At 43.3% G+C, this 234,562-nt stretch overlaps 11 protein-coding genes and 2 pseudogenes across 22 annotated transcripts; 5 read left to right on the top strand and 8 right to left on the bottom strand.

The window, feature by feature from the left end:
• Positions 1-7,143: 7,143 nt before the first annotated feature.
• Positions 7,144-27,386, top strand: Plxna3 (plexin A3). Of its 2 annotated transcripts, XM_087903205.1 has the most exons (34): positions 7,144-7,454; positions 9,242-9,864; positions 10,262-10,801; positions 11,237-11,419; positions 11,812-11,940; positions 12,011-12,111; positions 12,493-12,616; positions 12,700-12,856; positions 12,975-13,074; positions 13,333-13,447; positions 13,582-13,782; positions 14,017-14,113; positions 14,246-14,436; positions 14,522-14,667; positions 14,738-14,858; positions 14,981-15,117; positions 15,230-15,400; positions 15,659-15,752; positions 15,838-16,077; positions 16,168-16,311; positions 16,391-16,625; positions 16,715-16,857; positions 16,949-17,205; positions 17,330-17,396; positions 17,502-17,648; positions 17,729-17,888; positions 18,036-18,139; positions 18,328-18,424; positions 18,695-18,885; positions 19,142-19,311; positions 19,791-20,003; positions 20,152-20,302; positions 22,286-22,392; positions 27,177-27,386. In XM_087903205.1, exons 2-33 carry the CDS (start codon positions 9,268-9,270, stop codon positions 22,379-22,381), a joined length of 5,619 nt encoding a protein of 1,872 aa, XP_087759331.1. In that variant the 5' UTR covers positions 7,144-7,454; positions 9,242-9,267; the 3' UTR covers positions 22,382-22,392; positions 27,177-27,386. The 2 variants fall into 2 exon arrangements, with proteins under 2 accessions (XP_087759331.1, XP_087759330.1); XM_087903204.1 differs by lacking the exon at positions 27,177-27,386 and having other exon boundaries at positions 22,286-23,329.
• A 704-nt stretch (positions 27,387-28,090) lies between these two features.
• Positions 28,091-29,417, bottom strand: Lage3 (L antigen family member 3). Its single transcript, XM_087902498.1, has 3 exons — positions 29,142-29,417; positions 28,727-28,855; positions 28,091-28,424 (listed from the first exon to the last, which is right to left on the bottom strand). The coding sequence occupies exons 1-3, from the start codon at positions 29,339-29,341 to the stop codon at positions 28,310-28,312; spliced, it is 444 nt and encodes a 147-aa protein (XP_087758624.1). The 5' UTR covers positions 29,342-29,417; the 3' UTR covers positions 28,091-28,309.
• A 10,225-nt stretch (positions 29,418-39,642) lies between these two features.
• On the bottom strand, positions 39,643-40,794 carry Ubl4a (ubiquitin like 4A). Its single transcript, XM_048457568.2, has 4 exons — positions 40,640-40,794; positions 40,392-40,497; positions 39,931-40,139; positions 39,643-39,828 (listed from the first exon to the last, which is right to left on the bottom strand). Exons 1-4 carry the CDS (start codon positions 40,685-40,687, stop codon positions 39,718-39,720), a joined length of 474 nt encoding a protein of 157 aa, XP_048313525.1. The 5' UTR covers positions 40,688-40,794; the 3' UTR covers positions 39,643-39,717.
• Positions 40,795-41,466: 672 nt separating this feature from the next.
• On the bottom strand, positions 41,467-45,744 carry Slc10a3 (solute carrier family 10 member 3). Its single transcript, XM_048457658.3, has 2 exons — positions 45,643-45,744; positions 41,467-43,234 (listed from the first exon to the last, which is right to left on the bottom strand). Exon 2 carries the CDS (start codon positions 43,101-43,103, stop codon positions 41,670-41,672), a length of 1,434 nt encoding a protein of 477 aa, XP_048313615.1. The 5' UTR covers positions 43,104-43,234; positions 45,643-45,744; the 3' UTR covers positions 41,467-41,669.
• A 938-nt stretch (positions 45,745-46,682) lies between these two features.
• Positions 46,683-53,814, bottom strand: LOC148117192 (small ribosomal subunit protein uS5 pseudogene; annotated as a pseudogene).
• Positions 53,815-53,952: 138 nt separating this feature from the next.
• Positions 53,953-62,359, bottom strand: Fam3a (FAM3 metabolism regulating signaling molecule A). Of its 2 annotated transcripts, XM_048457670.3 has the most exons (10): positions 61,803-62,359; positions 59,852-59,965; positions 59,350-59,373; positions 56,851-56,974; positions 56,667-56,725; positions 56,226-56,276; positions 55,831-55,915; positions 55,621-55,747; positions 55,424-55,465; positions 53,953-54,669 (listed from the first exon to the last, which is right to left on the bottom strand). In XM_048457670.3, exons 1-10 carry the CDS (start codon positions 61,813-61,815, stop codon positions 54,574-54,576), a joined length of 735 nt encoding a protein of 244 aa, XP_048313627.1. In that variant the 5' UTR covers positions 61,816-62,359; the 3' UTR covers positions 53,953-54,573. The 2 variants fall into 2 exon arrangements, with proteins under 2 accessions (XP_048313627.1, XP_048313628.1); XM_048457671.2 differs by lacking the exon at positions 55,424-55,465 and having other exon boundaries at positions 61,803-62,357.
• Positions 62,360-62,442: 83 nt separating this feature from the next.
• Ikbkg (inhibitor of nuclear factor kappa B kinase regulatory subunit gamma) lies at positions 62,443-169,673 on the top strand. Of its 10 annotated transcripts, none has more exons than XM_087902495.1 (11): positions 124,356-124,797; positions 129,227-129,428; positions 130,417-130,628; positions 133,335-133,453; positions 136,199-136,351; positions 137,105-137,180; positions 143,546-143,689; positions 143,991-144,133; positions 147,363-147,424; positions 147,742-147,895; positions 169,548-169,673. In XM_087902495.1, the coding sequence occupies exons 2-10, from the start codon at positions 129,242-129,244 to the stop codon at positions 147,882-147,884; spliced, it is 1,239 nt and encodes a 412-aa protein (XP_087758621.1). In that variant the 5' UTR covers positions 124,356-124,797; positions 129,227-129,241; the 3' UTR covers positions 147,885-147,895; positions 169,548-169,673. The 10 variants fall into 10 exon arrangements, with proteins under 10 accessions (XP_085541254.1, XP_048313620.1, XP_048313622.1 ...); XM_048457659.3 differs by lacking the exon at positions 169,548-169,673 and adding an exon at positions 149,728-153,909 and having other exon boundaries at positions 124,357-124,797; XM_085685128.2 differs by lacking the exons at positions 124,356-124,797; positions 169,548-169,673 and adding an exon at positions 62,443-62,702 and having other exon boundaries at positions 147,742-153,909.
• Positions 104,429-123,931, bottom strand: G6pd (glucose-6-phosphate dehydrogenase). Its single transcript, XM_048457657.3, has 13 exons — positions 123,794-123,931; positions 123,077-123,203; positions 110,333-110,370; positions 110,119-110,227; positions 109,205-109,422; positions 107,420-107,578; positions 107,076-107,201; positions 106,721-106,814; positions 106,391-106,577; positions 105,741-105,976; positions 105,565-105,641; positions 105,368-105,460; positions 104,429-105,268 (listed from the first exon to the last, which is right to left on the bottom strand). The coding sequence occupies exons 2-13, from the start codon at positions 123,194-123,196 to the stop codon at positions 105,178-105,180; spliced, it is 1,548 nt and encodes a 515-aa protein (XP_048313614.1). The 5' UTR covers positions 123,197-123,203; positions 123,794-123,931; the 3' UTR covers positions 104,429-105,177.
• On the bottom strand, positions 161,448-163,042 carry LOC125415384 (EKC/KEOPS complex subunit LAGE3-like). The gene is made up of 3 exons (XM_048457594.3): positions 162,587-163,042; positions 162,121-162,249; positions 161,448-161,943 (listed from the first exon to the last, which is right to left on the bottom strand). The coding sequence occupies exons 1-3, from the start codon at positions 162,922-162,924 to the stop codon at positions 161,799-161,801; spliced, it is 612 nt and encodes a 203-aa protein (XP_048313551.1). The 5' UTR covers positions 162,925-163,042; the 3' UTR covers positions 161,448-161,798.
• Positions 165,621-169,884, top strand: LOC148117191 (EKC/KEOPS complex subunit LAGE3-like). Its single transcript, XM_087902496.1, has 3 exons — positions 165,621-168,839; positions 169,243-169,371; positions 169,548-169,884. The coding sequence occupies exons 1-3, from the start codon at positions 168,520-168,522 to the stop codon at positions 169,690-169,692; spliced, it is 594 nt and encodes a 197-aa protein (XP_087758622.1). The 5' UTR covers positions 165,621-168,519; the 3' UTR covers positions 169,693-169,884.
• Positions 169,885-185,135: 15,251 nt separating this feature from the next.
• LOC148117190 (EKC/KEOPS complex subunit LAGE3-like) lies at positions 185,136-189,400 on the bottom strand. Its single transcript, XM_087902819.1, has 3 exons — positions 186,181-189,400; positions 185,649-185,777; positions 185,136-185,472 (listed from the first exon to the last, which is right to left on the bottom strand). The coding sequence occupies exons 1-3, from the start codon at positions 186,498-186,500 to the stop codon at positions 185,328-185,330; spliced, it is 594 nt and encodes a 197-aa protein (XP_087758945.1). The 5' UTR covers positions 186,501-189,400; the 3' UTR covers positions 185,136-185,327.
• A 2,577-nt stretch (positions 189,401-191,977) lies between these two features.
• Positions 191,978-194,199, top strand: LOC148117189 (EKC/KEOPS complex subunit LAGE3-like). Its single transcript, XM_087902915.1, has 3 exons — positions 191,978-192,433; positions 192,771-192,899; positions 193,077-194,199. The coding sequence occupies exons 1-3, from the start codon at positions 192,096-192,098 to the stop codon at positions 193,219-193,221; spliced, it is 612 nt and encodes a 203-aa protein (XP_087759041.1). The 5' UTR covers positions 191,978-192,095; the 3' UTR covers positions 193,222-194,199.
• Positions 194,200-230,658: 36,459 nt separating this feature from the next.
• Positions 230,659-230,948, top strand: LOC125415407 (large ribosomal subunit protein eL39 pseudogene; annotated as a pseudogene).
• Positions 230,949-234,562: the final 3,614 nt, after the last annotated feature.

The following is a 234,562-nucleotide window of genomic DNA, read 5'->3' as shown; positions in this document are numbered from 1 at the left end:
CTACAGAGAAACCCTGTCTCAAAAAAAAAGGCCTAAATAAATAAATGAGTAAAATAAAATAAAAGGGAGCTGAGTGTGATGGTGCATACTGGCAATCAGAAATTGGTAATACAGTATAAAAGACATTCTTTTAAAAAGATTTCTTAAAAGCTGAGCAGTGGTGGCACATGCCTTTAATCCCAGCATTTAGAATGCAGACGCAAGCAGATCTCTGTGAGTTCAAGGCTAGCCTGGTACAGAAAGAGTTCTGGAACAGCTAGGGCTGTTACACAGAGAAATCCTGTCTCAAAAAAAAGGTTAAAACAAGTGTAAACAGGTTCCCCTGTCCCACCCTGCCTCATAGTAATTTGTAAATAATCATTCAGAGGCTTATATTAATTATTAATGTTCGACCAACAGCTCAGGCTTATTACTAGCATTTACATTTACATTAACCCATATTTCTATCTATGTTTTACCACATGACTCAAGGCTTGTTACCTCATTTTCTCCATGTCCTGCTTGTTTGGCAACTGGATGCCATCTCTCTTCTTGGGCAGCTAGGTTGCATCTCTCCTGACTCTGCCATTCTTTCTCCCTGTATCCAGTTTGGCTTTCCTGCTTAGCTATATTCTGCTTTGCTATAGACTAAAGCAGCTTTTATTATCAACCAATGAGAGGAACATATATTCCTAGTGTACAGAAGGGTTATCCCATAGCAAAAGAGCTGAGTACACTGATGCACACCTTTAATCCCAGCACTCAGGAGGCAGAGACAGTTGGGTCTCTGTGAGTTTGAGATCAGCCTGGTCTACAGAGTGAGTGCCAGGACAGCCAGGGTTACATAGTGAGACCCTGTCTGTAGTTTTTTCCCACTCTTTGGGGGCCTACCACCCAGCTCTCAAATAAATACATGGAGACTGAAGGCGTAAGTCACAAACAATCCCACACCAGTTTGGAATTATGATTAATAGAATGGTTATTTATTCAAAGGGGAAAAAACTTACAGATTACCATCCCAGACAACAGCCCCTCTGTGCGAACAGGAAAGGAGTCTAGGAGCTGGAAGCGGAGCTGGAAGCCAGAGAGAGAGTGGAGGACCACTGCTGTTTTTTTAAAGAGAGAGAGAGACCACGCCCCAATGGGCTAGTACCTCAGCGGCTATTGGCTGAAGGAGTGGAAGGAGCTCCCGCAGAAGGAGACTTATTCTTTTTTTGAAACAGTTGTAGATGGTTTATTTTTCTTTTGAACTATTTCCTTGGGATAGGATTTCTAGGTCAAGGTGTATGTGTGCATTATGGCTGTTGATGTAGATTAGCCTTCAGAAGTTTTGTGTCAAGTTTCATTGAAGATGCCTGTCCCTTCCTGCTGGCCTTGCTGTATCCATGAATACATGTGTATATGTATGTATGTATGTATGAAATGAAATTAGCACTGATTAAATTCAGCTCTCTCAATTAAGCTACAGACTGGGTGACTAGCCCTGGTCATCTGGCGGAGACTTATTCTTACTTATGAATGCCCAGCCTTAACTTGGCTTGTTTCTAGCCAGCTTTTCTAACTTAAATTGTCCCATTTCTCTTTAACTACATTTTGCATCTAGGCATCTTACCTTTATTCTGTGCATCTTTCTTTACTACGTGGCTGGCTCTGTGCCTGTATGACTGGCCCCTGGCGTCCTCCTCTTCTTCTTTTCTTGTTCCTCCTTCTATCTATCCTAGATTTCTCCTGTTTATTCTCTCTGCCTGCCAGCCTTGCCTATCCCTCTCCTGCCTAGCTATTGGCCATTCAGCTTTATATCAGACCAATCAAGTGTTTCAGACAGGCAAAGTAGCACAGCCTCACAGAGTTAAATGCAGCATAAACAAAAGCAATACATCTTTACATCATTAAACAAATGTTCCACAGCATAAACAAATATAACACATCTTAAACTAGTATTCCACAATAAGACCCTGTCTCAAATTTTTTTAAAAAAAAAATTACATGTGCTTTGCTTGCCTTTGAGTAAGTGCATGTGAATGTAGATATCCATTGAGGACAGAGGCATCACATGCCATGGATCTGGCATTACAGGCGTTTGTGAGCTACCAGATGTGGGTACTGGGAACTGAACTTGGGTCCTCTGCAAGAGCAGTATGCTCTATTAACTGCTGAATCATCTCCTTAACACCCAGTATAAAATTCATTCTTAGGGCTGAAGAGTTGGTTCAGTGGTTAAGAGCACTGGCTGCTCATCCAAGGGACCTGGGTTTGATTCTGGTAACTAATTACTGTCTATAACTCCTAGTTCTAGGGGATCTTGTGCCCTCCTCTGACCTCTAAGGGCACTGCATGCCTACAATGCATCAGTTGATATATAGGCAAAGTACCCATACATATAAAATAAATCTTTAAAAGTTTAAAAAATAAAATTTATTTTTTCTGGGTGGCAAAGCATGCCTATGATTCCTGCAGTTGGTAAGCTGAGACAGGGAAATATGATGCCAGGTCTGGAGAGTTTTTTTCAGCAGTAAAGAGTGCCTTTTCAGAGGACCAAGGTTCAATCCCCCCAGCACCCACATGACAACTATCTCACAACTATCTGCAACTCCAGTCCCATGGGATGTGATTCCCTTTTCTGACCTCCAAGAGGTGGTGCACATATATAAATGCAGAAAAACCATTTATGTACATAAAATAATAAAATAAGCTGGGTAGTGGTGGTACACACCTTTAATCCTAGCACTTGGGAGGCAGAGGCAGGTGGATCTCTGTGAGTTCGAGGACAGTCTGATCTACAGAGTGAGATCCAGGACAGCCAGAGCAACACAGAGAAACCCTGTCTCGAAAACCAAAAATAAATAAATAAATAATAAATAAATAAATCTTTTTTTGTGGCACAGCAGGGGGCGGTTTGAGACAGAGTTTCTCTGTGTATCATCCCTGGCTGTCCTAGAACTAGCTCTTGTAGACCAGGCTGATCTACAAACTCACAGAGATCTGCCTGTCTCTGCCTCCTGAGTACTGGGATTAAAGGCCTGTGTGTGCCACCATTGCCTGGCAATAAATATTTTAAAAAACACTTTGAGGCTATCCATCCCTGGTGGAGCAGATTTGTAATCCCAGCTAATCAAGAGACTGAGTCAGAAAAACCAAGAGTTCAAAGCCTGTGTAGGCTACAAAGTGAATGGAAGGCTATTCTGGACAAGTTATCAAGACATTGTCTTAAAAAAATGAAAATTGAGCTGGGTAAAAAAAATGAAAAATGAGCTGGGTGGTATTGGCACATGCCTTTAATTCCAGCACTCAGGAGGCAGAGGCGTGTGTGATCTCTGTGAGTTTGCGGCCAGCCTGGTCTTCAGAGCAATATTCAGGACAGCCAGAACTGTTGCACAGAGAAACCCTGTCTTATAAAAACTAAAACCAAACAAAAATTAAAAAGAGCCTGGTATAATGATGCACACATTTAATCCCAGCACTCAGGAGGCAGAGGCAGGCGGATCTATGTGAATCCCAGCACTCGGGAGGCAGAGGTAGGCAGATCTTAGTGAGTTCCAGGACAACCAGGGCTACATAGTGAGATCCCTGTATCAAAGCAAAACATATAAATAAATAAATAAATAAATAAATAAATAAATAAATAAATAAATAAATAAGAAGGGCTAGATGGCATTGATAGATTGCTCAGTGTATAAAGCACTTTCTGTCCAAGTGTGAGGACTGGAGTTTGGATCCCCAGAATCCACAGGAATGCCTGTCAGCCATGGCAGCCCACCTGGAATTCTAGTGCAAAGATGGGATCCCTGGGGCAAGTTGGTTTGCTAGACTAGCTGAATTGGCAAGTTCTTTGTTCAAACAAGAAACTCTGTCTCAATATATATGATGGAACATACTTGAGGAAGACACCTGGCATCAGTCTCTGATTCCACATATGCATTCCACACACATGTGCTACCAAACATGAAAAAAATGTATGTGCATGAATGAACACCACATACATACGTTCCCACCCCAAAGGGATGAAAATCCAACTCAGTGTGCTGCGGGAGTACCTTCTGCTCCGTCAGCCAATAGCTGCTGAAATACCAGCCCACTAGGGCGTGGTATATTTCTCCTTAAAAGAAGAGCGGTATCAGTGGTGGAACACTTGCCTAGTATGCCCAAGGCACTAGGTTCGATACACAGTATTGTAATTTTAGAAAATTCAAGACAAGCCTGGGCTAGACACTATCTCAAAACAAGACATCTGGAACTTGTTAAACCTGTAATCCTAACTACTCTTGAGGCAGAAAAATCATTTGTTCATGGTCACTCTGAGCTATAGAGTGAGTTTAAGGCCAACTAGGGCAATTTATTGAGACCCTATCTTAAAATAAAAAGTAAAAAGAATCATGGCCTGGCAGTGATTGCACACACCTTTAATCCCAGCACTCAGGAGGCAAGTTTGAGGCCAGCTTGGTCTGAAGCATTAGACTAAATAATCTTAATAAAAACCAGGAATCAGATACTGGGTTAAAAACTTGGAAGTTCAAAGAACCGGGAACAGCTGCCAGTTGCTTCCTTTCTCTCTTCTTCTTCAGTACAAAAAGCTGAGATCCTGTTTATACCCCACTTTGTCAGTTCCTGTCCTGTATCCACCTCTTGAGTGCTGGAATTAAAGGCATGAACCAGGAGTACTGGGGTTAATGGCATGTTGTCACCACTGCGTGGCTTCTATGGTCAACTAGTGGCTAGTTCCACTTTCTGATCTCCAGGCAAGCTTTATTTGTCAGGATACAAACAAAATGTCACACAACACTGGTTTACAGAAAGAGTTCCAGGATAGACAGGGCCACACAGAGAAATCTTGTCTCTTAAAAAAACAAAACAAAACAAAAGAGCCAAAAAAAAAAAAAGGAGCTACCAGGCAGCAGTGGTGGTGCACGCCTTTAATCCCAGCACTTGGGAGGCAGAGGCAGAAGGATCTCTGTGAGTTTGAGGCCAGCCTGGTCTACAAGAACTAGTTCCAGGACAGGCTCCAAAGTTACAGAGAAACCCTGTCTCGAAAAACAAAAACAAAACAAAACAAAACAAAAAAGAGGAGCCAGAGTGATATCAAATGCCTCTAATCCTAGAATTTGGAAGATCACTGAGAGTTTAAAGACAACCTAGTTTACTGCTGTACTTGTGAGTTGCAGAGCTTTATAGAAAGAGTGTCTCAAAGATCCAAAAAGAAGGCTGGGGGGATGGTTTGGCAGGCAAGAACTTTTGCTCTGCCAGCATGAGGAAATGAGCTTTAATTTTCAGCACCCATGTAAATAGTCAATCATGGCTATCCATGTGTCCACAACCACAGCTTTGGAGGAGTGGAGACAGGTGACAATAAGCCAGAGAGCAATAGACAAAGACATCAAATGCTCTGCTCTGGCCTTGATGCATGTGCACAAAGGTACAGATGGTTGCCATGTTCATGTACTCATATACATGTGAATCCAAAAGGAAGGGGTGCACATCTGTAATTCCAACATTTCAAAGGTGGTGAAGGCAGGAGGATTAGGAATTCAAGGCCAGCAGCCCGGTGGTGGTGGTGGTGGTGGTGGTGGTGGTGGTGTGGTTGGTTAGGACTGTTACACAGAGAACCCCTGAGATCCTATGTAGAAACAATATATAGAAGTGTTCCTACTTACGTTATGCACAATAGCCCCAAAAGGGAGGCAATTTTGGCTTATCCATGCAGCAGGATATTAGTTGGTCCAAAAAGAAAGTCTTGATCCATGGTTAACTATGTCAAAACTTGAAAATATTAAGTAAAAGAATATAAAACACATATATTTATATTGCATGATTATGACTGTATTTGAGATGTCCTGAAGAGCAACTTCATAGTCAGTAAGCACATGAGTGATTCCCAGAACTTGGGTATGTATATGAGGGGAATGGAGAATGATAGCTAACTGCTTGCTACAGAGTTTCTATTAGAAATAATGAAAATGTTCGGGAATTAGATAGCAGTGATGGTTGCACATCTTTGTGATTATATTAAGATGCTGCTGAACTGTATACATTAAATACATTACTTATATTAAAGATGAATTATATTTCAGTAAAGCTGTTTATAAAGAAAAAGAAGAGGCTAGAAAGATGGCTCAGTGGGCCGGGGGGTGGTGGTGCACCTAACACTCATGAGATAGAGACAGGTGGATGTCTGTGAGTTCGAGGCCAGTCTGGTTTACAAAGCAAGTTCCAGGGCAGCCAGACCAGAGCTAAACAGTGAAACCCTGTTTTGAAAAAAAAAAAGGAAGAAAAGAAAAAGAAAGACAGCTCGATGGTTAAGAGCACTTGCTATTGTTGCATAGACTGGAGTTCCTAGCTCTCATATTCAGTGGCTCACAACCGCCTTTAATTCCAGCTCCATAGACTTTAATGCCCTCTGCTAGCCTTCTTGGGCACCTGCACACATGAGGCACACACACACACACACACACACACACACACACACACACACACACACATCCCGCACAAATAAAAGAACAACTGGTCTTGTTGGCAAACACCTGTAATTCCAAAATGGGAAGGTGAAGCTGGAGGATCACTGGAAGTTCATGGCCAGCCTGAGCTACAGTGTGAGGCACTGTTTCAAAGCAACGTGGGAAAAAAAAGCCAGCTGTGGTGGTACGAGCCCGAGCCCATAATAATCCCAGTATTGGGAGGATGAGGCAGAAGGGTGGTCAGTCGAGGCCACACTGTACTAAAGGAAAAAGAAATGAAAGGGGAAAAAAAGAGGAAAAAGAAAACAAGGAATTTAGAATCCCAGATTCACGGTCAGAGTGGCTTGTTGAGGAAGGCGCTAGATGAAAATGGCTGTAAGTTGCAGTACTCCAAGCTTTATGCTGGGTATTTGTACATTATTAGCCCTCCAGTTTATGGACCATTGGGGAAAGAGCCCTGACTTAGCGAGCAATCTTTGCTAGTATGCTTTTGATAGGCCCAAGCAAAATCTTGCGACCGCAGCAGGTGGCCCAGGGCTCCCTGAGGAGGAGCTGGCTCGTGCCTCAGGCCCAAGGGGGTGTGGTGAGAGCGCGCACGGATTCCAGGGTTGCTGGAGGGAGCAAGCTAGGAGCTGGGGGTGTGGAGAAGCGCGCGCCTTGGACTCAGCCATTGAGCGTAGGGGGTCGTTTCTCAGGAAGGGTTCCCCAGCGGCCCATGGGCGTTTTTCACTGTGCACTAGAGTCTTGGGCCCGAGGAGCAGCAGCCTCATTCCCATGCGCTCTGCCTGTCAGGCCCTGGTCTATCCTCGCTGAGAGCCCCCTCCTGGTGCGGTGGTACGGTCCAGGTTTAAAAGGCCCAGGCGGCCTCGGGCCAGCCCAGTGTGTGGGAGAGGGCCCGGCGGTTGCAGTTTTCACTGCGCGACGGGTGAGGCTGAGTGGCCACACGAGTGGGGCTGCTGTAGGACACGGGGACACGTCCACGTGGCCAGGAGTGGCCACCCCAAGTCAGCCACGTTGGAAGGACAGGTAGGTGGCCGCCATCCTTACAACTTGTGTGCCAGTTGTCTGATGGATGTCCGGGATTCAGACAGCCTAGGGGTCCAGATGGTTTCAGGGGTCAGGCCCTGTCCCTGCCTCTCGAGGCTCACTAGGCACTATATGCCCCGAGTAGGAAGAGACGGTCAACTATATTGTAGCCCCATTGCCTGATATGATCCTTTTGTAGAGGAGGAACAGTATCTCTGAGCATTGCTGTAGCCTCTGCTTCGACTAAGGTCTCCCCGGTTCTGCCTCAGGACTGGCTGAGTTGGTAGTACAATGGGGGAGTATTGTGGGAGAGCAGGGGCTGTGGACCCACATATCTCTATGGAGCTTTCCTCATTATCGTGCTCTTTGCTGCCAGGGCTGTAACAGAGGGGCTGGGTGCGTCTGTGATGTCTGAGGTTGCCACTTAGAGGTGGGGGCTGGGGTGGGGTGTTGGGCTGCAAATCACGACTTTCCAGGTCTCATTCCCAGTCTGTCCCTGGCCAGTTTCTAAAATTGGCTTTCTGCAGAGTGTAGAAGAGGTGAAGGCAGGATGCAGCTGCTTTTCTCTTTCTCCTTCCATTCTTCTGGGTGTTGCATGAGGGGTCCTGGATGCAGACCTGACAAAAGAACCCCAGAGAGCTGATCAATCTGAGCTGAAACTTGGCAGTTTCAAACTGGAATTGCTCCCTGTTCCTGCTTTTCTTTTTTCTTTTCTGTGCCTCCTTGCCCCCTCCCCCCATGCTGAGTCCCTCCTGTGTCCCTTGGGAATTAGGCAGTGAGAAGGTAGCACTGTGCTCTGCTCTATTGACTGCAGAGACTGCTCGACTTTGCAGCCTGGGGCTGGCTGGGTGTGGCCTGGGGGTGAAGTGCACTTTCCCTATCCTTGTGGGCCTTGCCCTACATCCCTAAGGCTGCAATTGTATTTGGGGATGCTGCTTCCTACATATAAGACTTCTGGGACTCTCAAAAGTGGGTAAGACCCCTCTGCCCCTACCTCTCTCTGACTGATCTTCTGGATCTTCAGGGAGAGCCACACAGGCCTGGCAGAGCATCTGTCTGCCTGTATCTGAGCAAAGCTTGACTTATGTCTGTCTCGGTGAGAGTCTTGGCTTTGTGTTGCAGCAGAAAGGCCAGACTGCAGACTCCTGAATAGGCAGCCAAGGCCCTCATGGGGAGAAAGCACCTGAGAGACCATGAGCTAGAGAAGTGGTGGCACTGAAACCAGCCTCAGGCCTTAATTCTCCAGAGCTTCGCTCTAGGACTCCTGTTGGCAGCACCACTCACAGAGAAGCATCCTCTACCCCCAGCATGTGATTATTCTCTCCTTGCCTTTCTCCTTCCCCAGCTCAGGCAAGGGGTATTTGGGTCTAGGTTCCCCTGTGATGTTCTCCTGTGCCATCATCTGCTCTCAGCCTTGGGGTGTAACGTTTGGGTCACAGTTCTGGTATAGCCTCCCACCCCATCCTTTTAAGCATCTGGCTCTGCTGCTCCCTTGGGTGTGGCCCAGTTAAGACAAGGCTTCTTGGCTTCTTTCCAGTACAGGGGTGGAGGATGATTGATGGCATCCAAGCTTGCCTGTGCTTGTTACTCATTCATTTGCCCTATTAGAGGCCCTTCCCCTCTCCCAGCCTCAGTTACCATCTGTGGCTCTGTCATGTTGGATGAGTTTCCCTGCCCTTCTGTGGCATGGAGCCTGGCCTGCCAGGTGCCCTGGGCCAGGCAGGTCAGGGGGAGGGAGAAGATCTTGGGCCTGGGGTCTCTGACTCCCACTTGTTGTCTCTCCTCAGGCCTGTCCCTGGTACAGCTGCCGGTCATGCCCACTGTCTGCCTTCTCCCATTGCTATTCTTCACTATAGGAGGGTGCCTGGGTAGCAGCAGGCCCTTTCGTACCTTTGTGGTGACAGATACCACACTGACTCACCTGACTGTCCACCGAGTGACTGGGGAGGTATTTGTAGGTGCAGTGAACCAAGTTTTCAAGCTGGCTCCAAACCTGACTGAGCTACGGGCCCATGTTACAGGGCCCGTTGAGGACAATTCTCGTTGCTACCCACCCCCTAGCATGCGTGTGTGCTCCCATCGCCTGGTGCCTGTGGACAATGTGAACAAGCTGCTCCTCATAGACTATGCAGCCCGTCGTCTGGTAGCTTGTGGCAGTATCTGGCAGGGCATCTGCCAATTCCTGCGTCTGGATGATCTCTTCAAGTTGGGTGAGCCCCACCATCGCAAGGAGCATTACCTGTCAGGGGCCCAAGAGCCTGACTCCATGGCTGGTGTCATTGTTGAACAGGGCCAGGGGCCTAGCAAGCTGTTTGTGGGCACTGCAGTTGATGGCAAGTCTGAATACTTCCCCACCTTGAGTTCCCGTAAGCTCATCGACGATGAAGACAGTGCAGATATGTTCAGTCTGGTGGGTGAGATATTATGCCTGTTCGTTCTGTCCTCTTTCTTCTGCTTCTTATGAGCCCAGGCCTAATTCACTCCTTTCTCTCAGTCTTGACCCTACTTCTTGGGAAGAAAAGCTTTGGTTTGAGAGGGAATTTGTGACCCTTCACTGACACAGAGATGTAGATCAGCTGCTGAGGACAGGAAATTGGACAGAATTCACCTGTGGAAAGCATGTCTCTGGAGAGGCTGAGGTCACCTTGCACTCTGTGGCATGAATTCTAGTAATTGCCAAGGCAGGGAAGGTGGGAGATCACAGGGGAAGCCTTTGGAAGGCCACGTTGTTAGAGCAGGGTTGGGGAGTCAAGGTGGGGAAGGGAGCAGGTCTTTATCCTGTACTCATACTTTGCTGTCCTCTCCAGGTGTACCAGGATGAGTTTGTCTCCTCTCAGATCAAGATTCCTTCAGACACACTTTCCCTGTACCCTGCCTTTGACATCTACTACATATATGGCTTTGTCAGTGCCTCCTTTGTGTACTTCTTAACACTGCAGCTGGACACCCAGCAGACGCTGCTGGATACAGCAGGCGAGAAATTCTTCACATCCAAGATTGTGCGCATGTGTTCAGGAGACTCAGAGTTCTACTCTTATGTAGAGTTTCCCATTGGCTGCTCCTGGCGTGGTGTGGAGTACCGATTGGTGCAGAGTGCCCACCTGGCCAAGCCTGGCCTGCTCCTGGCCCAGGCTTTGGGTGTGCCAGCCGATGAGGATGTCCTCTTCACCATCTTCTCTCAGGGCCAGAAGAACCGAGCCAGCCCACCTCGGCAGACCATCCTTTGCCTTTTCACCCTCAGCAACATCAATGCCCACATCCGACAGCGAATCCAATCATGCTACCGTGGGGAGGGCACACTGGCCCTACCCTGGCTGCTGAATAAGGAGCTGCCATGCATTAACACTGTGAGCCCTTTGCTTGCTCTGCTGTCCCTGTGCTACACATGACAACTCTGTCTTTCTGCTTCTCCGTTGGGTGGCTGTCTGTCCAATCCCAGGCTTGGCATGGTCCTGGGAGTGACTGACACCTTTGTTCTGACACCTGCTTTACCTTTCTTGAGAGCCTAACTCTGTACTTATGTCTTGGCCCATGTCCTGTTTATATATTTTCACCTTCATTTTTCTGACTATTAATTCCCAGCTTGCTCTCTGCTCTATATCAAGTCTTGTAAACCAAGGTTTCTCCTCCCTCTCCCTGCTTTCTATCACTAGTCCCATTTTCCCATGGGGTCCTAGGGCAAACTGTCAGGCATGTCTGGAGGGCAGTAGCTTCCAGGTTCTGCTTCTTTACAGAACATGGAATCTAATAGCATCTCTCACTCACCCCTCCTGTGTCACCAGCCCATGCAGATCAATGGAAACTTCTGTGGGTTAGTGTTGAATCAACCATTGGGTGGCCTACACGTGATTGAGGGGCTACCCCTGTTGGCCGACAGCACTGACGGCATGACCAGTGTAGCTGCTTATACCTACCACCAGCACTCTGTGGTTTTCATCGGTACACGCAGTGGTAATCTGAAGAAGGTTGGTCCTAAAATCCTTGTATTATGGGATTGGGAATGTTTTTTCACACTATGGGAAGAAGGGCTGGGGAATAGAATGTGCACATGAACTCAGGTTACTCTGAACAGGGTATGAAGGCTTCCCAGGTTAGGCCCCAAGAGCTGAGTCCTGCTCCTTGGGTGGCTTCTCTGCCATCTACCTTTACCAGCATTTTTTTTTAGCTGAATCCAAGATAGCCTTTGCCTTGGCCTAAGGCTGTGGCTGTTGAAGCTACAGGCCTTCTGACTGAGTGCAGGCTCAAGGAGGAGGTCCTGTCTGACCAGCTCAGCTGCAATCTAGAAAGTCCCTGGGTAGTGGGAACTATGGTAGGGTGAAGCTGGCCTGTCATTTCTCTGTCCTGGTTTGTGGCTCAGGTGCGGGTTGATGGCTCTCAGGATGCCCAGCTGTATGAGACAGTCTCTGTGGTAGAGGGAAGCCCCATACTCCGAGACCTGCTCTTTAGCCCTGACCACCAGCACATCTACCTCCTGAGTGAGAAGCAGGTGGGCCCGTGGTGGGTGGTGGTGGATGGTGGGGCAGGGGTGGGCTGTGTGCTGATGTGGCTGTTCCCAGGTGAGCCAACTCCCGGTGGAGACCTGTGAGCAGTATCTGAGCTGCGCTGCATGCCTGGGCTCAGGGGACCCACACTGTGGTTGGTGTGTGCTACAGCACAGGTGAGGGCAGTGGGTGAGGAACATGGGACAGCAATGGGCTCCCTGGGGCCATTTTCTTGGGAGACAGAAGGACTTAGCAGGGCCTTGCCAACTGGACAGAAGCCAGCCACACTTGCTATACTTTCCTTCACCCACCTGCTCCGTTTTCCCCAGCATTGAGCCTTGAGCCTTCCCCTCCCTCCCTTCTCCACTTTCTCCAGCTAATGAGCAGAACTACCCTGAGTGACGTCCCTTGGATCTCAGGGGATGAGGCCAAGGCACACTGTTGCCTGGCAGTAGGAGCTGGGTATGCTGTCCTCTGCCCCACTCAGCCTCTTACTGCAACCCCATCTGGTCCCTGCTGGGACAGTGCTCAGACTGCTCTGGCCTGTCCCCATGCAGGTGCTGCCGGGAAGGGGCCTGTCCAGGTGCCTCTGCTCCACATGGCTTTGCTGAGGAGCTGAATAAATGTGTACAGGTGCGGGTCCGGCCCAATAATGTGTCGGTGACATCCCCTGGAGTGCAGGTAAGTGATATGGTGGGTACTTGGACCCATTATGCTTCATGAGGGAGGGGCTCATTCTGCTCTGAGCTCTCTGCCTTCCCCAGCTGACCATAGCCATGCGCAACGTGCCAGACCTTAGTGCGGGTGTGAGCTGTTCATTTGAGGAGGTGACTAAAAGTGAGGCTATTCTGCTGTCCTCTGGAGAGCTGCGTTGCCCTTCACCATCCCTCCAGGAACTCCAGACACTTACCAGAGGGCATGGTCAGTGGACTGGGGCCACTGGCCCCAGTGTGACCTCCACTGGGGCCAGTGACCCTTGGGTGTTGTGGGGTAGGGCAGGATCCCAGGCTAGTTGGTGATGGCCACCTGTTTGCTGCAGGGGCCACTCATACTGTGCAGCTGCAGCTGCTCTCCATGGAGACCGGTGTGAGGTTTGCTGGGGTTGACTTTGTCTTCTACAACTGCAGTGCCCTCCAGTCGTGAGTACCAGGTCCAGAATCTGTCCCTAGGCCTGGGTATAGATAGGTGCTCTGGGATATATAAAGCTTGCAGTGTGGTTGTCTCTAGGACTTTCAGGGTGAGCTCTGTCCCCACGTCTGTCCAATCCTGATGTGCACTGTGTGACTTATGCAGGTTCTGCCTGTCCTCTTCATTTGTTCCTCAGTGCATTCTGTGGGAGGGTGAGAACAGGGTGGTGTAACCTTCTCTGTTATTTCTGAAGTCACTTCCCTCTCCAGGTGCATGTCCTGTGTTGGCAGTCCTTACCCCTGCCACTGGTGTAAGTACCGCCACGTGTGTACCAGCCACCCACACGAGTGCTCCTTCCAGGAAGGCAGGGTCCATAGCCCTGAGGTGAGGTGGTGCAGTGCGCTGCAAAAGATTGGGCTCCTTGGCTGGCCTCTCACTTTTTTGTTTCTTCTACTATTTCCTTGGGCCTGGAGAAAGGTGGGTAGCTCAGCATGCTCTGACTGCTGTTTTCCTCCCAGGGATGCCCTGAGATCCTGCCTCGAGGAGACCTCTTGATCCCTGTGGGCGTCATGCAGCCTCTAACCCTGCGGGCTAAGAATCTGCCACAACCTCAGTCAGGCCAGAAGAATTATGAATGTGTAGTTCGTGTACAGGGGCGGCAGCATCGGGTACCTGCAGTGCGCTTTAATAGCAGCAGTGTGCAGTGCCAGAATGCTTCGGTGAGGTCCAGGGTGGGTCAACCAGGGACAATTGTTTTGTTGTTATCATTGTTGTTGTCAGTGGTGGTGGGTTTTTTGTTTGTTTGTTTTTTGGCATATGTCCAGCTTACTGATCTGGAAGCCTCTGGTTGATCTGGTTGATCCTGGCAGGCACTTTTCTTTAATCGGGGATTACTAAATTGGGCAAGGATTTTGCCTATCTTATTTATACTCATGTTGTTCCATTTTTCTTAGTATTTCTATGAAGGTGATGAGTTTGGTGACACCGAACTGGACTTCTCTGTGGTCTGGGATGGAGATTTCCCCATTGATAAGCCTCCTAGCTTCCGAGGTAAGGCATGACATCAGTCCAAGGAATGTGCTCCTGGGGCAGGGTTGACACTACTGGGGCAAGTCTGGAGGTCCTAGAGCCCCCTGCTTCTCTGCCACTGCCTGCCCCAACAGTAGTCCGCTGTGTCTGCAGCCCTTCTTTACAAGTGCTGGGCTCAGCGGCCTAGTTGTGGCCTCTGCCTCAAAGCTGATCCCCGCTTCAACTGTGGCTGGTGCATCTCGGAGCACAAGTGCCAACTGCGGGCTCACTGCCCAGCTCCCAAGAGCAACTGGATGCACCCAAGCCAGAAGGGTGCCCGATGCAGCCATCCCCGAGTCACCCAGGTTAGCATCACATACTAGTCCTACCTGGCCTGCTGGGCAAGTATGAGTCTGGCCTGATCTTCTTGCCTCTTATCCTGTTCTACAGATCCACCCACTCACAGGACCCAAGGAAGGTGGCACCCGGGTCACCATTGTGGGTGAGAACCTGGGCCTCACTTTCCGTGAGGTTGGCCTGCGAGTAGCTGGTGTACGTTGTAACTCCATCCCCACCGAATATGTTAGTGCTGAAAGGTGAGTGTGGCCATGTTGAATACCCTGTCCTTGTGTACCACAGCTGGTCCTGACCTTCTGTGACTCCTAGGATTGTATGTGAGATGGAGGAATCACTGGTGCCCAGCCCACCACCTGGGCCTGCTGAGCTCTGTGTAGGTGACTGTTCAGCTGACTTTCGTACACAGTCCGAGCAGCTCTACAGCTTTGTGGTATGTGACCTGCCAGTCTCTTCCCCTTCCCAAGTCCTCTATCTCCTCTATCTGGGGGAATGTGGAGTAGCCATTGGATGGGGCTGGCTCCTACCTCCTCTTAAGGACTGCTTCTTTCCCAGACCCCAACATTTGACCGTGTGAGTCCTACTCGGGGCCCAGCTTCTGGGGGCACTCGGCTCACCATCTCTGGAACTTCTCTGGATGCTGGCAGCAGGGTCACAGTGATTGTAAGAGATGGCGAGTGCAGATTTGTGAGGTGGGCCTGAGCACAAGCAGTCTGGAGTTGAGCATTATGTGGAGGACTGTGGGGACAGAGTAGTCGAAGGTGCCAGGCCACCCGCTTCAAGCCTACCTGCTTTCTTATGTAGGAGAGATGCCAAGGCAATTGTGTGTATCTCACCTGTCTCCACCCTGGGCCCGAGTCAGGCCCCTATCACCCTTGCCATCGATCATGCCAACATCTCCAGCCCTGGAGTCATCTATACCTACACTCAGGACCCCACTGTCACACACCTTGAGCCAACCTGGAGCATCATCAAGTGAGACCCTGAGGAGAATGGGCTTAAGGACTGAGTTGGGGCTCTGAGTGTCTCTCTTTGGGCCTTACCTGTTACTGGGGCCTTGGGGCATCAAATCCTTCCTAAACCCATGTCAGGGGGCACAGAGTTGTCCTGCCCATATAGAGCCTTGCACCTACTAAATGTTCCAAAGTTCGAGGCTTTGAGCTCTCAGAAAAACCTTGGTAAGTTCAGGGCAGGGTGGGGGAGGGAGCCTGAGACCTTCCCCCATCTCTCCAGTGGAAGTACTGCCATCACTGTGAGTGGGACCCATCTGCTGACGGTGCAAGAACCCCGTGTACGGGCAAAGTACCGTGGTATTGAGACCATTAATGTAAGTAGCAGCTTCCTACTCCTCTCCCACCCTTTCTACTTACTGAAGGCTTCATGCACTGAGGTGATTGCCATTGTCTCCACAGACATGCCAGGTGATCAATGACACTGCAATGTTATGTAAGGCCCCTGGCATCTTCCTTGGGCACCCTCAGCCTCGGGCCCAAGGCGAGCACCCTGATGAGTTTGGCTTCTTGCTGGATCATGTGCAGACAGCCCGTTCCCTCAACCGTTCTTCCTTCACCTACTATCCCGATCCCAGCTTTGAACCACTTGGGCCATCTGGTGTGCTAGATGTCAAACCTGGCTCACATGTTGTATTGAAGGTGCTGGGAATAGGGGTAGGGAGTAGAAAGGAGGGGAGGAGCAGAGACCTGGAGAGCTTGACTATGTCTGTGTGGGTTATCTACTGTTAGGGCAAGAACCTGATCCCTGCTGCAGCTGGCAGCTCCCGCCTCAACTATACAGTGCTGATTGGAGGACAGCCGTGTGCACTAACTGTTTCAGATACTCAACTTCTGTGTGATTCCCCTAGCCAGACAGGCCGGCAGCCAGTCATGGTGTGTATAGGCTTCAGAGGCCACCAGGGCAGCCTTGGGTGTACATGGCTATTGGTTCACCTTAAGCCTCCTATTACAGGTGCTGGTGGGTGGCTTGGAGTTCTGGTTGGGCACCCTGCACATCACTGCTGATCGGGCACTAACTTTACCAGCTATGGTGGGGCTGGCAGCAGGGGGTGGGTTCTTGCTGCTGGCCATCACTGCTGTGCTGGTCGCCTACAAGCGAAAGACTCAAGATGCAGACCGAACACTGAAGCGGCTCCAGCTACAAATGGACAACCTGGAATCTCGTGTGGCGTTGGAGTGCAAAGAAGGTGCCTAAACTGGGAGTGTACCACAGTATGTGAGAGCTGAGGAATTTCCCTGCCTCTTGCTCAACTCATTCCACCCTACTTTCCCCCAGCTTTTGCTGAGCTACAGACAGATATCAATGAACTGACAAACCACATGGATGGTGTGCAGATTCCCTTCTTGGACTATCGGACCTATGCTGTGCGGGTGCTTTTCCCTGGCATTGAGGCTCACCCAGTGCTCAAGGAGCTAGATGTGAGCCACCCCCGGCCCCCACAGTCCGTTCATGTTCTATTTCCCCCAGAGCCACCACTGCCTACCTTCTGAGAATCTCTGGTCCCCACAGACTCCCCCCAATGTGGAGAAGGCCCTACGCCTGTTTGGGCAGCTGCTGCACAGCCGTGCCTTCCTACTCACCTTCATCCACACTTTGGAGGCCCAGAGCAGCTTCTCTATGCGTGACCGTGGCACTGTAGCATCACTCACCATGGTGGCCCTGCAGAGCCGACTTGACTATGCCACTGGACTACTCAAGCAACTGCTGGCTGACCTCATAGAGAAAAACCTGGAGAGCAAGAACCACCCAAAGCTGCTATTGCGCAGGTATGTAACTATCTTGCCTGGACTCTCTCCCAGCCCACTCCTCCATTTCCTATTTTGGGCCCTTCTGTCTGTTCAAGCTCCACCCTTGCCAGGCCAGGGCCTCAGGACCTATCTCTTACCACAGGACAGAATCAGTGGCTGAGAAGATGCTCACCAACTGGTTTACATTCCTGCTGCATAAGTTCCTGAAGGTGTGCTTAGTAGGGCTGGGCAGCAGGGGAGGAATGTTCAGGGGTGGATGCAGGTGATCGGTAGGCCAGACAGGCAGCCAGCTATGCTCTTGACTCTGGGTGTAGGAGTGTGCCGGGGAGCCACTTTTCCTGCTGTACTGCGCCATTAAGCAACAGATGGAGAAAGGTCCCATTGATGCCATAACAGGCGAGGCCCGCTACTCCTTAAGTGAAGATAAACTCATCCGGCAGCAGATTGACTACAAGACCCTGGTGAGCATGGGGTCGTGTGAATAGGAGAAGGGGTGGAGGAGCCTTGTTCAGGATTGATGCTGGGGTTCCTTCACTCTTAGACTCTTCATTGTGTGTGCCCGGAGAGCGAGAACAGTGCTCAGGTCCCTGTGAAGGTTCTCAACTGTGACAGCATCACCCAGGCCAAAGACAAGCTGTTGGATACTGTGTACAAGGGTATCCCATACTCTCAGCGCCCCAAAGCTGAGGACATGGACTTGGGTAAGGTCTCTCCCCTTTCTCCTAGCCCCCCACCTTCCAAACCCTCCCAGGGGGCTCTCAGACTCTGTACCTGAGCTCTATTCCTTTAGAGAAGTGAGCCTAAGGTTTGTGGGGTAAATGTCACTAAGAGCTGACTGTGGTCTGCAGAATGGCGCCAGGGCCGCATGGCCCGAATCATCCTTCAAGATGAGGATGTCACTACAAAGATAGAGTGTGACTGGAAGAGGGTCAACTCACTGGCCCACTACCAGGTGAGGAACTGGCAGCCTATTCACCCCCCAGGCTACCTAGGAGCAGTGGCTAGGTCTGCTCCCAGCCCTTATCCTTATACTCGTGAGCCCTCCTCATAGGGCCTTGGTTACCACTACATTGAAGAGCCTGGATGAGTGGTGACCCCTTGTCTTCCTGCACTGCCCCTTCTTTGTGTTTGGACCTCCAGGTGACAGATGGTTCCTTAGTAGCCCTGGTGCCCAAACAAGTGTCTGCCTATAACATGGCCAACTCCTTCACCTTCACCCGTTCACTCAGTCGCTACGGTAGGTATCCTCATCATGGTGACTTCTGCTGGCCCTGTGCCCTTTAATTAAGGTTGTATAAGCCATCTTTGGAAGTCCCAAGTAGTTGTCTTGACCCAGCTGGAAAGACCATTATTTTGGGCCCCGTTCTGTAGAGCCTGGTAGGAAGGGGTGGCAAGAACAGATGGGTTCCACAAAGGCTCCTCGGCTCCTGGAGGAGAGTGAAGTAAGAGGGTGGGTAATGGCCAGGGCCTGTCAGGGCCTAAGGGTCACATCTCTCCTCTGTCCTAGAGAGCTTGCTCCGTGCTGCCAGCAGTCCAGATAGCCTCCGTTCCCGAGCACCAATGCTTACACCTGACCAGGAGGCAGGCACCAAGCTGTGGCATCTGGTGAAGAACCATGATCATGCTGATCACCGAGAGGGAGACCGTGGCAGCAAGATGGTCTCAGAAATATATCTGACAAGGCTGCTGGCCACCAAGGTGTGGGCCTGCCCCAGGCTCCCTTGGTGTCTGCATAGACACCCTCTAGCCCAGTCTTAGCCATGAGATGAGCTGGTCTTACCAGGCAGGGACCACACTCTCAGGGCCTTTGCAGTAGGACCTCTAGGCTTGAGGTCAAGAGCAGGTCCATTTTAGGAATGCTGGCCCTTCAGGAAAGTTCTTTACTGAGCTTTTCTTCCCCTGTCTGTCAGATTTGGGGAACTCCTTGACATAGTGGCCTTACTGTCACTCATAGGGCACATTGCAGAAGTTTGTGGATGACCTATTCGAAACTGTGTTCAGTACGGCCCATCGGGGCTCAGCTTTACCCTTGGCCATCAAGTACATGTTTGACTTCCTGGATGAACAGGCTGACCAGCGTCAGATCAGTGACCCTGATGTGCGCCACACCTGGAAAAGCAACTGGTACTTATTAGTTCCTGGCTACTGCTGGCCCTTTTGAGGATGGGTGGGAGGAAGAGACTAGGGACTTAACCAAGGCCCATGGAGGCAGGTTGACTGACAGCTGAATAGCCTATCAGGCAAAAGGGATGAGACAGTGGCTTGGCCTGGAACTGAATATGAGTATATAGAAGATGGGTACTGCTGGATTGTGCAGATGGAAAATGCTAGTCTGTCACTGGAATTGGCCATTTTCTCCAGAGTCCTGCACAGGGTAGAGACATTGATGACTTGGCACAGGTGGAGACAGTGAAAACTTCAGGGGTGGAGATTGAGTCAAGCAGAAAGTTAAAGAAAAATCATTTACCCTAAATGTGTCCTTCCTGTTACCTCAGGAGTAGTTATGAGCTGGCCAGACAGGAATAAGGTGTAAAGGAAGGCAGTGGGGGAAGAGGGGCCCATACAGCTACTGGGGAGTCTCGAGTGTGTATCCCTCTGTTCAGCTTACCTCTGCGTTTCTGGGTGAATGTGATCAAGAACCCGCAGTTTGTGTTTGACATCCACAAGAATAGCATCACGGATGCCTGTTTGTCAGTGGTGGCCCAGACCTTCATGGACTCCTGTTCTACATCAGAGCACCGTCTGGGCAAGGACTCCCCTTCCAACAAGCTGCTCTACGCCAAGGATATCCCTAATTACAAGAGCTGGGTGGAGAGGTGGGCCCTGGGAAACTGCTATGTGTGCATGGTGGCAGACTGGAGCTGCCTGCCTAAACAGCCTGTCTGAGGCTGGCCAAACACTGATGACACATGAGTTTTGGCTTTTGTGACATGTGCATGATTGACTCACCCAGGATTTCTACAGGTACTACCGAGATATCTCAAAGATGGCATCAATCAGTGACCAGGACATGGATGCCTACCTAGTGGAACAATCCCGCCTCCATGCCAATGACTTCAATGTCCTAAGTGCACTCAGTGAGCTCTACTTCTATGTCACCAAGTATCGTCAGGAGGTATGTTGATGCAGCTTGCAGATCCCCAGTTGCATGGTTCTGATGATGCAATTATGGGCAAAGGCAGGGAGGTTGATGACTTGAGGAGTGCCAAGGATTTGAGCAAGATGGAACACAGAATCCATCTTGTATCTTGTCCACATTTCATTCCTTGCCTAGGGCCAGCATGGGTAATAATTTCCCTAGATGCTGGGATTTAAGGAATACAGGAGAGAAACCACTAACTGGAGTATAGAATTACCACTGGATAAAAGTTAAAAGGCTGGAGAATCAGAATGGGTAGGCAAAGGGTTATAGGGTGGGGCCAGAAGTAGGTGCATCCAGTTATTAGCAGGGCCTGTGGCTTTTGTGGTTGGAGATGCCAGCAGACAGAGGAAAACAAAAGGGTGTGGAGGCCTGGATTCATGTTCTGAGTAGCTGGATGTTGGCCACAAGCTGGAATCAACGATGACTGCAGGACTTCTTCAGCCTAAGTAGCTGACAGGATGAAGTTCACCACTGTAAACTCAGTAATACTACAAATCGCAGGAAAGACTGTGGATGGAACAGCCTTGTGCGGCCCAGAAAACAAAGTCAAGAATCTTCAGAACCGCTCAAGTCATCCATAGAAAATGCTAAAGCCCTGAGGGAACATAGAGCATCTTGGGATGGGTAGCAGGGATGGAATCAAAGTTGATTGGGTCACACTGGGAAGGTTGAGCCCAGTTACCATTCTCTTGCTAACTAGACTTAAAATGACAAGTATGCAAGGCATAGGAGTCAATAGATTCAGCAGAAGTCTTGGAAGGACTTTTGGAAACCATAGATGGAATTCGAAGCCCTGAGGCAGGGGGATGGGGAAAATGGTTCAGTTGATGGAGTACCTGGTATGAAAGCATGAGGACCTGAATTTGGATTTAGAGCACCCATGTAAAAATATTGGGTGTGGTGGCATGTGTCTATAATTCCAGCACTGGGGAGGTGGAGATAGACTGATCCTCATAGCTCTTTGGTCAGTCAGTCTAGCCAATCAATGAATTCTATGTTCCATGAGAGACCATATCTCAAAAAATAAGGTGGATGGGCTGGAGAGATGGCAAAGCAGTTAAGAGCACTTTCTGTTCTTCCAGAGGATCCAAGTTTGATTTCCAGTACCCATATGGCAACTCACAGTCTCCTAACTCCAGTTTCAGGGACTCTGGTCTCCCCTGACTTCTGTGGTCACCACATGTGATATACATACATACATGCAAGCAAAACACTCACACATTTTTAAAAGGTGGAGAATGATAAAGATACCAGGTATTGACCTCTTGGACTCCACATCCATGCATGTGAACACAGACAAGTAGAGATATGCATGCAAGATTAAGCCCTGGACAGGCATGGTGGCACATACCTTTAGTCCTTGCACTTAGGAGGCAGAGTCAGGCAGATTGCTGTGTTTCAAGGGTAACCTGGTCTACAAAGTGAGCTGCAGGACAGTCAGAGATACATAGTGAGATACTGTCTCAAAAAAAGGAGCTCACCAAAGGAGATCAAGGGGCTATAGAGGGAGCCAAGCACAGCACTCTGAGCCCCTCACAGGTCAAAGAGGAAAGAGGGAACTAGCAGAAGACTGGGAGGAACCCAGTGGCTGGTAGAATCAGCTCTGTATCCTGAGCCAGGTCCCTGCATGGATCAAGGAGGATGGAATGGCCAGATTTGCCAAGGAGGTGTTGGAGTTTGGGTTATGCAGAAAAAGGAATTGATAACAGCAGATATGGCTCACTCTCCAAAGAGGTTACACATGAGCCATGATAGGAGAGAAATCTCTAGAATTGGGGATGGTATTAGGAGTCAAAGAAAAGTCGGTGGTTTTGCTGAGAAATTAGAGGTTTAGAGCTTGAGCTTGACACAGGGACTGAAGCCTATGGGAGGGAAGCACCCATCTGGGAAGCAAGGACTTTGTGCAGAAGTGGTGCCCTGCCTTGGAGTCTGCTCCAGTGGATCCTCATCTCCTAGATCCTTGCCTCACTGGACCGAGATGCCTCTTGTCGGAAGCACAAGCTTCGACAGAAGCTGGAGCAGATCATCAGCCTGGTGTCCAGCAGCAGCTGAGTGGAGAGATGGTGAGGAGGGGGCTTCTCACTTCTGAGCCATTCTCTGAGCCAGGGGAGTGGCTGGCTCTAGCATGAGTCTCTGGGGCTGAGATCCAGATCTGGTGTTGTTGGGGAGGTTACCAGGCCAAGTTGCCCCCATCACACCTGGGCCCCCTTCATTAGTGCCTTGCTTTGGGCCCTGAAGGGTGAGGGGGTGATAGGACCAAGCTCCCCACTACCAGCAGCAGCAATACCCCCACCCTCTTGCCTTGTGTTCCTATGTCAAGAGAGCCCTTGCCCTCCTAGCTTTGTACACCCTACCCACCTATTTATTAACCTAACCCCACCTTAATTTTCATATGTAAATATACATGGCCCATGGGATATTGCCAGCCTCACAGACCTGCCTCCTTGGTTGATCTGGGCCTTGCTTCCTGTCCTGGTTCCTTTGTGACATTGCCAGCCTTGGCTCAGCCTATGGCATCTCACCTTAGCCGTGTCAGGTCCCACTTGTCCTAAGACAGCCTCAGTACCAGCAGCATTTGGGGTTGGATGATACATCTTGAAGCTGCCCTCAGATTGGCTGGGCCTGGCCAGCCATTGTCACTCTATGTTTCAGGCGACAGACCACATTTTTATGGGGCCTGTTGTCTCTGAGAGAACTATAACCAGGTTGTGCTTGGACCTCATGTGGGCCTGGGCCGCTGGGACATTCCTTGTGTCCCTACTGCCAAATTTCCTCAGTGTTGTAGGCACTTGCCCCGAACCCCTTCAGCCTCAGCTGCCCCATCATGTGCCCACCCTTAAGGGGCCAAGGTGGCAGTGCCTTACTGTTTTGTGTCTCCTGCCTCCTCTGAGGAATCTGACCCTGTCTGATGGTTCCAGACCCCCAGTCCACTCTTCTTTTGTTGCATGAGTTTTTCTTTGTTGTTGTAATTTTTTTCCTAATTAAATGTTGGGAAATGTGCGTATTTTTGTCTTTGGGACAAATGGGTAGGCCTGCTGAGCTCTGGATGAGCCAGACTGTGGGAGGAAATATAACTCTTTATAGTATTTCTGATTATTTGAGGAAGATCATAGCAATAGGTAGTCCATTAGGCAGTCCTGGTGGCTCTTACTTCAAGACTGAATAAATCTGCTTCCTTTTCCTTGCATTCACTGTTTTGACTCAGATTTGCCCATCTCCCTGCTTCTACCCTGCCCTTTTAGCACATCATTAGTTGGAGTTGAAGACAGAGAGATGCTGCAAATAAGAGACATGCCCCCCCCCCCCCGTGTTACAAAAATTCTTCAGTAGGGGCTAGAGAGATGGTGGGGTGGTTAAGAGCATGGGTTGCTCTTCCACAGGATCCAGGTTCAATTCCCAACACCCAAATAGTGGCTCACACCATTTGTAACTCCAGTTCCAGGAAATCTGATACCCTCTTCTGGCCTCCTCAGGCACCAGGCATGCACCTGATATACATGGAGGCAAAACACGCACACATAAAACATAAAATCAAACTAATTTAAAAGAAAAACTTTCAGTGGCTTCACTTGTATCCAAAATTCTGAAGATATGGCAACTCATTGGATTATAATTGTGGTGGATCTACCTGTATGTGAATTACCCCCATCACTTGTTAGATGATGCATATGTGGTGAAGATATTGTACAATAAAAAAGGATAGCTTGGGACTGAGGAAATAGTTCAGTGTCACACAAACTTGAGGACTGGAGTTTGGACAGTAGTTACAGCACTCAGAAAGCAGAAATGAGAGTAGGTATCTTGAGACAAGCTGGATAGCCTTGCTAGTCATATAGACAAGCTCTGGGTTCAACTGAAAAACCTTGCCTTATAGAATAAGGTGGAGAGTGATAGAAAAAACTCAACATCAACCTCAGGCCTCCACATATACAACAGGTATTCCATAGATACTGGATCATGCACATACATACACATGAGAAAATCAAATAAAAGCTGGGCGGTGGTGGTTCACGCCTTTAATCCCAGCACTTGGGAGGCAGAGGCAGGCCTGGTCTACAGAGTGAGTTCCAGGACAGCTAGGACTGTTACTCAGAAAAACCCTGTCTTAGAAAACCAAAAATAAACAAACAAATAAGTTAGGGTAGCTTGCTCTTGGTAGTTTGGAGGTGGCAGCAGGAATTCAAGTACAGCCTCAGCTATACGCTAAACTCCAGGCCAGCATGGGCCATATAAACTATCAAAAAACAATATGAAAATCACATCTGGCTTGTGGGATTCTTTTTTTTTCTCTAAAAGGTTAAAGTCTTGTTTTGCAGTTGTAGCTGCCTCTTAAGACCTGTACAAGATCAAGGTAGCCAACAGTCTAGTATTAAGGGGGAGCAGTTCATGAGCTCCCACCTTTAACTGGGGAGCTATTAATAGTAGATGGCTTCTAGGGGAGGGAAAAATCAGTTTTCTTTAAGGGTGTGGCTTTTTATAGGTCAACCATGCTCCAGTGAATGACCCCACACGGAGAAATACACGGGCAGCACAAATTGGACTTGATGGTTATATTTAAAAAGAGGACACAGTTGGGGATGGGGTTAAAGAAGCGGTGGTGAATCTATGAGGAGTTAAGGGAGGGGTGGGGGTGAATGATTACAATGCATATGAAATTCTCAAAGAATTAATTAAAAATGTAAGTGCCTTGTTTGGGAGACTGAAGAGATGGCCCAGCCACTAAGGGTACATACTGCTGTTTCTCTAGAGGACTTGAGTTTAGTTCCTGGCATCCACAGCAGTGAACTCAGCTGCAGCTCCAAAGGATCTGATGCTTCTGGTCTCCAGGGGCACTTGCACTCACATGCACAAACTCAAACTTAGCGCGCGCGCACACACACACACACACACACACAATTATTTTTTTTTAAATTAAATATTGTGTCTTAAACATGGTATCTTCAGCAATAGGGACTTACATTTATCTCTCCAGCCCCTGTCTCTAAAATAAAGATTAATAAAAAGAAATAAGAGAGAACACTAATACCAGAGCCCATCAGATCAATAAATGACACCAAGTTTAACAGATGAGACTGAATAGGAACTTGGAATGGCTTTTGAATTCAAGCAGATAGTGAAGAAAAGGCAAGCAGAAGGACAGAACCCTAGATGCACCCAGTGGGTTCTAGTTGAATATTACACAGGACACAGGAGCACAAATGTTTGTGGAAAGAGACTGAGACCTGGGAAAAGGATCTACCCCTGTGTTAACTGCCTAGCACTGAAAACAAGACAGAGACTAGTAGCTGCCTCCTCTTTTGTGAGACAGTGTCAGGGTCAGAAGAGTCATGCCTTAGTAGTGATGAAAACCTACTTCTATACACAGAACAACTCTGCTCCATGTAGCACACCCTCAAAGTAACATACAAAGACTCAGATACTTTCCAAGGGATACAAAGAAGCAAAAAAACTCAACTCAGATAGAAGGAAATAAATTATTAGTCATTCAGAGTAGAAAGGAAGAGGCACAACTGCCTTTATTCTAAGAAACGTGAAAATCTAATGGCATCTACAGATGAACTACTAGGCTGAATGTAGCCAAGATGCAAGACATATGTTTTATAGGGAGTTAATGTCTATCCCCAAATACCAATTGTCAGGCACTTTTCCTTGATAGGTGAGGAAGCTACAAAACCTAAGCTCTGTTTCTGGGTTATTTGTTCTTACATAAAGTTATTTTTTTTGGGGGGGGAATATATTGGTATTTGGTTTAGGAGGGGGAATATCAGCAGTGCTAAGGATTTGGGAAACCAGTATCTCCTGAGTAGAGACTCATTTTCAGTAGTGCAATTCACTAGGGTATGTCAAGAACATTCAAAGAAATCTTACTGATAGCTCAAAAATTAACCAAGAATAATGATTTGTTCAAATTTTTTCCTTTTTTTTTTGGTTTTTCAAGACAGGGTTTCTCTGTGTAGTTCTGACTGTCCTGAAACTTGCTCTGTAAACCAGGCTGGCCTCAAACTCAAGAGATCCTCCTGCCTCTGCCTCCCAAGTGCTAGGATTAAAGGTGTGTACTACCATTGCCCATGAATGAATGAAATGAATTTTTAAGTATTCAACAATTATATTAAATTGCATCATATATGTGCCTGTTCTCCAATGCTTAAACTTGTTTTTATGTGCTGGGTAGTGGTGTTTCACATCTTTAATCCCAGCACTCATGAGGCAGAGGCAGGCGGATCTCTGTGAGTTCGAGGCCAGCCTGATCTACAAGTGGTAGTTCCAGACAGGCTCCAAAGCTACTGAGAAACCCTGTCTTGAAAAACAAAAACAAACAAAAAAATCCCAGCACCTGGGAGGCAAAACTAGGTAGATCTCTGTGAGTTCGAGACCAGCCTGGTCTACAAGAGCTAGTTCCAGGACAGGCTCCAAAGCTACTGAGAAACCCTGTCTCGAACCCCCCCCCCCTAAAAAAAAAGAAGCAGCAGCAGCTATGGAGTTTGAGGCCAGCCTAAGCTATGAGACCCTGTCTCAAAAAATGAAAAAATAAAAACAAATTGAAACAAATTGACTAGAAAGGGAAAATTCACTTTAGGTGAAAAAATACTTAGGAAGAACTACAATGCTAAACTTGTAGAAAGTTTGCGTTCTATTATTGCTGTTCACTTAAAAATTATATTTATTGTATGTGTGTGTGTGTGTGTGTGTGTGTGTGTGTATGCACATGTGCAAGCTCTCCCCAAGGTCAGAGGACAACTTTTAGGAGTTGGCTCTTTCCTGTTATTTTGTGGGATTCGGGGCTTAAATTCAGGTCATAATGCTTTCATGTGAGTGCTTTAAAATACTTTTCATTTTATGTGTATAGGTGTTTTGCCTGCTTGTATGTCTGTGTACCACGTGAATGAAGTGACCAGAGAGGCCAGAAGGGAGCATTGGATGCTTTGGGACTGGACATAAAAACAGTTTGAGTCCATGTGCATGCTGCAGATCAAACTGAGGTCCTCTGGAAGAAAAGCCAGTGTTCTTAACTACCGAGCCATCTCTACAGTCCCAATAAAAATAAATCTTAAAGCCAGGTGGTGGTGGTTCACACCTTTAATCCCAGCAAAAGCAGAAGGAGCTCTGTGAGTCTGAGGCCACCCTGGTCTACAGAGCAAGTCCCAGGACTGCCACTGCTACATAATGATAGCCTGTTTTTAAAAAGTATTTTTTGACAATTTCATACATGTTTATAAAGTATTTTGAGTATATTTATCCCCTATTATCCTCTTTTATTCTCTTCTCATCCTCATTGAACCCTTTCTTCCTAACAACTACATCTCTGTTTTTATGTCTGTCTTTAGTGCCCTACTGTGTATACTTAGAGTTGCTTGTATAGTCATGGGTGTGGGGTTATTTACATAAGTATGAGCAACTTAACAGTGGTTATACTACTGAAGAAAAACAACTCCCTTTCCCCAGTGCCATTAACTGCCAATATCTCCTCAGAAGAGGGGCCTCATGATATTGCTATACATTTATTATACTGATAAAATTCTAATACCAAAACTTTCCCAAAGTGGAGGTACTAGTGAGCCTTGCATGAGGGTGCATGTAGTTTTAATTTTCCTTTATTTCTGAAATTGTCTTCATCTACTTTCAGTGTTGGGATTGAATCAAGGACCACATACTTTAGGTGAATATTTCTATCTTATACTAACAAATACCTGAATTCCAGAGCCTCTCCTCTGATACAAGGAAAAAGTCAAAGAAAATCTAGAGGATGAAAATAAACTCAAATGCAGATTAGAAGCACAGCTTTATTTTCTTCAGCAACAAACATTTAAGCACCAGACTAAACAAGTGGCCCCTAAGTACCTGAAGACCAAGTCAGGCAAAAAAGAAAAAATATTAGGTCCCGCATTTAAGTAGCAGCTACTATTTCTGGAATCTCTTGCTTGTACTGCTTAGGAGGGACCGGACATAAGGTCAAACTTGAGCGCCTTCTCCCAGCCAGGCTTAACGAGAAAGTGGGGGCCCAAAGCGCTGTATGGTGTTCACCACTAGGGAAAGCTGGTCAAGAAAGTTCATGATGGAAATTCGGAGGAGGCGAGAGTCTTCCGAGATCCAGTGTCTATGAGAGAGGAAAAATAATATTGTTATTAAGTTCAAATTCATAATTCCTATCTTTCTTTCCTTTTTTTGGAAAGAGAGAATCTCACAATGTAGCCCTGACTGGTCTGGAATTCATAGAAATATCTGCCTCTGCTTCCTACCGTTTCTTGATCTCCCCTCATATCCTGCAGATAAAGACTGGTCCAGTGCATCAAGCCTCTCCTTAGAGTCGCCCTAGTGTGCCATCTCTAAGGAAGTGCAGTCTTGGGTGGAGAATAGCCCAGTCACCTACCCAGAATGCCAGACTATTTCAGCACTTACACTTCCAGCACGCAGCCGCTCACTTTAAGCTCCTTCCCCAACAGTCCTTGGTGCGGTTCAGCATCAGGAGCTAGGGACCCACAGGCGATTTCTGCCTCCAAAGAGGTCGGGAAAGGCACTGTAAGGGCGCTGATGGAGAGTCAGGAAAGGCGCAATCTTGAATCAATTTTGCCTCCTTGGACCTCTAAAACCATCTCATCCGGTTTAAGCTCCCCAGACTAAATCTTTCACACTACTTGGGCAATTCCTGCTCATTTCCCTTCACCCTCTGGTCCCGCTCCCCTGTTCTCTTCTCATACCCAGACCGCCCAAGGTTAAACATACCTCAATCACCGTCCCCCCAGCCCCCCGACTACCCCTTTCCCAGCTTTAAGCATCCAGAAGCTGGCCCAGTTGTCTCTGTCCGGTAGGATACAATCTGTGATGTCGGATCCCCGGCCTTTGGGTTAAAGGCATGGTGCTTTTGCTCGAACCGGAGACTTCCGGTGCTCGTGCAACAGGGTGAGCTCCACTGGGGATAACTGCCACTGTGCCTGCATCGCCGGGACAGCAGCGGCTAGTCAGTGAATCCGTGCCATGTGCAGTGTGGCTTAACCCTCGATGTGCTCCCTGCATGTCTACAGCTATTCCACTTCGCAACCCATCCTCCGCCACCCCGGCAACCCAAAGCCCGCCTTATCCTCCGGAAGCTCCGCCCTCGCTCAGGTTGCCAAGCCCCACTTGCACCTGCGCGAATGGCCAGGCGACAAAGTTGCTAAATTGGGTCAGTCCCACCCGGAGACCTCTGCCCGGATCTAAGAGGTTGATCTGGTCTGCATCTGCCTCCAAAGTGCCTTACCACACCTAGCTTTCCCTCCAGTTTCTTAAAAGCGATCTAAGGAGTCGCACAGTAGTAGCACACGCCTTTAGTCCCAGCACTGAGAGGCAGTAGGGGCTGGATCTCTGTGAATTTGAGGCCAGCCTAGTCTACAGAGCAAATTCCGGGACAGCCAGGATTACACAGAGAAACCCTATCTCGAAAAACCAAAAAAAAAAAAAGAAAAAAAAAAAAGAAAAAAGAAAAGAAAAAGGAAAAACAAAAAGAAAAGAAGGAAAAGAAGAAAAAAAGGATCTAAGGTGATATTTACCCCAAACCAAAACAAAGCAATCAAAAATAGCAATAAAATACTATAAACAAAAAAAAATTGGCCTAGTGGGATGTTGCCTGCCTGAAATTCCAGCATTTAGGATAGCGGCTCTCATCCTGAGTGAGGTAACCCAGACACAGATAGACAGATAAGCAAACATGGTATACACACACTCATAAGTGGATAAAATAAAATAAAGGATAACCAGCCTGCTGGCCACAACCCCAGAGAAGACAGGAAACAACAAGAACCCTAAGAGAGACGTACATGGATTCCCTCCTGGAAAGAGAGATAGACAAGATCTCTTTGGTAGTGGCAGCGGGGGTGTGGGGGCGCGCGGGGGGGTATGGGGTGTGTGTGTGTGTGGCAGGTGTGGGGTGTGGGGTGTGGGGAGGTGTGGGGTGTAATAGGGGAGTAGTGAGATGAGGAGGGGAGCAGGGAGGAGAACATGAGGGATCAGAAAGATTGAGTTGGGTGCAGGACACAGAGGGAGAGCAAGGAAAGAGATACATTGAAAGAGGGAGCCATTTATGGGGTTAGTGAGAAATCAGGCACTAGGAAAATTCCCAAGAATTCATAAGGATCTTAAAACTGTTAAAACTTGGTTTTGTCTTCTACAGATTAGGATTATACTCTAGGTCTCAGGACCACAGCTAAAAACTAGAGACTAAAATATTCCTTCTAATCTTCTTGCCTCTACTAATATTGATAAGATGTAACTGATTGGGTAAGCTGTATGTCCAAATTTAACTTATACAACAACAACAAACCCCCAAAATGAAAACCAAAAGAAAACAAAAAGCAAGACAGATAAAACAATTCTGAACAATAAACAAACAAACAAAAACAACAAAAAACTTCTGAAGGTCTCACCATTCCTAATTTCAAGTTGTACTATAAAGTTACAGTATTAAAAACAGCATGGTATTGGCATAAAAACAGACACATTGGCCAGTGGAATTGAATTGAAGACCCATATAAATCCACATACCTATGGACATCTCTTTTTTGATAAAGAAGCCAGAAATACACACTGGAAAACAAGACAGCATTTTTAACAAATGGTGCTGGTCAAACTGAATGTCTGCATGTAGAAGAATGATAATAGATGCACCCTGCACAAAACTCAACTCCAAGTGGATCAAAGACCTCAACATAAAACCAAATGCACTGAACCTGATAGAAGAGAAAGTAGGGAATAGCCTTGACCTTACTGACATAGGAGAAGACTTTCTGAATAGAACACCAATCTTGCAAGCATTAAGATCAATAGTTAATAAATGGGACCTAATGAAACTGAAAAGCTTCTGTAAGGCAAAAGATATCATTCAGACAAAGCAGTAGCCTACAGAATGGAAAAAGATTTTTGCCAACTCCACATTCAATAGAGAACTAATATCCAAAATACATAAAGAATTAAAGAAACTTAATAACAAAAAATCAAATAATATAATTTAAAAATGGGGTATAGGTCTAAACAGAGAATTCTCAATAGAGGAAACTCAAATGGCTGAGAAACACTTAAATGATAAATGCTAAAATATATGAAGGTGATCCTAATAAAGTCTCCAAATAATGACGGAGATGCAGTCCAAACTGGCGATCTCTTGTCACCAAATGACACTTCTAGTATCACAACTGGGCTACATCCAATTGTGTTGTTGGTCAAGGGGTTCCATGGAAACCCCCAAACAACCCAGTTTTGGTGCGGGAGAATTATCTGTATTCTGTCAATCATATTTTAATAAAATGCTGATTGGCCAGGCAGGCAGTATAGGCAGGAGAGCCAGACAGGAAGTAGAAGTGGGGCAAAGAGACTGGGAGTATTCTAGGAAGCTCCCTCTGTCAGTTCTGCCCAGACCACCAGAGAGGAAAGATGTAAGCTGCCCTGCTGGAAAAGGTACTGAGCCATGTGCTAATGTAGATAAGGATAATGGGGTAACATAAGTTATGAGAGCTAATAAGTAGCCTGACCTAATGGGCCAATCAGCTTTATAACTTATAGAGATCTCTGTGTGATTGATTTTCTTTGGGGTTTGCCGGCTGTGGGGTACCAGATGGGACAGAAACCCCAACAAGCCGGCCCCTCATGTTACACAGTTTGTTGCCAAGGTATAGATTGCTCTCTTCAAAGTAACAGCAAAGGCCCATTGCTCAAGACAAGACCCACAGAACTTATTGAACATGGATAGGACAAGCTGGTATCTACACAGAACCTTCATCCCTATGTTCTAGTGTATTTGGTACAGGAAAGTACTCTACAGGCTCTCAAAAGAGAAACGAGCTGGGCGGTGGTGGCGCACGCCTTTAATCCCAGCACTCGGAAGGAAGCAGGCGGATCTCTGTGAGTTCGAGGCCAGCCTGGTCTACAAGAGCTAGTTCCAGGACAGGCTCCAAAGCCACAGAGAAACCCTGTCTCGAAAAACAAAAACAAAAACAAACAAACAAACAAAAACAAAGAGAGAGAGAGAAACAAAACAACAACCCAGTCACAAACTCTTTGATCTACAATGCTTTCCTGAAAAATATGCTAGGCAATGGTGGCTCAAATCTTGTGGGAGTAATCAACCAATGTCTGATTTGACTTAAGCCTTACTCCATGAACTGGAATATAGTAGTTAATCTAGTAAAGTCACTACTATCTATTGTATCTAGAATAAACATTAGAATGAAATAGTTGCTTTCTAGAAGTACCTTGAAAAATTGTTATAGAAAACAGTGATTTTTTTTGTTATTTATACAGTTGTTTTTCTGAAGGAACTTTACAGCTTTTGCGTGACTTTAGTCACCATATGGACCTATCAAACCTGGGATGTCATGCATTATTGAGTATTTCAAACAGTGCACAATAAAGACTAAAGTTGCAGTTGTGTGATGTTTTCCTTTACAAAACATATAGATTAGATCAGGGGCTTTTGTATGAGGAACTTGTTTTACCCAAAAAACTTCTGTGTAACAATAAATATGCTTCCGCATGGCTCTTTGGGGTTCAGTCTGTCAGAGACTGTTCCTTCCTGCTACCTCAGAGCCTGATTATATCTTGGAGGGACCTCTTTCTTTGATCATCCCTCATAACTCAGAATATCAACAATAGAACCCATACCCAACACTGCTCGGGTGAGCAAGAAACAGAGACTAGATATCCCAGAAACCTAGGGTAAAATCAGATACAACTTACTGGTATTAAAAGTAGAGATAAAATGACTCCTAATGACATTCTGCTATGCTCATAGATCAGTGTCTTATTCAGTTACTCTCAAAGAAGCTTCTTCTGCAGCAGATAGGAACAGAGACCTACATACAGCCAGATATTACCACAGAGAGGAGAAGAAGGAGAGGGAGAGGGAGGGAGGGAGGGAAAGAGAAAGAGCACGGAGCACACAGCTCTAAATTGAATGTCTCAATCAAATCCCTCCTCTAAGAACTCAGGGAGCATCATGGAAATGGGGAGGTGGAAAGAGTGTAAGAATCAGAGGAGATGGAGGACACCAAGAAAACAAGAACCTCTAAACCAACTGATCAAAGCTCACATGAACTCAGAGACTGAAGCAGTAAGCACAGGGTCTGAACCAGGTCCTTTGTGTATGCGTATTATAGCTTTCATAATATAGTATTTTAATATTATGTATTAAATACATAATACAGTATTTTGTATTTTAGTATTTTCATGGAACTCATGAGTGTGTGAATGAGTGGGTTTCTGATTTTTATGCCTTCTTTTGGGGCTCTTTTCCTTCTGTTAGTTTGCCTTGTCCAACTTTGATGTGATGGCTTTTATCTTATTATATTTTATTTTGTTATGTTTTGTTGTTATCTTTTAGATGCCTGTTCTTTTCTAATGAGAGATAGAAAGGGGGTAGAAGGAGAGGGGAAAGTGTAATCAGGATATATTGTTTGAGAAAATAATCTATTTTCTTCTTTTTTTTATTTTTGAGACAGAGTTTCTTTGTGTAGCTTTGGAGCCTGTCCTGGAACTCGCTCTGTAGACCAGCCTGGCCTTGAACTCACAGACATCTGCCTGCCTCTGTCTCCCAAGTGCTGGGATTAAAAGTGTACACCACCACTGCCTGGCAAGAATCTATTTTCAACGAAAGGGGGAAAATTAAAAAGAAAATTTAAAAATGAAGATGCTATGATGAAATCAATTACTTTGTAGGGTAACCTAAAAGATTATTTAATTTTTATTTTTTGTTTTTGTTTGTTTTTGAGATGGAGTCTCTTAATATATTCCTAGCCATCCTGGAACTATGTAGACCAAACTGGCCTCAAACTCACAGAGAACCACCTATCTCTGCCTCCTGAGTGCTATGATTAAAGGCATGCACCATCATGCCTGGCTTTTAACATTAATTTTTAAATGGGAGAAAAGCTGAGGATATGTTTTATTGGTTGAATTCTTTCCTAGAGTGTACAAGGCTCTGGGATCAATCTGTATTACCACCAAAAATACACAAATAAGCAGACATACCCAAACTGGACATGGTAACACTCCTGTGATTCAAGTACTTGAGAGGCTGAAGCAGGAGGATTGCCATGAGTTTAAGGCTAGATTGGGCTAATATAGAGAGTACTTGGTAGTCTTCCTGTCTCATGAAACAAGGAAGTAAAAGACCAAAAAAAAGAAAGAAAAGAAAAAGAAAAAAGCAGAGCAGGAATTTAACACACATGCAGATACACATAATTACTGTGGTAAAAATTTCAGGAAGGCTAAACCAGAAACTACTTAAAATGCTTTTCTATAGGGAATTGAGATAGCTGCTCTCCAGGCTTGTGCAGCAAATGCTTTTACCTGCTGAGTCACCTTACTGTCCCTTTTCCATTTTTTTCAAGACAGGATTTCTCTGTGTACCTTTGGAGTCTGTCCTGGAACTCGCTTTGTAGCCCAGGCTGGCCTTGAACTCAGAGATCCACCTGCCTCTACCTCCTGAGTGCTGGAATTAAAGGTGTGCATCACCACCACCTGGCCCCCTTTTCTATGTTTTAAAATTAATTTTTTTGTAAAGAATCTTATTGTTGGTCAATTGGTCTCTGTGTCCTGAACGGAAATGATCCTTCCACCTTAGAGTTACTTGAGTAGCTGGGACTACAGGTATGCACCACCACATCCAGCTAATTCAATGCCCTTTATATATAATTCTACTACTATACTCTCTTGTGCTTCCTTCTTAGCATATTTAATGTGGATAATGGTCTGGATGAGGTGAGTGTGAAGCTATTTTGGGTATATGTTAAGATAGACTTTATCTGGTAGAACAAATGAGTAAATATATCGATGCTGTCAGAAGCTAGAATTTTCACTGTGGAATGAGAAGGTGTGAAAGAACTGTGACACAAAATTATGGCTGAAGGTTTTAGCGTGAACTTGTGATTTCTTCTTCCTTCTTCTTCTTCCTCTTCCTCTTCGTCTTCTTCTTTTTCTTTCTCTGTAGCTTTGGAGCCTGTCCCGGAACTAGCTTTTGTAGACCAGGCTGGCCTCAAACTCACAAAGATCTGCCTGCTTCTGCCTCCCAAGTGCTGGGATTAATGGCATGGGCCACCACTGCCCGGCTTGAACTTGTGATTTCTTAATATATATGGGTATATATATTTCTAAGGCTTGTCCATTATAGGAGTCTAGAAATAGTGACCACATCTTTCACATAAATCTTAGTTTCTAAATACCATTCAATAAACAGAGAAACAAACAAATACCATTCTCTAGTAAAAGTCAAGGGCAATAAAGTTTATAATGTGGGCCTGGAGTATATTGTGGTGCTTAGAATAAAGTTATTGTAACAGGAAGGAGGCATGAGAGAATGTCCCAAACTTTCATGGCTCTTTTCTGAAAGGTTCAGTTGGATGGAGGATGCTCAAACTGTTCTAAAATGTGGTTTGGCGGCTCTTCTTGTGTTACTTTGCCATGTACACATAGACATGAAAGAAATCACAAGTTCACACCAAAAACTGCCTCATTAATTAATCTATCCCTTGTGAATATCCAACTCAATGATGCTCACCATAAAAGCTGAGCTACTGAGTCTGCCACTCCTGTTGGCCCACCAAATATCTCATCCCAGCTCTCAGAACATTTCTGTCTTTGGGAGACCACCTGAGCCGGGACCTTCATTTCTGCTGTTATCTCTGGTGTGATAGTGATCACATCTCGTACCTAGGACCAGGGCCCCAATCTGAGAGTCAGGAAGGGTTCTCAGGAACTTCTATTGAGCATGGAACAGGGAATGGATTATTGCTACTTGGGTGTACGTGTGGCTCAGCAGGGCACAGTGCCTATGGCAAATGTTCCAATCCCTGATGAGGGCCCCAAGAGTTTAGAGTCTGTTGGTATATGGAGGGCCATACCAAATTCAGGGCAAAGGGAGGGTCTGCATCCTGTGGTCACTCTATTTCCAGCAAGTTCCCAGCCTCCTCCTATGGCCCCCTTCCTATTGCTCATCCAAGCAGCATTTGTCATCTCTTGTCTTTCCTCCTCTTATCTGACATCCCTGTCTGACAGAGCTCCCAAAAGCTTAACACTGAATGAAAAAAGAAATAAAAGGAAAAGGTAACGAGCATGACTGCTCCTAGGTGTAGTGGAGGCGAAAGTTTATTGTAGACATGTGGGAGAGCATAGCCAGAGGCAGGGACATCTGGGGGAGTCCAGTGTGGACATGATCCTGACCCATGTGAAGATAGTGTCAAGGGGAAAGGGACCAAGAAGCCAGGAAGGTAAAGGCCAGACAAAAAGGTCAGGCAACCAAAATGATTAGATTATATATAGAAGAGCAGCCCAGCCTCCTGGGCTGGAGAAATTGAGCATAGGGGATGTGGAATGCCAGCCAGGAGGATCCTGGAATAGGTAGGGACTGAGAGATATGGGAGGACCTGGTGGCTGTGTCTGCTTTGATATGTTCAGTAGGCATCTCAGCCATTTGTTCTGGATCTGAGACCTAACAAACATTACCTATTTGTCTCCATTCCTTTGTACACACATCTTGAGGACTCCTTGGTCTGTCATAAAGGCAGTAACCGACATATTAAGAACTCCAGAGACAGGCTTCATCTTGTCCCTGTAGTGGCAGTACTGATGGTCTCTCCCTTCTGGAGGCCTGCTCTTGACTTGCACTTGGGACCACCTCCTGTCAATCAATGCCTTACCTCCGCTCCCTTCTAAACTCCTCTGGTTAGTGAAGCTGGCTCCTTGAAGTTGAGACCTCTCCTTTCTTCCTTAGCTCCTTTCTCAGGGCAGCCACCTCAGTCATCCATCCAGTATCTAAGACTCTCTGTGTAAAGAAAATTCCTGGCTATAGCAGTATGTTTATATGAGCCCAAAGAATAAAGCTAGACCTGGGTTCAAGTTATTGCTCATCTACTTACTACATTTGGCAGTCAGAAGAGAATGAAACGGGAAGTGCTCTGCATAGAAATACAATAGTTGACTATCGAAATGAGTCTTCCTGCTTTTCTGGATCAGCTTTTCCATTATAGGGCCCCCTTTGAGGGCTCTTCAGTCATCTCTATGTCCAATCTTATCTCCTGTCCCTGACCTCCCACATATAGCCACCCCAGCCTCCCAAGGCAATCAGTTGTCAATTGGACCCCTTCCTACACTTGTAAATTTTCTGTTTCAGGCATAGCCTGATTCCTGAGGAACCCTCTTGTTTTCTTGCTGTATAGGTAGCTGCTACACAGCAAAACCTGCCAACTGTACCATTAAATAAACTCATCTAAACACCACTGTCTCATCTCTGGCTAAGATGACCACTTTAAAGACTTCTAGTGCTCTGAATTGAGGAGCACTGGCTCAAGAGACTCGTGAACATGTCCATGTTTTGTTTCTACCTTTAGAAACTTGAAGAGTCTTTGGATGCAAGTCTCAGAAAACATTCCTTGTCTTGAGTCCTCATCCCTTCTTCCTCTACTATCTCCAAGGGAGTTGAGCCCTTTCTGGTTTAGTTATTTCCTGTAGTGGACAGTTGCCATCTGCATCCACCAGAATGAGGGACAGCTGGTACAGCTCACATGTGCCCAGGAAAGCAGACCAAGACCGGCTGAGTAGCTGTTAACAGATAATCAACAGCTCCTTTTCCCATATGCCCAGCCCAAGTAATTACACAGGATTCAGTTCTGACCAATAAGAGACAGCATTTATTTGCTGGGGCATCTGAGACAGAAGCTATGCTACAGAGAGAAAGTGCTCCTCACTGGCAGAGAATGAAGGGTTTTGATGAAGCTGCAGGCAGCCACCCTTTGATTCTTGGAAGTAGTAGTAAGGATGAAGTAGATCATGGAGAATTCAGAGGGAGGCAGGAAAAAAGCCGGTGAAATTGTTCATCCACTGCCAGTACTCCTGGGCTTTTTCAGTTTTATAAGTCATCATGTTTCCTGTGTTGTTAAACCAATTATCGGAAACCAAAAGCAGCCTAGTTTATTAATAGAGTTCATTTTGGTGAAAAGTCTTACATGCACCTTTAGTGTTATTTAATTTTTCAAATACGTTCCCTGACTCAAAGTGAACAAGGACATTGGTAAGCTTATTATCTGAGCTGCCAGTCCATATATGTGCTCACAAGCAGGTCCCTGATGTGATATCCCAAGTCTTAGGGAGGACCAGGGTCTATCAGCTGCTCATCCCCTCAGGCCTCACTTTAGTTTATCATTCCATTATGGGGACTCAAGATTTGTCCCAGGAGGCCCTTGGGCAAGAAAGGCAAGTGTAGCCCTGACAACATTCAGAGTGGCTTCCTTGGCAAGAGTGGAGGGGCAGGAGTAGTGTCCTGAAGGTGGCTATCTTTCAGCCTCAACTGCTCCCAGGGGGTCCTCCTCAAAGGAGCTAGTACTTACATGACCTTTAGCACCCAAGCATAAGTACAGTGAAAAGAAGAATCACTGTCTTCAGCTTACATCTCTATTTCCTCCTCAGCACCCTGAGTTTCTTCTTAAGCAATGAAGGTGTGCAAAGTAAAAGCCCCTGTACACAGGTGGCAGAGGAAGCATCCATCTCATGTTGTGAGTGAGAGCTGGGTGAGAAGATCAAGGCAGAGTCCTAGTTGTGACAATGCCTTGCCGAGTCACATGCTGTCCCTCATGGATGAGACCCACTTCCAGGAGGAGCCAAGCAGATAGGGTGACCCCAAGAAGAGCTATGTCATGAAGGCCCAGGATACTCCATCTGTGGCCCATGCTTGGCTTCAGTTTGCTTACTGAACACAAGGTGGAACTATGCAGGTGATGAGAGCAGAGACTCCCACTTTGAGCTGGCAAAGGGGGAAGGAAACTTATTCAGGTCAGATGAGTGGCCATCATTGAACAGATTCAATGCTTGGGGACCAAAGTGGCACAGAAACTTGACTCAAGTCATACAACAGAGCTGGGGTATCTTTCTGATCCTCCAGCTCCTAACTGTGTCATATATCAAAAGCACACTGGCTGCTGCAGCAGAGGGGCCCTGGATGGCTACCACTTGGCTTCCTATGGAGATTTGCCAAGGGCTATGCCAGATACACTAGAGGGCAAGTGACAGGGACTAGTGGCTTCCTGAGGGAGTTATTTGAGGATGTATGCTGAGTGGGCTAAATGGGAATGGTAAGGCCCATCCCTCAAAACAGCATACTCTTTCTCCTACAGAGGCACTTCTAAGACTGGCTAGACTTGGACTCTGGCTGTCCCAAGCCATTGCTAGGTGTCTCTACAGTGCAGCCTCAACTGTCCTGTGGGAGGCAGAAGAGAATTCAGGCCAAGTACTTTGAGTAGTGCCTAGCACCTAGCAAGAGCTGGGTACATACCAGCTATTATTATCACTATGAGCCAAACTGCGACATGAGAACACATTTAATGCAACATGCAGCTGTGGCTTGACCTGGAATTTCTCCCCCCAATCCCAGAATGCTATTTGGAGAACCCCTTTTCCATAGCCTCAGTTACTTCAGGGTGTAGAAAGCGGCTGGCCAAACGTTCGATGTCATCCAGTGTTAGGCGGCTCAGGGACCTGTCATAATCCTGAGGAGAGAAGAGCAGGTGGGTTCAGGGAGCGCCAGTTGAAAAGAGTATGCTAGAACAGGAGAAGCATTAAGACTGGAGGTCCAGCATTACTCTCCTCACCCTCTGTAGTTGTTCCAGGACCCTGCTGGCATCTGCTACACTGAAGTGACGGGCCAGGACTTTGGAGATCAGCTGCCAGAGGGGTGGGGGTGGGGAGTCGACCAGTCTGTGGGCAGACCCTTCTTCTAGTAGCACCTTCTCCAAAGGTTTAACGACTAGGTTGAGCTTAGAATTGGGCCCGATGTTGTAATCTGACAGTCGTTTCTCATCTGCCAAAGAGAGATTGGTGGGGTTCCTTCCTCACTGCTGTGGGGGTGGCCAGAGAGCAATCTTGCCACAGCCAGCCAGAGTGAAGCACTACTGCATATCTGGCTATGGGGTGGTGGGGTGGTGGTGGCTCAATTACTTTTCTGAGGTCCAATGGCAGCCAGTGCCCTAATTCATTACACTGGCTTGTACATCCCGTCCCCCAGCTTCCAACTTCCTGTGGGGGTCCCTGGATGGTTTCTTTCCCTAGTTACCTGCTAGGGCCTTGCCCTTGAACAGCAGACGTTGCTGGCGCACAGGGACGTTCAGCTTATCCGAGACCAGGTGCTTCAGTGTAGACACTAGCTCGTCCTCCGGCACCTGACCGGGCCGAGGTGGAGAGACAAGGGTTTAGCCCGAATTCCCTGGTGACGAAGCCCTTGTGCCCCCTCCTGAGGTCAGCTCTCCCGACCTCCCCCGCCTGAGAGTGTGTGAGTGCAGCAGCCTGCAGGGGTGACCTTACCTGTAGGCTGCACTCCCGACCCTGGAGCGCCTTCACAGTCAGCTGCATGGTGTCCACAGCCGCGTCCACTAGGGCCAATGCCAACCCCAACGGTTCCCTGCCGCGCGCCGCCGCCCCGGGCGCGCGCCGGAACCGCCCGCCGGAAGCCGTGAAAGGGGCGTGCCCGCCGCGTGGCTCCCGCCCATGTTCTTCAGTCCCGCCTCCAGGCCTTCGAGCCTGCTGGAGCCTGGGGTAGAGTCTGCCTCCCTGCCCCCCACCTCGGCCTACAAGCCTTCACTGGCTTTGGCGCAGGGAAGTGGGGGTATTCCGCTCCCTGGGATCGAAGCGAGGAACCTGCAGGGTCAGGCTTGCTTCACTTGGAAGCTGTAACTAGAAGGACCAGGATGTCAGCTTCACGCAAGGCCTGGCCAGAGCAAATTCCTACGCTGCTGGTGGACCAAGTCAGTGCAGACTTGTGATGTCTCTCAGATACAGAAATGATCCAGTCCTACCTGCCATAGCCTGAGGCTTTCTACTTCTTCCTTTCTAGTCTGGCTGCAAAAATATCCTGACTGTAGTAGTAGTGAACCTAGGCCTTTTATCTCCTCACTCATAGAACAGAGAGGTCTGCCCTGTTGGGGAGGGCTGATAGAGAAAAGCTTTTGTAGATCTGGGGATACAGCTCAAAGGTACAACACTTGTCTACCATGTGCAAGACAGGGAGCGAGGAGAGAGTAGACTCTGCAGGATCACCAAGCCTGTTCACCATCCTGGCCCATACCAGTCCAGACACACTTCCTATCCCCATTCATAGGCTCCAAGGGGCAAAGACGGGAATAGACCCAAGCTTGCTTTTGTCTTTTATTGAAATATATTTCTAACTCAGCATGGCCTCTTTGGCACTGAAAGCTGAAAAGAAAGTAACAAAAAAATAAGCCTGGATTTGTTTGAATGCATAGTGCATGAGAACTAAAGGCCTTTGGTACACAAGAACTGTGGGGAGAGTGGATGAAGTATGGGGACTGGGGTTAGAAAACTTCAGTCAGGGTCCTCAGGGAACAGGAAACAAGCTGCTGTAGATGAACTGGCCAATAACCAAAGCCAGCATCTCGGAGGTACCACTCAGTGCCACAATGAAGGGGGCCTGAGAAGCATAGTCTGCTTGAAGGCGGCGCAGAGACAGCTGCAGCATGGCTAAGGCTAGCAGGCTGTTTTGAACCCCTACCTCAATGCTGACTGTCCGCCTCTGGGCCACTGGCAGCTTCAGGCACATGGCCAGACTGTAGCCCACCAAGAGGCCAACCAGGGGCACTGTGAAGCCCACCAGTACGATGGGTAACCTGACTCCCACTAAGATGAAGACCCCCATGTGATAGGCCAGGAATAGGCCACCTAAGAGAAGTACAAAGCTGAAGGGCTTGATGACCTGTAGCAGCAGCTCTGAGAACTTGGGGAGCTTAGACTTGATCACCACACCTGCTGCTATGGGAATGGCGATGAACAGCAGGGTTCCCAGTATCTTGGAGATGGGCACGTGGAGTGTTTCATGAATGCTGAGAAGACGGCTGTAGACAGCTGATGAGAGTGGCAGGAAACCCGTGGCAGCTACTGTTGAGATGAAAGTCATGGAGATGGCCAGGGTGACATCTCCTCCAAGGAGGAGACTGAAAAGGTAGCTTCCCCCACCACCAGGTGATGAGCAGGTAATGATGAGACCCAGAGCCAAGGCCTTGGGTAGCATGAAGACTTTGGCCATCAGGAAAGCATAGAAGGGCATGACCAGAAACTGGCCCAAGAGGCCCAACAACATGGGTTGGGGGCTCTGTAGAAGCTCCTTCAAAACTTCAAGTTCCACTTTGCACCCAAATGAACACTTGTTGACAAAGATAAGAGGCAGGAGCAGGTACAGAATTGGGTTCTCTGAGAAGTGGCCCAAGTTGGGGTTGAGGGTAGAAGGGATATCTTCAGTAGGTGACACCCTGATGCAGAAATCTTTTCGTTCTTCAATCAGCAAGGGTGGGGCCTCATGGAAGTCCATGAGCTGGAGGTGGAGTGGGGCCAGCCCAGCCAGACCTGAGTGGATGCTCACCACAAAGCCACCCCCACTGCCCCAGGTTATGGCACTCACATTCTTGATGGTTAGTACCTCTGTGTCCAGGGATATAACTCTCAGTGTGGGGCTGAGGCCTGTCCCATTGGCCTGTCCCGAGTATTGGCTAGAGATCACAATGATACCCTCACTCTTTTCAGGGAACTCAAACTCTGTCACTGAACCATCCCCAATGCTCAAATAGTGACCACCGGTCAGTGGCACAGAGTGGCCCAGAGCAGTGCTGAGGTTGACACTGGCCATCACTTGGGCCCCCCATGGCAGGCTGATGAGCAGCAGGGCAGTTCCGAGCATACCTAGGAGACTTGTACAACCACCCTGTCCTCCCAGGCTAGGCAACTGTTGGGAGCTACCTCTGCTTCTCCTGACCACCATGGCACTTCTCAAAGGATCGTGGCTCTTTTTGTCTTAGAGGAACACCCTTGCTTGTGCTATTGGAATATCCTGAGAAGGGCCCATAGGAAGGTCCTGGTCCTGTGCGGTCTTCTTTGATATCACGACTTTCTCTGAAAAGAGAAGGGGCAAAAAAAAAAAAATAGCTTATGAGAGGAGAAACTGCAAGCTCAGGAGCATGGGGCTCTCAGAGAACCTTTTACTTCTAGTTTTGGGATAGTACTGGTCCTTGCACCCATCTCCTGCTCCAGCAGAGCTGCCTCAAGCTTCTCAGCCCTCAAGAGGGGTCACCTACATATAGGAAACCCCACTCAGTCTGCCAATTCTCTGGACTTGCCTACTATGGTGACCTTTTAGAGATGTTCTAGTACTGAGGGTTTTAGGAGAGCAATCTCTAACCCTGTCACCACTAGTCTATTTCACACTATCAAGATGCTATAATAGCACTGTAGGAATGAACTAAACTGCTTCCTGGAGGGGCTAGGTATTGTGGCTCACTGTTGTCATCCTAGCACTTGGGAAGTAGAGGCAAGACAATCAGTTCAAGATCACCCTTCAGTTATATAGCCAGTTCCAGGGCAGCTTGAAGGACTTGATACTCCGTTTCCAAACAAAGCAAATCAAATAAAAAAAATGGCTTCCTGGAGAAGACAAGGAGACTAGTAAAAGGAGAACAAAACGTGCCAATGGGAGAGGGGCATGGTGGTTTATACCTTTAATCCCAGCACTCAGGAGGCAGAGGCAGACGGATCTCTGTAAGTTTGAGGCCAGCCTGGACTACAATCGAGTCTCAGGGTTACACAGAGAAACCCTGTCTCCAAAAATGAAGAAAAAAAGGGTGCTGATGTGAACATTGCCTTGTACCAGATCCAGGTTCTAAAATAGAATAGAGGAATCTGAATGCCATTTGCCAGCTACAAAGTGGTGACAAAGTGACATGGGCAGTATGTGATTTACTGAACCAATGTCTGCAGGGGGTCATGTTTGCTACTGACATGGAGTTGGGTAAACCACTGCTGTGGCTACATGTCCTGTCCTACCTGCCCTCCTATACTAATGAGATGGGAGCCCTTGTGAGAAGCACATCCCTACTTCTCAAGAAAGTTACAGTAGTACTGGGTTAGATATTCACAAGGTAACTTCTTGTTAAAGCTCCCCAGATTCAGAATTTGAACTCTCAAGGCTACTTCTATATTCGAAAACCTCTGCTCAGAGACTTCTGGCATACATTCCCCTTCCAGGGTCTCTATATGTAGTCCTGGTTGGCCTGCAACTCACTATGTACACTAGGCTGGCCTTAAACACACAGAGATATGCCTGTCTCTGTCTCTAAGTGCTGGAATTAAAAGGTGTAAGTTACCATATTCAGCCCTACCAGAGACTTTTTGTTGTTGAGACAGAGCCTCAGCTGGCTTGGAATTCACCTTGTAGAGTGGGCTGGAAGTCAAAGATCTACCTGCCTCTGCCTCCCAAAATGATGTGGGATTCCCCTCTGTATGCTATGAATATGTCTTATTACCATTGATTAATAAAGAAGCTACTTCGGCCTAGGGCAGGGCAGAATGTAGCCAGGCTGGGAAAATATAGAGTATAGTTTCTGTGTGATTATTTGGGTCTTAGTGGCTGGGAAACGAAAAGAGCAGTCTCTGATTACACCCAAATGTTGGGATAAAAGTGTGAGCAACCTACTAGAAATTTAAACTTACAGTGGAACCTGAGTATTTCTAAGGGTGGAGTAACTTAGGGTAAAAGGAGGGGTCTGCCTCCTTCCATTTCTTAACTAGATAGTTATTACCCTAGTATTACCTGCTAGAACTGGGGCAACTAGATGGCAGTGGACACAGCAGGTTTTACATTATGGCTTGCCAGGTGCTTTTAAGTTCTCTGGATCCTGATCAGTCTTTGGCCCCAGACCTCCATCTATATGGCCTTTGCTGACTTAAGAGTATGGATCACTTAACCTGGGGGCCCTGGTTCAGCCCTGTGTCTCACCGATGAAGAGGGAGGCAGAAAACAGAGTAGGGTAACAAGTCAAGTGGGGAGGAAAAGATGTAGGCATCAGAGTGGTGTGAACCAGTTAAGGGAGAGGTTAAGGGCCATTCACCCATACCCCATCCTTCCAGTAGGAATGGTGAACCTGAGTCACTGCAAGAGGGATTTGGCCTCTATCCTACACCTCTGCTGATGGAGGGGATGGATGAGTTACGGTAAATATACTCCAAAGCTGAGAAAGCAATCCTGTCCGGAAGCTTTTTCCACAGCAGCCAAGTGTTGGGGGTTAGGATATCTGGCAGTGATGACCAGGCCTCCTCCGCATCTGGGAGTCCGAGGGTTGTCAGGTGTTTGGAGAAGTTAGGAAGGGCTCACAACCCCGCAGTCAGTCTTGGGTTCAGGAGAGCCTTCACGTCACTCCGGCTCCCGCAAGGTCTCACGCTGGGCCTGGCCCGAGCAGGTGATCACGGACTGCGGTCAGAGCCATAAGCCACCTCCCGTCATCCCCTTCCCGGTCGAAGTCTCTCACCTGCTTCCGCGGCCACAGAGCTCCGCACAAGCGGCGTCTGGGCCAGCAGATGCGGGCAAGAGCGTCCCGCCTGGACCTCGTCCCGCCCCCACAGGCTCCGCCCCACAGAGGCTCCACCCGCGTGCTAGGACTCCGCCCTCTTACAGAGGCCCTCACCTCCTGAAGGCGCAGGTCGGGTTCCCACAGGATGTGACGTTTCTGGGAGCGACGAACAGGAGACCACGTGAGACCTGACTTCCTGAGTCCGCGCTGTTCGGCGTGCCGTGCGGTAGTTACATCGTGTAGTTACGTGCTTGGGGAAAAAAGTGGGTGGTGTGGTAAGGTGTAGAAAGGATGTCAGACAATAGTGAACAAATATTGAATTAAAGGTGATGTGTGGGTTGAAGCAATGGCTCGGTGGTTAGGAGCTCTTACAACTTTTGTAGAGAACTTCTATTCTCCATCACCGACTTAGCTCACAACCACCTGTAACTACAGTTCCGGGGGATTTGATACCCTCTTCTGGCCTCTGCCCATCAAATATGCAGGTAAACAAAATTCATACACATAAAATAAAAATAAAATCTTTAAAAAGAAAGGTGATTTGTATGCAGGTGGTTCTGTTAACTGCCGTCCCAGCAAGAACAGTACATGCTCTTAACCATTGAACCACCTCTCTCCAGCTGCCAGATAAATGTATATTTAGTACTATTATTAACATTATGATTTCTGAGACAGGGTTTTTCTGTGTAATCCTGGCTGTCATGAAACACTGTAGGTCAGGTTGGCCTCAAACTCACAGAGATTCACCTGCCTCTGCCTCCCAAGTGCTTCTTTATTTTGTATGCTTCTGTTTTCCAAGCGTACAAAATAAACTTTGTTATTATTATTATTTTTAAGTGAGACTTGCCAGGTGCGGTGGCACATGCCTTTAATCCCATCACTTGGGAGGCAGAGACAGGCGATCTCTGTGAGTTTGAGGCCAGCCTGATGTATAGTGTTCCATGACAGCCATGATTACACAGAAAAACCCGTCTCAAAAACCACAATAATAATAATAATAGTATTAAATATACATTTATCTTGCAGCTAGATAGAGATGGTTCAATGGTTAAAAGCATGTACTGTTCTTGCAGAGGACCTCAATTTGATTCCCAGTACCCACACCTGGCATGTAACTCCAGCTGCAGGAGATCTGATGCCCTCGTCTGGACTTTGAAATCACCTGCAATCATGTGTACATACCCCTACAAAGACACACACACACATAATTTAAAAATAACAAATCTGAGAACATAAATACATTTTAAATTCTATTCTCAGTTACATTTATTTAATGTTTTAGACTCAGAAATCTCTCTTCATAGATGTTTGATCTTGGTGCAAAGCTTTGGTCTCTAAGCTTGTACATAAAGCTTCATTCCATCAATAATATGATTTTTCCGTTGTAGTGTATTCTGAAGTTCTTGTGAAGAAAACAACCCAGTTTGTGGGGATAGTATACATCTTTAATACCAGCACTCAAGGGAGACAGAGGCAGGCAGATCTCTTTGAGTTCGAGGCTAGCCTGGTCTACAGAGTGAGTTCTAGCACGGCCAAGGCCACACAAAGAAACCCTGTCTCAGGGGGAATAAAAGAAAAACTGAACCCAACTCATAACTCTATGCGAGCCAGCCTCTCTGTCAAATGTACTTTAGTGTATGGACAAGTCGAGCAAACCTTTCTTAGCTCACTTGATGTTACCATCTGAGGAATTTTTTCTGATAAAAGCAATAAGCTAACTGCCACTTGTATGCAGTTCCATAGAATCACTGTGGGAGCAGCCATGTTTAGACTTTTTTTTAAAAAAAGACTTGATTTACTTCATTTTTTTCTTGTATAAAAACCATTATACACAGAGAAACCCTGTCTCTAAACAACAAAACAACAAAAGTCAACAACAAAAAACCCTTTTGTGGTGGTCATAGCTGGAGCATGGGTCCTCTGTACAGAGACTCTTGTGCAGGTCACAAGATGGTCAGTGAATTCCTGATAAGGAGACTTGGTGAACACAGTCTCTTTCTAGAGAATAGGGTCAGGTAGGTCATGGAGATGGCATCAAAGGTGCCCTTGGCAAAGTTGCCCAGGGTGTCAGTGCAGTTCCTGGCTGATGTGTAGCAGTCATCAATACTGTCCATCAGCAACAGCTTCTTGGGCACAGAAGCAGAGACTATACCAGTGCCTCTGGGTGAAGGGATGAGATGCACCAACACAGAGCCAAGCAGCCTGTCAACCAAACCTTGCATGTAACAGTGTGGGGCTTGTCAATCTTATTCCCCCAGTAGCCTCTCTACACAAGGACAATGGAAAGCTTGACCAAGATAATGGCCCCTCGGATGGCAGTGGCTACCTCCTTGGAGATCTTAACACCAAGACCAACATAACCATTGTAGTCCATAATAGTGACACAAGCCTTGAAACTGATCCACTGGCTAGCCGGAGTCTTTCTGCACTGGGATGACCTTTAGATCCTCATCCTTTAGGGATGCACCCAAGAAAAAGTCAATAATCTCAGATTACTTAATGGGGCAGGGAGAAGAGGTAGATTTATCTTTTCCAGGGTCTTGATCTTCATATCCTTGACCAGAAGGCCCAGCTTACTGATGGGGAAACATTCTTCATCTTTGATAGGAAAATACTCTTTATCTTTGGCTTTACCTTCACAAGCACTGACCATGGTCGTGGCCTCGACCATGACCACGACGCCTAAAACCACTGCCAAATACTCTATGGAAGCCAGTGTAGCTTCCTAATCCTAGACCCCTACGTCCCTGGGCGTTCTTGTTGCACCAGCGTCATCTGCCATTTGGCATTTTCCCTAAAAAGCTAGACTAATTTATTTATTTGTTTATTTGTTTGTTTTTTTATGAGACAGAATCTCAGAGCTGACCTCAAACTCCTAAGGTAGCTGAGATGACCTTGAACTTTGAGTCTTTCTGCTTGCATCATCACAACACCAAAACCAATTTATATGGTGCTGAGAATTTAATTCAGTGCCTTGTTCATGCTAGGAATGCATTCCAACTGACCTACATCCACAGCTATGAAAATGATGGTAAAACAATTTTGAAGTGTATTTTTAAAAATATTTTTTATGTGTGTTTGTGTGTGTGTGCTTGCATAAGTTTATGTGTACCATGTGTGCACAGGAATGCTTGGAGGTCAGAGGGAGTTGGATCTCCTAGAATTTGAGTTATATATTTTGAGCTGCCACGGGGATTCTGGGAACTGAACCCAGGTCCTCTGGAAGAGCAGTAAGCACTCTTCCTACTTCTACAGTCCTATATTGTGTGTTTTATAAAATTCAAATTAGTACATATATATTACATACACGTATGTATATATGTTAGGGGGTATACATGCTCTAAGGCAGCGGTTCTCTACCTGTAGGTTGCAAACCCTTTGGGGGTCAAATGACCCTTTCACAGGGGTCACCTAAGACCATCTTCATATCAGATATTTACATAACAGCAACAAAAATACAGTTATGAAGTAGCAATGAAATAACTATGATCGAGAGTCGCCATGACATGAGGGATTGTATTAAGAGGTTGCATGCCTTGAATCCCAGCACTCGGGAGACAGAAACAGGTGGATCCCTGTGAGTTCTAGGCCAGCCTGCTCTACAGAGTGAGATCCAGGACAGTCAGGGCTATACAGAGAAACACTGTCTCAGAAAATAAAAGAGGTTGCAGCATTAGGAAGGTTGAGAACCACCGCTCTAAGGGTTTGATGTGTGAATGATTACAAACAGTTGCAGCTGGGAATGGGCGTTCACACACATTCTAGCACAGAGGGAGGGGCTTGAGGTCAGCTTAAAAAATAGTGAGCTAGGCCATTATTGTAGAGTGAGACCTTGTCCCAAAAAACTGGTGAGATGGTTCAGTGGGTAAGAGCACTTTCTATATAGTAAGGACATAAATTTGAATCCCAATACTCTTGTAAAAATCCAGATTGCTGCATGTGCTTTTAACCCCAGAGTTACTGTGGGTGGAGACAGATGGGTTCCAGGAGCTTGCTGGCCAGCCAGCCCAACAAAAACAGTAAACTTTAGATTCAGTGAGAGACCTGAATCTGAATATGAAAATGTCTTAAAGGAATAATGCAGAGAATGATAGAGGAAGAGACCTCATGTTCCCCCTACCTCTCTCGCCTTAACATAGCATGCACACATGGGCATGTAACACACACACACACACACACACACACACACACACACACAAACACACACAGGACACATGGCTGAGGTGCCTATTTAACACATCAAAGCATAACTGTTCACAGATTCTCTCTGCATCTCCCAGTCCCTGCCTGTTACAGGGCCCTCCTGGTTGGCATAACCCAACCCCTACCCTGAAATTCTCCAGCCTATGGGGCTAAGCTGCTCTTCCCTATATAATCCAACCATTTTGGTTGCCAGTTCTCTTTGTACATAAGGGCCTCCTAGCTGCCGTACCTGATCCCTTCCCCTTTCTCTTCCCCTCCCCCTCTCTCCACATGGCACAATTCAGTCTGGACATCTGGACTCTCCCAGATGTCCCTGTTCCTGCTTCTGAGATAACAAATACACACACAGTGGTGTGTTTACTGATTCTCTGAGGATAAACAACCTAGCATTAGGGCTTCAAAAATATGACTGCTCCTAAGTATGGTAGAGGATAAGCTTTATTATTTTTTTAATCTCTCTCTCCCTCTCTCTCTCTCTCTCTCTCTCTCTCACACACACACACACACACACACACACACACACACAAATAAAAAATAAAATAAGAAACAAAATAAAACTAATATTTTGAAGCCCTAATGCTAGGTTGTTTATCCTCGGAGGATCAGTAAGCACACCACTGTATGTATATTTGGTATTTCAGAATGTTGATACTGTCTGTCTCAAATGGGTTTGAGAGGTACTGCTGGAAGAAGTCAGTATTAAAGTCAGGACATGTGAGAGGGCTGGGTTTGTCATACTCTTGGGCTGAAGATCCAGTTTGGAAAGGGCAATGTGTCCATCTGAAGATGAAGTAAGTTGGCCACAGAGAGAGATGGATCAGCTGAAAGAAGCCGGGAAGAAAATTTTAAGAGTTGTGTCCTTGGTGGAATCATGTTGTTGAGTGGAACTCACCTGGGCCTGGTCACCTGAGAGCCACCAATTACTGCTATGTGGTGGAATCAGGGGAGAAAATTTTGTAAGAAGACTGGTCAGAAGATTTCTCCTTGTTATCATTAGCCATTTCAGCCTTCTCCGAAAAGCCAGAGGGAGTGTTGGGATGTCTAACATGAAGAATTTGGCAGCCTTGTTTGCAGGAAAGGGGACAGAGAGGCAAGAAAATATTTGAAGTTTGCTTTGGGAATTAATAATTTACCTCAGAAGATAATAAGGAAGAGCTATTTATATTAGGTAAGAACATCAAGTTCCAAAAGAGAAGTCATCTGGATCAGAGAACAGATAGAAAAAACAATAGTAAGAGTTGGGACAACATCAGATGAGAGACCTTCTGAAATGTGCAACAGGACCACAGGAGTGACTCTGAGAGGCAGCTTATATTCCATTCTCCAGTCAGATAAGGAAGGCATCTACACATATATGTGCAAGGTGCATTCAATACTTGTAGGAAATATAATAACAACAGTTGTTTTGTTCAGCTAGCATCAGCTTGCAACATCTTGTTTTATCTGCATAACTGTCCCACCAACACTCTTGGAACATGTGGGAGACCCTAATACAGACTTCTAGGGTATGCTCTGATGTATATAGCCAGTTAGGTTGGTGGTAGGACAAACCCATAACCCAGTCTCAACTAAGGAGAGTTAGCCTTCAAAGTTGTCCTGAAACTTTTGGGAAGTAATTTACACAGTGCTCCCCACTATCAGCTTTCTAGCCTGTGTTGGATCAAATGGGAGATAAATTGTGTTGCCCTATCTGTGGCTCTCTTCCTATTGAGCAGCAGTGACTGCTCAACACAGGCAGTTAGTTAATATTTATAAAACAACTGAACAGAGATTGGGCCTGGAGGATAGTTAGGTTTGTAAAATGCTTGTAAGCATGAGGACCTAAATTCAATCTACAAAACATGGTGGTAATGCTTGTAATTCCAATGCTGGGGAGGTAAAGACAGAAGGATCCCTGCGGCTCACTGGCAAGCCAGTCTAGCTTACTTGATGAGTTCCAAGCCAATGAGAGACTGTCTTAAAAAACAAGGTGGAGGCCAGTGGGGTGGCTCAGTGGATAAAGCCACCAAGCCTGATGACCTGAGTTTGATCCCTGGGAGGACCCATATGGTGGAAGGACAGAACCCATTTTCACAAGTTGTCCTCTTGACAATAAATACCTTCACAAATGGTGACAGACGCACAGACTCACAGATAAACACATACAAACAAAAAGACAATTGTCTGGGAGGCACAGGAAAGTCTCTGTCCTTCCAGCATCATAGTAAGCACATTCAGTGAAATTCTGCTTCACCTGGGAGTAAGCTGCTAACCTAAGGAGCCTACTCATCTGGTTCCTAACCTCTAGGTGACCTTTATCTTTTTTGTACATTGACAATAATGACCAGACTTCCTAGTGTTGTGTGAGCCATGTAAGTAAGTTGTTTAAATCTAATTTTTTTATTTCTTTTTTTTTTTTTTGAGATGGGGTTTCTCTGTATCTTTGGCTATCCTGGAACTTCCTCTGTAGTCCAGGCTGGTCTTGAACCCACGGAGAGCCACCTGCCTCTGCCTCCTCAGTGTTGGGATTAAATGCATGCACCTACACTGCTCAGCTTTAAAACTAAAATCTTGAATGAATAAGCCAAAACTTTTTTGATCTCCACTGGGAGCCTTTTAAGTGTAGCTGAGGCAATACTGGCTACATTGTGGAGCAAGTGAAAGGTGTACTGGATTTATATTATTCTCTATTCTTTGAGATGTTTGAAACTTTCCGTAATAGAAGATTCAAGAGATAAATATTTTGGTGTGGGGGTGGTACTGGGGAGGCAGATATAGGTGGATAAATGGAGCTTACTGGTTAGTCTGCTGCACCTAATTCTGAGTTCCAGGCCATTTGAACAAACCAACAAATAAAAGCAGTGGAATGTGGTGGCACATGCCTTTCATCCTAGGACTTGGGGGACAGAAACAAGTAGATCATTGTGAGATCATTGCCAGGGCCACATAGTGAGACCCTTCTCAAAACAACAAAACAAGTAACTAATGCTGGACCTGGTGGCTTCTGCTTTCAATCTCAACAGAGAAACAGAGACAGAGACAGAGTTTGGTACAGACTTAGAAGGCTGGGTGTTAACTGTTATCATCACTATATCTGAGATAAGGAGCTGAGCCCTGCTGACTTTCTTGCTTGCCCCTTTTAGTCTTGGATACACAATTCTTTCTTTCCTGGCATGCCTCTCCTCCTTGGCACTCCACACTTCTAAACTAGCATATGCCTGCTACTGAATATTTCCATTCCTTTTCCTTTATCTCTCTTCACATTTACTTATTTAGTGTATGTGCATGTATGTGCCTACACTTGCAGGACAACTTGCAGGAGTTGGTTCTCTCCTTCTACCATGGGTTCTGGGGATCACCAGGTTTGGCAGCAAGTGCCTTTATCTATATAATTGAGCTCCTCCAGCCCCCACCCCCTTTTTGGATGCAGCACCTCATACATGTAACCCAGGCTGTCCTGGAATTTGCTAAGTAGCCATGGTTTAATTTTAATTTTACCGCATTTCACTTCCTAAGTGTTAGAATAGATGCATACTACTACACCCAGTCCTACTCTCCTTTCTTAAGGCCTGTCTGTTCTTACCATTTTTTCTTGAGACACAGTACTTAACAGTGATGGGCTGAAGGCTTGGAAAGCAGGTTGCCACAGTAGGACTTCTAAGTTTATCACCTCTGGCATGGCCACCTCAGGGATTCCTTATGGGCTCCTCAAATTACTATGCCTTGATGTCTCCCATCTAGGAAGTCCAAATAGTGTTTTCTCCATTTTGGAACCAGGTTGCTTCTGCACTCCTGGAGTTGATATTTTAGTGCCTGTACCGGTTTTAATTCCCATCTTTCTCCCTGCAGACTCACACTGGGCTAGTAAGAGTTGGTGAGTTTCCTTGGTTTCCAGAGTACAGAACCATCTCTCTAATCAAGGCAATGGATGATGCCATTCTGCCTCCTATTTGAGTCACTTCTGAGCTGCAGGGTCTGTTGACAAAGGTTGTTTGTTCAAGCTCCAAGAGCAATATATTGGTTGATCCTCTGGGACTCATCTGTCCCCTCCATACACAAAGGACAATACCATCTTTGACTCTCCACTGAGGACAACATCTGAATGCATTTTATTCCACTGAAATTGATTCGTTTATTAACAAATAGGTTGTTTAGAAGGTGAGCTCTCTGACAATCTGCATATTATCATATACTTTATGAGGAACTTTGATTGGACTCCAGCTACTTGGATACCAAAGGCCAGTCCTCCATTCAGGTTTGCAGAAGTGATCTGATTAAACTCTGATATGGCTTACTTAAAAAGAATCACACTGAAAACAGGGTTGAATGGCAGGGCAGTGCCTCTGGGAGGGAGAGGTTCTGGAAGATGTCTTAACCTACCCACTGGCTGCTCCAGTGAAAGGAGCAAGCACCGAAGACCCTTGCCTCTGGGGGGCACTCAAGAAATAGAAGATGACACAGGAGGGGCAGAGGAAGGGGCTGGGTGGAACTGACTGTGGGATCAGCTTTAGGAAAACAAGAACACAGCTACCTAAGCTCTGTGACAAAGTAAAATGGCCCAGCCCTGCAGCTCTCATCACCTTGAAGTCACTTTTGAGCCCTGATGTGTTGGGGTGGGGGAGCCTCATGCCTGGGCATGGGGCAAGGCCTCCACCCTATACTGGTGCCATGCTGCCTCCTTCAGTCTGGTCCCAGGGCTCTGCTGTGCTAGCCCGCCATGCTCCTTCGAGGGATACAGCCTTCCATCTCCAGGGCCTCTGGCCAGCCCTCATATTTGTTGGTGTGCTTACTGTTCTTCACATGCTGTAGGGGTTAATAGGAAGTTATGACCTAGCCCTCAGGGGCCAATCATCAGGGTACTCTTCAATCTTGTGCCCTTCCCTTCATGCAGGGAAAATGGGATGGCTGTAGTGGTTTGTTCTCTCACAAGTGAACTGGGGATGGACCATGGGCCTGATATACACCAGGACTGTGAGCCTTGTGGGCTGGAGGGAGTCCATGTGGCCCTGGCTTCAGGGAAATGCTGGAAGCTGCTGCTGAGTTTGGGGTGAAGGGTCTTGGAGAGCATGAGCTTGAAGTTTTTTGTTTGTTTTTTTGTCTTTTGTTTTTGTCAACCACAGCTATGGAGAAATTTGTATTTGTTGAGAGCAGGACTTGGGGGCCTACCTAAGACTTTTTGCTGGGAGCCTTCTTAGGTAAGGATGATACCAGGGGCCCTCCCCTCTTTAGCAACCCCTAGCACAACGTTTGACTGGTGTAGCCTAAGAGAGAACCCATGGAAGATTGAGAAAGAAGGGTGTAGCATAAATTGGGAAACCAGGTTGTGACAAAGCTAGGATGGTAATGAGCATCTTTTTTTTTTCTTTAAATCTGAGACAGTATCTCATGTAGCCCAGGCTGGCCTCAAATTCACTGTATGACCAAAGGTAATCTTGAACTTCTGATTCTTTTGCATTTACCTCCACAGTGCTGGTATTATAGGTGTGTCCCCATGCCCAGTTTTATATAATGCTAAGTACTGAATGTAGGGCCTCATGTATGCTGTTCAAACACCTACCATAAATGAGCTATATCCCTGAACTGAGCATCCTGAAGACATCTGTGAAAAAGATTTCTTAGTTATAATCAGTGGGCATTCTGACTTTTAAAGACTCTTTAGGTTGAAATATGTATTCAGGGAAGCTTTGGTGTAAAGAGAAGGGGTGGCAAGGTTACCAGGGCTAGAAGACAGAAGCCCCGGGTTATCTGCTGTACCTGCTCAAAGGGGCTCTTGTTTTGTACACCTTTGGCTCCCACAAACACCCAGCTGTCACGGAAGGCTAGCTCCTTGGCGTTCCTGCTGCCCAGCTCAGAAAAAAGCTTCCTGGTCTCTTCATTCATCCTGTCACACAGTAAGAAGAAATATGAACTTGGGACTGTAACTGTACTGGGACAACACTGAAGCTGGACTTGGCAGTTACTTACTTGGTAGCTGGATCATCATAGGATGCCACAAACACTAGGGTACCTTCATGCAGTGGCCGGATGAACTTCAAGAGATCATTAACATCTGTTGGAGATGGGCCCACGGACAATGGAGCTTTAGGTTCCACTGAGCAGCCCTTCCCCACCAAAAATATTCTTCTAATGAAGAAAACAATGTAGGGACTGGGCAAGGGCTATTCCACATTAAGGGCTACCAGTATGAGCACAGACAAACTGGTAAAGAAGCTATGGCCATCTGGTCACAAAACATAGACTCCAGACAGAGATCCCCTATCCCCTATATTTTGTGAAACCAAAGCTCTAAGAACGCAAAGATACAGAGGGCAGGGCTTCAGGGAGAAAATATATAATAGGATGTTGTGGTGGCCACTCACCTCCAGCCCACATGTCAAAGGCTCTGGCTTCCAGGAGCTCACCACTGACTCCTGTTATAAGAAGAGGAAGATCTGCTAAGCAAACTGTCTGAGACATGCTACCTTACTGCTTCAGCCCCTTGCCCAGGCTCAAACATGGAAGGTGGTAGCTCTTTCAGAAGCTTCAAACATGCCCTGTCATCCTTTCATTCACAGAGCTACAGCCCCTGGAGCCTCTGGCATGAGGTGCTATGCATCCACCACTACTATCATGCTTTTATTCACTGGGTAACTTCCTTTGTAGAGCTTTTGGGTGGCATAGATTTTTTTCCCCCAAGCCTCCCTGGGAGTACCCAGAAGTCACCTGCACCTGCATAGGGAGTGATGGAGTGAAGGGGGCGGGCCATAGCATGAATCTGCTTCCATGGTCTGAACGCTGACCCCACAACATGGGGGACTTACCATTCACCAGGGCAATGTTCAGCCCACGGCCCACATTGTCCTTGATGCTGCTCATGAGCCTAGCAGGGGGGTAGAAGATCTTTTGTGGTCATATCAGATATCTCTTCCTCATATAGCCCTTAGCCCTTGGCCCTTGCAGACATGGCCTCAAGTTCCCCTCCCACTTCCCAGCCCATATGCTCACATCTTGTCCTCGAGGCAGATCTTGGGCCCGATGACATTGGCAGCCCCGCTGACTATGCGAAAGGCCAGGTGCTCCTCAGGACATGGCTGGGGCAGGCCGCACTTGTACTTCCTGGCCCTTGGTTCTGAGTAATGATAGCAGATGTGACCCATGTGCCTGGCCCTGGTGTCACCTAAGATCTGAGGGTGGAGGTCAGGACAAGCCATAGGGCTGAAGAAGCAGCCATAGTGCATGGAACTGGGGAAGGAGGTGGGTGGGGCTCATACCCAAAGCTGGGGATGCTTCCAAGTAGTAAGTTGGCAAGGGTGTAGGGACACCAAGAATAAGGCTTTTTTTTTTGCTACTGGTAGGAAAAGTGAATGGGGGTTGAGAGTTGGCTGGGAACCCTTATGCAACCAGAAAAAAGCAGAGGTCCAGAAAGTCAGGGTGGAAGTTCCATGGATGAGACACACAGTCAGACCAAAGTAGATGAGCTGAGGTAGGTGGGTGGAGCATGGGGGCTCTACGAGCCTCTGGATTTCTTCAGGATGAGGGTGGGGATGATCTCTATAATGGCTCAAATTATGACCCTATAAAATATTCTGGAGTCTGAATTCCTAGGTACTCAGAATGTTGTCTTGCTTGGAAACAGTCTTTAAGACAGGTGAGCTATGTTCAGGTTATACTGGATTATGTTGAGCCCTTAATGCAGTGTGACTGGTGTCCTTATAAGAGAAGAAATAAAACCACACAGAAGGAAATGCTGTGAGACAGTACAGGCAAATGTCAGAGTGGTGCAACTACAAGATGAGGCACGTAGAAGGCTTCTAGGATCTGCAGAGGCACAGAAAGACCCTTACCAGGAGCTTTTAGTGGGAGCACAGCCCTACTGATACTTTCATCCCTACTCTTGGCTTCCAGAATTGTAACAAAGTAAATTTTAGTTTGTTTAAGGCGCTACTTTTCTTAGGGCAGCTTCAGGAAGCTAATACACCTTTTGGTGCCAGGAATTGGGGGGTTATAAACAAATAACACAAATACCCAAGAATGTGGAAGTGGATTTGCCACTGGGTTGAGTGGACAAAGGATGAAGAGTTTTGAGGTATATAGTAGAAAGAGTCTATACTGCTTTAAAAAACAACAACCTGCTAATAGGAATACAGAGTGAAGCCAGATATGCTATTGCATATCTTTAATCCCACCACTGGGAAGACTGAGGTAGGAGAATCATGATTTCAAGGCTATTCTGGGCTACATAGTAAGTCTTTATATTAAAACAGATTTAGCAAAATGGATAGTAAACACAGTTTTGGTGCAAGCTCAGGAAAAAAAGCAATAGAGAAAGATTCTTTTGTTGAATCTTTCACTTGCATAATCTTAAACAAAGTATTGATAGGAACATGAATATTACACCTCTTTTGGTGAGATCTTAGAAGGAAGTTGAAGAAGCCATTAACTGGGCATGGGAGGAAAGGTCATCCTTGTTATAAAGTGTCAATTGTTCTGTATATTTAGCAGAGGAGACTCTCAAACAGTGGTAAAGGTATTATCTCTATAATGGGGATTTTTTTTTTTGGCTTGCTGCTGTTCATTGTAAAATGAGAGCAGACAGAGCAGTTGGGGAAAGAACTATCGATCATGAAGGAGCTAGAACATGAAGACTGAAAATAAATCCTAGCACTTGGGAGATGGAGGCAGAAAGATCAAGAATTTAAGGTTACTCTTGGCTATATAGTGAATTTAATGATAGTCTCGGATTCATTAAGTCCTGTCACAAAAAAAGAAGGGAAGAAAGAAAATGTTAGCCTAATTATAGTATAAAAACCGAGAAAGCAGTCCAAACCCGTAATTCCAGCATTTGATAGGGTAACACAGGAGGATCACCGAGAGTTTGAGAGCTACATAGTTAAGTTCAAGGCCAGTCTGTTAGAAGTTTATACAAACAGAAACACTATCAGTCTATGAAAATGACAAAGACAAGAAGAATATAAGGATGGAAGCAAGAAGGGAAGGAAACATGGAAGGAAAGAAACAAGGAAGGCGGGGAGGAAGGAAAGAAAGAAGGAAGATTCTGAATATAGGGCCAGGAATGAAGAGGCCAAAGAGAGTCCAGAGGGCGACACTATCTCCCATTTCAGAGGATGGGGTCACTTCAGTGGGCCTAGAAGCAGAGTATCTGAACATAGACATTTCTTTTTAGAACTTTAAAATCTAGAAAAATTGCCTTGTCCTGCTATGTTTAGGATTTGCTTAGAAGCATGAGTGCCCTACTTCCTTTCTCCAGTGTCTCCCATTTAGAATGGGAGTCGTTTTTTCTATGCTTGCTTCTCTAGCCTTGATTGATGGTAGATAGCTTATTTACTAGGTTCACAGAACAGAAAGCTATGACAGCTAGTGGCTGGAGGGTCAGATGGACAACAAGAAGTCCTGGTGGTCAGGCTGGCAGCAGACAGGGGTGTCACAAAAGGCAGTATGATATGCAGGCACAGGAGGGGACAGGGAAGGGACAGGAAAGCTTACCTGCTGTCACTGAATTCTCTGGGCCTGTGGATACAGAGGGTTGTTTCTGTTAGCATGGAGGTCTCCAGGAGCCTACATAGCAGAGCAGCCAGGATCACAGACTTGGGGCCAAATCAGGCTACACTTGGCAAGTTCCCCGCTCAAGTCTCAATGATGCCCTGATATAAAACTGCCTACTCCAGGAAAAGGATGAATTTGAATTATAAGTAGTGCTTAGGTGACTTGGTACTAAGATGCAGAATCCCTTGTATATGTCAGAGCCCAGCAGAAAGTCCAAGATGATCAATGTTTACTCTCACTCTATCAATTTCTACTCAATATTGGATTGCAATTAGGGGGTGTTGCTCTCTAGGTCAGTTGGTAGGGACAACAAGGCTGCATTTGTGTTAGAAGATAGGCTGAGGGCAGCAAAAAGAAGTTATTCAAGAAGGGAATGGACAACCCAACCATCACACTTCATATTGTAACCTGTGTAGTGAGGTAAGAGGGTCCCCACACTCACTGGTGAAGAATTGCTGAATTCGAGGAAGGCCACCACCAGGACCACCCAGGAGGATGGTGACTAGGATCCAGGTGAGACCCATAGTGATGATCAGGGCCACGATGCGCAGGGGGCCTGTAGGCAGGGTAGACACAGGGCAGGTCCATCTCAGATACCAGTGAACAAACACAGCAATGACCCACTGCCTTACACGACCAGATCTCCCCTTCTACTTGGGAACAAGTTATGGCAGAATTAGAAGGTGGAGAACCCATTGATACCCACCAGACCTAAGAAGGAGACTTGAACTCCCTCCTTGTGGAGGGAAGAAAGTGAGTTCAAATGTTGAGGTTGCTCTGTTTGGTTCTCCCCAGCAGGTTTGGAGTAACCTTTTAGAACTCAAGCTCTAAATAGGTTCCATATCACCAAGTTCAGCATCTTGCCTCTGAAACTGTCTGTATTTACAACGCAACCATCTGCCTCTCCTTTCCTCTTGTTCTGATGGAGGATCGATATTCCTTTTAAAGACCAGTTCTCAGGGCTGGAGAGATGGCTCAGCAGCTAAAGCACTTGACTGCTCTTCCTAGAGGTTCTGAGTTCAAATCCCAGCAACCATATGGTAGCTCACAACCATCTGTAATGAGATCTACTGCCCTCTTCAGGCCTGCAGGCATACATGCAGGCAGAACACTATACATAATAAATAAATAAATATTTAAAAAAAATAAAGACCAGTTCTCCTACTTGCTTCAAGATCCATAAAGTTCTCTCCTGTCTTAGGTATGTTATGCTAAGGCTCCTTCCTTCTTTCTGTCTCACTTTCAGATTATTAAAAGGTCCTAACTTAATAAGATAAAGATGAAACAGAGCTCCTTCAAGAAAAATCTCATTTTCTGACTTCCCACCTTCCACTTCCCCACCAAATTCTTTAAAACTTTATACTCTGGCTGGGGATATAGCTCTGTGGTAGAGCTTTTGTCCAGTGTGCATGTGACCCTGGGTTCCACCCCCCCAGCATACACATAAAAAGTCATCTACATTGTAATTTCTATCATCTCACCCCTCACTCTCTCCCAAAATTCTACCAAACTAGTCTTGCCACCACAACAGCAAACAAATGACCTTCCAAACCAGACCATCCATGACTTTCATGTCACATTTCTGATTGTCTGTCTGCTCTTTCTCAACATCTTGGTGGACTGCCCTAGCCATCCTGATGCAAATATTTCACTGCTAGCTTCTAGGATACCACATTCTTTGGGACTTCCTCTTTTTTGGTTAGGTCATCTTTGATTACTCTCCCCTTAAAAGCTATTCTTTTTCAGACTGCCTTCTCTTGACTGCATATTCTGTTTATGGGAGATTTCATCTACCACAGTTATCAAGTTAAACATCATGTGACAATGACACGTTATTTTCTGGCTCTAGTCTTGATCTGTCTTGAATCCACATCCTCCCAGTCAGTTCTTTACTACCCTTACCAGAATTTATCCATGAAGTTGTGCTACCTTACCAGTTCTCAAATTCTACTCTTATCCCAATCAGCCCTTCCACGAACCATTTTCATCCCCACAAGGCATCTTCATCTTAGTTGTCCAGCTGACAGCAGGGCGGCCACTTGGATCATATCCAACCTCACAGGCACCTACGTCAATTCTCTTCTAAGTCCACATCTCTTTGCTTCTACTCTCCACCCCTCCCGACCCAGCCACTAGATTCTCTGGAACCTTTTCCTCACAAGTCATTTTCCAAAAAGCATCTGGCCTGTTATTTGAGTTGGGTCAATTGACTAAATATCAATCCTTGACTTATAGTTTGGGAAGCTGAAATCCTAAGAGGTGAAAGAATTTGCACATAAAATAAGTGTTTGTGCACAATCATCCATTAGTAACAAACCAGTGACTACCCGGGCCCGTCCTGACACAGCCACTAGGACACCTAGACTCTTCCGTTCGCTGTGGAAGCCACCCACCTGCCAACCTCATGTCCACTTCTCCCGCTGGGTTGGGACCTCCGGCAGGTGCACTGTTTGGGGACCGTGGGATCTGGGAGGAATGAAGCAGGAGAGTAGGTTTGGGTGGTGGGGAAGAGGCAAGTCTGTGCTGGGCGCGATCGGTGCTACAACTTGTTCCTCTAGACACCAGATTAGGCTCAGTTTCTCATGAACGCTGGGAGAAGCACCACTGCCTAGCCAGCAGGGCCTTGGGAACCCGTCAGGGCTCACAGTCTGGCTATCAGAAGCCTCCAGGACTGGAATGTAGCAATTGTTCTCTCCTCCCGTGCTAGGCCCGGGGCTCGGGTCCGTCCTCTCGAGGCTGGTGACAGAGACCCGGCGCCAAGGACGTTGCCTGGGTGTAGGGAGACGCAGACCGGATCAGGGAATTTCCCAGTGGTCTTGTTCGGCCGGCGAGGTGAAGCAAACGAGTCACGTAGACAAGCTTGACAGGCGCGACAATGGCGGCCCAGGGAGGGCCACAGCCCTTAGGCGCCGCTCCGCCATAGGCCCGTAGGCTGCGCTGTGGGGCCTCAGTTCCTCACGTATGCTCCACCTCCAGACCCGCCTCCTCCCTCTTCACCAAGAGGCTAGGTGGGAGGTGCCTGGGGAAGCTGTTTCTCTGCTGTTTGAGCTCAAGCAGAACCTCCTAGCTTCCTAGAAAGAGCCTGAGTCATTGCTGCCAGATGAATCTCCTCTACACTTTTTTTTTTTAAATTGGTACCATACCCTATAGTTCATGCCGGGGTTATAGGCGCAAACCACCATAGCCAACTCCCCCGCTACCTCCACACATTGTCTTCAGTGGGAGATCTTCCATTTCTACGTTTGGTGAGCTGAAACTCTGCTTGTGTCTTGAGATTGGAGCTCTCATGGCTGGTAAGAGGATGGATCTGGGGACACAGATAATGACGTAAGGTTGACATGTGTTCTTTAAAAACATGGGAAGTCCAGAAGCACATATGGAGGTAAAACAAAGCCTGAGTCCTAGAGGGTGAGCCGTTGGTTGCTGTCTTTCTGCTTTGTGTATATGTGTGTATTTTTTCCAAGAGTGTTCTTTCTGTTTTATGTATCACTCAGTGAGCGGATGTCTGGAATGTTACCATCCATCTTTATGCTTGAGCTTTTTGTCTCTGCTACCTAGAGTGCCAGGGCAGCTGAGACGCTCCTTTCATCTGGATTAATCTGTCTTCTCGGTCAGCAGCTGGACAAAAGTAAAACAACATTCCTGTCCTTTGACCCAATGATTTACAGGAACTCTACCCCACTTAGGTAATGCTCCAAAATATAGAAAAAGTTTACAGAAGCGCTGTTTTGGTTAAACATAGCGTTTTCGTCTTGGGTACTGTAATCTCAGCACTTGGGAGGTGGAGGCAGGAGGATCAAGAGTTTAAGGCATTCTCAGCCTTTTATCAAGTTCGAGGTCAGCCTGAACTTCATTAGACCTTGTCTCAAAAAAATGATGGGAATGAAGCCAGGTGTGCTAGCTGACACCTTTAATCCCAGCATTTGGAAAGTAGAGTCAGGAAGATCAGGAATTCAAAGACAGTATCAGCTAGGAGTTTGTAGTCAGCCTGAACTGCATGAAAACCTATCTTCAAAAAACAAAAAAATAAAACTGTTGGGTGGTGGTGGTGGCACAGGCCTTTAATCCCAACACTAGGGAGGCAGAGGCAGTTGGACCTCTGTGGTTTATAGAGCTAGTTCCAGGACAGTCAGGTCTATACAGAGAAGCCCTGTCTTGAATCCCCACTCCAAAAAAAAGAAAAAAGAGTCAGTGGTTAAGACTATTTTGTTGTTTTTTTCAGAGGACTCAGGTTCATTTTTACAGTACCCACACAACCATCTGTAACTTCAGTTCCAGGGGATCTGATGACTTAATCTGACCTCCTCAGGCATTAGGCTTGCATGTGGTGTACAGATGGCTCAGTGGTTAAGAGCACATAACTGTTCTTACAGAATACCAGAGTTTGATTCTCAACACTCATATCAGGCTGCTCACAACTGCCTGTAACTCCAGCTTCAGGGGATCTGACACTTCTCTGACTTCCTCCTACACACACACACACACACACACACACACACACACTAATTACATTTTTTAAAAGAAAATATTGAGTAAAGAAAAAAGATAAAATAGTAATAATAACAAAATGAATATAAAACAAACCAAAAAAGAATCTATAAAGAATATAGTAGTTTCCATATTGGCTGACAATCCTTACCATGGTCAAGGCCATCTGTTTTAGCAGCCTTCTGTAGTTAGGGGGTTGTGTTTGTGTTTTGTCACTGAGTTTGGTGGCCTCATGTACTTCTGGCATCAAACCTTGGGCACAATGTCCTCCTCAGTAGGGCTCAGGAGAAGCTGCCAGCTGCTAATATCCTCAAACTGATAGGTCACCCAAGTATCTGCCAGATTAGTGGTGCTTAGAAAACAAGGTTTGTACCTTGCTTAGAGCAGGCAGAGGAAATTTAAATCTCCTTGTAGGTCTAGGGTCAATTTCCCATTCCACAGAGTCACCACAAGAATGGTAGGCATCAGAAGCCTGAGAGTCAGTCCCAGGTCTTTTGTCTCACTATGTTTTATTTTGTTTACACAAGGTCTCACTATGTAACCATGGCTACCCTGGAACTCTCTATATAGACCAAGTTGGCCTCAAATTTACAGATATCTGCCTTTTGAGTGCTGGAATAAAAGGCATATGCTCTTTTTTTTCCTCTAAGGCTCTCTCTCTCTCTCTCTCTCTGTGTGTGTGTGTGTGTGTGTGTGTGTGTGTGTGTGCGCACGTGCATGTGTGTGTGAATACTAGGGATTGAATTTATGGCTTTGACATGCATATGCCTTACCAGCCCTTTACCATTTAAAATGTACAATTAAATGGTATAAGTTATATTCACAGTGTTGTGTGGCCATTACTACTATCTTTGCCTGTATGTATAGGTATTTACATTTACATGTATGTTCTTTTTTGGGGGGGGATTTTCGAGACAGGGTTTCTTTGTGTAGCTTTGGAGCCTGTCCTGGAACTCACTCTGTAGACCAGGCTGGCCTTGAATTCACAGAGATCTGCCTGCCTCTGCCTCCCAAGTGCTGGGATTAAAGGTGTGCGCCACCACCACCCAGCCATATATATACTTATATATGTGTGTGTGTGTGTGTCAATAGAAACATGAAGAGTTTTTTTTTAAGATTTATTTATTTGTTATGTATATAATGTTCTGCCTGCGTGTATGCCTGCATGCCAGAGGGTACCAGATCTCATTATAGATGGATGTGAGCCATCATGTGGTTACTGGGAATTGAACTCAGGACCTCTGAAAGAGCAGTCAGTGCTCTTAACCTCTGAGCCATCTTCCAGCCCTTGTTTTGTTTTTTGTTTTTTCAAGACAGGGTTTTTCAACCAGTTGGTGGTGGCACATGCCTTTAATCCCAGTACTGGGGAGGCAGAGGCAGGCGGATCTCTGTGAGTTCGAGGCCAGCCTAATCTACAAGAGCTAGTTCCAGGATAGGCTTCAAAGCTACAGAGAAACCCTGTCTCGAAAAAAAAAAGAGAGAGAGAGAGAGTCAGGGTTTCTCTGTGTAACTGTCCTGACTGTCCTGGAACCGGCTCAGTAGACCAGACTGGCCTTGAACTCACAGAGATCCGCCTGCCTCTGCCTCTCAAGTGCTGGGTTTAAGGCGTGCACCACCACAGCTCCATTTTGTTTTTTGAGATCTTACTGTGTAGTCCTGGCTGGCCTGGAACCTGCTTTGTAGACTAAGCTGGCTTTGAATCATGTGGCTGTCTCTGCCTCTAAAGTGCTAGGAGTAAAGATGAGTTCCATCAGATTGGCTTCAAGGCTGTTCTTTTTGTTTAGTTGTTTGATTTTTGAGGCAAGTCTTATGTGTGTAGCCCTGGCTGTCCTGAAACTCGCTATATAGACCAGGGTGGCTTTGAACAGAGAGATTTGCCTGCCTCTGCTTCCTGAGACCTGGGATTAAAGGCATGCACCACAACCGCCACTCAACCTCCAGGGTATTCTTGAACTGCTGATTCTCCTGCTCTACGTTCCATGTCTTGGAATTAAATCCATGACAACATGCCCTATAAGATTTTTAAATTTATTATAATGTTCTAATTCTCTTTTTTATTGTGTGTATGTATGTGTGTGTCCATGTTCTTATATGTTGAGTGTAGACATATATGTACCAGTGCATATGTGTAGAGATCAAAGGACAACCTTGGGTGTTGGTCCTCACCTTCCCCCTAGTCTGAGACAGTGTCACTTTTTATTGCTGTGTATGCCTCCCTAGAAGGCACAAGAGCTTCCAGTCTCTGTCTCCCATCTCCCTACTGGAGTGCTGGAATTACAGGCAGGTGCTACTCTGTCCTGTTTCACATGGATTTTGGGGATAAGAACAGCATAGGAGCCCTGCAGAGGCATCGGCAGGTTGATCTCTGTGAGTTCAAGGCCACTCTGTTCTACATAGTGAGTTCTAGGACAGCCAGAGCTACATAGAGAAACCCTATCTCAAACAAAACAAAACAAAAACCTAACAAACTAACAACCCCTTCTCCCCCTCAAAGAATGCAACTTCTCCCGTTTGTATGACAAGTTTGCATGACAAGTATTTTAGCCACTAAACCATCTCCCTGACCCTCTTTCTCTTCTTTCTTTTTAAAAGACAAGATCTTACTACATAGCCCAAGCTGGTCTTGAACTTGCTGCATGCCAAGGATGATTTTTGAACTTTTGATCTTTCTACCTTTGCCTCCCAAGTGCTGGTATTTCAAGTCTGTACTATCATGCCTAACTTATGTAGTACTTACTGGGGATGGAATCTAGGGCATCATGCATGCCAGGTAAGCACTCTACCATCTGATCTATGTAAACTGAGGTTTCTCTGCCCCCTCCACATCCTGAAGCTGCTTCTAAATAATCACTCACAGGCTCAATATTAATTACAAACTGTTTGGTCTACAGTTCAGGCTTATTACTAACTAGCTCTTACATTTAAATCAACCCATTTCTATTAATCTATGTATTGCTACATGGCTGTGGGTTACTGGTTCTCTGACATCTTGTTTCTTGGGTGGCTGGCTTGCAACTCCCTCAGCTCTGCTCTTCTTTCTCCCTGTATTCAGTCTGGCTTTCCTGCCTAGCTATATTCTACCTTACTATAAGCCAAAGCAGCTTTTATCATCAACCAATGAGAGCAGCATATATTCACAGGGTACAGAACGATTATCCCACATCAGAACTACATCTCTAGTCTAAATTTTATGAATTTTAAAAGATTTTATTTTTTTAAAACAACTGTCCTGACTCATTTTGTTGTCCACTTGACACACCTGGGAAGAAGAAACATCAATTGGTGAATTGTCTGGGTGGGGTTCACATGTGAGAATGTCTGTGGGTTTTTTTTTTTAAATTTTTTTATGGTTTATTTAACTTTATCTTGTGTGCATTGGTGTGAAGCTGTCAGATTCCCCGGAACTGGATTTTCAGACAGTTGTGAGCTGCCATGTGGGTGCTGGGAATTGAACCCGGGTCCACTGGAAGAGCAGTCAGTGCTCTTAACCGTTGAGCCATCTCTCGAGTCCCGTTTTTTTTTTTTTTTGATTGCTGATTGATGCAGGAATACTGAGCCCATTGTGGGCAGTGCCATCCCAGGGCAGCTAGACCTGGTTGAACTGTAGAAAAAAGGTACCTGAATGTGAGCCTGAAAACAAACTAGAATAAGAACAATTGTAGGTTAACAGCAAATTTGAACAATAATATATGTGATTTCCCCTGCATACATATGGCCATGCATTTTTATGTCATGAATGTGCCATATATTTTCTATTGCAATCAAGATACAAAGAGGAATCTAGTGATGTAGATTTTATGAGTGCCACCCATTTAGTGGTAGGACTTTTCCATGATGCAGCTGTCTGAGGGTCAACCATGTTTCTGTAATAGGCACAATAAACTCATTGGGGCAAAAAAAGATGGTAGGAAGAATATAGAATGATCTCAGATAGGCACTGAGGGGCTCAGTGGTAGATTACATATAGCATGGCTAAGACTCTGGGTCCATTCCTCAGCACATGAACAATAAAAGGAAGGAAAGAAAAGAGTGGTTAGAAGATCCCTTAGAGCTACCTGTCCATATTTCCTGCATCCTACTTCTCTTTGTTGTTCCCTGATGACCACTGATCTGTGTTCCTCCTTAAACAGCTCTCATCACTTTACTGATCCAGATGCTGACCCAGATGCTGACCCAGTGAGGAAACCTGGAATTTCTGTGCTAATGGGCTCCTTTTTTTTGTTTCTCATTTATTCTAGCTGGGACAGTACTGCACATATTTCCAGGTGGTATATTTATCAATGTGTATGGGTGCACCGTGTAGTGTGGGTTGGTTGAAGAAAGAAGGCACTCCCAAATTTTAAGGCCTATGTGGCGGCAGGAATGTCCAGCCTCTTCTGATGGACTGAATCCTGAACAGCCATACAAAGGTGTTTTTATTGATTGTTACACAAAGTATTTCCTCATACCAAGATCCCTAATGTCTACTTTTTTTTTTGAGACTGGGTTTCTTTAGCTTTGGTGCCTGTCCTGGCACTCTCTGTAGACCAGGCTGGCCTCAAACTCACAGAGATCTGCCTGCCTCTGCCTCCTGAGTGCTGGGATTAAAGGTGTGTGCAGCACCACACTCAGCATAATCTCCTAGGTGTTTTTTACTCCAAATACATTGACAATCAGTTTTAACCACCAGAGTCCAGTGTGGTGAGTCAAGCTTATAGATCCAGAACTCAGGAGGCTTAGATGGAGGGGGGTCACTGTGAATCCAGGCCAGTCTGAGTGTGCTGGATAGTTTTATGTCGCTTGACACAAGCTAAGGCCATCTGAAAGGAGGGAGCTTCAATTAAGAAAATTTACTCCATAAGATTGGGTTATAGGCAGGCCTATAAAGCATTTTCTTAAATACCTTGATGTCTGAGGGCCTGCCTAGCCCATTGTAGGTGGTTCCATCCCTGGGCTTGTGTCCCTGGTTTCTATAAGAAAGCAGGCTGAGCAAGCCAGTCAGCAGCACTCTTCTGTGACCTCTGCATCATTTCCTGCCTTGCTTGTGTTCCTGTTCTAACTTCCTTTGATGATTGACTATGTTGTGGAAGTGTAAACCAAATAAACCCTTCTCTCTCTAACTTGCTTTTTGGTCATGGTGTTTCACTGCAGTAACAGAAACCCTAAGACACTGGGCTATAGTTGCAACTTATCACAAAGAAAAACTAACAAACAAAAAGATTAACTGTCAGAGGTTCCCTTAAACCTTATTTACAAAACAGGTATAGTTTGCTTTATACTTTTATATACTGAATATTCATTTAGTTTAGTTTTTTTTTGAGTTATTGAACTCAGTGCCTTGTGCGTGCTAGACAAGTATGCTACCATTGAGTACTGCTGCAGTTTCATTGGTGGATTTTATTTGTAGACAATACCACTGAACTTCATTCTCACTCCTCTTTTTACTTTTTATTTTGAGACAGTTTTACTAAGTTGCCCACACTCTATAGCCTAGGCTGGTATTGAATTTGTAGTCATCCTCCTTAGGATGGAAGGCGTCTGTCACTGTGCCAAGATTCATTTAGATTTAGTCAATATTTACCATACTATTTTTTCCACAGGTATAAATTTTCTTCTGTGCAAGATATGTATTTAAAAACTTATATTAAACTGGGTGTGGTGGTACACGCCTTTAATCCCAGCACTCTAGAGGCAGATGCAGTTGGATCTCTGTGAGTTCAAGGCCAGCCTGGTCTACAGAGTGAGTTCCAGAACAGACAGGGTTGTTACACAGTGAAACCCTGTCTCAAACCCCTGCAAAAGCCCCAACAATCCCTCCAAATAATATTAATTTGGTGTGGGTAAACATGCCCATAAGACATGTGAGGAGGTCAAAGGACAACTTTCAAGAGTTAGTTCTTTTCTTCCATTATGTGGGTACAGTGGATCAAACCCAGGTTATTAAGTAGCTTTATTGTGATTTATTGTGAAATAATCTTTTTGTGCACTGTGAAGATGTGTCACTATGATTGGTTTAATAAAAAGCTGAACGGCCAATAGCAAGGCAAGATTTTCAGGGCAGAGAGAATGCTAGGAAGAAGTCAGAGGTGCCATTAGACACAGAGTGAACAGGATGGGCACTATGGAGATGAGGTAATAAAGCCATAAGTCAGAAAGTAAATTAATAGAAATGGGTTAAGTTGTAAGAGCTAGTTAGAAACAAGCCTAAGTTATCGGTTGAGCTTTGATAATTAATAAGTCTCCATGTCATTACTGGGGAGTCAACAGTCCTGACAAAGAGTCTGATTACACATCTTTACACTCTAAGCCATATATATATATATATATATATATATATATATATATATATATATATATATTTCAAGACAGGGTTTCTCTGTGTAACAGCCCTGTCTGTTCTGGAACTCACTCTGTAGACCAGGCTGGCCTTGAACTCACAGAGATCTACTTGCCTCTGCCTCCTGAATTCTGGGGTTAAAGGTATGTGCCACCATCACCTGGAGACACTAAGCCATCTTGCTGGCCACAAAATGCATTTTTTTGTGATGACATGCTTGTAGGAAAATTGCTACATTTATTTGCACTATACTCCAGGTTTGAAAGATATTTTAGGAGCCCTGGAAAGTTGTTTCAGTGGTTAAGAGCACTTGATATTCTTCCAGAGGACCCCAGTTTAGTTTCCAGTTTCCACATGATGGTTTACAACCATTTATAACTCCAGTTCTAGAGGATCCAATGCCTTCTTCTTCCCCTGTGGGCACTAGGTATGGACATGTACATATAAAATAAAAATAGATAATATCTTTAGGAAAAAGAAAGATAGTTTAAATATGGGTGTGGGTCTACGAACACCTGATTTTTGACAAAGAAGCAAAAAATATAAAATGGTAAAATAAAAGCATATTTAACAAATGGTGCTGGCATAACTGGATATCAACATGTAGAAGAATGAAAATAGATCCATATCTTTCACCATGCACAAAACTCAAGTCCAAATGGATCAAATACCTCAACATAGAACCAACCACACTGAACCTCAAAAAAGATAAAGTGGGAAATATACCTGAATGCATTGGCACAGACAGTGAGAGAAACAATTAATAAATAGGACCTCCAGAAATCGAGAAGCTTCTGTAAAGCAAACAACATGGTCAACAAGACAAAATGGCAGCTTATAGAATGGGAAAAGATATTCACCAACCCCATATTGGACAGAGGGCTGATCACCAAAATATACAAAGAACTCAAGAAATCAGTCATCAAAAGAACAAATAATCTGTTCGTAGCAGCATTATTTGTCATAGCCAGGACAGGGAAACAACCTAAATGCCCCTCAACTGAAGAATGGATAAGGAAAATGTGATACATTTACACAATGGAGTACTACACAGCAGAAAAAATCACGACATCTTGAAATTTGCAGGCAAATGGATCTAGAAAACATCATATTGAGTGAGGTAACCCAGACCCAGAAAAGCAAATATCATACGTACCCACTCATAAGCGGTTTTTAGACATAGAGCAAAGAAAACCAGCCTACAATTCACAATCCCAGAGAACCTAGAAGACAATGAGGACCCTAAGGGAGACATACATGGATCTAGTCTACATGGGAAGTAGAAAAAGACAAGATCTCCTGAGTAAATTGGGAGCATGGGGACCATGGGAGAGGATAGAGGGGAGGGGGAAGGAAGGGAAGGGAACAAAGAAAAATATATAGCTCAATAAAAACAATTAGAAAGTAAAAAAAGTGAAAAAAACTCTAACCATAAAGATGTGATCCTTCTCCCATGGATTGACATAATTGTTATAAGGACTCATTACTCCCCAATGTAATCCACACATTTAGTGTAACTCTGTTCAAATTCCAATGGGAATTTTGGGAGACTCAAGTATTTCACTTCAAATTTATAATAAAAATGACAAAAAAGAATATCCTGCTTCACAGCAAAGTCTGTTGAATATGCTAGATCTGTAGGCCAAAGATGGATGCCCCAGGTTTGCAGATGAACCTTGGGTGACTGTCCAGACAGCCAGCTGTTTCTGTCATTTCCCACATTTTTGGAAGTCATTTGTTTGCAATTCCTGCTTACTCAGTAAATACTAATTCCTTCTTGGTTCTCTGAAGTAGTTGAAAACTAGATAGTTATAATTTTCCTTGTTTACAAGACTCAAAGAATTCATTTAAGAAATGTAAAGTATATAAGGTTGATAGACACAAAAAGATAATTTTGAATTGGTAACACAAATTAGAATAGAAAGTGAATTAGGTACAAGACCTTGGACTCACCATATAGGATAGATAACATTGAGTATTTTCTCTGAATTTCTCAAATGCAAATGAACTAGACATTGTGGTATATTTATTACCTGTATATATTGTATATAGTTACTGTGCTTACTGTATATAATTTTTCTAGTATTATAGCCTTTTTATTTTAGACAAAAAGGGGAAACGTATATTTTATTTGTGTTTTAAGAAATAAAGCTTCCCTGAAGATCAGAGTGCAAAGCTAAGTCACTAGAGGCCATGCAATGGTGGCACACACCTTTAATCCTAATACTTGAGAGTCACATGCCTTTAATCCCAAGGGAGGTGGAGACAGGAAGGGATATGATTGAGTGGAGAGAGGAATCTAAAGTAGGAGGATACAGAGCTCTGATGCAGTCTGAGGGTTGTGTGTGGAAACAGTTGCAGTCCAAGGATACAGTCTGAGGTGCGGCCTGAGCAGTCTGAGTAGGCAGTCTGAGGACAGGATCACCCCTTTGGTCTGAGCATTGGTAGAGGTAAAAGGTCTCTCTAGTGGCTGGCTGCACTGGTTCTCTGATCTTTGAGCTTTCACCCCCTAATATCTGACTCTGGCTTTTTATTATTAAGACCAATTAGAATTCATGCTACATGGAACCCTGTGTAACTCTACTGCCTAGGTTTCCCCAATGCTGTGATTATAAGATTTAATATGAAGGCATTGCTTGTTTTTCTTTTTAGATTTTTAAAAAAATTGTGTGTATATATGAGTGCCTACATGTATGTGTGCCACATGCATACCTAGTTCCTTAGGACGACATAAGAGGAAATCAGATCCCTGGAACTGGAATTATGGGTGATTATGGGCTACATGTATATGCAAGAAACCAAACCCTAGTCCTCTGAAAGAGCAGTATGTGCTCTTATCCTCTGATCCTTCTCTCCAGCCCTGTGATTAGTTTTAGAGTCATGATCTTGCTATGTATCTCAGGCTGCTGGCATGGGACTTATGTTACTCTATACTTCAGGAGGGCCTCAGATTTGCAGCCTTCCTCCTACTTTAGCCTCCCAAGTGCACATAAACTACACCCAGGTTGTACTATCAGCTTAAAAAAGTCCAAAGCTAGGAAACATTACAGTCTTTTAGAACAATACACAGAGCATATTTACAAGATTCCAAATACAATATTTAGGGCTAAGGATGTAGTTCAGTTGGGAGACTGTTTGCCTAACATTCATGAATCCCTAGATTCCATTCTAGCAATACATAAAACTGAATGTAGTGGCACATGATTGTTGTGGAATATTAATACTTCAACTCTGTAAAGATGTGTCATATTTGTTTATGTTGGGGAATATTACTTTAACTAGGCAAAGATGTGTTACATTTGTTTATGCTGCATTTGTTTAATTATGTAAACATATGTAGCTGCTTTTCCTTGTCTGCCTAAGGTACCCGATTAGTCTAATAAAAAGCTGAATGGCCAATAGCTAGGTAGTAGAGACATAGAGACATAGGTGTGTCTGGGTTGGCAGGCAGAGAGAATAAGTAGGAAGTGGAATCTAGGCTGGAGAGAGAAGAGAGAACAAGGGAGAGAGAGAGAGAGAGAGAGAGAGAGAGAGAGAGAGAGAGAGAGAACAAGGGAGAGAGAGAGAGAGACCAGGAACCAGCCAGTTAGGCAGGTACCAGCCACCAGCAAGCCAGACATGGAATAGGACATACAGAATAAAAGAAAGATAAAAAGCTCTGAGGCAAAACATAGATAAAAAGAAGCAGGTTAAGTTATAAGAGCCAGTGGAACAAGCACGATAAGGCCAAGCATTCATAACTAATAAGAAGTCTCTGTGTTATGATTTGAGGGCTGGTAGTCTGAGAAAGCCTGATATACATGACATGACTGTGACCACAGCATGTATAAGGTAGAGGCAGAATATTCAAAAGTTCAAAGCAGAGTGGAAGAGGAGTTGTAGGAAGGAAGAAGAAAGCTAGCTACAAGTTTTCAATGTTCCTTACAAAACACATGCACACACAAAAATTCTATTCAAATTGGTTTTAATGCTACAAACATGAAATCTTATTTTGACACAAAGATGAATTTTTTAAAAATGTCAATGCTATATAATACTACAGCACTAGCTAACTTCCTATATCCCACCCTGTTCACTCTGGACAACATACAGCAGTTTTCTAAATCCATATACAGAACCTCACACACATTTTTGTTTTCCGAACCAACATCTCAACAAAAGTGAAATATTTAGAGGTTGGGTCTAGAGAGATGGCTTGATGGATAAGAGCACTAACTGCTCTTCCAGAGGACCCAGGCTAAGTTTCTAGCACCCACATGGCAGCTCACAACTGTCTGTAAGTCCAGTTCCAGGGAATATGTGGTGGTTCGAATAGGTATAGCCCTCAAACTCAAGTGTTTGAATGATTGTCTATAAGGAGTGACACCATTTGGAAGGATGGCCTTGTTTGAGGAAGTGTGTCACTGTGGAGGTGGTCTTTGAGGGCCATATACTCAAGCTAAGACCAGTGTAGGGGATAGTTCACTTCCTGTTTCCTGCGTAACAAAATGTAGAACTCTCACCAGGCATGGTGGTGCACACCTTTAATCCCAGCCTTCAGGAGACAGATGCCGGCAGATCTCTGTGAGTTTGAGGCCAGTCTGGTCTACAAAGTGAGTTCCAGAAGAGCCAGAGCTGTTACACAGAGAACACTGTCTCACAAAACCCCAAAACAAACAAACAAACAAACAAACAAAAAGCTGGGGTGGGATGTAAGAGCCAGAGTTCCCTCAGTTAATAAAGTGCTTGTCACACAAACATGAAAACATGAGTTCAATGCCCAGCAACCATGTACATACAAGGCAGGACAGTGACCATGTGTAACCCAAGTGCTGGGAATGTAAAGACAGGAGGATCCCTATAGCTCACTGACCAGCCAACCTAAGCAGATTGGCAAATCTCAGATTGAGTGAGAGATCTCATCTCAAAATATAAAATGGAGAGCTAGCAAGGTGTCTCAGCAGGTAAGAACCCAAGAATCCACATAAAGATTGAGAGAATTGGTTCTTCAAAGTTGTTCTCTGTCTTCTACATGTACACACATACACAAAGTTTCTTAAAATAGAGAGTGATTGAGAAAGCTACTCAAGAACTCAAAGGTCATTAGTGCAATTTTTGTTTGTTTTATTTTGGTTTGTTTTAAGACAGGGTCTCCTGTAACACAAGGTCTAAAACTTGTTGTGTAGCCAAGGCAGACCTTGAACTTGCAATCCTACTATCTCAGTCTCTCAAGTTCTGGGATTAGAAAGGTATACCCTACATTCATCTTTTTTGATACTTTTATTATTTTTTAAATTGTTTTTATTGAGCTATATATTTTTTCCACTCTCCTCCCTTTCTCTCCTGTCTCCTTCTGCCCTCTCCCATGGTCCCCATGTCCCAATTTACTCAGGAGATCTTGTCTTTTTTCTACTTCCCATGTAAATTAGATCCATGTATGTCTCTCTTAGGGTATTCTTTGTTGTCTATGGATTGTGAATTATAGACTGGTTTTCTTTGATTTATGTCTAAAAGCCATTTATGAGTGAGTACATATATTTGTCTTTCTGGGTCTGGGTTACCTCACTCAATATGATGTTCTCTAGATCCATCCACTTGCCTGCAAATTTCAAGATGTCGTTATTTTTTTCTGCTGTATAGTACTCCATTGTGTCTATGTACCACATTTTCCTTATCCATTCTTCAGTTGAGGGGCATGTAGGTTGTTTCCCGGTTCTGACTATGACAATCAAAGCTGCTATGAACATAGTTGAGCACATGTCTTTGTGACAAGGTTGAGCATCCTTTGTATATATACCCAAAGGTGGTATTGCTGGGTCTTGAGGAAGGTTGTTTCCTAATTTTCTGTGAAATCGCCACACTGATATCCAAAGGGGCTGTACCAGCTTGCATTCCCACCAGCAATTGGAGGAGTGTTCCTTTACCCCAATCCTCTCCATAATAAGCTGTCAACATTGTTTTCGATCTTGGCCATTCTTATGGGTGTAAGATGGGATCTCAGAGTTGTTTTGATTTGCGTTTCTCTGATGGCTAAGGATGTTGAACATTTCCTTAAGTGTCTTTCAGTCATTTTAGAATCCTCTGTTGTGAGTTCTCTGTTGAAGTCTGTACCCCATTTTTTATTGGATTATTTGTTCTTTTGATGACAGGTTTCTTGAGTTCTTTGTATATTTTGGAGTTCAGCCCTCTGTCCAATATGGGGTTAGTGAAGATCTTTTCCCATTCTATAGGCTGCCATTTTGTCTTGTTGACTGTGCCCTTTGTTTTACAGAGGCTTCTCAATTTCAGAAGGTCCCATTTATTAATTGTTTCTCTCAGTGTCTGTGCTACTGGAGTTATATTTAGGAAGTGGTCTCCTGTGCCAATGTGTTCAAGTGTACTTCCTATTTTCTCTTTATGAGGTTCAGTGTGGTTGGTTCTATGTTGAGGTCTTTGATTCATTTGGACTTGAGTTTTATGATGATGATGAAAGATATGGATCTATTTTCATTTTTCTACATGTTGATATCCAGTTATGCCAGCACCATATTTGTTGTATATGCTTTCTTTTTTTCCACTTTATATTTTTTCCTTCTTTGTCAGGTGTTTGTAGGTGTGTGGATTAATATCCGGGTCTTCAGTTAGGTTTCCTTGGTCCTCCTGTCTGTTTTTAGGCCAATACCAGGCTGTTCTCATTACTGTAGCTCTGTAGTTGAGTTTGAAGTCAGGGATGGTAATGCCTCCAGATGTTTCTTTATTGTACAGGATTGTTTTGGCTATCCTGGGTTTTTTGCTTTTCCATATGAAGTTGAGTATTGTTCTCTCGAGGTCTATGAAGAATTTTGCTGGACATTGCATTAAATCTGTAGATTGCTTTTGGTAAGATTGCCATTTTTACTATGTTAATTCTACCTTCCCAACAGCATGGGAGATCTTTCCATTTTCTAGTGTCTTCTCCAATTTCTTTCTTTAAATTTCTTATTATGCATGTCTTCCATTTGTTTGGTTAGAGTTATTACAATATATTTTAGAATCAGGATATTCTGAAGAGCTATCCTAGCTTGTCTTGGGAAAGTTTGGTATTCACTTTCTTTTCTGTCCTGTTTGTCCAATTTGGACAGTGTACTGTCAACAGTCAAGACAAGAGGATTTTCTTGCCCAGTGGATACCTTTTGCCACAAAGAAAGTAAACGCCATATGGAGTTTTTTTGATGCCCATCTTCTTCTCTGAAGTAGATTGATGTTGCCAGGAGCAGACATGTCTCATTGTAATAAAAAAAGAAAAGAGTCTATGTTATTAAAACATCTTAAATGCCATACTCTGTAGATCTGGGAAGTATTTGAAGACAACCTGTCTATTTAAAATATACCTCTGTTTGACCTTGAAAACATACCTAATCTGACTACAAGTTTGACTGTAATGATTACTATCATTTCTTTATATCCTAATTAGTTGGTAATAATAATTTTCAAGGACTAGAAATTTGTGTTACGTTGTTAAATGAGCTGTATTGGTACAATACCTTGAACAAGATTAGAAATGTATATATAGTATGTTTTAACATCAAAAATCTTAAATTTGTACCAACATACAAAAATCCATATCAATGTAAAATTTTTAAAACTTGTAGTTGCTTTTTAAAAGTAGACTCAATAATATACTTTTTTATATTATCATATCTATATTCTCCCCTTTTTCTTTTCAGAGTAGATTCAATAATTTACCCTTTTATCCTATCATATCTATATCCCTCTTTTTTTTAAAACAAGAACCTTGAATCTAGTCTCCTTTGTTTAGCTTTTTTCCTGACCATTACCAATAACAACCTGTAACCAATACCCATAAACAATGACAAATATCCATAACCCAACGAATGACTAAAACCCACACACCCCACCTCTTGGAAATTGGGCATCGTGTTCTTAAATTTACTTCCTTCTGTCTGGGGGGGGGCAACGACATCTTTAGGGGTCCTGAAAAGAAAAATTTGGGTTAATTGTCAAGTCCTGGGAGAGGTAGCTGTGTCATTTGTTGTCCAGTCTCTGTGTAATGGGAAAGTGCAGGGCTTGTATCAAGTGCTGGCTAGAGTAGTCTGCGAGGCTGGATCATCTCAGCCAAGTTGAAATTTTCCTGAACAGTTTGTAGTTCAAAGCTGATCTTTAGGTGGTGCTTTTCAGCTTAGCAGTGTTATCTTTGTCCTGATGAAAACGTTGTTGTGCTGCCCCATTCTCCTTTTGGAGACTTCACAGGTCACTGTTAGGCATGGTCATGGTTCACTGTAGAAAACAATAAGCCTGTTGGAGGAAGGCTGCTTATTGGCTCCCAGCTGCTCAGTCCCAAAATAATCACACAGAAACTATATTATTTAAATCACTGCTTAGCCATTAGCTCTAGCTTCTTATTGGCTAGCTCTTATATCTTAATCTAACCCATCTCCATTAATCTGTGCATCACTATGAGGTTGTGGCCTACCAGCAAAGTTTCAACATGTCTCTCTCTGGCAGAGGCTCCTTTGGCTTCTCTCTACTCCTCCTTCTAGCATTCAGTTTAGTTTTCCTCACCTACCTAAGTTCTGTCATATCAACAGGCCAAGGCAGTTTCTTGGTGTAGGAGGTCCTTCTTTCTATGTGTTGCTTGTATTGGTTAATGAATAAAGAAACTACCTTGGCCTAATAGGGCAGAACTTATATAGGCAGAGAAGACAGAACTAAATTCTGGGAGGAAGAAAGCAGAGCCAGGAGAGATGCCATGGATCCTCTGCCTGAGACAGACGCCAGTTAGAACTTTACCTGGTAAGCCACTGCTACATGGCGATACACAGATTACTAAAAATGGGTTAAATTAAGATATGAGAGTTAGCCGATAAGAGGCTAGAGCTTATGGGCCAAGCAGTGATTAATTAATACAATTTCTTTGTGGTTATTTTGGGTGTAAGCTAGCTGGGTGTTAGGGACAAACTAGCAGGAACTACCAGTCCCCTACAACAGTTTCTTTATTCATCAATGGTATTCACAGCATACAAAGGGGAATACCACATCATAGGCCAGTTTACTCTTGGCAGTTTTTATTCTGGATGATCTGTCCTTTTTCTTCATTTGTCTCATTTGTCCAGTGGTCTTCAGATTCCTTAGCTGGGTGCTATTTATTCTCCTGAAAGGACAGAAGCAGAACCCTTCCCCAACCCTAATTTTGGGGAGATTCCCTTTGGCAAGTTATATCTGATCAAATGAAAAGCATTTGTTAGTTTTATATGTTAGTTTAGATTAAATGTTCATGCTGTTTGATGAACTATTATCTCTTCTAATTAAGAGGTGTTTCTTGTTCAAATGGATTTTTTTTTTATCAATTTTAATGATATCCATAGCTTTTCTTCTCCTGTGGAAACAAAAGTGAGGCCCCTTTCCCAATATAACACATGTCCTAGTTTCCATTCTGAGGTAAGTACATCTTTAAAGTATACAGGCTGATTTAATTCAGAAGTTTTTTCTATTATTCAATGCCTCTCTGCAGCTGTCATTCCTTTCTCATTAGCATTTAGAAAATTCAAAGTTGGGGCTGGAGAGATGGCTCAGAGGTTAAGAGAGCTGACTGCTGTTCCAGAGGTCCTGAGTTCAGTTCCCAGCAACCACATGATGGCTCACACCCATCTATAATGAGATATGGTGCCCAGAACACTATATACATAATAAACAAACTTAAAAAAAAGAAATTCAAAGTTAATAAAATATTATGCAATCTATTTCTGGGGGGTCTTTATTATCCTTTTCTGTTTATTTAATATATCTTTTAGAGTCCAATTTGATCTTTCTATAACTGCGTGGCCTGTCAGATTGTGTGGTATACTTGTAATATGCTTTGTATTATAATAAGCAAAAAACTGTTTTCTTAGAGACATATGCTAGAACATTGTCAATCTTAATTTGTGCAGGTATTTCCATAATGGCCATGACTTCCAACAAATGTGTGATTACTGAATCAGTCTTTTCCCAAACTCAAGGCAGTTGTACACTGAAAAGGTAAATAAGTATCATTGGTGTGGTGTACATATTTTAATTTTCCAAATTCTACAAAATGGAACACATCCATCTGCCAGATTTCACTCCTTTGAGTATCCTTTGCGTTACTTCCTGTAGGTAGTGTGTTTGATTGTATAAAGAACAAGTAGGACATTTTCCTTATAATTTCCTTGGCTTGTTACCATGTAACTGAAAAGCCTTTTTTAAACTTTTGTTATTGTCATGATGTTTTTATGAATTGAGGCCTCCAGCACATTTCTAATCAATAATTGATTGCTTTCTGCACTACCTCGAGCTAGAAGACCTGACAGAACCATATGGGGTCAGATGTGTGTTATGTTTATGGGACGAAGCCTATTCCTGATTATTTCTTGTGACTGAATAAATAGTAAAGTCAATTCTGTATCATTTGCTATAATTTAGCATTTTCAATATGCAAAACAACTCTTTTGGAATATTGCAAATCAGTAACTATGTTGAGAGGTTCCTTAAAATATATTAGTACCATGAAAATATCATATAAGTATGACTTTTGGACAAAATCATAAGGGCTTAGATTCACTTAAATTTTCTGATTTTTAACTTGTGTTTCCTTATTTATTTGCATCAGTATAGAATGTAGGGGCTACAGATATTGGTGTGTCCCGTATAATGTGAGGAAGGACCCAGTTAGTTCTCTTTATAAGTTGAATTCTCTTGCTTTTGGGATATTTGTTGTTAATCTCTCCAAAAATTGCTGCAAGCTCTTTGCCAGGGTTTACTTTCTCCTATAATTTGTCAGTTTCATCATTATTAAAAGGCACTATAATTTCTGCTGGGTCTATTTCTTCTAATTGATGAAGTCTCAATTTTCCTTTTAGAATTAACTTAGAGACCTTTTCCACATACATATTAAAGACATCTTTATTTTTTTTACTCTGTTTATATGGTAAAAAGATCCATTCTAAGATAATATCTTCCCTCTGTGTTAAAATTCCTGTGGGAGAATGCTTCGAGGGTAATATGACCACAATGCAGTTAAGATTCAGATCCACATGATCCACATGTGCCTTCTGTAATTTCTCTTCCACCAAAGCCAATTCTCTCTCAGCTTCAGCTGATAATTCCCTGGGGCTATGTAAGTTCTTGTCACTATCTAAGGTTATGTTCAAATTTCTTAGTTCATCAGGTTTTATCCCAATAGGGGGCCATAGATAGGAAATGTCTCCTAGCAATCTTTGAAAGTCATTGAGAGTGCAAACTTTAGCTCTCCTAATTAGCATCTTTTGGGGTCTAAGTGTTTTGTAAACCTATTTTATGCCCTAAATAATTAATAGATAGAGTCTCCTCTTTGTATTTTTCCAGGAGCAATTTGTAATCTCCAACAAGGCAAAATTTTCTTCTTCAAACCTCCTTTCTCAAGTATCTGCATTTGAAACAGATGGTAAAATGTCATCATGTAATGATAAACTCTAGATTCAGACTGAGAATTAGTGTAAATAGACATTGTGAAGGCAAATTTTTCTCTGTCTTTTTCTTGTAAATATATGGTGAAGAAATAATCCTTTAAATCAATAACTATAAGAGGCCATCCTTTAGGCAATAGAGAAGACAAAGGAATGCCAGACTGTAGAGAGCCCATTGGCTGAATCACCTTATTAACAGCTCTTAGATCTGTTACCTTTCTCCATTTTCTAGATTTCTTTTAACAGCAAATACAAGGCTGGCTGACTTTTCAATATGCTGAGCATCTAGTTGCTCCTGTACCAGCTGTTCTGAAGTCATTATTGTCACATCTGCACTCATGTCAATAAGACCTTCAATGACAATGCTATTTATTTGTATTTTTAATTTTGGTATTTGTTCATTTATAGAAGTTTGCCAAAATATTGACTTTATGATTTTTCCTGAATTTTTTGTTCTCTCTTCTCTAGCTATTCTGTCATGCAGAGCAGTATGGTTTCTTACAATAGGCACTAGGTTCTTTAATTTCCCTGGGAAGAAGTTTCCTCTATGATGACAGGAATCAACTGAACCAGATTTGGCATAGGGGCTGTGAGAGGCCCCTCAAGGTGTTACCCAATGGCAAAGGATTACCTTGAATGTCCCTTGTTGATCTATATTCATTATTCCAATACCTGCCTTTGCCACCCCTTCTGCATAATCCTGAAGGTAGGGGCATTCTGAATGGATCATTCTTAGAAAAACATTGTTTCTGGGAACACTCTGTCTACAATCCCTTTTAACACTTGACATTTCAACTTTTCCTCAAAGTTCTGAAAATCTCCTCTCCTATACAAGCATCATTATAGTAATGAGATTCAGTATTGATGCTATCTTGGATCCATTCCTTCAAGGATGCTAATCTTGCCTTTAATGGCCCAATTATTCAAGACTGCTGCCTGAGATGATCAAGACTCACAGGATACTCCAGTCAGGACTTGATTATAACTCTAAATTTTCTTTAGGTCCCCATAAGATCATCAGTGCCCCCAACCAGCAGTAAGTAGCCTGAAATACTATGCCCACATTGCCAACAAATGAACTATGGGTATTTCCTTTGTTTAAAAAATAAAGAGGGAAATAGTGTGGGAGAATTGTCTATATTCTGTCAATCATATTTTAATAAAATGCTGATTGGCCAGGCAGGCAGTATAGGCGGGAAAGCCAGACAGGAAGTAGGGGTGGAACAGAGACTGGGAGTATTCTGGGAAAACAGGAAACTCCCTCCGCCAGTTCTGCCCAGACCACCGGAGAGGAAAGATGTAAGTTGCCCCACTGGGAAAGGTACCAAGCCATATGGCTAACATAGATCAGAATAATGGGTTAATATAAGCTATAAGAGTTAACAAGAAGCCTGAGCTAATGGGCCAATCAGCTTTATAACTTACAGAGATCTCTGTGTGATTGATTTTCTCTGGGACTTTCCGGTTGTGGGGTACTGGGCAGGACAGATACCCCAACAAGCCGGCCCCACATGTTACACTTTTACATTGAGAATTAGCATTTTCAAAGGTCAGAGATGCGATCATTACTTTTCTAGCTTCTGAATTTGTTATCATTCTGTTTACTACTGGTGTCAATCTTTGTATGATATCAGTGAAGGTTCAGTGAAGGTTTCTTTTGGGCCCTGTATGGCTTTAGTAAATGACTCGATCTTCTTTCCTACTTCTTCAATTCTGTCCCAAGCATTCAAAGCTGCTGCACAGCATAAAGCCAGGATGTGACCATCATATAGGGATTGCATTTCTATAGTTGCATAAGTTGGTCTTGGGAGATTTTCATACCTCTATCTCTACTCTGTTTTTCAATGGTCTTAGCTTTTTCCCACCAGGTCTTCCACTGTAATTGTGGACCAGGCTCCAAGTTTGCTGTAACCAAGTCTCTACAGTCTTGAAGAGTAATCCTATTACAAGTTGACCATGAGTTTAACATCTGCTTCACAAAAGGTGAATGTATACCATATGAGACTATCACTTTGTCAAATCTCCTTAAATCTAACATTGCCACAGGACTCCATTCAGCTCACACAGAGTCTTGGGGATATCTATCATTTGTCAATTCCTATAAGGTTACTGGGTATATTAAGGTTGGTTTTTTGAAAACATTAGGCTGTTTCTCTTTATTCTTATAATGCAAAATTGAAATTGGTTTTCCTTTAACTTCCTCTGTCTGGATTTGAATATGTCTATGATCTGTTTTAATAAGTTTTTCTAAGGCTTATAACTTGGCACTCATACCAAACACCTTTTTAAGTGATAAACCAAAAATTATCAAAATGACAACAAGGATTATCAAAAAGATACTTAAAAGTATGTCAATTTTGGTTAAGTTGATTATCCCTTCATTTAATTATTCCATTTTTAAATCATATATTACATGATCATACAAAGACCTAACTTACTGAGTGATGCCACAGGGCGATTGGTAATGAAAAATCCCCAGACTATCTTAATACAAAATGTTACTTCTTAATAAACAGAAGTAAGACTTACAACAGCTTACACCAGAATTTAAACAATCCGTCCAGGCGTAGGAGCCAGGCGAAAGAGAGAGCTAGCGGAGCACGCTTGCTAGGTTTATAGGCAGGCTTTAGCCTGAGGGCAGCACGCCCCAAAGACAGAATGTGATTGGCTGAACTCTCCTATCATCTCCCCCTTTTTTCTAAAATAAGACAGAACCAAACCAAATACCACTATATACAATAGAAGCAAATAATAAATATAAAGTTACAAACAACAAACAATGTTAAGCAAGAAACATATAACAAAAGTTCTGCTAAACTTTCTATCTCAGGGAGTCTAAATAATGTAGATGGTAACTACAACTATCTAATCTTCAACTCCATCAAAGATCTGAGAAGGGAAATAATTTTACTCAAGCAGCCTGGAAGTACAAGCAGGAAACTTCTGAAATGTGCAACGAATGGAAGAGACAACTGAATACCTGGGCAATCACCCAAAGTCTCGTATGCAGTGTTGAGTTAACCAACTTTGGCTAAGGCCTGATGTAACTGACATGCCATTTTTCAAAGGCAAGAAACCTTTTAGGACTCTCTCACCCTGTCTTGGCAAGATAAAACAATCCTGCTTTTATCCATTTAGGATATTCTGTAATTCTGTCAGTGGTTGAGGTATGGGCTTTTTCTTTACCCAAAGGCCAGTTCTGCCAGGAAGAAGACAAGCTCCATGTGAAGTGTCTTTGGTGCTCAACGTTCTCTCGGAGTAGAGCGGTGATGCCAGGAGCGATTGTGTCTCACTACTATAGAACTATGAGTTAGATTAAAGGCCATTTTCCACAGCTCTTCGAAGAGGTTGAAGATTATACTTTCTATACTAAGTATAATCTCTATGCATCTAAATAACCTGATTAGCCTAAATATAAATATAATAAACATGTATGACTATGGATTTCTATCTATCTAACTTGAAGACTAAGAGAATGAACAACTGTGCAATGAGTGAGGACAATGACCTCCAAATGTAAACAATGTACATAAATATCTTAATCAGAGGTAGGAATGTAAATATATGTATATATATATTAATACAAATAGAGGTAGAAGCATACTCACATACAATATTCAATATATCAATGTACAAAAATCAACACCAATACAATTTTCTAAAAACAATAACTCACAAATACCAATATATTATTATCCCATCACCAATCAATTCCCCCCCTTTTTTTTGATAAACACCCCTGAGCGTACAAATACCTCCCCTATTCCCTCATCCCTATATCAACTATAAACAACCCCTAAATGGTGTCCCTAAACCTGAGGGCAAATTCTACTGGGAGAGGGGACGTCGTCCTCTAAAATTGCTTCCAGCTGTTACGGGGGCAACATTTCTCTTAGGGGGTCCTGTGAAAATAATTGATGGTAAAATTTCCATATAAACATTTGGTGGGAGAGAGTTGTAAATAGTCTCTGAATAAGTTGAGGAGGTCTTGCCAGAGTGTTGTCAAATATTGTGCATCATATGGAACTGTTTTGTGTAGCTGGTACCAAAAAACAGGTCTAAAAAATAGCGCTATCAACATTATGACGTCATAGTAACCAGGTGGAGTTGATGTTGTGGGGCCCCATCTTCATCCTAGAAGCTTTAAAGATTACTGCAGGAAAATTTATTGTTTGTTATGGGAAAGTTAAACATTATCTACGAAGACATATACAGACATATATATATATTAATAAAGATAGAAACAGATGTGGGGAAAGGCAAAGAAAATTTATCAATTATAGTTATTCTGTCCCGTATCTTGGCTCTTGACATGAGACAGAAACTCTGGGATATCTCTTATCAACAGGCTTGGAAATGAAGAGGGACTGAGCCATTGTCCAACTCCAAAACCAGCTCTACATATTTATAAATAAATGCACATTAAAGTGAGTTATCATTTATCTCTTCCAAGAGGTTTCTCCTCTTCAAACCGAACCTTTATTAATTTTGATGGTATCCACAATTTTTCCTCTCCTGTGGAAACAAGAGCAAAACCCCTTCCCCAACGCAGCACATCTCCTGGCTTCCACTGTGAGGTCAGCACATCCTTGAAATAAATTGGTTGATTTAGTACAGCAGTCTTTTCCAATTTCCAATGTCTTTCTGCAGCCATTGTCTGCTTCTCATTAGCATTGAGAAAATTCAAGGTTAATAAAGCATTATGTAACCTATTCCTGGGGGTATTTTCCACCCCTTTCTGTTTGTTCAACATATCTTTTATAGTTCGATTTGATCTTTCTATAACTGCTTGACCTGTAGGATTGTATAGTATACCTGTAACATGCTTAATATTATAATAAGCAAAAAATCGTGTCATTTTCCTAGAAACATAAGCTGGACCATTATCCGTCTTTATCTGTATAGGTATACCCATGATGGTCATAACTTCTAATAAATGAGTGATTACTGAATCAGCTTTTTCTGAGCTTAAAGCAGTTGCCCATTGGAAACCTGAGTATGTGTCAATGGTGTGATGTACATATTTTAATTTGCCAAATTCTGGAAAGTGAAACACATCCATCTGCCAAATTTCATTCCTTTTAATACCCTTTGGATTAGTCCCTGCAGGCAATGGTGTTTGGTTATAAAAAGAGCAAGTAGGGCATTTCTTTACAATCTTCTTAGCTTGTTGCCATGTAATAGAAAACTCTTTTTTCAAGCCTTTGCTATTGACATGATGTTTTTTAAGAAATTCAGATTCCTGCAGCACACTACCAATTAATAATTGATTATTATCTGCATTACCGTGTGCTAGAGGACCTGGCAGACCCGTATGGGATCGGATGTGTGTTATATACATAGGGCAAAGCCTATTCCTAATCATGTCTTGTACCTGGATAAACAATGAGGTCAATTATGTATCATCAGGTATAAATTCAGCAGTTTCAATATGCAAGATAACTCTTTCTGCATGTTGTGAGTCAGTAATTATATTAAGAGGTTCTTTAAAATCCCTAAGCACCATAAAAATGGCATATAATTCTGCCTTCTGGACAGAATCATAAGGACTTTGTTCCACTTTACTCAATTCTTCTGATTTGTAACCTGCTTTCCCTGATTTATTAGCATCAGTATAAAATGTACGGGCTCCGGTTATTGGAGCATCACGGACAATTTGAGGAAGGATCCAAGAAGTTGTCTTTATAAAATTAAGTCTCTTGCTTTTTGGGTAATTGTTATTGATTTCTCCCAAAAAATTAGTACAAGCTCTTTGCCATGGTTCATTGTCTTCCCACAACTTTTTTACCTCATTAGCAGTGAAAGGCACTATAATTTCTGCTGGGTCTATACTTGCTAATTGACAAAGTCTCAATTTTCCTTTTATAATCAATTTAGAGACTTTTTCCACATAAGTTTTTAATTTTTTACTTGGTTTGTGTGGCAAAAAGATCCATTCCAAGATAATATCATCTCTTTGCATCAAGATTCCTGTAGGAGAAATTCTGGAAGGCAATATGACGAGAATACAACTAAGCTTTGGATTTACCCTGTCCACATGAGCCTCCTGTAATTTTTCTTCAACCATTGTCAGTTCTTTTTATGCTTCAGCTGTTAATTCTCTGGAACTGTTTAAGTCTTTATCACCATCCAAGGTTTTGTTTAAATGAATTATTAGATCAGGTGTTATCCCAACAGCCGGTCGTAGGCTGGAGATGTCTCATAATAATCTTTGAAAGTCATTAAGAGTTCGTAACCGGTCTCTCCTGATTTGTGCCTTTTGTGTCTTAATTCTTTGTAAACCTATTTTATAACCTAAATAATTAACAGAATCTCCCCTCTGAATTTTTTAGGAGCAATTTGAAATCCCCATTTAGGTAACACTATTTTTACTTCTTCAAACAGCCTTTCTAAGGTATCTTTGTTTTGATCAGAGATCAGGATATCATCCATATAATGGAATATTATGGACTTAGGAAATTGTTTGCGTATCATTTTTAATGGTTGGCTTACAAAATATTGGCACAGAGTGGGAGAGTTTAACATTCCCTATGGGAGGACGATCCACTGGTACCTCCTTACAGGCTGAGAGTTATTATAAGTAGGCACTATGAAGGCAAACTTTTCTCTATCTTTTTCTTGTAAAGGTATAGTGAAGAAACAATCTTTCAGATCAATAACTATAAGAGGCCATCCCTTTGGTAACAGGGAGGGCAGAGGAATTTCAGATTGCAGAGGGCCCATTGGTTGAATAACCTTGTTGATAGCTCTAAGATCTCTCACCATTCTCCATTTACCAGATTTTTTCTTAACAACAAATACAGGAGAATTCCAAGGGCTGGTAGATTCTTCTATCTGTCGAGCATCTAATTGCTCTTGTACCAGCTGTTCTAAAGCCTGTAAGTTTTCCTCAGCTAAAGGCCACTGTTTGGTCCATATTGGTTTTTCAGTCAACCATTTTAGAGGCATGGCTGTTGGTACCTCTGAAGGGCCATCAATCGTGTTGTGTTCTTGTATAGTTTTAATGGCCGGTTTCCACCATCTGTAATATCTTGTAATATTTTCCTCAGGAATATAGGCTCTAGAAGCAGCAGGAATGTTAATTTGGGTATTCCATTGCTGCAATAGGTCACGGCCCCATAAATTCACTGCAATATTAGCTACATATGGCCTTAGTTTTCCTATTTGTCCGTCTGGGCCTATACAATTGACCCATCTCGTGCTTTGTCTTATTCAAGATAGAGTTCCAATTCCTAGGAACTGAATATCTACTTCCTGAAGAGGCCAGTGCGGATGCCAAGATTCTGGAGTAATGATACTTACATCCGCACCTGTGTCCAGTAAGCCAGTAATAAATTTGCCATTTACACACACTCTTAGCTTTGGTCTTTGTTCATTTATAGAAGTCTGCCAGAATATACGTTTACTTTATCCTCTTAGATTTCTTGATTCATTCACCACATTTAACTCATCCTTCAGGCTGTTATTGCTTTTAACAGCAGGCATGGGACATTCTAATTTCCCTGAAGAGGCATATTCTCTGCAGTGATCGGAAATGACTGGACCACATTTGCCATGGGGGCCTTCGAGAGGCCACCTATTGAGTTTCCCGATGGCAACGGGTTGCCCTGTTTATCTCTTGTTGACCTACACTCATTCGTCCAATGCCTGCCCTTTCCACATCTCCTACATAAACCTGAAGGCTGAGTCCTCCTATTCCTGTTATTCCTAGAAGAGGCATTATTCCTGGAATTCCATTGTCTGCAGTCCCTTTTCATGTGTCCCATTTTGCCACAATGAAAGCATTTTGTAATCTGATGTCTCCTTTTACCTTTGGAAATTGCTTCTTGCACCCATGTTTCATTGCCATAATCAAATGTATCAACATTCATTGTATGTAAAACCCATTCATTCAAAGGCGCTGATCTGATCTTTAAAGGCCCCAGGATCCTTTTGCATTCTACGTTGGCATTCTCATAAGCCAAAGACTCAATTACTATATTTCTTGCTTCTGGATCAGGTATCCCTATTTGTACAGCCTTAGTTAGTCTTTGTAAGAAGTCACTAAAGGGTTCTCTCTGACCCTGTTTTACCCTGATATATGATTCTACTCTCTGACCTGAGTCTTGAACCCTGTCCCAGGCCCTTAGAGCTGCTGTGGCACATATGGATAAAATGTTTTCATCATAAAGAGCTTGTTCCTGCGGATCAGAGTAAAGTCCTTCACCTAGAATTTGATCTAGAGAAACCTCAATTCCTTTCGCTGATTCTTGTTGTTGCAAAAGTCTGGCCTCTTGCTTGAATAGGCATTTGAAATGCCATAAAGGTCCGTTCTCCAGGATAGCTGACATGAGCTGGTTCCAATCTTGAGGGGTGGCCCTGCTGCTGAGAGCCCAGGATTTTAACATCTCTCTAACAAAGGATGAGTGTAGTCCATAATTCACAATTGCTTGTTTAAATTCTTTCAGATCATTCATACGTCTAGGCTCCCATGTATGTTCTTTAATGACCTTAGGGTTTTTGGAGCCAGTTATCTCTTCTGATGTTATTACTGGAAAGGCAGGTATAACTCTGTGTAAACTCAGAGTTTTCAGAGGCAAAGGTTGCCTTTCTACCTTTTGCTCCTGTTCATCAGAATCTATGATTTCCTCAATCTTATTAAATCTGCTCACCATTGCCTTCTGTAAATCCTGAATCTCCTGTCCAGTATTATGCTCCAAAGCCTTCATTAACGATTCTAAGGCATGGAGCTTGTCCGTCAGAGACACCATTTCCTCCCTGGACACTATCGCCTTCATTGATAATTCTAAGGCATGGAGCTTGTCCGTTAGAGATACCATATCCTCCTTGGACATAATCCTCATGGCATGTACTGTGCCTTCTTGTATGGAAATCCTGTAAATTAATCTATCATACCCTTTTGATAAAGTCCAATTTTCACATTCAATGATTTTAATCCTCTCAGCTAATGTTTCAGCACTTACAGTCACGGACTGGAGGTTACGAGTCATTTTGGTTGTCCCCTCTTCGAGAACTCCAAACTCTGATCTAGTCTCCTCTTTGAAAACTCCAAACTCTTTTTTGAGGAGGTTGGTATCAGTCTGAATTGTCCTTAAGGTTTTAATCTCTGCCCTCAGCATTGTATATTCAATCTGTAAGGACTGAATCATTCTTATAAAATATCCAAACACCAGAAAAGCGACAAGTCCCAGAATAACCAAGTAAGAGGAATATCAGAAACCTCATGGTTTCTGATCCTCCATGACGCAATTAAAAAGGCCATTGAACTTTTGGATAGTAATATTTTCTGACATGTTCAATCAAAAGAAATTGTATTTATTTATTTGTTTTCAACTGAAAAGAAAAATCTTACCTGTAATGACCCTTGCCTGCCAGTAAGCGACGGGGGCACACCTGAATCCACGTGGCAATGGCGCCAACCCGGAAAGCAAATTCTAAAATATATACTCTCAAATCCAGAGGTTAAATTCACAGATCGAGTGCTGGGGGAAGACAGTGCCCAATGGGGGTAGCAAAAGCCAAGGAAGTTAGTTGCACGGCCCCGCGAATGCGGCTAGGAGCTGGATAGATTTTAGGTGCGGTGTGGCCGCTAGGCCCACTTCACGAGGGGGAAAAAGGTGTATGTTCGGGCGCCAGATGATGCCGCAGGGCGATTGGTAATGAAAAATCCCCAGACTATCTTAATACAAAATATACAGCTTTAATAAACAGAAGTAAGACTTACAACAGCTTACACCAGAATTCAAACGATCCCTCCAGGCGTAGGAGCCAGGTGAAAGAGAGAGCTAGGTTTATAGGCAGGCTTTAGCCTGAGGGCGGCACGCCCCCAAAACAAAATGTGATTGGCTGAACTCCCCTATCAACTGAGCTACTGTGATGGCTGTCCTGGAGGTGTCAGATATATGTGCAGTTGTGAATGCAGGGAGCTGAACTGTATGTGCCTAGGGTTCAGTCTGAACCCTAGTGTGTGGCCAGGTATGGAGTAGGAAGCTAAAAACTTTGAGCACTATGCCCATGGCAGGGAACACAGAAAAGGTCTATTTAGCCTCTGCCCATCCCATGTTGGGTAAAGTCATAAGAGATAAGCTGCTAATGAGTCTCCTTAGACATAAAATGCAGGAGCTAAAGAGAAAAGGAGTCTTGAAGTTTTTCTACATCCCTGAACTGGTTGACAGTGGTAGGGGGTTGGATAGAGCAGCTGACTAGGGTATATCTGGGTCGGTGGGCAAGGGTATGAATTTGGGCCAATTGCTGTCCTGGTCCACTGCTCCTGAGAGCTCCAGAAGGTCAGTGAGGATTATTTGTTCAGGGAGCCTACAGGGTTCTGGTATCCTGCATAGTCATCCAAGACACCGTGCTTAAGACTATATACTTGATGTGATATCTTGGTGTCATCATCTTAAAATTACTAATGAATGCAGCTGTAATCTTAGGTACATAAAGTTGAATGGGACAAATGAGTAGTAATGCAGTAAGCAAGGGAAGTGCTGACTCTGGACATATATTCTAGGGGCTCCTTCTGAATGCAGGGTGACAGGTGGCAGTGTCCCATTAATTTAGAATTTCTCAGACCCTAGGATGTACAAGTTACCTCTACAGCAGAATAAGTAGGCATTGATCCCCCCCCCCCCCGAGGCCTCAATCACATAAAGATTGCCTACTTCTGTCTCTCTAATACTAGGATAAAAGATATGTGCCACCAGACCTGGCACCCTTTTAAAATTTTATGTATATGTTGTTTTGCCTGTGTTTATGTCTGTGTATCATGTGGATGCAGTGCCAACAGTGGCCAAAAGAGGGTGTCAGATCCCCTGGAACTGAAGTTAATAGACAGTTGTGAGCCACTTTGAGGGTGCTGAGAATTGGAATCCAACCATTTTGAAGATCAACCAATGTTCTTAACCAATTAAGTCATTTCTCCAGACCCAAATTTTCATTTTTGAGGAGGGCAGAAATCTAGCCTTTTCCTTAGTAAACAACAGCTTTATTAAATATTTCATTAATATGTCATAACTTTTCCCTTTTAAAGTGTAGAATTTGTGGTATTTGGGACATTTATGTGTTGTGAAACCACTATCTAGATCTAATTCCAGAGTATTTTCATCATCTGAAACAGAAGTTACATGCTTATTATCTCTCTGTCTCTATCAAAGTATAGTTCTGGCAACCCCTTGATTTGCTTTCTGTATCTGTGACATTAAATAAACAAATAATAATTAGTTGAGTGTGGTGGCGCATGCCTTTAATACCAGCACTCAGAAGGCAGAGGCAGATGGATCTGTGAGTTTGAGAATGGTCTGATCTACAGAGCTAGTTCCAGGACAACCAGGGCTACACAGAGAAACGGTCTCAAAAAAACAATAACAAAATAATAATAATACCATTCCAAGTGAAGAGAGAGATTGTGCACAAAAGATATCTCTTTGTAAGCCAGTCTAGCTTTAGAACTTGGTATGTAGTTAAGGATCACACACCCCTATCAAACTCACTTCCCAGTCCTTCCAGGTCTTCCCTCATCCTTGTGATCCCCTGTTGTAAAATATTATTTTAAGGTATGTTACATTTGTTTATGCTATGGAACCTTTGTTTGATGATGCAAAAATGTGATGCATCTTTTATGTTGCATTTGTTTAAATCTGTGAAGCTATGTTACTTTGCCTGTCTAAAACATCTGATTGGTCTAATAAAGAGCTGAATGGCTAAGAGCAAGGCAGGAGAAAGGATACGTGGGGCTAGCAAACAGAGAGAATAAACAGGAGAGAAAGAGAATAGGAATCAAGGCATGGGACAAGGAGCAAGAGAACAAGGAGAGGATGCTAGTAGCCATCACCCCTACCACACAGCCAGTCATAAGGTAAGAGTGAAAGTAAGACATCAAACCGGACTCTGAATGTGGCTGACAATGAGGACTGACTGAGAAGCCAAGGACAATGGCACTGAGTTTTGGTTCTACTGCATGAACTGGCTTTGTGGGAGCCTAGTCTGTTTGAATGCTCACCTTCCTAGACTTGGATGGAGAGGGGAGGACCTTGAACTTCCCACAGGGCAGGGAACCCTGACTGCTCTTAGGACTAGAGAGGGAGGGGGAGGTGGGGGAGAGAAGGGAAAAGGGAGGCGGGGAGGAGGTGGAAATTTTTAATAAATAAATAAAAAAGAATATATTTTAAAGGAAAGGGAAAAAAGTAAGACAAAGCAGAAGTGAGAAAATGAAAAAACCTAGAGGCAAAAGGTAGAATTTAAGTTAAGGAAAGCTGACTAGGAACAAGTGTCGGGGGACCAACCTCGACAAAAATATCTCTTGCCAGGTTAAGGGCGTGGGGATTTAGAAATATAGTAAAGCATATGAAGATGCAAATGAAAATAATAAAATGGAGAAATATATAGGGTAGTATTGGGAGGGAATTTTTCAGTCAGTACTAAAAATTCTCCCGTGTTTAATTTCCAACTGCTTAAAATACCCCTGACCCCAAAAGGTAGTAAAACAAGAGACTGCAAATAACATGGTACAAGGAAATGAACAGGCCAATTGAAAGTCACAGGCTACATTCATAGTTAGGCATTCTGTTGCTAGAACAAAACAAGTCACCAAGTCACACTCACGCCCTACACCAAAACACTCTGTAGGCAAACCACTCCCTGGTTGGAATCCCAAGTTATTTCCATAAAGGGAACTGGAACTTAGTTGGATTCTTAGACTTGTTTGAGGTAGGAACAGATCTACTTCTTTATTCTTGGAGTATAAGGGCTGGCTATTAGCCACAGGTGTTAGCAATAACCTTGAGAGAGCAGAACTCTCAGGTCAACAGCTTGGTGGGGCCTTTGTTTGAGGTAGAAGCACAATAACCTTGTAAGTTCCCACTCTCTGACCTTTGATCACCGTGGAAATAGGCTCATAATTTCGGCCCTCCACAAATAAGCCAAGCTAAGGTCTGGCATTCATAAGAAAGAATAAAACATTGTGTGTATTTATTTGGGAACTGGGTGATGGCCCCCACAAAGAACAAAAGAATAAAGAGTTAAAAACAACAACAACAGCCCTCTGTGGCAGCAATGGACCACAGACATCAACAGGTCTTGGGTATCATCCAAGGTCACTCACATCAATATGGTCTCTGGCAGCAACATGACTGACAGATACCAACATGACTTTAGGTGGCAGCATAGGCTACAGATATCTGGATAACCTTTGGTGGTAACATGGGCCATGAGTATCAACATGGCTCCCAACTGCAGCAGGACCATGTACCCAGCATGGCTCATGGCATGCACCTGCTTAAAAACATTTTATTATATTTTATCTATCTATCCATCTACCTATCATCTATCTATCTTGTGGTGTGTGTGTGTGTGTGTGTGTGTGTGTGTGTGTACATGCACTTGAGTGCCACCACCCTCATGTGGAGGTCTGAGGGCAACATGTAGGAGTTAGTTCTTTCTAACACGTGGGGCACATGAATTGGATTCAGGTAATCAAACTTGGCAGTAGGCACATATTTATCTGCTGAGCCCTTTCACTGACTCTGTTCTTGTTTTTGTAACACGTTCTCACTATAGCCCTGGCTGGCCTAGAACTCTCTGTGTAGACCAGGCTAGTTTCAAACTTGCATTAATTCTCCTGCTTTGACCCCCAGAGTGATGGGATTACAGGTGTGCCTGGTACTTCTAAAAACATTTATTTTTAATTTATGTGCATTGGTTTTAGTGATTTATTTTATGTACATTGGTGTTTTGACTGTATGTGTGTCTGTGTGAGGTTATCAGACCCCCTAGAACTGGAGCTACAGACAATTGTGAGCTGTCATATGGATGCTGGGAACTGAACCTGGTCATCTGGAAGGACAGCAGTGCTCTTAACTGCTGAACCATCTCTCCAGTCCCACCTGGTACTCTTCTTAGTTTTAGAAACAGTCTTTTCTAGCCAGGCCAATAATAAGAGCTACTTAGGTGGCTAAGGTGGGAGGATAACAAGTTTAGTGCCAGCCTGGGCAATTTAATGAGATCATGTGTAGAAGAAAAAAGTAAGGAGGGGGCTGGGCATGGTGGCACAATTCTTTAATCCCAGCATTTGAGAGGCAAAGGCCAGGTGAATTTCTGGACAGTTGGAGCTATATAGCAAAACACAAAATAAAAAGGGCTAAGCATGTTATCCTTGGTTCAATAGATAGTACAACAAACAACAGACACCAAAACCATTATTTTTCTATGTTTAATGACATTTTCCCTCTATTAAAAAAAACCTTTTTTTGAGACAAGGTTGACCTGGAATTTGCTATGTAGACCAGGCTGTCCTTGAACTGATAGAGATCTGTGTGGTTCTTGAGTGCTGGGATTAAAGGCATTAAAGAACAAACCCAGGTCTCGCTAATTTTGTTTGTTTTTTGAGACAGGGTTTCTCTGTGTAACCTTGGCTGTTCTGGAACTCACTCTGTAGTCCAGGTTGGCCTCAAATTCACGGAGATCTGCCTGTCTCTGCCTCCCAAGTGCTAGGATTAAAGGTATAAGCCATCACCACCCTCTCTGATTTTTTAACCAGAGGGCTAACCTTTTATTTTTTTCAGAGCCAGGGATCTAACCCAGAGTCATGGATGGGCATGCTAGGTAAATTTTAGTTAAGTTCTAAGCCACTCTTAGTTTTTTAAAATTCTTTTTGAATTTTATTTTCTGAATTGACGTATTGTGTGGGGTGCGTACAGGCCTGTACATGCCACAGAGTGCATTCAGAAATTAGAGGACAAGCTGAGGGAGTTCGTTTTTTCTCTTCCATCTGGGTTTCAGAGATCAAATTTGGGTTATCAGTCTTGGCAAGAGGTGCCTATAGCCACTGAGCCATCTCACTGGTTCTGTCCTCAGTTTTTTTGAGACAAGGTCTTGAATGTAGTTCAGACTGACCTTGTTCTATTGATCTTGTCTCTGCCTCCATAGTGCCAAGATTGCTGGTTTAAAACACTGCACTCAGATGGTTATTTTGTTAGTTTCTTTTTGTTTTCAGACAGGTTGTTTCTCTACTGTAGCCTAGGTTAACTTAGAATTTACTATGTAATCTAGGCTGGACTAGAACTTTGGTAATCCTCAGAAATCTGTTTACTGAGTGATGAAATTACAGGTCTGAGTCACCAGGGCTGATTCTTCAGCTGGGCACTTAAAATTTTTTATTGTGTGCATGTATGATATGTGTCTAAGTGGGTGTTTGCATGCTATAATATACATGTGAAGGTAAGAATACAACTTTTGTGGAATCAGTGGTTTCCTTCTGTCTTTCATGATGAGTTCCAGATATTGAACTTGGGTCACTGTGCTTGTGCTATGCTCTCAGGCTTGCATTTGATTCAAGTGACTTTATCTGATGAGCCAGCCAATTTTACTTGGTATGAGATTCTGAAACATTTATACCCTGGCTAGGAATTGTTGCTTAGCTCATTTTAGAGATTCTTGTGGGACATTCTGATAGGCCATGAATAACAGACTCCTCCAGTGCAGGCTCCTTGGCCCCCTACTTATGGTCTCAGTACCACATATCCACATTTACACAGAATGAAGGAAACAAGCTACTTACAAGCCCTTGTACTTTTTGTTTATTATTTTGAGACTGGGTCTCATGAAGCCCAAGTCCTCCCAACCAAATCAACCAACCAACCAACCAACCAACCAACCAAACAAACAAACAAACCAACAAAGCCTTCCAAAAAACAAACAAGAAAAACCTGGGCATGGTACCACACTCAAGAGCAATTAGTTCTCAACCTTTCTAATGCTGTGACCCTTCAATACAGTTGCTCATGTTGTGGTGACCCCCAACCATAAAGTTATTTTTGTTGTTACTTCATAATTATAATTTTGCTACTGTTGTGACCCACAGGTCGAGAACCACACACAGCTCAAGCGTGCTGTAGGAGGATCAGAAGTTCAAGGACATCTTCCATTACAAAGTAAGTTTGAGGCCAGCCTGGCTATATGAAATCCTGTTTCAAAAATAACTGCAACAAAACAAAACAAACTACACTGAGAATATGCAGTTAAAAAAAACCAAACAATCATTAAATAAAAGCCTCTACTATGTTTTTCAAGAAATGTTTTTTTCCTAGTCTTGGGTGTCCTGGCACTCACTCTGTAGACCAGTCTGGCCTCAAACTCACAGACATCTGCCTGCCTCTGCCTCTGCCTCTTGAGTGCTGGGATTAAAGGTGTGTGACACCACTGTCTGGCTACTTTTATTTATTTATTTATTTATTTAAAATGAATTTTTTTTTCAAGACATGGTTTCTCCATGTACCTTTGGAGCCTGGCTTGGAACTAGCTCTGTAGACCAGACTGACCTTGAATTCATTGAGATCTGCCTGCCACCTCTGCTTCCCAAGTGCTGGGATTAAAGGTGTGCAACCACCACTACCAGGCTAAATTCATTTATTTTTATTTCATTGCATTCATGTTTTGCCTGTGTTTGTGTCTGTGTGAAGGTGTCAGATCCCCTGAAACAGGAGTTACAGGCAGTTATGAGCCGTCATGTTGGTGCTGGGAATTGAACCCAGGTCCTTTAGAAGAGCAGCCAGTGTTCTTAACCACTGAGCAATCTCCCTAGCCCCAATTTTATTTTATTTTATTTTATTTATTTTTTTAAAATTTTATTTATTTATTTATTTATTATGTATACAATATTCTGTCTGTATGTATGACTGCAGTACAGAAGAGGGCACCAGATCTCATTATAGATGGTTGTGAGCCACCATGTGGTTGCTGGGAATTGAACTCAGGACATTTGGAAGAGCAGGCAATGCTCTTAACTGCTGAGCCATCTCTCCAGCGCCCCCAATTTTATTTTTAATTGCCAATTTTCTTCAGTGTTTATGAAAGTCTGAGACCTAGTAAAGTGAATTACCTTTATGTCAAATTTCCATTCTTCATATTAAGTTTTGAGATGTGGTACTTATATTTCTCAGGCTGGTGTCCACCTTGCTGTATATTCAAGATCATAGGTGACATTTGAGAGTCCCCATCTATGTTTTGTGTCCTAAGAGTTGAAGTGGCAGCTGAAGAACTTTACCCATTCCATCATTCTCTCCAGTATAGGGACCAGGACCTTGAATTTCACTTGAATGTCATCATTTGGACCTCAATTTCTGATTTGTGTGTCTATATGGAGCTGAGGTGGCCTTTGCTGTCTTCTGAGCTTCACTGTCATGCCCCCGAAGTAGAATAAGTTAGAAAAGACAAATTATTAGACATTGATTTACTGATTTATTTAGCGATTTACTTAAAGCACTGCTTGTAATGCCTATTTGCCAAACATGACTTTACTTGCTACCTGGAACAGAATGACATGGATAAATAGCTGAAACCAATGGGTCATTGCCCTTAACAAACTGCTGACTGCCACAAAGGCTTCTTTAAATTCTGCTTACTTGCCTATCCCACCTTGTGTTTTTAGAGTATAAAACGAGAATACAAATTAGACCCAGCATTGAAGCTTCTCAGGAGCTATCCTGGCTTTACTCTACTGATGATATCTCTCTTCTACTCTCATTGGTGACAGTGTGCTTATTCCAGAAAGATTCCTGCAACACCCTCATTGTACCTCTCAGTTCTGGAGTGCTGTTGGCCTATTGTATATTTGTTCTTCACTAGAGACTCACATCTGCATGATTAGCTGAATGTCCTCATCTCTTTCTTGTGCCTCTCTGTGTTAGGACCCAGGAGCCTAGGTGAAAGGCAACTAACTCCATTTGGGCCTTCATGCACTACCTTAGTCTGCTCATCCAGAGACAGACAGTGTTGTAGCCCCCTATTCTAGGGCAGCTACAAACACCTAAGGTTGACAGTTGACTGTCCCACCTAGAAGTTCCTGATTTTAATCAGTGTAGGCATACAGAGATTCTTTGTTAGTTGAACTCCTCAGATTAGGCCACGAATCTCAGCACCAATGCTGGTACCAGAACTAAGGTAATGTACTGGAGAAATTGCTTAGTGTTTACGTGTGCTTGCTGATCTTGCAAAGGACCTGAGTTTGGTTGTCAGCAACCATATCAGGCAGCTCACAGCTACAGGGCATTTGACACCCTCTTCTGACCTCCATGTGCACCTACAGATACATATACATAAATAAAAAGTATATATATTTAAAAATAACTAAGGTGATGGATGACTCTTCTCAGCATATCTGTCGTTTTTCATATATGGGCTCCCATAGCTGAGCTGACCCTTAATTCATGGGAATCTTAAACCTCCCATCAATTGACTGTGCTCACTTGGTCCCTCATGATTGTGCTTCCGTGTAGGTATTCAGAGCTGAAGTGACCCGTGAATATGTTTACTGAGGATCACATGCCTCTTACCCATTGTAGGTTCATGGAGCTTACAGCTGAATGTTCTCATCAGGACCCTCATCTCTGTCCCTTATATAAGGCCAAGAGGTAAGGTAACAGCAGAATGTCCTCACTAGAGTCTTGGCTTCTGTTCCAGTGCACGTGTGTGTGTGTATGTGTGTGTGTGTGTGTTTGTGTGATCAGATTGGTCTCCTCAGTCCTTCCTCATGCTCACTCAGTCACTTTCATGTCCCTTCTGTACTTTAGACTCCCTGTGCTGCCCCTGTATAAGAACCTCTGCTTCAGAGATGCTATGCAGGCAGATTCCCTACATCTCTTACAGTCTACTCTGCTACATCTTTGCAGTCTATAAAAGTTGGACTTGGAGTGCAATCTAAGGGTTTGCAACAGTACTTCTAAGCACAAAGGGCCTCTGCATGGTCAGGACCATCTTCTTGAGTCATTGTCTGCTTTCCCTTTCCCTAAGCTTTAATACCATCCTCAGGCAAATACTAACCAAAACCCAGCACTACCCATCAAATTGGTTGAGGATTTAAAGTGCGCTTTCCCAGGAGCAGGCACGGGGCTGGTGCCCCTTGGTGTTGTATGGAAGAAGGTGTAGGGAAATCTGGGCAAGATTCTGCCATTTTGGGGTTGACAGACTTTATTTACATCATCACTAGCCTTTTGTAAATCTTTGTCCACTCATTGTAGTCACATGGCTGCTGTACCAGGAGTCAAGAGAAAGCTTCTCTGTATCATGGGATTAAAGAGAAACTGTGGTCCTTTCTCTTAAGCATGGTGGTCAGAATGATAATCATGAGAGTTATGGAGGTGGTATTGAGGTTTCACTTGCACTTTGTGCCCTGTCCCCAAGAAGGTATTCTTGCTATATCTACTTGCTTTCTCATGGGCTGTGTAGTACAAGTGGTGAAGCTAGGCTAGAAAGCCTCTACAGCTCAGCTTATTCACAGCTTTGAGCCTCTAAGGACAATGGCGCAGTTTTGACTTGCTGGTAGACACATTTGCACTATATGTACTATTGCTTTCAGACCCAATCTCAATGGCACCATCAGTTCACCCATCTCAGCCTTTGCTGTGATCCCTGCTCCAGAAGACCATAGGCACCAGAAGGATGTAGGATGGAAGCCCTCATTGTGCTAAAGTCTGGCCTCTAACCCTGTCCATGGAGACCTGCTGCCTGCTCTGGAGAATCTTGGCTAGAAGTGTAACTGTCATACCTGCAAAGAATGAAAATATTCTATAGGCTAACCATGTGCACACCCTTAATCCCAGCACTTTGAGGCAGAGGCAGGTGGATCTCTGTGAGTTCGAGGCCAGCCTGGTCTACATAGCAAGTTTCAGGACAGCCATGGCTACACAGTGTGACCTTCCATTTCTCTCTCTCTCTCTCTCTCTCTCTCTCTCTCTCTCTCTCTTGTGTGTGTGTGTGTGTGTGTGTGTGTGTGTGTGTGTGTGAGAGAGAGAGAGAGAGAGAGAGAGAGAGAGAATATTCTAAAGAGACATTTGTGTCCCTTCTTTTGGCTACCAGACTGAAACAAGACACCCAGGGAATAGGAATTTCCCCCAGGAATCTCATGCTGGGAAAAAAAAAAGGCTAAATTCCAGTGTCAGCCAGCGGGAGATCTTGTCTCCAGAGAAAGCTTGTCAGACAACCTTGCAGCATGAGACTGAAACCCAGACAATGATGATGCATCAGTAATGAGTGGAATTACACCTTGGCCATGACTGCTTAAGTGTGCCTTCAATTTAGACATTAACCTCATGTCAGGACCCTAAATATGGACTTCGCAAGGAGGTCACTAGATCTGTTTGCCCCTCTTTTCAATGTGGCCACATTGAATAAACCTTTTTCATTATTAACTTGGCTCTTTTAATTGACTTACTGAGATGGATGCCTGAGCCTGTTTCATTAGGGCTGCCAGGGGCACAGGTTCTGACTCTAAGGTAAATAACAAGAGGGACTTTTAAGAGTTTGTGATTTGTTGCTGGATGATGGTGGCACATGCCTTTAATCCCAGCACTCAGGAGGGCAGAGGCAGGAGGATCTCTGTGAGTTTGAGGTTAGCCTGGTCTACAAAGTGAGTTCCAGGACAGCCAGGGCTGTTAGGAACCCTGTCTCAAAAAACCAAAGGGAAAAAAAAAGTCTGTGATGTGTCTCTCCTATCAAGTATCTTTCCCCACTATTTGGTGTGCAGGTGAAGCCTCTCCTCTCACAATCTGGAGGTACTACTTTGACTTAAAGCAGGGGATGCAGTTAACACTCCAGTATGGGGGTAGGTAGAGATGCTGCTGTGACAAACTTAGAAGGGCCCACATCTCCTTTGCCTTTGTGTGAATCATGTCAGATTGTGATGTTGAACTCCCAGCAACGGGATGAGATGTGGTCACTGCCTATATCAGGGTTAAAAGACAGAGGACATGTGTGTTCTCTAGTCCAACTTGGGTTCTGTCACACTCTTTTTTCAAAAAGAAATTATTTGCTGAGATTGTGTGGCACCAGGATTACTCTTCTCAACAGCGCCATATGCCACCCTAGTGAACAGGCAAGAACAAACTTGCCAATGTTTAAGTTTCTTTTGCCTTTATTTTTTTTCTTGCAAGTTTCTGGGAAGGGGCCTCAGCTCATCCTTTAGGTCTGAGGCCCTGCCTGCCATCCTAACCAGACTGTATTGTCATCCTGGATAGGAAAGCAGGGCACCTAGTTCTCAATAGCAGGCTAGTGAGAGGTCTTGAAGGTTCAAACAAGCAGCTCTGGATAGCTGGCGATAGAGACACATGCCTGTAGTCTCAGCTACTTGGGAAGCTGAGGCAGGATTGCTTGAACTCAAACTGCTTAATATAGTAAGAACTCTGTCTGAAAACAAAGTTGCCTTCCCAATTGGGGGACAGAGGGGCTAAGTCCAAGTTGTTTTTCTTTTAATTAGCCTCCTTCTGAGTGCTTGAGGGCCTCCTAGTCCTGGAACTCAACTGCCCATTTTCTAGGCCACTGGTTTGCTTACTGTATAGAGCCTCTGCCCTTTGATCATTGGTCCTGTCACCCTTATTAGAACTAAGGCCGTGAGTATAGGGTAATGGTGGTGGTGCTTCCTACTATATCCCCAGGACTCAACAGGTTGCCATGCTCAGGGCCATTGTCTTTGTTGGGAGCATTGGCAGTGTGTTGAACCAAATTGCTGCTTACCAGACAAAAGGGTACCTGTAGGTGTAGTTAGCTGATATCATACCAGAGTAAGATGGGCATACATCCTAATATGACAGGTACCCTAAGAGGCAAAAGCTAGACAGTCACAAACCAGGAATTTCTGGAATCCTCTGAAGCTGATAAATAGAGAGGTCTTCCCTAGAGCCTCCCAAGGGAGCACTTCCTCATACTTTGATTTTGGGTTTCTGGCATCCAGCACGGTGACACTGAACTTCCACTTTTGGAAGCACCTTATGATTATTGGAGGAAGGTAACTGGCAGATCAAACAAGCTTAGATTTCTGGCTCTTTAGCTGCTGCTTAGGCCAGAAGCCTGGGTAGAGTAACACTTCTATTCATTTTTCCTTTCTTTCAATGTCACTCATAAAACTTATAAATTCATCAACTCTCTTTCCTAAATATTGGGTGTGGCAGGGACAGGGTGTGGGTAAAGGTAGCTATTTTGCTAATGTACATGAATGATAAAGTGGGAGAGGTATTTATGTAGAAGGTAAAAAGCAAGGGTGATTTGCCCTTGTACTTCAGGCTAGTCTCAATGAGAAACACCCATGGAGCGGTACCAAGTGATGGAAGGAAACAGATACAAGGGAGAAGTTAGAAACACTGAAGGTCAGACCCAGGTTCCTGCCTGAAACACTGTGGGACACCTCAGAAGTAACGATGATGAGAGGCAGGAAAGGAGGGGAAGTATGGAGCAGGTGGTGGGGTAGAAATTCAGAGGGTAACATGGCGTGATGGTCTAATCTTGGTCATCAACTCGACTACATCTGTAATTAACTAAATCCAAGAAGCTGGGTATATTACTGAGAGATTTTTCTTGGTTAGATTATTTGAGGTGGAAGACCCATTTAAAATCCAGATCATTTGTGGTCAGAAAACCCACCCTAAATCTGGTCATATCTCCTGGTGGCACCCCACATACAACATGGACAAAGGAAACTTGCTTTTTGCCTGCCTGCCCTCACTCTTGCTGGCAAGTTAATCTTTCTTATTTACTGGTGTTAGAACCCACTTCTTTAGGATTCCAACCTAGACTGAAAACTGGGACTCCAGCATGAGATTGGGGCTGTTGAGATATCCAATCTCACAGACTGAACAGCTATGGGATCCTTGGCCTTTCTATCAGAAAACAGCATTGTTGGACTACTTGGACTGCAACTTGTAAGCAACTCAAATAAATGTATTTTAATAGGTTCTGTTCCTTTATAGACCCCTAATGAGTCTATCCTTCATGGTCCTGGATGGTGGAGCAGAAATGACAAAGGGGACAGGTATAACTGTTTGAGGATTTAATGGCAAGGTTGGGGTAGGGAAATCCTAGCTGCTACTTCTGCCTTCCTTTGGTGAGAAGGCTGCCTGTGGGTGGGATGAGGACGACCATGGGGTATGGAGTTGGTTAGGGGACATCTAGGGCCCTGAAATAATGCTACGCAGTATGAGGTCTCTTCCAGCTGGTAAGGAGGAATGTTAAGTGGTACTGAAGCTGATGTGACCATGGGCAGATCCTCTCACATGAGTATTCTTGACCACTTCAAGTTTTGAGAAGTTTGCCTATAGACACTAGGGAGTGTGGTATGGTCATTATCCCTCTGAGGCTCAAGGCTCTTCCCCCGTTGTTTCTAACTCCTATCTTGAGGAGTCTAGGGACAGACTGATAGACTGTTCTTCCTTTTGCTGTGGCTGGAGTAAGGAGAGGAGGTGATTCAGGTCTTGTGGAGAGACGGGTGGCTCAGATAGGGCCAATGGTGGCCCTGAAAGCATTACAGTGAGTTTTGAACACTTGGTACTTGAGGAATGTAGCTGGGCTCGGTAGTGGTGGCAGTGGCAGCAGCAGCAGTGATGGCGGTGGCAGGGGCGGCAGCGGCATAGGATAGAGAGTGGTGGCCTGAGCCCAGGGACTGGAATGTTTGGCTAAGGTCTATGGTCCCAAAGTCCTTCCAATATAGGGCTAGGTGATGGGAAGGACAGACACAGAAGGGGTGGTCAAAGGGGGCAGAGTGCAGATGGTGTATGTTCCCAAGGCTCAGAGCTTGTGAGGGTTCACCCACTTGTAGGTGCCCTCATACTGGAAGCCCACTCTCTTCATCAGTTCATCTGCCTCTGTGGGGCCGCGGCTGGGAGGCAAAGGGAAACATGAGTGACCCTTGTCCTTGGTAATTCCCACTGTCCTGCTTCATTTGGCTTGGCTCCCTTAGCTCCCATCCTTCCCTTACCTTCCATAAACATAGGGAATGGGCTGGGGCTTCTCTCGATCAATCTTGTGCAGCAGTGGTGTGAAGATACGCCAGGCTTCCCTGAGTTCATCACTGAAGGGATACAGTGTATGATGGATCAGAGACACAGAGGGAGGGAGGGAGAAGGCCACCTCTCTTGCCTGAGTGTATTAGGCTTTGGGGAGGGGTTTCCTCACCTGCGGACAAAGTGCATCTGACTCCCACAGAAGACATCCAGGATGAGGCGTTCATAGGCATCAGGGAGTTTCACATTCTGCAGGGTTGGGGAAGGGGGGATGTTGCAGATACCACTGTATTTGGCCACCCATGGCCTCCCTTAGGGCCTTGCCCAGATGGTCCTCCCTGTGGGAACCTTGTATCTGTTGCCATAGGTCAAGTCCAGCTCTGATTCCTCAGGGTTGAAGAACATGCCAGGCTTCTTGGTCATCATCTTGGTATATACAGCCTCATTGGGCTGCACACGGATCACCAGCTCGTTACGCTTGCACTGCTGGTGGAAGATGTCGCCTGCCACATCGCGGAACTGCAGTCTCACCTCAGCCTTACGCTCATTCAGAGCTTTGCCACAGCGCAGGATGAAGGGTACCCCTACAGGGCAGGGCTGGCCTCAGGAACTGGCTTTCCTACAGTCTTGTGCTGTGTATGTGTGTGTGTGTGTGTGTGTGTGTGTGTGTGTGTGTGAGAGAGAGAGAGAGAGAGAGAGAGAGAGAGAGAGAGAGACAGAGAGACAGAGAGACAGAGAGAGACAGAGAGACAGAGAGTCAGAGAGAGACGGGGGGAGGGAGGGAGGGAGAGAGAGAGAGAAGGGCAGATCACTGTGTCTGTGCACATGTGTGAATATGTATATGAAGGATAAGTATGACTAGGGTGGTGGTCCACTTGTGCCAGCCCTCCTCGCCAGCATCCCTTACCACTTAGCACCATGTATCTGACCATGCTAGTAAGTGTATCTTTGAGGGTACATCAAGCCCCACTTTTCTGGGTCCTAGAGGTGTCACCTACCATCCCACCGCTCGTTTTCCACATAGAGGACAGCTGCTGCAAAGGTGGCAGTGGTGGACCCACGGGGCACTGTGGGATCATCTAAGTACCCATTGGTCGCTTCTCCTTCTCCATTGGGGTTCCCCACATACTGGCCAAGGACAACATTGTTGGTTTCCACCTCTGAGATACATTTCAACACTTTGACCTGGGAGACAAACCAATGCAATACGGGCCCCTCAGTTATAGGGAAGGTGTAGGGAAACGGACATGAGCCCACTGCCTTGTCATAGAGTGGCCTGCCATGGGATATAGCTTCTGGGGACCTGGTGCACATGCTTTTCTACCTACCTTCTCATCACGGACATCATCTGAATCTGTGGAGGCAGGCTTTTCCATGGCCACCAGACACAACATCTGTAGGAGGTGGTTCTGCATAACGTCCCTAGTATCAGAAGAAGCAGATACTCTGGTCAAGTGCCACTTCCAGCATGGGAACAAACGGATAACCAAGTTCTAGGGGCACTAGGGTTACTAAACAAGGCTTTCTAGTGACAACCTGGGAAACCTTGCTTCTTTATCTGTAGTGTCTTCCAGGTCGAAGGCAAGGAAGTAGACACTGACTTTGAGGTTTAGCTGAATGGGTTGAATACTAGCCCTTAGGATATGAGGTTTAGCTGAGTGAGGGTGGGGTATGGGTTCTTACCTGATGATCCCAAATTCATCAAAGTAGCCTCCACGACCCTCAGTACCAAAGGGCTCTTTAAATGTGAGTATCACACAGGCAATGTTGTCTCGGTTCCAGATAGGACCAAAGATCCTGTTGGCAAATCTGTAGGAGGTACAGGTGAGAGGCTAGCATGGGAGACATTATGGAAGAGCCCATGTACCCTAGGGATTCTACAGTATAGTAGTTGCATCTGAGCCAAGCTAGGGTCTAGTACCCTGGCTGGCATCTTTGAAGAATCTGTCTTTGGGGCAGCGGGGCAGGTGGGGTTCCTCACATTGCCACCCTTGCCCTGGTCCTTTTTCACCCTGTCCCCTTTGCACCTCAGCACCATGAGGTTCTGGACCATCTCCTTGCCCAGGTAGTGGTCAATGCGGTAGATCTGGTCCTCACGGAACAGAGAGGAGATGTGGTTCGACAGCTGGTTGGAGCTCTGCAGGTCTCTCCCGAAGGGCTTCTCCACTATGATGCGGTTCCAGCCTCTGCCGGGAGTCCCCAGTCATGTTATTTCCCAAACCTTTACCCAGTAATTGGCCCAGGGCCATGTCACTCTGACCCTTACCCCAGGGAACAGGGCTTTCATCCACATTGTATTCTCAGGGGACCCAGGGACTGTTGACTGCTACTGATTCTTACCCTGTACAGACAGTGTCTTAGAAGCCTTCCTGCCAACATGCTGAGGACTGGATCAGTTTCTGGGTTTTGCCTACCTTGGTGCTAGTGTAGCATGACTGGCACATTCTTGGGTGGCTTTGTTTCTACTCTTTCCCCATGTTAGATCCTCAGGGGGTCAGAAGTAGCCCAGCAGCCAACAGAAAAGCAGGCAGATAGGACATCAAGGACACAGCTTCCTTACTAGTTTTACTTTAATTAGTTTGAGATAGGGTCTCATGTATCTAAGGTTAGCCTAGAACTTGCTATGAGGTCAAGGATGACTCCTGATTCTCCTGCCTCCATTTCCTAAGAGCTGGGATCACAGGTATGTGCCATTATGTCTGGCTGCCCTCATTGGCTTGCTTGCTTTATTTATTTATTTATTGTATACAAGTACTCTGTCTTCATGTACATCTGCACGCCAGAAAAGGGCATCAGATCTCATTACAGATGTAGGCCACCACGTGGCTGCTGGGAATTCAGGATCTCTGAAAGAGCAATCAGTGCTCTTAACCACTGAGTCTCTTTCTAGCCACTGGTTTTATATTCTTGAGATGAAGTCATGCAATGTTACTCAGGTTGGCTTGAAACTCTTGGGTAGTCCTGCATCATCCCTTGAGTACCTGGGACTATAGTCATGGCTCAGTGCAACTGACTTCTATTGGTTTTATTTGTTTTTTTAAAGTAACTTTTTTCCTTTTTGAGACAGGTTCTTACTATAAAGACTAGGCTAACTTTAAATTCACTATGTAGTTCATGCCAGCCTTGACTACATAGTGATCCTCCTGTATCCTGACTACTGGGATTACAAGTGTGCACCAGTATGCCTTCCTTAAATTTTTGTGTTGTTCTTTGAGACATTCTCACTCTGAATTTCAGATTAGTCTTGAACTACAAGTACTCCTCTTGCCTAAGTCTCCACAGTGCTGGGATTATAATGTGTGAGTCAGCTTGCCCAGATTTTCATTGATTTTTAAAAGAACAGGTTCTTTTCTTTGCAGCTCATAACACAGCACTAAAGTTGTTTTCTAAATTCAAAATCAGGAGCAAGAGAAAGATGGTATTCAATCTGCAGTGGTCTGCTGGGGATTCTGAAACACACACACACACACACACACACACACACACACACACACACACGGGGGTGGGGGAGGAGGAGGGATGTCTCATAGTAGCTGTTCTGTGTGTTCTGTGGAGCAACACTGTCATCTAGTGGTCATGGTGGGAACTGTTTGCTAGAAGCTGCCCAGTTAAGTATATGTGGTAATAAAAGGCTGTTAGAAAAATCCAGTACTTATAGCTTGTTCCCTTTTTTGGAATGCTAATCCATCTAGACAACAAACAGGAGGCCTTCAGATTTTCAGCTTGCCTAGACTGGCTTGACTTGGGAACTGTTCAGAGTAGCAGAAGCAACAGCAAATAGACAGGAACAGGGAGAGAAAGATAGGCCTTACGTCTGACTCATGCAGGTCTCTTGAATATTCTTGGTGACAGCTTCATAGACTGTGGGGGGCAAGGCCAGGTAGAATAGGCGGTTGGCCTGCATCCCCTGGGGCAGGGCATTCATATGGCTATTGAGGTGCTTGTAGGAGGCTGGATCATCATACTGGCCAGCCACATAGGAGTTACGGGAAAAGAACTCCTCCAGCCTGGATTTTTCCTCTGGGGTGGCCTGGGAGAGATAGACAAATGTTAGCTCTGCTTCTCTCAGAGTCTACACTTGTTCTGCCCTAAAGGAGTGAAACATCTCATTTTTCTACAATGTCTTACTCCACAACTAAGTTGGGTTTCCCTTGAGTCAACTTTCCTGACTCCACAAGTACGAGAGTTTCCTTCATCCATCTTGATAACTTTGTACACCCATGGGGAAGAGGTTGAGGCATACAGCAGGAATACTACTGTATGCTGGTGGTGCAAATCACTGGTATAGTTTACATATCCTCAGGGTCCTCATGCCTAGAACTGAAATCTGATTTTAGGAAACTATGAACTGAGAGAAAAGAACGTTGGAAGGATGTCTCTTCAAAATTATCAACAGCAAACTATAGGTGCTGAGAAAATGCCAACATGGCACAATTACCAGGGGGAAGAGGTACTTGGAAGAGTCCTCCAGCTGCTGGCATGACCCAGTGTGGCACCAGAGGACAGCAGGATGGAACCAGAGAGGCTGGGTCATAGTGGAGCTGGGAAATAGATCTTGAGTGTTCTGGGTGGCCCTGTTTCTCGGTCAATCAAGTGAGAAGTGGGAAAGGAAATTTGCTTATGATGGGAATGAGACATGTCTCCTCACGGGCTACCTTGAGCTAATCTTGCTGTGGGGTGGGGGGAAGGGCAGAACAAGGCTCTGGTATACTCCAGTGTCACTCACTTTAAAGAAGGGCTCACTCTGCTTGCGGATGTCATCCACTGTGAGACGGGAGCGGGCATAGCCCACAATGAAGGTGTTTTCGGGTAGAAGGCCATCCCGGAACAGCCACCTGAGGGTACAACAAGACTGTTTTCAGGCTGGGTAGGGAAGGCCAAGGCCTGTCCCTAGTAGAGGTTTTTTTTTTGGGGGGGGGGTAGTGTAGAGATATACCTACCAGATGGTGGGATAGATCTTCTTCTTGGCCAGGTCACCCTGCAGCAGAGGAAACGTGGTCAGAAAGAGCTGACATGACCTTAATCATTCCCACCACTGGTGATCTGGGTCCTCAATTAGGGTTACCACTCAGCTACAAATATATCTACTATGCCCCCATATATCATCAGAGGAACTCAGAGAGTCAAGCCTGCCCCAGTCCCAGGTGAGTAGATGAGTCTGCTGGGTTCAAAATGAAAACCCAGACATTGAATTCATTAGAACTTAAGGATGATAAAGGCAGCACATTCAACAAAAATAAAACCTGTGAGATATGACAGATGTCACATTAGCATAAAAGAAGCTACAAAGTAATTAGATGGGCATTCAATTAATGAAGTTAGAAAAATGACAGCAAGCTGAGCTTGATGATGCAGTGAGGTCTTCTCAATATAAAGGCCCGATTTGATGGCATACAACTTTCCAACATATAGGGAGAAATTGTTCCAAAAGTCCTCCTCCAAATCAGAATTTTAAAACAATCAAAAAATTATAAGGAAAAAATGAAAAAATACAATGAAAAAATTGGACTTATGATGATGCTCAGTGATTTTGGAGAAGGTGCAGATTCTCATTTCTATCTCTGAACTAAAAAACAAACAAACTGAAATAGAATAGAAAACTAATAAAAGAGTGTTAGAGGATGGGGAGGAGAGCTGTGAATTGCTGTCTTCTGAATATGACATGGCTGTGGCACACATGAAGAAGTCACAGCAGCTGTGGTTGCTTGTACAATATTTGTACAAGATCAAGCCCGTCAACATGCCAACATGGAGTATGTGTGTGTGGTGGGGAGGGTTCATAGGCTCCTACCCCTAGGTTAGAATTTACTGGCAGCTGATAGTTGCTGGGGAGTTTAATTTTTCTTCATGGGTGTGGCTTCTGTTTGTTTAAGGAGTGGATGATGAAGCACTAATTGCATTTAGTGGGCTATAAAAAAAGAAAAGTTGGGAGGGTGAGGGGGAAGGGGATCCAGAAGGAATTAGAGGGAGAATGGAGGGTGGATATGCTTTAAATATTTTGTATACATGTATGAAATTCTCAATGAATAAATTAAGAACTATTAAAAAACCAAACCAAAGTAAAACCAACTTCCCCAAACACCAAATCAAACAACAACAAACACAAAACAAACAAACAAACAAACAAACAAAAAAGAAAAACTGGGCTTGGTGGCATAGGTCTATAATCCTGGTACTTGTGTGGTTAGAGCAGGAGGATCAGGACTTCAAAGCTAGCCTGAGGTATATACCGTAAGACCCTATCCCTGTATCAAAAAAACAAAAACCAAAACAATACAACCAACAAAAATCCAAACCAAACCACCACAACAAAACCAACCAAAACCTAACAATTTAGAATGATAGAGAATTATTATTATTATTATTATTATTATTATTATTATTATTATTAATTTTGGTTTTTCGAGACAGGGTTTCTCTGTGTAAAAACCCGGGCTGTCCTGGAACTCACTCTGTAGACCGGGCTGACTTTAAACTCACAGAGATCCATCTGCTTCTGTCCCCTAAGTGCTGGGATTAAGATGTGTGTCACCACTGCCCAGCTTTATTATTATTTTTTGAGACAGGGTTTTGCTATGTAACCCAGGTTGTTCTTCCCCCAAATTAGGGTTTCTTTGTGTAGCCCTGGCTGTCCTGGGACTGATTCTGGGGACCAGGCTGGCCTTGGATTCAGAAATCTCCCAGTGCTGGGATTAAAGATAGGTGCCACCTTGCCCTGTCCTATTGGTCTTAAATTTAGTATGTAGTCCTGGCTAGCCTCAAACTCCAGACAATCCTCTTGTTTCAGCCTTCTTTGTACTGGGATTACAAACATGTGCCACCATGCTCAGCAAGAGGGAGAAATGTCTGGAAAAAATTCAACCTACCATATAATGGAGCAAAGGCAATGACTACAAAGACAACCCCTGACCTGGATATTATTGCCAGTGGCTTCTATCAGAATCAAGGAAGTGAGAATTTGAGTCTGAAGCAAATTTCCCCTGAGGACAAAAGAAACGGGGAGTATTCCTAAAGCTACGTTGAGAACCTTAGTTCTACAACTTGATGACAAAGGCAGATGCAAAAGCCTTTCTACTTATTGATTGATTTTTTTTTTTTTGGAGACCGGGTCTCTCTACATAGCCCTGGCTGCCCTGGAACTCACTATGTAGACCAGGACCCAAGTAAGTCTGGATCCCCAGAACCTATGTGAAAAGCTGGGCAGGGAAATGCACATCTATGACCCTAGAGCTGAGGGGTGGGCACAGCAGATTCTTGGAGCTCATTTGCCAGCTAGCCTGGCTAAACTGATGAACTACAGGTTCCGTGAGAGCTCCTGTCTCAAAGAATAAAAGTGGAGAGCAATGGAAATTCTGGCATCGACACATGTGCTTACACACATGTATATGTATCTGCACACACATACAGATGGACAAATACATATGAAGAAAAAAGGCAAGCCAGGCATGGTGGCACATGATTGACCCTCAACACTCAAACATAGTGGTATATGCATACAATCTCAGCACTTATGATGTTGAGGCAGGAGGATGATGACTTCAAGGCCAGCCTGGGCTACATAGTAAAACCTCTTTGAAAAGCAACAACAACAAAATCAGCCACTGAAAATCACATTAAAGGATGAACAAGAGGCTCAGTATTAAGAGCACCTGCTATTTTTGCATAGGATCCCAAGTTTGGTTCCCTGCAACCATGTCAGGCAGCTCACAGCTGCTTGTAACTCCAGCTCCAGGGAATCTATGCCATCTTCTGGCCTCTGTGGGTATCCACACATGTGGCAGACAGACAGACAGACAGACACACTCACAAATAAAAATCATAAATCTTTAAAAAAGATATTAACCAGGTGGTAGTGGTGCATGCCTTTTATCCCAGTACTTGAGAGGTAGAGTCAAGCAGATATTTGAGTTTGAGGCCAGCCTGATTTACAGAGTGAGTTCCAGGATAGCCAGAGCTCTTACACAGAGAAACTGTTTCAAACAAACAAACAAACAAAAAACCCCACCCCCAAAACCAAAGCAAACAAATAAAAAGCCCCCCTGAAAGAAATTAAATGAAAAATTGTAAAAAAGTCATTGTGTGTTCATGTGTGTTTGTAGTGCTGGTGATTAAACTCAGGGACTCAGTCATGCTAGACAAGTACTTAACTACTGAGCTATAATCTCTATCTTGGCTAGTTTTTATGTCAACTTGACACAAGCTGGAGTCATTAGAAAAGAGGGAGCAGGGAACCTTAATTGAGAAAATGCCTCCATAAGATCAGTCTATAGGTAAGCCTGTGGGACATTTTCTTCGTGATTGATGTAAAGGGCTCAGCCCATTGTGGGTAGGGTCACCTCTGGGCTAGTGGTTCTGGATCCTATAAGATATCAGGCAGAGCAAGCCATGAGGAGCAAGCCAGTAAGCAGCACTCCTCCATAGCCTCTGCATCAGTTCCTGCCTCCATGTTTCTATCCTGTTTGAGTTCCTGTCCTTACTTCCTTCAGTGATGGACTATGATATGGAAGTGTAAATAAACCCTTTCCTCCCCAGCTTGCTTTTGGTCATAATGTTTTATCACAGCAATAGTAACTCTAACTAGGATAGTACTAGATCTTTAATTTTTTTTTGAGATAGGCTTCTATTGCTTAGCCCTGGGTGACTTTGCTATGTAAAACAGGCTGGCCTCAATTTCACAGAAATTTATCTGCCTCTACCTCCAGGGAGTAAAGGCATGTACCACCATGCCTGCCTAAAATATTTCTTGAGACAAGGTCTCAATAACTTACTCAGGTTGGCCTGGAAGTTACTCTGTAGTCCATATTGGATTTGAATGCCTGTCTCAGAGTTCTGAGTAGCTGGGATTTGAGGTCTGCACAATTAGGCCTTCGGAGAAATCTTTACCTATTTCTGTGTATTGACTTTTAAACTATAACAACTCTGTTAAGTTCAACAAATGCAGATAAAAGGGTCTAGAAAAAAATTCTACTTAAAATATATTTTTTATCAAAGAGGGAAGGGGATCTCTTTAATCTGATTTTGGACATCTGTAAAACACCCTAAGAACATCATACACGATGGGGTATTGGTTACTTTTCTTGTTGCTATGACAAAATACCTGACAGAAAGTAACTTGAGGGATGAAGAGTTCATTCAGGCTCACAGTTTGAGGGTCCAGTCTGTCATGTTAGGGAAGTTAAGTACTTTGTGTCAACAGTCAAGAAGCAAATAGATGAATCTGGACACTCAGCTCACTTTCCCTTGTTTTCCTTTTGTTCAGTCAGGGACACCAACCAATAGGGTGCGCCATGAACGTTCATGGTAGGTTCTCCCTTCCTCAGTTAAATATTTTTGTAAACATGATTATCTGGGTGTCTATAAGGAGGTTCTAAATGCCTGATATTGCTTCCTTAGTTAGTCTTTAACTAGAAGACCTTACTAGTATCATAAGACAAGAAAATGAAAATGGTATAAGGTTTGGAAGAAAGACAAAAAACTGTCATTATTAGATGATAGCTATTTATTTAAAAATACCTCAAATCAACCTACACTGTAATTATTAGAGCTAATGAGGATGTAGCCAAGTTGCTAGATTAAAAAAAGTGATAGGAGTAGGTAGTGATTTCTTAGGATATAAAGTAATAATCATAAGCCAGCATTGTACTGCAGCCTGTAATCATAGTACTCTAGAAGTGGAGGTAGGAGGAGGATAAGGACTTCAGAGTTATCCTTAGATACTTGCATTCAAGGTTTGCACAGAGAGAAAGGAGAGATGAGAGGTGCAAGTGATGAAAATATGAAGGGCATGTGAAACTCTAGGTTCAGTCTCCAGTATTATAAAACAAAGAAAAGAAGGAAGAAAGAGAAATAGGTAGGCAAGCCTGGCATTATGGCCTCAGTGGTAGGGCATGTGTTTAGCATGTTTAAGGCCCAGAGTATAATTCCTAGCACCAAAAAGACAAGATGAAGCCTTAGAGATAGTATTTACTAAACTTATCTGTATTCAGAATATCTAAATAGCTCCTATGACACACTATAAAACAATCTAACTAAAATGGGTAAAAAGTTTGGCCAGATGTTTTACCAGAAAGAAAATGAATGGCCATTAAATAATACATGAAAAATGTTCAAGATCATCAGGTGACAGAAAATACAAATTGAACAAGACACCACTTCATACTCATTAGAATGGTTGTAATCCAAATGATAATAGTTGGATACGTTGGTACATACTTATAATTCAACCACTTGGGAGGCAGAGCCAGGAGGAACTTCATGAGTAAAAGGCTAGGCTGGGCAACATAGTCCCAGGCAAACCTGAGCTACATGGGACCCCTGTGTCAAATAGAACTCCCTCCCCTGCAAAACCAAACTGTTGGTATGGAACTCACAGACTGTGGGTAGAAATGTGCAATAGTTCAATCTAAACCATTCTGACAGCCTATTATCAAGTGAAGCACCTACACCTATTTTATGACCCACCATTACTCTATTAAGTGTTACCCTAGAGAAAAAGCAGGCAGTTAGCCACCTAAAGATCTGTGCACGAATGGTTATGGCAACTTTAATTCAAAATAGCCTGGACCCAGGTTGTGGTAGCATACACCTTTAATCCCCGCACTTGGGAGACATAGGCAGGTGAATCTCTGTGAGTTTGAGGCCAGCTCGGTCTACAGATTGAGTTCCAGTACAGCCAGTGTTACACAGAGAAACCCTATCTCAAGTAGCAACAACAACAAAACAACAAAACAACAAAACAACAACAACAACAACAACAACAACAACAAAGGAGTCCAGAGATGCTCAAATCAACTAGCACACAGATGGAAAAACTGTATATTTGTATTCAGCTACCCAGGAATGAGCTACCATTCCAAACAGTGTTGGCAAATCTCAAATACATTATGCTAGACCACAGAATCTAGACAAAACAAAACAAAACAAAACAAACTAGCTAGCAAGGGTACCCAAGAATTGTGTGGGGAGACAGAAATGTTCTAGATTAGGCCATTACCAGCACAGCTACCATTTATGCATTATAATGTGTACTCAGGAAAGAGGGTGAAATTTGAGCAAAGGGTGGAGAGGAGGTTTGATATTACTCCTGGGAAGCAATGACTACAAAGTGGGGAATTTGGGGGACTTCTTGGGTACAGATTTTTACTGTAGTTTTGAAACAGGATCTGGCTATGCAATCTTAATTTGGGACTTGCTAAGTGGCCCAGACTGGCCTTAAACACAAGGCAATCCTTTTGTCTCAGTCTCCTAAGTGCTGTGATTACAGGTGAGTACCAGTACACCTGGCTTTATTTACTTAAAATTGATTGTTGTTGAGACTGGGTTTCATGTATCCTAGGCTAGCCTGAAACTCATTATGTAGCCAAAGCTGGCCTTGAACGCCTTGTCCTCCTGCTTCCACCTCTCTAGAATTACAGAAGTATACCACCATATGTTTTACATTGTTTTAAGCAAGAGCTTTGTTATGTTGCTCAGGCTAGTCTTGAACATCTTCCCTGAAGTGAATCTCCTGCTTCAGCCTCCTAAGTGGTAGGACTTCAGATGATAATTCTGTTTCTTTTTTAATTTAAATAATTATTTTATTTTTAATTCTGTATATGTGTGGTGGCATGTGTACATTAGTATAGGCACTTATAGAAGACAGAAGAGGGCACAGAATCCCCTGGACTGGGAGTTATAGGGAGTTGGTAACTGCCTGTTGTGGGTGCTAGGAACCAAACTTGGGTTTGAGCAAAAGTAGCAAGTACACTTAACCAATGAGCTATCTTTCCAGCCTATTTCTTAATGTGGGAAAAATTTACAAGGGTGTGCCAAGTTTGTGAAACTTTGCCCAGCTGCACCCTTAAGGTATGTGTTCTTTTTGATGTATATTTTAATAAAAATTACAATCATCTTGGGGTAAAAATAGAGTTCAGTGGTAAAGTATTTAGCAAGCATGAGGTAGTGGGTTTGATCCCTAGCACTGCAAAACTAACAAACCAAACAGCACCCCACAAAAAAACCACTATAAATTTTAATTGATACAAGTTAATGCCTTTTATTTACTAACATTAAGCAGTTGGCACAATAAGCAATTAAAAGCAATACCACTACAGATGTTAATATTATAAAGAACCTAGAAATAAGTTAAATAGAATACATGTGTGGGTTTACAGAGAAAATGATCCAATTGTATTAAAGATGATCTATTTAAGACCATATGTTCCTCTCTAAGCCAACATGCACACCCAGTTCAATCTCCTACCATAAACAGCCCAACATGCTTTCATTTTATACCCTGCCAAACAAGGTATAAAAAGGAGGGGCTGAAATGGCTACTAAGCTCTTGAAGAATAGAGTAGGGCATCTGCTCTTTCATCTCAAACCCTATAATTAGGAACATGGGATGGGTGCAAACCCACACTACACAGGGTACTGCTACTACACTTGGAAAGGTGAGTAAGTGGCACTAGGAGTGATGCACTGGTCCCATCTGTATCCCAACTCTACAGAAAAAGCAACTCTGAGTATTAAGGACGTGAATATTTAAGCAAAAGTAATTTGTTGAAACTTTTATTACAGGAATATCTAATTAAAATTTCAAAACACCATGCTATCTAACAAGGTATCCTGGCTCTAATTTCCCAGATGTTTGGTATGAGTTTTCAGATGGAGTTGGTCTAATTTTAAACAAGCCATCGCAGAATGCAGTCAGAACAATACTCCTTACCTGGACCCACTGTGACCTGGAAAAATGCAGGGCTCCATGTACCAGGGACCTCCAGAAAGTGAAGTGAACTGCTGATCTCTTTAGCACAATAGGAAAGTTCCTGCCAACACAAGTGAACTAGTATACCGCATAGCCATGCTGACTAACTTTTTAAAATGAAGAGGTAGGGCTGGAGAGGTGGCTTGGTAGTTAAAAGCACTGGCTATTCTTTCAAAGGATCTTGGTTTGATTTCCAGGACCCATATGGTGGCTCACAACCATTTGTCACTCCAGTTTCAGGGGATCTGATGCCCTCTTTTGACCTCTGACTACATCAGGCATGCAAGTTGTGCAGACATAAATGCAGGCAAAATACCCATATACATAAAATAAATAGCACAAAATCAAACCATTAAAGAGGTAATACAACTTTAGATACAAACTTCAAAAATGACTGAGCCAGATATAGTAGTATATACCTGTAATCCCAGTATTTGGGAGGAAAATAACTGAGACAGGAGAATAACAACTTCAAGGCCAGCCTGGGAAACTCAGTGAGCCTGTTTTAAAAAAATCGGGGCAGAGGCTTGTGGGGGAGGCTGAGGCTGAGTGGTAGACTTGCTTAGCATGAAAGAAGCCTTGATGTATTTCCCCAATAACGTATTAACAAACAAAAGATTGAGCTATGTGGCTGCAGTGATGAATTCATTTCTATAGGAAATTGCAATTCTGGATAAGAATGGTTATGGGCACTCAAGGATTTCCAGTGGCTTAAATGTTTGTCTTTAGAGGTTTGCTGAGTGACAGGTCTATGGAAGCAAGTGTGTACAGGTCATTTCTAGGTTCTGCTGGGTTCTCAAAACTTCCACAGGGGGCAGTTACCAAACTTTGGCAACCTGTGTTGGCCTGAGGGAGCAATTCCCTCCACTCAGTGGCCCTATCTCCCAACTGTTCAGGATTAAGGTCCTGAGCACTGTGGAGTGGGTTCACATGTTATGTGCTATCTTTCCTATGAACTTCTGGGAGCCTGAGCCCAATGGCCACCTTCTAGCCCTATGCTACGATGACTATCTTTAGGAAAATGTCTAAGACTTGTTGCCAACTGGGCTCCTACTGCTCTAGAGCCTCCTCATCTTTCATTTCCTCATATGATACCTAGCATGGCCACCTGAATGTCCCACTTACTGTTCCCTAAGTCACTTTGGTGGACAAAGCTTTTACCCTGTTGTGCCAGATGGCTGCTCTTACAGGTCCCACAAAGGTCAGCTTAGACAAGCCTCATTCTGGGCCAGGAGCTCCCCTGAGGATGGTTCTTGGTTCCTTAGAGTACCCTCAATGCCTGCCTCTGGCATCATGTGGGATGTAGGTTACTGGTCATGTTCAGAGGACTTTGTCCTGGCCTCACACACTCCAGAAAGAGCTGACTTGCTGGAAACTAGACACTGAAAGAAACAATGAGAACCCTGGCCTGCAAACCTCTCCTAGCAGGCAGTGTTTGCTCATGATCAAATCCCAACAGACTGGGAGGAATCAGGACAGACTCCAGCCAATGTATTGGTGGTAAGGGACAGGTTTGCTGAGTCACAGTTGCCCCACACCCAGAGCTGTTTGTTCTTGTTCCCTTTGGGATTAACCAGACACAGAACCTGCTCTCCTTGTTTTAGCTCAGTTCCTGCAACCGGCAGCCTGCCTGGCTTCAAGTCATTCAAGGGAGGTGAGGTAGGACTAAGGACAGTGGGGCTGGAGGGGCAGCCATTCTTCTCAGGGATGGGGGTGACCTTGCCTTTCCTGCTGGCTTCAGGATTCTCACTGAACTAATCTTAAATAAGGGACATGAGAAGAACTAAAATCTAAACTTACCATGTGTGGGAGTGGGGGCAATTAGAGAGGTAGCTGGAAGTCTCTCATCTTTGCCACCCCCTCACATTGCCCAAGGATCATGGCAGGGGAAGGAGACACCTAGGACATGTGGTGACTTAGGAGAATTAGAGTATGATTAAGATCTCCAGCCAGATAAGGGCAAAGAGACCTGAGTACCAACTGACCTATGATCAGCTGAGGTTTGACCTCTTGTTTTATAAACCCAAATCACACGCAAGGGTTGTTGGGAATGAGGGACCCCCCTACCTTCCCAAGGTGGAGTTCTGGGCTGGATCTCCAAGGAGATCACCTGGCTTCTAGCCATTGGAATGAAACAGGGGGAAATGTGAGGTAGGTTTCAGCTGAAAAAAAAATCTAACAAAAGACCTCCTTCCTATACTCTGGGGCCCCATGAGTCACCAGGCTTTTGAGAGAATGCCAAGATCATCATGACACAGCAAGAATATTACCAGCCCAAGGGAGAAGTCAGTTCTGAAATGACTCAAGAAGAGGGATAGTCTTAGAATGCCAGGTCACACCTCACACAAGTCTGTCAGCAGGATGGACCCTGACTACCCACAGTCTATGGCTGTCACACAGTCTAGGTGGGTAAACTGATGTATAGAGATGAACCCTGTAGTGAGCCATCTGCCCATGTGGACTCCCGGGCCTACTCCTTTTCTTCTGCATAAGGGGAAAGAATCCTTTTCCAGTCTCACCAAGGTCCTATTGGCTGGGGGAGATGCCCTTTAAGGTCCAAAGTTTCTTCCCCCTACTGATCCATAAGGACAGGGTTTACTGGAGTGGGATGGTAAGGGTTCCTGTTTCCTTCCTTGTTTGGGTGGAGTCTTGAAAAGAGGAGTAGCTACAGTGAGGCAGCATACGAATGTCCCTAAGTAGGAAGCTAGGTACATGGGTAAAGACTGAGTAAGGAAGGGGAGAAAGAAGGGGCAGAGGATACCTACTGGGGCTCAACTTGCCCTAGTGTGTCCAAGTGTCCTAGGTTTGGGCCTGCCAGCCACTAGATTCCTGTTATTCTCAAAATCACACCGAGCTTATTTCCAACTTAGAGGACAATTGCCCTCTTATCCTCAACTTGGGACCTGTGTATTGCAGGGGTCTTAGTACATAAGAGCTCATTTGTGACTTCTGCCACATACAGCTCCCTTAAAACCCTGTTGGTTTGCTTGTTCCTAAAATACAATCTCCCCACAAGGAGGAGAGGGACTGAGGTTGTTGTGGATTGCAGGAGACACTTGATTGCTACATTGAATGAATGGAGAACTTGCAGGTCTCCTAGATCAGCTAGCACCTTGCCTGCCTCGTGCATTCAGAATCAGGCAGGAAATACTCTGTGTCACAGCACAGGGTCTTTCGGTCTCAGGCCCTCTGAGAGGAACAGAGAGAAACAATGATGCTCTTCATCAACCTCTCTTTCTTCCCCACTCCCTTCTGCTGGAGTTAGAACCTCCCATTTCTACTCTGGAAGCCTTAGTTCTCACTCCTAGAGCAGAGGAGAGTAAAGGGGAACCATACTGATTGCAGTGAAATGAAGTTGCTCAACTTCAGGCTAACACTCACATAATCAGCCTCGGATAAAGCTGGCTCTTGTTTGTTAGATGAAAACTACTAAGGCTCAGAGAAATGTAGACATTTGTTCCAGGTCACACAACAAGCTATCAATGAGGTGTCTAAGAGTTCAGGTCCTACAGTTGTAAACCATCTTTGCTGTTTGGGTTATTGTTGTTGCAAGCTTATGAAAGCATGGGTAGGGCAGGGGAAGTCATCCTCAGTTACTTTCTCTTCCAGATGGCCCTTTAGATCGAAGGGACTAACAGAGTCGTATATACTAAGGTTTGTAGTTGATACATGCACACATTGCTCTTTTAAGGAGACTAGGTTGCAGCCAGGACTGAGGGTAGAACTTCTGTACTGTGTGTTCTGACCGGGTACCTCTCTTGGGTCTTAAGAGTTACAGGAAGTCAGGAGACAGTGCCTTGGGGTGTCTCTCCCTTGCCCTTTCAGGAGCAGAGCCCTTCTCCTCTGCTTCTGTATTCCCTTTCTAAGTTTTCCCACTCCCAGTTTTGCTCAGAAATACCAGATTGTCAAAGAACAGGTTTGGCAAATGGGGTGGCATGTTCTGATTTCCTTTTTTTGGTAGTACTGGAATTGAACTTAGGGCCTCATGCATAAGAGGTCAGTACTTTACCACTGAGCTATAGCCCTAGCTCTTAGTGGGTGGTAATGCTATGTATGAACAAAGAAGTCCCTCCAACATTCAGGGGCCCAGAGCAGGGAAGGTGCTGAGCCAGTAGCTAACTTTCTCAAGAACACACCAGTTCTGATGAAGTTCTTGCTTAAGATTACACAATAAGTTAATAGTGATGATGGTCATATGAGGATGAGCTGATTCCAGGGTTAAAAAGCAAGCAACTGAGTTTACCTTTGCCATCAAACTCTGGTTACTGAACATGCCCTCCCGCCACATAGCACATAAGACGGTGCCTCCACCTGTCCCAGTTTCACTGGGTACCATCAATACCACCCCTTTGACGGGGCTTCTGTTCTTCAGGTTATCCTAACAGAGCACAATGGTAGTTGTTCCAGTTGGACAACTGGAAACCAGGTGTAATTAACAGAAATCTGAAGTAGACTTTGGAAGATGTGGCAAAGAGGAGGTATTTGTCTTTAGGGAGCTTCATTCAGTAGAGAGAAAGGAGGCAGAGGCAGGCCCTCAGATCCTTCACTGAAATTGACTGTAACATTTGTCAAATTACAGATTTGGAAAAAAATATACTGAAGCGCATTCTCTAATTGCACCTCAGTTTTTTTTCCATCCAAAAAAAAAAAAAAAGGTGGAAGAATTCAGCTAGATGGTGCTTTATAACTTGGATGCTCCAAGTCTGGTCCACATTCAATTGCTGAGCATAGATTTCTGAAATGCCTTGCAAGTGAGAAACTCAACACAAGTACATGATGTATAGCAGGTACTGCTGTGATGATCAAGACACACAGGTGGGAACATATGCCATAAAGTTCAAACTAGTAGAACCTGTGTGGCCCCTTACCAGTCAGCTGGGAAAGTTGAGGTACACATTTGATTCTTTTTTTTAGACTCAGGGCCTAAGGGGAGACTCACCGATGCACCCATGATGATAAATATGTGTGTATCAGCTTGGTGGAAAGCATCACCCTGGTACAGCTCTTCCCTCAGGATCCCACACACCTGGGTCCGGCTCAGGGCCACCTGCTCTGCCATGATGTTTCTGGTGGAAGAAAGGCTCACTGATAATGCCGGAGAACAGAAGAGCATTGACAACTTAACCTTATCCAAGGGTCCTATGGGTTCTCACGAGGCTAGTGACTGATTACTGACTGAAACTACTGACTGGGAATGCTGCGTGTGCTCGCACATGCAGAGTCTGCTGCCTCTGGGCTTCAGCCATATCCTCGTATGTTGTCTTCTCTGGGAGCTCTACATTACGAAATCACTATAAGCATTAATGTAATTCAGTTAGTGCATCCACTCTGGGAAGCGAGATAAAATCCGGCCAGGGCATCGCACTGTGTCTGGGGCCATCGCACTGTCAGAAACACCACAATGAACTGAGCTTGTTTGTGCAGATGATGGAGTTCAGCTCCAGTTTTCTCCTAGCCAAGCTAGGTGATCCCGGAAAGTCCCTTCTCTTCTAAAAGTCTATTTCTTATGGACCGAATGCGGGGAGGTGTGGGGTACAAAGGGATAGGTTAAGACCTCGTAGATTTTCTTCCATATCCAAGCATGACAAATAGCGCGAATCAAAGGGACCCGCGGCGCACATCCCTCCACCGGTGTGCCATCAGACCACCCCTTTACCTGCGTTTAGTTGATGCTGCCAAACAGGTTCACAGTTCTGGAGTGCACAGCTCGTTTCCGGGGGCTGCGCTTCGCTGGCCCATTTAACGCAGGAGGGCGGGTGCTTTGGCTGAGCTGACCCGCCTCAGGAGAGGCAGAAGGGGAGGAGCTTCCGACTACTCCATCGGTGAGGGAGGGGAGAGGAGCAGAAGTAAATGCGCACGCAGCCCTTGTAAGCCTTATCCTGTTGGCAGTCCTTGCTTCCCCTGCTCCGCGATAGCGATGCCTTGCTGGCATAGGTGCAGCTCCGCACAGTTTTCCTGGGTCCCCATCACCACCCCAGGCATACTGTAAGGTCTGTTTTTTCGGTGGACCCTCGTGTCCCTGCGCCCTCCAGTATGACCCCATTTCCGCTAGCAGCATAGCCACACCTCCTCTTGTGATCGATTTGGCTTTCTTTCGCAGCTTCTTCTAGGCTTTTTCCACCGTAGGGACTTGGTGATAGAGAGCCTAGTGACCAGACTAAAACTAGGGTGTTTCAGTGTGGATGCGACGCCTTGAAAACGGAGTGGGGGCGAGTGTGGGTGTGGTGGTGCACGCCTTTAATCCCAAACACTCGGGAAGCAGAGGCAGGTAGACCGCTGTGAGTTCAGAGGCCAGCCTGGACAGCTAGGAGAGAGACCATGTCTCAAAAAAAGAAAGTGTTTGCGTGGAGGTGATGTTTATCAGTGAGGAGCGTTTCGCTGTACAGATGGTGAACGCAGGCTGGAGCTCTGAGGCTTCTTTTCGGAGCAAGATGCAGCACTATTGTAGCTTCGCATCTACAGTTAATCTCTACGGTTTCGAGTCTGTGTTTTACTTCCGGATCCCACACTTACGACACCGGAAGCCGGAAGCGGGAGTTTCCACAGCCGACAAAGGAAGGGTGACCGCTTAACTACGACTTTCTGGGAGCTCGGATTCACTCTGAGAGGTCGGATCCCGCTGTTCCCGCCCTCTTCACTTCTGGCTGACTCTGCTGACAGGTGCGGTCCTCTTCTCCAAAGACAGGGCTCCATCGGTGGCCGTTCCGCAGCTTCCGAGGCTCCTGAGTCCCCACCCCACCCCCCTTGGGCCCAGTTTGTACTGTCGCATGCTTTCGCATGCTTTTAGAGCATTGGTTCAGGAGTGCTGATTCGCGACCCAGCTTCCCTCTGCTGCAGCTGTCGCCTAAAGGCTTCGGAGACATTTTTCTGTTGATCAAACTTAGTTTTCTGAAACAATATCTCGCGATGTGGGCCAGGCAGACCAGGCAGACCTCGAACTCAAGATTCTCCTCCCTCAGCCTTTTCGAGTGCCAGATAATAGGTGTGCGCCACCAGACCAAGCTGTTTATCAAACTTTAGTGCATTTGAAGTCTTTAAAAAGTTTTCAAGTGTATCTTGACAGCTAAATATCTTATGCGTCTCTGCTCACTTTGCAAATGATTAGTAATTTATCGGTCTGTTCTCATACCATTGATCTGATCTGAGAATGAATGTGTTGTCTTGGTATTTCTTAGAAAAAAAGGAAGGACCGGTAGCAGAAACAGAGAGAGTCAGGGAGGAATAGTTGATGAAGAGGAAGGAAAGTAGGGGAATTAGGTAGTATAGGGCCTTGTAGGCTGTTGTACAGACTTTTTTTTTTTTTTTTTTTTTTGCACTGGGAGAAATGGGAACTCTGATAGGGTTCTTAGTAGAAGGGAGGGAGAAGTAGTCTGGGTTATCTTTGAGGTAACTGGCCCCAGTGGGGTCAGTTGATTGTAAAGGGCAAGGGAAGAAGCAAAGCATTGTGATTTGTAAAGAGATTATTGCAGTCATCCATGGGGAAGATGATAGTGCTGTCAGCCCCTTATTATCGAAAACTTTAAAAACGTATAAAAGTAAGTTCCATGTACACATTTCTTTAGCTGTCTCTATCAACTCATAGCTAAGTTTAATTCACACCCCTTTACGGTCTTCTACCATGGTTATTTTATTCTTTAGAAAAGATGTTATTTTATGTGTATGGGTGTGTTGACTGTGAGTATGTATGTGTACTTCATGCTTGCTGAGTATGTATGTGTACTACATGGTTGTCTGGTGCTAAAGGATGTCAGAAGAAGGTGTCAGGTCCCCTTGGATTGGAGTTACAGATGTTTGTGAGCCACCATGTGGGTGCTGGGAACTGTCCTCCGCAGCAACAGCAAGTGCTCTTAACCACTGAGTCATCATCTCTCTTCCCCCACCCATTATGATTTTCAGTAGCAACTTTCTTGAGACATAATTTGCATGCTGCACCATTCACGTTTAAAAATAAAAAATATTCATTTACTGTTACTGTGTGTGTGTGGGTGGGGGGAGGTAGCATAGGTGCCATGACCTGAATGTGTAGAGGTCAGAGGACAATGTTGTTGAGCCAACTCTCTCCTTTACACCTTTACTTGTGTTCTCAGATCTCAAGGCTTGCATAACAAGGGCCTTTATCCACTGAGATATCTCACTTGCCCATAATTCAAAATTTTTGGAGATAGAGTCTCATGAAGATCCCTTTCTTTTGAGTTCTAACCCTCCTGCTTTTACTTTCCAAGTGCTGGGATTATAGAAGTATACTACCACACCTGGCTACAATTCACATATTTAAGGTGTATAATTCAGTGGTTTTTAGTGGATTCATGGGAGTGTGCAAACATCACTAATTGCAGAACATTGTCATCACCCCCAAAAGAAATCCTAAGAAACCCCAATCCACCAAATCTAAGTAACCACTAAACTACTTTCTGTCTGGATTTACGTGTTTTTGGATATTTATTATGAGTGGAAGTACATACAGTATTTAGTGTTTGGTAACATTTCTTTCTTTTAGCAATTATTTAGAGCATGTGTTATTGTTTTGGCATGTGGCTGTACTAGATTTTGCTTATTTATCAGTTGATGGACATTTGGATTGTTTCCTCTCTGGCTGCTTTGAGTAATGCTGCTGCTGTGATGATTTATATATGGACTTGTGTTTTCATTTCTTTTGGATATATCCTTAGGCATCTCCCTTTTATTATGCAGTGAATTTCAGACATGTGAGTATTTCATTATGCATCTTTCAGAAAGAACACTAAATAAACATAATTACAATACTATGATCACATTAAAATACTTAATGTTATAGAGGTTCTTCATGAATTTGTTATGATGAGGGAGGGAGAAGAAAAGGAACAGAGAAACTATTCGAACAAACAAGCAAACAAAACCACAGAAATATTCAAGCTTTTTGTTCTGATAATTGGGGGATGGATTTGTTTTCAGCTGATAGTAAGGGAAGTTGTGGATAGAAGTGGATTTGGGAGACTCACTTTTTTGGGTAGTGCTGGGGATCCAGGATCTGGTGAATGTTTGGCAAGTGCTTTATTGCCGAACTATACCTCTAGCCCTGAAAAATTAATTTTGAGACTACCTCTGTGTGTGTGTGTGTGTGTGTGTGTGTGTGTGTGTGTGTGTGCGTGCGCGCGCGCACATGTGTGCATGCCTAGGAGACCAGAAGAGTACGTTAGATCCCTGGAGCTTGAGTTATAGATGGTTATGAACTGCCCAACATGGGTACTGGGAAGTAAACTTGACTCCTCTGGAAGAGCACTGAGCACTCCTAACAGGTGAACTATCTCTTTAGCCCCTTGAGTAGACTTCTAAACATCAAAGTATTTTGATATGTGAGTCTGGAATTCAGGAGTGAGAACTGTTTGTGATATTATCAACATTAAAATTTGGGTTAAAACCATGAGACTGGCTAGAATTGCTGCAGGGGTGAATGTAGTTAGGAAAAAGGTCCCCAGGCACCGCAACATGAAGGAATGGGAACTCAGTGAAAGGGCCTCAGCAGGATCGCCCTTTGAGGGAATGAGAGACACCAGAAGAGGCTTTTCTGGAAGCTGAAGGAAGAAAGAAGGTGAAGAGGGAAGGGTCAGCTGGGTGAGCTCAGGCAGATGGATCTATGGGTATCAACACTTTTAGTGTAAATAGCCAAGATTCTTCAAGTGTTACAGGCATCCTTCCTTACTGAAGGCCCACTTCTGGAAGCTTGCATTGAGATTATACTCTTCCTGATAGTCAGTCAGGCAGGGTTTAGAAAGTCTCCAGGTAAACTCTATCCTGCATGTCCTCCATTTGACTTACAAGCCAACCTAAACAGATCAGGGGTTATGTGTCTCACACTGACACCCCAAGTCCCACTTTCAAAATTCTTAGCATACAGAAGACACCAGAGTTCTCTTCTATCCCCAAGGCACTCCTCAGGTACAGTATCGTTTCCTGTGAGTCCTGTAAGAAATGACCACAGGCCTGGTAGCTTAAAACAACAGAAATTTGATATCTCACAGTTCTGGAGGCCAGGAGAATAAAACCAGAGGGTCAACAAAGCCACACTCCATCTGCAAATTGTACAAGAACATCCTTCCTGTGTTTTTTAGCTGCTGGTGCTGCTGGTGGCTCAGTTGTTCTTTAGTTTGTGATTATATCAGTCTAGTCTCAGCTTCTGTCTTCTCATGCCTGTCTCCCTGTATGTTTTTCTTCTCTCTTCTGTCTCTTTTGTGTGTATATGAGGAGTTGGGAATTGTACCCAGGGCCTTGTTTATGATAGGTAAGTGCTCTACCACTGAACTACATTTCCAGTCCTGTCTCACCTGTCTTTCAGAAGGATACTTGTTATTGGGGTGATGGTCCTCCCATGTAACTTATGATGATCTCAATTTGAGGGCCTTAACTTTTGTGAGACTGGTTCTTACTACTATGTAGGTCAGGCTGGCCTTGAACTTAGAGAGATTTACCTGACTCTGCCTCCTAAGTGCTGGGATTTAAGGTGTGCACTACCATTCCTGACTTGAGATCTTTAATTTAACCACATCTGTAAAGATCCTTTTTTTCCAAGTAAGTCACATTTGTAGGGAAAGAGGACAAGCTATTAAGTCATGGTGGGTAGGGGGGAAAAGTGGGCTATAAGCATCAGTAGGAGTATGTTTGATATTTCTTGGGATACAGCAAGCATTTAGGTGGTAGGGGATATAGTTTTCCTTTGGGAGAGAAGGTTTTTTCCCCCTAAGATGGAGTGTGGTCTGCTTTTGAAAGGGTGTTGTCAGCTCCAGTGAGAAGACATATTTGAGTTGCAGGGATTAGGACATGGATATATGAACCATTCTACTACATTAAGTGAGGGGCCAGGACTCTCTGCTTCTACTTGAAGGTATATGGAGGAGATAGGATTCCCACTACACTGTCCTTTCCTTCCACAAATAACTCTCTCTCTTTGGAATGGGAATATTTGCTACATCTTAGACCCAGACTCCACTTTTATATTGTATCTGGTTCCACCAGATAAAATGTCCAGCCTTTTCCTGTGAATTAAAGTCTAGGGCTTCTGTATAGGTTGACCGAATTCTGCTCTGTGTCATGCACTCCTACTGTCTTTTTCTAGATACTGTTTTGTTGGATGAGCAGGCACCTCTGGAAGAATCAGTTGAGTGAGATGGTGCAGCCCAGTGGTGGCCCAGCAGGGGACCAGGACATGCAGAGTGAAGAATCTTCTCTGGGAAAGCCGGCAATGTTACATCTGCCTTCAGAGCAGGGTACTTCTGAGACTCTCCAGCGCTGCCTGGAAGAGAACCAAGAGCTCCGAGGTGAAGGTTGCATTGTGAGGGAGGCATGGAGTAAAATAGTCAGGAGTGGCCTGGCACACTAAGGACAAAACTTATTTTCACCTGCACCTCATTATTGGTAGGCTATGAGGCCATGATTTGCCTAAGAACCAGCCAGCATTTCAAACTTAGCCCTCTTCCTGCTTGGTTTCAGGTGGGGTTCTCTGTGAAGATTCACATATAGGAAATAATGTGGTTTCAGGGACAGCACCAGGAAGAGGGAAGGAGAAGGGAAAGGGGAAGGAGGACAAGCTGAGAAGCCATGGAGGGTGGGGGTGGGGGGAAATGGGCTATAGGGATCAATGGGAGTAGGTTTGATCTTTCTCAGGACACAGCAACCTTTAAGGTGGGAGAGAATATGGTTTTCCTTGGGAGAGAGAGGGTTTTGTCCTAAGATGCAGTGTGGCCTGCTCTTGGAAGGGCATGGTCAACTCTGGTGAGAAGAGGTCTTTGAGTGTGTCTCCTGCGCAGGCAGCCTATCTCCTTTCTCATGTCACCCTCACTTTTGCAAGGTGGTTGTTAACTGTTATTGAATATGCAGCTGAAGACGATGAAACTCAGAGATATCACTAACTTGTTCTGTCTGAACCTTCTGGACTCCCAGGCGGTAGCCAGAAACTATGCAGTGAGATTTGCCTTGGGGACTGTCTCCCTAACTCCCCAAGTCTGCAGGCATGTTTAGCATCCCCTGATCTTGAAGACAGAGATGCAGGCCTGGGAGACTGGAACTGAGTGCTTCAGGGTAGAGCTACCTCCAATTGACCAGAATATAAATGAAGCACTTAAAGAAGAAAGCTGCATTTGATGTATCCCTTTAAGTGAGGGTGATGTGTTTAGTAATGCATTGCAAACACTTGGGAGCATATCATCAGTGGAATTGATTTGACTTCTTTGAGAAAGGCCACCTAGTATTATGGGAGTGCCTGGCAGTCAGGACCCTCATCTCCTTTGCTGTCTTCCCTGTCCCCAGATGCCATCCGGCAGAGTAATCAGATGCTAAGAGAATGCTGTGAGGAGCTGCTGCATTTTCAGGTCAGCCAGCGGAAGGAGAAGGAGTTCCTCATGTGCAAATTCCAGGAAGCCAGGAAACTGGTAGAGAGACTGAGCTTGGAGAAGCTTGACCTGCAGAGACAGAGGGAACAGGCCTTAAAGGATTTGGAGCACCTGAAGAAATGCCAGCAGGTAACTGGTGGGTGGGCAGGCCCTTCTGCCTCACTTGTGTTTGAAAACTATAATAACATGCATATTCTCATAGGAGGCATGTTGTTGGGGGATCCCCCAGGACCTCTTCTGGCTTGATTGCTAGGGGCACTTTCAGAACCAAGAGAAGCCATCACACTCACTGTTAGTTTATTACATTGAAAGGGTCTACATTAAAATTATCCAAGGTACAAGGCATGTGGGCAGGAGCCAGGAGAGGACAGATGCGAGCTTCTCAGGGAGTAGTGCTTTTGCTGTGAGCAGTTGGGGCAGTGTACACGGAGCAATGTCACCCAGGAAGCATACCTATGTCTTGGGTTTATATTGGGCTCACTTATGAAGGCATGGAGTGCTTGGGTACCTGACCCAGCTTGCTCAGGTCCTAGCCACCCTGAAGTCCAGCTGGTGCCATACCATGTTTGTAAGGCCCTCACTTATACCCTGCCATCAGCCCAGAAAGCCTAGTAGAATCCTAGACCCTTGTTAAACCAAGGCACTCTCATCAGGCAGGATTTCCCAGGGGGCCCAGAGATGTTCCTCAGGAGCCTTTGGAGAAGTATATGGTCCCAGGCCTTTAAGTTGGCCCTTGTATTGCATTGTCCCCAAAGGAAGGTGTGCTTAGTGTGGGATGACAGGGTATTTTGGGGCCTTTTGGACTGGCAGATTTCAGGACCCCAGTGACAATAGTTGAGCAGGGATTGTGTCATCTGGCAGGGGTAATCCTGGAAGAAAGATTAGGGAAGACCTGCCAGAGTCAGGTTTTACGGTATAGGGCTAAGTTCACAGTGCTGCTGGGAGTGCCTGGTCAAAGCATTTAGTTTCTATCTAGGGAGACAGCAGCAAGGTACCACGTACTTGGGGCTTCGATAACAGATTGTCCCCAGTTTTGGAGGTTAGAGGTCTAAGATGGAGGTATGGGTAGTTTCCTCACAAGGGCTATTCCAGGTACTTCTCCAAGTGTATTATCAGTGTTGGCAGTCTTTGGTGCTCCCCAGCTCTCTTGTCACATGGCCTTTCTGTCTCTTCTCTTAAAATTTTTATTACATTTTATTTTGTGTAGTGTGTGTGTGTGTGTGTCTGTGCAAGCACTCACACATGCGGGCATGTATATGTCATGCTGAGGACAACTTGCAGGAATCAGTTCTCTTTCTACCATGTATGTCCCAGGGATTGAATGCAGGTTGTCAGGCTTCATGGCAGGCATCTTTACCTGCTGAGACCTGCTGAGTTGTCTCAAGACCCTCCTCTCTTTTTATAAGAATACCAATGTGAAACATAAAGGTGGACAGTTGTTAAAGTCATGGAAACAGGTTTTTTTTTCCAGTAACTGATGTCAGTGAGAGGGAAAGGGCTAGCTGAACTCTGGTGATCTGCAGAGGTGACTGGGTATTTTATCTTCTTTTAAGATTTATTTTTATTGATGTGTTTGGATGTTTGTGTCTGTGTATGTAATGTGTGCAGATGCCCCTTGGAGGCCAAAAGGGAGCGTCAAATCCCCTTGAACTGCAATTCCAGGTAGCTGTAAGCTACTAGATGGTCATGGTGCTAAGAACTAAATTCTGATCTAAAAAGCAGCAAATACTCTTCTTAACCACTAAGTCATCTCTCTACCTAATGACTGGGAATTTTAAAATAAGAATAGGGACCTGAGTGTGGTTCAGTAATAATAATACATACTTTGCATGTGTAAGGCCTGGAATTTAGTTTCTAGTACTTCAAAAAATAAGACAAAGACAGAAATAGAGATAGAAAGAAAATGAAGGATTTGGGCAGGAGAAGGAGCTCAAGTGAATGACAAAGGGTATTAGTGTCAATGTAATGAGGCCAGTGTATTTATAATCTTCTACAATCAAATGTAGGATTTTATTATACCATGAGACTGGGAGTCTGAGTCCTATCCTTTCTGATGATTTCATTTTAAAGGAGTGGCATTCAGGTTTTTGAGACAGGGTTAGGGCCATAGGAAATACATGGACTTTGAGAGGGATAGAGGAAGGAGTCATGACTGGTAGTACTTATTAGCCTTCCAGCCTATGTAGTGTTGGCCAAATTAGTCAGTTCCTTTAACAGCTCTAAGTATTTGCAAGTAGGAACTAGGAAGGGGCCTGGGATATTCGAGGAATGTGATCTTAAGCTGTTTGAAAATATATTAAGGTTTGGTCAACCTTAAAGTTTGGCTGAGCTGAGTATGGTTTAGTCTCAGCACTCAGGACAGATTGTGGGGGTTGAGTCTCTCATTCTACCATGTGGGTTTTAAAGATCAAAATCAGGTCATGGGCCTTGGTGGTAAGTACCTTTACCCGATGAGTCTTCTTGCTGGTTCAGCTCTTAGTATTTAAAAAGTTCAGTATTTTCTCTCATTTTTTTTGATGAGACTTCTTACTTTTTGTGTATATAGACTAGGTTGTTAATTTTTGTGGATGTCTTTGAGTCTGGTCTCCTTTTACAGAGTTTCAAAGAGACTGAGAAAGATTCACTACCAGCTGAAAGTCTAGGTTGGTGACTTGGGGAGGACAGATAGCTATTGAGCTAATGAGGCTCCAATATACCTAGGTTTATAGGTACTAAGGGGCAGGAGAATCCCTTAGTACATCAGCTACTTGCAGACTGCCTCAGGTCTTGTGGATGCTAAAAGTGGGCATCGTGGGAGAAAGTAGTACTGATAGGAAATGACCTTTTCTCTTGCAGCAGATGGCTGAGGACAAGGCCTCTGTGAAAGCCCAGGTGACATCATTACTGGGGGAACTCCAGGAAAGCCAGAGTCGCTTGGAAGCTGCCACCAAAGAACGGCAAACTTTAGAGGGAAGGTGAGTGGGCAGGGGAAGCTAGCCCAGGAGGCCCTTTCCAGGGTTTTGAATGAGGCAAATGTAGGAGTCCCTAGGAGTTCCTCTGATTTCCTGGGGCCCTCAGGGTGGCTCTGGTCCAACATCTATGAATCTAGTTCCACTTTTGTTTCCAGTTTACTGGGTGCCTTAGTTAGGGTTTCTATTGCTGTGAAGAGACACCTCAAAGCCCACCCCAGTAACATACTTTCTCCAACAAGGCCACACCTACTCCAACAAGGCCACATGTCTTAAGCTTTTCAAATAATGATGCTCCATATGAGCCTATCAGGGCTATTTTCATTCAAACCATTACACTCAGGATCAGTTTATTCTTTAGGAACCATTGCAGTGCCCCCTAAGACTACACGCAATATCTCACTAATCAGACTGAAGTTTATCATAGGAAAGGCATGCAATGGGATTCTACCAAGGCCGAAAGTCTTAGATGAAGAAGACTGAATACATTTTACCCCTATGAAAAGCACAGAGCCCCCTTAAGCTATTTCTAACTAGGGACTGTGAACCTCATGTTCACATTGGCAGAAAAGAGTGTTTGATTGACTTTGCCAAGTAGTGGTCTTAGGTCTTGCCAAGGGGATTGGGTTGCCATGTGAGACCATGTCACAGACATGGGCATTTTTGTGCCTATCTTACTGCCTTGTTGCTGTCCTCCAGATAGTTGGTGAAGGGTAGCCTTGGCCTTTTCAGTACAGTAGGTAGTCATTAGGTTGGTGGAGCAGTGGATTGGGGCTCCTGTCCTGTGGGAGGGAGGAGAGTTCGATTTGGGCTCAGAGACCACTGGTCATGGTGGCTAGGGGACAGACGATGTGCGCAAAAGCCTAAGGGGAGCAGGCCCAGTAGTCTAGATCTGCCTTGGCAAAGTTGGGGTGACCTATGGTCAGAGGTTACCTCAGAGGCCTATGGACATGCCCATTATTGCCTTTGTAATGGACACATAGGGAAGTACCAGGGTGATGAAGCTAGTGCTTGGGCTCTAGGGTTTAAGGGAAGCTGTGGGGTGCTGTGGACCAGGATCAGAAGATGTAGGGACTATGGGTGAAATAGGTGAGACAACTTAAAGCTTTTACAGTGAGAGTATAGAGGGAGAGATGAATTCTCTTGAGACTTTGATGCCATCTTCTGTTCCATGAGGCTGTATAACTCAGGTATGGAACTTGAGCCTCCAATGAGGGTGCCTGGGACTCCGAACAGTCTCTTGATATCCCTTTATCCAGACTGTTTTGGCATCTTCTCAGTGACTCCTCCCACCTGGTCCCAGCAGCAGCTTAGGATGCAGGTACCTAAATCCCTTTCCTAGTCTATCTCCTTGCCAACTGCACGTGATTGTCTGTTGGGCATAAGAAGCAAACACGTCGGGAGATGTTTCTTTTTATTTATTATATATGTCTTTTACATCATGTATCTCGATCCCATTTATTTCCCTGTTCTTTTTGATCCTCCTTCCTTCCTGATCCTCCTTCCTTCCCTGCACCCCCAAATAAAACAAAATTTAAGAGAAAAAAGGAAAAAAAAATTAAAAAGGGAAAGAATTAAAAATTTCATCATGGAAGCTGCAGTGTGACACAGTGAATCACACCGTAAATCCCTTTGTTCATATATCGTTATTTGCAAGTGTTCATTGCAGAGTCATTGGTCTTGTTTGAGGCCTTTGGTTTCCATTACACTATCAATACTGGGCCCTCACTAGGACTCCTCTTGGATATCCTGTTGTCGCCCTGTGTTGTGGAGCTCCTGCAGCATTGGATCTCTGGGTCACGTCCCTTCACATGCTCCAGCAGATCATAGATGGGTGGATGTTGGGGTGGGCCAACTCATAACCCTGGAACTGGGCCTGGGCAGTTGTAGGGTTGGTCTGCCAGCCAGTTCTCCCCTGTCCTCACCACCAGGGTAAGTTCTCCAGCATTACCCCGGCTAATTCACCTCTTTCAGCAATGAGCAAGGGTGAGGCCAATTTTTCTGTTTTCATGTCCTCAGGGTCAGCTCTCCCACACTGATACTGTTAGGGCCAGCTCATGTTGTGTTGCCAGGGACCTCTCTCCTGAGTACTGCAGTTGGTGAGGGGTGGGAACAGCTTTTCCTCTCTTATGACCCCAGGGTCAGCTCCTCCACACTTCTCAGGTGTTAATGGGCTGGAGGTGGGGCTACCACATGCCAAATGAGGAATGAGGGCAACTTTCCATTGCTCATAACATCAGGGTTGGGTCACCCTCACCTTCAGCCACTGGGCATCTCTTTGCTGCCTAGGCAAGGGACAGGGACTGTTAACTAAGTGCTACAGCTGGTAAGGGGGAGGGTCGGCTCTCTTGTCTGTTGGAGGTGGTAAGGGGCATGGGGTAAAGGAGGGACATCTTTCACCCTCCCACATTGCCACGCAACAGGCAAGTAGTGGGGACAGCTCTCCCATGCTTACAACTTTGGGGCTATCTCACCCACACCTCTGCCAACAAGGTTGGCTCTATTGTGTTACCCAGGTGAGGTATAGGGTCTGCTCTCTTAAGTGTTGTAACTGGTGAGGGGCAGGGACAGCTTTCACAGTCTTAATTGACTTCAGGGCTATTTCCAGGAGATGTTTCTTTTTTCTGGGTGTCATGGTTTTTTTACTTTGCCATCAGTTAGTTCTTAGACACTGGCTATTCAGGACCTGACCCCTTCCCTAGGCTGCCTTGTTCCAGCCCCCTCAGTGTGTTCTTTTTTGTTGTATGTCAGGATGCGAGCAGTTAGTGAACAGGTTAGACAGCTGGAGAGTGAACGGGAAGTGCTGCAGCAGCAGCACAGCGTGCAGGTGGACCAGCTGCGCATGCAGAACCAGAGTGTGGAGGCTGCCCTGCGAATGGAGCGTCAGGCTGCTTCAGAGGAGAAGTGAGTGGCTGGGAGGGTTGGAACCACGAGATCCCAGAGCACCCATGGTGCTTTCTGTCTTCTGGGGAGTCCTGGTAGGGATTGGCTGTGTTTAGAAGAGCTGACTTTCTCCCTTTGCTTTGCTAATGAAAGAGTCCACTATTATATGTAAACAGAAGTATTTTCCATCCATATTCATAGTTTAGTATATGTCCTACACAGGTTTTTTCACCACAGTTGAAGTATGCTCTTGGTGTAAGGAAAACAAGGAATCACGGTGCCTCAAGCTGGCCCTAAAGACTCATCTGGGCCCACAATCCATGCACAGGCTCTAAACATGCTATTGGCATCTGGTTCAGCTTCCATTTGAGTTTTCTTTAATTTAGAACAATTTCCCTGACTTTTTGTTTTGTACAGAATGCAGTCAAGTGCTATTTTATTATAAACATTTCACCTATTTATTTTCTTTTTGGTGCTAGAAATGGAGCATTGGACCTCAAGCACACTAGCCAAAGGTTCTACTCCTGAGTTGTACCCTAGCCCTTGTTAGAAACATCCCAAGATGTTGGCTTTAAGAAAAACATGAACTATGTAGCAGCCAAATCAGTTACAGTGTATTCTTGTAGTCAGCGAAGCCAACCTTAGAGTTGATGGCCTCAGGAGCCCACATATAATCCAGGAAGCCCACATTTCAGGTCTTTTATGGGACAAGAATAAAGAGGGGGAAGCTGTACCAGGTAAGCTGTTTCTCCAGTGACAGCTCCTTTTGTACAGGAGGAAGCTGGCTCAGTTGCAGGCAGCCTATCACCAGCTCTTCCAAGATTATGACAGTCACATCAAGAGCAGCAAGGTGAGTGGAGAACACAAGCTAGTAAGTATGGCTGCCCTGGGCTGTCCAGGGAAAGATTTTTTTCCTTCTTCCCCCATGTACTTGAAGCAGGAGCAATGGGACCTTTGAAATATAGCTCCTCTAACTTTTGGAAGGGACTCTCAAATTGCCTGACACCTTCATTAGGGCTGCAGTTCTGACAGTTTAGAGATGGCTACAAGGAAATGGGATGCATCCGCAGGACCTTCAAATACTCAGTTTATAGAACAAGGATGCTTTTTCTGCATGGTCATTCCTTCATGCTCAGAGCCAGGGGGGAAGTCTCAGAGACATTTCTTTTTCTCTTAAAACATTTTTTATACTTATTTATTTTATGTATAGAAATGTTTCCTTGCATATATGTATGTGCATTAAGTGTGTGCTTGGTACCTTTGGAAGACAGAAAAGAATGATGGATTCCTTGGAACTGGAGTTACAGATGGTTGTGAATACCTTGTGGGTTCTGGGAACTGAACCTGGGTCCTCTCCAACAACAAGTGTTCTTGACTGCTGAGCCGTCTTTCCAGCCTCTTCTTCTATCCCCCAGAAACATTTCTAGGGTGATTTGGAGCTCTTTTTTAGTTTATCTTCATCAGCCCTAAGCTGGGCACAGTTTCTAGTGTTCACTTTGTACGTATGCATATGTATTAATATATGTAGAATTCAGAGGATGACATTGGTGTTATTTCTTAGGAGCTATACATGTTCAGCTCTTTATCTTATATTGGTTCTGGGGCTTGAATTCTGAACTGACTGAACTATCTCCATAGCCTATTCTTTTTTAGTTTTTTAATGACAAGGTCTTGTATAACCCAGGCTGGACTTGAACTCTTAAGTGGCTGAGACTGGCCTTGAACTCCTGATTCTCTTGCCTCCATTTTCCATGTGCTGAGATAACAAGTGTGTGCCACCATGACTAGTTTATTAGCTGTTCTTTTTCTTCTAAATAGAATGGATAATGTTGATAATTATTTACAACCTAGTGCTCATATGAGACATTTTAACAAGGTTATCAAAAGCTCACATATTGATGCTGGCTGTGATGACACACACCTTTAATCCCAGCACTCAGGAGGCTGATGCAGACAGATCTCTGTGCATTCGAGGCTAACCTGCTCTACATAGTAAGTTCCAGGATAGTCAGGGCTATAGAAAGAAGTCCTGTCTCAAAACAAAACAACTCCCCTCCCCAAGCCATCCCCCAGTTGAATAACAACTCCAGAGAGCAGTAAGAAGCCAAATGATATTAACAGATTAGAGAAACTGTTTTCTGAAAGCATTTCTGACTCTCAATAAATTTCTTAGAATTGTTTATCATAAAGATCTCTGCAGTTCTACTTCAGTGCAGCTACGCAAGATGAAGTGTCTGAAGAGGGATTCACAAAAATGGGAGTATATCTGTTTTTCCATGAATAAAATGAGGAGAACTAGATGAAAAGGCAGTTGAACAAAATCAAACCCCATGATGTGTATGTGTGTGTGTATGTGTGTGTAGTACAACTGTATAAAAAATAATTCTTATAGTTGCAGAGTTTAGTTAAACAAAATTTTGTATTATATATTTTATTTTAACAGGCAATTGTGGTTAAAACAGTCATTAAAATCTGACCCCTCCCTAAACATGCATTTAAAATTTTAGACTATGAACTGGGTGTTTCCACTGCCATAATGATTACTACATCTCCATGAAAACATTTTTTCATCTGCAGTTACAACTATGAAATTTTTTTTTTACCTTCTGTGAAAAGGTGAGCTCTTCTAGCCTTTAAATATGGCCTTAATTCAGAAAGTGTATGAACAACTTTTGAAAGACACTATAAAATTGCACAAGTAGATTAAAAATATTTGAATACTATTATTCCTAGCAAATACATTAAGGGAGGGCTCAAATAATAAAAGCATGAAGACCTCTCTTCATAAAAAAATTATTATGAAATGAGTTAACTCAGATATTAATTTAAAAATAAAAACCTATGTTTTCTTATTTGTCTAAAATTTAAATAATTACTTTAATAATAGAAGTCAAATGAGAAAAAATTTTGAAAGCTAACACAAAATTGTGCATAGTTACTCAAAGTTAGTGGTCACATTTTAAGAAGGACATTGTCATCCATAATGTACGCTGAGATTTATAAGGATTAAGCATAAAACTAGGTCACATGATGAAGAACTATAAATAGCTGCTTAAGGGATTAGAAAGATGGTTTAATGGTTAAGAGCACTTGTTTTTTTCAGAGGACCCAAGTTCAGTTCCCAGCACCCGTATTAGGTGGCTAATAGCCACTTGCAACTCCAGCTGTGGGGAATCTGATACTATCTCTGACTTCTGTGGGTACCTACACACATGTGGCACACATACACACATATGTAAATTAAGACTCTTTTTAAAAATTATTTTTCATCTATTTTCATCTATTTATTTTACATTGTGGCCACAGACTCCCCTTTATCCTCCCCACCCAGGCCCTCTCCTATCCCTCCCTCCCATCCCCAACCCCCTCCTCTTCTGTCTCCATTTAGAAAAGGACAAGTCTCCCATGAGTATCAATAAAACATGCCATATCAGGTTGCAGAAAGGCTAAGTACCTCCCCATGTATTAAAGCTGGGCAAGACAATGCAGTATGACGAGTAGGGTTCAAAAGCTAGTAAGAGAGTCAGAGACAGCCCATATTTCTACTGTTAGGTGTAACATGATGGCTGACTTGTTGGGGTTTTCTGTCCTGCTCAGTTCCCACAGCTGTTTAGCCCCAAAGAAAATCACACAGAGATCTCTATAAGTTATAAAGCTGATTGGCTCATGCTACTTATTTGCTCTTGTAGCTTATATTAACCCATTGTTCTTATCTATGCTAGCCACATGTTTCAGTACCTTTCTCAACAGGCAGCTCACATCTTACTTCTTCAGAGTCTGGGCAGGAGTGGGCAGAATCAGCTTTCTCCTTCCTAGAATTCTCTTGTTCTCATTGCATCACCTCTACTTCCTGTCTGGTTTTCCCGACTATACTTCCTGCTTGGCCAATCAGCGTTTATTTAAAACATGATTGACAGAATACAGACAATTCTCCTGCACCACTTCCCCCTCTTTTTTTAATTTTTTTATTTTTTAAAAAAGGGAAATATTCATAGTCCATTTTTTTGGGAATGTAGGAGTAGTATTCTAGGCTACTTCCAGCTGGTTGGTGGCACTGATAATCTTATGGGGACCTAAAGAAAATTTAGAGTTATGATCAAGTCCTGACTGGAGTATCCTGTGAGTCTTTATCATCTCAGGCAGCAGTCTTGAACCTGTTCTGGATATAGAACTTAGACATCTGGGCCATCTACTCCTGCCGGAGAGGTCTCAGGTGGTCATCCTTGATCAAAGCTGATTTTTTTTAACTCTGAATAAATCCAGAGCCTTTCATTTTCTGTGGAAACAAAAGCAAAATCTCTTCTCCAAAGTAACATACCTTTTGACTTCAGTTTTAAAGTCAAGGTATTTTCAAAATACCTATCTTGGATTAATTCTGCAGCATTTATAAGCAAATATCTTTTAGCAGCTGTTGTTCTTTCCTCAGCATTCAAACAATTTAAAGAGAGCATAATAGCATACAGTATCAAGATTCTCTGTATATTTTCCATCTTTACGTGGGTTTATTCTAACCTCTATTTCTTTTATTTTTACTTTTAACTTTTGGCTTTTTGAGACAGGTTCTCTGTGTATCTTTGTCCTGAAACTCCCTCTGTAGACCAGACTGTCCTTGAACTCACAGAGATCCATCTGTCTCTGCCTCCCCAGTGCTGGGATTAAAGGTGTGTACCACCACAGCCAGCTTCTCTCTCTCTCTCTTTCTCTCTTTCTCTCTCTCTCTTTCTTTTTTAACTTTCAGAACTTTAACCTTTAGCCTGTATATATTTTTAACACACTGTAAACCATTTAGAGGTTTTCTTCCTCTTTGAATCTCTTTTTACTGTATATCTCTCTTTTTCTGACCACATGGGTCTTTAATTTGCTAAGGAATATGGAGAAGTTTTTTGCCATAACTCTATGGCGTTTCAAGGTCCTTGCCAGCAAGCAAGCTGCAATAGTGTGCCCATAAACAACACTCAAAAGCTCCTATGGTGTTTCCTTGCCAGGAAGCAAGCTGCAACAGTGTATCCATAGCTCCATAGTCTGGACAGCCTGCTTGAAAGAGTCAGAGTTTTCCCTGGCAGGATGGCCCAGAAAGCCGGCATTTTAAAATAGTGCAGCTTTTTTCTTGCTATTACTGAAAACCAAAATGCTTTACTCTAGTCTTTCCCAAGCTTTCTCAGGCTTTCTGTGGATGCAGTTATCCACGTGGGTGCCATTTGTAACATGAACAGGGCCTGCTTGTTGGGGGTTTACTCTAGTCTTCTGTAACATGAGGGCCAGCTTGTTTGTGTTTCTGTCTCGCCTGATACCCCACCGCCGGCAAGCCCCAAAGAAAATCACACAGAGATCTCTATAAGTTATAAAGCTGATTGGCCCATTAGCTCATGCTACTTATTTGCTCTTGTAACTTATATTAACCCATTGTTCTTATCTATGCTAGCCACATGTTTCAGTACCTTTCTCAACAGGGCAGCTCACATCTTACTTCTTTGGAGTCTGGGCAGGAGTGGGCGGAATCAGCTTCCTCCTTCCCAGAATTCTCTTGTTCTCATTGCATCACCTCTACTTCCTGTCTGGTTTTCCCACATATACTTCCTGCCCAGCTAATCAGCGTTTATTTAAAACATGATTGACAGAATATCGACAATTTTCCCGCACCAGTTAGGAGTCCCACAAGAGGACCAAGCTACCGCGGTCAGTCCCATACAGGCTTCCTGTTTGTCAGTTTAGTTTCTGTGAGCCCCTGAACCCAGTTTAGTTGATTGTGTGAGCCTTCCCATGATGTCCTTAACCCCTTTGGCTCCTATACACTTTCCTCCCCTTCTGCAGGATTCTTGAACTCCACCTAATGTTTGGCTGTGGGTCAGTTGCTGGATGACACCTCTCGGATGACTATTGGGCCAGACACCAATCTGGTCACAGGAGATAGCCAATTCAGGCTACTTATCCACTATTGCTAGGAAGCCAAGCTGGGATCCTCCCTATAGACTCCAGGGAGATTCCCCTGCTCCAGGCTTCTGCCTGACTCCCAAATGCTCCCCCAGCAGTCCCTCTCAATACTCTCTTCCTCCGTGCCCCTTCCAACCTGATCACTCATGTTCCTATCCCCACCCATCCTCAGTCCACTCACGAAATCTCTTGCCAGGGAGATTTGGGTTGTAGCATGAATTCTAATTGGTCTTAATAAATAAAACCCAGAGTCAGATATTAGTGGGTGAAAGCTGAGAGATCAGGGAAGCAGTGTGGCGAGCCACTAGAGAGACCTTTTCTTTCTACCAATGCTCAGACCGAAGGGGCAGTCTTGTCCTCAGACTATCTCTTCAGACTGCTTTATTCTATAGCTAATATCCACTTAGGAGTGAGTACATAATATGTTGTCTTTCTCCGTCTGGGTTATTACACAAAATACAAACAGAAGGAACATTGCCAAATTCTTTTTATGAGGCCATGGTCACCCTGATATTCAAACCACACTAAAATTCAAGAAAGAAAGAGAATTGCAGACCTGTTTCACTCACGAATATTGATGCAAAAATACTCAATACTGGCAAACCAAATTCAAGAACACATCAAAAAGATCATCCACTGTGACTGAGAAAATCTTTTACAAATGGCTGCTTAATCTCTGGGGGGAATTATTGGTTGAGAGCATGGGTGCATATGTATTGTGTGTGTTTGTGTGTGTGTGTGTGTGTGTGTGTGTGTGTGTGAGAGAGAGAGAGAGAGAGAGAGAGAGAGAGAAGCAGACCTTTGACCAAGTGGCAGAGTGGAAGAAGCAGTAGGTTGCAGTCTTTTGCAGCCTTGCTTGGTGTATGGTGGGCCTGCAGTATGTAGAGAGTTACTGCATAGTACTTGCTCAACTTTGGAGTGGGAAGCCTCAGAAGAGAGAATGGCTCCTGTCCTTGAAGAGTTAAGAGGAAGGCTGCCTAGCTGGAAATTCTCTGAAGGGTTTGACACAGAGTAGGAGGCAGTGCTTTATATATCCTCAGAGTTCTTATCAGTCCTAAGATCTTTGTGCATCCTAAGAAAGACCTCAGCATTTCTTCTGTATTAAAGGGCCACAGCAGGATTCAGTCTTCTCCCTGCATACATTGAGATTTTGTCATTTGCCCCGAAGTCCAAAGGACTGGATTTGCTCCAGCTTTTGCTTCTTAGTTCTCAGAACAGTGGCCAGCCAGGGAAGTAGTTTGGCCCCACTGTAGGCCAAGAGACTCTGCCTTTTGTCCTCTCTAGGGCATGCAGCTAGAAGATCTGAGGCAACAGCTCCAGCAAGCTGAGGAGGCCCTGGTAGCCAAACAGGAATTGATTGATAAGCTGAAAGAAGAGGCTGAGCAGCACAAGATTGTGATGGAGACTGTGCCAGTCCTGAAGGCCCAGGTGAGAGCTCTGCTTCTGCCTGTCTGTCACGTGAGTGGCCTACTGTCCCAGGCAGTGGGGTCTGGTGTACCCCTTTGGCATCATTTTTGGTGGCCTCTTTTAGTCTTCTTGAGTCCTTTGCACCTCCTTTGAGTCCTTGACCTCTTGGTGCCCTTGCGATCACAGGCTTTCATATCTGTTCCTGGTGTACTATCATGTGATCTTTGGGGACAGGACAAGACTCTGTTTCTCTGGGGGCATAGCATAGAATGCTTGATGGGCAGCTGATGGATGATTGGCATACCTTTGTTCTATTTGCCAGGCGGATATCTACAAGGCTGACTTCCAAGCTGAGAGGCATGCCCGGGAAAAGCTGGTGGAGAAGAAGGAACTTTTGCAGGAGCAGCTGGAGCAGCTGCAGCGCGAGTTCAACAAACTGAAGACTGGCTGCCATGAGTCAGCCAGGTGGGCCTCCAAGAGTGTAGACAGGAGCACAGGCATATACTAGCAGCAACCAGAAGTAGCTACAGGAGGTTGATGGCTCTTGGTGTTTGTGTTAAGTTCCCTGTACCTCTTGCTGCTCTCCCCATGTCTTGTCCTTTCAACAGTGACCTTTCCCACTTGTCCAGCTAGAAACTTCACTGAAATGCATGTATTGAGAGGTATCTAAGACTGGAGTTTTTGTGGGGATATATTAGGTTTCATAGTGTCTTTGTTTGGTTTCTATTGCTGTAATAATCACCATGACCAAAAACAACTTGGGGAGGAAAGGGTTTATTTCAGCTTACAGTTAATAATCCATCATGGAAAGAAGTCGGGGCTGGAATCTGGAGGCAGAAACTGAAGCATAGGCCACAGGGGAATGCTGTTTACTGGCTTGCTCAGCTTGCTTTCTTATATAACCCAGGCCCAGAAGTCTAGGGGTTGCACCATTCACTGTAGGCTGGACATCCTACATCAATTATTAATCAAGAAAAAGCCCCCACAAACTTATCTACAATTTATTGGAGACAATTCCTTAATTGAGATTCTCTTTTTCCAGTTTGTGTTAAGTTGTCAAAAGCCAACCAGCACAATTAACCCCTTGTCAACTTGACATAAAACACACCACTATTAAACCATAACCTTTTCTTTCTTGTTTGTCCTCCAATTCATGTTAAAAATCACAATATAAAATATAAATTTAGAATAGGCGTGGTGATTTATGCCTTTAATCACAGCACTTGGGAGGCAGATGAAACTTTGAGTTTGAGGCCAGCCTGGTCTACAGAGTGAGTTTCAGGACAGCCAGGGCTGTTACACAGAGAAACTATGTCTCAATAACCAAAAAACAACCAAAAACCCCCATAAATGTAAAAGTCCCACAGTCTTTAAGACATCCCACCACCCATTAAAAAAATAAATGTCTCTGTAAACGTCTAAATGGGCTCCTATAAAATAATAAGTTACATATGTTCTTACTCTAAGAATGAAGAGCCATGGCACAGTCACAATCAAATAAAAAAGCAACAACAAAATTCAACAGTGTAAATGCAATGCTTGATGTCTGGGACCCACACTCATGATCCTCTGAGCTCCAAAGGGCTTGGGCAGCTATACCTCCCTGGTTTTGCCATTTATAGTACACATAGCTTGTCTCATAAGCTTGGGCTGGCTTTGCTCCACAGCTTTTGCTCTCCTTGGTGGTTTTCCTATGGTACTGGCATCTCCAATATGCTGGGGTCTCCACTGCTCTGAGGATGCACCTTCACCAATAGCTTCTCCTGACCTCTCAAGTAGTGCCAAACCTCAGCTACTTTCCATGACCCCTTCATATTATCCTGTTTGACTGATAGCATGAGTTACAGCCTTGGCCACATCTGGACCAGAGCTTCATTGTCATGACCCTGAGGAGATACTCTCTAGATTTTAGAGTCTAGAAGATTTCACCTCAATCATGCTGGTCTTTTCTTGATCATAGCTGCTTTATCAGCTTCAGTTAACCAGCATCAAATGTCCCAGGAAAGCAAAGGTTTTACTTTAGTGCTTCTGGTTTCTTGTTCATCCCACCTGATTCTTCAGCACCAGCTGACCAGAACTAATTCTGAATTAAGAACAGATTCTTAATTCAAAATACCACATATATGGCCATGATAGAATCTTTGCTTCCCTCTAAAACTTCACAAGCTAGACCTTCATCATCTGCATTGCTCTTAGTATTCTTATCTTTCTGGCTCCCAAAGGACAGCCCATAAAGTTCTAACTAAATGGCGTTTCCAGTCCAAAGTTCCAAAGTCCTTCCACAGTCTTCCAGAAAACAACACGGCCAGGTCTGTCTTAGCAGGTTCCCCAAGAACCTGGTACTAATGTCTGTCTTAGTTTGGTTACTGTTGCTGTGATAAACACCATGATCCAAAACAACTTGGAGAGGAAAGAGTTTATTTCAGCTTACAGTTGTAGTTAATCATGGGGAAGTCATGGCAGGAACTTGGGGAACTGAAGTAGAAATCATGGAGGAACTGCTTTTTGGCTTGTTCTCCATGGCTTGCTCAGCTTGCTTATACAGCCCAGGTGCTTACCCAATGGATGGCACCATCCCAAGTGAACTAGGCCCTCTCACATCAATTATCAATGAAGAAAATGCTCTTCAGGCTTGCCTCCAGGTCAATCTAATGGGGACATTTACTCATTTGAAGTTTTCTTTTATCAGATACTTCAGTTTGAGTCAAATTGATATAAAAAAATAAATAAAAGAACCTAACCAGTACAAATAGAATTCCCTCAAATTTCTGTCTACCTAAAACCTCAGAATCTGACCTCATTTGGAAATAGTATCTTTGCATATGTAATTAGTTAACATAAGGTGTAAAAGGAGTGGCAGGCCGTTTCCTGCTGCCCGCCCGGCAAGCTTTACCCAAAATAATTACACGGAAACTGTATTGTTTTAAACACTGCCTGGCCCATTATCTGTAGCCTCTTATTAGCTAACTCTCACATCTTGATTAACCCATTTCTATTAATGTGTGTAGCACCACGAGGTGGTGGCTTACCAGGAAAGATCTTAACCTGCGTCCATCTTGGAGAGGAGAGCTATAGCGTCTGCCTCATTGCCTTCTTCCTCCCAGCGTTCTGTTCTGTCTTCCCCACCTACCTATATTCTGACCTATCAGGCCAAGCAGTTTTTTTTATTAATTAACCAATGAGAGTAACACATTGACTGATGACCCTCCTCCATCAATAAGGTCACATCAAGTTAATTAATTGGCTGTGGTCCTTATAGAAACATCACATTAAGACACAGAAGGCAGCCCCAAGAAGGCCAGGGCCAACACTGGGATTCCGTTACTAGCCAAGAAATACTAAGGAATCATTTAACTACCACTAGCTAGAGGAGGGCATGGTACTTCTGCCCAGTCCTCTGACATGTTGATTTAGGACACTTGGCTTGCATCGAGTACATTTTTGTTATTTTAAGCCACTAGGTATGTGGTAGTTTGTAGTAAGATTCTGAGGAAACTGATATAGGGGGAATCCAAGAGTAATTGAAAAGATTCTAAAATTATACAGATGATTGGACAGGCTAAATATAGTAAAAACAACTGAACAATACAGATTAAATTGGTGAATTGTATGGTATATGAATTATATCTCAATGAAGGTGTTTATTCATTAAAAAACCCTGCAGGCATTGATTGAATGGTTTTTGTTTTCAAAGGATTGAGGATATGAGGAAGCGGCATGTAGAGACTTCTCAGCCCCCTTTACTCCCTGCTCCAGGTGAGTGAACAGGTTGTAGATGGTGGAGGAGATGGACAGGAAGGGCAGAATATTGTGCTGAGGGAAAAGCATGCATTAACCTCCCTGCTGCTCTCATTTGGGGAACTCTTGTTGGCTACCCCCATCAGTAGCCTGCACCACCTTGAGGCAAAAGGAGGAATGTGCTAGTAGAGATGGCTCCCAGCCACACATACAGTCAAATATGGTGGGATCAGTAAGTTTCAGTACCTTGTTAGCCTCTCCTTCCCTTTGAGGTCTACCCAGTCTATGCATGAAGCCTACCCAGCTGGCCTCTGTTCTTTTTTTTTTTTTCTCAGCTCACCACTCCTTTCATCTGACCTTACCCAACCAGCGGAGAAGCCCTCCCGAGGAACCACCTGACTTCTGTTGTCCCAAGTGCCAGTATCAGGCTCCTGATATGGACACTCTACAGATACATGTCATGGAGTGCATAGAGTAGAAGCAGCAGATGTAAGGCCACTTGTAATACCATGTCCTGAACTATGCAACTTACGCTTTCCTGTTTCACCTGCATAGTCCACAATTAAGGGCTTGATGTCAAAGAGCTGGCCTTAGGACCTAGCAGGACCCTTGCTTTAGCTCTTTGGTCTGCTAGTTCCCCCATTAGGGTAGACAGCCCTAGTCAGGATTTTTTTTCCGTCTTTTTTCTATGTGCCTGAGCCACTTGCCTCTGGTAGCTTCTTCCTCCCTCTTTTCCCATTCTCCTAGGGGGTCTAGAATGGAGGCCAGAGGCTCTCAGGGAGCACCCTTTCTCTAAGCAGGACTGGGTGCAGCTCTTCTTCCCTCCAGCTGGTACCTTTCTTGCCCTGAGCTGTAGGCTGTCCTCCCAGAGCATGTGGCACGTAAGGCCATAACATGTGTTGCCTCTGATGGACATTTGGGAAGTATTCTGTCTTTTGCTACTATAAGTAACGGTGCAGTGAAAGTACTTGTGCACTGATCTGTGTGTACCTTTAAGACATATGCTTAGATGTAGCATTGGAGCCTTGCTGTGGAGGAGGTTGGTGGACCTTTGTGTTTCTGCCATCTGCTAGACATGCTATTTTTTACTAAAGAGTATGCCAAAGTGTCTTTTTCTGGGGTATATGGGCCTTTTTAAATTCCACTCATGTAACTTGGATTTTCATATTTTCTACCCATTTTCCTGTTACATCATTGCCATTTGTTCTTGGGCTTTGGGAAGCTTTTTGATCATTAGTCAGGTTAGCTCTTGTCTATCACAGAAATTGCACACCTTGTTCCATTTTGGTGGTGTTACTGTTTTGGGGCCTAGAAGCTGTTTATGTACTCACACCCATACTTTCCTCCATATTTTGGCTTTGGAGTTTTGGCTGCTTTGTGGTCTGACCAAAGACTTTCACATACATGTTTTTCTTATTCCAGCACCAGTGTGCTCTTGTCTTTGTGAAGCACATTCTTGTCTTGTGTGAATGGTTGTTTCTATAGTTCATCACACTTCAGGAGTTTGTGATGGCATGTTCTCCACCAGCCTAAATGTTCTTTCTTGGGAACCATTTAGTAGCGACTGGCAGATTGTGAACAAGGGAACTCTTCACTTGTTTTGCAAGGCAGTAGACATTTTCTGGAACCTTACAGTCATTGTTATTAGCCTTGCAATTCTAGTAAAGAAAAGGAAGTTGGAGTTGAGAAAGCAATAGATGTGACTTGCTGACTCCTCAGATCTGAAACCCTTCCTGCCCTCCTGAATGCTTTCATAGTTCTGAGTGGGATCTGTAAATCCATTCCTGTTCTGGGGCTTTTTCCCCACAGGACTACTTATCTATTAAGGGTGAGAAGGCTAAATAGAATCAGGATTTAAAAAGGGATTGAAAAAGTAAGCCTGAGCTGGGTTCTTCCTCAGGATTCTCAGGGGGTGGGGAACAAGTTTTCCATTTTCTAATTCCCAGGTATTTATTAGACAGATCTTTGGGAAAATGTTAAAGGAACAGACATGTTCTTTGTTCATAAGGCCTTCATTTAAATACCTAATCTAATTTTCCTTCAGAAGCGCTATTGGTTTGGTTTGATTCAGTTCAGTTTTGTGGTGGTATATGACTTTCTTATAGCTGTTTTAAAAATTCTCAGAGACTTGAAGTGGCAACAAAAAAAATCAGTTTTTCATGTCTGGAAGTCAGATGTTAAGTTTCTTCTGGGAATCAATTCCAGGTTTTCTCCTTGCTCTTGGTTTCTGGCAGTCTTTGGTGTTGCTTGGTTTATAGACCTATCACTCCAATCTCTGGTTCTTGTGACTCATGGTCTCCTCCTCTACTTCTGTCTTGTAGATGTGGAGTCTGTCTGGTAATTAAGGAGGATCTCCAGCTCAAGACCCTTACCTCACTACACCTACCAAGACCCTTTTCCCAAATAAAGTCATGTTCTCAAGTTCTGGGGGTTTGAACTTAACACAACCCAGGGTAGGGATATCATCAGAACCTGAGTAAATGCATCCCAAAGACATGTGCCTTTAAGCCTTGCAATTCTGCTAGAGAGACTTGGTCTCTAGGGTGATGGTGACCACTAGGCTTCAGAATTTGGAGAAGGTCAGGCCTTTATAGATGCTGTGCTCCTAGCAGGGCCAGAGGGTGTGACTGAGAAAGACAAGTAGGCTGCAGTAGGAGAGAGCTGTTGGACTACCTTCAGTGGCTTGTATGGGGTTCATGCTTCTTGGATAAATAGAGATACATAGGTACATTTCTGACCAGCACTTTATCCTGAAAGGGACTCAGAAAGCAGGTGTGACCCAGGTTTCACAGCAGGATCACCCGGAAGCTTGAAACATTTTGGTTTGGGCTTTATGGTATGGTCAAGCCAAAATCTGAGGGTGGCCCAGGTGCTGGTTGGGACCAAATACCCTTCTCAGAAGGTCAGAGCCCTTGACACTTCTTTGCACTGAAGTATGGTGTATGATTAACTACACATTAGATATCAAGGATTTGAGATTATACCATCTTCCCTGACATGGGACATGCTTCTTTCTTTTCTGGAATTATTTAACTAGACCTAGAAAAACCAGTTGTTGTTTTTTTTCTCTCAAGGGAATTAGCCTACTTGCTTTTAGGAGCTGTGCCCCTGGCAGACAGCTTTTAGATTCAGACAGCTAGAAACATGTCCTTCCCAGAAGTCCCGTTACTGTTCCTTATGCTCTCTTCCTGTTGGCCTATGACCAAGAGAAATCCAGAGAGTCAGTAAGAGATAGTGCAGAGTACTTTACCCACTGTAGTAACAAATGATAAGGTGCAGATTGTAAGTAGAGATGATGTCAAAATAGGAACAATTGCAGCCCTGTGTGTGATGCTGTCAGGCATGGTGAGACCTTGCAGCATTTCCCCTTTCAAGGGGTGGGTGTTTGGTGAGATAGAGCAAGCACTTTGGAAACATCCTCCGTCCTCTTTACCTAACAGCTTGGTCCTCACAGTGACTACTTAATTGGAGTGGCTTTCATGGTACCATGTTTGTCACCACCAAAGGCTGTGATGAAATAGACTATATATCTGATGACACAGGCCTGCATAGCCAGCATTTTGAACATTTTGTTACATGGAACACTCTGAAGTATGGTATAAAAAGGCCAGAGGATTAAAAAAATAGTGTGAAATAAAGAAGACCTGCAAGCATGCATACTGTCCTCAGTTGGTGGATGTAGGGGTAGAATTGCCTATTTCTATGCCTTTAATTCTCATAGGAAGTAGCTGTTACACATGGATTTGAGGTTTCCTCTGCCTGACTGAGAAAAGCTCATTGTTGACACAGCAGAGTGATGCAAGGGGCAAAAATCAACTGACATGGGGCCTGGATTTCCTGTGAATGCAGCAACAAAGTACCACACGTTGGGGGCTTAGGCAACAGAAGATTTCCTGTCCTGCCTGTTCTAGGGCAGGGGTCTGAGATAAGTGTGGGCAGAGTGGGTTCCTCATAAGAGATAACCCATTCCAGGCCTCTCTCCCACTGTGTAGCAGGTCTCAGCAATTCCTAGTGCTCTCTGGTTGGACCTGCAACTCTGGCTCTGCCACTTTTGTCACGTGGTCACCTTATGTGTTTCCTTTTTTATAAGCATATCAATATCAAACAAAGGTGAATATTTGGTAACGTGAAAACTTTTTGTTCAGTATCTATCTAGTGATTGTAGTGTGAATTCTAATTGGTCTTAATAATAAAAACCCGGAGTAAGATATTAGGGGGTGAAAGCCGAAAGATCAGATAAGCAGAGCAGCCAGCCACTAGTTCTCACCTCTATGAAATCCTCAGACCAAATGCTCTGAGTTCCTGTTTCCTCCCAGCTTATATTCCTCTCTGGGACAGCGATATCACTTCCTGTCTCCACCTCCCTAGTGCTGGGATTAAAGACATGAGATTTCAAGAGCTGGGATCAAAGGTGTGAACTCTGTTTCTTTTATACTGGTTCAATCTCACATAGCCCAGTGTGGCCTTGTACTCCTGATCTTCCTGCTTAGACCTCCCAAGTGCTGGGATCAAAGGTGTGTGCCACCACTGTCTGGCCTATATGGTTAACTAGGTTGCTAGCATCACCCTCTGATCTTCAGGCAAACTTTATTTGTTAGAGCACAGACAAAATATTATAAGTGACAGTGATGGAAAGAGCCAATCTGCAGAGATGGTCAGAACATCATGAATGTTTTAGGTTTGGCGCTGTGGTCAACATCATGGATATGGAGGAGAGAGGAAGAGGCATCTAATGACTACTGGGCTTTTGGCTTTTCACACCTGGGTACCTGGACCATCTGTCTACCACTGGGACGACTAGGGAAAGGGATGCCAGAGTTGTGAGAGAGAAACAGTTCAGTGTTCAGTTCTGATCCAATCAGGCTCAGTGTGAGATGTTCTGGGTCCCTTCATCTTGCCTTGATTTGTTAGGTCAGTTTCACATTGAAGCTGCAGGCTTTTCATTTATCCATTGCTTACTGGCAACCAGTGTGATCTGGTAAATCTGTTTCCATTTTGCTTAATGTCTTTCACTGATTTTTTGTTTCTTCAGGTCTAAACTCCATCCTCAGCTTTGTGTTACTCTAACTTCATGTCATCTTCCCTAAAGGCCCAGCCCTTCCACACTGGCCTTTTTTCTTTTCCTCAAACCCACTAGTACTTCTGTGTTTTAAGGTCTTTGCCTCTGTTGTCTCCTTTGCTGAGAAGGCTCTGTCCTCTAATCTGTACAGTTGATTTTTTTTTGTTATTCAGATCTAAGTGTAAACAAAAGTTCTTTTATCTGAAGTCTTCGTCCTAAATCACAGTACCTTCATCCTAATCACATTACTCACGGAAAAAAACCTGACCTTTTGTATTCTGTTGTTTCTTCCCTCCCACTAGAGGGAGACAGAAGCCTTATCAATTCAATTTAGTAACACTATACAACTTGTGTTTACTGATGGCTGAACTTATCTGACATGACATCAGGATTCCCCTGCTAATAATTTCAGAGACATCACCTATCACCACAATTGGTGATTTATAGAAGTTATTATATTAATGTACTACAAATGATAGTACAGAAATCATATTTTAGAACTATAGTAACTATAGCTTTTTATTTTGGTGCTGAGGATGGAACTCAGGCTCTTGCACATGCTAAGCATGCACATCACCACTGAGCTACAGTCTCAGTTTATCAGCTTTTCTCTGTATCTCCCTACTCTTTTCTCTGATAGTCCCATTCTGTAGCCCTGCCTAACTTGGAATTTATTATGTAATTCAGATTGGTCTTGAACTTACAGCCATTCTTTTGCCTCAGCCTCTCCAGTGCTAGGACTACAAATATGTTCCACTATGCCTGACTAGCATTTTTCATTTTGTTCAGAATTTGAATGGGTATCTGGACGTAGTGGTACACATAATTCTGGCACTTGAGAGGAAATGACAGGGAGAGTGCCAGGAGTTTGAGGCCCGCTTGGGCTACAAAGCAAGACTTGGTTTCAGATAAGAAAAACAGAATTTGGAAGGATGGATCATGTGAGCTTCATAATGTATAGTGAAAGAAACCGATTCTGAGGTCATATGGACAAATCCTAGTCTGAACATTAATGGAATCCCTGAGCCTTTGCTTTCTTATTTGTAAAACTGCAAATCAATTTTAGTTTAGACCCAAGTCTAGATTTTTCATTAGGTTTTGAGTGCTGGTAAGAAAGTCAGTTAGACCTGTCTGGTAGAGCATGCACTTGAAGTTGAAGCAGGATGCTAATGAGTTCCAGGCTAGCCTAGGCTACATAGCAAGATTTTCTCTCAACACAAACAAAAAGTCAATTGGTGAATTCCTGGAGATGAGTGGGGTGTAGAGAGAGTGATAGTTTTAGGTATATAGTTCTTTGGGGGGTGGGGTGAGGATGTTCTGAAATTGGTTACTGTGATTCTCATGCACCTCTGAATATGCTGCAAACCATTAAAATTTTATACTTCAGATGAGTTACATGTTGTATATGAATTAGATCACAATAAAACTGGCATTTAAAATGTTATCTAAGTTCTGTGCAGTTTCCCAGAAACTTTCGTGACAATGCAGCTGAAGATACAGAAAGAGTTGAATATTTGCATTTGAAGCTGTTTGACAAGTGACCTGTTGATGGATTCTTGGTGTTCCACTAACTAGAAAGGCAGAACTGGAGGTGGGGCATGTGCGATTGCTTTGTCTCATGAAATAGAATGATCACACCATGTCCTTTCTTCAGAGTCCTAGGGTTGGAACTAACTGAAGATTAGCAGCTGCCTCTAACCAGCATGGACTGGTGGGCTGACCAACAGATGGACACTGCTGCTTCATCAGACAAACAGAATTAGATGGGCAACTTTGGTAGATACTTGCCAGTGAGGAAGCAGAGACCTCTAGGCATCACAGCTTTTTAAAGATTCCATTGGTGTCAGGTGTTCCAGGATCAGGACTGAGGATAAAATTTGATTTGTTAGTCTGGCAGAGCCATGATAGACACATGTCTATCAGACCTAGAAATAATGACTTATCCCATATTCAGGGGTTGCTGGCAGCTGGAGTGAAGGGCTTTGTGTCTACCCTAGCAAGCACTGCAAAGCAGTCACTGCACAGAGAAAGCCGAAATTAAACAACAGCAGCAGCAGCTAATCCCATAAAACTAACCTTACAATGCAATGACATGCTCACAAACAGAAGTTTCTATAATGCAGACTTATGGCCAAAGAAAAGAGGCCCAGTTAGATGGCTCAGTGAGTAAAGGTGTTTGCTGCCAAACCTGACTACCTGAGTTTAATCCTCAGGACACATGATAGAAGGAGGACTCTGATTTCCATGTATACCCTTCCACCTCCCCCATTAATAAATGTAACATAAATCTTTTTAAAATTGTTTTTATTGAGCTATATATTTTTCTTTTCTCCTTTCCCTTCCTCCCCCTCCCCTTCTACACTTCCCCATGATCCCCATGAACCTAATTTACTCAGTAGATCTTGTCTTTTTCTACTTTCCTTATAGATTAGATCCATGTATGTCTCACTTAGGGTCCTCTTTTTGTTGTATAGGTTCTCTGGGGCTGTGAATTGTAGGCTGGGTTTTCTTTGCTTTATGTCTAAAAGCCACTTACGGATGAGTACATATTATATTTGTCTTTCTGGGTCTGGGTTACCTCACTCAATATGTTTTATCGATCCATCTATTTGCCTGCAAATTTTAAGATGTCGTTATTTTTTTCTGTTGTGTAGTACTCCATTGTGTAAATGTACCACATTTTCCTTGTCCATTCTTTGGTCAAGGGGCATTTAGGTTGTTTCCAGGTTCTGGCTATGACAAACAGTGCTGCTATGAACATAGTTGAGCACATGTCTTTGTGGTATGATTGATCATCCTTTGGGTATATACCCAAAAGTGGTATTGCTGAGTCTTGAGGTAGGTTGTTTCCTAATTTTTTGAGAAATTACCATACTGATTTCCAAAGTAGCTGTACCAGTTTGCACTCCCATGAGCAATGGAACAGTGTTCCCATTACCCCACATCTTGTTTTTGATTTCAGTGGGATCACTTTGAGTTTCTTTCCATTTAGTTTGATATTGGCTGTTAGCTTGCTGTATATTGCCTTTATTATGTTTAGTATGTTCCTTGTATCTCTGCTTTTTCCAAGACCTTTATCATGAAGGGATGTTATATTTTGTCTAAGGCTTTTTCAACATCTAATGAAATGATCTTTTTTTTTTTCAGTTTGTTTCTATGGTGGATTATGTTGATGGTTATCCCTGCATCTCTAGGATGAAATTGACTTAATCGTGGTTGATGATGGCTCTGATGTGTTCTTGGATTCGATTTGCCAGTATTTTATTTAGTATTTTTACATCAATGTTCATAAGTGAGATTGGTCTGTAATTCTTTTTCTTAGTAATGTCTTTATGTGGTTTGGGTATCAGGGTAATTTTAGCCTCATAAAAAGAGTTTGGCAATGTTCCTTCTGTTTCTATTGTGTAGAACAATTTGAGAAGTATTGGTTTTAGTTCTTCTTTGAAAATCTTTTAGAATTCTGTACTGGAACCATCTGGTCCTGGGCTTTTTTTGGTTGGGAGACTTTTGATGACTGTTTCTATTTCTTTAGCCATTATAGGTCTATTTAATTTGCTTATCTGGTCTTTATTTAATTTTGTTAAGTGGTATTTATCCAGAAAATTGTCCATTTCCTTAAAGGTTTTCAATTTTGTGGAGTACAGGTTTTCAAAGTATGACCTGATGATTCTCTGGATTTTCTCTGTGTCCATTGTTATGTCCCCCTTTTCATTTTGATTTTGTTAATTTGTATATTCTTTCTGTGCCTTTTGGTTAGTTTGGATAAAGGTTTGTCTATTTTGTTAATTTTCTCAAAGAACCAACTCTTTGTCTCATTGATTCTTTGTATTTTCTTTGTTTCTGTTTTGTTGATTTCAGCTCTCAATTTGATTATTTCCTAACCATCTACTACTCTTTGGTGAATTTGGTTCTTTTTGTTTTTAGAGTTTTCAGGTGTTCTGTTAACTCATTAATGTGTGATTTTTCCAGCTTCTTTATGTAGGCATTTAGTGCTATGAACTTTTCCCTCTTAACACTGCTTTTATTGTGTCCCATAAATTTGGGTATGTTATGTGGTGATTTTCATTAAAATTTAGGAAATCTTTATTTTCTTCCTTTATTTCTTCCTTGACCCATTGGTGATTCAGGTGAGCATTTTTTTTTAATTTCCATGTGTTTTTAGGTTTTCTGAAATTATTGTTACTATTCAATTCTTATTTTAAGCCATGGTGATTTGATAAGATACATGGGGTTATTCCAGGTTTCTTTTCTTTTGTATCTTTTGAGGTTTGCTTTGTTACCTAGTATGTGGTCAATTTTTAAGAAGATTCCATGAGGTGCTGAGAAAAAGGTATGTTCTTTTATGTTTGGATGGAGTGTTCTATAGATGTTTGTTAAGTCCATTTGAGTCATAACATCTGTTAGTTCCTTTATTTCTTTTGTTAAGTTTCTGTCTGGCAAACCTGCCCAGTGGTGAGAGTGGAGTATCGAAGTCTCCCACTATTAGTGTGGAATTTAACATATGATGTAAGCTTTAGAAGTGTTTCTTTTACGTATGAGGGTGCCTTTATATTTGGGGCATGTATGTTCAGTATTGAGATTTCCTCTTGATGGATTTTTCCTGTGATTAATATGAAATGTCCTTCTTTGTCTCTTTTGATTGATTTTAGCTTGAAGTCTATTTTTTTAGCTATTAGGATAGCTACACCCACATATTTCTTAGGTCCATTTGATTGGAAATTTTTTTCCTAACTCTTTACTATGAGGTGATGTCTGTCTTTGAGGTTGAGGTGGGTTTCTTGTATGCAGAAGGATGGATTCTGTGTTTGTGTTCATTCTGTTAGCCTGTGTCTTTTTATAGGTGAGTTGAGTCCATTTATATTAAAGGATATTAATGATTAGTGATTGTTATCTCCTGTGATTTTAGTTTTCATCGTTGGTGATGCTATTGTGTGTGTTTTTTCCTTCTTTGAAATTTGCTGCTGTGAGATCATCTATTATCTGTGTTTTTGTGGATGTAGCTATCTTTCTTGGGTTGGAGTTTTCCTTCTAGTACTTTGTGTAGGGTTGGGTTTGTGGATAGGTATTGGTTAAATCTGGTTCTGTTATGGAATATTTTGTTTTGTCTGTCTATGGTGATTGAAAGTTTTACTGGGTTTAATAGTCTGTGCTGACATCCATGGTCTCTTAATGTCTGCATAACATTTGTCTAGGACCTTCTCGCTTTCATTGTTTCGATTGAGAAGTCAGGTGTAATTATGATAGGTCTGCCTTTATTTGTTACTTGGCTTTTTTCCTTTGCAGTTCTTAATATTTTTTCTTTATTCTGTATGCTCAGTGTTTTGATTATTATGTGGTGAGAGGACTTTTTTTTTGATCCAGTTTATTTGGTGTTCTGTACACTTCTTGTATCTTCAATGCATATCTTTTTTTTTAGGTTGGGAAAGTTTTCTTCTATGATTTTGTTAAATATATTTTCTGTGCTTTTGAGTTGGACTTCTTCTTCTATCCCGATTATTCTTACGTTTGGTCTTTCCATGGTGTCCCATATTTCCTGGATATTTTATGTTAAGATTTTGTTAGATTTAATGTTTTCTTTGACTGATGTGTCTATTTCCTGTATTGTATCTTCAGTGCTTGAGATTCTCTCTTCCTTCTCTGGTATTGTGCTGTTTATGCTTACATCTGTGGTCCCGAATCATTTTCCCATATTTTCTGTTGCCAGAATTCCCTCAGTTTATGTTTTCTTTATTGTCTCTATTTTGGTTTTCAAGTCTTGAATTGTTTCTCTCATCTGTTTTTTTTTCTGGTTTTCTTTAAGGGATTTGTTGATTTCTTCCAATTTTTTGTTTGTCTTTTTCTCCATTTCTTTGAAGGAATTTTTCATTTCCTCTTTAAGGGCCTCAAACATTCTCCTAAAGTTATTTTTTAGGTCATTTTCTTCTGCTTTCTACAGTGGAGGTTGCTGGCTCAGGCTTGTTCCAGCAGAGATTGCTGGCTTGGGCCTGTCCTTGCAGATATACCTGACTTGGGCCTTCTCCCATAGAGGTTTCTGTCTCAGGCCTGCTTCCTTGGCAGTTGCTCCCTGGTACTGGCTCCTGTGGAGGTTGCTTGCTTGGGCCTGCTCCGTCAGAGGTTGCTGGCTCGGGTCTGCTCCTGTGGAGGTCACTGACTCTGGCCTGTTCCTGTGGATGTCCCTGGCTTGGGTCTGCTCCCATGGAGATCCCTGGTTGGGTCCCGCAGAGGTCGCTGGCTCAGGCCTGCTCCCTTGGCAGTTGCTTCCTCATACCTGCTCTGGCAGAGGTCGCTGACTCGGGCATAACATAAATCTTTTTAAAAAGTTAAAAGGGGCTGGAGAGATGGCTCAGTGGTTAAGAGCACTGACTGTTCTTTAAGAGGACCTTGTTTTAATTCCCAGCACCCACATGACAGCTCATAACTGTCTGTAACTCCAGCTCTAGGAATCTAATACCCTCACATAGACATACATGCAGGTAAAACACCAATACACAAAATTAAAAATAAAAAAGTTAAAAGAGTCTGATGATTGATGGGCAGTGGTGGCGCACACCTTTAATCCCAGCACTTGGGAGACAGTGGCAGGAGGATCTCTGTGAGTTTGAGGCCAGCTTGGTCTACAAGAGCTAGTTACAGGACAGGCTCCAAAGCCACAGAGAAACCCTGTCTTGAAAAACCAAAAAAAAAAAAAAAGAGTATGTATGCATAACAGGTCAGAGGTAAACTTGAGGCACTGACTTCCATTTGTGGGCCCTGGAGATCAAACTCAGGTTGTCAGGCTCAGTGGGATGCACCTTTATCCATCCAGCCATCTTGCTGGCTCAGTATAGAATATATATAAATTCAAATAAGTACAATTTATCATAGCATCATTGAAAAAACAAAAAGATTTTTTTTGGAAACTTTCCCACTGAAAGAAATGAGGGACTCTTGGAGAAATGACTCATTTCAGTCATGAGATAGGATTTACTCAAGGTAAACGTGAGACTTTTTTAAAAATGACCTTTTATGTGTGCACATAGGCACACCATGGCATGTGTGTGGACATCAGAATACAATGTGTATGGAGTTTGTTCTCTTTCATCATGTACTTGTTAGGGATTGAACTCAGGTCATCGGTGTTGGAGACAAGTGCCATTACCTACTGAGCTGTCTTGTCAACCCAAACCAGAGACATTTTTAAAAATTATTTAGTGTGTGTGTGTGTGTTAGGCTTGCATGGCAAGCACCTTTACCTGCCAAGTCATCTCACTGGACCAAATCTGAGACACCTTATAAAAGCAAATAAGAGAGGCTGGGGAGATGGCTCAGTGGGTAAGAATACTTGCTACATAAACATGTAGATCTGAGTTCGGATCCTTATCACCCATGGGAAAAGCTTAGTATGGCTACATTTGTCTTGAACCCCAGCACTATAAAAGGCTGAGATGTCATTAGTTGGGGTTTACTGACTGCCAGTCTATATCAAGTTTCAGTAAGAGACCCTGTCTCAACAGAATAAGGAGATGATAGAGCAGGACACCTGGCATCTTCCTCTGACCTTTGATTGTGTGCAGAACCTCCACCCATGTGCGCATACACTAATATAACATAAGACACATAGAAAACTATCAAAGATCTTGGGCATTTGCAAGGAGGACAACTACCACGTGAAGTCATCATGGGATATGAATATGGGATCATTAGTAAAAATAGCAACTCTGCAGACCTTCCTGCCAGTCTCTCCTACCTGTATTCCTTGTGCTCTGCTTCTCAAAGCCATTATGTTTGTGAGCTTCAGGGGAGAGCAGGGACATTGGGAAAAGAGTTGGACTGGTATGAAGATTGGTTCCTTGCTGAGCTGGTATGAAGATTGGTTCCTTCCTGCCTGAGAAAGATTTTGAGGATTCACAGATTTATGAGAGAAAGGCATACTTAGTGAGAATGACAGTGTCTTGCTGGCCTGATGGATTCTAAAGATTGACTCCATAGTAAATATATTTATGGAAATGGGCCCAAATGTGGAAAAGGTTAGAAAACTTGCTCTAAATATTTGTGTGATTGAAAGGAGAGTTCAGGATGGGTTACAATGTCACAATGGGCTGAGTTCCATCACCATTGTCTAGAGCAGAGGTTCTCAGAATGTGAGTTGAGATAGCTTTGTGGGACTGGGGTCACATGACCCTTTCACAGGGGTCATGTATCAGATATCCTGCATATCTGATATTTACACTAAAATTCATGAAAATAGCAAAATTACAGTTAAGTAGCAATGAAAATAATTTTATGGTTGGGGTCATCACAACTTGAACTGTATTAAAGTGTTGCATAATTAGGGAAGTTGAGAATGGCTACTCTAGAGGATTGCTGAACACTGTGTGGGGGGCCGTTGTGGCTATGTAGAGTTACAGAGATTTTAAGGAATTTATATCTGAGCTAGAGTGAAAGGTAATTACACTATCTGGGAATCAGTGCATTAATGGGGAGATTTCACAGCTGAAGATACCAGTGAGGGGCTCTGAGCTGTGGAAGATTATGTTTTGTAACATTCTAAGAGAAGAGAGTTTACTAGAGAATTGACAGGTTCCATGGTTAGGGCAGAGAAAGCACAAGATGAGCCAAAGCATACTGTCTCAGAAATATAAGGATGCTCTCAAAGAATAACTGAGAAACATTTAGCTTCAGTAGGGAAAAAGTCAAAATTACTGCCAGCAGAAACAAAAGTAGGCATATAACTACTATTATTATGGTGTCTCCATTAGGGTAACCCTAGAGTGCACACTAGAGGTCAGAGGTGAAAAAAGCTTTATGGAAGAGAAGTGAGAAGGGTGTCAGAATACATGTGATATGAAAATAAAAGGAGGGATACAGGAGATGATAGGGTTAAAGTGGGGATAGCTGTGAAAAAAGGGAGAGAAGGGAAAAGACCAATAAGAAATAAGTATGTATGAAAATGCCACAAGTAAATAAGCTACATTGCATGCTAAATGAAAAAAATCATACCAATTAAATACTCAAAGAATATATTTAAGTAATTTACGTTTCTTTCCATCTCCTTAAATTTCTTTGTACTACTCAAACGTTTAAATTCCAGAACTTCTCCTCCACAGAAGCACACAGATGAGAAAACCTGGCAGTTTCTGCCATAGTCAAAAAGTAAAGTCAGATGAAAAATATTTGCTAAATTCTATTTTGCCCAGTAACATTTAAATTGCTTTTTCCTTCAGCAACCGGGAAATAATCCAACCGTGCGATTAATACGTGTCACACAGTATTGAAACACTGAACTTTTAAGGGCAAAATAACAATTACTCAAAACATGAAACCCCCACGACGTTTCTTTTATCTGGTAACATGTTAGGATTCACGTCTTCTTCCTCGTCCTCGTTTGACAACAGCCACAAACTCCAGGCGCTGAATGTTTCTCATCACCAGGGAGAGCTGGTCAAGGAAAGTGTTAATGGAAATTCTGAAGAGGACGGGGTCTTCAGTAGTCCACCTACTAAAATTGAGAGAAACAGACACTGTCAGGGAAATGATGAGGGATCTGTTCAGGTCCACCATACCACGTCTTCCCGCTCACATTAAATCTACCAGTGTCTCCATTAGGACCCCCCTAGAGTACACACTCCCTCCCAACCCTGAGGCCACCCCTACTCCAGGCTTTTGGAATACTGACACAGACAAGACAGTAGCATTCACTGTGAACTCCTGCCGAACCATCACTTGCTGGCGACGGGCAGTGGAGACCAGGGACCTGCGGGCCATGTCTGCCTCCACTGCAGACCTGAAAGGCACTGTTACAGAGCTGGGAGGAGATAAGGTTAAGGCACCATCCACCACTTAGTTTCCCTTTGCCTAGATACACTTCCTAGGCCTGCCTGGCAATGAGCCCTCTCGCCACCAGAGTCCAGTCACCTCCCCACTCCCCAGTGATTCGGGTCTTTTTCTACACCCTTCAGTCCACTAAGGCAAGGAGTCTCCTTGTCCTGTCAGGATGTCAGCTGGCGCACTGGACTACCCACACCACATCCGTCTGGCCTTTCCCTAGTCAGCTGTGCACCGTGTCCCCAAGGACTTCCATGGTAGTTTTAGCCTCCCTATGATCTAGTAGCCCCTGGCAAGGGTCTCTTAGGGAAGGATACAACTCCAGGAGTTGATTTCCAGTTGTTGATGCAGTATCTCCGCTGGGTCCAGGGAGAAGGGGTGGCTGCTCACTGTGGGGAACGACAGCTGCCTCTTCAGCAGCTACACCTGACCCTACAGGGTTCCCTGGGCTGGGACTGCCTGGAGCAGCCTGGCTACCAGGAGCAGCCTGGCTACTGGAATCTTGTGGTCCACTCTGAGGGAAGGTGCCACAGTCACCTTCGGTCGCCGAACTTTGAGAGCTAGGCTGGGCTTCGGGAGTTTGAGGACTCTGCTGCCCATCCTCGCCTTCTTCAGCCCCTGCTCTCCCATCTAGGCCCTCATTAGGGTCCTGCATGACTATTCTGGCTTTCCCCTCAGCACCCCAACCCGTACCACTAACACACCCCTACCGCTCTCACTCGGCCGAGAAAAGGAAGTTCTTGTGCCAAGTCCAGCGGGCTTCTACAGGGAACAACACGTGAAGCCAACTGCGCATGTGCAAACAAGATCTCGCGAGGATTGGTTCCTGCATTCTGTTAAGGCGGGGGAGGGGGCATGGGGACATGGCGGGTGGGGGAGGGGCGTCTCTGAGATCTCAAAAAGTGCAGCTCTCTCACATGGTACCTTCCCCGGGGACTTGTACTAATGGGGCCCTCCAATAAAGGTTTCTTCCAAGCTGCCCCACCCCATGAGTGGCACTGATCCCAACAAGGCTGAGTCTTCGGGAAGCTCAGCTCGGCAACAGGAGTGGGTGAGTGGTGCTGCCTGGGTATTCACAGAACCTGCTCAAACTGACTGACCAGTGTCCTCAACACCCTGACAACTTAGGAGCCTGCTATGATGGTTCCGCACAACTGCCCCGCCCAAATGGTTCTGCCTGGACGCACAATACGCTCATACACAATTCAGTGCTCTAAAGCTGGGCATGGCGTAGTGATACTGATTAATGTGACTGAAAGAATAAGTTCGATAACTTTCACAAGCAGGATGGGCTTATAGAAACCACTGGTCACAGCAGCAACCTGTTTGGAGCCCAGCATACAAGCTCACCCTTTGTCACGTGGAAGAGATGTTATTTATACTCTCAGCGAAGCCATGAGTGCTTTCAGGGGTAGAGCTGCTCTTGTGTTTCCGTTTTTGTTGTTGTTGTTGTTATTTGTTTTTTGTTTTCTGTGGGGGGAGGTGGTGTCTGCCCAGTTGTGTTTCCTGCTTGGATGCATTCAGGTGGTAAGGGACTGTGGATTCCTCTTGGGTGTAGAAAGAGGGTGAGCAACCATGCATGCTGAAGACCAAGATGCTGTTGCAGTTGGGGATGAAGGATGAGGATACTCTGGAGCCACAGAGTCATTGGTGGCCCTGTTGGTGATGGAGAGGTAGGAGCCGCAGGCGATGTACTCCTACCTGACTCATAGATGCCTCATACCCGTGGCCTTAGTATAGATGTCTTGACAGACTCTGGAGGATCCAGGGCACTAGGATACGGAGAGCATCCTTTGTCAGGCCTGTCTGGACATACTGGATGATGATGATGGTTTGAGACCAAACCATCTGACTGTATCGGTGCCTTGGGCACACAGCCAGAGCACTAGGAAGCAGATTTTTCCCTATGTATCCTATTCAGTCTAGCCAAGTAGGTTGGGGATGTTTTGTGTAATGTGTGGCTTTGTAATGTATCAATTACACAATGTGTGTAATTGATAGCATAGCGGAGTATATTCAGGGAAATAATGAGAAAGGAGACAGCTGGGGACTTGGTCTATTGGAGGTGAGTGGTTCCAAATTTGGAACAGAGGTCCGAGGGTAGCCTGGGCAGGGAGTGGAGGAGGTGGTTGTGGTGGAGGTGGTGGACAGAGAACTCAGGGTGATACAGAAATTTGAGTTATAAAATCAGTGTTCATGGTGCCTTAAGCATCCTTTACTAGAGTCTTCATGTTACCTTTCCCTTCACTCACGGAATCAGAGATGGCCTTCCAGTATCTGGTCCCTCAGGATCACCCCTCCAAGGTACAGTCCAGAAAGAATCCACAGTGTATGACATTGTACTGATTATGTGAGTAAAGAATAGGTTCTTGGTGGGCTATTTTGCTTGCTAGCAGAGGGAAGAGTAGTGGCAAGTGGGCACCAGCTCCTCAAAGATGTTGCCATGGATACGACAAATACATTTCACTGTCTGGAGCTGGTCTCTGTGTGCTGTACAACTGCAAACAGCACCATGGTACATATATCAGGCTGGCGGGCTGCTTCTCAGTCACATACTGACAAGTATGGTATATGAGAATAGATTTCAGGGGGAGAAATTTCAGCTTCGCCATTGAGTCACTTCCCTGTGAGTTTTCAAGAATTACGTTAATTCATAAAATTTTCTTCTTCTTTTGCTATCTAGTCTGTAAACCTGACTAGAACCCATCATTGCCTTGAAATTCTTTTTTCCCTCTTTTTCTTAACTTCATTTTTAAATTAATTATTTGTAAATTTCAATAATGCACCCCAACCACATTTACCTCCCAGTCCTCTCAGGTCCACCTCCACTCTTGTGACCTCCCCCAAAACAAACGAAGGGGAAAAAAAAAAGAAAAAGAAATACAACGTCCAAGCTGTGTTACCCATATACTCTCTGGAGCATGGACAAATTCCCAGTGGCCAGTCTCTTAAAAATAACCGACTCCGGTACAAGCAGTGGGGATAAATCCCAGTGCCACTGCCAGTGGCCCCACAGTCTGCCCAGCCATACAGCTGTTAACCACATTCAAAGGGTCTAGTTTTGTCCTATGCTGGTTCGTTCCCTGTCTGACTGGAGTTGGTGAGCTCCCATTAGCTCAGGTAAACTGTTTCAGTATTGGCTTTTTGGGAACCCATTCTCTTTGGATGGATAACTTGCTCAGCCTAGATATAGTAGGGAGGGACCTCCCAAAGCAGTGTGCCTTACCCCTCTCTGAGGAGTGGATGGGGGGTGGGTTGGGGAGAAGGTGGAGGAATAGGAGGAGGGGAGGGAGTGGGAACTGGGTTTGTTATGTAAAATGAAAAAAAGTTTGTTTTCTTTAAAAAAGAAATAAAATAAAGAAGAGGAAAAAAAAAACCCAACTTCTTCCTCTATCCTACTCCTGCCAGACACCATCAACTATGAAGAGCTACACTTCAGCATCCTTATCACAGTTTTAAAGTTCCTATCTAGACTATTTCTTTTCTTTGTGGGGCAGGGAGAGGTTGTCATAGAAGTCTTCTATGTCATTCATTCTGAACTGTGAGACTGCTGTCATCGATACCACTGCAAAAGAAGCTTCCTTAACCTTTATAGTCAGCAGCAGCACAGATCATGGACTTTGATGTGGTTTCTAATTACAGCATGGGCCACTGAGTCACTGAGTCTATAGTTTCACCATTCTCCTCTGTGCCTGTAGCTCTGTTCTGCCATCTTTTCTTCCAATTTCATGAATTCACTTTAAAAAAGCATCTTCCCATGGGACCTGCCTTTCTCTGTTTTTTCCCCCCTGGGGACACTGTGGCCTTTGCAGACTCCTCCACCACCAACCACCTCATATCCCCTCAGAAACTCCATGGATCTCTCAGGCTCCTCAGAGCTGCTCCATGGCAGCAGGTGCTGACTTTGATCTCAGCCTTGCTTCAGGTTTTCATCCACGATGGTGGTGACATGGGCCTGGGTCTGGTTCTGCAGCATTGGCTCCTCCACATGCTCCAGTAGCTTGTAGATGGAGAAGATGAAGTAGTTATTGGGGTGGACCAACTCGAAGTGCTGGATCTGGGCCCAGATTTTTTAGACAGGTTCTTACCATGTGGCATTGGCTGTCTTATAGAACTTGCAGTGTAGACCAGTCTGGCATCATAATCTTCCTGCCTCTGTCACCCAAGTGCTGGGATTGAACACATGAGCTACCACACCTGGCTTGCTTGCTCTTTTATACCAAGTGCACAACATAAATAGATAATGTGTTCATTATCAAGCCCATCATTACCACCATTAAAGATATAAACTATTTGTATCTAAGGCATGAGATTCTAAAAACAACAACAACAACAAAAAACCTATTCACAAACATGTACTGGAATAGAGGCAAAAACAATTATGATGTAATTGCTGAACTTGTCATACTTTTATTTTTTCCTTGTATTAAAATACTGATTTCATTGAAATCGGTAGAAGCCTTTGCCTGATGTTCATCTGGATTCCTCTATGCTGTTTTGATTAGACCAACCAAACCTCCCATAGTCTCACCTGACTGGACGGAATCCAATAAAAATGAAGCAATCTGCTTCCTAGACCTCTGGCTGAGGTCCTGTAGCATTCATCTTGTTCTTACTCAGTCAGTGGACCAGACCATTATTCAGGATGTCCACATAGATCTGGCAAAGGATATTGGAAGAACATCCGCATAGTGGTCAAAGGTTTGATGTGTTTGTGAACCCCAGGTTGGTCTTGTCACATGAGGGTCTTGCTTCTTGGGAACCTGAATTCCAGGGCTGCCTGGACCACCAAGGTGTCTTTGGCATTCATCCCAGAGTGCATAAGCCCATGTGCTCAGGTCCTTTCACAGGGAAATGCACACTCTGAGTGCTATCACACAGCAGGAAATAAGCTGATAGAAACCAGTTCTACCTTTCTCCATATTGCCCTGTCCTTCAGGACATCATAGTTTCTTAAAAATAATTGTGATTTGCGGGCCACGTCTTCCTAATCCTTTTCTGCTTTGGGTACCTTTGTACTGAAATGTAACCAGAGGCCACTGTCCTGGATGGTAGTTCTTTCAAGTAAGTCCCCTGGATCAAGAGCCCAGTGATGTTATCCAGAGTGACATCACATATGTGACTAACCTACTGACTGCTTCTTGACACCCAATTATGGGAAAGGGGTACATGCCTCTTAGCCCATGCCATGCCATCCCCAACACAGGGTCCAGCTTTAGGAACATGATTACAGGGATGCAGTGAAGATCTGTCTCTGATCTCAGCCAGCACTAATGTCTTTCAGTCACACTTATCAGTGTCATTAAGGGTTGCCCCTCTGGTGAGGGATTAGGGATACATTGTGTACAAGGGTATTCTGGATTCAGGAGGAACAGTTTGGCTCAGGAGAGACGTCTTTCAGGGTTTCAACAACTACGGGCATGCTAGACACAGACTGGACCTGCTTGCTGAGGCCAACTTGCAGCACCATGCACTACCTGTGCCACAGAGAGCTTCATGAAGCCTCGGGCTTTCTGTGTGTCAAGAAAGCAGTGACACTCGAGGATGGAGAAGAATCTACACTGAAAGGTTTCATCAGTACAAGCCACCTAGAGGAAGAGCCTAGTTAGGAAGGAATTCTGCCTGTGTGTGGGGGGAGGGCGGGAGCAGACACACCCACCAAGAGCCAGGCAGTATCTCAGCAGGAGCCACGCCTAGCAACAACTTGCTTGCAGGGAGCAGGAGCTATTGGTGTCCATACCCCCCCCCCCCCATCTACCAAAAGATAGGAAGTAGCTCAGCAGGAGCCAACCCTAAGGAGAACTTGCTTGCAGGGATCAGGAGCTATTGGCGTGTTCCCCCCCCATCTCTCCCCCACCTTCCCCTGCCTCCCACACATCTACCAAAAGACAGGAAGTAGCTCAGCAGGAGCCAACCCTAGCCCTAGTGAGAACTTGCTTGTAGGGAGCAGGAGCTATTGGTGTGTTCCCCCATCTCCTCCCACACACATCTACCAAAAGACAGGAAGTAGTTCAGCAGGAGCCAACCCTCGCGAGAACTTGCTTATAGCCGAGTTGTTGTTGTCCCGCCCCCAGACACACCCACCGAGAGCCAGGCAGTAGCTCATCTCGCGATAACTCGATTGTGCAAGCACAGTGGGCCTCACGTGGTGTGCTCAGTGGGGCTCATAACCGTCACCTCATCTCGGTAGCTGAGCCTGAGTGGTGCCGTCGATTGAGCCAGGGGAGCTGAGTGGAAAGTCAGAATCGCCATGCAGGATCCTGGCGAGGACACAGGTGGTAGGACAGGGGTTGAAGAAGACGAGGATGGGCAGCAGAGACCTCGAGCTTCCGATATCCAGGCTAGCTCTCAGAGTTCGGCGGCAGAGGGTGACCAAGACGAGGTCCCTCGTGAGAGTGGCCCACAAGATGCCAGTAGCCAGTCTGTTCCAGGCAGGTCCCGCCCAGGGAGCCCTTTAGGGTTAGGTGTGGCAGCCGAAGAGGCAGCTGTCGTTCCCCAAGACGAGCTGCCACCACTTCTCCCTGGACCCAGTGGAGATGTTGCAACAACTGCAAGTCGACTCCTGGAGTTGTATCCTTTCCTGGGAGACCCTTGGCAGGGGCAATGGGAAGACAGGAAGGATGAAACGTGAAACGAAGTCTTTCGGGTGGGTGAGCAGGAAGGTTGACAGCAGGGGAAGGAAGAGACAGAGTGGTACACTCTGGACTGTTAGTCCAAGAAGAAACGTCATGCTGGCAGGACAGGGAGTTGCCTAAGCCCGAGAAGACTTCATAATGTAGAAGAAAACCTGAACCGTTGGGGAGGCGGGAGGTGGATGACACTTGTTTGGCATCGTCAGAAAGAAGATTCTGGGGCAGTCTTGGTCTTGAGTTGCACATGGGAGCAGTGTCAGACAGGCCTCAGAAGTATACCAGGCCGCATAGCAATAGGAAACCTAATAGTGGATGATACCTTAACCATAGCCCCCTTCTAGCTCTGTAAGAGTGCCTTTCAGGTCTGCTGTAGAGGCAGACATGGCCCGCAGGTCCCTGGTTGCCAATGCCCAGCGCCAGCTACTAATGGTTCCACAGGAGTACACCGTGAATGACAGTACTTTGGTTGTGTCAGTTTTCCCAAAGCCCGGAGTAGGGGTGGCTTCGGGGTTGGGAGGCAGTGTGCGCTCTAGGGGTGTCCTAATGGGGAGACACTGGTGGGTTAGATATAAGTGGGAAGGTATGGTGTGAGGGACCTGAACAGATCCCTCATTTCCCTGATGGTGTTTCTTTCTCTCACATTTAGTAGGTGGACAACTGACGACACCAGTCTCTTCCAGATTTCCATCAATAGCTTCCTTGACCAGCTCTCCCTGGTGATGAGAAATATTCGGCACTTCCAGTTTGTGGCTGTTGTCAAACGAGGAAGAGGAAGGATTCATCACACCTAAACTTTCTCCCCCTAAAAGACAGGACAAAGGCATTTTGTGTTTTTGGTAATTGTTACCTTGCCTTCAAATTTCAATGTTTTGATGTGATTTCCCCTTTATCAGTCCCATGCTTGGCTTGTTTCCCTTTTGCTTAAGGAAAGGGTGCTTAAATGTTTGTTGCTGAACAAAATAAAACTAACGTATTGTGGTTTAGATGTTTTGGTTAGGTTTTGGTCTGACATTACTTTTGGCTATGGCAGAAGCCTCCAGTTTTCTCATCTGTGTACTTCGGTTCGAAGGAAAGTTCTGAAATTTAAAATTTCTCACAGTCCAAAGCAGGGAAAGATATTTTAGTAAATGGAAAGAAAGTTACATTATTTAAAGTCAGTTACTTATTCAGCACATAATATGGTTATCTTTGAAGTAAGATTTTTTTGTTAGAATATGATAAAGAGCTTTGCTAGCATGCCAGAGTCCCTGAGTTCAATCCCAAAGTACTATTAAAAAAAAAAGGTGTGTGTGTGTCCTATAGAACTAAGTATATAAAGGCAATAAAGACATTTTTAGGTTTATCCTTTAATATTTTTCCTGGAATATTTCTCTTATGGAATACTAGCTTTTCCATTTCCTCACACTTTTCAGGAAAATTTTATGTTAAAAACATCCTCTATATACAGATAGTAAACGTTTAGGCTTATCCACTTTTTCCTATACAATAAATAATTTAGTTCATGAAAGCTTACTTCCTTAAGGTATATTAGAAGAGGTAGATTTCCTGAATTAAACATTTATGTAGTCACGTATTAAATTTCTCCACGGATACTACTTGACCGTTTTCTAATATGGGTCTTACACTCGCCAAATCTCGGTCTGCAGACTCTCTTTCATGACCACTGGGTTGATCGTTTTCATACAGAAGGGAAAAACTGATTTAGTTTGAGAGGACAAGAAAGAAACACCAGAGCAGGATATTTGAGGCTCCCAGGCCTTCTTTCAGATTAGTGTAGAGTAACATCGAGACAAATGATTGTGCTTGTTAAGTAGTGGCTAGCTGTGTACAAACAGCCTGCATGCGAGAATCTTGCTAAACTCACTCATTAGTTCTTGTGACTGTGTGTGTGTATATGTGTGTGTGTGTGTGTGTGTGTGGGTGGGTGTGGGTGTGTGTGTGTGTGTTTGTATATGTATGTATGTATACGTATGTGTGTTAAAGGCAATTTTATTTCTTTCTCATCTGATGCTGTTTCTTGATTGATTGTTTTCTTTCTTCATTCTGTCTTGGATGCTCCCAGTCCTTCTGTCTATCCCTGGTATGTGTTGGGTGGGGGTCAGGTCTCTCCGAGAGCCCTGCCTACTGCCTCCGGAATGATGAGGTTTTGTATGCAGGTGGACAGGCACAGTCACAGGCTCTTGGCTCGATCGGGTTGGGCATTTACCTGTGATCTTGTGAGGACTGTGTGTGGGGTGAGCCATTCCTGGTCTCCAGTAGTTTTCTCATGTGCTGGGCTTGCAGGTCTCTAGCTGGGCCCTCTGGGAGGGGCAGTGCTCTGTCCCTCGGCAGCTGTCCCAACTCAGTCTCAAAGGCTGCAGCTGCCCAGATTCTCACAACCATCTCTTCAACTCTGGGTGTCTCCTAGGGTCTACTGACAGTTTCTCCCTCCAGGAGGATGGGCACCAGATATATTGCAATTTCCAATTGGTCTTAATACTAAAATCCCAGAGTCAGGCATTAGGGGGTGAAATCTGAAAGATGAGAGAAACAGAGCCGCCAGCCACTAGTGCTTACCTATACAAAATCCTCAGACAGAATGGGGTATCCTGTCTCTTTAAGTCCTCAGGCTGAATGCCATGCCCTCCTGTCTCCTCCCACCTTGAATTACCCTCTCAGCCCAGCCATATCCCTTCCTGTCTCCATCTCCCTAGTGCTGCTGGGGTTAGAGACCTGTGATCACCAAGTACTAGAATTAAAGGTGTGAGCCACCGCTACCTGGTTCTATGTCTTGGAGACTGGATCAATTTCGTGTAGTCCAGGGTGGCCTTCAACTCATAGAGATCGGTCTCCCTCTGCCTCCCGAGTGCTGGGATTAAAGGTGTGTGGAACCACTTCTGGGCCTCTATGGCTAAATAGTGGTTTGCTCCACACTCTGATCCTCAGGCAAGCCTTATTTGTTAGAGCACGAGCAAAATATCACCACACTCATCTACTCTGCGTCTGGACTCCCATTGATCAGTGTCCGTCTCGGCCCTATTTCCTGTGTCTTTAATGTCCTGCACCCCATATACTTTGAGGCTTCTGTCTTGTGGGTGGGTAGATCCAGCTCCTGGTCGGCCATGTGTGTGCACAGTGCCCACTTGCAGTTCTGGGAGGATCTGACACTGGACTAGAAGAAGAGAGTCTCTGTGCACGTGTCATTGGCAATGGCCTTAGCAACTGACCTGAAGCAGCTGGGGCTGGAGAGGACGGATGTCCACTGACCCAGTATTGGTGCTATTGGCTGAATTAAGAGTTTCTTCCTCCCCTCCTTCCCTTCTCTTTCTCTTTCCCTCACAGGTCATTTAATGACCTCCCTTATATCCTTTTGATTCTCAGCCCTCATCATGATCCTGCTGTAGTTCTCCTGTATTTTGATTTTGAAAGAGATGATTCACCCATCTTAGGTAAAAATTGCCCTTCTCCCCCATTGGCTTAGCTTTGTTAATTTCACACAGGTAACATTTCAAACCATGTCTTCACTGTCTTCTGTCCTCGATGTGTCTGACTGCTCCTCTGCTGATGCGTTTCTGTGTGTCTGTCATCCTGGAACTAATTGTTTCCCTGGTCCTGGGTTGCCTGCCTTCCCCACCACATTCATTCTCTTCCAGGTATTCGTCCTCTGTTTATTTTTTTATATCTGAAGGCAAAACTCTTGAGGTATAATTTTCTTACTGAGAACTCTCCTGACCTGACTGGACATCCCTCCTTCAGTCACCTCGCAGACTTGGAGGGCAGGGGGAAACTGCTTCAGGGGAATGGGAGATTTCAAAATGGACTGTAAAGATATGAAGTTTATGAAGATGTTGGGAGGATTAAGTCCCTGGGATTGTTGAACAGAGAAGATACACAAAGAGCCATACTGTTCAACAGCATCTCCCTACCTCGCTGGTTGAGGATAAGCTGAGGTGGACCAGGGAGGTGGTGAAAAAGGTTGACAGTATCCCTAGTATCCCTCGGAAATGGAGAAAGAGTAGGGTTAATAAAGATGTGATTGGAATGTTAATAGCAAGGACTGTGTGGTCTCTCCCAACACTGGGGAACCAGGGCAGGAGGTGGGGTATTGAAGCATAAATCTAATTAATCTTATCAATAAAAACCGGGAGTCAGATATCGGGGTAAAAACTTGAAAGATCAGAGAAGGAGAGAGAGAGAGAGAGAGAGAGAGAGAGAGAGAGAGAGAGAGAGAGAGAGAGAGAGCCCCTTGGCAGAATGTAAATAAGGAATATGGGTTAACATAAAATGTAAGAACTAGTTAGTAACAAGTTTGAGCTATCATTCAGGCATTTATAATTTATATTAAGTCTCCGAGTCAATTATTTGGGAAGTGGCTGCCGGGTGTTTGGGGACAGGCGGGTGGGAGAGAAACATCCGTTTATAGGGTATTGCTGACAGTGTGGGGGAAAGGCCTTGTTCTGTGACCCTCCTTTCCCACAGGGCCCAAAGCAAGGCACTAATGAAGAAAGCCAGGGGTGCTGGGAGCATCTCAACCTGATGATCTCCCCCATGGCATTGGACCTGAGGCTCAGCCCTGGTGACCCAGGCTGGGTCAAGACATGACAGTGGCTGGAAGTTGACTCTGAAGTGATAAGGCCCCTCCTAACTGAATCTACACACACTGTTGTGAACACCAGGCTACTGATCTGCTGCGGCTTCTGTCTTAACTTGCACTGCTGACAAGAGCCATCTTGGTTCATGAAGGTGAAGATCTAGGGAATGAGGGTCCACTGAATCCAGACTCCTGAGGCAGGGCCCCCACTTCTGCACAAATCCTTTGTGTCCAAGCTATGCTCTCTGATTCCCACAGGCCTCAGAACCCCCAACATCCTGTCCTGTGTATACTTCGGGTTGGACCATCTCATATCTCATCTTCAGAAGTTCTAAGGAATTGGGAATAGAGAGGGGGTTGAGTGGCTAAGGGCACCTGTTGTTCTTGCAGAGGGCCTGCGCTTGGTTCCCTGTACCCACATGGTGCCTCGCAACCATCCACAATTACAGTTCCAAGGGATCTGATGCCTCCTTTTGACTGATTTGGGCATCGAGTATGGTTGTGGTAGACATACATACATGGAGGCAAAACACTCATATGCATAAGATAAAATGCAAACAAAAACCTTGAAGGAATTGTGAAACTAGCCTTAAGACAGATCCTTGCATAGTTATTTTTCCTGCTATACTAGGTAGTACAATCCTGTTTGGCTTTCCAGTATACCAGAGAGTGTGTTGGGAAAGAGTGGCAAGATGCAGGAGAAGAGGAGGAGGGTGAAGAAGAGGGAAAAGAAGGGAAATAATGCCAGAAAAGGGCTAAGAGCACAATGATTATGTTTAGGATGGGTGGTTAGAATGAGAGAAAAAAATATGTCAGAATAAAAGGAGTCAGCCAGAGCCCAAAGGAGGGATCTCTCCACAATGTCATTTATTTTCTTCCTCAGAGTGGTTCCACTCACAACATCCATCGTATATGGCAGGTGATGGAGGACCCTGTTCACTTAGGAAGGAACAGACTGCAAAGCTAGGATCACCATACTGATGTCTTGGGCACCATATGGACTAGTCTGCTGCAGGCCCAGCCCCATTCCTGGTAGTGCATGAGGCACAAGGGATGCTGCTAAAGAAAGATCCTGACTGCCTTGGCTCTGACCTCTGGGGCTATGGCAGAAGTCAAAAGGACAGCTGGAGATCTGGGTCTTAATGCTCTGGGAAGGCCACGGTGTGGTTAGGTGTGTCCTAGTGTGATGGGGAAACTCTGTCAACCAATCACATCTAGTTAAGGCGTGGCTACCTGGGGCCCAGAAAGAAAAACTGGGAGGACCCAGATGCCTGCTCTCTCTCTGCGGGAATCCCGCCCAACACAGGAGAAGTTGGACTCCCCATTCTTGTGGGGTGAGTTTCCCATTACAACCATTAAAAATATAATGGTTATTCTTAAGCTGGCCTGGTTATTTACCATATCGAGCTAACTCGCTACATCTGGCGCCCCGATTGGTGGGGCCACTAGAGTCTCGGTAGCTCTGGTCAGCTGAGGCCACGCCACTTTCAATTGGGCATAGACTGGCCGAGCTTGGCACCCAGCTCCGAGCCCCATAGCCAGGTCCCCATGCACTCCCCCCTTGGCTTCCCTCTGTGCCCCGCGCCACCATTCACGCGCCCTCACACGCCTAGCACATGCACCCAGCCCAGCTCTGCCGCCACCGCCGCAGGCAAAGGCCATTCCCGTGCACTTTCCCAGCGCAATTCTGCGGCCGCAGACCCGGCTGCACCCAGCCCGCGAGCCCAGCCACAGCCGCTGCTGCCGCCACCCCGCGCCGCAGGCTTTGGGTCCAGCCGCCGCCAGAGTGGGAGACCTGTCTAGTGTGGCTATTGAACGGCCAAAGACCTTTACAGAGCACACGGTCTGTGATTTATACTTAAAAACTTCTTGATTTGAGTATATTTTTCAGCTATCCTACCTAAATTCAGATCTAAACCTAGCATGTGAATTCAAGACTCTACGACACCTACTGGCAGGCAACGGTTATTGCACCTATTCCAGCTGATTAAACCACAGGTGAGATTTACTGATTTAAAATGGACAATATGTCAGACAATCTGTCCCAGGTTTCAATAGCCTTTTCACTTACACCATGTGTGAGGTCTTACAAGACACATATGACATCCCTCCTACATTGCTATTCCTATTTCTAGGGTTTACTTTTGTTTTCTTAAAAGTATGATTTGACAATAGGACTTCTATAAATAAACAAGACCTAAGCTAAGAGTGTGTATAAATGGCATTTTTACTGAAGGCTTATTGGACATGGGTGCAGGTGTAAGTATCATTACTCTAGAATCTTGGCCTCCGAATTGGCCTCTTCGGGAGGTAGATGTTCAGTTCGTGGAAATTGGAACCCTATCTCAGGTAAGACAAAGCATGAGATGGGTTGAATGCATAGGGCCAGAAGGGCAAATAGGAAAACTAAGGCCATATGTAGCCAATATTGCAGTGAATTTGTGGGGTCGTGACCTATTGCAGCAATGGAATACCCAGATTAACATTCCTGCAGCTCCTAAAGCTTATATTTCTGAGGAAAATACTAGAAGATATTACAGACGACGAACACCGGCCATTCGGGCTGTACAAGAACACAAAGCAATTGATAACCCTTCGGATGTACCAACAGCCCTGCCTTTTAAAATGGTTGACTGAGAAACCAATATGGGTTAAGCAATGGCCTTTAGCTGAGGAAAAGTTGCAGGCTTTAGAACAGCTGGCACAAGAGCAATTAGATGCTCGACGGATAGAAGAATCTACCAGCCCTTGGAATTCTCCTGTATTTGTTGTTAAGAAAAAATTTGGTAAATGGAGAATGGTGACAGATCTAAGGGCTATCAACAAGGTTATTCAACCAATGGGCCCTCTGCAATCTGGAATTCCTCTGTCCTCTCTGTTACCAAAGGGATGGCCTCTCATAGTTATTGATTTAAATGATTATTTCTTCACTATACCTTTACAAAAAAAAGATAGAGAAAAGTTTGCCTTCACAGTGCCTACTTATAATAATTCTCAGCCTACTAGGAGGTGCCAGTGGACTGTCCTCCCACAGGGAATGTTAAACTCTCCCACCATGTGCCAATATTTTGTAAGTCAACCATTAAAAATAATACGTAAGTGATTTCCTAAGTCTATAATTTACCATTACATGGATGATATTTTGCTATCTGATTCAAACATAGATACCTTAGAAAAACTGTTTGAAGAAGTAAAGATAGTTTTACCTAAATAGGGATTGCAGATTGCTCCTAAAAAAAATACAGAGAGGAGATCCTGTCAATTATCTAGGTTATAAAATGAGTTTACAAAAAATTAGGACACAAAAGACACAAATTAGGAGAGATCAGTTATGGACTCTTAATGACTTTCAAAGATTGTTGGGAGACATCTCCAGCCTATGACTGGCTGTTGGGATAACACCTGATCTAATAATTCATTTAAATAAAACCTTAGATGGTAATAGAGATTTGAATAGTCCCAGAGAATTAACAGCTGAAGCAGAAAAGGAACTGACAATGGTTGAGGAAAAATTACAGGAGGCACATGTGGATAGGGTGAATCCAAAGCTTAGTTGTATTCTCGTCATATTTCCTTCCAGAATTTCTCCTATGGGAATTTTAATGCAGAGGGAAGATATTATTTTAGAATGGATCTTTTTTCACCACATAAACCAAGAAAAAAATTAAAAACTTATGTGGAAAAAGTCTCTAAATTAATCATAAAAGGTAAATTGAGACTTCGTCAATTAACAGGTATAGACCCATCAGAAATTATAGTGCCTTTCACTACTGATGAAATAAAAAGGTTATGGGAAGACAATGAATCATGGCAAAGAGCTTGTGCTAATTTTGGGGGAGAGATTTATAGCAAGTATCCCAAAAGAGATAGACTTAACCTTATAAAGAGAACTTCTTGGATTCTTCCTCAAATTGTACGTGATGCTCCAATAACTGGAGCCTGTACATTTTATACTGATGCCAATAAATTAGGAAAGGCAGTTTACAAATCAGACAAATTGAGTAAAGTGGAACAAATAATTCTGTCCAGAAGGCAGAACTATTTGCCATTCTTATGGTGCTAAGGGATTTTAAAGAACCTCTTAATATAGTTACTGACTTGCAATATGCAAAAAGAGTTATCTTGCATATTGAAACCACTAAATTTATACCAAATGATACAGAACTGACTTCATTGTTTATCCAGGTGCAAGACATGATCAGGAATAGGCTTTGCCCTATGTACATAACACACATCCGATCCCATACTGGTCTGCCAGGTCCTCTAGCACAAGGTAATGCAAAAACTGATCAACTTTGATTAAAAGCATGTTGCTGGTCTCTGAATTTCATAAAAATTCATGTCAACAGCAGAGATTTAAATAAAGAGTATTCTATAACGAGGCAAGAAGCTAAGGAGATTATAAAGAGATGCCCTACTTGCTCTTTCTATAACCAAACACCACTACCTGCAGGGACTAACCCAAAGGGTACTCAAAGAAATAAAATATGACAGATGGATGTGTTCCACTTTGCAAAATTTGGCAAATTAAAATATGTACACCACACCATTGACACTTATTCAGGTTTTCAGTGGGCAACTGCTTTGAGCTCAGAAAAGGCTGATTCAGCAATCAAACATCTGTTAGAAGTTATGACCATCATGGGTATACCTGCACAAATAAAAACAGATAATGGTCCAGCTTATGTCTCTAAGAAAATAAAACGTTTTTTGCCTATTATAATATTAAACATGTTACAGGTATACCACACAATCCTACAGGTCAAGCAGTTATGAAACGATCAAATCAAACTATAAAGGATATGTCAAACAAACAAAAAGGGGTAAAAAATGCCCCCCAAATAGATTACATAATGCTTTATTAACCTTAAATTTTCTTAACGCTAATGAGAAAGGGACAATGGCAGCAGAAAGACATTGGATAATGGAAAAGTCTGCTAAATTAAATAAACCAGTTTATTTCAAGAATGTGCTGACCTCACAATGGAAGCCAGGAGATGTGCTATGTTGGGGAAATGGTTTTGCTCTTGTTTCCACAGGAGAAGAAAAATTGTGGATACCATCAAAATTAATAAAGGTTCAGTCTGAAGAGGAGGAACCTCTTGGAAAGGAGAAATGACAGCTCATGCACAATGATGATAATCATACAGGTGGTAAGAAAGACATATAGGATAGGGGCAGGGTTCTGTTCCTATCTCCACAGGAAAACACTCATCTTCAAAAAATTCAAGGGACCCTGAATGTTTGAATACTGACAGATGAAAACAATTTACAACCCAAAAAGGATCAACAAGAAAATCAAATAGGTTCCGTAAGTGAAAATATTCAACACATACTTTTAGATATATATGAATGTATTTATATTTATAAATATATAGAGCTGGTTTTGGAGTTGGACTCTGGCTCAGTCCCTCTCTAATTCCAAGCCTCTTGTTAAGAGAAAAACCCAGAGTTTCTGTCTCAAGTCAAGAGCCCTGATATGGGACAAAACGAAAAAAAAATTAAGAAAACATCTTTGCTTTTCTTCATATCTATCATACCTTTCATTGAATATATGTATGTCTGTATATGTCTATATGATTAATGTTTAAGTTTTCCACAATGAACAATGAATTTTCCTGCAGTAGTCGTTGAAGTTTCCAGGAAGAAGATGGACCCCCCCCCATAACAACAACTCCACCCGGTTGATATGACGTCATGATACTGATAGCGCTACTACAAGACTTGTTTTGGGTACTAGTTGCACAAGACGGTTCCAACTTGGTCAGCTGAAATGGTGCACATCTTTTACAACATTCTGGCCAGACCTCCACAAAATACTCAGAGACTATTTATAATCTTACCTGACATTAATCTTGAAATTTAACCATCATTTTACTTTCACAGGATCCCCTAAAAAGAATGTCGCCCCCCATGACAACTGGAAGTAATTCTAGAGGATGGTGCCCCACCCCCCCGCTCCCAGCCCCCTCTCCCAGCAAAGTTTGTCCTCGGGTTTAGGGACATCATTTAGGAGTTGATTATAATTAGTATACGATTGAGGGTTGGGGAAGAAATTTTATAAGCTCAAGGATCTTTTTAGAAAAAAAAGGGGGGAATTGGATGATGGGATAATAGATTGGTATTTGTGAGTTATTGTTTATAGATAATTACATTGGCATAGATTCTTGTATATGGATACAAAGTTAAATTTATTGAATATTGTATACATGTATGCTTCTACCTCTGTTTAAAACATTGTTTAGGTATTGATATATATATATATATATATATTTACCATACTTCAGTGTACATTACTACCTCTGATCAAGATAGTTATACATTGTTTACATTAGAAGGTCATTGTCCTCATTTATTGCACAGTTGTTTATTGCCTTAGTCTTTAAGTCAGATAAGTATTGAGAATTATAGATCAATAGTCATCTATGTTTGTCATATTTATAATTAGACTAATCAGGTTCTTTAGATACATAGAGATTATATTCAGTATAGATAGATAATCTTCAACCTCTTCAAAGAGCTGTAGAAAATGGCATTTAATCTAACTTAGAGTTCCGTGGTAGTGAGACACAATCACTCCTGGTAACACCGATCTATTCCCAAGAGAATGTTAAGCACCAAAGACACTCCACCTGGAGCTTGTTGTCTTCTTGGCAGAACTGGCCTTTGAGCAAAGAAATGCCTATGCCTCAACCACTGACAAAGATACTTAGTATCTATAAATGGATAAAACAGGACTGTCAAATCCTGCCAAGACAGGGTAAGATAGTTTTGAAAAGTTTCCTGCCTTTGAAAGTGATCTGTCAATCACATTAGGCCTTAGCTAAAGTTGGTTGCTTCAACATTGCAAATGAGACTTTGGGTGATTGCCCAGATAGCCAGTTGTCTCTATTGTTTGTTGCACATTTTGGAAGTTTCTCGATTGCACTTCCTGTTCACTCAAGTAATAGTATTTCCCTTCTCAGATCTTTGATGGAGTTAAAGATTAGATAATTGTAGTTACCTTCTTCATGATTTAGCCAAGCTTAATTTCAATGCAATAGTTAGACTCCTTAAAATAGAATGTTTATTAAAACGTTTGTTATGCTTTCCTTGCTTAATATTGTTTGTTGTTTGTAATTTTATATTTGGTATCTGTTCCTATTGTATATAGTTGTATTGCGTTTGGATCAATCTTGTTTAGACAAAAGGGGGAGATGATGGGGAAACTCTGTCAACCAATCACATCTAGTTAAGGCGTGGCTACCTGGGGCCCAGAAAGAAAAACTGGGAGGACCCAGGTGCACGCTCTCTCTCTGCGCGATTCCAGCCAGACAGAGGAAGTTGGACTCCCCATTCTTGTGGGGTGAGTTTCCCATTACAACCATTAAAATATAATTGTTATTCTTAAGCTGGCCTGGTTATTTACCATATTGAGCTAACTCGCTACATTAGTACATCTCTAAATAGAAGAGACTTGGCCAGGAGTTGGAGGCCAGGATGGAAGGGACACCTGTGGTGGTAGGCATGGGGCGAGTGTCTGCATTGTACTAGTTTTATGAGGGAGATGATATGTCAGGAATATCAGGAGCTCTGTAGGGAAGAAGACCATTAGAAGCTAACAGTAGGATGAACTTTTCTGCCTTCCTTCAGCTAGTGATGCTAAAATCATAACGTCTGTAGACTATAGTCTGAGAGGACACTGGAGTTCTGGTCCCTTGGTTGGGGAGGAGAGGTGGTCATACTATATCAGAGCCCCAAACTAAAGGACTCATTGGTAGCTAAGAAGTCAGCATATGGTTTGGGGGAGGACACACACCTTCAGTCTATAACACCAATTCAACGCTACAGAAGGACACCCCAATTTCCAAGTATACTGAGGATGACTTTGGTGTGAGAGGTGTTATCAACTTGTCCTTCCTGGGCAACTGGTTTTCCTGAGAACACATGGGATAGATTTTATCCGCTTAAGGGTGAGACACCATTCTGCCACTTTGCAGTCCTAAAGCACACCACCTGTACTGCACACCACTGTCTGGTAACTGCTTCCTCAGGAAGAAAACTGCTTTCTACCTTTATCCAGAAACTTTCTTTCTGGGGACATGGGGACTTGGTTTTCTTTCTATTGATGCTTCCTTGATACTACAAGGCTCCCTCCCTACAAACACATCATTGTTGCCCCAAAACTGTTCCTCACTGATCTGAAACAGGGACCAGATGCCACAGAAGGCTTTATTCTAAGACTTCAGGACTGCTTGCTTTTTCCATGCCAACTAAGTTTCTTACTAGGAGCCCACCAGATAAGATCACTCAGGCACAGTCTATAGCCAATTGAAAGGATTTATTCCAGCTGGCTGGGACTATACTCATTTGGGGGCCCAAGTATAGCTCTGAGTATTTAGAGCAAGGGGCTTTTAACAGCAAAAACCACATTATGTTATCTTGCTCATCAACTGAATGGGAAAGTTTTGTTCAAGCAAGTGATTCAACAGAAGCTAAGGTAAGCAACTAGTTGGAGGAAGAAGTTTGCACAGACTGTTTAACAGAGGCCAAGATAAATCAGCTGAGGCATCTTGACCTTGGGTTCCTAGAACAGAGCTGGGTACCTTTCCATGGGATTTCCCATAAAGGAGGCAAAATTCTAGTCAAAAATAAAATGGCCTCAGTAAGGATGCAAGATGGAAGAACCTCTACACTGTCTCGCCCAGTTACAAATTGGTTGCCGTTGTTGCTGGGAAGAAGTAGATCCATCAGGGAAGGAGGTGTTGAAACCAGCATTCTGGTAGGAGCACACAATTAGGGGACAGCAAAACTCAGGCTTAAATGAGTGGAAACATCAATGAAAGTATTTCTGTTGTTCCTTTTCTCTATTCATGACCCACCCCACCCACCCCCTTATACACACATAACACACACACACACACACACACACACACACACACCAGGATCTACAATCTTTCTATGAGAAAAAAGTATGCCATGTTTGTTTTCCTGAGCCTAGGATAGCTTGCTTATGACCATAATTTCCGAGTACATCCAATTTCTTCCAAATGTCATGATTGCAGTTTTCTTTCTGGTTGCAGCAGATTCCATTTGTTTTTACTTAAGGAAGGGTGTCTTACAGTTTACTGTCCTTCACAGACGGAAGCCAAGACAGCAATTTAAGGAAGAAATCAGGAGTCAGGAACTGAAGCAGAAACGATGGGGAAAACAGTGCTCACCTAAGCTTGCTCACCTGGGAAGAAGGAGCCTCTTTTAAGCAATTGCCACCATCAGATTGGCATGTGGATTTTCTGGATTAATACTGATGTGAAAGAGGACCAGCACAAAGTGGGCAGTGCCGTCCCTGGGGAGACGGTCCTGGGTTATCTAAGAAGACAAGCTGAGTAGTATCCCTTGGGAACTAAGCATAGGTGAGCACTGTTTTCCCCATTGTTTCTGCTCCAGCCCCAGCTGCTTCAGGTCAGTTGCTAAGGCCATTGCCAATGACACGTGCACAGAGACTCTCTTCTTCTAGTCCAGTGTCAGATCCTCCCAGAACTGCAAGTGGGCACTGTGCACACACATGGCCGACCAGGAGCTGGATCTACCCACCCACAAGACAGAAGCCTCAAAGTATATGGGGTGCAGGACATTAAAGACACAGGAAATAGGGCCGAGACGGACACTGATCAATGGGAGTCCAGACGCAGAGTAGATGAGTGTGGTGATATTTTGCTCGTGCTCTAACAAATAAGGCTTGCCTGAGGATCAGAGTGTGGAGCAAACCACTATTTAGCCATAGAGGCCCAGAAGTGGTTCCACACACCTTTAATCCCAGCACTCGGGAGGCAGAGGGAGACCGATCTCTATGAGTTGAAGGCCACCCTGGACTACACGAAATTGATCCAGTCTCCAAGACATAGAACCAGGTAGCGGTGGCTCACACCTTTAATTCTAGTACTTGGTGATCACAGGTCTCTAACCCCAGCAGCACTAGGGAGATGGAGACAGGAAGGGATATGGCTGGGCTGAGAGGGTAATTCAAGGTGGGAGGAGACAGGAGGGCATGGCATTCAGCCTGAGGACTTAAAGAGACAGGATACCCCATTCTGTCTGAGGATTTTGTATAGGTAAGCACTAGTGGCTGGCGGCTCTGTTTCTCTCATCTTTCAGATTTCACCCCCTAATGCCTGACTCTGGGATTTTAGTATTAAGACCAATTGGAAATTGCAATATATCTGGTGCCCATCCTCCTGGAGGGAGAAACTGTCAGTAGACCCTAGGAGACACCCAGAGTTGAAGAGATGGTTGTGAGAATCTGGGCAGCTGCAGCCTTTGAGACTGAGTTGGGACAGCTGCCGAGGGACAGAGCACTGCCCCTCCCAGAGGGCCCAGCTAGAGACCTGCAAGCCCAGCACATGAGAAAACTACTGGAGACCAGGAATGGCTCACCCCACACACAGTCCTCACAAGATCACAGGTAAATGCCCAACCCGATCGAGCCAAGAGCCTGTGACTGTGCCTGTCCACCTGCATACAAAACCTCATCATTCCGGAGGCAGTAGGCAGGGCTCTCGGAGAGACCTGACCCCCACCCAACACATACCAGGGATAGACAGAAGGACTGGGAGCATCCAAGACAGAATGAAGAAAGAAAACAATCAATCAAGAAACAGCATCAGATGAGAAAGAAATAAAATTGCCTTTAACACACATACGTATACATACATACATATACAAACACACACACACACACACACACCCACCCACCCACACACACACACACACACATATACACACACACAGTCACAAGAACTAATGAGTGAGTTTAGCAAGATTCTCGCATGCAGGCTGTTTGTACACAGCTAGCCACTACTTAACAAGCACAATCATTTGTCTCGATGTTACTCTACACTAATCTGAAAGAAGGCCTGGGAGCCTCAAATATCCTGCTCTGGTGTTTCTTTCTTGTCCTCTCAAACTAAATCAGTTTTTCCCTTCTGTATGAAAACGATCAACCCAGTGGTCATGAAAGAGAGTCTGCAGACCGAGATTTGGCGAGTGTAAGACCCATATTAGAAAACGGTCAAGTAGTATCCGTGGAGAAATTTAATACGTGACTACATAAATGTTTAATTCAGGAAATCTACCTCTTCTAATATACCTTAAGGAAGTAAGCTTTCATGAACTAAATTATTTATTGTATAGGAAAAAGTGGATAAGCCTAAACGTTTACTATCTGTATATAGAGGATGTTTTTAACATAAAATTTTCCTGAAAAGTGTGAGGAAATGGAAAAGCTAGTATTCCATAAGAGAAATATTCCAGGAAAAATATTAAAGGATAAACCTAAAAATGTCTTTATTGCCTTTATATACTTAGTTCTATAGGACACACACACACCTTTTTTTTTTAATAGTACTTTGGGATTGAACTCAGGGACTCTGGCATGCTAGCAAAGCTCTTTATCATATTCTAACAAAAAAATCTTACTTCAAAGATAACCATATTATGTGCTGAATAAGTAACTGACTTTAAATAATGTAACTTTCTTTCCATTTACTAAAATATCTTTCCCTGCTTTGGACTGTGAGAAATTTTAAATTTCAGAACTTTCCTTCGAACCGAAGTACACAGATGAGAAAACTGGAGGCTTCTGCCATAGCCAAAAGTAATGTCAGACCAAAACCTAACCAAAACATCTAAACCACAATACGTTAGTTTTATTTTGTTCAGCAACAAACATTTAAGCACCCTTTCCTTAAGCAAAAGGGAAACAAGCCAAGCATGGGACTGATAAAGGGGAAATCACATCAAAACATTGAAATTTGAAGGCAAGGTAACAATTACCAAAAACACAAAATGCCTTTGTCCTGTCTTTTAGGGGGAGAAAGTTTAGGTGTGATGAATCCTTCCTCTTCCTCGTTTGACAACAGCCACAAACTGGAAGTGCCGAATATTTCTCATCACCAGGGAGAGCTGGTCAAGGAAGCTATTGATGGAAATCTGGAAGAGACTGGTGTCGTCAGTTGTCCACCTACTAAATGTGAGAGAAAGAAACACCATCAGGGAAATGAGGGATCTGTTCAGGTCCCTCACACCATACCTTCCCACTTATATCTAACCCACCAGTGTCTCCCCATTAGGACACCCCTAGAGCGCACACTGCCTCCCAACCCCGAAGCCACCCCTACTCCGGGCTTTGGGAAAACTGACACAACCAAAGTACTGTCATTCACGGTGTACTCCTGTGGAACCATTAGTAGCTGGCGCTGGGCATTGGCAACCAGGGACCTGCGGGCCATGTCTGCCTCTACAGCAGACCTGAAAGGCACTCTTACAGAGCTAGAAGGGGGCTATGGTTAAGGTATCATCCACTATTAGGTTTCCTATTGCTATGCGGCCTGGTATACTTCTGAGGCCTGTCTGACACTGCTCCCATGTGCAACTCAAGACCAAGACTGCCCCAGAATCTTCTTTCTGACGATGCCAAACAAGTGTCATCCACCTCCCGCCTCCCCAACGGTTCAGGTTTTCTTCTACATTATGAAGTCTTCTCGGGCTTAGGCAACTCCCTGTCCTGCCAGCATGACGTTTCTTCTTGGACTAACAGTCCAGAGTGTACCACTCTGTCTCTTCCTTCCCCTGCTGTCAACCTTCCTGCTCACCCACCCGAAAGACTTCGTTTCACGTTTCATCCTTCCTGTCTTCCCATTGCCCCTGCCAAGGGTCTCCCAGGAAAGGATACAACTCCAGGAGTCGACTTGCAGTTGTTGCAACATCTCCACTGGGTCCAGGGAGAAGTGGTGGCAGCTCGTCTTGGGGAACGACAGCTGCCTCTTCGGCTGCCACACCTAACCCTAAAGGGCTCCCTGGGCGGGACCTGCCTGGAACAGACTGGCTACTGGCATCTTGTGGGCCACTCTCACGAGGGACCTCGTCTTGGTCACCCTCTGCCGCCGAACTCTGAGAGCTAGCCTGGATATCGGAAGCTCGAGGTCTCTGCTGCCCATCCTCGTCTTCTTCAACCCCTGTCCTACCACCTGTGTCCTCGCCAGGATCCTGCATGGCGATTCTGACTTTCCACTCAGCTCCCCTGGCTCAATCGACGGCACCACTCAGGCTCAGCTACCGAGATGAGGTGACGGTTATGAGCCCCACTGAGCACACCACGTGAGGCCCACTGTGCTTGCACAATCGAGTTATCGCGAGATGAGCTACTGCCTGGCTCTCGGTGGGTGTGTCTGGGGGCGGGACAACAACAACTCGGCTATAAGCAAGTTCTCGCGAGGGTTGGCTCCTGCTGAACTACTTCCTGTCTTTTGGTAGATGTGTGTGGGAGGAGATGGGGGAACACACCAATAGCTCCTGCTCCCTACAAGCAAGTTCTCACTAGGGCTAGGGTTGGCTCCTGCTGAGCTACTTCCTGTCTTTTGGTAGATGTGTGGGAGGCAGGGGAAGGTGGGGGAGAGATGGGGGGGGAACACGCCAATAGCTCCTGATCCCTGCAAGCAAGTTCTCCTTAGGGTTGGCTCCTGCTGAGCTACTTCCTATCTTTTGGTAGATGGGGGGGGGGGGGTATGGACACCAATAGCTCCTGCTCCCTGCAAGCAAGTTGTTGCTAGGCGTGGCTCCTGCTGAGATACTGCCTGGCTCTTGGTGGGTGTGTCTGCTCCCGCCCTCCCCCCACACACAGGCAGAATTCCTTCCTAACTAGGCTCTTCCTCTAGGTGGCTTGTACTGATGAAACCTTTCAGTGTAGATTCTTCTCCATCCTCGAGTGTCACTGCTTTCTTGACACACAGAAAGCCCGAGGCTTCATGAAGCTCTCTGTGGCACAGGTAGTGCATGGTGCTGCAAGTTGGCCTCAGCAAGCAGGTCCAGTCTGTGTCTAGCATGCCCGTAGTTGTTGAAACCCTGAAAGACGTCTCTCCTGAGCCAAACTGTTCCTCCTGAATCCAGAATACCCTTGTACACAATGTATCCCTAATCCCTCACCAGAGGGGCAACCCTTAATGACACTGATAAGTGTGACTGAAAGACATTAGTGCTGGCTGAGATCAGAGACAGATCTTCACTGCATCCCTGTAATCATGTTCCTAAAGCTGGACCCTGTGTTGGGGATGGCATGGCATGGGCTAAGAGGCATGTACCCCTTTCCCATAATTGGGTGTCAAGAAGCAGTCAGTAGGTTAGTCACATATGTGATGTCACTCTGGATAACATCACTGGGCTCTTGATCCAGGGGACTTACTTGAAAGAACTACCATCCAGGACAGTGGCCTCTGGTTACATTTCAGTACAAAGGTACCCAAAGCAGAAAAGGATTAGGAAGACGTGGCCCGCAAATCACAATTATTTTTAAGAAACTATGATGTCCTGAAGGACAGGGCAATATGGAGAAAGGTAGAACTGGTTTCTATCAGCTTATTTCCTGCTGTGTGATAGCACTCAGAGTGTGCATTTCCCTGTGAAAGGACCTGAGCACATGGGCTTATGCACTCTGGGATGAATGCCAAAGACACCTTGGTGGTCCAGGCAGCCCTGGAATTCAGGTTCCCAAGAAGCAAGACCCTCATGTGACAAGACCAACCTGGGGTTCACAAACACATCAAACCTTTGACCACTATGCGGATGTTCTTCCAATATCCTTTGCCAGATCTATGTGGACATCCTGAATAATGGTCTGGTCCACTGACTGAGTAAGAACAAGATGAATGCTACAGGACCTCAGCCAGAGGTCTAGGAAGCAGATTGCTTCATTTTTATTGGATTCCGTCCAGTCAGGTGAGACTATGGGAGGTTTGGTTGGTCTAATCAAAACAGCATAGAGGAATCCAGATGAACATCAGGCAAAGGCTTCTACCGATTTCAATGAAATCAGTATTTTAATACAAGGAAAAAATAAAAGTATGACAAGTTCAGCAATTACATCATAATTGTTTTTGCCTCTATTCCAGTACATGTTTGTGAATAGGTTTTTTGTTGTTGTTGTTGTTTTTAGAATCTCATGCCTTAGATACAAATAGTTTATATCTTTAATGGTGGTAATGATGGGCTTGATAATGAACACATTATCTATTTATGTTGTGCACTTGGTATAAAAGAGCAAGCAAGCCAGGTGTGGTAGCTCATGTGTTCAATCCCAGCACTTGGGTGACAGAGGCAGGAAGATTATGATGCCAGACTGGTCTACACTGCAAGTTCTATAAGACAGCCAATGCCACATGGTAAGAACCTGTCTAAAAAATCTGGGCCCAGATCCAGCACTTCGAGTTGGTCCACCCCAATAACTACTTCATCTTCTCCATCTACAAGCTACTGGAGCATGTGGAGGAGCCAATGCTGCAGAACCAGACCCAGGCCCATGTCACCACCATCGTGGATGAAAACCTGAAGCAAGGCTGAGATCAAAGTCAGCACCTGCTGCCATGGAGCAGCTCTGAGGAGCCTGAGAGATCCATGGAGTTTCTGAGGGGATATGAGGTGGTTGGTGGTGGAGGAGTCTGCAAAGGCCACAGTGTCCCCAGGGGGGAAAAAACAGAGAAAGGCAGGTCCCATGGGAAGATGCTTTTTTAAAGTGAATTCATGAAATTGGAAGAAAAGATGGCAGAACAGAGCTACAGGCACAGAGGAGAATGGTGAAACTATAGACTCAGTGACTCAGTGGCCCATGCTGTAATTAGAAACCACATCAAAGTCCATGATCTGTGCTGCTGCTGACTATAAAGGTTAAGGAAGCTTCTTTTGCAGTGGTATCGATGACAGCAGTCTCACAGTTCAGAATGAATGACATAGAAGACTTCTATGACAACCTCTCCCTGCCCCACAAAGAAAAGAAATAGTCTAGATAGGAACTTTAAAACTGTGATAAGGATGCTGAAGTGTAGCTCTTCATAGTTGATGGTGTCTGGCAGGAGTAGGATAGAGGAAGAAGTTGGGTTTTTTTTTTCCTCTTCTTTATTTTATTTCTTTTTTAAAGAAAACAAACTTTTTTTCATTTTACATAACAAACCCAGTTCCCACTCCCTCCCCTCCTCCTATTCCTCCACCTTCTCCCCAACCCACCCCCCATCCACTCCTCAGAGAGGGGTAAGGCACACTGCTTTGGGAGGTCCCTCCCTACTATATCTAGGCTGAGCAAGTTATCCATCCAAAGAGAATGGGTTCCCAAAAAGCCAATACTGAAACAGTTTACCTGAGCTAATGGGAGCTCACCAACTCCAGTCAGACAGGGAACGAACCAGCATAGGACAAAACTAGACCCTTTGAATGTGGTTAACAGCTGTATGGCTGGGCAGACTGTGGGGCCACTGGCAGTGGCACTGGGATTTATCCCCACTGCTTGTACCGGAGTCGGTTATTTTTAAGAGACTGGCCACTGGGAATTTGTCCATGCTCCAGAGAGTATATGGGTAACACAGCTTGGACGTTGTATTTCTTTTTCTTTTTTTTTTCCCCTTCGTTTGTTTTGGGGGAGGTCACAAGAGTGGAGGTGGACCTGAGAGGACTGGGAGGTAAATGTGGTTGGGGTGCATTATTGAAATTTACAAATAATTAATTTAAAAATGAAGTTAAGAAAAAGAGGGAAAAAAGAATTTCAAGGCAATGATGGGTTCTAGTCAGGTTTACAGACTAGATAGCAAAAGAAGAAGAAAATTTTATGAATTAACGTAATTCTTGAAAACTCACAGGGAAGTGACTCAATGGCGAAGCTGAAATTTCTCCCCCTGAAATCTATTCTCATATACCATACTTGTCAGTATGTGACTGAGAAGCAGCCCGCCAGCCTGATATATGTACCATGGTGCTGTTTGCAGTTGTACAGCACACAGAGACCAGCTCCAGACAGTGAAATGTATTTGTCGTATCCATGGCAACATCTTTGAGGAGCTGGTGCCCACTTGCCACTACTCTTCCCTCTGCTAGCAAGCAAAATAGCCCACCAAGAACCTATTCTTTACTCACATAATCAGTACAATGTCATACACTGTGGATTCTTTCTGGACTGTACCTTGGAGGGGTGATCCTGAGGGACCAGATACTGGAAGGCCATCTCTGATTCCGTGAGTGAAGGGAAAGGTAACATGAAGACTCTAGTAAAGGATGCTTAAGGCACCATGAACACTGATTTTATAACTCAAATTTCTGTATCACCCTGAGTTCTCTGTCCACCACCTCCACCACAACCACCTCCTCCACTCCCTGCCCAGGCTACCCTCGGACCTCTGTTCCAAATTTGGAACCACTCACCTCCAATAGACCAAGTCCCCAGCTGTCTCCTTTCTCATTATTTCCCTGAATATACTCCGCTATGCTATCAATTACACACATTGTGTAATTGATACATTACAAAGCCACACATTACACAAAACATCCCCAACCTACTTGGCTAGACTGAATAGGATACATAGGGAAAAATCTGCTTCCTAGTGCTCTGGCTGTGTGCCCAAGGCACCGATACAGTCAGATGGTTTGGTCTCAAACCATCATCATCATCCAGTATGTCCAGACAGGCCTGACAAAGGATGCTCTCCGTATCCTAGTGCCCTGGATCCTCCAGAGTCTGTCAAGACATCTATACTAAGGCCACGGGTATGAGGCATCTATGAGTCAGGTAGGAGTACATCGCCTGCGGCTCCTACCTCTCCATCACCAACAGGGCCACCAATGACTCTGTGGCTCCAGAGTATCCTCATCCTTCATCCCCAACTGCAACAGCATCTTGGTCTTCAGCATGCATGGTTGCTCACCCTCTTTCTACACCCAAGAGGAATCCACAGTCCCTTACCACCTGAATGCATCCAAGCAGGAAACACAACTGGGCAGACACCACCTCCCCCCACAGAAAACAAAAAACAAATAACAACAACAACAACAAAAACGGAAACACAAGAGCAGCTCTACCCCTGAAAGCACTCATGGCTTCGCTGAGAGTATAAATAACATCTCTTCCACGTGACAAAGGGTGAGCTTGTATGCTGGGCTCCAAACAGGTTGCTGCTGTGACCAGTGGTTTCTATAAGCCCATCCTGCTTGTGAAAGTTATCGAACTTATTCTTTCAGTCACATTAATCAGTATCACTACGCCATGCCCAGCTTTAGAGCACTGAATTGTGTATGAGCGTATTGTGCGTCCAGGCAGAACCATTTGGGCGGGGCAGTTGTGCGGAACCATCATAGCAGGCTCCTAAGTTGTCAGGGTGTTGAGGACACTGGTCAGTCAGTTTGAGCAGGTTCTGTGAATACCCAGGCAGCACCACTCACCCACTCCTGTTGCCGAGCTGAGCTTCCCGAAGACTCAGCCTTGTTGGGATCAGTGCCACTCATGGGGTGGGGCAGCTTGGAAGAAACCTTTATTGGAGGGCCCCATTAGTACAAGTCCCCGGGGAAGGTACCATGTGAGAGAGCTGCACTTTTTGAGATCTCAGAGACGCCCCTCCCCCACCCGCCATGTCCCCATGCCCCCTCCCCCGCCTTAACAGAATGCAGGAACCAATCCTCGCGAGATCTTGTTTGCACATGCGCAGTTGGCTTCACGTGTTGTTCCCTGTAGAAGCCCGCTGGACTTGGCACAAGAACTTCCTTTTCTCGGCCGAGTGAGAGCGGTAGGGGTGTGTTAGTGGTACGGGTTGGGGTGCTGAGGGGAAAGCCAGAATAGTCATGCAGGACCCTAATGAGGGCCTAGATGGGAGAGCAGGGGCTGAAGAAGGCGAGGATGGGCAGCAGAGTCCTCAAACTCCCGAAGCCCAGCCTAGCTCTCAAAGTTCGGCGACCGAAGGTGACTGTGGCACCTTCCCTCAGAGTGGACCACAAGATTCCAGTAGCCAGGCTGCTCCTGGTAGCCAGGCTGCTCCAGGCAGTCCCAGCCCAGGGAACCCTGTAGGGTCAGGTGTAGCTGCTGAAGAGGCAGCTGTCGTTCCCCACAGTGAGCAGCCACCCCTTCTCCCTGGACCCAGCGGAGATACTGCATCAACAACTGGAAATCAACTCCTGGAGTTGTATCCTTCCCTAAGAGACCCTTGCCAGGGGCTACTAGATCATAGGGAGGCTAAAACTACCATGGAAGTCCTTGGGGACACGGTGCACAGCTGACTAGGGAAAGGCCAGACGGATGTGGTGTGGGTAGTCCAGTGCGCCAGCTGACATCCTGACAGGACAAGGAGACTCCTTGCCTTAGTGGACTGAAGGGTGTAGAAAAAGACCCGAATCACTGGGGAGTGGGGAGGTGACTGGACTCTGGTGGCGAGAGGGCTCATTGCCAGGCAGGCCTAGGAAGTGTATCTAGGCAAAGGGAAACTAAGTGGTGGATGGTGCCTTAACCTTATCTCCTCCCAGCTCTGTAACAGTGCCTTTCAGGTCTGCAGTGGAGGCAGACATGGCCCGCAGGTCCCTGGTCTCCACTGCCCGTCGCCAGCAAGTGATGGTTCGGCAGGAGTTCACAGTGAATGCTACTGTCTTGTCTGTGTCAGTATTCCAAAAGCCTGGAGTAGGGGTGGCCTCAGGGTTGGGAGGGAGTGTGTACTCTAGGGGGGTCCTAATGGAGACACTGGTAGATTTAATGTGAGCGGGAAGACGTGGTATGGTGGACCTGAACAGATCCCTCATCATTTCCCTGACAGTGTCTGTTTCTCTCAATTTTAGTAGGTGGACTACTGAAGACCCCGTCCTCTTCAGAATTTCCATTAACACTTTCCTTGACCAGCTCTCCCTGGTGATGAGAAACATTCAGCGCCTGGAGTTTGTGGCTGTTGTCAAACGAGGACGAGGAAGAAGACGTGAATCCTAACATGTTACCAGATAAAAGAAACGTCGTGGGGGTTTCATGTTTTGAGTAATTGTTATTTTGCCCTTAAAAGTTCAGTGTTTCAATACTGTGTGACACGTATTAGTCGCACGGTTGGATTATTTCCCGGTTGCTGAAGGAAAAAGCAATTTAAATGTTACTGGGCAAAATAGAATTTAGCAAATATTTTTCATCTGACTTTACTTTTTGACTATGGCAGAAACTGCCAGGTTTTCTCATCTGTGTGCTTCTGTGGAGGAGAAGTTCTGGAATTTAAACGTTTGAGTAGTACAAAGAAATTTAAGGACAGTTAGGAGATGGAAAGAAAAATGAATTATGTAAGTTCAGTTATGCAACAGAATCATTGGCAATGTTTTCAAGCCAGGTGTTTGTACATGTACATGTTCTTGTGTATGCATCCATGTGCTTATACACACAGTCACACCCACACACACTCCCACACACATCTATTTTCTGCATGTGGAAACCAAATGACATCCAGTGTTTTTTTTATAGGGTCTGTACAAAATGGTTTCTTTCTTTCTTTTTTTTTCCATTAGAGTCTCTCACTGATTAATTTTCCAATTTGTCTAGACTAATTGGGTATCAGGTTATAGGGATCTTCCTCAATACTTACTTGACATTTGCCACCAATTAGGATGAATGATGGTAGGGGAAGAACTTCAAGACCAAATATGTAGGGAAACCCCATACTGAAACCCATTTCTTTGTAACTAAGTAAAAACAAAGCAAAACAAAACAAAAAAACATCCAACCAACCACCAAACAAAAATGTAATTGGGTCTGGAGAGATACCTCAGCACTGAAGATCACTTACTGTGCATCCAGAGGATCAGAGTTCATTTCCCAGCAGATACTCTGGGGGTGAGTCTCATGAATATATATCTGGCTCCAGGGAGTCTGATACCTCTGGCTTCTAGGGTCATGTGTACTCATGAGCACATGCCCCACTCCCCCAAACTTTCAGTGAAAATAAACCTTTTGTAATAAAACAAGGAAAAGATATGTGTTTACTGTGGAATCCACGAGAAGCAAAGAAGTTTACCAGGGAAACATACAGAAATGCTTATGAGCCCTCATCCAAGATGGCAGAAGTAGGGACACAGGGAGGGGGGCAGGCACGACATGCTCATCAAATGTAATGTAAAGAAGTTTTTTTTTAAGGAGTCAGGGTCTGTCTTAGGGTTTCGAGTGCTGTGATAAAACCACCATGACCAAAAGCAACTTTGGGAGGAGTGGGTCCATTCGAGCTCACACTTTACAGTTTATCACGAGAGAAGTCAGGGCATAAACTCAAGGCAGCATCCTGGAGGCAGGAACTGAAGCACAGGCCATGGAGGAATGCTGCTTATTGGCTTGTTCCCTGTGGCTTGCTCAGCTTGCTTTCTTAGACAACTCTGGACCACTTCCCCAGGGAGTGGCACCTGGGGGCACCATGTGCTGGGCCCTCCTACACAAATCAGTAATCAAGAAAATGCCCTACAGATTTGACTACAGGCAATCTTGTTTGTTTGTTTTGTTTGTTTGTTTTTCCTCAATTGAGAATCTAGATAACTCTAGCAGGTGTAATGCTGACAAAAAAAAAGTCAAACTTGGACAATGTCTGTCTTGAACTCCCAGTCCTCCTGCTCAGACTCCCAAGTACCAGGGTTTCAGGCAGGCACCACCATGGTGGGTTGTAGTGTACTTATTCAATTTATGTTTGTGGACATGCTTTAGAATGAGGGGAAGCCAAGCTCTTACATCACATATAAATATTTCCAGAAGTAAACTGATTTTAAACTGGCACGGTCAACCTTTTCTACCCATGACATTTCTACACATATCAGGAGTGTCTTGGACTTCAACAGTTCAAATGCATTTTAAAGTGCTTGTGGTAACTAACAATGAATGACAGGACCCAACTGATAATACATTTCCGAATCTACCTGCAATCACCTTGCACTACTTGAGCATCTGAATCCCAGAGGCTCTCCTGCAATGCGGGGCTGAAGATGAGGCAATCTGGACTAGCGATAGCTGGACAGAGACACAGAGCCAGACCAGTCTCTCAGTTTTATTCTATTTTCAATGCTGGCAAACATTTAGCCATCGGAGGGTAGGTACAGAGAAACAATTACCACCACCACCCTCCCCTCCCCACTAAAGCAAGGACTGTGGGAGTCTTTGCCCTAGGGAAGGGTGCAGTGTCTAGGACAGGAGGATGCATGCTGAGAGCCCAAGCCCTCTCTCTATCCCTGGTGAGGTTTGAAGAACTCAGGCACAAAGAACCTCAGGTCAGTCGCCACTGTGGGAAGCTGGCTGAACAGGGAGGAGACAGGACTGTGGAGGAGGCTGGAGTTTTCAGAAGTTAATCCACTAAAAGTGAGGGAAGAGGAAAAGGCACTGAATGCTCCCCTCGGTCCACTCTTCCCCCATGCCTCCCCTGGAGACACTGGACACAATCCTTCCAGGACTCCCCAGTCTCCCTGCCAGGCTCCTACAGGTCTGGCTCACCACACCCCCTCCTTTCAGTGACTCTTAAGGTGTCTGCCAATGTACAGTGGGGTAGGCTCCTCAGGCAGAGACAGGAAAGGCTGCCTACTGCCCCCATGCAGGCTCCTCCCCTTCTGGAACATACATAATGAGGTCACTGCCAGTCACTCTGAGCTCCTTGTGAACTGCTTCTTCCAGGGACTCCTCCTCCAGGGTCAGGTACAAGCGTGCGATCTCTGCATCTATGAAAGACTGGAAAGGCACCTTGAGGTCACTGGTGGGATACTGTTAAGGTAACTCGGTCTTGTTGTCCCTGGGTGCTCTCCACATAGACTGCCTCCTCCAGGGCCCTTGATTCCCCCATTTCTCCAACACTGCTTCCTCAAGACGTCTCCATGTTGGGCTCCCCAACCTTCTCCCTGGCCATCTCAGGCCACCTCCAGGCTATCCCTCAGTAGCTGTCACAAACGTCATAAAGGATACAACTCCAGGAACTGGCTTTCGTCGCTTTCTCCCTCCTCTGGATCATGTGGTGGCTTCTCCACAAGGGTAGCTTTCTCCACCAATGTGCCCTCATCGTCTTTGCCTTCACAACCTTGGGGGATTCCAGAGCAGTCAGGACCATTCGGCACACCGGCACACTGGCATTGTCCTCATCTCTTTCGGTACCGTCTCTGCTGGCCTGAGTACCAGAACTTGGGAAGCTACTCGGGTCTTCTCTGCTGCTAGGTGTGTCACCCGTCAGCTGCCAGGGTCGTTCATGGCTGTCTGGGGTGTCTCAGAACCCACCACCAACACTACTGCCCTCTGCCGATTCTAGGATGGCCTGAGGTGCTTCTGCCAAGCCCTGCCCTGTTCTCCTCAGGGCACCAGGTGAGGCGAGGCCCATGCCACTTGTGAAAACAGGACCTCACGAGGATTGGTTCTGGCCAAACTGGTCATCTCTGTAGAGCTGGTGAAACTCTAATGGTCTGCAGGGGGATTGATCAAATGGAACCCACATCATCCATTCGCGAAAAGCTGGCCCACTCACATGTATCAGGAAACCCTCAGGTTTCAGATAATTCAGCATGACAGCAGTCATGAGTGATGTAACACCAATATTCAGATTGCCTATGAAACCAGGCCAAATTTGTTCTATACAGATACCTGGAGACTTCAAGAACCTGATAGATATGATTTAGTCAAGCTGTCTCACCTGAACTGTTTGCTACTAATGGTCTTCAGGTGGATTGATCAAATGGAACTCACAGTACCCTTAGTACCACGAGAATAGCATATAATTCTGCCTTTTGGACAGAATTATAAGGGCTTTGTTCCACCTTACTTAATTCTCTAATTTGTAACCTGCCTTTTCTGATTCATTTGCATCAGTATAAAATGGACAGGCTCCCGTTATTTTTGTGTCATGTATAATTCGGGGAAGAATCCAAGTAGTTTTATTTATAAGGTTAAATCTCTCACTTTTGGGATAACTGCTATTAATTTCTCCCAAAAATTAACACAAGCTCTTTTCCATGGTTCATTGACTTCCCATAATTTTTTAATTTCATCAGCACAAAAAGGAACTATAATCTCTGCTGGGTCTATACCTTCTAGTTGACAAAGTCTCAATTTTCCTTTTATAATTAATTCAGAGAATTTTCCACACAAGTTTTTAATTTCTTACTTGGTTTATATGGTAAAAAAAAGATCCATTCTAAGATAATATTTTCCCTCTGCATTAAAATTCCTGTAGGGGAAATTCTGGAAGGCAATATGACTAGAATACAACTAAAGATTTGGATTCACTCTATCTACATGTGCCTTCTGTAATTTCTCTTCAACGACCATCAGTTATTTTTCCTCTTCAGCTGTTAATTTTCTGGGACTATTTAAGTATTTGTCACTATCTAAGGTTTTGTTTAAATGAACTTTTAGATCAAGTGTTATCCCAATAGCTGGGTGTAGACTGGAAATGTCTCCTAACAACCTTTGAAAGTCATTAAGAGTCCACAATTGGTCTCTCCCAATTTTTGCCTTTTATGTTCTAATTTTCTATAAACTTATTTTGTAACCTAGGTAATTGAAAAAAATCTCCTTTTTGTATTTTTTGGAGCAATTTGTAATCCCTATTTAGACAAAAGTTTCTTTACTACTTCAAGGATTCTAAAGTATCTGCATTTGAGTCAGATAACAAGATATCATCCATGTAATGCTAAACTATAGATAGACTTAGGAAATTGCTTGCATATTATTTCCAATGACTGATTTACAAAGTATTGGCACAGTGTGAGACTATTGAACATTCCCTGTGGGAGGATAGTCCATTGATATCTCTTAGTAGGCTGAGAATTATTATAAGTAGGCACTGTCAAAACAAATTTTTCTCTGTCATTTTCTTGTTAAGGCACATTGAAGAAACAATCCTTTAAGTCAATAACTATGAGAGGCCATCCTTTAGGTAACAGAGAAGGAAGAGGAATTCCAGACTATAGAGGGCCCATAGGTTTGAATTACTTTGTTGACAGCTCTTAGATCTGTCACCATTCTCCATTTTCCAGATTTCTTTTTAACAACAAATACAGGAGAATTCCAAGGGCAGATAGGATCTAAAAACATACCGTGATGCTATGGGCCTGTTCCCACTAAAGGTATTACCAAAAGAAATTCAAATTCATTTCCTTTTTCCCTCTCACCCTTACTTTTAACTGATTGACTGCTGAAGACCTTGAATACTAGGAAATTTCTATTACCTCCTGTCTGGGCCAGGTTGTTTTCTTGGTGTAAACAACGCAGCATTTTGTATTCTTGTTTCCCTTCCTTCCTTCCTTCCTTCCTTCCTTCCTTCCTTCCTTCCTTCCTTCCTTTCTTTCTTTCTTTCTTTCTTTCTTTCTTTCTTTCTTTCTTTCTTTCTTGTCTCAGCCAGGCAGAGGTGACTAAACCTAACCTAACATTCCTTAGATTGAATGTTCTTCCCTAGGGATTAGGTGTTAAGCACTGACTGCCACCCCATCTTGGAGACTTAATGGTTGGATTTTATTGGCACTTTGAGACTCTTTACCCTATTGCTGTTGGAAGAGGGAAGTACTTAAATGTTTTTTAGCTTCAGTTTATTTATTGTGTATGAATGTTTTGCCTGTGTGTATGTGCACTGCATGTGTGCCTGGTGCCCATAGATGTCAGAAAAGAAAGGCAGAGCTCCTGGAACTGGAGTTATGGACCATTGTGAGCCACCATTTGGGTGCTGGGAACTGAACCAGAATCCTCTGCAAGTGCAACAAATGCTCTTAACGTCTGAACGATCTTTCAAGCTCCTGATGTTGGAATTTTGATAGGGATTGCATTTGATCTTCAGACTGCTTTTGAAAGTATGAACATTATTACAATTAACTCATGTAACATGAAGGGGCCTGCTTTTTTGTGTATTTGTCCTGCCTGTTCCCCCAGCTGTTTAGTCCCAAAGTAAAATCACACAATATAGATCTCTATAAGTTATAATGCTGATTGGCCCATTAGGTCAGACTTCTTACTGGCTAACTCTCACATCTTGATTAACCCATTTTTCTGATCTATGTTAACCATATGGCTCAGTACCTTTTTCAGTGAGGCAGCTCACATCCTGCTGCTTCGGTGATCTGGGAAGGAGTGGGGGAATCAGCTTCCTCCTCCCTGGAATTTCTCCAGCTCTCCTTGCATCATTTCCACTTCCTGTCTGGTTTTCCCACCTACACCTCCTGCCTGGCCAATCAGCGTTTATTTAAAACATGATTGACAGAATACAGACAATTCTCCCGCACCAAACTCAGATCCATGAGAATAAGAAGTCTCTGTCTAGTGTCATTTTAACCTTCTTCAGTGTTTTAAAATTTTAATTGTGGACATCTTTTACTTGATTGATAAGATTTTTTGCAAGGTACTATTTTTTTTTTACCATAAAGTTTAGTTATTCATGAAAGAATTGAGAGAAAGTTTTTTTTTTTTTGGAAAAATTTCATTGAAGTATGAAGACTGTAACTATTTAGGAGGGTTAGGACCACTGGTAGGTTAAATTATCATATTTCCTGTTCTGAAAATAACATTTGTATTCACAGTCTTATTGTAAACATACATTTGTTCCCAAGTGACTGAAAAAAAATACAAAACAGAAAAGGCAAAGAGTAAAGAGGCCTTCAATAAACTCTCTCTCTCTCTCTCTCTCTCTCTCTCTCTCTCTCTCTCTCTCTTTCTTTCTTTCTTAAAAATTTCCACCTCCTCCCCTCCTCCCATTTCCCTCCCACTCCTTCCTTCCCATCCCCCTTCCTCTCCAGTCCTAAGAGCAGTCAGGGTTCCCTGCCCTGTGGGAAGTCCAAGGTCCTCCTCCCTCCATCCAGGTCTAGGAAGGTGAGCATCCAAACAGACTAGGCTCCCACAAAGCCAGTCCACGCAGTAAAATCAAACCCAGTGCCATTGTCCTTGGCTTCTCAGTTAGCCCACATTGTCAGCCACATTCAGAGAGTTGGGTTTGATCACATGCTCGTTCAGTCCCAGTCCAGCTGGCCTTGATGAGCTCCCATGAGATCAGTCCAACTGTCTCAGTGGGTAGATGCACCCATCACGGTCCTGACTTTCTTGCTCATGTTCTCCCTACTTCTGCTCTTCATTTGGACCTTGGGAGCTAAGTCCAGTGCTCCAATGTGGGCCTCTGTCTCTATCTCCATCCATTGCCAGATGAAGGTTCTATGGTGATATGCAAGATGTTCATCAGTGTGGCTATGGGAGAAAGTCAGTTCAGGCACCCTCTCCTCTGATGCCCAAGGAACAAGCTGGGGACATGTCATTGGACACCTGGGAACTCCTCTAGAGACAAGTTTCTTGCCAACCCTATCATGGCTCCCTTAGATAAGATATCTTCTTCCCTGCTCCCATATCCACCCTTCCTCCATCCCACACATCACATTCCCCCAAGCTCTCCCCACTCCTCCCCTTCTACATTCTCTCTCACCATCTCCCCATACCCTCACCCCACCCCCACCCCTGTGCTCCCAACTTTTGCCTGGCAATCTTGTCTACTTCCAATATCCAGGAGGATAGCTATATGATTTTCCTTGGGTTCACCTTTTTACTTAGCTTATCTAGGATCACGAATTATAGGCTCAATGTCCTTTATAGCTAGAATCCACTTATGAGTGAGTATATACCATATTCCTCTTTTTGGGTCTGGGTTATCTCACTCAGTAAAGTGCCTTCTATTTCCATTCATTGGTATGAAAAATTCAAGATGTCATTGTTTTTTACCGTGTCATTGTTTTTTACCGCTGAGTAAAACTCTAAACTGTATATGTGCCACGCCTTCTTTATCCATTCTTCTATTGAGGGGCACCTAGGTTGTTTCCAGGTTCTGGCTATTACAAATAGTGCTGCTAAGAACATAGTTGAACAAATGCTTTTGTAGTATGATAGGGCATCTCTTGGGTATATTCCCAAGAGTGGAATTGCTGGGTCCAGAGGTAGGTTGATTCCCAGTTTCCTGAGATACTGCCACACTGATTTCCAAAGAGGTTGCACAAGTTTGCATTCCCGCCAACAATGGATGAGTGTTTCCCTTTTTTTTAATATTTATTTATTTATTATGTATACAATATTCTGTCTGTGTGTATGCCTGCAGGCCAGAAGAGGGCACCAGACCACATTACAGATGGTTGTGAGCCACCATGTGGTTGCTGGGAATTGAACTCAGGACCTTTGGAAGAGCAGGTAATGCTCTTAACCTCTGAGCCATCTCTCCAGCCCCGAGTGTTTCCCTTTCTCCACATTCTCTCTAGCATAGACTATCATTGGTGTTTTTGATTTTAGCCATTCTGACAGGTGTAAGATGGTATCTCAGAGTTGTTTTGATTTGCATTTCCCTAATGGCTAAGGAGGTTGAGTATGGCCTTAAGTGTCTTTTGGCCATTCGAACTTCTTCTGTTGAGAATTCTCTGTTCAGTTCAGTGCCCCATTTTTTAAATTGGGTTAATTAGAGTTTTAATGTCTAGTTTCTTGAGTTCTTTATATATTTTGAAGATCAGACCTTTGTCTGTTGCGTGGTTGGTGAAGATCTTCTCCCATTCAATAGGTTGCCGTTTTGTCTTACTGACAGTGTCCTTTGCTTTACAGAAGCTTCTCAGTTTCAGGAGGTCCCATTTATTCATTGTTGCTCTTATTGACTGTGCTCTAGGGATTATAAGTAGGAAGTGGTCTCCTGTGCCCATGTGTTTCAAACTGCTTCCCACTTTTTCTTCTCTCAGGTTCAGTGTGGTCAGATTAATATTGAGGTCTTTAATCCATTTGGACTTGAATTTTGTGCATGGTGATAGATATGGATCTACTTTCATTCTTCTATAGGTTGACATCCAGTTATGCCAGCACCATTGGTTAAAGATGCTTTCTTTCTTTCATTGTATAATTTTAGCTCCTTTGTTGAAAATCAGGTGTTCATAAGTTTGTGGATTAATATCCAGGTCTTCAATTCGATTCCATTGGACAACTTCTCTGTTTTTATGCCAATACCAAGCCGTTTTCATTACTGTAGCTCTGTAATAGAGTTTGAAGTCAGGGACGGTAATGCCTCCAGAAGTACTATTATTGTATAGGACTGTTTTGTCTATCCTGGGTTTTCTGTTTTTCCATATAAAGTTGATTATTGTTCTCTCAAGGTCTGTGAAGAATTTTGTTGGGATTTTGATGGGGATTGCATTGAATCTATAGATTGTTTTTGGTAGAATTGCCATTTTTACTATGTTGATTCTCTCGATTCAAGAGCATGAGAAATCCTTCCATTTTCTGGTATCCTCTTCAATTTCTTTCTTCAAAACCTTAAAGATTTTGTCAAATAGATCTTTCACTTCCTTGGTGAGAGTTACCCCAAGATGCTTTATGCTATTTGTGGCTATCGTGAAAGGTGATGTTTTTCTGATTTCCCTCTCTGCTTCTTTGTTCTTTGTGTATAGGAGGACAACTGATTTTTTGGAGTTGATCTTGTATCCTGCCACATTACTAAAGCTGTAGGAGTTCTTTAGTAGAGTTTTGGGATCACTTATGTACACTATCATATCATCTGCAAGTAACGAAAGTTTGACTTCTTCCTTTCCAATTCGAATCCCCTTGATCTCCTTATGCTGTCTTATTGCTATTGCTAGAACTTCAAACACTATATTGAAGAGGTATGGAGAGAGTGGACAGCCTTGTCTTGTTCCTGATTTTAGTGGAATAGCTTTGAGTTTCTCTCCATTTAATTTAATGCTAGCTGTTGGCTTGTTGTATATTGCTTTTATTATATTTAGGAATGAACCTTATATTCCTAATCTCTCCAAGACCTTTATCATAAAGGGGTATTGAATTTTGTCAAATGCTTTTTCAGCATCTAATGAAATGATCGTATGTTTTTTTCTTTCATTTTATTTATAGGATGGATTACATTAATAGATTTTCGTATGTTGACCAAGCCCCGCATCTCTGACATGAAGCCTGCTTGATCGAAATGGATAATTTCTTGGATGTGTTCTTGGATTCGGTTTGCCAGAATTTTATTGAGAATTTTTGCATCGGTGTTCATGAGTGAGATTTGTCTGTAATTTTCTTTCTTGTTTGGGTCTTTGTGTGGTTTTCGAATCAGGGTAACTGTAGCTTCATAAAAAGAGTTTGGCAATGACTCTTCTATTTCTATATTGTGAAACACATTAAGAAGTATAGGTATTAGCACTTCCTGGAAGTTTTGGTAGAATTCAGCATTAAAATCATCTGATCCTGGGCTTTTTTTTGGTAGGGGTGTTTTTGATGACAGCTTCTATTTCCTCACAAGTTATAGGTCTATTTAAATTGTTCACCTGGTCTTGATTTAATTTTGGTATATGGTACTTATCTAAAACAATGTCCATTTCTTTTCCATTTTCCAATTTTGTGGCATACAGACTTTTGTAGAAAGACCTAATGATTTTCTGAATTTCCACAGTGTCTGTTGTTATGTCCCCTTTTTTCATTTCTGATCTTGTTAATTTACGTGTTCTCTCTCTCTGCCATTTGATTAATTTGGATAGGGGTTTGTCAATCTTGTTGATTTTCTCCAAGAATCAGCTTTTTGTTTTATTGATTCTTTGGATTGTTTTCTGTGTTTCTACTTTATTGATTTCAGCCCTCAGTTTAATTATTTCCAGTTTTCTACTCCTCCTGCTTGAGTCTGCTTGTTTTTTTTTCTAGAGCTTTCAGGTGTGCTGTTAACTCTCCAATGTGACCTTTCTCCGTTTTCTTTTGTGGGCACTTATTGCTATGAACTTTCTTCTTAGCATTGATTTCATAGTGTCCCATAGGTTTGAGTATGTTGTGCCTTTATTTTCATTAAATTAAAGAAGACTTTAATTTCTTTCTGTTTTTATTCCTTGACCTATGGGTGGTTCAGTAGTTGAATGTTCAGTTTCCATGAGTTTGTAGGCTTTCTGGGGTTAGAATTGTAGTTGAATTCTTACTTTATTTTATGGTGATTCGATAGTACGTAGGTGGTTACTACAATTTCTTTGTTCTATGGATGTTTGCTTTGTTACCGACTATGTGATTAATTTTCGAGAAGGTTCCATGAGATGCTGAGAAGAAGGTATATTCTTTTCTGTTTGGGTGGAATGTTCTATAGATGTCTGTGAAGTCCGTCTGGTTCATTAGTCTGTTAGTTCTTTTATTTCTCTGTTACGTTTCGGTCTGGTTGACCTGTCCATTGGTGAGAGAGGAGGTTCTAGTAATATGTGTGTGTGTGTGTGTGTGTGTGTGTGTGTTTTACATATGTGGATTTTTTTTAGGGGTGTAGACATTCAGGATTGAGACTTCCTCCGGATAAATTGTTCTTGTTATGAGTATAAATTGTCCATCGCCATCTCTTCTGATTGAATTTAGTTTGAAATCAATTTTGTTAGATATTAGTATAGCCACACCTGCTTGTTTCTTTGGTCCATTTGATTGGAACAACTTTTCCCAACCCTTTACTCTGAGGTAGTGTCTGTCTTTGAGTTTGAGGTGTGTTTCTTGTAAACAGTAGAATGTTGAATCCTGTTTTCATATCCATTCCTTTAACCTGTGCCTTTTTATAGGTGAATTGAGGCCATTGATATTAAGTGATATTAATGACCAGTGGTTGTTAACTCCAGTTATTTTTTATTGTGGAAGTGTTTGTGTGTTTCCCTTCTTTGAGTTGTGCTGGTGGAGGGTTGTCAGATCCTTGTGTTATTATGGGTGTTGTTGGCTTCCTTGGTTTGTGATTTTCCTTCTAGTATTTTCTGTAAGGCTGGGATTGTGGCTACGTATTGTTTAAATCTGTTTTTATCCTGAAATATCTTGTTTTCTCAATCTATGGTGAATGCAAGCTTGGCTGGGTATAGTAGTCTGGGCTTGCATCCATGGTCTCTTAGTGTCTGCAGCACATCTATCCAAGACATTCCGACTTTCATGGTTTCCATTGAGTAGTCAGGTGTAATTCTGATAGGTTTACCTTTATATGTTACTTGACCTTTTCCCCTTGCAGCTCTTAATATTCATTCTTTATTTTGTATGTTTTGTGTTTTGATTATTGTATGGCGAGGGGATTTTTTTTTGATCCAGTCTATTCGGTGTTCTGTATGTTTCTTGTACCTTCATAGGGATATCCTTTTTTGGTTGGGAAAGTTTTCGTCTATAATTTTGTTGAATATATTTTCTGGGCCTTTGAGCTGTAATTATTTTCTTTCTTCTACTCCTGTTATTTTCAGGTTTGGTCTTTTTATGGTGTCCCAGATTTCCTGGATATTTTGTGTTAAGAATTTGTTGGATTTGTTTTGTTCTTTAATCAATGTGTTTATTTCCTCTATAGTATCTTCAGTGTCTGAGATTCATTCTTCTATCTTTTTTATTCTGTTGGTAATACTTGTCTCTGTAGTTCCTGTATGTTTACCCAAATTTTCTATGTCCAGCCGACCCTTGGTTTGTGTTTTCTTCATTGCCTCCATTTCATTTTTCAAGTCTTGCACTGTTTCTATTTCCCGTTTGTTTTGTTTTTCTTGGTTTTCTTGGGTATCTTTGAGAGATTTATTTCTTTCCTCTACCTTTTTGTTTGTCATCTCCATTTCTTTACAGCAGTTTTTCACGTCCTTTTTAAGGTCCTTTATTATTTTCATAATGTTCTGTTTAATGTCGATTTCTTCTACTTTTTCTGGAGTAGAGTGTTCAATTCTTCTTGTTGCATGATCCCTGGATTCTGGTGATGTCATGTTGCCTTTTAGGTTGTTGGAGGAATTTTTGCATTGGCGCCTGCCCATCTCTTCCTTCAAATGCAGTCAGGAGAGTCTTGGCGTCTTGGTCCAATCTTTGCTGTGACTGATTCTCTGGATGGGTCTCTTCAGTGCAGGAATAGAAGCTGTTATTGGGCCAAGGACCAGTCTGGATGGAACTCCTCAGCACATTTCCAAAAATGAGTAAAATTCATCTAAATTTTCTTTTTAATATTTTGTTTTATTTATATATACTAACTGAATACATTATAGGCATAAACAATTCAAACAATGTAGAAATACTTCTTTATGCAATATTCCTCCACACATAAGACTTACATTTGCTTAATAAGTCAGTACTCATTTGTTCATTCTTATTTCTAATTATTCATTTCATTTTATTTATTCAATAGCCACTTACACCTCAGATGTGTCTTCCAAAGAGTAAGGAACTGAGGCAAACATTTTTTCTTCATTCTTTTCTCATACAATACATCTCGACTGCAGCCTCCCCTCCCTTCTCTTCTCTCAGTCCTCTCCCACCTTCTTTCTCCCTCAGATCTACTGTTATTCCTTTTCTCTTCAGAAAAGAGAAGGCCTCCCAGTGATATCAACCTAACACAGCATTTATATTGTGTTCTGTAAGATATAAAAAGTTCTCTGTGGAAGTACAAAGGACCTATACTGATAGAGGACCTTAAACAGGACATGAAAAATTGCCGTTTACTTTCACAGGATCTGCTAGGAAGAATGTCACCTCTCATAACAGCTGGAAGCAATTTTAGAGGACTATGTCCCCTCCCCTGGCAAAGTTTGCCTTCAGGTGTAGGACATCATTTAGGGGTTGGTTATAATTGGTATGTGGTTAAGGGATGTGGGAGGTATTTTATAAGCTCAGGGATGTTCTTGAAAAAAAAAGAGGAATAATTGGATGATTGGATAATAAACTGGTATTTGTGAGTTATTGTTTTTAGACAATTATATTGGTATCAATTCTTTTATATTGATACAAAGTTAACTTATATTGAATATTGTATACATGTATGCTTCTACCTCTGTTTGAAACATCGTTTATGTATTGACATATATATTTACCATATTGCAGTGTACACTACTACCTCTGATCAAGATACTTATGCATTGTTTACATTTGAAGGTCCTTGTTCTTATTTATTGCACAGTTGTTAATTGTCTTAGTCTTTAAGTTAGATAGGTATTGAGAATTATAGATCAATAGTCATCTATGTTTGTTGCATTTATATTTAAGTTAATCAGGTTCTTTAGATACATAGAAATTATGTTCAGTATAGATAGATAATCTTTAACCTCTTCAAAGAGCTGTAGAAAATGACCTTTAATCTAATGTAGAGTTCTGTGGTAGTGAGACACAATCACTCCTGGCAACACTGATCTCCTCCCGAGAGAATGTTGAGCACCAAAGACACTCCACCTGGAACCTTTCTTCTTGGCAGAACTGTCCTTTTTGCAAAGAAATGCCCATACCTTAACCACTGACAGTGCCACAGAGTATCCGTAAATGGATAAAACAGGGTTTCATATCCTGCCAAGACAGGGTAAGATCATTCTGAAAAGTTTCTTGCCTTTAAAAATGGTCTGTCAGTTACATTAGGTCTTAGCCAACGTTGGTTACCTCAATATTGTAAATGAGACTTTGGGTGATTTCCCAGGTAGTTAGTTGTCTCTGTCATTTGTTGCAAATTTTGAAAGTTTCCTGATTGTACTTCTTGTTTACTCAAGTAATATTACTTCCCTTCTCAGATCTTTGATGGAGTTGAAGATTAGATAATTGTAGTTACCCTCCTCATGATTTAACTAAACTTAATTTCAATACATTATCTAGACTCCTTGAAATAGAATGCTTAGTAAAACTCTTTGCTGTGCGTTTCTTGCTCAATATTGTTTATTGTTTGTAATTTTGTATTTTGTACCTGTTCCTATTGTTCATAGTTGTATTGAGTTTGGATTGATCTTGTTTAGACAAAGGGGGAGATGGTGGGGAAACTCTGTTTACCAATCACAGTGAATTGGGTCTTGGCGATCTGGTCCCCAGGGAAGAAAACCTGGAGATCCAGGTGTGCTCTCTCTCTCTCTCACTATGCTGTGCTCGCTGAACCATTTCGAATCTGGGACCTCTCACTCTGATAGCGTGAGTTTTTCCCCTTTATCAATTATTAAAATATAGCTTATTCTTGAGCTGGTCTGGTTATTCATCGTACCTACTGATTACATCTACATCTTGGATTCAATTTGCCAGTATTTTATTGAGTATTTTTGCATCAATATTTATGAGTGAGATTGGGATGTAATTCTCTTTCTTAGTAATGTCTTTCTGTGGTTTGGGTCTCAGAGTAATTGTAGCCTCATCAAAGAGTTTGGAAATGTTCTTTCTGTTTCTATTGTGTGGAATAATTTGAGGAGTATTGGTATTAGTTCTTCTTTGAAAGTCTTGTAGAATTCTTAGCTGAAACCATCTGGTCCTGGGCTTTTTTTGGTTGGGAGACTTTTGATGACAGTTTCTACTTCTTCAGCAGTTATAGGTCTGTTTAATTTGCTTATCTTGTCTTGATTTAATTTTGGTAAGTGATATTTATCCAGAAAGCTGTCCATTTCCTTTAAGTTTTCCAGTTTTGTGAAGTACAGGTTTTCGAAATATGACCTGATGATTCTCTGGATTTCCTCTGTGTTATGTCCCCCTTTTCATTTCTGTTTTTGTTAATTTGGATATTCTCTCTCTGCCTTTTGGTTAGTTTGGATAAAGGTTTGTCTATTTTGTTGATTTTCTTGAAGAACCAACTCTTTGTCTCATTGATTCTTTGTATTGTTTTCTTTGTTTCTATTTTTTTGATTTCAGCTCTCAATTTGATTATTTCCTGCTATCCTGGGTGTGTTTGCTTCTTTTTGTTTTAAAGCTTTCAAATGTTCTGTTAATTCACTAGTGTAGGATTTTTCCAGCTTATTTATGTAGGCATTTAGTGCTATAAACTTTCCTCTTACCACTGCTTTTATTGTGTCCCATAAATTTGGATATGTTGTGTGGTCATTTTCATTGAATTTTAGGAAGTCTTTTGTTTCTTTATTTCTTTCTTGACCCATTGATGATTCAGGTGAGCATTGTTTAATTTTCATATGTTTGTGGGCTTTCTGGAATTAGCATTGCTGTTGACTTCTAGTTTTAAACCATGGTGATCTGATAAGATACATGGGGTCATTCCAATTTTTTGTATTTGTTGAGATTTGTTTTGTTATAGAGTATATGGGTCTATTTTTAAGAAGGTTCCATGAGGTGCTGAGAAGAAGGTATTTTCTTTTCTGTTTGGATGGAATATTCTATAGATGTCTATTATGTCCATTTGAGTCATAACATCTGTTAGTTCTCTTATTTCTCTATTAATTTTTTGTCTGACTGACCTGTCCAGTGGTGAGAGTGGAGTTTTGAAGTCTCCCACTATTTATTGTGGGGTTTAATGTATGATTTAAGCTTTAGAAGTGTTTCTTTGACATATGAATGTGCCCTTGTATTTGGGGCATAGAAGTTAAGTATTGAAATTTCCTCTTGATCAATTTTTCCTGTGACTTATATGAAATGTCCTTCTTTGTCTCTTTTGATTGATTTTAGTTTGAAGTCTATTTTGTTAGATATTAGGATAGCTACAGCCACTTGTTTTTTAGGTTCATTTGATTGTAATACTTTTTCACAACCCTTTACTCTGAGACGATGTCTGTCTTTGAGTTTGAGGTGTGTTTCTTGTGTACAGAAGAAGGATGGATTCTGTTTTTGTTTCCAGTCTGGTAGTCTGTGTCTTTTTATAGGTGAGTTGAGACCATTTACATTAAGGTATGTTAATGACCAGTCATTGCTATCTCCTGTTAATTTAGTTTTCATTGTTGGTGATGTTAATTTGTGCATTTTTTCCTCTTTGGGATTTGCTGTAATGGAATCATCAATTGTGTTTTTTTTTTTTTTTGGTGTTGCCATCTTCCTTGGGTTGGAGTTTTCCTTCATGGAGTATCTTGTTTTGTCCTTCTATGGTGACCGACAGTTTTGCTGGGTATAGTAGTCTGGCCTGGCATCCATGGTCTCTTAATGTGTACATAATGCTTAACCATGACCTTCTGGCTTTCATTTTCTCCAATGAGTATAAGGTGCAAGAGGACTTTATTTTTGGATCCAGTCTATTTGGTTGTTGATGTCTAGTGCGTCGGGGATCTCTGGGTAAGATCGCGAACAAACCAGGACATAGGGGATGCAGAGTGAAAAAAGCATTTGCAACTGCATCCTGTGCATTTATTAAGCCATCCTTTTAAACACTTTGGAAACAATTGCTTCAGTCAACAGTTTTATCAAAAAGAGGAACTATAGATCATGAGTTAACCAAGGACTTATTTAGATTATGCACACAAAGAAGCTTAACGTAGCAAGGGTGGTCTGGGGGCTTGCAAGACATCCTAGCTTATTTTAAACAAGGGTCTACAGAGACATTATCTCACTGTCCCAATCTATTCTAAGATTTCCTTCAGTAAGCAGAACAGCTGCTTCAAGCTGAGACTGCGGCCTCAGGGCAGTCATTTCCGCAAACCACAGGGTATGTGAAACTTGTCACTTAGAAGTAAGGTCAGAGGATTGTCACTCTGAAATGTTCCATAGCATTCCATGAAACTTCTCTTAGATTCCAAGGCAGTACTCAACACCTCCCCTGGCGTGGGTGGCACGATCCCTGCACCTTATATAACAGTCTCCAAATCTCCACATTTGGTGTTCTGTAAGCTTCTTGTATCTTCATAGGCATATTTTTCTTTAGATAGGGAAAGTTTTCTTCTATGATTTTGTTAAATAAATTTTCTGTGCCTTTGAGTTGAACTTCTTCTTCTATACCTATTATTTTAAGATTTGGCCTTTTTATGGTGTCCCATATTTCATGGATATTTTATGTTAAGCTTTGTTAGATTTAATTTTTTCTTTAACTGATGAGTCTATTTCCTATTTTGTATCTTCAGCTCTTTAGATTCTCTCTTCCATTTCTTGTATTCTGTTGTTCATGTTTGCATTTTTGGTTCCAGATCTTTTTCTCATGATTTCTCTTTCTATAATTCCTTTGGCTTGTGTTTTCTTTATTGTTTCTATTACAGTTTTCAAGTCCTGAATAGTTTCTTTTATATGTTTGATTTCTTTTTCTTGGTTTTCTTGTCTTTTTTTAAGTGATTTGCTGATATCTTCCAATTTTTTGTTTGTTTTTCCTCCATTTCTTTAAGGGGATTTCTCATTTCATCTTTAAGAATTTCAAATATTTTCTTGAGGTTATTTTTTAGATCATTTTCTTCTGGTTCATCCATATTTGGTTGTTCAGGTCTTGCGTTTGTAGGGTCTTTAGGTTTTACTGGTATTGTGTAGCTCTTTGTGGCGTAGCATATGATCTTACCCTTTCTACTCATCTTTTCTTCTAATAGGTGTGGTTGGGGCTGTCTGAGATTCTGTTGAATAATCTTTTAGGTGCCAGTGAATCCAAAGCTCAGATGGTTGTTCCTCATGATACAGTCAGTGTCACAGTTCTTGTTACCCTGTTGGTTATTCCTGTTACTGGAGATAGCTCAGTGCTCCTGTGCTTTGATCTGTTCCCTTGGAGTTTGCTGTCTCAGGCCTACTTTGGCCTAGGTTGTTGGCTTTTATCTGTTTCTGTAAATCTTGGTCTGGATCTCCTCCTGCAGAAGTCCCTGGCTTGGAGTTGAATCTGTTCTGTAAAGACAAGGAGGAACAGCCTTTCAGAATATCCTGCTTCACAGAAATCTCTGTCAGTTATGCTAGGCCTGTAGACCAAGGAGAGATGCCTGAACATTGCAGAGGAACTTTGAGTGACCATTCAGGCAGACAACTGTTTCTGTCATTCCTCACGTTTTTTGGAAGTCACTTGCTCACAATTCCTGTTTACTCAGTTAATATTATGTCCTTCTTGGGACTCTGAGATAGTTGAAGACCAGATAGTTATAGTAGTCCTTGTTTACGTGATGCAGAAAACAAGTTATGACAGAAAGCAAATCAGGTACAAGACTTTGGACTCAACAAGATAGGACTGATATGGAGTATTTTTTCTGAATTTGTCAAAATGCAAAGGTACCAGATATTGTTGACATATTTATTGTTTTTATATATTGTATATAGTTATTGTACCTATTATATATTTTTTCTCATATTAGTTATAGCCTTTTTATTTTAGACATATAGGGGAAATGTGGTGATATTTCATTTGTATTTTGATTAATAAAGCTTGCCTAGAGATCAGAGAGTAAAATAGACCCACTGGTCAAACTTACAGACCACACAGTGGTGACAGACATCTTTAATCCCAGTAGCCACACTAGCTTTCCATAGAAATCAGGTGGTAGTGGTGCATGCCCTTAATCCCAGAACTAGAGAGAATTATAATATGGGAGGAGACAGCTCTCAGACACAGTCTCATTCTGAGATTTCTGGAGGAAGAATCGCTATTTTGGGCTGAGGTAGAGATAAGAGTCAGTGACTAGCTGTTTTGTTTTTCTAACCTTCAGGTTGAACCCCAATATTTGTCTCTGGGTTTTTATTAGCCATGCTACAACCCACCAAAAAAGATTCCTTTCCTTTCTGCCACCCTAGCAAGTTGGTCCTTCTGTTCCCAGGCTCTACCTCTTGTTCCTCTTTTCAGTGCCCAAGAAAATGAAGAGCATTGTCAAAAAGAACTTCCAGGTTTTGGTATAATTGGGATCACTCTATATGATACTGTACAGGAAAGAAAAACAGAATGTTATAGGTCATGAAAATAAAAAGTTTTGCTATTAAACTCTTCCCTGTATTTTCTATTCCCCCTTTGAATCTGTTCTGGCCACCATCATATCTAGACTGTACAGTAATTGTGGGTAATAGGGTGAATTCATGTGAACTATTATTTATGGATATTTACATTGCTATAGTTTTTGTATTTTGTATACAAATATAAACAAATTATATTTGTTACTTTTGTTTACATTATTTGTACACTTATGCAGAGTTATTCTTTCAGATTGTATATATCCAGTTTCTACCTCTGTTTAGGACATTTTATATATTGATACAACTTTTAGGATATATTTTCTTTTTTTTCTATTATTTAAAAAAAATTTCCACCTTCTTCCATCCTCTCATTTCCCCCCTCCCCCTCCCTCTCCAGCCCTAAGAGCAGTCAGGGTGCCCTGCCTAGTGGGAAGTCCAAGGTCCTCCTCCCTCCATCCAGGTCTAGGAACGTGAGCATCACTAGGCTCCCACAAAGCCAGTCCATGCAGTAGAATCAAAACTCAGTGCCATTGTCCTTGACTTCTCAGTCAGCCCTCATTGTCAGTCACATTCAGAGAGTCCGGTTTGATCCCATGCTCGTTTAGTCCCAGTTCAAACGAAAGTTTGACTTTTTTTCTATTTCTTTTTTTATTTATTAAGAATTTCCACCTCCTCCCCGCCTCCCTTTTCCCTCCCCCTTCCTCTGTAGTCCTAAGAGCAGTCAGGGTTCCCTGCCCCGCGGGAAGTCCAAGGTCCTCCCCTCTCCATCCAGGTCTATAAAGGTGAGCATCCAAATAAACCAGGCTCCTATAAAGTCAGTCCATGCAGTAGAATCAAAACCCAGTGCCATTGTCCTTGTCTTCTCAGTCAACCTTCATTGTCAGCCACGTTCAGAGTTCCAGTTTGATCACATGCTCCATCATTCCCAGTCCAGCTGGCCTCAGTGAGCTCCCATTAGATAAGTCTCACCATCTCAGTAGGTGGACACATCCCTCGTGGTCCTGACTTCCTTGCTCATGTTCTCCCTCCTTTTGCTCCTCATTTGGACCTTGGGAGCTCACTCTAGTGCTCCAATGTGGGTCTCTGTCTCTATCTCCATCCATTGCCAGATGAAGGTTCTATGGTGATATGCAAGATATTCATCAGTGTGATTATCAGACAAGGCCAGTTCAGGCATCCTCTCCTCTGCTGCCCAAGGAACAATCTGGGGACCTCTCCTTGGACCTGGGAACCCCTCTAGAGTCAAGTCTTTTGCAAACCCTAAAATGGCTCCCTTAATTAGGATATTTACTTCCCTGCTCCCATATCCACCCTTCCTCCATCCCGCCCATCCCATTCTCCCAAGCTCTCCTGAATCCTCCCCTTCTCCCTTCTCTCTACCCATCTCCCCTTACATCTGCTCCCCACCCCCGTGCACCCAGCTTTTGCCTGAAAATCTTGTCTACTTCCAATATCCAGGAGGATAACTATATGATTTTCTTCAGGTTCACCTTCTTATTTAGCATCTCTAGGATCACGAATTATAGGTTCAATGTCCTTTAATTATGGCTAGAATCCACTTATGAGTGAGTGCATACCATATTCATCTTTTTGGGTTTGAGTTACCTCACTCAGAATAGTGTTTTCTATTTCCATTCATTTGCATGCACAGTTATCCATTATGATCAAGTAGGCTTCATCCCAGAGATGCAGGGCTGGGTCAACATACAATAATCTATCAATGTAATCCATCCTATAAATAAAATGAAGAAAAAAACCCCATGGAATCATTTCATTAGATGCTGAAAAAGTGTTTGACAAAATTCAACACCCCTTTATGATAAAGGTCTTGGAGAGGTTAGGGATACAAGGTTCATTCCTAAATATAATAAAAGCAATATACAGCAAGCTGACAGCTAACATTAAATTAAATGAAGAGAAACTCAAAGCCATCCCACTAAAATCAGGAAAAAGACAAGGCTGTCCACTCTCTTCATACCTCTTCAATATAGTGCTTGAAGTTCTAGCAATAGCAATAAGACAGCATAAAGAGATCATGGGGATTCGAATTGGCAAGAAAGAAGTCAAACTTTCATTATTTGCAGATGATATGATAGTGTATATAAGCGACTCCCAAAACTCTACCAGAGAACTCCTACAGCTGGCCAACACCTTTAGTACTGAGACAGGATTCAAGATCAACTCCAAAAAATCAGTTGCCCTCCTATACACAAAGAACAAAGAAGCACAGAAGGAAATCAGAGAAACATCACATTTCACGATATCCACAAATAGCATAAAGTATCTTGGGGTAACTCTAACCAAGGAAGTGAAAGATCTATTTGACAAGTACTTTAAGGATTTGAAGAAAGAAATTGAAGAGGATACCAGAAAATGGAAGAATCTCCCATGCTCTTGGATCGAGAGGATCAACATAGTAAAAATGGCAATTCTACTAAAAGTAATCTATAGATTCAATGCAGTCCCCATCAAAATCCCAACAAAATTCTTCACAGACCTTTAGAGACTAATAGTCAAGTTTATACAGCATAACAAAAAACCCAGGATAGCCAAAACAATCCTGTACAATAAAAGTACTTCTGGAAGCATTACCATCCCTGACTTCAAACTCTATTACAGAGCTACAGTAATGAAAACGGCTTGGTATTGGCATAAAAACAGAGAAGTTGACCAATGGAATTGAATAGAAGACCCGGATATTAACCCACAAACCTATGAACATCTGATTTTCGACAAAGGAGCTAAAATTATACAATGGAAGAAAGAAAGCATCTTTAACCAATGGTGCTGGCATAACTGGATGTTAACCTGTAGAAGAATGAAAGTAGATCCATATCTATTACAATGCACAAAACTAAAGTTCAAATGGATTAAAGACCTCAATATTAATCTGACCACATTGAACCTGATAGAAGAGAAAGTGGGATGTAGTCTACAAGACATGGGCACAGGAAACCACTTCCTAGGTGAACCCCAGTAGCACAGACAATATGAGCAACAATGAATAAATACCTCCTAAAACTGAGAAATTTCTGTAAAGCAAAGGACACTGTCATTAAGTTTGACTTTTTGTTTTCTGATTTGAATCCCCTTGATCTCCTTATGTTGTATTATTGCTATTGCTAGTACTTCAAACACTATGTTGAAGAGATACGGTAAGAGTGGACAGCCTTGTCTTGTTCCTGATTTTAGTGGAATGGCTTTGAGTTTCTCTTCATTTAATTTGATATTAGCTGTTGACTTGCTGTATATTGCTTTTATTATATTTTGGTATGATACTTGTATCCCTAACCTCTCCAAGACCTTTATCATAAAGGGGTGTGAAATTTTGTCAAATGCTTTTTCAGCATCTAATGAAATGATCATATGGCTTTTTCTTTCAGTTTATCTATATGATGGATTGCATTGATAGATTTTCATATGTTGACCCAGCCCTGCATCTCTGGGATGAAGCCTACTTGATCATAATGGATATTTTTTTTGATGTGTTCTTGCATTTCTTTGCCAGAATTTTATTGAGAATTTTTGCATTGATGTTCATGAGTGAAATTTGTCTGTAATTTTCTTTCTTGTTTGGGTCTTTGTGTGGTTTTGGAATCAGGGTAACTGTAGCTTCATAAAAGAAGTTGGCAATGATTCTTCTGTTTTTTTTTTTTTTGTGAAACACATTAAGGAGTATAGGTATTAGCTCTTCTTGGAAGTGCTGATAAAATTCTGCATTAAAACCATCTGGTCCTGGGCTTTTTTTGGTTGGGAGATTTTTTTTATGATAGCCTATATTTTCTCACGACTTATAGGTCTATTTAAATTGTTCACCTGGTCTTGATTTAATTTTGGTAAATGATATTTATCTAAAAGCAAGTCCATTTCTTTCACATTTTCCAACTTTGTGGCATATAAGTTTTTGTAGTAAGACCTAATGATTCTCTGAATTTCCTTAGTGTCTGTTGTTATGTCCCCCTTTTCATTTCTGATCTTGTTAATTTACGTGTTCTCTCTCTGCCTTTTGATTAGTTTGGATAAAGGTTTGTCAATCTTGTTGTCTTGCTCAAAGAACCAGCTCTTTGTTTTATTGATTCTTTGTATTGTTTTCTGTGTTTCAATTTTGTTGATTTCAGCCCTCAGTTTGATTATTTCCAGTCTTCTACTCTTCCTAGGTGAGTTTGCTTCTTTTTTTTCTAGAGCTTTCAGCTGTGCTGTTAAGTCTCTAATGTGAGCTTTCTCCGCTTTTCTTTTGTGGGCACTTAGAGCTATAAACTTTCCTCTTAGTACTGATTTCATAGTGTCCCATAGGTTTGGCTATGTTGTGCCTTTATTTTCGTTGAATTCATGGAAGACTTTAATTTCTTTCTTTATTTCTTCCCTGACCTATGGGTGGTTCAGTAGTTTACTGTTCAGTTTCCATGAGTTTGTAGGCTTTCTGGTGGTAGAATTATTGTTAAATTCTAACTTATTCCATGGTGATCTGATAAGACACAGGTGGTTACTAAGTGTTTTTTGTATCTGTGGATGTTTACTTTGTTGCCGAGTATGTGATCAATTTTTGAGAAGGTTCCATGAGATGCTGAGAAGAAGGTATATTTTTTCCTATTTCGGTGGAATGTTCTATAGATGTCTGTTAAGTCCATTTGATTCATTTCCTTCCTTAGTTCTCTTATTTCTCTGTTAGGTCTCTGCCTGATTGACCTATCCATTGGTGAGATAGGAGTGTTGAAGTCTCCTACTATTCGTGTGTGGGGTTCTATGTGTTCTTTGAATTCTAGTAATGTTTCTTTTACATAAGTGGGTACTTTTATAATAGGGGCATAGATATTCAGGATTGAGACTTCATCCTGATGAATTGTTCCTTTTATGAGTATAAAGTGTCCATCTCCATCTCTTCTGATTGATTTTAGTTTGAAATATATTTTTTTAGATATTAGTATAGTATAGCCACACCCACTTCTTTCTTATGTCTGTTTGATTGAAAAACCTTATTACTTTGAGTAGATGTCTGTCTTTGTGGTTGAGGTGTGCTTCTTGTAAACAGCAGAATGTTGGATCCTGTTTTTGCATCCAATCTTTTAACTTGTACCTTTTTATTGGTGAATTGAGTCCATTGATATTAAGTGATATTAATGACCAGTGGTCATTAACTCTGGCTATTTTATTTATTGATTTATTTTAGGTGGTAGAGTTTGTGTGTTTTCCTTCTTTGAGTTGTGTTGGTGATGGGTTGTTAGATGTCTGAGTTGTTGTGGGCATTGTTGGATTCCTTGGGTTGTGATTTTCCTTCTATTACTTTCTGTAAGCCTGGATTTGTGGGTACATATTGTTTAAATTTGTTTTTATCCTGGAATATCTTGTTTTCTCCATTGATGATAAACAAAAGCTCGGCTGGGTATAATAGTCTGGGCTTGCATCAATGGTTTCTTTGTTTCTGCAGCACATCTATTCAAGACCTTCTGGCTTTCATGGTTTCCATTGAGAAGTCAGGTGTAATTCTGATAGCTTTACCTTTATAAGTTACTTAACCTTTTCCCCTTGCAGCTCTTAATATTCTTTCTTTGTTCTGTATGTTTTGTGTCTTGATTAATATATGGTGAGGGGATTTTTTTATCCAGTCTATTCGATGTTCTGTATGCTTCTTGTATCTTCAAAGGAATAACCTTCTTTAGGTTGGGAAAGTTTTCTTCTATAATTTTGTTGAATATATTTTTTTGGGCCTTTGAGCTGTAATTCTTCCCCTTCTTCTACCCCTATTATTCTTAGGTTTGCTCTTTTTATGGTGTCCCAGATTTCCTGGATGTTTTTTGATGAGAATTTGTTGGATTTGCTGTTTTCTTTGATCAGTGTGTTTATTTTCTCTGTAGTGTCTTCAGCATCTGAGATTCTTTCTTCTATTTCTTGTATTCTGTTGATTATACTTGTCTCTGTAGTTCCTGTTCATTTACCCAGATTTTCCATACCCAGCCATCCCCCATTTTGTGTTTTCTTCATTGCTTCCATTTCAGTTTTCAAGTCTTGAACTGTTTCCATTATCTGTTTGATTGTTTTTTTCTTGGTTTCTAGGGTATCTTTTAGGGATTTATCCATTTCTTCAAACTTTTTGTTATTCTTCTCATCCATTTCTTTAAGGGAGTTTTTCACATCTTTAAGGGACTCTATCACCTTCATAATGTCTATTTCTTCTACTTCTTCTGGATTAGGGTGTTCAAGTCTTCCTGTTGTATGTTCTCTGGGTTCTGGTGTTATCATGTTTTTCCGATTGTTGGAGGAATTCTTGCATTGGTGCATCCCCATCTCTTCCTTCAAATGCTCTCTGAAGGATCTTCTGGTACAGGATCAGGGCCAGTTGCTGGTCAGCGACCTCACAGACAAAAGTGTGGGCTTGCTGTGTGCAGGCTCAGTGAAACAAAGGAACTCTTGTGTAGTTGCACTCACCACTTTGCCCCCAGACCCTTAGCCCAAAAGCTAACTGATTTGGGGGATCCTATGACCCTGCAGAAGGGAAGGGCTGCCTGGGAGTAAGCTAGGATGGGATAGGAAGAGAGAGGCAGTAGCTGGGGAGAGAAGCCCCTGCTGAATGACCAGAAACTTTAGGCAGTTGAAGGGTGTCTGTGCTCCCTTTCTGGGCCGTCCACCATCCAGTCGGGAACACACTCACCTCTCTGATGGATCTTCTGGTACAGGATCAGATCATCTCCATTTCTTTAATCAGTTTTTCATGTCCTGTTTAAGGTTCTTTATTATTTTCATAATGTTCCGTTTAAAGTTGATTTCTTCTACTTCTTCTGTAGTAGGGTGTTCAATTCTTCTTGTTGAGTGATCCCTGGATTCTGGTGATGTCATGTTGGCTTTCAGGTTGTTGAAGGAATTCTTTCATTGGCGCCTGCCCATCTCTTCCTTCAAATGCAGCCAGGAGAGTCTGACGCCTTGGTCCACTCACTCCCCTAGGATCTATTTTCATACTGTATTATATATTACTCCTACCTCTGATCAAGATAACTATACATTGTTTAGATTTTGAGGTCATTGTCCTCATTTGTTGCACATTTATTTACAGTTTGTTTAATATTCTGACATGAAGTTTTAGTCTTTAAGTTATACAGGTATTGAATATTATAGGTAAATAGTTGTTCATGCTTGTTGTACATAAAGTCAGATCAACTAGGTTCTTTAGATACACAGAGATTGTATTCTGTCTAGATAGGTAATCTTCAACCACTTCAAGGATCTGTAGAACATGGCATTTAAATAACTTACGGTTTTGTTGACATGAGACATGATTGCTCCTGACAGATCCAATCTATTTCCCAAGAGAATGTTGAGCACCAAAGACACCCCACTTAGTGTTTGTTTTCTTCTTGGCACCATTGGCCTTTGTACAAGAAACTGTCCATCCCTCAACCACTGACAAAGTACATCGTATGCAAAAATGGATAAGCAGGGCACAAGGAAAAAGACTGTTAAATCTTACCAAGACAGAGTAAGATGGTTCTGAAATTTTTCCTGCCTCTGAAAATGATCTGTCAATTACGCTAAGCCTTAGTCAAAATTGGTTGCTTCAACATTACAAATGAGACTTTGGTTATTGCTCAGGTAGCTAATTGTCTCCATCATATATTGCTTGCTTTTGAAGCTGCTTGATTGTACTTCCTGCCTACTCAAGTAATATTATTTTCCTTCTCAGGCCTTTGATGGGGTTGAAGATTAGATAGTCGTAGTTCCTGTACTCTTATGATCTTGCCAAGCCATTTCCTATACAAGACTTGGACTTTTTAGGATAGAATGTTTATTAAAACATTTAGCATATGTTACTTGCTTAATATTGTTTAAACTAGTTGTAATTCTAATTATACTTGTTATCTGTTCTTAATGTTTATAGTTTTGTATTGGGTTTGGAACTCTCTTATTTAAACAAAAGGGAGAGGTGCTATGGGAGCACATTCTGCTCCTTCATCACATAGCATTTAAGATACTAGCCCTCTGGCTGGAGGGATGGCACAGTGGTTAAGAGCATTGCCTGCTCTTCCAAAGGTCCTGAGTTCAATTCCCACCAACCACATGGTGGCTCACAACCATCTGTAATGAGGTCTGGTACCATCTTCTGGCCTGCAGGCATAAATGTAGAAAGAATATTGTATACATAATAAATAAATAGATAGATAAATAAATATTAAAAAAATACCAGCCCTCTTGGGCATGGTCTCTTATACTATAAAAGCAGCTGTAAAGCATGTGCCCCTCTCTTGCTTCCAGCTCCTACTTGCGGTTCCTAGACTCTGTTTCTGTTCATGCAGAAAACTGTTATCTAGGACAGTGATCTGTAAGTTTTCCCTTAAATAAATAACCCTTTATTATTCATAATTCTGAACTGGTGTGGGATAATTTTGTGACTTCCGTCTTCAGTATAGGACCTTTGTACTTCCACAGATAACTTTTTTTAAAATATTTATTTATTTATTATGTATACAATATTCTGTCTGTGTGTATGTCTGCAGGCCAGAAGAGGGCACCAGACCTCGTTACAGATGGTTGTGAGCCACCATGTGGTTGCCGGGAATTGAACTCAGGACCTTTGGAAGAGCCAGCAATGCTCTTAACCACTGAGCCATCTCTCCAGCCCCCACAGATAACTTTTCATATCGTACAGAACACCATATAAATGCTGTGTTAGGTTGATATCACTGGAAGGCCTTCTATTTTCTGAAAAGAAATGGGATAACAGTAGATCTGAGAGAGAAAGAAGGTGGGAGAGGACTGAGAGAAGAGAAGGGAGGTGAGGTTGCAGTTGAGATGTATTGTATGAGAGAAGAATGAAGAAAAAAATGTTTGCCTCAGTTCCTTACTCTTTGGAAGACATATCTGAGGTGTAAATGGGTATTGAATAAATAAAATGAAATGAATAATTAGAAATAAGAATGAACGAATGAGTACTGACTTATTAAGCAAATGTAGGTCTTATGTGTGGAGGAATATTGCATATAGAAGCATTTCTACATTGCTTGAATTATTTATGCCTATAATGTATTCAATTAGTATATATAAATAAAACAAAATATTAAAAAGAAAATTTAGATGACTTTTAATTCATTTTTGGATGAGAATATACTTTTCTTGAATCCACTTGGAACTGAACAGTAACAACCAATGTCACTTACTGGTTGATTTTTATGTAATCTTTGCTCTAACCACTAAACAGAAATTTGTCTAAATAATACACATTTTCATTATGGCTATCTTTCATGACAAGATGTTGGTGGACTTTTGCATTCTTTTCCATAGTTGCCCACTTTTTATGGTTAACATGTATAACATTTATAAGCCAAACAAAATTAAGGAAGTTATTTATCAATTGTTGAAGAAGAACTTGTAATTAGTTCCCAAGTGATTTGCCTTGCTGAAGTTTTAATTATCCCATATAGTTCATTAAAGACTGATGTTTTTCCTCTGAAAGTTCTTCTAATTGGTACCCTATTAATCATGCAGTTAGGAGGACTCTCCTTTAATGAAGTCCCTGAAGTCACTGAGCATTAAGTCCAGGACTAGTCACTATAGGGCCAACACAATGGAGATTTTTTCTGTTTCTTTGGCTTTAAGCTATTTCAGAAAAGGAACTTTTGCAAAATTCTGCATATACACTCATCTAATGTTAAAAGTTATCCTCAAGAGAGCCACTGATTGCTTGCTTCATCAACTTTTTGTCAATATTATACAGTGGCATTTGTATTCTGTTTCTTCAAGTGCTCTCAAATAAATGCAAATGCTTACACACAAAAAATATGCATACAAGGCAAGTGCTTACCAAATAGAAGGTCTTCTTCTCCATAGTAACCAGCCCTAGTGTGAACACATTGAATACCATTGCCTTTCTGCATATATATCATAGAGGACATGTTCAAAATGTAATAAACATTTGAAAATCTCAACCTGTAGTAGTTAAGCCTAAAAAGTGATACTATAGACTATTACTATAGTGATAGATAGACTGAGTGTATAAGTTTGAGGAAATGGAAATTAAACATCTATTTTCCAGATACCTAAGACATTTCTTGGGGTCTTGAAATTCAAAGAAGTCCAATTATCTTTTAGCATTTATGAGAAATTAGTTCCAGGGCCCTCTTAGAGCCTAAATCCTCATACTCAAGGCCTTTATATAAAATGGCATATTATCTGCATATAACCTATCCTCTCCACACTTTAAATGGCTTCTAGGGTACTTTTAATTTCTAACACAATGTAAAGTCTATAAAAATAATTGTTACACTATTATTTAGAGAACAATTGTAAAGAAGATCTATGTATTTTAGTAAAAATGCATTTTTTCAAATATTTCGATTTCGTGTTAGTTATCCCTAAAGATTTTGGATGGCCAAGTATATAGCACATGAATTTAGATAGTTTGTGGTCACATCAAATCTAACCAATTCCTAGCCAATTTAACTGTGTATTTCCTTCATTTAAAAAAATGCGTCTCTCTTATTTGCTCTGTCTTGGTGATATGTATTTCCCCCAGACTGTTAGCTCCCCTTCTATAAGATCAGTTGTCTTAGCTGTGTCCTATCTGATCTCCCTAGGCTACCAGAGTCCAAGAGGGCAACACCTCTCACTTGTACAAGGACAAATTATTTCCATTGTTCATTTCAGATTCTTGGGATTTTTTCCTGTAAAGATTTTGTCTAAGTGGGACATAAAGGGCATGCAACTGGCATAAACTTAACTCACATAGACAAGGGAAGGACCAGGTGCACCTGACAGAGCTGGTGGGCCTGACCTTGTTTCTTTCCTTGGAGATCTCTGAAGACCTCCAGTTTCCTTGGGGGCTCTTTTTCTAGACCTGTGACTTGGGGTATGGAGTCTTGATGTCTTTGGTCTGCTCTGAATTTCCCTTCCCCTATCCTCCCACTATTTGGAGACAATGAAAAACAGCCATGAAACAACAGCACTAACCTGTTTGGGAATAGGGAAGGTCATTCTGCCTTGAAAGGCTAACGTATTCTCCAGTTGCTGCCCATTCGACTAGGAGGCCACCTTTCATAGATGGCCCTTCCAATGCCATCTTTTTTCTTTCTGTTCCCATAGCCTGATATATGCACTACTTTTGAATGGGACTGCCAAAGCCTTATCTTCCTGAGTGGGAATGACCTGATTCCATCTTGGTCTACCCTATCCCCCAAATCTGTGTACCTATGTATGTGCACATGGGTGCATGAGAGTGTGTGTCTGTATGTGAATACAGTGGTGGGGAAAGGACATTCTAAGCAATTACACTGCTTAGACTAATAGGTACCATTAGTAATCTTTAACTTTTAAAATGCTTTATTACACACATTTTCCCCCAATTTAACTTTTTATTGATTCTTTGTGGCTTTCACATAATGCATCTCAATCCCACTTATCTTCCTACCCTTTCCCATTCACCCTCCACCCTTGCAACCTCCCCCAACCCAGGATAAAAACATAATAAAATTTAAAAGAAAAGAAAACAAAAAGAAAAGAAAAATCTTGTCATGGAAGCTGTAGTGCGATACAGTGAGTCACAAGATATACCTTTTTGTTCATATATCTTTACTTGAAAGTGTTTATTGCAATGAGTCATTGATCTGATTTGAGGCCTTTGGCTTTTACTACACTATTAATGCTGGGCCCTCACTGAGACTCCTCTTGGATATCTTGTTATTTCCCTGTGTCAGAGAGATCCTGTAGTTTTGGATCTGCAGGACTGGCCCCTTCATATGCTCCAGCAGGTCACAGATTTGGTGGATGTTGGAGTGGGTCAACTCATAACCCTGGTTATGGACCTGGTGGTAGTTGGGTTGTTCAGCCCACCAGCTTTCCCTTATCCTTAAGACCAGAGTAAATTTTCTAGCAATGCCCCAGATAGCTCACCCAATGTAGTAAGCAGCAAGGGGTGGATCCAGTTCTCCCACTCTCAGGTCCTAGAGCCATCTCATCCACACCTACACCACCAGGGCCAGACCTACTGTGCTGCCTAGGCAAGGTAATCCAGTATGAGTATTAGGGTCCCAGAAGGCACTAAAAGAGTGAGAGACAACACCTGTTCCCACTGTTAGGAGTTCCATAAGAGCACCAAGCTACACAAGTGTAACAAATATGCACAGTGCCTAGATCAGTCTCATGCAGGTTCCTTTTTTGTTATTAGTCTCCATGAGCTCCTATGAGTCCAGGTGAGTTGACTGCTTGAGCATTCTCTAGATGTAAAGCCACACACCTATGGACACCTGATTTTTGACAAAGAAGCCAAAATTGTACAATGGAAAATAGAAAGCATCTTCTGTAAATGGAAGTTTCTGTCCTGCCTGTTCTCACAGCCATTCAGTCCCCAAAAAGCACACAGAGGCTTACATTAATTATAAACTGTTTGGCCTATTAGCTCAGGCTTATTATCAACTAGCTCTTATAACTTAAATTAACCCATAATTCTTATCTGTGTTTAGTCATGTGCCTTGGTACCTTTTCTCAGTAAGTCATTCTCATCTTGCTTTCTCTCTGTCTGTTTGGTGACTGCACCTCTTTCTTTCCTCTTCCCAGAATTCTCGTAGTCTGATTGTTCCACCTATACTTCCTGCCTCACTACTGGACAATCAGCATTTTATTAAATCAATACAAGTGACAAACCTTTACAGTGTACAAAGGTATTATCTCACAGCATTTCACCTTTATTCTTTTCAAAACAAGACCTTGAATCTAATTTCCTTTGTTTATCTTTTTTCCTGACCATTATGCATAACAATTTGTAACCAATATTTTAAACAACGACAAACATCCATAATCCATTTTTTTGGGGGAATATGGGCGTAGTTTTCTAGGCTACTTCCTGCTGATTGGGAGTGTTAGTAGTCTTATAGCAGATCCAAAGAAAATTTAGGATTATGGTCAAGTATTGTCTGGAGTATTCTGTGAGACTGAATTGTCTCAGCCATCACTCTTGAAACTGCTCTGGATGTAGAACTCAGAGGAAACTACAACAGAGGTGATCTAAAATGTTGGATCATCTGGGCCATCCATTTTCATTGAAGATTTTTCAGTGGGCCTTCTTTGATAAAACTTTATTTTTCTTAACAAAGAATGTGTAACATGAGGGGCCTGCTTGTAGGGGTTTCTGTCCTGCCCAGTCCTCACAGCTGGTAAGGTCCCAAAGAAAATCACACAGAGAGTCTGCATTAATTATAAACTTATTGGTTCGTTAGCTCAGGCTTCTTGCTAATTCTTATAACTTATATCAACCCATTATTCTTATCTATGTTAGCCACATGGCCCAGTACCTTTTTCAGCGGGGTAGGTCACATCTTGTTTCTTCCGTAGTCTGGGAAGGACTGCCAAGCAAAGGGCTTCCTACTCCCCAGCATTCTCCTGTTCTCATTGTCTTGCCTCTACTTCCTGTCTGGTTGACCCACCTGTACTTCCTGCCTGGCCAATCAGCGTTTATTTAAAACATTATTGATAGAATACAGACAATTCTCCCTTTCAACCCATCTCCATTAATGTGTCTCACCACTTGACTGTGGCTTACCGGCATGAGTCTAACCAACATCCGTCTCTGGCAGGAGAACCATGGTGTCTGCCTGTCTCTGCTTTCTTCCTCCCCAAATTCTGTTCTGTCTTCCCCACCTGCCTGAGTTCTGCCCTATCAACTAGGCCAAGGCAGTTTCTTTATTAACCAATGAAAACAACATAAATATAGAAGGGCCTCCCACACCATTTTCCCTTTTCTGTTTAAACAAAAAGGAAGGCTTTAACATAATAAAATAATATATAACAGGTATCAAGCAAGAATTATAGTTACAATATTTAGATCTATGTTATCTTTTATTATAACAAAGGAAAACTATAACTATCTATCAATTCTTCAACTCCATCAAAGACTCCAGAAGGATATAATATTACCTAAGTAAACAAGAAGCAAGCAACTTCCAAACTCTAGAAATGACAGAAACATCTCACTTCCTGTACAGTAACCCAAAGTTCTTCTGTACCATTGGGGCATCTATGTTCAGCCTACAGGCCCATAGTATCCAGCAGACATTTCCATGAAGCAGGAAATTTCAAAGAGAGTCCAGTCACTTTCCTCTGTATCCTCCAGAATGTCTAGCAGACACTTTCATGAAGCAGGAACCCCGAAGGGCCATCTCTCCTTTAAACAAGTTCACGAGTCCTCTCTCTTCAGGTTCTTCATGTCCAATTTATGCAACAGTCCAGGCAAGAGCAGTTTGTTGCCTAAATGGCTAACCAATTCCATAAGGAGCCTCTTTGATGCCCATCTTCCTCTGAAGTAGCTTGGTGCTGCCAGGAGCAGATGTGTCTCATTGTCATGAAAATCCCTAAGTTATTAAAACATTTTAAATGGCATATTCTGTTGTCTTTGAAAGATATGAAGAATGCCTATCTAAGTGAAATATATCTCTATATATCTAGAAAATCTAACTAACATGACTACATACTTGACTATTATTGATGATTATCCATTAACAACCTATATTTCCTAATCATACATTACATTTTTAAATAAACTACACAATCACAATACCTTGATCAAGATCAGAAATACATATACAGACCTAGTTGGGGAAATCTCCTTGGGCACTTGGGAACCCCTCTAGAGCCAACTCTAGCCAACCTTAAAATGGCTCCCTTAGCTAAGATATCTTCTTCCCTGCTCCCATATCTACCCTTCCTCCATCTCAATTATCCCATTCCCTCAAGCTCTCCCCATCTCCTCTTCCCCCAACCCACCCCAACCTGCTCCATGCCTGAACTGGCTTTCTCCCATAGAAACACTGATGAATATCTTGCATATCACCATAGAACCTTCATCAGTCGAGGGATGGAGATAGAGACAGAGACCAACATTGGATCACTGGACTGAGCTCCCAAAGCCCAGATGAAGAGCAGAAGGAGGGAGAATATAAGAAAGGAAGGCAGGACCATAAAGGGTGTGTCCACCCATGGAGACTGTGGAATTGATCTAGTGGGAGCTCACCAAGGCCAGCTGGACTGGGTCTGAAAGAACATGTGATCAAACAGGACTCTCTGAATGTGGCTGACAATGAGGGCAGACTGAGAAGCCAATGATAATGTCACTGGATTTTGATTCTACTGCATGTACTGGCTTTTTGGGAGCCTAGTCTGTTTGGATGTACACCTTCCTAGGATGGAGTGGGGGGCCTTGGACTTCCCACAAGGCAAATCACCCTGACTTCTCTTAGGACTGGAGAGCAAGGGGTAAGGAGAGTGGGGGAAGGGGAGGAAAATGGGTGGATGGGAAGAGGTGGAAATTTTAAATAAATAAATTAATTAATTATAAAAAAGAAATACATATACATATAACAAAATTGACATTAAAGTTGTATCAATAAATCAAGATTTATACCAATGCAAATTATTCATATCTATATCAGAATGAATCCATAGCCCCTCATTTCCTGTGGAAAGAAAAGCAAAACCTCTTCTCCAAAATAACATAACTTTTGACTTAAAATTTGAAGTCAAGGCATTTTGAAAATATATAGGTTGGATTAATCCAGCAATATTTATAATCAAATGTCTTTTAGCAGCTCTTACTTCTTCCTCAGTAGTCAAACAATTCAAAGACTATACAATAACACACAGTAACCAGATTCTCTGTGTATTTTCCATCTTTGCATGGCTTTTTAAAAACTCTATTTCTTTTATTTTTATTTTTAATTTTTGGTTTTTGGGAAAGGGCTTTTCTTTGTACCTTTGGCTATCTTGGATCTCATTCTGTAGACTAGGTTAGACTTGAACTCACAGAGATCTGTCTGCCTCTGCCTCCCAAGTTCTGGGATTAAAGGCATGTACCACCATGCCCAGCTACTATTTTCTTTTTTAAAGGACTTTCTATATCCTTTTTCTTTTTTTCCCCAAGCCAATGTATGATTTTAAACACACTTTAAGCCATTTAGAGATTTTTTTTCTGTTTGAATCTGTCTTTATTGTGTATCTTTATTTTTTCTGATCATATGAGTCTTTAATCCGCTAAACAGAATGGCTAGAATTAAAGCTGTGACTTTAGTATCTGGCTACACTCCATTTCTCAACTTCCTGAGAGTCTAGCTTCATGCCAGATGTACAGTCTGGAGACATATTTATTGCCATATCCAATAAGCACGCTTCTGGCTGCTCATAAACACCATTTAAGTGTTTGGTGGCAGGGCCTCTTAAAAGAGCTGTGAGGTTTAAGCCACTAACACTGAGTCAGGAAACCTCTCTTAAAGGAGTAATGTCTCTGCTTGCCTACTGGAGTAAAGATGGTTACCAAGAAACTGTGCATGATTCTGCTTTTGTCTGTCTAGAATCCTTTCCTCTTAAGCTTTCTCAGGCTTTATGTAGAAATTTTTGACAAATGTTTGGCCACCATTTTGTAAGTAGAAGTTTCTGTCCTGCCTGTTCCCACAGCTATTTAGTCCCAAAGAAGCACACAGAGGCTTATATTAATTATAAACTGTTTGGCTTATTAGCTCAGGCTTATTATCAACTAGCTCTTATAACTTAAATTAACCCATAATTCTTGTCTATGTTTAGTCATATGGTTTAGTACCTTTTCCTCAGTAAGTCATTCTCATCTTGCTTCTTCTCTGTCTGATTTGCAACTGCATCTCTTTCTTTCCTCTTCCCAGAATTCTCCTAGTCTGATTGTCCCACCTATACTTCCTACCTGGCTCCTGCTAATCAGCATTTATTAAACAAATATGAATGATAAATCTTTATAGTCAGGGTACAAGAACATTATGACACAACATCTTCAACCATGGTGCTTGTCTAATTGGATGCCAACATGTTAAAAGAATGCAAATTGTTCCATATTTATCACCCTGCATAAAACTCAAGTCCAAGTGGATCAAATACCTCAACATAAATCCAGAAACACTGAACCTGATAGAGTAGGAAGTGGGAACACATTGGCACAGGAGACTACTTCCTTAACAGAACATCAATAGTACAAACATTAAGATTGACAATTAATAAATGGAACCTCATAAAATTGAAAAGTTTTTGTAAGGCAAAGGATGCCATCAATAGAATAAAACAGCAACCTACATATTGATAAAAGATCTTCACCAATCCCACATCTGATTGAGGGCTGATTTCCAAAATACATAAAGAACTCAAGAAGCTAGATATCAACAACTCAAGTAATTCAATTAAAATGGGGTACAGATCTAAACAGAGAATTCTCAACAGAAGAGTCTCAAATTGATGAGACACCTAAGGAGATGTTCAATATCTGTAACCATCAGGGAAATGCAAATCAAGATGACTCCGAGATTTCATCTTATGTCAATTAAATGGCTAAGATAAAAAACCCAAGTGACACCTCATACTGGAGAGGATGTGGAGCAAGAGAAACATTCCTCCATTGCTGGTGGGAGTGTAAACTTGTATAGCCACTTCAGAAGTCAGTGCAACAGTTCCTCAGAAAACTGGAATGCAATGAACTACAAGACCCAGCTATACTACTCTTGGGCATATACCCAAAAGGATGCTAGAATAATACCTCAAGGATTCTTGCTCAACTGTGTTTATAGCAGTTTTATTTGTAATATCCAGAACCTGAAAACAATTTAGATGTCCATCTACCGAGGAATGGATAAAGAAAATGTGATACATTTATACAATGGAGTATTAAGCAGCTGTTAAAAAGTACACCAGAAAATTAGAAGATAAATGGACATAATTAGAAAAAATTTATCCTGAGTGAGGTAACCCAGAGTAATAAACACAAACATGGTATGTACTCACTCATAAGTGGATATTAGCTGTAAAATAAAGGATAACTATGTTACAATTCACAGACCCTGGGAGACTAGTTAGCAAGGAGAGTTCAAGGGGGAACACTCCCAGAGAAAAGAATATTTTTTAAAAAAAATCTATGATTCTCTTCACCTTTCTTCCGCCATCGTGCGCTGTCTGCCCCCCTTGCCTTCTCGCCATGTCTTCTCACAAGACTTTCAGAATCAAGCGATTCTTGGCCAAGAAACAAAAGCAAAATCGTCCTAATCCTCAGTGGATTCGGATGAAAACTGGCAACAAAATCAGGTACAACTCCAAGAGAAGACACTGGAGGAGAACGAAGCTGGGTCTGTAAGGAGTCAACAATGGCAAGACAGTTTACGCTGAATCGTGATACTGGATGAGTGTTATCAGATGGAGTTCAACATTTTCAACCCTGATCATGTTTAAGTTGGGAATGGGTTCTCCAGTAATAAATTGTAGAGCCTTTCAAAAAAAAATCTATGATTCATAGAGTTGAACTAATTAATTGTCAATGTTTTATTGGTTTATTCTGAAAGTAGGAGTGGATTTATTATCTTTGTATTGGTTATCACAGTTACAATACTGAATAACTTCAACACAATAGTTCACTCATGTTTGTCTCTTATGTCATACCCATCACACTCAATCACAAATATGTAAACCTAAGAACTAGGAGTGTGACTCAAGTGGTGTGAGCTAATGTTTCTTGAAGGAATAAAAGGGGAAGAACCTACTTAAACTTGATCAAGTTAATGACTGCCCACCACACAATATAAGATCATTCTGTGTCCCTTGAAGTATAGAAGCCATGTGGGAGCAGATAAGAATGTTGTCAGCTACTATTTTGATCAGTCTTTCTCTTATTACCAATCTTTTTTTCTCTCTCAATAGTGATATGGATTTCATGTAGCTACCACTTCAAATTGTCTTCCGAATAACATAAATTGCTTAAGTTCACAGCAAAGATCTAAAGATTGTTAAGTATGCCTAGCCTAGGCTGTGACATTACTCAACTCTGAGATGAAAGTGTAGTTCAATACTTTCCTAAGCTATGGAAAAATCCTCATTGTCATTGATTTAACACCTAGATTTTGGGCCTTAAGATAAATGTGACTCTTCATGAATCTTTTCATGCAATCCTCACTACAATTAAAAGAGGTGTTAACAGTTTCGCTATATTCAGAATCAATGTTAGCCTATTTTTAAAAATATCATCAATGACATTGGGGATTTTTTTCTTCATTTATTTATCTAATTATTTATAAAAATTTCCACTTCCTCCCTTCCTCCCAATACCCTCCCGCTTCCCCCACTCCCTCTCCTCCTCCCCCTCCAGTCCTAAGAGCAGCCAGGGTTTCCTGCCCTGTGGGAAGTCCAAGTTCCTCCCCCCTCCATCCAGGTCTAGGAAGGTGAGCATCCAAACAGACTAGGATCCCAAAAAACCAGTACATGCAGAAGAAACAAGTCCCAGTGCAATTATCAATGGCTTCTCAGTCAGCCCCCATGTCAGCCACATTCAGAGAATCCAGTTTGATCACATGCTCGTTCAGTCCCAGTCCAGCTGGCCTTGGTGAGCTCTCATTCGATCAGTCCCCTTGTATCAGTGGGTGAACGCACCCCTTGCGGTCCTGACTTCCTTGTTCATGTTCTCCTTCCCTCTGCTCCTCATTTGGATCTTGAGGGCTCAGTCTCTATCTCCATCCATCGTCGGATGAAGGTTCCCTCTGATCCTGACTTCCTTGCTCACGTTCTCCCTCCTTCTGCTTCTCATTTGGACCTAGGGAGCTAAGTCCAGTGTTCCAATGTGGGTCTCTGTTTCTATCTCCATCCATCGCCAGATGAAGGTTCTATGGTGATATGCAAAATATTCATCAGTATGGTTATGGGCCAAGGCCAACTCAAGCACCCTCCCCTCTGTTGTCCAGAGAACAATTTGGGAACCTCTCCTTGGACCTGGGAACCCCTCTAGAATCAAGCCTCTTGCAAACCCTAACATGGCTCCCTTAGTTGAGATATATACTTCCCTGCTCCCATATCCATCCTTCCTCCTTCCCCCATCCCATTCCCCCACGCTTTCCCCAATCCTCCCCTACTCCCTTCTCCCTAACCATCTCCCCTTCCTTCCACTTCCCCCCCTCCCCACGTATGCATACCCAAGGTTGCCTGGCAATCTTGTCTACTTCCAATATCCTATTAATCTTAGGTTTGGTTTTTTTATTGTGTCCCAGATTTCTTGTATGTTTTGTGATTAGAATTTGTTGGATTTGCTGTTCTCTTTGATCAGAGCGATTATTTTCTCTATGGTGTCTTCAGAATCTGAGATTTGCTCTTCTATCTCTTGCATTTTATTGGTTATGCTTGATTCTGTAGTCTCTGTTTGTTTACCTAGATTTTCCATATCCAGCCAGCCCTCGGTTTGTGTTTTCTTCATTGCCTCCATTTCAGTTTTCAATTATTGAACTGTTTCCATTACCTGTTTGTTTGTTTTTTCTTGGTTCCCCAGGGTATCATTTATGGATTTACTCATTTCTTCAAACTTTTTGTTATACTTCTCATCCATTTCTTTAAGGGAGTTATTCATCCCCTGTTTAAGGGACTCTATTGCTTTCACAATGGCACTTTTCCCCCCACTTCTTCTGGATTAGGGCGTTCAAGGCCATCTGTTGTAGGGTCACTGGGATCTGGTGTTTTCATGTTGTTTTTCAGATTATTGGAGAAATTCTTGCCTTGGTGTCTGCCCTTCTCATCCTTCAAATGCTCTCTAATGGATGTTCTGGTACAGGGTCAGGTTCCCTTGGCCAGGGACCTCACTGGCAAAAGGCCTACTTTTCTACAGGCAGGCTATTGACACACAGGAACTCCCTCCTGCAGGGTTGCACTTACTATCCAGTCCCAGCACCCAAGCAGGCTGAGCTGGGGGATTTTATGACCCCGAGGAAGGGGAGGAAGGAAGGAATAAGGGAAGGGGTTCCTGGGTAAAAGCTGGGATGGGATAGGAGGTGAGAGGGCTTAGCAGGGTGGTGCAGCCCCTGCAGAGTGACCAGGGAGTCAAGGGGGTTGGGGAATGTCTGAGCTCCTCCTTGCCGGGTTTCTGCCATGGGTCAGGAGCAAACTCACCCCTCTGATGGATCTTCTGCTACAGGATCAGTGCCCCTTGCTGGCCAGGAATCTTGCAGAGCTGACAAAAAGCTTACCTTACTGCAGGCAGGCTACTGTAACACAGGAACTCCCTCCTGCAGGGTTGCACTTACCACCCAGTCCCAGCACCCAAGCAGGCTGAGCTGGGGGATTTTATGGCCCCGAGGAAGGGGAGGAAGGGAGGAATCAACATTGGGGATTTTTAAATCTACCTTCTGCATTTATTTTTGAGCTTCCACCCATAGATTATATTCACTATCTTATCACATTTTTTGGTCTTGTCCCTGACCTAAGAACATACTGAGATGGGCACCAAGGACAAAAAATCCCATTGGATGAATTGTCCAAGGGACATAAAAGAAATGCTTACCTATGAATTTGAACAACATGTGTAGTATGAGGGCTGGCTTGTTGGGGTTTCTGTCCCTCCCAGTACTTCAACAGCCGGCAAGCAACAAAGAAAATCACATACAAGACTCCATAAGGTTATAAACTGATTGGCTCATTATGTCAGGCTTCTTGTTAACTCTTATAACTTATATTAACCCATTATTCTCATCTATGTTAGCCATAGTGGCTCCGTACCTTTTTCAGCTGGGCAGGTTACATGCTGTCTCTTCGGTGGTCTGCTCAGGAGTGGCTGAGAGAGAGCTTCTGCTTCCAGAATACTCCCAGTCTCTTTGCTCCACCCGTACTTCCTGTCTGGCTTTCCCGCCTATACTGCCTGCCTGGCCAATCAGCGTTTTATTAAAATATGATTGATAGAATACAGATAATTCTCCCGTACCATTTCCCTCTCTTATTTTTTAAACAAAGGAAAATACCCATAATCCATTTGTTGGGAATGTGGGCGTAGTATTTCAGGCTACTTCCTGCTGGTTGGGGGCGCTGATAGTCTTAAGGGGAC

The sequence above is a fragment of the Myodes glareolus genome, chromosome X, assembly GCF_982192425.1.
Source record: "Myodes glareolus chromosome X, mMyoGla1.1, whole genome shotgun sequence".
Taxonomy (NCBI): Eukaryota; Metazoa; Chordata; class Mammalia; order Rodentia; family Cricetidae; genus Myodes; species Myodes glareolus.
Note: the sequence above shows the minus strand (reverse complement) of the source record. Positions and strands in the feature narration are given on the sequence as shown.

Excerpts from the sequence above, each read along its gene's own strand:
- Plxna3 (XM_087903205.1), top strand. The coding sequence starts at position 9,268 with ATGCCCACTGTCTGCCTTCTCCCATTGCTATTCTTCACTATAGGAGGG. Across the intron at positions 15,118-15,229 it reads GGCGAGTGCAGATTTGTGAG|GAGAGATGCCAAGGCAATTG; the intron begins GTGGGCCTGAGC and ends TTTCTTATGTAG. Across the intron at positions 17,649-17,728 it reads AGATTGACTACAAGACCCTG|ACTCTTCATTGTGTGTGCCC; the intron begins GTGAGCATGGGG and ends CTTCACTCTTAG.
- Lage3 (XM_087902498.1), bottom strand. The coding sequence starts at position 29,341 with ATGCAGGGAGCACATCGAGGGTTAAGCCACACTGCACATGGCACGGAT. Across the intron at positions 28,856-29,141 it reads GGGATCCGACATCACAGATT|CGCCCTTACAGTGCCTTTCC; the intron begins GTATCCTACCGG and ends ACTCTCCATCAG. Across the intron at positions 28,425-28,726 it reads AGCGGCTGCGTGCTGGAAGT|ACACTGGATCTCGGAAGACT; the intron begins GTAAGTGCTGAA and ends CCTCTCTCATAG.
- Ubl4a (XM_048457568.2), bottom strand. The coding sequence starts at position 40,687 with ATGCAGCTGACTGTGAAGGCGCTCCAGGGTCGGGAGTGCAGCCTACAG. Across the intron at positions 40,498-40,639 it reads GTCGGGAGTGCAGCCTACAG|GTGCCGGAGGACGAGCTAGT; the intron begins GTAAGGTCACCC and ends CGGCCCGGTCAG. Across the intron at positions 39,829-39,930 it reads TCCTGGAACAACTACAGAGG|GATTATGACAGGTCCCTGAG; the intron begins GTGAGGAGAGTA and ends TTCTCTCCTCAG.
- Slc10a3 (XM_048457658.3), bottom strand. The coding sequence starts at position 43,103 with ATGGTGGTCAGGAGAAGCAGAGGTAGCTCCCAACAGTTGCCTAGCCTG.
- Fam3a (XM_048457670.3), bottom strand. Across the intron at positions 56,277-56,666 it reads GAACATTGCCCTGGTGAATG|GAGTCAGTGGTGAGCTCCTG; the intron begins GTAAGTCCCCCA and ends TTCTTATAACAG. Across the intron at positions 55,466-55,620 it reads ACAAGAGCCCCTTTGAGCAG|ATGTCTTCAGGATGCTCAGT; the intron begins GTACAGCAGATA and ends TCTTTTTCACAG.
- G6pd (XM_048457657.3), bottom strand. The coding sequence starts at position 123,196 with ATGGCAGAGCAGGTGGCCCTGAGCCGGACCCAGGTGTGTGGGATCCTG. Across the intron at positions 107,579-109,204 it reads GAGACCTGCATGAGTCAGAC|AGGCTGGAACCGCATCATAG; the intron begins GTAAGGCCTATC and ends GACTCCCGGCAG. Across the intron at positions 105,461-105,564 it reads CAGATGCACTTTGTCCGCAG|TGATGAACTCAGGGAAGCCT; the intron begins GTGAGGAAACCC and ends GTATCCCTTCAG.
- Ikbkg (XM_087902495.1), top strand. The coding sequence starts at position 129,242 with ATGAGCAGGCACCTCTGGAAGAATCAGTTGAGTGAGATGGTGCAGCCC. Across the intron at positions 129,429-130,416 it reads AGAGAACCAAGAGCTCCGAG|ATGCCATCCGGCAGAGTAAT; the intron begins GTGAAGGTTGCA and ends CCCTGTCCCCAG. Across the intron at positions 147,425-147,741 it reads CCCTTTACTCCCTGCTCCAG|CTCACCACTCCTTTCATCTG; the intron begins GTGAGTGAACAG and ends TTTTTTTCTCAG.
- LOC125415384 (XM_048457594.3), bottom strand. The coding sequence starts at position 162,924 with ATGCAGGACCCTAATGAGGGCCTAGATGGGAGAGCAGGGGCTGAAGAA. Across the intron at positions 162,250-162,586 it reads GGAAATCAACTCCTGGAGTT|CTCTGTAACAGTGCCTTTCA; the intron begins GTATCCTTCCCT and ends ATCTCCTCCCAG. Across the intron at positions 161,944-162,120 it reads AATGCTACTGTCTTGTCTGT|TAGGTGGACTACTGAAGACC; the intron begins GTCAGTATTCCA and ends TCTCAATTTTAG.
- LOC148117191 (XM_087902496.1), top strand. The coding sequence starts at position 168,520 with ATGCAGGATCCTGGCGAGGACACAGGTGGTAGGACAGGGGTTGAAGAA. Across the intron at positions 168,840-169,242 it reads GCAAGTCGACTCCTGGAGTT|CTCTGTAAGAGTGCCTTTCA; the intron begins GTATCCTTTCCT and ends GCCCCCTTCTAG. Across the intron at positions 169,372-169,547 it reads AATGACAGTACTTTGGTTGT|TAGGTGGACAACTGACGACA; the intron begins GTCAGTTTTCCC and ends TCTCACATTTAG.
- LOC148117190 (XM_087902819.1), bottom strand. The coding sequence starts at position 186,500 with ATGCAGGATCCTGGCGAGGACACAGGTGGTAGGACAGGGGTTGAAGAA. Across the intron at positions 185,778-186,180 it reads GCAAGTCGACTCCTGGAGTT|CTCTGTAAGAGTGCCTTTCA; the intron begins GTATCCTTTCCT and ends GCCCCCTTCTAG. Across the intron at positions 185,473-185,648 it reads AATGACAGTACTTTGGTTGT|TAGGTGGACAACTGACGACA; the intron begins GTCAGTTTTCCC and ends TCTCACATTTAG.
- LOC148117189 (XM_087902915.1), top strand. The coding sequence starts at position 192,096 with ATGCAGGACCCTAATGAGGGCCTAGATGGGAGAGCAGGGGCTGAAGAA. Across the intron at positions 192,434-192,770 it reads GGAAATCAACTCCTGGAGTT|CTCTGTAACAGTGCCTTTCA; the intron begins GTATCCTTCCCT and ends ATCTCCTCCCAG. Across the intron at positions 192,900-193,076 it reads AATGCTACTGTCTTGTCTGT|TAGGTGGACTACTGAAGACC; the intron begins GTCAGTATTCCA and ends TCTCAATTTTAG.